This window comes from Canis lupus, chromosome 19 (assembly GCF_048164855.1).
Source record: "Canis lupus baileyi chromosome 19, mCanLup2.hap1, whole genome shotgun sequence".
NCBI classification, from domain to species: domain Eukaryota; kingdom Metazoa; phylum Chordata; class Mammalia; order Carnivora; family Canidae; genus Canis; species Canis lupus.
In genome coordinates, this window is record NC_132856.1 from 49,892,738 (window position 1) to 50,136,530 (window position 243,793).

Genomic DNA, 243,793 nt, shown 5'->3' on the forward strand with positions numbered 1-243,793 from the left:
TCTAAACCCCTCACCACATGGGCCTCTCCATGGGGAGGCTTACAACATGACAGCTAGCTTCATCGGAGCAAGCAAGAGAGTGAGAGAGACACATGGACATGCAGACAGTGGGAGCAAGAGGGAAGTCTCAAGCTTCAGTTACCTAATCTTGGAAGTGACATCTCATCACCTTTGTCCTATTCTGTTGTTAGAAGTGAGTTTTGAGGTCCTGCTCACACTCATGGGGAAGGGACTACACAGGGTGCAGATACCAAGAGGCAGGGATCATGGGGATCACCTTGGAGGCTGTCCCATGGCTCTACCATGTATGTGTATGGCTCTACCACCATGAGTTGTTCAGGCCCCAATTGGGGGTGTCCTCCTAACCTCCTCTCTTTCTGTCATCCTGTCCAGAAGACTCTCTACCCTGGCTCCAGATGGCCTCTCGATCTTACCTCCTTCTCTCATCCTGGGCTGGCCACGTTGGTCTTCTTCCTCTTCTTGAAAGCTCAGTCCTGGGCAGCCCAGATGGCTCAGTGGTTTAGGGCCGCCTTCAGCCCAGGGCATGATCCTGGAAACTGGGGGAGCTTGCTTCTCCCTCTGCCTGTGTCTCTGCCTCTCTCTGTCTCTGTGTCTCTCATGGATAAATAAATAAGATCTTTAAAAAAAAAAAAAAAGCTCAGTCCTGCCACAGGGACTTTGCATCTCTTATTCCCTCTGCCTGGAATCCTCTGCCCTCAGACATTGGCATAGCTTCTCCTTCAGATTCTCACCAGACTGCCATCCAGGTATCAGCTGGGGCTGTGGTCTCATCTGAAGGCTTAATCAGGTAAGGACCCATCTACCGCTGGCTTTCAACATGAAATCCTTAGAGATGCACTCCTGTCCACTGAAACATTTAGCACTTCTCAGTAAAGTGCTAACTCTGCAGGTTTGGGGTGCCTGAATCTGGCACATTCTGTCTGCAGGACTGGCCCTTCCCCTGCTCCTGGGAGGTCATCTTGAAGCTCCTGGAGTGTCCTGCTTGATAGGAGTGTCTGTGTACCTAGGACCTTGGCCATGCCAGATAGTCTGTGTTCACAGTATGATTTACCATGAGGGCCTTGGGTCACCACGCAGTATCAGCTTGGGCTCTAGAGGGAGAGGGCCTGAGGTCAGCCACACAAGTGGTCAGCCTGTAACCAACTCCCAGAAAAATCCCTGGACACCAAGGTGAGTTTCCCTGGTTGGCAATACTCTGTGTGTGCTGTCACACACTGCTGCTGGGAGAATCAAAGCCTGTGTGCATGACCCCATGGGGAGGGGACACTTGGAAGCTCGTGCCTGGTCTTTCCTGGATCCTGCCCCATGCACCTTGGTCCTTTGCTGATTTTATTTAATTTTTTTTAATTTCATTTTTTAAAGATTTTATTCCTTCCTTCATTCATTCATTGAGAGCAGGGGATGGGCAGAGGGAGAGCAAGAGAAAGAATCTTAAGCAGATTCCATGCCCAGCATGGAATGTGACATGAGGCTCACTCCTATGGCCCTGAGATTATGACCTGAGCCGAAATCAAGAGTCGAATGCTTAACCCACTGAGCCACCCAGGTGCCAACCCCCTCCCCTTGGCTGATTTTAACTGTATCCTTTCCCTGTAATAAACTGTGATTGTCAGTATCACAGCTTTTCTGATTTCTCTGAGTCCTAGGGAATCATTCGCTCCAAGAGTGGTCCTTGGGATGCCTGGCTCAAGTCCCCAGACTCCCAGCCATCCTCTTTGGATCTTCATTGCCCCTGTCACTGAATGATATGTTTTTGCTCATTTACAATTTCCTGTCTCTCTCCTCTGGATCGAGGGCTCCAGAAGGCCAGGACCTTGCCTGTGACTCTCATGAGAAGTGGAAGTGTAGAGTGGCCAGGGCTCTGGTCCTGGCTATGCCACTTTCTGGCAGTGTGGTCCTGGGCAGCTAATATCCCCTCTCCGTGCTCCAGTGTCCCGGTCTGTAAAATGGGGAGCAGAAGCAGTCATTCCTCCTTGGGAGGTGGGTGGGCAGGATTTACCAATGCCTACGAAGATCTTGATAAATATTAGCTTTTAAACATTGGTCACTCTGTCTCCCAGTGGCTAGAACAATGTCTGGCAGATCAGTGGTCCTAAAGAACAAGTGAATTAAGGAGACCTTTCTGAAGCCTTTGACATAGGGAGGCATGAGGGGACCAGAGACAGCCCAGATGGCGGGGAGGAGGAGCAGCGCAGAAGCCAGAGGATGGGAGAGGTGCCAGGGAGAGTCAGATATGCCCACCCTATGGCCCTGGCCACACACAGGCCCTGCCAGGGAGGTGCCTGGAGAGCCCGGCCTGCTGTGGCCACCAGGGAGGAGGCCCATGGGAGTGGCAGGCTGGGCAGACAGGGAGAGGGTGGGAAAAACCAAATCCCACAGTCGTGGCTCTTAAGAGGAAATGTGTGGGAGGTCTGGGGGGGTCAAAGCAGCTGGAGCCGGGGCTGTGGGCGGGCGCCGGCCAAGCCCCAAAGAAAGTCTGTGCTGGGCGGCTGTCAGTCTGGCCTGGCCTGGGAGGAGGACTCCCTGCTGCCGGACACCCTGGAGATGTTGCCAGATGCAGCCCCGGCCCCCCAGGAGGAATGTGCCCCCCTCCCCACCCCCTGCCTCTAGACTCTTCCACATAAGGCTTTCAGGGGTGCTCATGCCATATGAGTTCAGGACAAAGGAATCAAAAGCACATGGACTGGATTCCCCAGGGAGGAGAAGTTCTGGAAACGAAGACTAAAAGGAAGAGAACAGCCGGAGGGGTACTGGGACCAGATCTGGGAGGCAGCGGGAGGAGGTGCCTGACTCGCAGAGCAGCGTCCACCCCTCACGGTACCCACTGCCCTGAGCTCTCAGGTTAGGGCCATGCCTCGGGGGGCCATGAGGGCCTCTGGTGTGGCCTGGGCACCTCCCTCTGCCTCCTGAGCTTCTGTTTCTTTCCTTAATGGCCCAGATGCTCAGCTCAATATATATACTTGGAGTAATCCACGTCTCTGTCTCTGTCTCTGTCTCTGTCTCTCCTGCACCAGCAAACCTGAAGGCTCTAATTTCAAAATCCAGCCAGAATCCACCTGCTTTTCACTGCCCCTAGGGCCCCAGCCTGGATCAGCCCCATCATATCCCACTTGGAGCGGAGCAGTCACTGTGTCCTGTTCTTCCCCCTCCCCCCATCATCCCCACAATGTTCCACCCACAGTGGCCAGAGGGCACCCTTGAACACCCGAGTCAGATCCCATGTCCCTTCTCTGCTCAGGAGCCCTCCCGGTTCCCATCTCACTCAGAGCAAAAGTCAAAGTCCTCCCCACGACCCACGAGGCTCTGCACGCTGTGTCCCATCCCCTCCCTGCCCTCCCCTCCTCTTGCTCTTCTCCTCACTATTCCCTCCAGGCCACTGCCTTCCTCACTGTTCCTGGCACACTCCCACCTCAGGGCCTTTGCACTTACAGTTCCCCTGGCTTGCTGCCCTCTTCCCCTAGACTTCCACAGGACTCTCTCCTCACTTCCTTCAGGTCTTTACTCAGACGTCACCTCCTTGGGGAGCCTGCCCTGTCCCCAACTTAAAACTGCACTCTCATCGTGCCTACTTTATTTTTCGTAACACACCACCACCCAACACGGTAGATTTTCCTTCTTGATCTTCCTTCCTGTCTGTCTCCCCAGGAGAATGGCAGTTCCATGAGGGTGGGGCTCCTTGTCTGTTTTGCTCCCTACCTCCGTCCCCACAGTGCAGAATAGGGCCTAGCACCGAAGGCACCTGTTGATTTAATCAACCAAATGGTGACAATCCCATCTGCAGATTGTTGGAACAACTTCTTAATAGCTTTATCAAGGTGTAATTTACTTGGCATATAATTTGCCCACTGTATGCATACCGTTAGGTGATTTCTAGTAAATTTTCTGAGTTGTGCAACCATTACCACAATCCAGCGTCTGAGAACACTTCTGTAACCCTCCCCCCACTTCCCTCGTCCCCACTGCACTCCTTCACCATCCCCTCCCCTGCCCCAGGTAATCACTCATCTACTTTGTCTCCCTATAGCTTTGCCTTTTCTAGAAATTTCACATAAATGGAATCATGCAATTTGTGTCTGATTTTTTTTTTATGCAGTATGTTTTTTTTTTTTTAAGATTCTATTTATTTATTTGAAAGAAAGAGAGCATGAGCTGGGGGGTGGGAGGGACAGAGGGAGAGGGAGAAGCAGACCCCCTGCTGAGCAGGGTGCCTGACTACATGGATGGACCCAATTTTGTTTATCCCTTCATCTGTTAATGGACATTCGAGTTGTCACCACCTTTTAGCTATTGTGAATAATTCTGCTGTGAACACTTGTGTACACATATGCTTTCATTTCTGGATTATATGGCCAATGATGCATGGTTAACTTTTTTTTTTAAGATTTTATTTAATTATTTATTTATTCACGAGAGACACACAGAGAGAAGAAGAGCGATAGGCAGAGGGAGAAGCAGGGTCCCTGTGGGGAAACTGATGTGGGACTTGATCCCGGGACCCCAGGATCACGACCTGGGCCATCCAAGCATCCGGTATGGTTCACTTTTTAAGAAACTGTCAGATTGTTTCCCCACAGTGATCCCCACAAGGAGTGTTTGGTTGTTTCATTACCTCCCCAACACCAGGTATGATCAGCCTTTCTTATTTCAAAAGGTGTGTGCAATCTATCTCATTGTGCTTTTTACTCTGTGTTTCTTTAACACCTAGTGATGTCAAGGATCCTTTCCTATCCTTATTTGCTATCCAGATATCTTCTTTGCCAAAGTATCTGTTCAAATCCGTTGCCCATTTTCCAGCTGGGCTTCTGGTTTTCTTGTTGAGTTTTTACAAAAATTCTTTTTCAACTGCTTGTAGCTAGTACAGAGAAATAGAATTCCTTTTTTTTTTTTTTTAAGATTTTATTTATTTATTCATTTGACAGAGAGAGAGAGAGCACAAGCAGGGGGAGCAGCAGAGGCAGAGGGAGAAGCAGGCTCTCCACTGAGCAGGGAGCCCATTGCCAGGCTAGATCACAGGACCCTGGGATCACGACCTGAGCCGAAGGCAGACACCTAACAGACTGAGCCACCCAGGTGCCCCTACAACTCATTTTTGTATAGTGACAGGAACCTTGCTAAACTCACCTAATCCCATTAGTTCATCAGTAGATTTTATTATATCTGCCAGTTACCTAATTTCGTCATTCACAAGTGGTGAAGGTTTTATTTATTACATTTCAACCCTTACAAGTTCTCTTGTCTTTCCTCTCTTTGTTGCCCTATTTGGGAACCTCTAGCGCAATGTTGAAAAGAAACAGGGACAACAGCTATCCTTTTCTTGTCCTGATCTCTGGGGGGAAGTCTTTCACAATTCACAACTCAGTTTCATATTTGCTGTGGGTCTTTTGTTTTTTTCTTTTCCTTTTCTTTTCTTTCTTCCTCCTTCTTTCTCTCTCCTTCCTTCTTTCTTTCTTTTTTTTTTTTTTTTGGTAGACAACTTATATCACAGTTTAGAAGTTCCCTTCTAATCAAGTTCTACTTGATTAGACTTTTAAACATGAATGAATGCTTAATGCTGGGTTTGAGAACTCTTTATATACTCTGGATACAAGCCCCTCATCAGATGTACAATCTGCACACATTTCCCCTCTAAGGCTGTGGTGTGTACTTTTTTTTTTTATTATTCATGAGAGATACACACACACACACACACACACACAGACAGAGAGAGACAGAGGCGGAGGGAGAGGTAGGCTCTGTGCAAGGAGCCCGATGTGGGACTCGATCCCGGGACTCCAGGATCATGCCCTGGGCTGAAGGCAGGCGCCAAACCGCTGAGCCACCCAGGGATCCCCTGAGGCTTGTCTTTTCATTCACCTCATGTCTTCCAAAGGGCACAAATTTTCATTTTGCTGAAGTCCAGTTTATGAACATTCTGTTTCATGGACCATGCTTTTGGTGGCATACCGAAGGAATCTTGGCCTAAGTCAAGGTCACAAAGATTTCTTTGTACGTTTTAATCATTTTTGATTTTATATTGAGGTCTACAATCTATTTAGAGTTCCTTTTTGTGTCAGACAGGAAATAGGGCCTAGCTGCTGGGCTGCTCCTTCTTGCAAAGTGTCTCTCCTGTTCTCGATGGGGGGCTATTGCTGTTTCTCATGGAGTTAACAGCTGGCTCCTGTTCACCTGCCTGTGCTTCTCCCACCAGGGCCAGGGCAGGGCTGCAGGAGAGAAAACCAGAGGAGCCTGCCCAAACAGGATGTTGCCCAACCCTGTCAGGGCCAAAATCCAACCTCTAAGGCCCTTATCGGCACTTCCATCGGCAGTTCTGGGCAGTTCTGACAGAGCCCGGCCACAGGGCCTGCCACTCCACCCTGCCCCCTCCGGTAGCTCGGGGCTTGTACTGGGTCCTTGATACCCAAACAGAGCAAGGTGTCAATGGGGCCAACAGACCGCTGTACCTTCCTGGGGAGGCAGCTCCTGTCTCCTGGGCTTTCCCCTCCCGGGGCTGGCCTCTCGGTGACCCAGCTTCACTCCTCCCCAAAAACTCAGGCTAGGTTGTGTCTCCCCGTGCCCCCAGCCACGCCTGTTCCCGCCAACCTGGAGAGGACAAAGGAGCAGACATTCCTAGCAGCCCTGCCCAAGCCTGTCCTGGGCCACGGTGGGGCTGGGGACTCCCTGGCTCGTGGGGAGGGGACCAAGGAGCGGTCTGGCCTCCCGGCCCCTTGCCTCACCTGTGCCTCTCCCCATGGGTCCTGCTTAAGGGCAACAAACCGAACCTAGTGAGATGTGGGGAGGGGGTGGCAGCAGGCAGGCGGCGGCCCTGGCGGTAGAGCCACAGGCTTCGGTGAAAGACAAGCACACAGTGAGGCAGAATCTGGCAGATCACACATGAAATCTCTCTCTGTATGAGGGCTACTTCGTTGGTTTGACCATCCATTCTTCCTGTGAGCACCCTCCTCTGCTCAGAACCCTCCACGGCTCCCACCTTACTCAGGGTAAAATCCAAAGTCCACCCCAGGCCCACAGGGCCCTGCATGATGTGCTCTGTCGCCCCCCTGTCGCACCATGTCACCTCCCATCAACCGCCTCCACTCCCTCCCTCCAGCCACACAGGCCTCCTTGCTCTCCCCCAAACCCGCCAGGCATGCTCTTGCCTCCGGGTCTTTGCACGGGCTGTTCCCTCTGCCTGGAACACGCTTTCCCAGATATTTTCACTCTGTCTGCCTGTCTTTGCTAAGATACCACCTCCTATTTAAAGTCTCAGCTCCCGGGGCACCTGGGTGGCTCAGGGGTTGAGCATCTGCCGTCGGCCCAGGGCGTGATCCCGGGTCCTGGGATCGAGTCCCACATGCTGCTCCCTGCAGGAAGCCTGCTTCTCCCTCTGCCTGTGTCTCTGCCTCTCTCTGTGTCTCTCATGAATAAATAAAATCTTTAAAATAAATAATGTGTCTCGGCCTTTCTCTGTATCTCTAATGAATGAATAAATACAATCTTAAAAACAAAAAAAGACTTTCCCTGCAGCACACACCGCCATCCCTGTATTTGCCTGGGATGTGAGCCCCGCCAGAGCAGGGGTGTTTCTGCCTCGCCCACTGCTGCATCCCCAGCACCCAGGCCGGGGCCCAGAGCACAGGACATGATCAGTACTCCCGGGAGGAAGGAATCATCACCTCCCCCCTTCCCTGCTTTTCGCACTAAAGTCGGTGGGGGCTGCTTACACCCCCACCCCCAGGAGCTTTCGCAGGACCCCAGCCTGACCAATGAGCACACCTCATCCTTTTTAGCCACCCTGACTGGCTTCTGAGTGACCCGTGACCCCAGTCTGTCCAATGAGAGGCAGCTTGCGGATTTTTTTTTTTTTTTTTTTTGATAGCACTGTTGGCAAAGTGGCTTTCTAATTTTTTTTCCTGGAGTTCCTGGGCTGATAAAAGATAAGCCAGGGGTTGTCCAGGCCGTGTTATCTCCATGGGACATTGCTAGCTGAACGTAAAGCTCCCCAGAGGAAAGCTTAGTTGAGAGGGGAAGATTACTTTGTTTGAGAGCCTGGATTCAGCCATTCCTGAAGCCGGAATTCCTTAGACTTTTCTTAAGCTAGTTTGGGTTTGGATTTTTACTGGTGACTTTTTTTTTTTTTAAGATTGTATTTATTCATGAGAGACACAGAGAGAGGCAGAGACGCAGGTAGAGGGAGAAGCAGGCTCCCTGCAGAGAGCCTCATGGGGGACTCGATCCCAGGATCCATGGATCACTACCTGAGCCAAAGGCAGATGATCAACCACTGAGCCACCCAGGCACCCCTCTCTAACCTCTTCTTACTGTCTGGTCACAGGGGCCTCACCTGCCCACCCTGCTCCAGCTCACCGATCCTTGAGCTTTGTTCAGAATCCCCTGAGTCTATCCCCTGACCTGCTGTGAGGCCGGATGCATCCTGGCCTCTGGGGTCACTTATCCAAGGCCAGGACTCTGAGGTGACTGTAGATATCATGCCCATTTTACGGATGACGAAACTGAGCCCCAGGGCACTCAGCCAGGATATAATTAACGCAGCTTCTCAAAGGGATAAAAACATGATAGGCTAGAGAATTTTCAGGAAGGGAGTGGTTCCTGGGGAAGCAGAATAGTCAGGGAGGGCTCCCTGGAGATGTCAGTTTAGGACCAGAGCTTCGCAGACCTAGTCCCATCCAGAGGAGAGTAAGCCAGGCAAGGGGACCTGCAAGGGCAGAGGCCTGAAGTGGGGACCAGTGCGGTATGTTTAGGCCCCAGCTTAGGAGTAGAGGAAAGCAGGGAGGTGGCCAGGGTCCAATATTCACATGGCTACAAGGCCTGGCAGAGGGCACTGGTGGCGGCTGGGGCTGGGTGAGCTCCCTCCAGGGGCTGTCACCTCAGCACCCGCCAGGGTTTACCCCAGGAGGGCACTCATTTCTGATTGGCTTCATTCTGCTCACCCTCGGGGCCTCGTTCACTATGGCTTTGCCTCCATTTAATAGATGAGAAACCCGAGGCTCCCCCTCCTCAGGCCTGGAGTCATCAACTCCAGCCTCTCCAAGTATTGCAGCTCCCCAGGTAGTACAGAATCTTAGGACCCCGGGGCTCACAGAGGTCACTAGGGGCCCTTAAGACCAGCCCTCGGCCTCCTCCTCTAGGAAGTCTTCCCAGCTTTTTTCGGCCAAGGCCCTCCCTTCTCGAATTCAGCTCTTGCCTGTGTCAGACCCAGCACGTGGGTTCTCTGAGAGCAGACTGGCAGTTTTGGGTTTTCCCAACCCTGCCCACCTCCCCGCACTCCTCCGTACAGGGAAACTGAGAAGATCCAAAGTGGGGGCTGGAGGGACAGGAGTGGTGGAGGGGGTGGGGGGCTGGCAGCTTCTGGGAGGGGAAATATTTTGGTTCTCAGAAGGCTTGAGAATTGCCTGATTCCCAACCGATTAGGGGTAATTAACCCTTGGAAAGGCAGTAATTAAGTCTGTGCCTCTGAAACCATAATTAGAAGCTCCAGGAGGCTCCGCCCCCTCCCCCCAAGAGCCAGGCAGTCCCCAAAGCTGAAGGCAGCCGGGACTGGGGACTGGGGCTGCCTGAGACCCACAGCTTCCCTCATGGCACCCATGACAGGGACCTGAGAATAGCATTCATGGGACACGAACTCTTCCCCGTGCTGTCCTTTTGGGGGACGGTGCTCTTGGAGGCATGAAGGTAGGAGGACTGGACTCCCCTGAGATCTGGGGTGTGGGGCTGGGGACAACCCTTCAGAACATGACTTTCTGGCTGAGGGAAGCTGAGACAGAGATCCCAGCCCTAAAAGGAGTTGAGGATGCCTGGGACACAGGCTGGCCACAGGGAGGATGGGGGAGTCTTGGGGGGTCAGAGAGGATAGAGGATGCCCTCTGGTGGGGGTGCTCACCTCAGCCCAGAGGCATAGGCCCCAGGAGCCCGGCTGGCTCTGTGGTTATTGGGTCTCGCATGGGGGCAGCCAGGGGACGAGGTGGCGGCTTTGCCAGAAGAGCCGACCCCCTGTCCCAGCGCCCATGAAGTCCCTGGCATGGGCCAGCTGGCACCCTGAGAGCCCTGAGACATGCAGGTCCATGATTTGTCTCTCTGCCAACGATCTAGCCCCTGGCATCCCCCAAGGGCATATTTGAGGCCAACTCTGGGTGTCCCCAAGCCCTAGGCCACTCCTTGCACCTCATTTCCTCTGCAGTGCCCCTTGGTGGTACATTTGGAATGAATATATCAGAGGCAAGGGCTCAGAAAGTGAGGTGTGACATGTGGACTGACACTTTTCTCTGTGGGGGGGACACATGGTCCTGGGCTGGCATCGTGATTGGGTAGGGGTGGCAGGAGGGTATCTGTGGAGCTGGGTGATGATGGAGCACTTTCAACTCAGATTGGTGTTTATTCTCCACTCTGTAGTGTGGGGTCAGATTTGTCTCCAAAGGGGCCTTGACATCCTATCCCGGCTCTCCCTCAACTCTCAGCTCGGGCCACCCTGTCATCCTGTGCTGTCCAACACCCCAAACTCCTTTCTGCCCCCAGGTCTCTGCACTTACCGTGCCCTCCACTGGACGGCCTTGGCCCTGTCTCGGCATGGCTGGGGCCCGTCCCCTCAGGCCTCAGTGCGGACAGTGTGCCCCAGAGAATCTCCCCGCTGACCTTATCCAGAGGAGGGTCCCCCTTCACAACCACTAGTTCATGCCTCTCTTTATTTCCTCCTTTAAACCACTGGGCCAGCCATGGTCTTATGGGTCGCGGCCCCTTCCTCTTCTGTCTTGGCCTCTGCTGGTAAGCTCCAGAAGGGCGGGGAGGTTTCCTGTCCTGTTCCTTCTGTGTCCCTGAAGCCGGGTATACAGTAGTAGGTGCTCAGTAAATGTGTATTGCCGGTGGTGGTTGGAGGTTAAATGGAAGACACGGTTAAGTGTGGGAACAGCGCCTGGGAAAAGGGGGACGTAGAGCAGAATTTCACGGGCGGGAGCTGTTTCCATTTCGGCTCGGGGCCCCGGGTACCCTCCGTGGGGAGAAATCCGAGGCGACCCACTTTCGCGGAGTCGCACGCACCTCGGCCCGGTGGCCCACAGGTGGCGCTCGCTCCCCGCGCTGCAGCGGCGGGAAGCGCGGTGGGGAAATCCAGCGCCCGGCGGCGGGGGAGGCGCCTCCAGGCCGAGCCCGCGCCGCAGCCGCCTGCCGGCCTCAAGCCCTGGGACCCGGGACCAGCACCTGGGGCCCGAGAGGCGCGGGGACGGTGTGCCGGCGGGCTGGGGGGAGCTGAAGGCTCCGGGCCCCCGCCTGCTCCTGCCCCCCCAAAACTAGCGAAGCGGCCCCAAGCTTGGGGGAAGGTGGGGGACAGGTGCAGCGCTCACCGTGCACCCCTCCCGCCTTAACCCTGCCCAGGCCGGAGCTGAGCAGAGGGCTCGGTCCCCAGTGGGCCCTGGAGCACACTCCTGGAATAGTGAGTGGGTGGACCCCCATCTTGCAGATGGGGAAACTGAGGCTTGGGGAGGCGACATGGCTCGTCCAGGTTCACGGAGCCAGAAAACGGGCAGAAAGCAGCTGGAGTGCTAGGTATGTCCGACTCCTGGTTCAGCTGGTTTATAAAACGTGCAAAAGTGATTTCTTAGTTACGCAAAGTGATATAGGAATCTCTTTTGGAAAGCAAAAGTCTTCCCTGACCTTCCCCCCCTCAGGTGGAGGGGGGTGGGGGGGTCCCCTTCCACCCTGCTTTCTCTGTTTACGCATACCGCGGGGGGTGGGGGGGTGGGGGGGCATCTGGATTTTATTTATTTATTTCTCTTTCTTTCTTTCTTTCTTTCTTTCTTTCTTTCTTTCTTTCTTTCTTCTTTTCTTTCTTCTTTCTTTCTTTTGATTTTATTTACTTATTCATGAGAGACAGAGACACAAGCAGAGGGAGAAGGAGGCTCCCCACTGGCAACCCAACAAGGGCCTCCATCTCAGGACCCGGGATCACTCCCTGAAGGCAGACGCTCAATCACTGAGTCACTCAGGTGCCCCGGGCATCTGGATTTCTAGCTCGGTCCCTGGCCACACACTTCCCCTCTCTGGGCCTCAGTTTCCTCATCTGTAAGACGTGCACAATTGTCATTGAACCATCTTCCAGGATGGCTGTGAGGATTGAACGAGTTATTCTCATGAAAAGCCCTTGGATGAACCTGGTGGAAAGGAGGCCTCCAGGCAGTGCAGGTCCTCTCTGGTGGTCTACACATCCCGGCGGGAAATACACCAGGCTGGAATGTACCCGCTGCTTCTCTACTATGAGGGTCCAGCACACGGTGCCTCTCTGTGGTCTGAGGTGGCCTGTGAATCCCACTGCATGCTCTTCATTTGGCTGACGTGTGTGCACTCGGCTTTTTCCACATGGGGGTCAGTGGGTGTGCCAAGGTGTACAATCCACTGGGTTCCTGTAGACCAGGGTTTCTCAGCCTCAGCACTTGACATCGCAGGCCAGATCTGTCTTTGCTAGGGGGTGGGGAGGGGGCTGTTCTGTGCACTGTAGGGTTTTTAGCAGCCTCACTGGCCTTGACTCATGAGATGCCAGGAGCATCTCCCCCTCCTCAACCGGGACAACTAGAAATGTCTGCAGAACTTGCCACACCACCGCCGCCGACAGGCAGGATCACCCCCTTTGAGCACTGCTGCAGCGGACCTTGCTGGCGCGTACACACGCTGGCCAGTGCACACTTGTGCATTCGTGCTTCTCTGTGGGCGTCTTGGTTTGGCCCCCCACAAGCTTTCTCTGACACGAGGGTCAGAGGGCATATGGTTTATTTGGGAAATAAAATAGATATTTGTGGGCAGTCCCGGTGGCCCAGCAGTTTAGCGCCACCTTCAGCCCGGAGTGTGATCCTGGAGACCCGGGATCGAGTCCCGCGACCGGCTCCCTGCACGGAGCCTGCTTCTCCCTCTGCCTGTCTCTCTCTCTGTAATAAATAAATAAAATCTTTTAAAAAATAAATAAAATAAAAGAGATATTTGTGCATTTGGCCCCAGATTCCTGTGGTGAAATCCTTCCCCCCTCCAGGTGATGGTATTAGGAGGCGGGACCTTGGGCAGGTGACTAGGTCATGGGCGTGGAGTGTAGAATTAGTGCCCTTGTAAAAGAGACCCCACGGAGCTCCTCTGCCCTCTTTCTGTCGCCTGAGGTCACGGGGGAAGGCGGCTGTCCCAGTGTCGCTGTCTGCTGTCCATGTATGCGTGAATGCGGAAGAGGGCCCTCTCCCCTGAACCCCATTGTGATCTTGAACTTCCCAGCCTACATGCAGGGAGAAGAGCAGGAGCATTTTCCCCACCGGGTCCCTTCTGTCCCTTCGTGGGCCGAGGGGCTGCTCCTGGGGGGCACCCGTTCCCACACTCCTGGCTTGTGGCCATGTGCTCTCTGCGGTCGGTGGGGGCCCAGATGTGGTCGGGGCCTGGCAGCATCTGCACGGGAGGTGGGGGGTGCTTCCTCCACCTTTTGTGTGGCTGACTGTTGGGGGGGGTGGGGGTGTCCCTGGGCCGCCCGAGCCCGGCCGTGCCAGCCCACCCGGATTTCCGCAGCCGGCTGTGTGTATATTTGGTGTGCCAGTGTGTGTTTATCTGCCGTGCATGTGTTTGCGTCTGTATTTATCTGGCGCGAGTGTGCACGTCTTTGTTTTCCCTTCTGCTCCGTCTCCGCAAACGTGGGGGAAACTTCTGTTTTTAATCAGGGGCCAGAATGGTCTCGTCGCCATGCGAGCAGTGGCGTTATTAATTAGGCCGTTTGGAAATGATCTTTCCCGGTGTTCCCAGAGATCGGGCCTGGTGGGGAGGGCGTGCCTTGCCCCGGGGACCCACCCAGAGGTAGCAGCAGCAGGGAGGTGCCCTGCCCCTGCCTCGTGTGCCCCCAAAGGGAAACTGAGTCACCTGGCTGCACGAGGCCTCTCCGTGAGCAGCCAGGGAAAGGAGGCGTTACGTGCAAGGCATTTTTACATGCTTAAAAGCTTGATGAGCTCCGCACACACACCCACACCGACGTTTAAGGGAAAAGATTCTCATCCTGTTTACAGATGAGGAAACTGAGGCTCAGGCGTGGGACTCATAGCACATGGGTCTCCAAAGCTCGTCTCCTCGTTCTTTCAAATGGCAAACACTATTCATTTTTAAAAATATTTTATTTATTTACTTATTTTAAAGAGAGAGCGAGTGTGGGAGCAGGGGGTGGGTGGGAGGGGAGAGGCAGAGGGAGAAGGGGAGGGAATCTGAAGCAGATCCTGTGCTGAGTGCAGAGCCTGATGCAGGGGCTTGATCTGTGATCAGGCCTGAGCTGAAACCCGGAGTCTGATGTTCAGCCGACTGAGCCACCCAGGCGCCCCTCACCTGGCAACCATTTTTGAAACTGCCTGGGGCGGCTTGGTCCTCACCTGTGTCTCAGTGTCCCCTTCTCATTACTAGGAACCCATCTCTACTAACCAGCCCAAGCCAGTCAGAATGATCCATGTTTCTTGGCAGGGTGCCAGCTTTCTCATATTTTCCGTTCTCAGATTCTCCAGGCCCAGGGGCCTGGCTGGCTCTGCGAACACAGATATTAATTAGCATTAATTAATAACCCCTGAGGGGTGAGGGAGCTGCCTGGAGATCCCTAAGCTCTGAAGGACCTGGAGGCTGACTTGGGTCCCTGGTGTGTGGCAGTTGGAGGCTGAGGTGGGCCCTAAGGTGGGCGAGGGCTCCAGCCCCTGGCTGCTGGGTCCCAGCATGCTCCAAGAATGGGGCCCATGGGTGGCACCAGTTGGGCAGCCTTGACCGTCCGAGCTCGGACCCCAGAAGTAGAGACTTGGGCCCTGTGTGGTCCTGTGGCTACAGAACAGCAACTGGGCTGGAGGGGACCCTATCCTATTTGCCAGGAAATGGAGCCCAGGCTTCCCCAAAAGGCCACATGTTTAGCTCAAATCCCTGCCTGGACACCTACTGGGTGCCATTAGTCAAGTTACATACCCTCTCCTTGCCTTGGCCTCCTCGTTTATGACATGAGTGTAATTTCTGCCTTGCAACATTGTTGGAAAATATAAATGACTGTGTGTGTATTTCATGGCAGGTCCACACTGTCACCGGGGAAGTCATAACCAGTAGCCACAACTGTGACAAAAGGCCACCAGGACCGACTCTGCTGCTTATCAACCGAGTGACCTGGAAATAGGGACTCAGTGTACCCAGGTATGAGTCTCCTTATCTGTAAGATAGGGCTTACACAGTATGGACTTCATACTATATACATATAATTTTTGGACTGCAAAAATTGAATAAAATGATACCCCTAAAATAATTAGGGCAGTGCTAATAAATACATTATAAGCACATAACGATGAGTGGCTGAGCAGAGAGAGAAGCCATGATGGTGCTAAAGCATGGAGGTGTGGGGTTAGGGCAGGAGGGGTGCCTCCCGATTAAGGCCAACTTTGATCACGAAAGGGAATCAGACCACCCTTATGATTAATCCCAGGGCAGTGTTGCAGGCTGAGCTGTGTCTCCTCAAAATATATTCAGGTCCTCACCCCCAGTGCCTCGGAATGTGACCTTATTTGGAGATAGGGTCTTTGTAGGTATAATTAGTTAAATTAAAGTTAGGTCATCCTGGACTTGGGTGGGCCTTAAATCCAATACGACTGGTGTCCTCATTAGAAGAGGAGACAGGACCCAGAGAAGGCCATGCAAAGACAGAGGCAGAGGTCGGAAAGCTGGCACATCCCGGGGCTGACGGCCACCAGAGGCCGGGAAGGTGGCCTGGGACCTGGGGCAGATTGTCCCTCTGCGCCTCTGGGAGGAGCTAGCCCTGCCCATGCACCTGCCTTGGGATTTCTGGCCTCCACCCCTGTGGGAGAATCAATCTCTTGTTTTCAGCCACCCAGTGTCTGGTACTTTGTTTTGTCAGCCCTAAAAATCTGAGATAGGCATCTATCTCGTGTTTTCTGAAGTCACATGGTGTCCCACAGCCCCGTGGCTGATTTCCTCATCCTCTGTGGATGGACACATGGGTGGTTTCTCGCTTTGCCTGGTCGCAAACAAGCCTGCCAGAAACATCCTGGCTCCCACCTCCATGCTCCAGAGCACTTATTCCCAGGAAGGGAACTGATGGTGGAGGCTTGGCACAAGGCCCATTTGAATGCATGCTGCCAAGCGCCCCTCTCAGAAGTGCCAGGAAGTTCACCCCCCGCCCCTGCTCTGAAAGGGGGCACCCCAGAAGTTTGTTTCAGACGTGGGTCAGAGCTGCCCAGGGGGTGGTGCAGCATGGTTGAAATGGTGCTTCTGTTTTAAGGAGAGCCCAGAATTCTCTTGTGACCCATCCTTTGGGTGCTGAGTAGTGAAGAAACTCTCTTCGACTTCCCTGCATCTCACTCGAGGTGGTGGTGGGGGGAGGCAAGAGATCCTGAGTGCAATGGATTCTGATGGAAGGTGAACCCAGAAAGCACGGGCAGGGGAGAGAAGAAGTGGGGAAGGGAATGGAGGGCAGTCCGTGAAGGTTTGCTCACGAGTGAGTCTCCACCGCTGGCAAGTGAGGCTCAGTCCTGCTGGGGCTGCTGAGACACCAGGTGGATCACATACCTCCTAGAACTTTCCCACGGCAGGGGGTGGGCGAGGGGGCTGGGGTATTTATCCACCGCTCCCCATCAGTCATTAGGCAAGGGCTGCTCCAGCAAGTGTGCTCGCTCTCCAGAACTTTCTGGTGGCCTTGGGAATGGCCTGGCTGCCAGGGGCTGGCTGTTGGAAGAAGGAGGTCAGCGTGCCCAGGAGTGCCACGGGGATGCAGGTGGGTGCTGGCATTCTGGGAAAGCAGAGAGAGATGATGAACAGAAAAAAATAAATCACAGGGCACGTTTAGAGGGGGATGTGTTGAAGAAAAAGAATCAATTAGAGCAGGGCAAAGGTAGGGTGACGATGCTGCGGGTGAAGCTCCCTAACACCAAGCTCCGCTCCCAATAGGAGACTAATAAATAAATGTTCCGCGCTTCTCTCTGGTCCGTGAAGAGTTGGCAAGGGGGGGAGGGGGGGAGAAGAGAGAGAGAGAGGCTGGCCGGTGTGGAACAGGCACCTGGGCAGCGTGGGGAGGGAGGGAGGGAGGGAGGGAGGGAGGGAGGGAGAGCCTGGTAATGATGCTGAAAAGTAATCGGCCCTTCTCTCTGGGAGGCAGTGAAACTCTAATTAGAATGAAAATGTGGTTTAATGAGGATGAAAACGGTAATTGTGCTGGGCAGCACGGTCCCCACGGGTGCCACTTTCCCAGGGGGCTTCTCTGGGCCTTGAAGGGGCCAGGGTAGAGACTTGGAGATGAAGAAGGGTGCTGATGGGGCCTCAGTTCCTCCCCTGAGGGCCCACCCAGATGGCACCAGGTAAACACTGCCGTGCAGGACCCCACCTGCCCCTGGGGCTGGTTCCAGGTGCCCTGGGGCCCTGCTTTTCTGTCCCACACCTATCCTCAACAACAATACAGCAGTGATGCTGAAATGCTGATGTGGTTTATTGAGCACCTACTATGTGCCGGACACTATTCTGACCCTTTTACAGAGGCTCATGCATATTGTCGTAAAATTATCCCCATAGATGATATATACTATATATTATCTATCTATCTATCTATATCATCTATAAAAAGTGGGTGAGAAAAGTAGCCCCAGGTAGCCAGGGGCTTTCTTTCCTGAGCCAGGTAGGTGCTGGGGGCCCCTCAGGGTTGCCAGCCATTGAGGCCAGGGACCCCTCATATAGTTTCCCTGACCATGCTTGAGATGCCGCCCCTTCCCCTCTGTCCCCTGCTTCCATTCTACTAGAGGAAGTGGACGTGGCTGGGTGGGCCATAGGGGTGACTGATCTCCAACTCCTCTTACCCTGGAGGAAGGATTGCACTGGGCTGCAGAACCGGCATCAAACCTGAGACTCCTGACTCCTAGGCCTGAACTTCCCTGCCCTGGAAAGCTGAGGTGTTCAAATGTCAGTTTGGTTAAGACTGAGATTTATAAGATCTCAGGGTCTCCACTTTTGCTTCTAAAGGTACCAATAAAATGCAGTTGGCCACAAGGACACCTCAGAACAAAAACATTCATTGAGGCCAGGTGGACAATGAAGCAGACTTGTCTGGCCCTTCAAAGTGATCCTAGGTCAAAGAAGATTAGATTCTTGGCCACATGTATGGCAGATAAAGTGTTAAGAACCTTAATATACAAAGATCACTTACGAATCAATAAGAAAAAGACAAATATCCCACATGTGAACTTGGCACAGGGCATAAGTAGAAAGTCCACAAAGGAATGATAAAAAGACACAAAACCTCTTGCAAGGATGCACAGTATGACCATTGAGCAGCTAAAGACTCATTGTTACCTGTCAAGCTTATCAGCATGTGTGAAATTTTGGGTATACATACCTGTGGCACTCTCATGGGAGTGTAAATTGATACAACCTTCCTGGAGGGCAGTTCCAGATCTCTGTATTAAATGTTTAATCGTGTGAACTCTCTGTTCACACAGAGTCCATCTCTGGGGATATGCAAAGATCTATAAAACATAATGCAGGGTAGTGAAGAGCCCCATAATCAGACAGCTGGGGTTCCAGTCCTTGCTGTGACATCTGTGAGCTGTGTGCCCTCAGGTACATGAATTAATGTCACAGAGTCTCCATTATCTCACCTGTACATTGGGCATATCATGAGGACTCCATAAGATAATGTGTATGAAAGGCTCATTTTTTTTAAAGATTTTATTTATTTATTCATGAGAGACACAGAGAGAGAGAGGCAGAGACACAGGCAGAGGGAGAAGCAGGCTCCGTACAGGGAGCCCGACATGGCTCTCGATCCCGGGGCTCCAGGATCAGGCCCCAGGCTGAAGGCGGTGCTAAACCACTGGACCACAGGGGCTGCCCCCTTTTTTTTTTTTAAATGCTCATTTAAGGCCTCACCAACCATGCTTACTATGCTTACTATGATCACCAGGACAAAAACCCATACAGAAAGCTGGAAAACAGTGAAAGTGTCCCTGCCCGGGGGGTCAGCTAAATACGCAGCAGAAAGCGAAAATGAGCAAACCTAGATTCATTGACACCATGTGACCTCTGCAACATATTAACAGAAAAACAAAAAGAATCTCAAAACAAAATAATGGCCATATACTTAACACACAATAAATCTTTAACATATGGTAAATATGATATATGATACTCAAGGTTTATATAAGACATTTTTAATTAAATTTAGGTGCTATAACAGTTACACACGAAAATATCAGTTGTTCAAACATTATACGAATTTATATTTACTTCATATAAAACCTACACAGGCTTTCAAATAGCAAGTGACTCTGTTGAGTTTCTTCCAAACAGATATTCAGGGACCCAGCTAAGTTCAATTTTTGGATATGCCGTAATTAACATGGGACTTCAAAAAAGGAAGAAAGAAAAACAAAAAAGAACACAGGTTTCAAACATCGTATATAGCCACAGATTTCAAGCATTTTTTTTTTTTTTTTTTTAGATTTCAAGCATTTTGACCATGAATCAGAGCATTAATTTTTCACATTGCAATGTAGTCTCACCCAGGTTCAGAACTGAAGCGAAAGTTTGATGGGGAGTAATATTTATCCTATCTCTGTGCACTGAGCTCTGACATTTTCTATTCTCTTCTGTTCCATTTTAAAAGGCGGGTCAAAAAAAATAAAAAAAAATAAAAGGCGGGTCGTTCTCACAAGTATAATGTTTTTCTCTTCAAGGCTCTGGCTGATGTCACCAGACTGCAGGGTAGTAACTAGGAAAAAGGGTTGGAGGGGACAGGGGAAAGAGAGTGTGACTTGACTTCACACCCATTCATGGGTTGTGGTGTGTATGTGTGAACTCATGTGCATGTGTGTGCATGCATAAGTGTGTGCATACATGTGTGCATACAGGTATGTACGAGTGTGCATGTGTGTTGGGATGAGGGAGAGGCAAGTGAGGCAGTCACCTCAGAGCAAAATCTAAGGGGGTGTCAAAAAACTCAGCCATCAAGATAAATATTTTAATGCAAGATATTTTTTAAAGACTATTTATTTTAGAGAGAGAGCACGAACAGATGGGGGGCACAGAGGGAGAGGGAGAAGTAAATTCCCCACTGAGTAGGGAGCCTGACGTGGGGCTCGATCCCAGGACCCTGAGATCATGATATGAGCCAAAGGCAGATGCTTAACCGACTGAGCCACCCAGGCGCCCCTTTAATGTAATATTTTAAAAAATCAAAATAATGGAAAAATCCATAGGAGCAAAGTGCCAAATTTTTAAATGCAGCCAGGATCTGGCCCTGGCTTAAAAAATCAGCCTCACTCACTTCACCCTAATCCTGGTCCTCAGACATGCATGAGTTTGTATGTGTGTTTGCATGCATGTGTGCACATGTACATGAGTATCCACGGGCATGAATACACACGTGTTTGCATGCTTCTAGGCACTTATGTGTGTGATGTGTGCATTGCATATGCATGACTGCAAGCACGTGTGCATATATAGGTGTTTGCAGTCATGGGTGCATGTGTGTGTGTGCACATGTGTGCACATACCTGCATGCTCAGAGAAACATCTAGAAAGATGTCCTTCAAGCTAACTATACTTTCTTCGAGGAGGTGAGATTTCAGGTATTTCTCTCTCTTTGTACTTGCTTCGCTTTATCCCTCTGGTATGTGTCATCTTGCAACCAGAATAAAATCAAGAAAGCCAATTTCATTATGGCAGGAAGGTCTTAGGCAGAGGTATTTCCCTCGGGGAAGCCCGCTGAGAAGGGAGGAATCAGAGAGATCCCCAAATTTACTGACCATCAATAATTGCTGATGTTCACTGAGCATTTCCCCGTGCACCAGGAACTATGCTGGGTGTTTTCATGTGTCCTCTCTGTTCTTCACTCGCGGCTGTCTGTGGAAGGTGCACACTGCCGAGCACATGTTTGTTGAATGAAAAAGTGAATGAGTCCATTATCCTGCCCCTGGAGCCCTGACTGCTCTCCTTGGCCTTAGCCTTTCCCTCTGCCTGGAATGCCCTTCCAGATGGTTCTCATAGGGCCAGCTCCTTTTAGACTCCAGTTAATGTCACCTCCTCCAAGAAGCCCTCCCTACTGAACTGTTTACACCAACCCATCAGCTTATTTAAATTCTCTAAATGGGCAGCCCGGGTGGCTCAGCGATTCAGCTCCGCCTTCAGCCCATTGTGTGATCCTGGAGACCCGGGATCCAGTGCCACGGGTCCCACGAGTCCCACGTCGGGCTCCCTGCGTGGAGCCTGCTTCTCCCTCTGCCTGTGTCTCTGCTTCTCTCTCTCTCTCTCTCTCTGTGTGTGTGTCTCTCATAAGTAAATAAATAAAATCTTTAAAAAGAAATTCTCTAAATGGCACATTTCTTGTTTTTATCACTCATCTCTCTGCTGAGGACAGACCTCACCTCTCTAGTTCACCACTGTATCCCCATTCTTCATTCTCAGTGCCTGGCATATAGTAGGTACTCAGTAAACATTTGCTGAATACAGGAATGACATCCATCTTATTACAATTGAGGGAATTGAAGCTCAGAGGTTCAAAGTCCCCTGCCCGAGGGCACTGTGTTTTTCAGATGATGAGACCAGAATTTAAACCCTTGTCCTTCTGATGCCAGAGCCTAGGCCGTCAACTAGGACACTGCTCTCTCCTCCAGATGGCACCAGACTGTGTGCCTGATGCTCCTACGTGTCCTCTGGGTCCCCAGGGGTTGCTTACAAGTGGACCTCCTGCCAGGAGAGTTCCTGGGAATGAGGGGAACAAAGCTTCTGTTTATTGAGCACCTACTACGTGCCACTGAGAGGGGCTCAGAGAGACTGTGCCACGTGCGAGAGTCCCACAGCTGATCAACAAAACATGGCCTGTGTTGTGGGTTGAATTATGCCTCCAAAAAGATATGTCCAGGTCTTAACCCTTGAAACATGTGAATGTAGTCTTTTTTTTTTTTTTTTTTTAAGATTTTACTTATTTATTTGAGCCAGAGAGAGAGTGAGAGAGAGAGCACGAGTGGGGAGAGGGGCAGAGGGAGAGAGACAAGCAGACTTCCTGCTGAACAGGGAGCCTGACGACACGGGGCCTGATCCAGGGACCCAGGGATCATGACCTGAGCCAAAAGCGAACACTTAACCAACTGAGCCACCCAGGCGCCCCGTAAATGCGGTCTTATTTGGAAATGGGGTCTTTGCAGAAGTAATTAAGATAGGAGCAATATAAGAGCGTCCTGGATTATACAGGTGAGCCTAAATCCACTGACAGGTGTTCTTATAAGAGACAGAAGAGAAGAGAGATGGGAAGAAGGCCATATGAAGACGACGCTGAGATGGGGTGGTGGAACAGCAAGCCAGGGAACACCAGAGCCTCCAGGGGCTGGAAGAGGCCTGGAAGGATCCTCTGCTACCACCTTCAAGGGAACACGGCCCTGAGGACACCTTGATTTCAGACCATGTTCTCCAGAACTGCGGGATAATGAAATTCCTGTTGTGTTAAGCCCCCTAGTCTGTGGTCATTTGTCACAGCAGCCCCAGGACACGAATACAGTTGGTTCTCGCACGACTTAGCATAACCGTTGTCAAATGTACAAAAAAAAAAATGGAAAACACTGCCCATTTGTACACCCACCACCTAGAGTCCATAGTTGACGTTTGGCTTGATTTGTCATCATCTGTGCTTTCATCCATCCACCCACCCTCCTCATTAAAATTTTTGTGTATTAAGAATTAATTTTTTAGAGCAGTTTTAGATTCACAGCAAACTGGTGGGGAAGGTACAGAGATTTCCCATATACCCTCTGCCCCACCAACACACAGCCTCCCCCAGTATTACCAGCCCTTCCCCCAGGGGATGCATGGGTTACCACTGATGAACCCACAAGGACCCGTCATGGCCACTCAAAGTCCCCAGTGAACATTACAGTTCCCTCTGCGGGTTGTACATTTTATGGGTCTGGACCAATGCAGAATGACACAGACCCACCATTATAATCCCATACAGAGTATTTTCCACTGCCCTAAAAACCCTCTTTGTTCCACCTGCTTATCCTTTCCAGTCCGCACCAACCACTGATCTTCGTTTGGTCTCCATAGTTTTGCCTTTTCCAGAATGTCATATAGTGGGAATCCTACAGTACCGAGAGCCTTTTCAGAGTGGCTTCTTTCACTTAGCAATACACATTTAAGTTTCTTCGTTTTCATGGCTTGATGGCTAGCCATCAAATATTAAATAATACTTCATTATCTGTATGGACCACGGCTGGTTTATCTGTTCACCTCATTTTTTAGGGCATTTTAAGGTAAAAAGTCCCCACCTCCTCCCCCATTTATTTTAACACAGTGGCCAAAGGGATTTTTTTTTTTTTTAACAGTCAGATCATACTCCTGACCTGCTCAAAACTTTCTGGAGGACCCCATATCATTTTTTAAAAAGATTTCATTTATTTATTCATCAGAGACACACAGAGAGAGGCAGAGACACAGACAGAGGGAGAGGCAGGCTCCCGGCCGGGAGCCTGACGTGGGACTCGATTCCAGGACCGGGATCACACCCTGAGCCAAAGGCAGACGCCCAATGGCTGAGCCACTCAGGCATCCCTGGAGGACCCCATCTCATTAGAGTGAAACCCAAAGGCCTTGCTGTAACCCTGGCCTGGCCATCACCAACTACAGTGTACCTACTGAGAGCTTAAAGATGACTATTCGGAATTCAGATATGTGCTCCAAGTGAAAACATACCAGATTTCAAAGACTTAGTACAGAGAAAAGGATGTTAAATATCTCCTTTTTTTATTTTTTATTTTTTATTTTTTTTATTGGAGTTCAATTTGCCAACATATAGCATAACACCCAGGGCTCATCCCATCAAGTGCCCCCCTCAGTGCCCATCACCCAGTCACCCCCACCCCCCACCCACCTCCCTTAAATATCTCCTTAATCATTTTTTATATTGATGTGCATGTCAAATGGATAATACTTGGCCTTATTGGGTTAAATAAAATATAGGATTGCAATTAATTGCATCTACTTATTTTCTACTTTTTAAAGTGTGGATACCGGGAAGTTTTAAATTGCCTCTGTGTTCTTGTTTGTGGCTTGGACGGATTTCTGCTTCCCGCGCTGGTTTAGGGTGTCCCCTCCAGGAGCGCGGGTTGGAGGGGGGGATGAGATGCTCCATTGATGCTTGGTGGGTGAATGAATGAATGAACCCACGTCCGAATGGCACCAAAGAGGTGGCTCTAAGTCAAAGGTTTATTCGCCAAGGAAGACCTCCGCTGCCTTTTGCGGAGCCATCTGGGCTCCCGGTGGCTCTTCAGTGCGGGGAAAGTGGGGCGCGCATGGGCAGGCTCGTCCCCAGGCAGCCCCTGCAGGCTGGCTGGCCCGCGGCCCCCCTCCAGCCTCCCGCGCGAGGGCACGTGTCAGTGGCGGAGAAGGAGGGGTCTCGGGGAGGGGGACCAGCTCCGGGCGCGCAGCTGCGGAACAGGCTCCGCCCGGCGGGGTCCCCTCCCGGGGGCTGCGCTGGCGGGAAGGGGCCGGGCTGCCGGGCAGGCGGGTCGGAGCCGGGGTGTCTGCTATCGACCGCCCAGGCCGCTGCAGGGAAGCTTTTAGATGGGCCAGCGCGTCCCGCCGGGGGGCTGGGGGCGCAGTGGGGGGGGGGGGGCTGGGCTTTCCCCCTCTCCTACCTGGGGGCGGCCGGGGGCTTCCACTGCTGCCGCACATCCCGCCAACCAGGCCTGCAGGCTCTGCCTCCGGGCTCAGGGGGGAATCCCACTGCCTGCACACCGGGGGTGGCACCACCTGTCCCCGAACTTCCCCGAGAGGCCTTTTACATCCAGCAGGTCCCGCTGCCTGCGTGCCCGACACGTGCGTGGGCCCTGGGCCCGCCGCCCACCAGAGTCTGGGACCTTTCCACCCAGAAGGTCCCAGAGGGATCCCAGCCCTCTCACTCCCCACCCTCCCCCACCAAGCACGCTTCTGATTTCTATCTCTCCGGGTTAGTCTAGCCTTCTGGAGAATTTCGTGCAAATAGAACCCCACAGCGCGGCCTCCTTTGTCTGGGTGCTGCTTCTCAGCAGTGGGCATCCCGAGATTTACTAGTTCCCAGTATCTGCTGTGGACTGCTCCGTGGAGGGAATGGACCTCAGCTTGTTCATCCGTGCTCCTGTCGGTAGACATTCGGGGCGTTTCCAGCCTTTTGGCAGGAATGAACAAAGCTGCTGTGAACATTTGCCAACAGATCTTTGCGCAGACATATGTTTTCATTCCTCTTGGGTAAATACCCAGGAATGGAATTGCCGGGCTGTCGTGTGTGACTTTAAACAACAGAAAACACCTGGCAAACTGTTTTACACACACCAGTGGCGGTTGAGAGTTCCTCTGCATCCTGCCAACACTTGGTATTGTCGGCCTCTGATTTTGGCCACGTTGATGGCTTGCAGACTGGACCAGTGGTGTCACCTCTGCCTTGAATCCCTGCTTCTGCCTTGGGTCTCCCACGGTTATTTCTCTCCTTCTCTCCCTGACCCTAGAAATCAGGTGCATGGTTTATCTTTATTATTTCCCTTTATATCATAGAAAATTTTCACACACATTCAAAAAGAGTGTGAAGAGCCCATATGGCCCGGTCACCTGACTTCTCTGATCATCCACATTTTGTCCATCTTTTTTCATCTCTCACCTCCCAACTTTTTTTTTTTAATGGTCTATTTTTTTCTTAATTTTTTATTCATTTATTTATGATAGTCACACACACACACAGAGAGAGGCAGAGACACAAGCAGAGGGAGAAGCAGGCTCCATGCACCGGGAGCCCGACGTGGGATTCGATCCCGGATCTCCAGGATCGCGCCCTGGGCCAAAGGCAGGCGCCAAACCGCTGCGCCACCCAGGGATCCCTTTAATGGTCTATTTTAAAGCAAATCCCACGTCCCATATTATTACTTATTTCTATAAGTATCACATGGAACTTCTCAAAATTAAATCAAATGACATCGTGGCCTGCCTTGAAATAGTCCAGTGGCTTCTTACTGCTCTTAGAAAAAAATTACAGCCTCCATGTTCTACTCATTCCCTGTCTTCAGTCAAGAAGATTGTCCACTCGCATTGTCCTTGTCCTAACCACATTCCAGGTTTCCTCTTGCCTCAGGACCCCTGCACGCACATGCTATTCCTCTGCCCGAAATGCTCTTCCCCCAGATAGCTGTGTGGCTCCTGCATCTAAGATGGTCTCCCATCGTCTCTGCCTTTCAAATGGGGGCTGGACTACTGACTTCTAACCAATAGGATGTGGCAAGAGCGAGGGTACGTCATTTCCAAGATTAGGTTGTAAGACTGTGACTTTGGTCCTGCTGGGCTGTCCCTCTTGCTAGCATTCTCTCTTGTCCTCTTTCTTACTTGCTCTGGTGAAGCCAGCGGCCGTGACGTGAGCCATCCTACAGAGAGGTCTATGTGGCAAAGAAGGGAGAGTGGTCTTCAGCTAAGGGCCAGAGAGGAACCGGATTCTGCCAACAGCCCCGTGTGTGCACTTGCGAGTGGATCTTCCCCAGGGGAGCCTTGAGATGACCATACCCCCGGTGGACGTCTAGACTGCACGCTCAGTGAGAGGCCCAGTCCAGCTAAGCTGCACTCAGATTCTTGACCCACAGAAGCCAGAAGATCACCCATGTGGTTTCAAGCCGCTAGATTTGGGGACGATTGGTTAGGCAGCAGTGGGTAACTAACACAGCTCTCTCACTTCAAGCCTTTGCTCGAAAGTCACTTTCTTCACACTTAAGGCCTTCCCTGGCCACCCCATCAAAACTGCTACCCCACACCAGCACTGTCCATTCCTCTTCCCTGCTCGATTTTCCTTATGGCACTTATCACCTTCTATTTTATTTACCTAATTCATTGGCTGCCTTTCCTGCCCCCCGCCCCCCGGCACCCCGCTAAAACATTAACTCCTTGAGGATCGGGTCCTGGCTTCTGTTCTGTTCATTGCTGTATCCTGGGTCTTAAAACACTGCTTGGAACACAGTAAACCATACTGGATTTCAAGATACACCTACCACTGACCCAACAATCACACTTCTAGGTATATACTTCTCAAAAATTAAAAGCTGGGTCTTTTTTTGTGTGTGAGAGAGAGAGAGAGAGAGCAAGAGCACATGCGCAAGCAAGGGGTGGAGGGAGGGGAGAGGGAGAGAGAGAATCCTAAGCAGGCTCCATGCCCAGTGCGGAGCAATGCAGGGCTTGAGCCCATGACCCTGAGATCAGGACAAGAGCTGAAATCAAGAGTTAAACATTAAACCCACTGAGCCACCGAGGCACCCCTGAAATCTAGGTCTTAAACAGATATCTGTATGCCCATGTTCACAGCAGCATTTTTTAAAAAGTTTATATGGTTTTTTTTAGTAATCTCTACACCCAGTGTGGAGCTTGAACTCTCAACCCCAAAATCAACAGTCACATGCATCTCCGTCTGAGCCAGACAGGCGCCCCCACAGCAGCATTAATTCACAAAAGCAAAAATGTGGAAGCAACCCAAGTGCCCATCAACAGATGAATGGATAAACAAAATGTGGTGCGTTCATACAACGGAATATGGTTCAGCCTTAAAAAGGAAGAGAATTCTGACCTAAACTGCAATACGGATGAACCCTGAGGATATTATGCTGAGTGAAATAAGCCAGACACCAAAGGACAAATACTGGTGATTCCAGTTAGAGGAGGGACTTAGAGTAGGAAAAATTATGGAGACAGGGAGTAGAATGGTGGGTGCCAGAGGCTGGGGGAGGGGGAATGGAGAGTTAGTGTTTCACAGGACGATCACACAGTCCTGTGACTGCCCCTGGACGCTTAGAGATGGTGAAGATGGGGTGCCTGGGTGGCTCAGCCATTGAGCATCTGCCTTTGGCTCAGGGCATGATCCTGGAGTTCCAGGATGGAGTCCCGCATTGGGCTCCCTGTGGGGAGCCTGCTTCTCCCTCTGCCTGAGTCTCTGTCTCTCTCTGTGCGTGTCTCTCATGAATAAATGAATAAATAAATAAATAAATAAATAAATAAATAAATAAATAAAATCTTAGAGAGAGAGATTGAGAGAAGATGGTGAGGCCCTGGTGGCTCCATCGGGTAAGCTTCTGACTCTTGATCTCAGCTCAGGTCTTGATCTCGGGGTCATGGGACCCCTCATCAGATCTGTGTGCCTTTCACATATCCCCAGCTTCTCAAGAACTTTCTAGGGATGGGAAATCCCCTTCCTGCCCAGATACGGAACCACAAAGCATTCCTCTTTGCCAACTGAGGGTGAACTTGGAGAACTCAAGAACCTGGCTTGAGCCTCATCCACTGGGGTTCCCGTGTTGCTGCTGCTTCTTCTTCTTCTTCTTCTTCTTCTTCTTCTTCTTCAATTTTATTTATTCATGACAGAGGCAGAGACACAGACAGAGGGAGAAGCAGGCTCCCTATGGGGAGTCCAGTGTGGGACTTGATCCCAGGACCCTGGGATCACAACGTGAGCCAAAGGCAGACGCTCAACCACTGAGCCACCCAGGCGTCCCTCCGTTGTTGCTCTGCAGCTGCCTGGACACCCATGCAGGGGCCTGGGCATTCATGTCAGGAGGGACTATCAGCCCTGGGGACCCTGTCCTGTATGAATCACACTTTGGACGTGTCTCTGACAGCCGTCCTCCCATCCTTTGTTCTTTACCCATGGATTTATGAGCCACTACAGCGCCCAGCAGGCCCCCACTCTGCCCTCCTGCCCTTTATGACACTGAGAAGCTCCCAGCCCAGTTGTGGGCTCGATGTTCTTCCATTCGCCCAGGTACAGATTGCTTGTGTTCCTCCAAAATTCCTATGTGGCAGACCCTAGTCCCCAGTGTGACTGTGTGTGAAGATGGGGCCTTTTAAGGAAATGATTAAGGTTACATGTGGTCACAAGGCTGGAGCCCTGAGCCCATAGGACTGGTGTCCTTATAAGAAGAGCAGAGACCAGAGATCCCGTGCCCTCTCTGCACACATCCAGAGCAACAGCCACATGAGGACACAGCCAGGAGATAACTATCTGCCTGACAGGAAGAAACTCCTCACCAGGAACTGAATCTGCCAGGCCCCTGACCTTGGACTTCCCGCCTCCAAAACCATGAGTTGTAAATCTGTTATTTGTTTATGTATCTGTTGTTTGTAAGCCAGTCAGGCTATGACACTCTGTTGTGACAGCCTGAGCTGAAGTAGGATAGTGACAGCTCCTGGCTGCTGGCAGCCGTGGGGTTACCTCACCTCACCCTGTACTAGTTTCCCTGGATGCGGCCCACACCTTCACTTAGGCCTTGCTCCACTGTCCCCTTTTGCATGCACCACCACCTGTCGCCTATCATCGGTCTCAACCTTGGTTGAAAATTGGGATCATCGGGGATCCCTGGGTGGCTCAATGGTTTAGCACCTGCCTTTGGCACAGAGCGTGATCCTGGAGACCCGGGATCAAGTCCCACGTTGGGCTCCCTGCATGGAGCCTGCTTCTCCCTCTGCCTGTGTCTCTGCCTCTCAATCTCTCTCTCTGTCTCTCATGAATAAATAAATAAAATCTTAAAAAAAAGAAAAGAAAAGAAAATTGGGATCATCAGGGGAGCTTTATAACCATGATGACCTCTGGCCCCAGGCCTAGAGGGAGTGGGAAGTAATTGGGTGGGTTTGGCTTTAGGGAGTGTTCAAACTTCCTTGGGTGACTCCACCATGTACACAGAGTGAAAAATCACTAACCATGGCAATGTTTCCTAATAGGAGGCAATTGTGACCTCCCGGGGGACATTAAGCAATGTCTGGAGACATTTTTGGTGGTCGCAATATGGGGCATAGGTTTTATTTATTTTTTATTTTAGTTTTTAGTTTTTAAAGATTTAGTTATTTATTCATGAGAGACACAGAGAGAGGCAGAGACACAGGCAGAGGGAGAAGCAGGCCCCCCACAGGGAGCCCAATGTGGGACTCCATCCCCAATCCCAGATCCCAGGATCACACCCTGAGCTGAAGGCAGAGACTCAACAGCTGAGCCACCCAGGCGTCCCTAGGGCATGGGTTTTATCAACATCTAGTGGGTGGAGGCCAGAGATGCCCCTAAACATCCTACGAAGAACAGGATGGAATGTGCAACGAAAACTGACCCAGCTCCCAGTTGTTAGTCCTGCCAAAATCAAGAAACCCTGCCCTAGAGGTACACAAAGCAAGGGTTCCCTCTGCCAAGGCGCACAATAGCCTGTCAGGGGCAGGTGCTATTCTACTCCCATTTTGCAGAACACTGAGGCCCAGAAAGGGGAAGTGACTTGGCCTGGCTCAGACAGCAGAGCTGGGTGCTCACACTGCTCTTTAGCACAAAAAGCAGAGAAGACGCCCCTGACATCGTACGGAGGAGGAGAATCACAGGATCGAGGAGAGCGTTGGTGAAGCCCAGTGGTTGAGCATGCAGATCCAGTGGCCAGCCTGTCACCCTCTGGCTCTGTCACTTTAGCATGGGTGAGCTGGGAGGGTGCTGGCTACTTAGGGGGCAGGGCCAGCAAGAGGGTGAGATGAGGTCCACTCGGAGCAAGTCGGGGAGACTCATGTATCATCTGGGAAAAGAGTGTGCCAGGCTGGCGGAGGGAAGAGCGAGTGTGGTGGCCCTGGAAATAGAAGGAGGGAGGGAAGGCCTGCCTCCTCTTCTCCCCCTCTCTCCTTCCTGAGCTAGATTTGGAAAAGCACCAATTCCAGGCCTGCTGATGACACACAGTGGCTCCCAGGAGCTGATTCTGCACACCTCTTCCTGGCTTAGGGCTTAGGGACACCACATTCAGGGCTCAAAATCCACCAGGGTGGGAAAAACTTACACCATGGAAATTGGCAAACCTTGCGAATCAGGTCCCCTGGCACCCACTGGTATCCCAGCACCCTGCAGTTTACAGCCCTCTGCACAACCCCCCCCCCCCCCCCGGTCTCTGTTCTGGCTGCTATAACAAAATGCCATGGGCTGGGTGGCTTATTAGCAATAAGTGTGTATTATAATAAGCTGGGGGGAGGGGCTGGAGCTACAGGATCAAAGCGCTGGCAGATACAGTGTCTGGTAAGAGCACTCTCTTAATAAATGGTGGCCTTCTTACAGCGCCCCCACGTGGCACAAGGGGGCAAGGGAGCTCTCTGGAGTCCGTTTTATTTATTTATTTTTAAGATTTTATTTTAGAGAGAGAGAGAGAGAGAGAGCAGGGGGAAGGGCAGAGGGAGAGGGAGAAGCAGACTCCCCACTGAGCAGGGAGCCCCACCACCCTGAGATCGTGACCTGAGCAGAAGGCAGATGCTTAACCGCCTGAGCCCCCCAGGCTCCCTGGGATCCCTTTTATGAGGGCCCCACCCTCACGATCTGATCGCCCCCCAAGGCCCCACCTCCTCATACCATCCCTTTGGGGGTTCAGAGTTCAACATCTGAATTTTGAGAGGATGCAAACATTCAGCCTGTAGCACTGGCCTCACCCCTAGGAGGTGATACCACCTTCCCAGCTCGAAACTGACCTCTGTGGGAGAATTTACACTATGGAAATCGCAAACATTGCAAATTCCAGCTGGTTTACCTGCCCAGGAGGCGGGGACCCTGAGGAGGACCCCTCCCGGCTGACCTCTTCTCCGCCCCCCCACAACCCTTCAAGACTGAACAAAGCCCCTCGCCCCCAGGGAAGGCAGGTGGCCAGTCTGGTGGAGGAGACAGAAGACCAACATAGCATGGAAGAGTGACAGAAGTCTTGAAGAAGACTGCAGTGGGGTAGGGAGGAAGTGAGGGAAGGGGGCTCCTCTTTAGATTGAGGGGGTGGGAAAGGCCCTCTCCGTGGCTCCCTGTGCAGCCCCTGCATCCTCCTGCCTCCCGCCTCCCCCATCAGTCCCTTGAATGCCCTGAATCTTTTTTCTTACAGCTCCCCTCCCTTCTCCCCACGACCCTGCCTGATGCCCAGGGTCTGCCCTGCTCCTAGAATTTTCATCATGCAGAAATTTCTCAGCTTCAAGCTCATTTCTGCTCATTGAACTCATCTTTCACCCGAAACTGGCTTTGCCTCCGGCTCTGGGCAGCTTCTTTGCTCCTGTTAGAGAGGTGACAGGGGCAGTGACTTGGAGGTCACCCTGCCCTTCTGCGAGCTCCATGGTCACCACTCACTCTGGCCACATCCATCCCAATGTAGGTGCCATTGAGGGTGGCAGCTCCACCCACCCCGCCCCCAGCCCAAGGCTGACCCAAGGCTTGTCTGCCCCAGCATGAAGGTGGGTGAGGGAGGGTGCCAAATACGCATCCAGTGGTCCGGCCTTCCTCTCTCTGCCCTCTCTTAGTTTTTCCATCTCCTCACTTCAGACTCTCCTGGAGGAAGCTCTAGAAAGAATTTCCAGACACACAGGATGAGGCAAAGCAGCCTCTCTCTTGCTCCTGCTCATGCCAGCTTGGGCCCAGCCCCACTGAGCTTGGATGAAGACCACTCCCATCCTCCCAGCAGTTGGGGGCCCCCCCAAAATCTTAGACACCAGCTGCGTCCCCACCCCGCTGTGCCCCCCCACCCGCCCGCCCCCCAATTCTGGGGGCTGGAGCCAGAAGCCATGTCTTCTGTTTATAGACTGAGGAGGGGGAGAGGGGTTGGCAAGTTTTAAAAGCTCATTAAGGCCTGAATTCTTTTTATAGATGAGGTTTCCTGCGACGTTTCTTCCCCCCACCCCCTCCGCCCCTCCCTGCTTTCTGAATGCCGTATTTATTTGAGTTAGAAAAATAATGAGGTCCCTGAGGTCGTACACAACACCTCGGCTCTCTAATCAAAGTATTGCTGTGGAATTAGAAATATATAGAAATCTCTGCGTGTTGGCCCGCGGGCCACAGGCTGCGGTCGCGGGGCGCGCTCACCCAACGCCACCCAAGCCCCACCAGACTGTCTTTGGGGGAGGGATATAATTAGCTGTTTTCCAGCAAAGTCTCTGCGGCGGAGAGTAGGATTGAAATGCCCACGGTGCTCCCCGGTGGGGGCCGCGGCCGGGGTGCAGCCACTGGAAGAGGTTCCTGGCTGAAGGGAAGAAGGGTGGAGGGCTGGGGGCCGCCAGGCCGACTGCAGGGGGGGACACACCGGAGGCCGAGGAGCTCAATCAAATATGCAAAATGAATCAATGACTGAGCAGTGACAAGGACTGGTCCGCCTGGCCTCGGAGGCCCATGCGGTGCTGGGGTTGGAGGCAGGGGGCTTCGGGTTTCCGAGGGGCGGCTCTCTCTTTAAATCTGCCCTGCTCAAAAGTAGACAGATTTGGGCGCTTGTGGGGAGCTGAGTGGGGGGAAAGGGGGGGATGTCCGGCCCACTGCTCGCCTCCGCCCCGGCCTCCCCGGCCTGCCTAGACCAGAGCGGGCAGCCGGTGACATTTACAGAGTCTTAGGGTGGCTTTGGCAGAGGGGTGGGGGGCGCCGGCGGGGGAGCCAGCCGTGTTTGCAGAGCCTCGGTGTGCGCGTCTGTGCGTGTGAGTGTGGGGGACAGTCGTGACCATGTGCGGCCACGTGTGAGAGTGAGAATGTGTGACTGGGAGAGTTTGTGTGGACGGGGGTGGGGGTGGGGGGTATGGGGGTGTGTGTGGGTGGATGTTGGAGGGTTTGAGAATGTGTGTATGGGCGTGTGTGTGGCTGTGTGGGAATCAAAGCGGATGTGAGGGTGTGTCATGGGGTGAGGGTGTGAACGTGTGTGCAGGAGCACATGGAGGTGTGAGAACATGAGGGTGTGTGTCTGGATGTGACTGCGGGTGTGTGAGTGTGTGTTTGGGGGCCGGGTAGCATGCTCCCTCAGGCCGGACATGCACCCCAGCATCTCAGGTGAGGGCCCCTCCGTCTGTGCCACCCCACTGCCCCTGCTCCTTCCCCCCAGTCACCCTGGGCTCCCGACAACGTGCTAGCTCTTCCTTGGTGCAGCCTCTGCAACCTTCTTCTGTGTGTTTGGACTTGCACTTCACACGAGAGGTCCTGGGGCCTGTCCACCTCATCCTGGGGCAGGAGGGTTGGGAGGCTGGATCACCTCAGAGTCCTCTGCTCCCTGGAGGTCCTGGGTGGGTGGGTGGGGGGGTTGGCTGGGGGAGGAGGAGGCCCAGAGAGGCCGCAGAGGGTGCAGGGAGGTGGAAAGGGGATCCTTCCACCCCTTAGTTGACAGACTCCTCCACTGCCCAGAGAGGACCAGAGTCATGCAGGGAAGCTCTCAAGTGGCTCTGCTGTCCTGGCTTCTCCTGCCCATCTCTCCCCCGCCCCTCCCCCGTGGCGGCACCCCTAGCTGGAAGTAGCTGGAAGTACAGGGCTCCCAGTCAGGACTCTGTTGGCATTGGGACCAGATCCTTCTTTGCGGAAGGGGGGCCATCCTGTGCCCTGAAGGGTGTTGAGTGGCCTCCCAGCCTCCGCTCACCAGATACCAGTGGCACCGCTCCCCCCAAGTTGTGACAACCCAATATATCTCCAGGCATTGCCCCTGGGGGGCAGAGTTGCCCCCGTGAGAACCCTGGGCTCAGGGGACAAGCGGGCCTTGGATGGGCACCATGATGCCAACCCTTCACTGTCTCCCACTGCCCTCAGAGATCTCTGGTGCTTTCTTTTTGCCACATTCTCCCCCTCAGCCCCTGGGGCAGGAGGGCCAGTGGGGAAGCAGAGAGAAAGGGGGACACGGATTGTGGGGGGGGGACTGCGGGCTCAGGACTATCAGAAACGGGGTGGGGGCAGGGATCGGGGCTCCTTTCAGATGCCCGGGGCTCTGGCTGGTGCTGAAGGAAATGATTTCCACCTGCCTTCTCAGCAGCGCTGCCCCAAGGCTGCAGATTAAGAATCAATTAAGAGCGGGAAGAAGGATTTGCCAAGCGGAGGCGGTGAGAGCCGGGGGCTCTGGGCCGCAAGATGGATGGGGGTGACTGGCAGGGGCGGGCTCGGTGGGCCCAGGGGCTCAGAGGGAGGCTCCCTGAGAAGGCAATCCAGAGTAGGTGGTAAAAACAGGGCCCGCCCCCTAGGTTGCTGTGCAAATTTAAACAGGTACAGCTCTAAGAATAGTGTCTGGCTAGGTGTTTGCTAAATAAAAATAAGATGAAGATGGGGCCAGGCCTCCCCTAGCTGCATGTGGCTGGTGGCCCCTGCAGGGAACACTGCTGGTGCCCCCACCCAAACCACATCCCCCTTTCTGGGCCAGCACACTCGTCTTCTGCCCGCTTTGGGTGTTGGGTGCTGATGACTCACAGCTGCCTCTTCTCTGGAAGTGTCTTGTCCTGAGACCCCCACCCCCACCCCGAGATGCCAGGGAGCTATTCCCTCCCACTAGGTGCAGCCCACAGCCAGTCGCTGTCTGATAGGGGGCGGCTAAAGGCCAGCCCCCCTGCCTCAAGTTGGAGCAAAAATATTATGCAGTTCACACCCCACCCCAGTGCTCCATGTAGGATCAGGCTGGGGCTAGATCCAGCTGAACCCACGTCCTGGCTGAGCCCCTTCCTTTGCCCATCCTGCTTCCCTCACTCTTTCTCCTGAGAGTTCTCCCCCCAAAATCACGGACATCAAGTCCCTGTCTCAGGTTCTGCTTCCACGCAGCTGCTGTGGACTGAATATTTGTGGTCTCTCCAAGCTCATAAGTTGAAACCATACCACCACCACCCCCAGCTGCCAACACGATGCTGGGATTAGGAGCTGGCACCTTTGGGAGGTGATTAGGTTTAGATGAGATCATGGCGGGGGGGGGGGGGGGGGGGTCTCCATGATGGGATTAGTGTTCTTAACAGAAAAGGTAGAGACCCCAGCTCCTGTGTGCGCTGGCTCCCTCCCTCCCTCCCTCCCTCTGCCATGTGAAAACACAGAAGGTGGCTGTTTATAAGCCAGAAAAGAGCTGCCACCAGGAACTGAATCTGCTGGCACCTTGACCTTGGACCTCCCAGCCTCCGGGAGGGGGAGAAATAAATGTCTGGTGTTGAAGCCGCCCCCCACTGTGTCCCTATCCATGGTGTTTTGTTACAGCAGCCCAAGTTGAGATGGTCACCTTCATAGTAGGCAAACGCTGAAATTCAGCCTTAAAAACTGAACCCCATTCCCTATGAGCTCCAAGCCAACCTCCCCCTGCCCCCACAATTTGAACTCCTGTTTCAAATCATATTATACTCCTGTCCCCCTAGCCTCGCTTCTCTAAATTCCCCCGTGTCCTCAATGGCCTAGATGATCCTTTTTTGATTTCTAATTATTTGATCAGTAGTGTATTCATATGTTCAAAAAATTTAAATACACAAAGAGGTGTTCTTTGAAAGGTCTCCCTTCTTACCCCCAGGCCTCCACTGGCCCAGTTTGCAAACCCTCAACAGATGCCCATTATTACCAGAATCAGATGTATCTTTCTATAGTGTCTTTATGAAGTACAGTCTCATATGAATATATCTTTCTGTCCCCTTTGTACAGGAGAGGTAGCAGACTCTACGTTCCATTCTACATGGAGAAATCTTTTAAAAGAACAAATGAATCATGGATCATGGTTTATGGTTCTCCTCTGTTCCAACTTCTATGTCTCGATCTGGGCATTTGGGGCAGGGCAGTTCTTCATGATGTGTGACTGGTTGTCACAGTGCAGGATGTTATATGTCCCTGCTTCCATATCCAAATGCCATAAGCAATCCCAGGCAGTGGGATTACACTTATTGGGACAACACTAAACTCATGCATGTTTCTACCCCCAACCTGAGGGGGGGAGGGGTGTCCCTCACTGAGAACTACTGTAGCCCTACCTGACCTCTCTCTGGCCTTATTAGCCTCATCACTGTTCTTTGAATACCCTAGGTGTGCTCCTACCTCAGGGCCTTTGCACAGATCTTTCCTTTTCCTGGGAACCTTCTTCCTTAGTTACCCCCATGGCTAATTTCCTTCTGATCTCTGTTTAAATGTCACCATTTGAGAGAAGGCTTTATTGACCACACATTTAAATAAACTCCCTCACCCATCATTATTTATTGCTGTCATGACAAATTACCCTAAAACATAGTGGCTTCAAACGACAAATATTTGGGGTGCTGGGGTACCTCAGTTAGTTAAACATCAGACTCTTGGTTTTGGTTCAGGCCCTGATCTTAGGATCGTGAGATCAAGTCCTGACTCAGGCTCCATGCTCAGCGCAGAGTCTGCCTGAGATTCTCTCCATCTCCCTCTGCCCCACCCCTGCTCTCATGCTCTCTTTCTCTCTCTAAAATAAATAAATCTTAAAAAAAGATATTTATTATCTCACAGTTTCTGAGGACCAGGAATCTTTTTTTTTTCTTTTAAAGATTTTATTTATTTATTCATGAAAGACACAGAGACATAGGCAGAGAGAGAAGCAGGCTCCATGCAGGGAGCCTGACATGGGACTTGACCCCGGGACTCCAGGACCACACCCTGGGCTGAAGGCAGGCACCAAACCACTGAGCCATCCGGGGATCCCGAGGACCAGGAATCTGAGAGTGGCTTAGCTGAGTGGTTCTGGGTCAGGGTCTTTCATGAGTTTGTCAACAGGATGTTGTTGGGGCTACAGTCATCTGAAGGGTGGGCTTGGGCGCCTCTTCCAAGATGGCACACCTACATGGTTGTTGGTGGTGGAATCCTTGGCTTCTCCCTATGCAGGCCTCTCCAAAGGGTTACTTGCATGCCCTCACAACTCGATGGCTGGTTTTCCCTAGAGCAAGTGATCTGAGATACAAGCTGAAGCTCTGCCATATTCTATCACTTGTGTCACACTATTCACTAGACGATGGTCACTCAATTCAGCCACACGCAAGATGGGGGGTAGATGGGGCTCTATTTTTTTTTTAATTTTTATTTATTTATGATAGTCACACAGAGAGAGAGAGAGAGAGAGAGGCAGAGACTCAGGCAGAGGGAGAAGCAGGCTCCATGCACCAGGAGCCCGACGTGGGACTCGATCTGGGGTCTCCAGGGTCACGCCCTGGGCCAAAGGCAGGCGCCAAACCGCTGTGCCACCCAGGGATCCCGGGCTCTATTTCTTGAAAGAAAGACTATCAAAGAATTTGTGGATGTATTTATTTTAAAATTCTTTTTTTTGTGATATAATTGACATAGAACATTTCATTTTTTAAAAAGATTTATGTATGTATGTATGTATGTATGTATGTATGTATGTATTTATTTTAGAGAGTAAGAAAGAGCACAAACGGTGGGGGCGGGCAATACAGAGGGAGAGGGAAGGAGAATCTTAAGCAGACTCCATGCTGGCCGTGAAGCCCAATGGAGAGCTTGATCTCCAATCCTGAGATCACGACCTGAGCTGAAACCAGGAGTTGGTCACTCAACTGATTGCCCCACCCAGGTGCCCCATAAGATTTCATTTTAAGTGTATCACATAATGATTTTATATATATAGATATGTCATGATCACCACAGTAAGTCTAGTTAATACCCATCAGTACACATAGTACCAATTTTTTTCTTACGATGAAAACTTTTAAGATCTGCTCTCTTGGCAATTTTCAAATGTGCAGTACAGTATTGCTAACTATAGTCACCATGCTACACACTCCAACCATAGGGCTTATTTATAGTATATCTGGAACTTTGTACCTTTTTGGCACCTTTACCCGTGGGCGAAATGGGCGTGGGTGGACATAACCACCACACTCTGCCGTATTATTTCTTCTCTTCCCATGTTGAAATGATATATATCTCTCGTCTCCTTATCTGTGGGCTCTCTCACCTACAACTACCATGTAAGGTCCCCAAGAGCAGAAACTCTCCTCTCTGTTCCCCAGGACAGAGCACCTGCCGAAGAACGAGGTTTTAGCTTGGCCTTCTCCGAAGCAGAGCCTGAGGTGAGGATTCAAAGGCAAGTCATTTATCTAGGAGGTGACCCCAGGAAACGCTAGTGGGGGGAGCAGGGAAGGGAAACAGCTGGTGATTGACAGGTGTGTCATGTGTCATCAATCCAGTTGCCACTGGGGGTGACAAATGCTTACTTGTGCTGGGGGCCCCTGGGAGGCAGTGTTGACGTTGCCAAGAGATGGAGATGGCCCATTTGCCCACGGAGTCCTGGCAGGAGAGGGAATCTGGGGTAGGGGGATCATTTCAACCTACCATGCTCAGGCCTGAGGGGCCTTCAAAAGCTTTGGAGAGAACCCTCTGGCCACGAGCTGCTGCAAATGGCAGCAGCTGGACCACAGCAGGAGCCCCCTGAGATGGTGAGGCTGGAGGGGTATGAATGGGGCATCTTCTGCTACAACTATTAGTTGAATAATTGAGTACAAATTTTTCAGTAGTTCCCCATAGCCTAAAGGACACTTTGGAGCTGGCACATAAACCCGCTGTGACCCAGCTTCATGTCCCAGCTACATCAGGGATGGCAAGCTCCAGCGTCTACAGAAGCCACCGGGGGGGAAAGACAAAGGGCAAAGCCAGCTGGGGGCGAGAAACATGTAGTCCTCCTGCATTTCTTTCATTTTTCCTTTGTGATACAGAGATGGGAGTATGGCTAGAGCTTGCTCTATAAGCTTGCTTTATCAGGGAGAAGCTGCAAACTGTGAGCAAAATGGTACAATGGTTGGGAACCCTTGGCACGGCATTGGGGGGCAGTAGGGAGTGGTGCAGACTGTGGCCAGTAGGAGAGCACATTCCCATTAAGCTCTTGTCAGTTCCTGCCTTGTGGGAATGCAGGCCCTGGGTTACCAGATTTTTTGGGTCTTCTTGGAAGGGCAGATATCTGGATTTTTGTGTAAAATCATTAATTATTTAAGCTTTGGGGATTAATCCAAATCTTTCTTAAAACAGAGCACACCAGTGGGCTGGTTTTTGACCAGTTGTCACCCTCTGCACTGCCCTTATGGAGCAAGTTACAGCTCCAAGAACCTGGCATATCCTTTAAAAACCCCAAGCCAGGGTGCCTGGGTGGCTCACTGATTGAGTTCTGACTTTGGCTCAAGGCGTGATCCTGGGGTCCTGGGATCGAGTTCTGCATCGGGCTTCCCACAGGGAGCCTGCTTCTCCCTCTGCCTATGTCTCTGCCTCTCTCTGTGTGTCTCTCATGAGTAAATAAATAAAATCTTACCAAAAAAAATTACAACAGGCCCTGATGTGTGTAGCATCTGCTAGTTTCCATGGTGTAAATACTCCCACCATGGCTGACTTCAGGCCATGAATGTGACGTCACTTAACATAGAGTAGGAGAGACACGTGGGCAACATGAGCCAGCTCCAGCTCAGCAGCACCTATGTTTCTATCTTCCGCCTAGTGATGACAGCCTCTCTTGCTTCAGTGACAAAACAGAAACCCCCTACCCCCCACATCCTTTCTCCTCAAAGTGGCCAGAACCATCTTTGTTGTTGTTGTTTTTTAAGTTCTAAAAATCTTTTTTACTGGAACGTGGCAAACATACCACATAGTGTGCATAGCATAAGCATACAATACAATGACATTTTTTTTTTAGCAGGCTCCATAGCCAGCACGGAACCCAATGCTGGGCTCAGCTCAGGGCTCAAACTCACGACCCTGAGATCAAGACCTGAGCTGAAGTCAAGAGTTGGATGCTTAACCGACTGAGCAACCTAGGAGCCCCCAGTGCAATGAATTTTCGTAAAATGAATGTTCCTGTGTTACCAGCACCAGATCAAGAATTCCCAGCCCCCAGAGACCCCCTCTATCATATTTACTTCCAGCCACTACCCCCTTGCCTAAGGATAACCGTTATCCCAATTTCTATTGTCATAGAATATTTTTTACTGTCCTAGAATCTCATATAAATGGAATCAGAAAATATTTCTTCTTCTGTATTTGTTTCTTTTCTCCAATATTGTTTGTGAGATTCATCTGTGTCATTGCAGATAGCAATGGCTTGCTTTTTTGCTGCCGCTTAGTATTCCCATGTCGGACTATCCCATGATTAGTGTGTCCATTCTACTCTTATGGGAAGTTGGGTCATTTCCAGGTTGGGACTATTTACCCAGGAGCAGAATTGCTCAGTTGTGGAGGGGGGGAGTGTCAGCTTTCGTAGATGTAATGAAACAGTTTTCCAAAATCTTTTTTTTTTTTTTAATATTTTACTTATTTATTCATGAGAGACACAGAGAGAGTGGCAGAGACATAGGCAGAGGGAGAAGCAGGGTCCCTGTGGGGAGCCCGATGCGGGGCTCGATCCCAGGACCCCAGCATCATGACCTGAGCCAAAGGCAGATGCTCAAGTCCTGAGCCACCCAGGTGCCCCAGTTTTCCAAAATCTTGTCATTTATGGTTATATTCTTAAAACGTATATCAGACCAAAAGCCTTTAATGATTCCCTGTGGCTTTTCAAATAAGGTCCAAACTAACTACCATGACCTTTGGCCTCTGCTGGCCTCTTCCACTCCGACTCCAGGTCACATTCCCTGACTGTGCCACATTCTGGCCTATCTTGGGGCCTTGCACTCACTGTATGCTCTCCCCAGAAGGCCACATGTCTTTAGTGCTCACCAGCTAACTTCTATGTCCCCATAACTCAAATCAAGTACAGTGTCTTGAAGACCTTTCCCGACTTCCCTCCCAATCTAAATGAGCTCCCTGGGTTATTCCAGTCGCTTCCTGTTCTCTTCTTTCAAGGCATCTATCATAGTTTAAGAATGACAAATTGGTGTGATTTGGCTATTTATTTCATCTATGCCAAGGTATCAGTCATGTTCTATTCCCTAACCGGGGTTGCAGGGTATATGGGTGCTTGTTTATGAAATTATACATTTCAAAATATACATATATATTTTTTTTAATTTTTTATTTATTTATGATAGTCACACACAGAGAGAGAGAGAGAATGGCAGAGACACAGGCAGAGGGAGAAGCAGGCTCCATGCACCGGGAGCCCGACGTGGGACTCAATCCCGGGTCTCCAGGATCGCGCCCTGGGCCAAAGGCAGGCGCTAAACCGCTGCGCCACCCAGGGATCCCTTTTTTTTTTTTTTTTTTTTTTTTTAATTTATTTATGATAGTCACAGAGAGAGAGAGAGAGAGGCAGCATTTCAAAATATATTGAACACACAAAGAGCCCTTAGGCTCCTGTTAGGCACTGTTGGAGGTATTTTTAAAATATTAATTTATTGAAACGAATTAATTTCATTTTTCAAATATTAGTGAAAATTAATTTCAACTTTCAAAAGTTAATTTATTTCATTGGATCCTCAATATAGCGAGGTGGTTATTATCCTATTGATAGATAAGAATACAGAGATACAGAAACACCATTCCCCTCAACCTCTTCAGAGGCTCAGAATCCACTCCTTCATCCTCCACCTCTGATTGTCTGATGCAGGACAAGAAAAGATAGCGGAGGATTTGGCAGGATAATTTAGGGTCTGGTGCTGGAAGTAGAAGAGTCACTTTCTCTGTATCCCATTGGCCGGAACTGAGGCATGTGAGCCTGCCCAGCTACAAAGGAGGCTGGAAATGCAATCTCCCTGTGTGTACAGGAAGAGGAAATGGGTTTGGTAAGCCATGGGGCTTCGTAGCCACCATATTTCATGAGTGCCTACTAAGTGGTAGATACATTGTGTGTGTGGGTTTTTTTTAATTTGTGAAAGATACAGAGAGAGGCAGAGACACAGGCAGAGGAAGAGGCAGGCTCCCTGCAGGGAACCCGATGTGGGGCTTGATCCCAGGACCCCAGGATCACAACCTGAGCCAAAGGCAGATGCTCAACCACTGAGCCACCCAGGCGCCCCTAAGTGGCAGATATTTTATCTATGTCCTGCTGTTCAGTGCTGGAAAGAAAGAAAGAGAGAAAGAGGGAGTGGGAAGGAAGAAAGGAAAGAACAAATACAACTTTAAAAATAAAATTTTAGGCCAGCTGGGTGGCTTAGCCAGTTAAGCATCTGCCTTCAGCTCAAGTCATGATCCCAGGGTCCTGGAATCGAGTTCCTTGCTCAGTGGGAAAGCTGCTTCTCCCTCTCCCTCTTCCTGTTCCCCCTGCTTATGCTCTCTCTCTCTGTCAAATAAATAAAATATTTTTAAAAAATAATAAAATAGCCGTGGGCTCAGGTTGTGATCAGGCCCCCCCACCATGTTGGGCTCCCTGCTCAGAGGGGAGTCTATTTCTCCCTTTTTCTCTTCCCCTCCCTATCACTCATGCTCTCTCATAAATATATAAAATCTTAAAAAAAAAAAAAGAATTTTAAATTAGTAAAAAAATTTTAGGAGTGCCTGAATGGTTCAGTAGGTTGAGTGTCTGACTCTTGATTTTGGCTCAGGTCATGATCTCAGGGTTGTGAAATGGAGCCTGGCACCAGGTTCCACACTCAGCAGGGGTCTGCTTGAGACTCTCTCTCTCCCCTTCCCTCTGCCCCTCCCCCTGCTCTGTCTCTCTAAAATAAATAATTTTAAAAAATATTTTAAAAAACAAATTGGTAAAAATTGTTTAAAATTCTAAATAGGGGATCCCTGGGTGGCCCAGCAGTTTAATGCCTGCCTTTGGCCTGGATTGTGATCCTGGAGTCCCGGGATGGAGTCCCATATCGGGCTCCCTGCATGGAGCCTGCTTCTCCCTCTGCCTGTGTCTCTGCCTCTCTCTCTCTGTGTCTCTCATGAATAAATAAATAGAATCTTTAAAAAAATAAAAAATAAAATTCTAAATAGATAATATTTTAAGATAAAGCATAATAAATAAAGTGATCAAACAATGTGTATGCAAGGAGAGAGTGTGTGGGGTATGGAGTGGGGATGACCCTGTCCCTCTATATGGGGCCAATAGTCCTGGATGGCAGATCCCATTCCCTGATGAAGCAGATTCAGTCAGCGAGGTGAAATACCTACTGTTCCCTGGCATCCATTCTCCTCTTTCCTTTTGGGTATTAGGATCTTCTCCATTTAGCTGGGCACATGGCTCCTCTCTTAGAGACTACATATCCCATATCCCAGTCTCCCTGGCAGCTAAGTGTAGCCATGTGACTAAGTTCTGGCCAATGGGGTGTGAGCATCGGTGATGTGTGCAATTTATGGGTATGTCCTTCAAGGAAAGTTTTTGCATTCCATTTCCTTCTCTCTGATGGTCCTCAAAACTCCATAAGTGATGTGGATGGCCAAGCTGTCCCACCAGCCCTGGACCTAGGCTAACCTCTGGACACTTACATGAGCAAAAAATAAACCTTCATCTTGTTAGAGCCACTGAAGTTTCAGGCCTCTTCGTCACAGCATCATGGCTTGTGCAGGACTAACGCAATACCAGCTCCCTCCAGGCTGCTTGGTTGCCGACCTAGCTCCTCCATTCCCGTCACCGCAGTACCTCTCTCCCCCTTGTGACTCTGATGTCCTGAACAAGAATGCACAAATCTCCCTAGATTGTGTCCTGAGTAAACATCAGTACATGAGAGATGAGAACCAGATAGACAGGTTACGTTCAGACTTCATTTGTTCAAGATCCTATTGCTCTGGGCTTAGGGTGCCTTCTGTTTCAGCCTGTAGGGTCTAGGCTCGTAGAAGTCTGATGTTTTGGTTTCCCTGGCATCCCTTTCCTTTTCTAGGGTTTTCCTTGGAGGAACCATCTCAAATCCACTTTTGGTTGGAACACGGAACCCCCTGGCAGGGTCAAAACCCCTCACCTCCAGTGATGAGCATGTGGCTTAAGATGGGCCAGTCGGAACATTTCCCCCCTCCTGGTTGGTCCAGGGATGGATGTGACCCAAGAGGAGCAGTTGAGAGACAGTCCTTAGACTTTTGCTGCAATTGTTGGGAAAGAGGTACTTTCTGTCAGGGTTGCTAAGGTGTTGGGACGTAGGCCAGGAATGCAAGGGGCCATCTCGCCACTACTTGTTGAGAACTGGCCCGTGAGAGAGGCTAACACAGAGGAAATATGAGTTACGAAATGGACAGAACCAGACTGCTGGTGACATCATCGAGTGCCTGGATCCAGCCATGCCTGAAGTTATACTGCTGTTGTACTTTTCCAATCGTATGAGCCGATGTTTTCTCTTTTTAAGTAAGCTATGGCAAGTAAGGGTTTTCTTTTTCTTTTCTATTTTTTTTTTAAACTAAGGGTTTTCTTATGTGCAAACAAAAAATGTTTTGGCAGCTGCAAAGACTTCACCTCTGACCTCACCCAAGGGTGACAGCCCAGTGTTTACTCCATCAGACTGATCATCCTCCTCCCACTCCAGGTCTTACCTTCTATCAGAAGAGAAGAAGAAAAGCCCTACTCAAGCTAACTTAAACAATAATAATAGTCACCATTTTATAGAACAATAAGTTCAGAGTCAGGGCAGCTCCTGGGTTGATTAATTCAGTAGCCTGATGGCATCATCAATTCAGGTTCTTTCTGCCCTCCCTGCTTGTTAGCTTTGTCCTAAGGTAGGCTCTCCTCGTGGTCTGAAGACAGATTCTAAAACTCCAGGTGTCATGTGCAGAAATAACAGATTTCAGCAGCAGAAGAAACCATCTCTTAAATGTGTCTCTTGTCCACAGGAAGGAGCCCTTTCCTGGTTCTCCCTAACTTGAAATGCTGTCTTGGTTTGGGGTTCCTTCAGAAGCACACACTGCTTGCACAGTTTGAGTGCAAGCAGTTTATCTAGGGAGTAAATCCAGGCAACACTGGTGGGGAGAAGCAAAATGATATAGGAAAAGGAGGGCAATTGATGCAAGTTATAAATAAGCAGTTACTGCCAAGAGCACCTGGGGTCCAGTTCCACTGGGGAACGCTGCAGAGACTATGTGGACACATATATCTTAGGTGTCGCACCCAAGTGGAACAGGACCTACAAATGCATCCTCTAGTTGGCATCTTTTTTTCTTTTTTAGATTTTATTTATTTATTCATGAGAGACACAGAAAGAGAGGCAGAGACTTAGGCGGAGGGAAAAGCAGGCTCCCTGCAGGGAGCCTGACACAGAACTTGATCTCAGGACCCCAGGATCATGCCCTGAGCTGAAGGCAGACGCTCAACCACTGAGCTACCCAGGCATCCCAATCTCCAGTTCCCATCTATCATGGACTGAGGGCTGTTCCCAGGGTCACCTCCGACCTGTCCCCCGTGTGGATCAGGAGAAAATCCCCAGGTGGAAGGCTTCAAGTGATTAAGAATGCTGTCAGCATACACTTGCCCGGTGGTCAGCAAACTCTGCTAATTTCCCAGATAGAAGAGCTTTTGGCTTTTCAGGTGGGCCAGTCTCTGTTGCCACGAAACCACTCTGCCCTTGTAGCGCAAAAAGCAGCCTGCAGAAGATATGTAAACAAGTAAGCATGGTTGTGCACTGATAAGGTTTATTTACAAAGACAAGAGGCAAGCCGAACTTTGCCCGCCCCTGCGCAGGAAGAGGGAAGAGGTGCATGGAGCTGATGTAGCAGGATGCCCACAGCTTCAGGACCGTGCCCCAGCCAATCATCAGTGAGGGGAAGGGCCCACCACTCACCCTGCAAGTGGATTGGCCGCTACATCTTCCGAGATTGTTGAGGGTCAGGGGTGTTCAAGGCCAGGAGGAGACGCCAAGGGCTCGCAGTGTGGAGGCCCACTGAGCAGGCACTGGACTCTGAGATTTGGTTTGGCTTTTTTCCCCGCACAGATGGTGGATGCCTGGAGCAGGAGCCTGAAACTGGTGCCCTGACCCAGGCACACGCCTGTCCATCCCGCTCAGGTGGGGCTGGCCAGACACTGGGTCCGCGTGGGTTTCCCAAGGCGCAGAGATGGGAGAGGAATTGGAGTGTGGTCTTCCATCTCATTAGCTCAGGTCCGGGACTTCCCGGCGGAGCGTTCCAGACAAATCCTTTCTTGCTCTGAAAGCACATCTTCCAATACTCTACAGTCATTAAACAGAATGAGGCGGGTCTGGATGTGCCGATTTGGGGAGGGTGTCCAAGCTATATAATTAACTGGAGAAAAAGCAAGTGTGGAACAATGCGTCTGCAATGATCCCCATTTGTGAAAGGCAGGGGATATCCATGCAGATGCTGGAGCGTGAATACAAAATTTCAGGGCGGATACACCAGGCAGGTCTTAGCAGGGCTATATAGAGGCCAAGCGAGGAGCAGCACAGCAAGGGGTACTCAAGTCAACCTGCTCCCCCTCATAGGCCTTGCGTTCTCCTCATTTAATCATGAGTGCCTCTTGCCTTTCTGAGAAAAGAAACTCTGCTCATTCTCCCACCCGTTCATGCTTTGTTGCTGTAGAGATTGGAAGGAGGTGAAAGAGGGAATTCCATAAACTGGGTTTCCCCAAAGCAGGCCCTGAGACAGGGCTTTCGATGCGAGCAGTTTAATCTGCAAGGTGATTCCAAGAAACACAGCTGGGGGTGAGGAGTGAGGCAGAAAAGGGAAGGCAACCAGTACAGGGTGTGTTCTTTTTTTATGATTTTATTTATTTATTCATGAGAGACACAGAGAGAGGCAGAAACACAGGTAGAGGGAGAAGCAGGCTCCATGTAGGGAGCCCATCGTGGGACTCGATCCCGGGACTCCAAGATCAGACCCTGGGCTGAAGGCGGCGCTAAACCACTGAGCCACAGGGGCTGCCCCAGGGTGTGTTCTTGAGCAGGTTCCCAATGTGGAAACTGGGATGCAGTTCCTCTGGGGACCTCCAGGAGGTGGCAGAAGGCATATAGTTCAGTTATTTACTGGGAGAGGGAGCTGGGGTATTTATCCCTCCAAATTCTGCCTCTTGGTGACTAACACTTTCTGCCTGCAGACCCCGCATGCTTGTATTAAAGCTTCAGGCAGGAACACCTGGGTGGCTCAGTGGTTGAGCATCTGCCTTTGGCTCAGGGTGTGACCCTGGTCCCAGGATCGAGTCCCACATAGGGCTCCCTGCAGGGAGCCTGCTTCTCCCTCTGCCTGTGTCTCTCATGAATAAAATATTTTTTAAGGGCAGCCCTGGTGGCTCAGCGGTTTAGCACCATCTGCAGCCCAGGGCATGATCCCGGAGACCCGGGATCAAGTCCCCACGTCAGGCTCCCTGCATGGAGCCTGCTTCTCCCTCTGCCTGTGTCTCTGCCTCTCTCTCTCCTCTCTGTGTATTCTCATGAATAAATAAATAAAATATTTTTAAAAATATTTTTTAAAAAGCCTCAGGCAGAGAGACGCAGGGCTGTATGGACCAAGGGGATGTAGAAATAGCACCAACCATACTTGCTTTCCTGTAATACAAAACAAGAGTTTGGAGTTGAGCAGATGAGATGGTTGGATTTTATGTCAACGTGGCTGGGCTGTGGTGCCCAGATATTTGGTCAAACGTTATTTGAGAAGTTTCTGAGAAGGGGACTTTTCAGCGGGCTTTGAGGAAAGCGGATTGCTCTCCATCACGCGGGTGGGCCTTATCCAATCAGTTGAAGGCCTCAAGAGAACAAAGACTCATGTCCCTGAGCAACACAGAGTTCTGCCAACAGACCGCCTTTGGACTCAAACTAAAACTCTTCCCTGGTTCTCCCACCTTCTGGCCAACTCTGCAGATTTTGGATTTGCCAGCCTCCAAAATGGCAAAAGCCAATTTCTTGAAATAAACCTCTCTCTCTCCACATACATATGAGAGAAGTCACTCTGTAAGTGACTTGGTTTGAGTTTAAAATAAAGGAAAGTCGGGATCCCTGGGTGGCGCAGCGGTTTGGCGCCTGCCTTTGGCCCGGGGCGTGATCCTGGAGACCCGGGACCGAATCCCACATCGGGCTCCCGGTGCATGGAGCCTGCTTCTCCCTCTGCCTGTGTCTCTGCCTCTCTGTCTCTCTCTGTGTGACTATCATGAATAAATAAATAAAATCTTTAAAAAAAATAAAATAAAATAAAAAAGTCAATTTTGTAAATAAAGTACAAAGGCATGAAGGGGAGCTCCTGGCAACTTGGTGTGTGTCTCCCTAAGCCACAGTGGCAAAGGCTTGAGCTGCAGGGAATCAAGTGCCTTTTGGTTTTATGGTTGTCTTTTTTTTTTTATTTTTTGTTTTTGGAGTGTGGGATACAGGCCTTAAGTGGCTCCTTCTTTTGCTTGCCATGAAATATCTGTTGAGATTTTTTTTTTCATTTATTTATGATAGTCACACACAGAGAGAGAGAGAGAGGCAGAGACATAGGCAGAGGGAGAAGCAGGCTCCATGCACCGGGAGCCCGACGTGGGATTCGATCCCGGGTCTCCAGGATCGCGCCCTGGGCCAAAGGCAGGCGCTAAACCACTGCGCCACCCAGGGATCCCATCTGTTGAGATTTAAAAGTGGTCCGTTGTGTTTCTACCAGGTAAATCTGTCAGGCTGTACCTGGGGTGTGCCTGATGAGGTGGTGTGCAGGACCCGGAAACAAGTGACCCAACTTTAGGGGATGTCAGGGTGCCAACCTGGGCTGCTTTGCCCTCACACCCACTCCCCATTGTTCCTGATCTGCTTCTGTTGGGTGTGGATCTAAATATTCTAGATCCAGTGCCCCCCAAGCACCCCACCCCTTCCTCTCTCTGTGCCCTCTCTCTTGCCCTCTTGCTCTGTCATCTGCCGGCTGGACAGAGAGAGGGTCCCGCGGAGGGCTCTGGAGCCCTGGAGGGAGGTGGGGCCACCGCACAGAGGCAGGCTGGGTTTCCAGGCGGAGCAGAGCTAGGTGCCATGTGAGAGAGAAAAAAGTCTGAAGTGTGTTAAGTCACAAGGTTTGGGGATTGCTTGTCACAGCCACTGGGGTGTACTTATTCTATCATTTGAATTTGCTTAATCCTCCAAAACAGCCCTCTGAGATAGGTTCCATTGTTATCCTTGATCCATAGATGAGGATCTGGGCACAGAGAGGGCCAGCCACATATCCAAAGTCACACAGGAAGTGAGAAAGCTCAAATTCTAACCCACACCAGTGGCCTTCACAGCTCCCTCTGACCCTTCACGGTAGCGCTCCAGAAGGTACGACTGGGGGCAAAGACATTTCCCCTCCCTCGGCCCTGACGTCTCTCCCCCTACAGTGGATTTCCTATTCCTGTGTGTGTGTTGGGGGGGGGGGGGGTTGTGTACAGTCGCAGATCCCAGCCTTGAGCCTGAGCATGTCCTCTGTCTTCTAGCTCAGATGTGGCCTGACCTGCTCCTCTTCTATTTTTTTAATAAAATTATTTTTTATTGGTGTTCAATTTGTCAACATACAGAATAACACCCAGTGCTCATCCCATCAAGTGCCACCCTCAGTGCCCGCCACCCAGTCACCCCCACCCCCCACCCTCCTCCCCTTCCACCACCCCTAGTTCGTTTCCCAGAGTTAGGAGTCTTTCAGGTTCTGTCTCCCTTTCTGATATTTCCCACTTATTTTTTCTCCTTTCCCCTTTATTCCCTTTCACTATTTTTTATATTCCCCAAATGAATGCGACCATATAATGTTTGTCCTTCTCTGATTGACTTATTTCACTCAGCATAATACCCTCCAGTTCCATCCACCTTGAAGCAAATGGTTCTGCCCCTCTTCTAAAAGGAGCCCACCCTGGGATGCCTGGGTGGCTCAGCCGTTGAGAGTCTGCCTTCGGCCCAGGGCGTGATCCTGGGGTCCTGGGATCGAGTCCCACATCGGGCTTCCTGCATGGAGCCTGTTTCTCCCTCTGCCTGTGTCTCTGTCTCTCTCTGTCTCACGTGAATAAATAAAATCTTTAAAATAAACAAACAAATAAAAGGAGCCCACCCTGAGATGACACGTGAGGGACTTGGTACAGTGCCAGCACCTAATAAACTCTCAATAAACGCTTGAGATCATTATCGTAGATGGCGGTGGGCCCTGGCCAAAAAGCAGCTCAACTCAATGGCTAAACTGGACAGGCTGGGTTCAAATCCCACTGCCACCTTTTACTAGCTGTGTGACCCTGGGTAAGTCACTCTACCTCTCTGTGCTTCAGCTTCTCCATCCATAACATGGGACTAATAATGCTATCAATTTCATAGGGTTATTGCAAGGACTAGGATATAAATAAGAGGCTCCAGCAGTGTCTGCCACTGATGTCAGGTGTTCCTGTTGTTCTTTCACTTCCCCCTATCGGGTCTCATCTCCAGGTCCCTAGGCATGGCAACAGCTGGTTCTCTGACCAGAGCCTCCCCAGGCTGCCCACTACCTGCGAGACTCCCCTGCCTTCCCCCTTTCCCTGGGTCCTGGCTGCACCTGTCCCAGCCTGGGTTCCAGCGCCATCTCGTCCCCTCTCATCTGCCCCTCAGCCCCAGGGTGACCAGAACCCCTGCCTCGTGGGACAGCTTTCTAGCACTTTCCCCTTTTTAAGAGATTGACTGCAATTTCTATAATAACATCACATTAGCTAGAAATTAATGTCCTCATTAAGACAGCAATTAGGCACATTAGCGCGGCAATAAAAGAGAAGCTTATGAAATAATTGCTGGTTCCGAAATGCCTTTAATTTAGTGTTTTATATTGCGCCATGTTATTAATTTTTTCCCTCGGCAGAAGATAATAAGAGAAACATTTGAATTGTGGGAAGGTTTAAAATAAAAAAAAAAATTTTTTTTAAAGGCAAGCGATGTTGATGCCTTTAGACAGATAATGTTTCTTCTCCCCAAAGCCCCCAGGGATCCCCGAAGCCATTGGATGGTGGTGGTGATGGAGGTGGGCGGAGGCCGAGCCTGGAGTCCAGAGGAGGCCAGAGCTGGGCAGTCTGATCCCAGAAGCACGAGGAGTGGTGCCAGGTTTCTTTGCCCTGGAAAACAAATACCTGTTTGTTTGATTTTTTTCCCCCCAACAGTTTTCATCTCCAGAATTCAAGTACTTTTAGCAAATGTTTCCTTGGTACTGAAGTAGCTCTATCGCTAGCATCCGGAGGTTGCCAGCCCGGTGGAGAAGATGGATATATAAATGAGATAATGCCCAGGTAGACTGGGAATAGCAAGATGCTGCAACCGGTAATGAAATCATGCACCTGGGACATGCTCATCCATGGATGAGGAAATCACTGGGGAAAAGGCAGATGAGGCGTGTATCTGTGGAAGGTTCTTCTGCACCCATCTGAGCCCCAGGTCAACCTTAGCATCCCTAAATGTGGCACAGCTGGACACAGTGGCTCCTGGCGGGAGCAGCACAAGTACCCAGCACCACTGAGTGTCCTTGCCACAAGTCTAGAATCTTCTGTAGCTATCCTGGGGCGAGTTCCCTCCAGAGGCTGACCTGGAGACAAGGGTTGGAGAGCAGATGTAGTTTATCTGGGGAGTGGCCCTCAGGGAAGCATGGGGGGGGGGACCAGGGTAAGTGAGACAGGGAAGGGAAGGAGACATGGTTTCAGGCAGTGGTAAGTGCTGTGAGGAACAACCACAAAAATTAGAGGAAGGAGCTGATGAGGCACCAGACAGCAGTGGCATGCTGGTCTGAGGTAGGGATGGTCTCTCTCTCTCTCTCTCTCTTTTTTTTTTAATTTAAATTTCAGTTTGCAGGGGATCCTGGGTGGCTCAGTGGTTTAGCATCTGCCTTCGGCCCAGGGCGTGATCCTGGAGACCCAGGATCGAGTCCCGCATTGGGCTCCCTGCCTGCTTCTCCCTCTGCCTGTGTCTCTGCCTCTCTCTCTTTCTCAGTGTCACTCATGAATAAATAAATAAAATATTAAATAAATAAATAGATAAATAGATAAATAAATAAATAAATAAATAAATACAGTTTGCCAATATATAGTATAACACCCAGTGCTCATCCCATCAAGTGCCCTCCTCAGTGCCCATCACCCAGCTACCCCATCCCCCTACCTGCCTCCCTTCCCCAACCCTTTGTCTCCCAGAGTTAGGAGTCTCTCATGGTTTGTCTCCCTCTCTAATTTTTCCTGCTCAGTTCCCTTCCTTTCCCTTATAATCCCTTTCACTATTTCTTATATTCTATGTATGAGTGAAACCATATGATGATTGTCCTTCTCCGATTGGCTTACTCCACTCAGCATAATACCCTCCAGTTCCACCCACGTCGAAGCAAATGGTGGGTATTTATCCTTTCTTTCTTTTTTTTTTTTAAAGGTTTATTTATGGGCAGCCCTGGTGGCTCAGCGGTTTAGCACTGCCTTCCGTCCAGGGCGTGATCCTGGAGACTCGGGATCGAGTCCCATGTCGGGCTCCCTGCGTGGAGCCTGCTTCTCGCTCTGCCTGTGTCTCTGCTTCTCTCTGTGTCTCTCATGAATAAATAAAATATTTAACAAAAAATAAATAAAGGTTTATTTAATTGAGAGAGAGAGCATGGGGAGAGAGACAGAGGGAGAGAATGTCGAGCAGACTCTGTGCTGACCGCAGAGCCTGACATGGGGCTCGATCCTAGGACCCTGAGATCACGACCTGAGCTGAAACCAAGAGTCAGACGCTTAACTGACTGCGCCACCCAGGAGCCCAGTATTCATCCTTTCTGATGGCTGAGTGATATTCCATTGTATATATAGACCACATCTTCTTTAGGGAGGGATGATCTCTTAAAGGGGGGGGACACTGAGCAGGGACACATGAGGCTGGGGGGAGGACCCCTGTGAAGATCTAAGGGAGGAAGTTCCAGGCCAGGAGGAGCACTGGAAGAGGGTACAAGCTTGTGAGGATCAGCTGATGTGACTGAAGGAAGCGAGAGGGGAAGAGCGGAGGCGATGTGGCTGGAGGTCAGGAAAGGAAGGAATAGGGAAGAATTTATAAGAAAGAGAAGGAGATGGTAACCACATGTGGGCCTGTAAGATTTTTTTTAAAGATTTTATTATTTGTTTATTTGAGAAAGGGAAAGCGAGAGCAAGCACAAGTGGAGGCCTTGAGTGGGGAGAGGCTCTGCAGGGAGCCAGACACGGGGCTTGATCCCAGGACACTGGGATCATGACCCCAGGGGAAGGCAGATTCTTAACTAACCGAGCCATCTAGGTGCCCCTCTGGGCCTGTAAGATTTGAGTCCAGTTCTGTGAGCAAGGGCAAGTCACACCTAAGGCACCCATGTGCTGGTTGGGCCCTGTGTCAGTTACCTATTGCCCACTATGCTGCATAACAAACAAGTCCTGTGGCTCAACCAGTCAGCCTTAATTATGGCTCCAGCTGGACAGTTCGGTCTTGGCTAGGCTCGTTCATGAGTCTTTGGTCCGCTGTGGGTCTGGGAGGGACTCTATTCACCCAGGTTGGACTCTGTCACCTGCTTGGGACTTGGCTGGCCATATGTTGGTCTAGGATGGCTTCAGCTGGGATGACAGGGCCCCCCTTGATGCCTCTCCTCCTTCAGCAGGCTAGCCTGGGCTTTAGTCGGATTTCCAGTGAGCAGAAACATGCAGCATCTCCTGAGCCCCAGATTCAGAACTGCCCAGGCACTTCTATAGCATTGGATTGGCCAAAGCAGGTCACAAGACGAGCCCAGATTCAAGAGGTGCAGAAATAGGTCCCGTCTCCTGTGGAAGGAGCTACTCAGGGCTGAGGTATAGAGTGTAGATGGTGAGGGCATTGAGCTGGGTCCATCTGGCAGTCATTCTATACCAGCTCCATCACTTTTTTTTTTTAAGATTTTATTTATTTATTTAATAACAGAGAGAGAGAGAGCATGACATGGGACTCGATCCTGGGTCTCCAGGATCATGCAGTGGGCTGAAGGCAGGCGCTAAACCGCTAAGCCACCGGGGCCACCCAGCTCCATCACTTCTTCGGAATTTTTGATAATCACTCTCTGACCCTCTCTGGCCCCCAAGTCAGTCTATGGTCCTTGACTCTATCTCTAGCCACTCTAGAATTCTTCCTACCCATGTTTGCTCTCTTAAGGTCCCAAAGGACCTGTAGTTTGTATTGTCTAAAACCTCAAATTTCTTACAAGACTTGCCTTCCTTCTCTGCTTTGGGGTGTAACTGGAACTGAAATTTGCTATTGAAATAATTGGCTCTCTTTAGAATGAACCAAGAGTCAGTGTCAGCTACAGCAGGGCAGAGGTTAGTCCATAGGGTGCCCCTGAGCAAAAGAGAAGTAGGCATTCACAGCATGGTTTGACTTCACACTGTGTCCCCTTGTGCAGTGTCCAACCTGCCCAACCATACCAGCCTACCCTGATTATGGGATTGGAGAGGAAAAGGGAAGAGAAAAAGAAAGGGAAAGAAATTCCACTGGGACCCAGGGCACTATTTAACCTTAGCACTCTGGCCAGATGAAGAACCTTCCTTAAATGGATGAGGGACCCAGTGGGGAGCTGCAGCCCAGCAAGCCATAATGGGTATTCAGATAGGCAGTCTCATCTCTTGTGGACCAAGGCTGGACCAAGCTCTATGAAGGAGAAGGATCAGAAGAAGTGGAAGAGGATAGGAAGGTCCCAGTTGAACCCACCCATCTACTTCCCCATCTCCTGCCCACCCCCCCATCCTCTATCCTGAGGAAATAATGTGCAGCTGGGTTCTTGGTTGCCATAGTGACTGCCACAAAGAATTTTGGGGGGAAAAACACCCCGGGGGCATGAAGAAGCAATTCGCTCTCAGCTCTGGGAGGCAGAGGGTGGGGGGAGGAGACCAGGATCAGAAGCTCCTGGGGAGAAAAAGCTGAGAAAGCCTTGCCAGGGTAGGTGGTGTCAGGGAGCCTGGAACCTTCCGTGTCTGCCACCCACCCCCCACCCTCCCTGCCAGCTATCCAAAAGGAGAATGGGTGGAGGCAACCCTGGCTCTGGTGCAGGGGCTTCTAAATCTAAGCCCCCACTTCTGAGGCCTACCTGGGCAGCTGCCAGCCCCCTACTCTGGGTCCATGGGGACGGGGCCTCCATATGGATTTTTTTTTTTTTAATTTCCAATTCCACCTTGGGATAAGGTGCTCACTGGGGAATCTCACAGGCCTGGCACCCCTCAAATCCCTCAAACTCAAGAAAGCGCCCAGCCTCACTGCCCAGCCCCTCCCCCCTCAGCCTTCAGGCTGTGATAGAAAGGTCTACACGACCTGGGGTGCAAGGAGGAGGGTGGATTTAAACCCCCAGAGGGACCCTGCAGCCCGTTTTTCCTCCCTCTAGCTTCTCTAAACCTCCAAGAAAGCAGAGAAGGCACAGTGTGGTGGCAGCTGCGTGCTTTTTTTTTTTTAATCTGTTAATAAAACGCAAGTGAATCAAATCCGCTCCAAGGGAAAGGGTGGGGGGCGGCCAGGCAGGGGCCGTGGTGTTTGCAGAAGTTGGAAATTTAATAAGAAGGGAAAATAAAAATAGCCACTGTGCTGAAGACACAGAGAGAGGGTTGGGAGAAGTCTGAGGGTGTGGGACTCCAGGCTGGGTGGAGACCCTGCAGAGGAGGGACGGTGGGGCGGGGGCTGCGGAACATGAGGGTCCCCAGAGTCTGAGAGGCAAGGGAGGCCCAGCCAGGGGCAACAGGACGGAGGGGCTTGGAGCACCACCCACAGTGGCCCAGTTTCCTGGCAGATCTTCTGCAGGGGTAAGCAGGCCATAGAGGTCAGGGACTGGCAGCCTGAAAGCCCAGGTGAGGAGGTGCAACTCCCAGTTACGTGGTCTTTGAGCTGGTCAGGTACGTATGGTACCGTCAGGGCTGCCATGAACAGCTGTGCAGGTTGCTCATTGCACAAGAGTGCCAGACAGAAGCCAGAGCAAGAGCCGATCTCCTCTGTTCCCCTCACCACGCCCTTCATTGGCCCAGAGGAAAGGGTGCCTTTTAAAGATCCACAATAGAGGTGGAAACAACCCAGATGTCATCAACAGATGAATGGATGAGCAAATCCATACGCTGGAATATTATTCAGCCCTGACAAGGAGAACTACTGGCACGGGCATGTGCTCCAAGGAGCATGAAACTTGAAAACATATGTTCAGTCAAAGAAGCCAGACAGGGCAACCCGGGTGGCTTAGCGGTTTAGCGCCGCCTTCAGCCTGGGGCCAGATCCTGGAGATCAGGGACCCAGTCCCAGTCAGGCTCCCTGCATGGAGCCTGATTCTCCCTCTCCTGTGTCTCTGCCTCTCTCCCTCCCTCTCTCTGTCTCATGAATAAATAAATAAATAAAATCTTTAAAGAAAACAAAAAACAAAGAAGCCAGACACACGGGCAGCCCGGGTGGCTCAGCGGTTTAGTGTAGCCTTCAGCCCAGGGCCTGATCCTAGAGACCCTGGATCGATCCCACGTCGGGCTCCCTGCAAGGAACCTGCTTCTCCCTCTGCCTATGTCTCTGCCTCTCTCTCTCTCTCTGTGTCTCTCATAAGTAAATAAATAAATAAATCATTTTTAAAAAAGAGAAGCCAGACACAAAAGATCACACATGATTCCTTTTACTTGAAATATCCAGAATAAGTCAGTCCATAGAAAAGAAAAGAAAGCAGATTAGTGGTTGCCAGGGGCTGGGTGGGGGCAAGGAAGACTGAAGAGTGATTTAATGGGTATAGGTTTCCTTTTGGGGTGATGGGAATATTCTGGAACTCGGTAGAGGTGGTGGCCGCACAACGCTGTGAAGGTACTAAATGTCGTTGCAGTGTATACTTTAAAGTGGTTGATTTTAAGTTAGGGGAATTTGAAAGAAAGAAAAGATGAGAGAAAGAAAGAAGAAAGAAGAAAGGAAAGAAAGAAAGAAAGAAAGAAAGAAAGAAAGAAAGAAAGAAAGAAAGAAAGAAAGAAAGAAAGAAAGAAAGAAAGAAAAAGAAAGAAGGAAGGAAGGAAGGAAGGAAGAAGAAAGAAAGAAAGAAAGAAAGAAAGAAAGAAAGAAAGAAAGAAAGAAAGAAAGAAAGAAAGAAAGACGCCTGGATGGTTCAGCAGTTAAGCATCTGCCTTCGACCCAGGGCGTGATCCTGGGGTCCGTGGATCGAGTCCCACGTCGGGCTCCCTGCATGGAGCCTGCTTCTCCCTCTGCCTGTGTCTCTGCCTCTCTCTATCTCTCTGTGTCTCTCATGAATGAATAAAATCTTGAAAGAAAGTCAGTCGGTCCACATAAAGATGATGGAAGAAGCTGGTCCCCGCACAAGACTGATCATACCCCCTGTACCCCCAGAAAGCCCAGCATTGCTGACAGGCCCAGGCCACAGCAACCTTGGAATGCATTCATTCATTCAACAAATATTTTGAGTGTTTACTTCGTGCCAGCTGCTGTGCGGGGCGGTGAAGGAACACACCTCTGCCCTAGGCTGACGCTCCAGCGGGGCGGACGGACCGATGGACCCAGCATGCACAGACCACAGCTGCGCTGGCCACGGTGGGTGCGCACTACGGAAGCAATAAAACAGACGGCTGGGGCAGGCAGGGGTGCTGCAGGCGCGGTTAACTGGGTGACGTCACTGAGGAGGGGTCTTGTGGACCAAGCTCTAAAGCAGGCAAAGAGGAGTCCTGTGGTATGTGGCAGAGGAGCGTTCCAGGCGAGGGAACAGCCAGTGCAAAGCATTGAGCCTTGTTATCTGAAATGAGTACCACTAAATGTGGGTTGCTCAGCGGTAGTTAAGGTTCTGCTAGAGGACTTTTTAAAAAGATTGTATTTACTTATTCATGAGACACAGAGAGAAAGGCAGAGATAGAGGCAGAGAGAGAAGCAGGCTCCCTACAGGGAGCCCCATGAGGGACTCGATCCCAGGACCCAGGGATCACATTCTGAGCCAAAGACAGAGACTCAACCACTGAGCCACCCAGGCATCCCAAGGCTTTTTTTTTTTTTTTTTTTTTTTCCAATTCTGTCTTGGGTGAGGCACCAGCTGGGAGATGGCACAGGGACACAGGGACAATCCCCATAAATGCCCCCCCCACCTCTGTGTCTGTGCAGAAACCAAAAGTCTTGGGCTTCTATGATCCCCAGTGAGTGCTAGGAGCAGGACCGCAATCACAGCAGCACATCCTAGAAAGGACTTAGGAGCCAGATACTACCATCCTATTCACTCAGGTAATCCTCACAGTAAACCGCAATGGCATAAAAAATATTACCTCCAGGGCCCAACGGACGGACTCTTGATCTCAGGGTTGTGAGTTCCAGCCCTGCTAGGTGGAGAGATTACTTAAAAAAAAAATCTTTTAAGGGCAGCCCAGGTGGCTCAGCGGCTTAGCGCCGCCTTTGGCCCAGGGCGTGATCCTGGAGTCCTGAGATCGAGTCCCACATCGGGCTCCCTGCATGGAGCCTGCTTCTCCCTCTGTCTGTGTCTCTGCCTCTCTCTCATGAATAAATAAATAAAATCTTAAAAAAAAATTTTTTTTAATGTTATTACCACTATTGTCCAGGTAGGGAAACTGAGGTACAGAGCGATGAAGTGGCTTGCCCAGGCTGGCAAGGGGCAGCTGGTGGATTTGAACCCAGGACGGCTTTCCGTGGATCCAGGGAAGCAAGGCCTGTGAGTTTCCCCCGAGGCCCCACCGGCAGGGTCTGGAGGCCGTTTCAAAGCTGCCTCTGCTCCCGGGGCTCACCGCCCGGCCCCACAGAGGGTCCCAGGTGCTAGGGTGTCGGCCCTGGCAGGTGATTGATGGTTTAATAGCTCGGGCTGGGTCCCGGGCCCCGGTCGCCCACGCCGCGACGGGCAGCTCCCAGCAAGAGGTAGATATGGGATTATTTGATTATGGTAAAGACAACAAAAATTTCAGAGAGAGAGATGCGCAGAGCAGGTGGGGAAAAGGGAGCCGGTCTGGCTGGGCCCGGATGGGAGGGAGGAGGCAGCTTCCCAGTCCTGCTGGGGGTCAGGGCCCTGGCAGCCTCAGCCCCTCGCCAGCCTCAGCTGACTTCTTGTCTTGAGAATGGAGAGGCCGAACGCCAGGAGCAGGAGTGAGAGCATCTGAGAGCCTGACGCATGGGGGGGGGGGGGGCGCGGGAGGGAGGCAGGGGCTGGTGGGGCAGGGGCCCGAGAGGACTGGGGGCCCTACGCACCCAGGTCAGAAGCCTCAAGCCGTGACTGCTTCCTGTCCCTCTGTCTCTGTCTCTCTCTCCACTCACATCCAAACCTTGGACTTCGCTTCTCCCCCTCCACGGCCCACCTGGCCCAGCCCAGCATCCTCCACCTGCACCTGCAGCCGCCTCCACCCTGCCACCTCGCCTCCCCCCCCCCCCCCCGCGGCCTCACCTGGAGGTCTATTCCCTTTTGGTCCCCAGGGGGCGCTAGTGAACACCTGAGCCGGGTTCTCTTCTGCTCAGAACCCAGGCGGCTCCCACCTTGGCCTGGTTTCCTGCTGCTGGGGTCGGGAATTCCCACAAATGTAGCCACTTGAACACACGTGGATCGTCTCAGGTTCTGGAGGTCAGTCTGCTTTAGGTCTCCCTGGCCTAAGATGTCAGCTGACCGGGCACCTGGGGGGCTCAGCGGTTGAGGCCATGATCACAGGTCCTGGGATCGAATCCCACTTTTGTCTCCTCGCAGGGAGCCTGCTTCTCCCTCTGCTTGTGTCTCTGTCTCTCTCTGTGTCTCTCATGAATAAATAAATAAATAAATAAATAAAGTCTTAAAAAAAAAGGTGTCACCTGACTGCGAGGCTCTAGGGAAGGAGTCCTTACCTCATTCGGGTGTGGGGAGAGTTTAGTTCCTAGGGATTGATTGTAGGACCTAGGTCCCCATTTTCTTGTTGGACATCAGCTGAAACAGTGGCCTGCACTCATTGGCTTCTGGCCTTTCCCACCAGCTTCAAAGCCCACCAGCGGAGTCCTCGTCCCAAGGCATCTCTCTGACCCCCCTTCTGCCCACCCCTTCTGCATTTAAGGACTTATGTTATTAGATGGGGCTTGCCCCATAATCAGGACAATCTCTTTGTCTTTAGATACTTAAAACCTTTTTTTTAAAGTTTATACAACTTTTTTTTTTTTTTTTTTAATGATAGTCACAGAGAGAGAGAGAGAGAGAGAGAGGCAGAGACACAGGCAGAGGGAGAAGCAGGCTCCATGCACCAGGAGCCCAACGCGGAACTCGATTCCAGGTCTCCAGGATTGCGCCCTGGGCCAAAGGCAGGCGCTAAACCGCTGCGCCACCCAGGGATCCCTAGATACTTAAAACCTAATGACATCTGCAAAATCCCTTTTGCCATGTGAGGTTACATATTCACAAGTTCTAGGTATTAGGATGTAGACATCTTTGGGGGGCCATTCTGTCTACCAACCCCACTCACAGCAAAACCCCGAGTTCTTCTGGAGGCCACAGGACCTTGCACACCCCCATCCCCTCCTTGCCCTTGTCTTCCCACTTCCTTCCTCTCCTTCCCTCTTGCCACATGGGCCTCCTCACTGGGCACATCCCTGCCTCAGGGCCTTTGCACAGGCTATTTCCTGGGCCTGGATTATCTCCGCCCGGGTATCTGCAAGCCTCCTCCCTTACCTCCTCTAAGTCTCCCCTCCCATGTCCCTTCCCCAGGAAGCCCTTCCCTGGCCCCCTCCTCCCTCCCCCATTTATAACCACTGCAACCCCCATCACTGCTTCATCTTTCCCCATTGTGCTGGCCTCTCTGGGATAGACCAAGGATATTTACTCCCTTATCTTGTCTCTTGTCTGGCTCTCCCATCCTAATGTCAGCTCCACCAGGGGGGGGTCCCTTGTCCCTGCTGTTCTCTCCTGACTCTACTGTGCCTCCCCACCCTCTGCCCCTGGCCCCCAGCCTTTGCTCCATAAGTGTTTGTCAAATGAATGGAGGGTGGGCAGGCGGGACCCCAGTGGGAAGAAGGGGCAGGTGGAGAGAGGTCAGTGTGAGAGGGAAGAGCAAAAGACCTTCTAGAAGAATCTTAGAGTCAACAGGACCCAGTAAGGAATATGAACCAGCACAGAGCCCGACTTCTCATGGGGTGGGATCAAATGCAGTTCTAGTTTGGCTTCCTGCTGCTCCTCTAACGTGCTTTCACAGGGGGGAGGTGGTGGCAGGGGTGTTAACTGGATAAACTCTTAGCTTCCTGACTGTTTCACGCATCTCAGATCACAGATGCTCTTGTGGTCGCCTTAAGTCACAGGCAGCTTAGGCACGATGCAAAGCAAGAATTGTCCAGCTCTGAGCTCGGATGGTGGTTTAGACCAAAATATTCTCCCCATTCCCCGGGGCCCGGTTCTGGGGCCCATCCTTCCCTCCTTCCTTCCTCGCCTTTCTTGTCACACTTAAAGAAAACCAGAGCTGGACAAATGTTAAAGCGATGAAGATAAATTTTGTTTTTTAAAAGCCTTTGCAGTAGGGGGGAAAGAGAGCTCAGTGAAGAACCGGCTCGGTTCTGATTTACAGCCAAGGAGCAGGGTCGGGGGCAGGGATGGAAAGTTACTAGGAGCAAACGTCAGGAGGAGGGGAAGGTTCTAGCTCCACTGACTTAGCAGGATTCTTACTAAAACTGGATTCTATAAGGAAGGACACAGAGAAGCCCAAGGTTGAGGACAGAGGAACATTTAGGATCTGAGCTCAGGGAGGGAAGGGAAGTGCGTGTGTGCGTGTGTGCCCCCCCCCAAGGTCAAGTGGTGGTCCCCCAAAGGATGTGCCCCACATCCTCATCCCTGGAACTTCTGACTGTGACCTTATTTGGAAAAAGGGTCTTTGCAGATGGGATTAAGAATCCCGGGATGAGATCATCCTGGATGTCTGGGGGAGCACAAATCCAGTGACGAGTGTCTGCTATAAGGGACAGAAAACGAGAGGGCAGAGACAGCCCTGGGAAAGACCCTGAGAACACAGCAGAAATTATGGCAGTGCAGCCACGAGCCAGGGCGTGCCTGGGGTCCCTGGAACCGAAGGAAGCCAGGGAAGAGTCTGTCCTGGAGCTCTTGGGGGGGGGGGGGGCTGGCCTAGCCCCCACCTGCATTTCACATCCCCAGCACCCAGGGAGAGTAAATTCCTGCTGTTGTCCTTGAAGTCTGTGGTCCTTTGTTGTGGCAGCCCCAGGACACCAGGGGGCAGCTGGTCCTGGTGGAACTGGTTCCGCTGTCGGGATGCGGAAATGGGCCATTCCCCGCTTCGCAGGTGTTGGGGCCCAACCTTCCTTTTGTATAAGCTTTTAAGGAACCCTCTCACCCAACCCTGCCTCTCCCTTAGGACCAGCTCCCTGCTCCGCCTGACTCCCTCCCCTTTGAAACCAATCGTCGGCTTGCAGTTGGAGTCTGAGCACCTCCTCCAGAAAGCCCTCCTGGAAGTACCCTGTCTTTTGATCAACCAGAGCAGCCATCAGCCCCTTTCTTCTGCCCCCCACAGGCCACGAGGTCTCCAAAGTCCAGGGGACCCACGGTAGATTCTCCAGGACATCCCACTGGATATCCTCCTTCCTTGGCTTGAGGGGAGAGGGACCCCTGCTCTGTCCCTTTTCTCTTAATGAGGGACAGCATGAAGCTCACGGCACAGGGGCCTCTGAAGAAATCCTCCTCATAACATTCTTTCTAAACCTGTCTTCCCCCAAGCCCTTCAGACCCTAGTGGGGGTGAGAGCCGTGAAATCCATCGTGAGCCATCGACGTTAGAAATCTTCACTGTGGGGACGCCTGGGTGGCTCAGTGGTTGAGCGTCTGCCTTTGGCTCAGGGCTCAGGGCGTGATCCCGGGGTCCGGGATCGAGTCCCACATTGGGTTCCCCCCAGGGAGCCTGCTTCTCCCTCTGCCTGTGTCTCTCATCAATCTATCATCTATCTATCATCTATCTATCTATTTATCTATCTATCTATCTTTTTTTTTTTTTAATCTTGGAAAAAAAAGAAGTCTTCATTGTGGTCTGATGCCTCTCACTAGCCACTGTGCCTACTTTTGGGGGGCCTGAATGAAAACGTCCATCTTCGCACCCAACCCTGGGGCCACTGATGTTGCTCCTTATATATTCCCAGCTCTCCACCTTCCAGCACCTGATGGGCGGCACTTCCTGGTTCCCCTGTGATTGGCTGGAGCCATGAATCCTGGCCAATCAGCTGCAAGCAGAAGCGATGATGTCACTGCGAGGTTGGCACTTTCCATTACTGAGGCAGAACCCTCTGTTCTCTCTCTCTGCTGCAGTGACTAAGAACATTCCAGATAGTTGCTGCCTCATCAGCCTGTGTCCTGCCATGAAGACGACCCCGACAGAGGCCCCAGGTGGTCCCAAATGGTCATGAAGCATGAGCAAGAAATAAGCTGTTAAGTCGCTGAGATGTTGGGGGTACCCCCGCATGACCCGGTATCTCAGCAGGTGTATTAGTGTTCTATGGCCCCTGTAACAAATTACCGCAAATTTGATGGCTTAACACATTTATTTCTTTACGGTTCTGGAGGTCAGAAGTCTGAAATTTGTTTCACTGCACTGAAACTGGGGTGTCACCAGGACCCTGTTCCTTTGGGACGCTTTAGGGGAGAGTCTGTTTCCTTCTCTTCTCTGCTAGAGCTGCATCGCTGGGTACCTTGGCTCACGGCCCCTTCCTCCACTGCAAAGGCTGCGGTGTAGCATCTTCTAACCTCTCTCTGCCTTCTCTCTTTTAAGGACCCTTGTAATTGCATTTAAGGCCCTATCAGATAATCCAGGATAATCTCCCATTTCAAGAGCCTTAACCTAACCCCTTGTGCAAAATCTCTTTTGCCACAGAAGGTCACATTCACAGGCTCCAGAGCTCAGGGGTTAATATCTTTGGGGAGGCCATTGTTCAGCCCACAACAGTCTCACCAAGAAGCAAGGATTCAAGTGTAAATCATTTTTTTGGGAAGTGACCCCTAGAAGGAGAGTGAGGAAATGAGGAACCCAAGAATGGGCGCATTGTTGAGATCACTGCTGTGAGCAACTGAGGCCTAATCCTACAGGAGAATTCTGGAGGACATTGTAGACATGTGCAGTAAAGGATTGACCTCATCCAAAATGAGAGGTGTGATCTCTGCCTTTTGCTCCTGGGAGGTGACCTCTAAACCTTGGAATACTTGGTAAGAGTATCTTTGTTTACCTGGGGCCTTGGGCCAGACAGACTATTCTAACAATGCAATTTATCGTGGGGGCCTTGAGCCACCCACTGTCAGCTCAACCTCTGGAGGGACTGTTCAACCACGTCTATATGACATAGACCCCATAAAAACTCTGGACACGAAGGCGGGGGCGAGCATCGCAGGTTGGCAGTACACCATGAGTGTTGTCGTGCATTGTTGCTGGAATAAGTTAGCGCTGTTCACACAACTCCACAGGGAGGGGACCGCTAGAAGATCACGCCTGGTGTTTCCTGGATTCTGGCCCATGTGTCTCTTCCCTTGGTTGATTTTAATTTGTATCCTTTCCCTGTAACAAACCATGATGTTGAGAATGAGAGCTATCAGTGAGTCCTAGAGAATTGTTGAACCTGAGATAGTCTTGGGAATCCCAAATTCGCTGTTGACGGTAGAAGTAAGGGTGGTCTTGGGACTTTTACACCCTATAAGAACACACAGCAGACTTGTTCCACTCAAGGCAGGGGGCATCTGTTGTGTTTATCCTGCAATTCTTATCTTTCATTTGCCAAAGCTGCTCCTGGGGGCATTAGCTCCCTGGTGCTTTCTCCTGAGAAAAAGTCCTCAAGCAGAGATGCAGGTTCCAGCAGTACTGTCACAGCAAATGTCATGGGACAGGTGCAGGGAACCTACCATGTTTGCTTCATCAAGCCTGTCCTGATTGATACTCTGACATTTGCTGAGAGCTGGGCATTGTCCAAGCTCTTTATTTGCCTCTGGAGCCTCAAGATATCTTTCTTTTGGGACCCTGGGTGGCTCAGCAGTTGAGCGTCTGCCTTCAGCCCAGGGCATGATCCTGGCGACCCAGGATCGAGTCCCACATCGGGCTCCCTACATGGAGTCTGCTTCTCCCTTTGCCTGTGTCTCTGCCTCTCTCTCTGTGTCTCTCATGAATAAATAAATAAAATCTTTTTTTTAAAAAAAAAGATATCTTTCTTTTCTTTTACGTTTTCCTTTTTTTTTTCTTTTTTTAAGATTTTACTTATTTGACAGAGAATGAGAGAGAGAGAGAACAAGTTTGGGGAGCTGCCGAAAGAGGGAGAGGGTGAAGCAGACTCCCTGCTGAACAGGGAGCCTAAAGTGAGGCTCCATCCCAGGACTCTGGCATCATGACCTGAGCCAAAGGCACAGGCTTAACCAACTGAGCCACCCAGGCACCCACCCCTCTCTTCTTTAAAGGATACTAATCATATTGGATCAGGTTCCCTCCCTTATGACCTCATTTAACTATAAATATTTCCATAAAGGCCCAATCTCCAAATCCTTTCACACTGGGGGTTGTGGATTCAACATAGGAACTTGGGGAGGACACATCCAGTCCATAGGATCACAGAGCTATTTAGTGCTGGAGCTGAGATTCCAACCCTGACTACACGATCCAAGCTCTCCCCACTGCTCCTTACAGCCAACAGAGAAGGGAAAAGCCTGCAGAGGGGAAGAGAGATTGGATGAGGGAGATCAGATGGGAGCCATGGGAGGCCTGGGCTATCCTCAGGAAGCCTGGGGCTGGGGACACCCGAATTTCAGTCCTCTCAGGGTGCTAAGAGCACCCTAAGGTTTAGCAGCTTGAGTGACTGCTTTAAAACCTAAATTGGACCTGGTTGCTTCCATGGTCAGAATCCTCTATTGGTTTCTTAGAAAAAAAATCTGGGCTCCTCCCCACATCCTATAAGCCTCTGTCACCTCCCTGCCCTCATCCCTTACCACTATCACCCTCTCTCACCTCACTCCACCCTCCTCAATGTTTCTCAAACACACCAAGCAAGTTCCAGCCACAAGACCTTTGCATATGCCTTTCCTCCCTCCAGGAAAAATCTGCCCTCTGACATTTGCATGGTTTGCTCTCTCTCCTCACTCAGGTTTCTACTTGGGGCATAGACTATTTCCCAGTGTCCCTTTTCTTGTCTTTTTTTTGGAGATAAATTATTTTTTATTGTGATAAAATACACACACTCTAAAGTTTATCATTATAACCATTTCAAAGTACACAACTCTGTGGCACTAAGTATAGTCGCAACATTGTACAACCACCACCACTGTCTAGTTCTGGAACTTTTTCATCACTCTCAATGGAAACCCCAACCCCATTAAGTGGTCACTCTTTGCTCTCCTCTCAATTTTCCTTGTCTCTTGTGTTCATAGAACAAGAGATTTTTAACTTGGGCACATGGTGACCCAGGAAAGAGACTTCATTTCCTGGCCTTCCTTGAAGTTATGCCATGTGACCTTGTTCTGGCCAGTGGCAGGTGAACAGTAGTGACCTGTGCACATTCTGGGCGATGCCCCAGAAGGGGAGGAGTGGAGGGATGGAGCCTCTCTCTGACCTTTCTCCTCCCACTGGCTAGAAAATGCTCATGCTGGAGAGTCACCCTGGTCCACCCTAGAAGTAGCAGAACAGAAGACAGAAAGAGCCTACATCCTCACCACAATTCAGCCAACCACCCCAGCCCTGGACCATAACCCTTAGACTATTAAGTAAGTACTAAATAGGGATCCCTGGGTGGCGCAGCGGTTTGGCGCCTGCCTTTGGCCCAGGGCGTGATCCTGGAGACCCGGGATCAAATCCCACATCAGGCTCCCGGTGCATGGAGCCTGCTTCTCCCTCTGCCTGTGTCTCTGCCTCTCTCTCTCTCTCTCTGTGACTATCATAATAAATAAAAAAAATAAAAAAAAAAAAAGTAAGTACTAAATAAAGTTATCTCTTGGGACACCTGGCTGGCTCAGTTGGAAGAGTATGCAACTCTTCATCTCGGGGTTGTGCGTTCGAGTTAAGAGATTACTTAAGGGATGCCTGGGTGGCTCAGCGGTTGAGCTTCTGCCTTCAGCTCAGGGCGTGATCCCAGAGTTCTGGGATCCAGTCCCACATCGGGCTCCTGCATGGAGCCTGCTTCTCCTCCCTCTGCCTGTGTCTCTGCCTCTCTCTGTGTCTCTCATGAATAAATAAATAAAATCTTTAAAAAAGAGAGAGATTACTTAAATAAGTAAAGAAACTTTTTAAAAAGTTATCTCTTGTTTGAGCCACTGTAATGTTGGATTTCTGTTCCAGCAGCCGACATGATTATGCAACTACCAATTTGGTAATAGAATCTAGGATACCTGGCATTATCTTAGCAGGTGGGGAGCTGGTGAGGACTCACACATGACAGGCTGGGAAGCTGGTGGCCCTTGTTGTGCAGGGACAACACAGGTAGCCGGCTGCTATAGATGGAATGTGTGTCTTCTCTCAAATTCAGATGTTGACACCGAATCCCCAGTAGGATGGTTATTGCAGGTGGGGCATTTGCAGGTGATAAAATCAAAAGGATAGAGTCCTCACAAATGAGATCACTGCACCTATAAAAAAGACCCCAGAAAAAAAAAAAGACCCTAGGAAGCTGGCTTATCCCTTCCGCCATGTGAGGACCCATTGAGAAGACAGGATCCCTGAACCAGGAAGCAGGTCCTCACCCAGCACCAAATCTGCCCGCTTCTTGCTCTTGGGCTTCCAGATCCTAGACCAAGAAACGAATGCCTTTGGCTTATAAGCGATCCAGTCTATTGTGATCTGTCCGAACAGCCCAAATGCACGGAGACGCCTGGCGTCTGTGAGATCCTTGAAGACAGCCTGTAGCTCTCGGGAGACCAGTTGTATTTGCAGAACACAAGCCATGCAGCTGCTACGTGCATCAGAAATGACCTGTGTTCTTTAAGCCACAATAATACTTCCCTCCGATCGGCATCCTTTCAGTTCCTCAGTTCAGATGGCAAGAGTCTGGATGTCAAACTCAGGTAGTGATGGAGGCCGCACGGCAAACATTTGGACAGTGAGGGGGACCTACCCTCAGGGGCCCTGGCGCTACAGCAGCCTAACATTTGCCTTAACTAACACCCACAGAAGAAAAATGCTTCCTTCATCAACTGCTCCGGGGATTGCAAGAGACGTACACATAAGGAGACAAGCATGTGCCTAGCACACGGAAGGCGCTCAATAAACGTTCACTGTTACCCCGCCGCCACCTCGGGTTTGGGGAAAGAGACGCCCCTCCCCAAACTGCTGGGGAAGCTCCCATGGTACGTTTTTTTGCTGCCAGACAAGAAGCCTTGTCCCCAGACTGGTTTCCTCTGCAACCACAGCTCCTGTCTGGCAGCCCCTGGTCCTGGTACCTCTGTTCCCTCCCGGTTGGCTAGTTCCTTTGCACCTGCCCACCTGGCTTCCTTCAGTGCTCCTCCACCAACCCCCACAGCACACCGCCAGCCACCAGCTGCAAGGGGTCGGGCCGTTTCCTTGCAAAACTTTTTATGATCCTCCCCTGACTACTAAGTGGTTAAAAATATCCACTCCGCCCAGGCAATTTTGCTAAGCTGGTGTCAGGGGGAGAAAGGGAGACGAGGGAGAGCTCACAAATGAAGCAAATTGCTGAAAATCGGATTTTTACTGTCTTATCTAGGAGCCACATGAGAGGAGAGGAGATTGCAATTTCTGCCGGAACTTTCTCACATCCCTGCGTCTGGGGCAAGCGAGTGGCGGAGAGCAGGGGAGGAGCGGGCTGGAGGAGCCTGGGAGGAAGAAGAGAAGGAAGACAGGGGCTGAAGAAGGAGGGAGTGGGGAAGGAGGGAGGGAAGAAGGAGGGTGAACAGGAGGAAAGGACAAGTGTGAGAAATTAAGGGCAGCCCTGAGAAAGGCTGGGAGTCCCCAGGGGGCTCAGAAGCCCAATCCCAGCCAGGGGCTCCTGCAGGGGCTCTAACTCCTTCAGATGCCCCCCCCCCCACACACACACACACAGAGTCTGACTTTAATTGCCCAGCAAGGACAAGTGTCCTTCTAAGGAGGAGAAAGAAAAACAGACACGGGGTAAAGTCCACATGCAGACGTGCAGATGGAGCCAGACACTAGAGTGATGTGGCCACAAGCCAAGGAATGCCGGGCACCCCCAGAAGCTGGAGGAGTCAAGGGGAAGGTGGCTTTGGAGGGACACCTTGTTTGTGGCCCAGCAACAGTGACTTCAGACTTCTCACCTCCAGAACTGGGAGAGAACATGGACATTGTTTTGAGCCCCTCGGGTTATGATGGTGGGTCTGTCACAGCAGCCCTAGGACACTCCTCTGTGCCTACAACACTGAGCAATTGGTCAAGTGGAAATGCACCAGGGGCTTAGGAATGTGCCCGGCACTGAGTCAGGAGGCCCTGGAGATTTGTTGAATGGGTGAGGAAATGTTCAGTAAGCACCTATCATGTGCCAGGTGCTGTGCTATGCACTGGGATAAAATGGTAAGCAAAGCCCAACCTGGCCTTTAGGCTCCTGGCAAATAAAACCTAGTTAAGGGACAGATGTGGATCAAATCAACACCCTGATAAAATGTAGTTACATACCGAGAGACAGGCTCCAGAGAAAAGAATCAATTCTCAAAGATACTTCTTCTTTTTTTTTTTTAAGATTTTATTCATTCATTTGAGAAAAAGAGAGAGACAGAGAGAGAGCATGAACAAGGGGGAGAGACACAGTGAGATAGAGAAGCAGACTCCCCGTGAAGCTGGGAGCCTGACATGGGGCTCAATCACGGGACCCTGGGATCATGACCTGAGCCAAAGGCAGATGCTTAATCAACTGAGTGAGCCATCCAGGTACCCCTTGAAGATACTTTTCAAAAAGATTTTATTTTATTTATTAATGAGAGACACAGAGAGACAGAGACAGAGACATAAGCAGAGGGAGAAGCAGGCTCCCTGCACGGAGCCCCATGAGGAACTCGATCCCAGGATCCCGGGATCACAACCACTGAACCAAAGGCAGACGCTCAACCACTGAGCCACCTAGGTGCCCCGAAGATACTGTAAAAGCAGAGTGGAGGGCACCGGGCTGGTTCAGTCCATGGAGCGTGCAATTCTTGATCTCAGGGGTGTGAGTTTGAGCCCCATGTTGGGTGTCGAGATTACTTAAAAATAAAATCTTCAAAAAAGAGAAAAATGGAGTAGTATCCAGTGAGCAAAAGAAAAGAGCTATCAAACTATGAGAAGACATGAAGGAAGCCTAAATGCATATTGCTGAGTGAAAGAAGCCAGTCTGAAAAAGCTACACACTGTGATTCCAACTATATGATATTCTGGAAAAAGCAAAATACAGAGACAGTCAAAAGAACCATTGTGGCCAGGGTGGAGGGGGGGGAGGAGGGAAGAAGGGAGGATTAATGGACCATGGGGGATCTGCAAGGTGGGGAGACTATTCTGTATGATACTGTGATGGTGGATCCATGAAATCTTGCTGTTGTCTAAACCCATAGAACATGCAACCCTTAGAGTGGACCCTAATGTAGACAGTGGACTGAATTGATTTTGGTTCATTTATCATAGTAAATTTGCCACAAAAATGGAAGATGTTAATGATAGGAGAAATTAGGGACACCTGGGTGGCTCAGCGGTTGAGCATCTGTCTTCAGCTCGGGTCGTGATCCTAGGGTCCTGGGATTGAGTCCCACATCAGGCTCCCCACAGGAAGCCTGCTTTTCCCTCTGCCTGTCTCTCTCTCTCTCTCTCTGTCTCTAATGAATAAATAAATAAAATCTTTTAAAAAATTATAGGAGAAATTGGTGGCAAGGAGGGAGGGCTATCAGGAAACTGTACTACCTGTACCATTTTCCTGCAAACCTAAAACTGCTTTTAAAAATATAATCTAGGGCAGCCCTGGTGGCCCAGCGGTTTAGTGCTACCTTCAGCCTGGGGTGTGATCCTGGAGACCTGGGATCGAGTCCCACATCAGGCTCCCTTTATAGAGCCTGCTTCTCCCTCTGCCTGTGTCTCTGTCTCTCTCTCTCTGTGTCTTTCATGAATAAATAAAATATTTAAAATATATATACATAATCTAGGGGCACCTGGGTGGCTCATTTGGTTGAGGAGCCAATTCTTGATTTCGGCTCTGGTCATGATTTCAGGGTCATGAGATTGAGCCCCGCGTTGGGCTTTGCACTGGGGGTGGAGCCTACTTAAGATTCTCTCTCTCTCTGGGACATCTGGGTGGCTCAGTGGTTGAGCATATGCCTCAGTGGTTGAGCATATGCCTTTGGCTCAGGTCGTGATCCTGGGGTCCTGGGATTGAGTCCTGCATCGGGCTCCCTACAGGGGGTCTGCTTCTCCCTCTGCCTATGTCTCTCTGTGTCTCTCATGAATAAACAAATAAAAATCTTTTAAAAAAAAAGTTTCTCTCTCTCCTTCTCCCTCTGCTTCTCTATCCTCTCTCTCTCCCTCTCTCCCTCTCTCTCCATATATATATATATATTATATATATAATATATATATAATATATGTAATGTAAATATATATATAATGTAATGTAAATCCATTGATTAAAAGAAATAAAACAGTGACTTCTTGGGGCTGGATCATGTTCCAGTCTACGAGTAGCCTCTGATGAACGGAGAAAACTGATTTCTAGAGCTGCCACGAGTGCATTAAGCATTGAGCTTCCAGCCCCTGTGGCTGGCAGCTGTGAACCTCACACTTCTGGTAGGCTAGGGAACTAGCCTGGCCTGCTTCCTTGGTCAACCTTGAGAGTCTATTTCTAGGATCTGAGACTCTCTTGGCAAGAATCATCTTGATCTCTCCTGGATTAGTAAGCCAACGGGGCCTCAATTTCACCATCTGTAAGTGGGGATATAATATGTAATAGTTATCACAGCCTCGATTATGCTACATAACAAACAAGCCCAGATTGCTGAACTGGAAAAGGCCTTGTTTCTGGAAATGGGACTCTTAAAAGATACGCAGTTATGATACAGCAGGCCCAGGTTTGCAGCAGGTCAGCATGGCAGGGACAGATATTTCTGAGTCTTGGCCACAGACTGCCAACACGCAGATGCCGACACTTTTGCGAACGCGGCTGCTGGCTGCCCGCTCTGTGCCCAGAGCCAAACACTGTTCTGTCCTTCTCTCTGCCCCACATTCCTTCAGAGCTGGAGGTTAATAAACTCATCACTGATGAGCAGGGAACATGTCTGCAGAGGTTTTAATTACAGCAGAAAATTGGCCCAATTGGTATTTAATGTAGAATAAGTGTCGAGTTAACTGGTCAGGGCAGGAGGAGCTGAGGTTTGCATGGAGGTGTCCTCAGCCCTGCCTGCCTGGTTTTCCCTGAGAGTCTCCAAGGGCAGGGGGTGCTGTAGTGCTGGCTCTCTGGGGGGCTGCATTGGGACCTCAGACACCCCAGGAGGGAAAAGGAAGAAGCCTGAGGTGAAGAGGTAAGAAGACACTTCTGAAAGCTCAGCTCAGGGCTCCGCTCTCTGGCCTCGGGGCTTTTCCTCTTTGCAATGTTTAACTTCCCTCTCTTCCGGGCAGCCTTGGAGGGAGTTGCTGGGGCTCCAGTGGACAGGGTATAGGAGGGGCTGGGGTACAGGGTGGAGTGAAATTGATCCCCAGGAGTGGGGTGTGGGTGGGAGGGGCAAGGCTGAGCTGCAGGAGCTAAACTTTCTAAGTGAGGAGTGGAAGAGGAGAAAGTTTTCCGCTTCTCCACCCAGCCTCCCAGGTCTGCTGCAGGGGAGCTAGTGCAGGCAGCTAGTGCAAGGAAGCTAGTGCAGGGAGCTAGTGCAGGGAGCTAGTGCAGGCAGCTAGTGCAAGGAAGCTAGTGCAGGGAGCTAGTGCAAGGGAGCTAGTGCAGGGAGCTAGTGCAAGGGAGCTAGTGCAGGGAGCTAGTGCAGGGGAGCTAGAAGAGCCAGGGCTCAAGAGAGAGAGAGAGAGAGGAAAAAAAAAAACCTTTATAGCCCCAAATAGAGGCAACAGGCTAGCAGAAGCCAAGCCCACTCAGAATCCACTAGAGTTTATGAATTTCCCGAGACAACTGTGTCCAGAGAGACCCTTTAGAGATAAAAGCACAGGAAGCACAATTCTCGGCCAGCAGCACTGACAGGCTCCACCTTAACAGGCTGTCGTAAAAATGAAGCAAGGTAGTGAATGTGAAGTGCTTAGGGCAGTGCCTGGCATCCATCGAGCACAGAGCCCGCTTTTGTTCCTGATTTTGTGTTTTACTAGGAAAGGTGACCCTACTCAGATCTCTGATGCTGATCGAGCAGGACCAAGATGGACCAGTGGCTGGAAGCCTGGAAGACGTGCTCTGGGTACGCTCCAGGTGTGCTCTAGGCATGTTCCGGGTGTGTACCTGGTAGGACATCCAACCACTGACACACAGGCCGGGGCGCATCCGTGCCTGACCCTGAACTCAGACGATACCACAGAGCTCCATCATGCCTTCCAGGGAGGGAGATGTGAGCTGGAGCCTGTCCAGACCCTCCAACAGGCACCCTCTGTCCCCAAAGTGACCTACCTTATGCCCATGCCATCCATGTCACCCTGGGTGAGCGCAAGTGCTCATGTCAGCTCCAGCATGCAGCCCGGGACCTCCAGAAGGTAGGATGTCCTCCAGCCGGCCACCACCCCTCGTCTGTTGGCTGATAACCCTTCCTCTTGGCATGGAGGAGCACTGCACTAACTCAGAACCACTTCACTAACCCAGTTCTTGACCCAAACAGAGGAGGTGGCGAATAACAGGCGAGGAAACAGACGCCCAGAGGCAAAGTCCCTTGCTCAGGGTCTCCCAGCAAAAAAAGTGGTGGAGGCAGGATTCAAACCCAGGCTGCTCTGTCTTCTCAGCTTTAGAATGTCACCAGGCCTCCTCTCTGAGTCTGTCTGCGCCCCCCCCCAAATCCCACCAGCCTCCTACAACCTTTCCCTCCTGGCCCCCGCCCCTGGGAACCACGTAGCTGTGCACAACCCCTGTTTTCCCCACCATCCAAACAGAGCCCACTTCAAAGGTGAGAACTGAAGGCTCGCAGGAGCCCAGGGAGCCCCCTGAACAATCGACATGGCCCAGGGGCCGGAAAAGCACTGGCTACTCCGGATAAAGCCGGGAGCCCTGCGCCGACCCGGGTCACCCCAGCAGAGCCCAGCCAGGCCCGCGGCGCCAGGCGGCCTCTCCCAGCAGCTTTGGCTTCTGCAAGGAGAGGGGAGCAGCAAAGTAGGGCCCTTCGCCAGCTCCCAACACCTCCTCCAGCCCTCGATGGGGACGGTGGGGGTACCGGTGCCCAGGAGGGGCTGTTTCCTAGGTTTCGCAGGCACAGCGGTAGATTCCCAGACCCGAGAATTGGAGGGTGGGGAGCAGTGGGCGGTGGGGAAGAAGCGCGGGCCTGCCCACCCCCACCCCCACCCGGGGGACGTCCCCGGGGTAAGCATCGCGCTGTCCATACTCCTATGATGGGCAGAGATGTCCCCCAAAGCGCTCCGGCTTCCCAGCCCTCATTCGCTGCGAGCTAAGCCCTGCCTGGGGCCTCCCTGCCCAGCGAGGGCAGGAAAGGCGAGTTGAGGAGGATTTAGAGACCCGCCCGCCTGCTGAGAGATTAGATGAGATCAATATACAGAGGGCCGGGTGCGATCCCACTGAGGGCTCCTTAAGACCCGTGACCCTGAGAGGTAATTAACAGGCTTGCTGGGGTCGGCCAGACCCCTCACCTCCACCTCGACCTTATTTGGCAGCCCCTACCACGCCGGGGGCTGGGGTCCTCGCTCCCTCTTACCCCTCCACACTAGCCCTGCAGGTTCAGAATCGGGGTCCTGTCTAGCTACCTCTCCAGGGAGCCTGGAGGGATCATTGTCGGAGTCTCTATCACTTACGGAGTGCTTGCTATGTGCCGGAAGCTGTCTAAAGCTTTATAGAGCTTTGATTTTTTTCACCGCAGTTCTAGAAGGCAGATTGCTTTCATGAGCTCTACTTGGCAGATGGAGAAACAGAGGCATTGGGAAGTGAGGAGGCTTGTCTAAGTAACTATGAGTCTGGGGTTCAAATCCAGACATTTGGGGGCCAGACCTTAGGCCGCTAACCTTCTGGACTATAGTTTCCTTTGCTCTTCCCCTGACATCCCCCCACACTCCCCCAGCTGGTTTTAACTCCTAGACAAGGCCAACACCAATAACCCCAATGTATTGTTCCCCCGGTCATTTTTTTCCAACACCTTGAACCACCTGAACCTCATCGGAGCATCCAAATGCAAAGGGAAAACTCTATGAATGGAAGCACGGGGCAGACAAAGTCCATGCATCAATGAAAGCATGTGACCCAGACAGTCTGAAGGCTCCAGAAAGAGGGGGGATCCCATTAATCTTGTCTTGAGAAGCATAATGTCTGGCATATAGTGGGCGGCCAATATATTTTTGTTGAGTTGAATCAGATCGCTGGTCATGGCTTTTACTTACAGCTCCTTCACTCCTAGTTTAGACACAGTAACAGGATCAGCTACGTTAAATGCGCACAGGGAGCTCCTTGAGGTGGACGGTCCAATAGTGCCGAAGGCAAGGAATGGGAAGAAATCCTGCCTCCGCCGCTTACTAGCTGTGCCTTCATTCTTCCTTCTGTAAAATGGGTTATTGTGAGGGCACCCAGTAAGTCCTAGATAAACATTAACTTGAATTTTTTAGGGGGCTAGCAGAAAAACGATATAAACAGACATAAGACCTCACAAAAGCATGGCAGCCTAGGAGCAACCTTGCCAGGTTCTGGGACTGTAGAAATGAGAGCAGAACTTGTTTTGGCCACAAAAAGGATGGCTGAGATTCTGTTATCTCGAGAAAGCCTGAATGGGGATTTAAAGATCTACCTGTAACACCGATTTATGTAATAAGAGCTGATGTTTATCAATCCTGGGCATTGATTCAGCAAGCCCATGAAGCGGGTACTATGATTATTGCATTTATAGACAAGGAAACAGAAGCTCAGCGGGGTTAAGAAACTTTTTTTTTTTTTAGATTTTTATTTATTTATTCATGAGAAACACAGAGAGGGAGGCAGAAGACACAGAGGGAGAAGCAGGCTCTCTATGGGGAGCCCTATGTGGGACTCGATTCCAGGACCCTGGGATCACAACTGAGCCAAAAGCAGATGCTCATGGGGATCCCTGGGTGGCTCAGTGGTTTAGCACAGCCTTCAGCCCAGGGTGTGATCCTGGAGACCCCGGATCCAGTCCCACTCGGGCTCCCTGCATGGGGCCTGCTTCTCCCTCTGCCTGTGTCTCTGCCTCTCTCCCTCTCTCTGTGTCTCTCATGAATAAATAAATAAAATCTTAAAAAAAGAGAAAGAGACATGAGTTGGGCTCTATGTTCAGTGGGGAGTCTGCTTGGGATTCTTTCTCCCTCTCCCACCCCTTCTGCACCCCACCCCATGCTTCCTCTTTCTCTCTCTCTCTCTCTCTCTCTGTGTCCTTGTGAATAAATGAATAAAATCTCAAAAAAAAAAAAAAAAAAAAAAAAAAAAGCAGATGCTCAACCACTGAGCCACCCAGGTGCCCCAGGGAGGTTAAGAAACTTGACCAAGATTACACAGCAGGTAGCAGCCCAGCTGGGACTCAGCCTCAGCTCCCACAAAGTCCCGCCCCAAGAAAGACTAGAAGAATCAAGAGTGATTTCCCCAAGGCTGGAAATTTGGGAGAATGTTGTCTTTTGGTGCGCTGAGTGTGTTTCCTGCTTGTGCTAGGAACAATAATAATAAAGCTAAATATTTTTAAATTCTTTCTAAATATAATCCTTTAGGTAAGAGGAAAAGCTCAAAAGGAAAAACCCTTTGTGGTTAGGGTCCCCACGGGAAGTACTTTGTTAAGTAGGTTACTTGAGGTCTGTTATAGAAAGAGAGAAGCTGTAGCATACAACCCTGGGGCCCTGTGAGGTTGGGAAGCCATTACCACCCACCCCTAGGAGCTGTGGTCCTGCTCGGGTGAGTGACTACCTTTCAGGACAGACTCCCCTTCTGCCCTCTATCTTCTACCAGCACCTCCGGTTGGCTAAAGCCAAGGAAGCCAGAGGACCAGGGAGCCCCCATTCCTCCTAGCACCCTGAGAGGGGTGGAGGAAGGTTAAGGACAGAAAGCTCCTTTTTTTCTTTCTTTTTTTTAGAGAGACAGAGAGGGGTGGGGAGGGGGAGGGGCAGAGGGAGAGGGAGAGAGAGAATCTCCATGCTGGGCATGGAGCCCAACACAGGGCTTGATCCTACAACCCTGAGACCTTGACCTGATCTGAAATCAAGAGTCCAGTACTTAATTGACTGAACCATCCAGGTGCCCCAATGAAGAGGTCAGTCTTGAAGGCCACATGAAAACTATCTTATCCTACCCTCCTTCACTTAGAATTCAGAACCAGCCGGCTTTTCCACTGGAACACCTTTGGGAGAAATATATATTCTCTTGGACAAGATGGTACAAAGACTTTGGCAAGAACAAAAATTTGGTAACAATCTAAGGTATAGCCATGGAGAATGATGAATTATTAAGTGAATTATGGCCCCTACTATGGGAAACGAGTCCAAAAAAAAAAAAAAAGTGGTGCAAAAAAGCACCCAAATCTATTGGGATGGTAGTACATCAAATTGTGCACCTCCCCCCCCCAAAAAAAAGCATGCCCAAGTCCTCTCCCCCACTACCTGTGAATGGGACCTTATTGGGAAATAGAGTCTTTGCAGGTGTAATGAGGTAAGGATCTCAATCATTCTGGATTTTAGAGTGGGCTCTACATCCAGTGATGGGGGTCCTTACACAAGAAAGGAAAGGGGTTAAGGGAAAAACACAGGGAAAAAGGTCAAGGAACATCAAGAGCCCTGGGAGCTGAAAGAGGCCAGGAAAGATCCTCCCCCAGAGCTTTCTGGGGGACTGTGGCCCTGCTCACCCCTTGATTTCAGACTTCTGGTCTCCAGAACTGGCAGAGAGCACATTCCTATTGCCTGATGCCTCCCAGTTTGTGGTGCTGCTTTGCAGCAGCCAAAAGAAGCCAATACAGTGATGCAAGTTTCAGAACAATGTGTGCAGTGTGATATAATTTATGTTAAAACTGTAAGAAAGCATGTAATGTGGTGGTCAATGCCCCGCCGATTGCCCTGGGGCCAGCTGGGGTCATCTGATGCTTTCGTGGACAGTTTCCATATAGGCTTGTAGCACCCCAGCCCAAGCAGCCGCATCCCCTGGGGGGGCTCTTCTCAGGGGTGGGAAGGCTGTTACTGGCCCCAGGAGCAGCCTTCAATCAGGGAGGGATGGGAGCTGGTGGATGTGCCCCAACTCCCTCACCTGGGGGGGCGGGCAATTTTGACATCTTCAATCCACACGCAGAGTCTTCCAGATGTCCCCAGTAGGACGGAGCCCCCAGTGCCCACAGGGTCACCTGCTCATTAATGCCCTACTCCGGTTGGCTTCCTACATTCCCTGTTGTATTAATTATCTAATCCTGCTTAACAAATTATCCAAATTCAGTGGCTTAAGATGATGATCATTTATTATCTCTCATGTTTCTGTGAATCAGGAATTCTGACAGCGTGTCTCTGCTCCTCAACGTCGAAGACTGGGGCTGGAGTCATCTGAAAGGGACCACTCCTTGCATGACTGGTGGCTGACTCTGGCTGTTGCCTGAGGACCTAACTGGAGCTGTTGTCTATACCACCCACATGTGGCCTCTCATGCGATCTGGGCTTCCCTACAACATGGCTGGGTTCCAGGGGCAAGCACTGAGAGAAAGAGAAGAGGAGGAGGAGGATGGATGGGAAGATGAGGATGGGGGGAGGAGGATAATGGGGGAGGAGGAAGATGGAAGGAGGAGAAGGAGAGGAAGAGGAGGAGGGGAAGGAGGATGGGGAGGAGGAAGATAGGAGGAGAAGGAGGAGGGAAATGGGGAAGGAGGAGGATGGGAAGAAGAGGAAGATAGGGAGGAGGGGGGAGGAGGAAGAGGATGGGAAGAGGAAGAGGATGGGGAGGAGGATGGTGGGGAGGAAGACAATGGGGGGAGAAGGAGAGCTGGGGAAGAGGATAGGGGGAGCAGGAGGATGGTGGGGAGGTGGAGAATGGAGGGAGGAGGAGGGAGAATAAGAAGGAGGAAGAGGAGGGGAGGAGGGGAAGAAATGAAAAGCAAAGCAAGAGAGGAGAGCCAGGTGGAAGCCATCCTACCTTCTGTGACCCAGCCCCCGAAGCCTGTCAAATGGCCCCCTTTGTACTCCCCTTTGTACTCTTTGGTCGGAGCAGTCCCAAGCCCCGCCTAGATTCCCGGCGAGGTGCGCAGACCCCGCCTCTTGTAGGAGGAGCCTCAGCTTATTGTAAAAAAGAGCCTGTAGGATGGGATAAATAGGAGTGGCGGTCTTTGGAAATCACAATCTGCTCTTTTGACTTCCCGAATCCCCTACAGGTGTTTCCTCTACAGGTGTTTCCTCGGATCACCTGGGACCAACGACTTGCCCCCAAATCCTTGCTTGGCTCAGGCGTCCTTGCTTTGAGGAAACTCAGATTAAGACATCACACAAATACTGCATTCATATAGGTGGGTATAGGTGTGTGTAAATACTCAGGAAAAATTTGGATCCCTGGGTGGCGCAGCGGTTTGGCGCCTGCCTTTGGCCCAGGGCGCGATCCTGGAAGCCTGGGATTGAATCCAACGTCGGGCTCCCGGTGCATGGAGCCTGCTTCTCCCTCTCCCTCTCTCTCTCTGTGTCACTATCATAAATAAATAAAAATTAAAAAAATATATTCAGGAAAAATTCTATAAGGATGTAGCCCAAACAACAACAGTAAGACCTCTAATGAGGGAACAGGGATGGTGGACAGGAGGGTTTGGTTTGTTTTTAATATCTAGATTTGATTTATTCTTATTTTTATTTTTTGCCCCAAGGAGGGATTTCCTGCATCCCCTGTGCAACATAACAGAGGGGCAGGACCAGGAAGCACTCGCGACTTACTGCTTATCATAACATTAGCCCTGAAGCAGCTATGACTCTCTTGGAAACATACACAGGCAGCAGAAAGACGGGAGATAGAGGATTCCCTCTCTGCACCCTCAGCAGGGAACCACTGACCCATCTTACAGCTGAGCCAAGGGCTTGGGGTGGCTCAAGGGTCCAGGATTTCTGAGAGACTGGAGAATGCCCTCTCTATAAGAATACTTGAGCCTCAGTTACCTAATCTATGAAATGGGTATGATATTGGCTATCCCACAAAACTGTGGGTTTGTGAGGGTTACATACATGATCACACATGAAAGTGACTGACACAGGACCTGGCACCTAAACACAGTAACAGATGTCTTGAGTAACGATAACTCTACCCCAGAAGTGTTTTGAAGCACTTTTTCATGTGTGAATCACATAAGTCCTGACAATAAGCTATGAAGTGCTATGAAGTAGGAGCTATCATTGTCTTGATTTTGTAAAAGAGGAACCTTTCTGGTAAGGCCACATAACAAGGCTGCCAGACCCTTGTCCTTCCTTTCCCTCGGACTCCAAACGAGGTATCCTTTCTACCCATCACCTCACATTTCCTGTGCAAAGAATGAATGAGCCAACAGGAAAAGAAGCTAGAGAAAGACTGCTTTCTTGGGCTTTTAAAGGGCTGGGAAGGCTGGTATAACCCAGGGAGCAGATATCCCTCCCCCTTCCATCCTTAACCACAGTCTGGGCTCCACCCAGACCCTCCTCTCCAAACCAGGGGTTTGGGAGGAGGCTGCTGGGGCAAGCATCTCCTTTAGGATCAAAGGAAAGGGGTTCCCCCTCCCACGACTCCCATGTCACTTTAAAGGGGGAAAAGCTCCCCATGCAATGAGGCAGAGCAGCGGGTTCCTGGGGGCCTTGCAGCCCTGTTGCCATAGCAACCAGACTCACTCGCAGTTTCTGGTACAGGAGGTGGCTGGGCCCACAGCTTGGGCTGGAGGGGATGAAGGGGTAGGAAGGAGACCTCAAGGGCATCCCCTTGCCCTCAGACTGGACCGCCCACACCCCAGTGCCAGAGGAGGCTAGGAGCCCTCATCATCCCAGAGACACAGGGAGGGGCACTCCCATCCTTGAACTTCCATCCTGAATCTGGGGCAGCTGTTTAAATTTTCCAACTTTTGTCACTCTGGAAGACTATTGTGAAGCCTCAGAGGAGGAACATGTCAGGATTCACGTAGTTTATGGTCCATACACAGCTTTAGGGGGACATTTTCTTTTTCTTTTTTTAAAAGATTTATCTATTTGAGAGAGACAGAGACAGAGATACCAAGAGAGAATATGAGCAGTGGAGAGGAGAAGGAGAAGCAGCTTCCCCCGCTGGACAGGGAGTCCAATGTGGGGCTCGATCCCAGGACCATGGGATCATGACCTGAGCAGAAGGCAGAGACTGAACCAAGTGAGCCACCCAGGCTCCCCTAGGCGACATTTTTTTGGTCCCCCCTCCCCCTTTAATTGAGGGATTGGATAAGGTGAAGTGCACAGATCTTAAGTTTCAGCTCAATGAATTTTTATGCATGTATATACACCACTCAAACCAAGAGAGAATAGGTCTGTCCCTTGAGAAAGTGCCCTTATGCCCATTCCTGGAAGTCCATATCTCCCAATCTGACTTTGTCATCATGATGAATTTTGCTTGTCCTTGAATTTCACATAAATGCAACCATACTGCACACCCTCCTCTGTCTGGTGTCTTTCACATAACACTGAACCTGTGGGAATCATCCTTCCCATCACAAGTATTATTACTCTGCCCTTTTCCTTTGGTTTTTTTTTTTTAAGATTTATTTATTTATTCATTCAGAGAGAGAGAGGCAGAGACACAGGCAGAGGGAGAGGCAGGCCCCATGCAGGGAGCCTGACGTGGGACTCGATCCCGGGTCTCCAGGATCACACCCCGGGCTGCAGGCGGTGCTAAACTGCTGCGCCACCGGGGCTGCCCTCTGTCCTTTTTCTTTGTTGTGTAATATTCCATTGTAAGAATGTGCCACAATTTGCTTATTCATTCTACCATTGATGAATATTTGAGTTGTTTGGAGATTGGCTCTTGTGGTAAAGCTGCCGTGGACACATACATGAGCACAGTGTACATTTCTATTGGGTAAATACCCAGGAGTGTGCCTGCTGGGTCACTGTGCGGGTGTGTGCATTTTTAGGAAACACCGCCAAACAGTTTTCCTAAACAGAGTAGCTTTGCCATTTTATATTCCCAACAGAAGCTTATGGAAGTTCCAGGGGGGCCTGGCTGACTCAGTCGGAAGGGTCTGGATCCTAGGTCCAAGCCCCAAGTTGGGTGTAGAGACCACTAAACAAAAATTGAAAAAATAAGAAAGTTCCGGGATGCCTGGCTGGCTCAGGTCATAAAGCATGACTCTTAACCTCAGGTTCGTGAGCTCAAGCCCCATGTTAGGCATGGAGACTACTTAAAAAAAAAAAAAGTTCCAGTTGTCCAAATCCTTGCCAACATTTGGTACCATCAGGCTTTTTCATTTTAGCCATCCCAATTGGTTGTGTTGTGGTATTTAGTTGTGATTTTATATGCATTTCTCCAATGACTGATGGCATTGAGCATCTTTTCATATGCTTATTGACTACTTTGATACTGTTTTGCTAATTGTTCAAGTCTTCTATCATTTTATAAATTTTGTTGTCTCTTCCTTACTCATTTGTAGGAGCTCTTTATATATTATGGATATGCATCCTTTGTCAGATATACCTATTACAAACATCTTCCTTCTGGGAGAATATTTCAAATTATCTCCCCACATTCTGGACTGGGAAAGGACACAAGAGCAAATAACCACGAATTATTCTTTTTCTGTTCCTTCTTCATGAAGAAGGCAGGTGCCCTGTTTTATTGAATGCTTGTGACATGCCAAGGACTTTCCATCAGTTATATCAGTAAATAGTTATAACATTCTTATTTAATTCATTTATCCAACCTATATTTGAAAGTCAAATAGATGCCAGATATTGTGGGATGCACTGAGAACAAGAGTCAAGGTCTAAAAACAGACTGTGTTCCAGTAGGGGGTGGTGAGGCTGACTGTAAACAGGGAGACAGACAATCAAGGCCCTATCAGAGGGGGAAGTGCCAGAGAGTTGGTGGATGGAGTGACTGGGGGTGATTACGGACTAAGTGATAAGGAGCTGGGATGCGAAGAAGGAGGCAGAGCTAGCCATGTGACATTTAGGGGGAAGGGTGTTCTGAGAAGGGGAACAGCTAGTGCAAAGGCTCGGTGAAGCCGAAGTGCAGGAAGCAATGGGGAGAAGGATCCCGAAGAGGCTGAGTGAGGGGGTTTGAATTGAATCCAAGAGCCATGGGGATGGATTACAGTGTTCTGAACAGACTGGCATCGTGAACTTCTTGTCTTTTCAAAGATCCCCCTGGGCACCTCCAAACACTGATAGGAATAAAAGCAGAAGCTGGAGTCCAGGGCAGAAACAACAATAATACAGGTGAGCCATGATGGGAGCAGGACTAGGGTGGGGATCATAGAAGTGTGAAGCAGTGGGTGATGTCTAAGGAACATTTTCTTTTCTCTGTTTCCTTTTTTCTTTTCTTTGAATGAAGTATTACAAGGATAAGGTAAAGTACACAGATCTGAAGTTTCAGTTCAATGAATTTTTATGTGTATATATCTATGTATCCACCACCCAAACCAAGAGAGAATATGTCCGTCCCTCCAGAAAATGCCCTCGTGCCCATTCCTGGAAGTCCATATCCTCCAATCTGACTTTGTCATCGTAGATGAGTTTTGCTTGTCCTTGAATTTCATGCAAACGCAACCATACTGCGCGCCCTCTTCTGTCTGGTGTCTGTCACCTAACACAGAACCCAGGAGAACCATGCTTCAGGTTGGTTCTAATTGAAGATGGTTATTATCATCCTCAACTTAGAGGCAACTGAACCTCAGAGAGGTCAAGTGACTTGCCCAAGGTCACACATCTAAGACATGGGGAAAGGGCCTGAAAATCCGAGTCTGACTTTTCAATTCTATGAAAGATGCCATGTTGTGGGTGACATGGCCTTAGACAACCTAGAGATATGGGGATTCCAGAAGGTGGGAGGCAATGGTGGAGGGAGGACCTACAGGCCCGGAAAATCTACTTGTCTTTATGGTGGTCCCTACTTGCTCTGGGCTGCAGGAGAGGCAAGCAGCAGGCTGCAAATTGAACTGTGACCCAATGGGGCCTGAGGTGCCCCCCAAACCAGCCTGGGCCCTGTATGCCCAGCAGGACCCATTCAGAGAGACGACAAGGATCCATGGGCCCTGGGGAGAGCCAGGAAGCCCTGGGTGGTTGTTGAGTGTGTGTGTGTGTGTGTGTGTGTGTGTGTGTGTGGTGGGGGGAGCTGCGGCTGCCAGCCCCATTAGCACCACAGTCATTATCCCAGATTTATGTGTGTATGATTCTTCTCCCCCCACCCCGATCGCTCCAGCTTCTCCCCTGGCTGCAAACCCGACTCCCCCGGAAACAGCCGTGGAGCCGCCTGCCACCGGGCCATTAGCACGCAGGGAAGGGGGTGTGGGGGGAGCGAGCAGTCAGCGGGGAAGGGAGAAGGGGGGGCCCGGGAGAGGACGAGGGAGGAGGAGGAGGAGGAGGGAGGCGGGAACTGGAAAGGATGGGAGTTCGGTGGCAAGATGGGGGAGCTGAGAGGAAGAAAAGCTCGCGGGGAGGGAGAGCGGCCCAGGCGGGTGTGCGCGGGGGGAGCGGGCGGCCGCGGGGAGCGCGCCCCGCGCGGGGGCTCCCTCCAGGGCCTGGCTCGCCGTCGGGGGGCGGCCCCGGGCCGGGGGCGGCGCCGCAGACCCCCCGGGCCCCTCCTCCCCTCCTCCCGCCGCGCCCTCCAGCCCCTCGGGGGGCGCACGAGAGGCCCCTCGATTCCGCGGGAAATCAATGTCGCGTTAACGCGAGGCTTCCGGGCGGGCGGGGGGCGCGCTTCATAAAGGATGCATTGTTCCCCCCGCCGCCCGCGGCGCCCGCCCGGCGGCCTGCAAGATGGCGGCCCCGGCGGAGGGCGCGGAGGAGCCCGGCCCGCCGGCCCGAGGGGGCGGGGGAGAGCGCGGCCCCTCTCCGCTGCCGGGGAAGGTGGGGACAGAGGCCGGGATGAAGGAGAGAAGGCGGGGAGGGAGAGAAGAGGGGGCTGGGAGGACGGGAAGGGGGAGGCGGGAGCCAGTCGGAGGGGGGAGGGCGGGCTGGCGGGGGGAGGGGGAGGGAAGGGGGAGGGGAGGGCTGGGAGCCGGGAGGAGGGCGGGGAAAGGCAGCCCGAGGAGGTGGCACCGCGGGAGGCTGGAGAGCCGGCCCGGGAGCTGGGAGGGGGCGGAGGTAGGGGGGAGGCTGGGAAGAGGTGAGGGGGAGAGGAAAAGGCAGTGAGGGGAGCCTTCAGGAAGGGAACGGACCTCCCCCCACCCCGAGCTGTCCAGGGCTACACCCCCCTCCGGCCGGGTCCCTGGCCCGCTGTCTCCTGCTTCCTGCGCACCCCCCTGGAGATGAACCGAGGAGCCCCATCCCCCCAACACGGAGGTGGCTGCACCCCCTTGGCCTGGCTCCCCACCCTCTTTCCTGCCCTGGTACCAGAAGTGCCAAACTGAGAGGGAACACACCTCCCCCATTTGTCTTCTTCTGGGCAGATGGGCAGCCTCCTCCCTCTGCTTTGCTTCCCAGGCTTCTGACAACCTCCCTCCCCTATGGCCCGGCTGCCCTGCCCACGGGTTGGCATGGGGCAGGACCCCCACCGTGTCCCAACTCGGGGCCTCCAGTGTGGACCCCGAAGAGCCCCCCCCCCCCCCCGCCCTCCATTAGCAGGATGTTTAGGTACATCCGCATGGGTCCTGTTTTCTGGAGAGGCCTCGTGATGCACCAGAGAGGGGAAACTGAGGCAGAAGAGAGCTTAGAACCCAGTGACCTCCTTACTCCCCAAAGGTCCTATCCTTGGCCCCCCAACCACCCCGAGTCCCTCCTCTTTCTTGCCTACTCCCCCATCCTCCAGCGGCAACCACGATGAGAGTTTCAAGCCCCCCCCATTCCAACCTTCCTGCTTCACCATAGGGGAGCTCCCAAACGCCTGAAAATATCTTTAAATTAGGAAAAAGAGCTAAGCCGCCAGGGTCCTTTGGTCTATTAAAGGAGGAGCAGAGGCCACCGGCGCCCCCACCCCCTTTACTCTGGTTTTGCATTTGAAGCCCTGACGGCGGCTCCAGCTGGAACAATGATGGGGCCTGCCCAGCCGGCCCCAGCTGCTTCCTTTTCAGTGGCCCTGTGCCCCCTGCCAGGTGTGCCAAAATTAGGACGGCTCCCTTCTTGGGTCCTTTTCATCCCCCCAGGGCTGCTGGGGCCTCTGAGGCGCTAATGAAGCCCCTGTAGCTGCCTGCCTTTTGCTTCGCAGAGCTGGCCTGGGGGAAGCCAAGGCAGGGCTGTGCCTGGAAATCTGTCCTCGAAGAACTGTCCCCAGGAACTGTTCATGTCCCATGCTCAGTCAGAGTGTTCTTGCACTACCCTCCTCTCCCCCTCCCTGCTCCTCCAATCCCTTCAAGTCCTGGTGATGGTCACCTCCTCCAGGCAGCCCTCAAGCCTGCTGGCCTTTGCTCCTCACTGTTTCTCTGGTGGGGCAATGGGGTCAAGGCTACCTGGGCCTCACCTCTTTCTGGCTGTGTGGTCCCGGGGTGGCTCAGTTAACTGCTCAGAGCCTCAATTTCTCCATCTGTCAAATGAGGATAATAACAAAAGCCTGTGTCATGAGTCTTTTATGATGCTGAAAGGGGGTGATATGTGTAAAGTGGGTATGACAGCCCCTAGTCCAGTTGCTCTGGCCACGCTGGCCCCCACTGAGCCCCCAAACACACCCGTGTCCCACCTGTGACTTCCCACTAGTTCTTCTTTCTAGATATCCGTACAGCTCCTCCTCCCTTTATTCCCATCTCTGCTCATTTGTCCGCACCTCAGAAAGAACTTCCCTGGCCACTCAGTCCTCCTCACCTGTATTATCACCCGACATTCTATTACTTACTGGATCTCAGGCTCTGGAACCTGGATTCAAATCCTAGTCTCACAGTTACTGGCTGTGTGACATTAGGCATGTTACTTCACTTCTCTGAGCCTCAGTTCTGTCATTGGGATGGATAAGTGACTCAGTGAATGGGAAGCCCTCAGAGCAGTGCCTGGCCTACACTAGGGGTTGTTCCCAGAACTAATATTCCTTTTTTTTTTTTGTTTTTAAGATTTTATATATTTATTCATGAGAGACATAGGGAGAGATGCAGAGACATAGGCAGAGAGTGAAGCAGGCTCCATGTGGGAAGCCTGATGTGGGACTCGATCCTGGGACTCCAGGATCACACCCTGGGCTGAAGGCAGGCACTCAACCACTGGGCCACCCAGGCGTCCCATAATATTCCTTGTATTATTTCTGGGTACCCCCTTTCCCTCCTTCCCTCCTGAGGGCTAAGACTTCGGGGGCGATGTTCAGTTCATTCACCATTGTATCTTCAATGCCCAAAAGGCCTGGCACACAGTAGATGCTCAATAAATATTTGATAAATGAGTAATTCAATGAGGTTCTACTGGTTCTGTCCAAGCCTCAGGTTTCTCATCTGTAAAATGGGTTGCGAATAGCATGTGCCTCATAGATGTTCAGGATTCTGGGAGATAAATACTGCAGTTTCTAATTTTTATTTCTTTTCATTTTTTATTTTTAAGGATTTTATTTATTTATTCATGAGAGACACAGAGAGAGACAAAGAGAGGCAGAGACACAGGCAGAGGGAGGAGCAGGCTCCATGCAGGGAGCCCGATGTGGGACTTGATGCAAGGACCAGGATCATACCCTGGGCTGAAGGCAGCACTAAACCGCTGAGCCACCCAGGCTGCCCTATCTTTATTTTTTAAAGATTTTATTTATTTGTGTGACAGAGACAGCAAGAGAGCACAAGCAGGGGGAACGGCAGACAAAGGGAGAGGGAAAAACAGGCTGATGTGATGCGGGGCTTGATCCCTGGACCCTGGGATCATGGCCTGAGCTGAAGGGAGATGCTTAACAGACTGAGCCACCCAGGCATCCCTGGTTTCTAATTTTTAGAAATTCAAACTGCGCCCACAGCATAACGTGTAGTCTGTTGAAAGCCTCCATATACCTGGCCTAGGCAGGGAGGATTGTGGGAGACACGTTTTATTGCCACCAACACTCTCTCTTGCTTTCTTCCTTTGCAAACAGCGCTCGCTTGTTGAGTGGCAGTGTGCCCTGCTCCGTACAGTGTCTCCCAGCCCGCCTTGCTTCTAGAAGTAGCCGAGTGGCACACTCTTCTGGTTCCGATGAGGCCCAAGCAGAGGTCTGTCAGCAGGGGGTTTCGGGGACAGGTAGGCATGTTATTATCTGAGCTTCAGTTGCTTTGGCTGCAAAATGGAGATAAAATAACGACTCAGTGTGGTCAGGGTCTCATAAGTGACCCAGAGAGATAGCTAGGTGACCTGAGGAACTGGATGGTACTGGCCCCCGTGCCGCGTAGCTGCTGGCCTCTGGCAGCACCGGGTGCCAACTCCAGACTGTTCACGGAGGGAAAAGCAACTTTTTTTGTTGAAGCCACTACAGCTAGATATTTTGAGACTTGCAGCCCAGTGCACCCTAGAATGATGATATTGAATTTCTCTGGATCTCTAAAAGTGCTCCAGGCAGTGTAGCAGTTCGTTGATTTTTTTTTTTTTTTAAGTTAGAATATAGAATGAGGCTTGGGCACTGCCACATAAAAAAGTGCAGGAGTGGATGCCTTTAGCTCGGTGCGGCCCAGAATGAAACTATAAGGAAAGGAGAATGTTATGGGGTGCATTGTGTCTCCCCCAGAAGATAGAGGTCTCGACCCCCAATACCTCAGAATGTGACCTTATTTGGAAATAGGATTGTTGCAGATATATTTAGTTAAGAAGGGGTCATACCAGAGTAGGGTGAGGCCTTAATCCAGTATGACTGGCTTATAAATCTATTCTGGAAAACAACACACAGACACAGATATGTGAGGGGAGAATGCCACATAAAGACGGAAGCAGAGGCTGGAGTGATGTGTCTACAAGCCAAGGAATACCAAGGATGGCTGGCAGCCCCCAGAAGCTAGAAGCAGCAAGGAAGGATCCTCTTGTAGAGCCTTCGGGGGAATGGGGCCCCTCTGATGGATTTCAGACCTCTGGCCTCCAGAACTGTGAGACGAGACCTGTCCTTATAAGGCTCCGGTTTCTGGACCTTGGTTGTGTCAGCCACAGGAAATTTATACAGGAGAGATGACAGGCAGCAAGACACAATGCCCAAGGCTCCCTGGAGCTTCCGGTTACCTGACCTGGAGCAAATCATTTGCCCACTTCTGGCCTTTGCATGCTTTAGCACCCTCTGCAGGCCCAGGGCACAAACATGAACAAGGAGTGTCCTCCATCAATGGGCATCATCTGGAAGCGTTTCCAGTTGTCCAGAATCTCCCCCCAGAATTAACACCTCTTGGCTGCTCTGTGCACATTGAGGTGGCTGCTGTCATTACCATGGATTTCAGGTTATCGGTGCCCTTGGCCTAGAGGGCAGGGAATGGCCCGTTCACCGTGCAAGATAGATCTATGTTCTGGACAAAGCCTATGAGTGTAAGTTGGTTTAGGGTTCCAGGCACTCAACAATGCCCTTCTGGTTAAAGCTGGAGAATTGGGGCACCTGGGTTGCCCAATCAGTTGAGCGTCTGCCTTGGGCTCACATCATGATCTCAGGGTCCTGGGATCGAGCACTGTGTCAGGCTCCCTGCTCAATAGAAAGTCTGCTTCTACCTCTCTCTCTCTGCCCCCTCGCCCCCGCTCGTGTTCTCTCTCTCTCCCTCAAATAAATAAAATGTTTAAAAAGAGAGAGAGAGAGAGAGAGAAAGGAAGAATGAATTAACACATGAGATACAGGAGCTGAATCTCAATGAACACCCCAGTGCTAGCATTGAAACTGCCTGGGTCCAAATCCCAGCCCTGCCCGGGACTGGCTGAGTCACCCTTAAGCAAATGGCTTTGTTGCTCCATGCCTCAGTTTTCCTGACTGTAAAATGGGGTAATGAAAACCCTACCTTGTAGGGCCACTTGGAGTAATAAGTCTTTAATCAATTTCAAGCCCATTTTTATGTGGGTGGTGTAAGAGAGAGGAGTCTAATTTCATTCTTTTGCATGTAAACATCAAATTTTCCCCAGCACCATTTATTGAAGAGATTATCTTTTCCGTATTGAATCTTCTTGGCTCCCTCGTCAAATATTAGTTGACCAGATATGCATGGGTTTGTTTCTAGTCTCCTAATTCTTTTTTTTTTTTTAATGCCAGTACTGTACTGTTTTGATTAGTACAGCTTTGTTATAATGTGGTTTGAAATCAGGAAGTGTGATGCGTCCAGTTCTGCCCTTCTTTCTCAGGATTGCTCTGGTTTATTTCAAGGATTAAATGAGATGATGTCTGTCAGATACTTAGAAGTCAGGGGCATACAGTAAGTGCTTAATGAGTGTAGGCCCCATGCATGTGCAGGCAGTGTTGGCTGAGTATGTCCATGGAAGAAGAAGTAAGGCCAAGGAGCTGCCTCCCAGGGCCTGAGGGTCAGTGCTGGTGGCCTAACACCTTCCACTTGCATGAATCCCTTCCTTATGCAGGTGACAGAAGAGCAAAGGGCTGACTTCAGGGTTGGAAGAGAGACCCAGACTAGCCTGACTCGATACCTGAATTTACTCCATCATTATTGAGCACCTACTGCATGCCACCATCTGATTTATGATTTGAAAGCCTTCTCTGACTGTGGAGAACCGGCTGGATGGAGATTGGTGGGGAGGGGTGTCCCTCGCTCCAGTGAAAGTGAGAAGTGAGGATAGGTTGACATGAACTAGTAGCCGTGCAGATGGGGAAGGGTATATGGATTCGGGATAGGTTGGGAGTTGAAGTTGACAGGGATTGTTAATGGACTGGATGTGAGGGGTAAGAGAGAGAGGAGAATGTAAAGCAACTGAGTAGATGGTTTACCAATCCCGGCCCTCCCTACATCCCCATGGCACTCAACATTTCCAGGTATTTATCACCATATAACAAGTTACCCCAAAAACCTAGTGGCTTAAAATGATATACATGTATTCCTTCACAGTTTCTGTGGGTCAGGAATCCAGGTATGGCTTTAGTGGGGTGTCTCTGGCTCAGGGTCTCTGAGAGAACTGCAACCAAGATGGTGGCTGGGGCCATGGTCTCATCTGAAGGCTCAACTGGGGGAAAATCTGCTGCCAGGCTCACTAGTTACTGGCAGGATCCAGTTCCTGACTGACTGTAGGTCAGAGGGCCTCCTTCAGTTCCTCGCTCTGTGGGCCTCTCCACAGGGCAGTTCACAACATGGCACTGGCTTCCCTAGAAACAAGTGAAGAAGAGAGTGAGAGAGAGCACCCAAGATGGAACCCACAGAGTTTTTGGAACTTAATCTCAGAAATGACATGCCATTACCTTTGCCACATTCTCTTGGTTAGAAGAAAGTCCTGGAGTCCTATCCACACCCAAAGAGAAGGGATCACACAGAGTCGGGATCATTGGAGGCTATTTCGAGGCTGCCGCCTCACCATGCACATCAATCCAATGGCTTCATACCACCAGCACCTATAACTCTTCGCCTGGGGGCTCTCTCTGGCTGCAGAGGCAGCTCAGGCTTGTCTGGGGCAGCCAAAAGTCCTGGAGGATCCATTCCCCCCGCTAGCATACCTCATCCAATGAAGGCTGGATGTGGGTGGATAAACAACCCAGCTCCCTCACCGCTCACACGAGGTAATTCTGGGGTGCGTGTGCCATAAGCCTCCATAGAGATTAAACCCAAGATATCCCAGGTTGACCTGCTTGTGGATACAGTCTTTGCTGGGTGTCCTCCCTTCCCTACTTCGCCTCCCCTCTCCGCTACCAATGCTTCCTGCCATTGCCCGCCAGGTAAAGCACTTGCACTCAGATTGGGGTGTCTCTTCTGGAGATCCCAACTGTGTTCCTTTCTCAGGCCTGCTGTAATAAGTTACCACAAGCTTGGTGGCTTCAAAGAACAGAGGTGTATTGTCTCACGGTTCTGGAGGCCAAAAGTCTAAAATCAAGATGTTCGCAGGGCTACGCTCCCTCTGAAGGCTCCAGAGCAGGATCCTTGCTTGCTTCTCTCCTGGCATCTGGGAGCCACAGACATTCCTTGGCATTCTTGGGCACATGGCCACATCCCTTCAGTCTTCAGCTCTGTCTTTCCCGTGTGTCCTCTCCTCTTAGAAAGACACTTGTCATTGGATTCAGGGCCCACCCTAGCTCTAGTATGATATGGCATGGCTGTTAGATAGTGACAGCTGTGAAGACCCTATTTCCAAATAAGGTCTCAGATCAGAAAGCTCCCTCGCCCTGAATGGCATTCTCTCCTGCAATTCCATCCATCTATCCTTCCAGTCTCAGTTTGAGGGTCCCTCTTGCAGTTCGGGGTAGGAGGCATGGAAGCCTCAGTTATACCAAGATCCTGTTACCTATTCCCGTCTCACCCGATACTCCCTTGTGAATGGTTTCCATTATTGTATTACATAGTTTTGCATTTTTTTTAATGTTGCTCTCCCCGCTTCTAGAATGTGAGCCTGGGAAGGGCAGGCCCCGGGAGACCACTGTGTCCCTTTGTACCTGGTTCAGGCATGGTATATAGTAGGCGCTCAATAAATGTGCCTCTGCGGTTTCCCAACAAATTCTTCTGTCTGGGTGAGGGGGATGCACTGGGCCTCAGACCAGCATCACCCAACCAGACAGGTCACTTGGTGTCTCAGCAGGATGTTCCAGAATCTTCTTGCATGTACACGCGTGCGCTCACACGCACGCGCACACACACACACACACACACACACACTCACATATACACAGAACGAGCCCTCCCCTCCTTCCCCGTCCCCAATTTCTCGACGGAATATTTTTTCCTGGAGCAGAAAATGAACCATTATTAAAACAACACGGCTACCGGCGGGAAAACCCATTTGCAGCGATTTATACCGCGTCACCGCGGCTGCTGAGAGGAAATGGGAGGAGAAGCGCCGGGTTTAAGCACTGGGTGAAGAATCGTGTTCCATCAGAGAGAGAACAGATGGGTGTTTTTTCTCCTCTCTCTCCCCCTGCTTAGACTTGGTGCTAGGAATCCATGTCAGCCGTGGGTTTTTTCCTGGTGGTGTGATGGGGGTGACAGGGGAGTGGGAGGCCGGGCCAGGCTGCTGGGAACCAGGGGGAGGAGGGGCCCACTGTGTCTCCTGGGCCTGCAGGGCCGCCTGACCTGAGCCCCTTTTGCTATCATCACCTGGGATTTCCCTCCCCCTTTATTTCCTCCCCCATCCAAAGGCTGGTCCCTCCAAGGCAGGGCCCTACCCTGTCCCTTCGTCCCTGGCGTGTGACACACGTAGTTGCTGACATGTCTGCGGAAACGGGCTAACCCACCAGTACCAGTGCATCATACCCTGACATTATTTATGCATCCACCCTCCCCACCAAACTGTGAGCACACTGAAAGAACGGGGGCTCTTTCATTTGTTTCGTTCGTTTACCCACCCTCCCCAAAGAAAGCCTGATCCACGGCCAGCTTTGGGGTGATGGGGAGAAGAGAGGAACATGACTGAGTCATGTATCTGTTTAAAAGCCATCGGTGGCTTCTCTCCTTCCAAACTGAAACCTGTTAGCTTGGCTCCAATGGCTCTTCCCAGTTTAGACCCAAAACACCTGTTCACTTCCATCCCCAAAAATGCCCGGCCCCTGCCCTGACCCCAGGCACCCATCAGCTCTCTCTCTCTTTTTCTAAAAAAAATATTTATTCATGAGAGACACACAGAGAGAGGCAGAGGGAGAACCAGGCTCCATGCAGGGAGCCCGACGTGGGACTCGATCCGGGGACTCCAGGATCACACCCTGGGCCAAAGGCAGGCACCAAACTGCTGAGCCACCCAGGGACCCCCAAACCCAGTTCTCATGTGGTTCTCATCTCACCCAGAATGCTTTGTGTCGCCACCTCTCTGAACCTCTGGATTTGGGCACCTGGATGCCTTGCCCACTCCATGTCCACCTTCTGAGCCCCGGGGTTGGACACCCAGAGCCCAGACCAGCCCACCTATGTGCTGGGTCCATGCAGGATTTTAACAAATTATAGTGAGTTGCCAGTTTTTAAATAACAGGTAACTGTTGCATAAAAATCTGGATTCCTGGCTTTCCATCAAAAGATACTGCCGCTGAGGAGCTGAGGTCACATTCCCAGCAGGGGGTGTTCAGCAAGCAAGGGTGGCGCCCTGAGGAGAGGGCACTGGTTTGCTGGTTCTGGTTCTCACGTGGTGAGTAGTTAAGGGGACTCTGGACCCAGACTGCCCAGGTTGGAATCACTCAGCCTTCCTGTTCTGGAACCTTCCACTTGCTCACCTGGATCAATTCTCCTCACTTCTCCATCCAGCCTGGTGTCCCAGGAGACTGGGCTTTGTGGACTTCACTGACGGCTCCCAGGTCCTCTGGCTTGTGCTGGCTTCAGCCATTGAGGACTCCAGAGGTAGGGGAAGCCGGAAGCGAGGGTATTTATACCCACTATGAATGTATCATGTGTTTCCTGCCAGGGGTTACATGAGTCAATATGGTATAAGAAAAGGCTTAGTAAGTGTTGATAAATATTAACAATTATCATCATTCTTCACCACAGTCCCTACCACTCCTTACTGGCTCCCCGGCCCCGATGTTGAGTGTCAGCTGTGCCATGGCTGACACGGTTGGTCTCAATTTGGCTGTTTGGTGTGTCTGGATTACCTGCTGTCGCCTATGGGTTGTGGCTCAGCTCTGTGTCATTGCCTCTGCTGTGAGGGGTTCCCAGGAGGCCCTCCACCCCCCCGCATACCCATCTCTGTCACTCCTCTCCAGTGACGGAGGTGTCAGCATATGGGAGCGATCGATTCCTGGGCTCGCCCACTGCACCGCAAGCCCCTGTTGGGGCTTCATACATGTTTGTGGCCTGTATTCCTTGCCTAAGGCTGCAGTATCAAAGTACCACAGACAGGGCCACTTAAAACAAGGAATTGATTCTCTCAGTTCTGGAGATAAGAAGTTTTTTGTTTGTTTTTTGTCTTTTAGAGATTTTATTTAAGGGCACCTGGGTGACTCAGTGGTTGAGTGTTTGCCTTTGGCTCGTGTTGTGATCCCGGGGTCCTGGGACCCAGGCCCGTATCGGGTTCCACATGAGGAGCATAGGCCTCTCTCTCTGCCTGTCTCTGTGTGTCTCTCATGAATAAATAAATAAAAGCTTTAAAAAAAAAAGATTTTTTTATTTTAGAGAATGATTGCGAGTGAGCATGGGCAGGAAGGAAGGGCAGAGGGAGAGGGAGAAGCAGACTCCCCACTGAGCAGGGAGCCTGAAGCAGGACTCGATCTCAGGACCCCGGGATCATGACTGGAGCCGAAGGAGCCCAGAAGTTGATAACCAGGTGACCACAGGGTTAGTGCTCCCTCCACGGGCTCTAGGGGAAGGTCTTCCCTACCCTTTCCAGCTTCTGGTGGTTCTTGGCTTGTGACCACAGCATTCTAAGCTCTGCCTCTGCCTCCATGTGGCCTTCTCTGTGTCCTCTCCCCTTCTCTTCTCTCAGGACACTTGTCATTGGATTCAGGGCCCACCCTGATCCACGATGATCTCATCAAAAGATCCTTAATTTAATTACATCTACAAAGACCCTTTTCCCCAATCGGGTCACAGTCACAGGTTCTGGGTGGACATATCTTGTGAGGGCCACCACTCAGTGCAGTATAGACTCCACGGCCTTCTGGAGTCTTGCCTTGCTTTCTTCTCTCTTCGCTCACTCAATCTTTGTTTTTTTGTTGTTTTTTTTTTTAATTTTTTTAAATTTATTTATGATAGTCACAGAGAGAGAGAGAGAGAGAGAGAGAGGCAGAGACACAGACAGAGGGAGAAGCAGGCTCCATGCACTGGGAGCCCAATGTGGGATTCGAACCCGGGTCTCCAGGATCGTGCCCTGGGCCAAAGGCAGGCGCCAAACCGCTGCGCCACCCAGGGATCCCATCACTCAATCTTTGGAAGCAAGTGGATGACCAGACCTTGGACACCCACCTTTTGCCCCTTGGCCTACAGTTGGGGATGAAGGGGGGTGGTTTCCTCACCAGGAGGGGAACAGAGGCCCCAGTGCCATCTGATGGCCCTGTTTCCAATGCAGGCCGGACCCTGAGGAAGGCTGCTTCTCTGTGGGCTGCCAAAAGGCTGGAGTGAGCCCCCGACCTTCCCCTGAGCTTGCAGAGAACACCCGACGAGCACCACCGATCATCCCTTTGGCACAAGGCTGGGCTGAGTGGTTGTCATTTCTCCTTCAGATGCCAGAACTCGACACTCCAGTCAACAGTCTGCAGGGCCGGCCTCTGACCTGCAGCCCATTTCTTTCCAGGCCTGACAGGTTGGGTTGAGAGGGAGCGCTCCCCTGAGCTGAGGCAGGCTTCTTTGACTCCAAGCTACTTTAGCCCTCGCTCCCCAAGAATGCCCACAGCCCCTGCTCCACCTTTCTCCAGACAGTGATGCCTCCCTTTCCTCTGACACAAAATGGCCAGCTGGCCTAGGGCCCTGTTTTTACAGCTCATGTGAATTAACTTTTTTTTTTAATTTTTATTATTTTATTTTATTTTTGTTTTATTACTATTTATTTATTTATTTATTCATGAGAGAAAGAGAGAGAGAGAGAGAGGAACAGACACAGGCAGAGGGAGAAGCAGGCTCCATGCAGGGAGCCTGACATGGGACTCGATCCCAGGCCTCCAGGATCAGGCCCTGAGCTGAAGATGGCACTAAACCACTGAGCCACCCAGGCTGCCCAATTAACATTTTTAAAAAATAATTTATTTTTTAAGGTATAATTCACCCCACATTAGAATAACCATTTTAAAGTGTACAACTCAATGCGTTTTTGCATATTCAGGTGTTGCGTAGCTATCACCAGTATCTAGATCCATAACATTCTCATCGCCCCAAAGAAAACCCTATACCCACGAGCAGGCACTCCCCATCCCCCTCCTCCAGCCCTGATCAACCACTGATCTAATTTCTGTCTCTCTGAATTTGCCTATTCCGGACATTTCTTATGAATGGAGTCATACAATCTGTGGCCTTTTGTGTCTGGCTTCTTTCACTTGGCATAATGTTTTCAAGGGTCATTCATGTTGTAGGGTTAACTCTTTTACTGTGGAGCACGTACTTCTTAAGAATATAGCTTAAGAATACCGAATTAAAAAAAAAATATGTTCCATCCTTGTCACCACCGCCTAGCGCAAGATATAGAATATTCCAGCCTCTTGTAGGCTCCCTGAGGCCACTTTCCAGTGAATGGCCCCATCCCCAAAGCATCACTTTCCCAGTGGCCCTCACCTTAAGTGATTGTACCCCACCACTCAAGGGAGACATGCCACAACTGGGGATCTGCTCTTGGCATCTAGTCGGGGGAGACCAGGGATGCTTCTCTGCATCCTCCAATGCAGGGCGTAGGTCTCCCACAGCAGAGAATCATCCAGGCCCAAATGTCAGTGGTCTACACTTAGGAAAACTTGGGGTTCCTGGACCCCATAGATTACTTCTGCCTGTCCCTGAATGTCATGGAACAGGACCATGAAGTGCACCCTAATTGTGTCTTATTCTTTTCCTCAGTGTCATGTCCTGAGATTCATTGTGCGTAAGGCTCTCCACGCGTTCCTGGTTCGGTCTTTTTCATCACTGCATTGTATTCCATTGTGTAAATAGACAGTTATTTCCCTTTTGCCAGTCGATGGCACATGCTGGTGCCCAGGGTCTGACGATGATGAATGTGTCTCTTGGTCGCAATAAGTGCCTGTCCCCAATGGGAATAAACCCAGGAATGGAATTGCTGGGTTGGAGCAATTTAACCTTAGTAGACCAGTCGGTAATAGTTAAAGCTCGGGGGATGTTGCACAAAAATCCTGACTTCTGGCTTCTCTTGAAGAATCTATTCTGGCAACTCCGAGCCTGACTTTGCACGTGGTAGCACTCAGCTGGAGTTAAGTAGTAGCAAGTGGCTGCTGGCTTAAAAGGGGGGTGCGTCTCCAGCTCTCCACAGCTGCCACCCTCCCTCCTCGCTGCCTCACACCTGCCTCATTTCTGTGTTTTTGTTCCCGGGTCTGCATTTGGCTTTGTGGCACCTCTCCTGGATCCGTGCAAGGTCAGGAATCCCTTTCTACCCTCCTGTGGCCATGGCCTTGACCCTCATCTCCCTTCTCAATTCCACTCCATCTCACAAAGCCTGCGGTCCCTTTAGACCTCTATTTTTCAGCTTCTGGGTTCTTGCTGTCTGATTAGGGGTCACTTCCCCAGAGCAGCCTTCTCTGAGCCCTCTGGCTGGGGAGGGCCTCTTGGGGGTACTCTCCCATAGTCCCCACTGGTCTTCCATGGCTCACATTTGTACTGACAATCTTTTGTCAGCTCCCAGCCAACTGCAACTGCATCTGTCTTATTCACTGCCATTTGCCCACCACTGGCTCAATGCACAGGGAATGCTGGCCATGGGGCATGGGGCATGAAGGGGAGAGAGGGAGAGCCCTCCTGCCAGATGGAATAAACCACTTACCTGGCCATACCCTCTGCAGAAGCAAGCTGGGCTCCCAGGATGATCTGAGCGGACACACCTCATCCTCAGAAGCTCTTTCCCCATGGCTGGCCCAAGGGGTCAGGGCCTGAGAAGTCTCTCCCCCAACCCAGTCCATACCAGTCCAGGCTGGCCAAGCGCAGGGCCCCCTCCCTGGGGTCCTTAACTTCCCACAGGTCGTCCCACCCCCAACCATTCCAGCTGTCCCTAAACACTGTCCAAATGTCCCCCAGTCAAGTCCCCAAGGCAATAATTCCTTCGCTTCTCGGACTCAGACTCCTCACCTGCTCACCTGTCTCCTCACCCCCCCACCCCCCCCCGCTTTGCCCTGCGCGCTCGGGGTGGTCCCCTCTCAACTCCGCTCTCCCATCGGAGCCCTCAGATCTCCCCTGCTCACACCTCCTCTCCCCAAGAATCCTGACTCCTCCTCCCTCCTCTTCTCACACCTCCAACCTCCCCTTGGCTCGCTTTCTCCTTCCTCTCAGCAGCCCCCACCTCAGACACGCTCCCTTGGTTCCTACTCGGTGCCCCCAGCCTCCAGCTCCTCCGCCGCCTCGGCGCTCTTCCCCCTCCTCCCCCCGCCCCGCGGCCGCGCCTCCCGCGCACCTAGGGGGGAAGGGGCGGGGCCTCCTCACCTGGCGGCCGCAGAGCAGCGGGGCAGCGGCCCCTAGCGGCCGGGGAGGGGAGCGCAGCTGGGCGCCCCTCCCAGTTGGTACCCAACTGGGAACCCACCACCGTTCCCGCCGGCCCGCTGCTCAGGCTGCACCCCCCTTGCTTCCTTTTCGGGACTGAGAGGGGTGGGGCGCCTACAGTTTTCAGTGGTGGGTCAAGAGGTGACATTTTATCAGTCCTGATTGGGGGGGGGGGCAGTGCAACAGTTAAGGGGTTCTATTGGCTCCACCTCTAAGCTATGCCTCAGATCTGACCACTTTGCCCTAGCATCCTGTCCCAGGCCTCTGTCGCCTCTCACCTGGACTGATGATGGCAGCCACCTCCCCGCATCTCCTGGCTCCTTCTCAAATCTCACCTGTAACTTTGTTTTAACAGATGTAAAATCCGTATAACAGAATGAACCACTAACCATTTTCAAGTGAACAATTCACTGGCATTTAGTACATCTTAGACCACCACCTCTATCTAATTCCAGATCTTTCCATTCCCCCAAAGGAAACTTGTACGCATTAGGAGTTTGTGGCCAACCCTCCCCCACCTAGACCCCGGCAACCATTAATCTGCTTCTGTCTTTATGGATTTAGCTCTTCTGGATATTTAATATAAATGAAATCTTACAACAGCTGGCCTTTGGTGTGTCTGGCTTCTTTAACTCAGCATAGTGTTTTCAAGAGTCATCCACTTTGTGGCATGTGTCAAGACCTCATTCCTTTTTATGGCTGAATAGTATTCCCCTGCATGGAGATCCAACATTTTGTTTATCTGCTCACTCTTTGATGGACATTTGGCTGTTCCCACCTTCTAGCTTTTGTGGATAATGCTGCTGTGAACATTGGTGTACTAATATCTATTTGATACCTGCTTTCAATTCTTTCAGTATACACTCAGGGGGTGGAATTGCTGGGTCAGATGGTAATTCTATGTTGTTTTTATTGGGGAACCACCCCTATTATCTGCTAAACATTGAATAGCAACACGCCATTCCCTTGCTCGTAGCCACCCCTCTGTTGGCTCCCCCTGTCACTGAGAATCCAATACAGATCCTCCTCATGGCCCTTGAGGCTCTGCCTCCTGGTCCCACCATGCTGGCCCTTGTGCTCTTCAGATAGTCCTGCCTGTTGCAACTGCAGGGCCTTTGCACTTGCTGTTCACTCTTCTTGGATCACACGTGATGGGCACCTCAGCTTTCAGGTTTCAGCTCAAATGTCTCATCCGAAGAGAGCCTCATCCAATCTGTCCCATTATCTCCCCACCTCACCTCCTCTTTCCCCCTCATTCCCTCCCTCCAGTCACACAGGCCATATCATAGATCCTTTGCCCACCCAGCATATTTCTGCCTCAGGACCTTTGCTCAGGCTCTTCTTCCTGCCTGGAACACCCTTCCCCCATGACTCCTCCCTTGCCTCTTTAGGTCTTTATCCAAATCTGTTTCTTAGAGGAGGCTTCCCTGACTTCTCCTGTCTAAAATTGCAGCTACCACCATGCCCCCTGCCTTTTTTCCTTAATCTTTTCCATAGCACTATCATCTGACATCCTATATCTTTTGCCTGTCTGATTTCTCATCTATCTTTTTTATTAGAATGTCAGCCCAAGAACAGAGAATCTCTTCTGCCTTGTTCACCACTGTGTCCCCAGCAACTAGTACAGTGCCTGGCATATAGTAGGTGCTCAGTAGACATTTGTCAACTAGCTAAATCCTCCCACCCCCAAAGACAGCAGTTGATGTTAACTCTGCCCACACTCTATCCTCCTGACCCAATTCTGAGACCTTTTTTTACCTTGCTTTTCACTTGAGTGAGGGTATAGGATGGGATGGGGTTTGAACAATGCCCAAGGTGTGGTACAATGAGCCCCCAGGAGGGCCAAGGGCACACGGAGCCCCGCCTGCTTACCCCTCAAGGCTTGGACACCTGCCATCCACTTCTCCAGCACCCTGCTCACTTTCCAGGGCTAATTCCAGCATGCCTCCTGTGTCTGCCTTACCTACTGGAACCAGAATGCCCCTGAGAGAGCTTTCAGTCTTGTTCTGGGGGCACTAGGGCTTCCTGAACGCCTAGCCCCATGCCCACACTAAGGGCAAGAAAGTTCCTCTGCACTCTGTGTTTGAGGAATAAATGGAAGGAGGGAATATATGAACCGAATGGTACAATGACCTGCAGGATTGGGCATCCTGTGTTGAGTGGGCTCTAGGAAAAGGCCCAGCTGGGTGCATCTGGCAAGTACTGGAGGCCTGGGCATTGGTCACTTCCTCCTGAGTCCAGGAGCGCCCTTTCATCCCCATCCACTGTCTCCCCCGACGTCTCTCACGTGTGTTATAAGGTCTGGCCTGGCACTCAGGACCTCAGCAGGCACTGAGGACCTAGGGAGCCTGAGGCAGGACACAGGGACCGAGGGCTCCAGGCCTGAGGCCAAGGTTGCAGGCATTGGAAACGGGAGGGTGGAGGAGCGGGGAACCGGACATGGGGGTCCGAGGCAGGGCACAGGGTGGGGACGTTTGGCACGGGTGAGGTGAGCCATGTCTGAAGCCGAGGTGCCCTAGGTGCTAAGGTGCGCAACATGCAGGGTCCCCCAGATGGGAGGATCAGAACGTGAGTTGCTCTCGGGGCGGGACACCCTGGGTGCGGGGGTTTTCTGTACATTAAGGGTGCACGGAACGTGGGGTACCGAAGGCGCGGGGCACGCTGGGCAGGGGTAGGACGCCCGAAGCGAGGGTCACCCCCACCCTAGGGAGTGGGGGTCCGGGGCGCCGGTACCGACCCCGCACGGTGCAGGGCACGCGGCGCCGGGGCAAGACTGCGCGCTAGCGCGGACGCTTGGGTTCCCGGAGCCGGGCAGTTCTCGCCGCCTCCATTGCGGCTGCGCAGCCGGGGCTTGGCAAGGGGGGGGGGGGTCGTGAGGGATCCTTTGCGCCCCCACTCTCTCTCCCCATCCTTTGCCTCCTGAGCCCCTTGCCCGCGAGGCCAGAAGACCGGGATGGAATGGCGCTGGCTAACGTATCCGGGCTGAGAGCAAGAGCAGGAGAACGAGGAGGGGCTGGGAGGGGGTCCTGGCTGGGATTTTTTCAAACTGAGCCGGGAGTCCCTTAAAGCATGCCACCCCTTCGTTTTTTTACAAGTAAAAGCCGCCCCTTCTCACAGTACCCGGAGAACTCAAGTTAGAACTACCTCACCTCCTAGGCAAGCTCAGAGAGTCCTAGGGTTATTCTGCTGGTGTGGGGGATGGGGGTGGGGGATGGGGAGTGGGCTGCTCAGGGCCCAGGTGTGGGGGTGGGGTGGGGGGAGGAGGCTCGGAGCCAGAGGGCCCTGGAGATGTCCAGCTGTCTCTCTAAGCTGCACATTCTTTCCCCTTCCCATCCTGCTGGGTTTATAGAACGCTGGCATTGCTCCCCCCACTCCCCAGCATCCCAAAACCTTTCCTGGGTCCCATCAGGTGCTGCTGATATATCTCAAAGTGGGAAACTGAGGCATCGGGCGGGTGAGACACACCCCCTTCCTCATCCGCACCCCCCACAGTCCTGAAGTCAAGGAACCACAGATAGGTGGAATCCTTTCTCCACCACTCTCTGCTTTCATCACAATTTTCTCTCAGATCCAGTCGTTGGGCCTCACCACCCAGATTCAAGGCCAGAGCGCTACAGCCATGGAGTCCTGGGCATGAAGGGGGAACAGGCCCACCTACCCTCTCTCCCTTGTTTTAGGAATTTTATAGGGCCTGATGTGTCCCGGAGGTTCTGACCTATGAAAATCCCTGCCTGGTCCTGGAATAAAGGCTCTCCATAAAGGGGGGCAGGGAGGGAAGCAATAGGTTGCTGTGGAGGTTGCCCCCTGTCACTCAGCAGGCCTGGAAGTCCACTGTCTCTGTGTTTCCCCATGATATGCTTCTTGGAGGGTTCTTAGAGGCTGGGTCAATTTGCTTACAGATGTTCCATGTAGGCTTTCTTAGATACTCAGAGTTCCCATCCAAGTCTGCCCCAAGTTTTGTGTATTTACCACCTCAAACCCTCCCACTGCTCCTTCCACCATTCATCACCTGTTCTGCAGAGCCAAGTTTGGGTGGCAATGCATTCTCTTTCCTGAAGACAGACACGGGGAGTTTGCCCTCCTCTCCTTCCTCAACCTATTCCCTTCCTCTCTAATCCAGATCCGGATTTGTCTGCCCTACTTCTCCACAACACAGCCCACCGTACAAATGCCCACTCTGGACCCACCAAGATTCAGCCAGGACTTTGGATTTTGCTTGCGCTGGCTGCTTTACTATTTAGGCCTCCATTGGCTGGACTCCCTTCCCCGAGGTTCCAAACCAGGGATTTGCTCCTCCCCATCCAACACTCCGGAGTTGCACCCATCTTTCATAAAACCGAGCCAGCGGCCAGGCTTCCAGGTCCTGTCTCCTGAGATCCTAACCGGATCTTACCTCTCAGGACCTTCCAGTAGCCCTCACCCCTCCAGTACCCCCCACCTCCAGCCCCCACCTGGCACTGAGTTATCTATTCTGCTGAAGTGCTTATTTTTGGCCTGGGGCCCGGTTTTATAGCCCCCACTGTGGGTCTTGGCAGTGACACTCTGGTTCTGGGGATCCGAGCCAGGTTGGGCAGCCTTCCCCACCCTGGAGAGGGGGTGCGGGGCTCCCTCTGCAGCTTCAGCCTGAAACCTGCCCCTCACCTCACTCGGCCAGATGCCTAGGAACCCTCTGGTTCCTTGCCCTACTTCTGCAAGTCCGCCAGCTGCAGTATAGTGGCAGGGCTGTGGAATTCCGTACCGGGTTTTAGCTCCGGCCGAGAACCTAAAATGCAATTTTTTTTCTCTCCGCCCTCCCCCTCTTCCCCCCCCCCCCCCCCACTCCGCCTCCTTCCAAGTCCGCGTCCCCTCCCAAAGCGAGACTTTTCAGGCGTTTATAGATACAACCTCCACCTCACACTCCCCTCCCCGCTCCTGCTGCCCCGTCAGCTCCAAGCCCTTGTCTGGTCGCCCAGGATCTGCTCCTGGGGTCTTGTCCTGTCCCGCATATTCCAGTCCAGGCTTTGCATCCCTCCCTCGTCTTTTATTGTAGGTCTGGTCTCCCAGGGTAGCGGCCTCCTCAACGCGTTCCCCTCGCAGCGCCCCTGGATCCTGAAGCCGCTTTTACCAGCCGGCTTCGCTGCAGCCAGCGCTCCGGATCCCTCCGTGCGAGAGTCCAGCCCTCCTTTTGCCCCTCCCTCTTGCACGTCTCTGCCAGAAAGGCTGGGGCAGCCCGTGCCGCCCCGGCCACTCAGCAGCCCCCTCCTGAAGCCCCCTGCGAGCCCAGGTCTAGGAATTCTAGGCCGGGTCTTGCTTGCTCCCACTGCATTAGGCATGACGCATTACTCCGTCTCCCGAGGATGAATCCGGCCCCAAATTTGCGTGCCCCGGGTGCATTTGGCCCTGTCGCAGCTACACCGCCGCCGCCCCCCTTCCTCCCATCTCTGTCTAATCCAATCCGGGTTTTGCATACCCCTTGCAGAGCTCCTCCATTTCTCCCTCCGCCGGGCTCGGCGCCTCTCCTTTACTTAACTGGCGGCGAAATCCTCTCCGGTTCTTCCTTGCGCCCGTCTCCCTTCCCCCACTCCCCGTTCCGACGCAGCGATCCAGCACGTCGCCTTCCCTCTCTCCGCTTTTCCAGAGGGGCCCGGAGGAGGCCAAGGGGAGGGAGTCCAGGCCGGGTTTTCGGTTCGGCCCCCGGTGCGCTCGCGCTGGTGGCGGCGGCCGATCCCCGGCGGCGGCTCCGGGCCGGGTTTTGCGCGCGCCCGCCGCCCCCCTCCCGGAGCGGGTGCGTCGGGGAGAGGGGCGAGCAGGCGGCTTGTCATTGCTGGTGCCCAGCGCCGGCTCGGTCCGCGCGTCCTGCGGTGCCCACGGGCCCGGCCCGGCGCCCCCCCTCCGGCCGCCCCGGGGGCGCGACGCCGCCGCGCCCGCCTCCAGCCGCGCCCCCCCAGCTCCGCGCCGCCCGCCCCCAACCCGAGCCCCCCGCGGCCACTGCGGGGAGCCCGAGCCGTCGGCGCGGGAGCTGTTGGCGCTGCGGCGCCTCCGCCCCGCCGTCTGCCGAGGAGGCCCCGGCGGATGGGGCCGCGCGGGCCCCGGAGCGGCGCCGCCGGGCGGCGGGGGGCTGCAGGGGCGCCCCGGCTGGCCCGTTAACCCCTCGGCCGCCGCCGCCGCCGCCGCCGCCGCCGCCGTCGGAGGGGGCTGGGAAGTCGCCTGGGCGCACACGTGCCGCCTCCGTCGGGGCCGCGGAGCTGCGGGGGAGATGCGGGCCGCTGTCGGCGCCGCCTCGGGGGGCTCCGCCTCGCCCCAGCCCCCGGAGCTCTGACGCCGCCCCCGCCCCGCCGCCTCCGCCGCCTCCCTCCCCGGGAGGGGCGCGGACCCGCTCGCCCCCAGCCCCGAGCCTCCGCCGCCGCGAGGGGGCCGCCTTTGGAGCTGTGTAATCCGCTCTTTTTTTAATTTTTTTTTTTTTTTTTTTAATTTTTGGTGAGTGGCGGCGGTGCTGGGCCGGGGGAAGGAGGGGACACGGAGGCCGCCCTCGCCCCGCCACCCCTCACCCTTCTCCCCCCCGCCCCGGTGCCGGGAGATGTGCCGGGCGGGGGGCCGGGGTTCGCGGAGCCGCAGGAGAGACGCGCAGGGCCGACCCCAGAGCGGCGCCGGACAGGTGAGTGTCTGCGGGCCCAGGGCGAGGGGGACGCCGCACCTGGGCCAGGTGTGCGGGCTGGGGCGGGGGGCGGCGGGGGACGGCAGCGAGGCCTGTCCGGGCCGCGGAGGGGGAGGGGACGCTGGAGCCGCGACTCCCCGCACCTGAGCTGGAGGGGAGTCGGGGGCGGCCTGCGCTTCGTACCCAGCGGCTCCCAGCGGCTCGGGGGTCAGGAGGGGCGGCCCCCAGCGGGGCACCGGGGACGCGGGGGTGCGGATGGGCGGCCGCGGGGTGCCGGCGGGGGGAGGGGACCGCGAGTGTGCCCGCGCGTGGCTGCGTGTGCCCGCGCGCGCGCCAGCCTTTGTGGGGAAGCGGCGCGGCGGTGCCTGCGTGTCCCCGGTGCGTGTGCGCGCGGGTGCTTGGCGCCCTGTTTGTGTAGGTGTCTGGGTGTGAGCGGAGAGGGTGCGTGTGCGCGCCGCGCGGGCCCCGGCCCCCGAGGAGCCGCGTGGGGGGCTGGCAGCGCAGGATGCTGGGCCGCGGCTTGTTTTTCCCCCGGAGTCCGAGACGCGGTCCGTGGGGAGGGGTCTGTCCGGGTGTCCGGCCGGCTGCGGCCGGGGGCACGGCTGTCGGGAGGTGCGCCCGCGGCAGCGTCCCCGGCCTCCCGCTCCCGCCCGCTCGCTCGCTCGCTCCCGGTACCCGGAGCATGGGTTAAGCATGGGATGGGAAAGCTGTGGGGCGTCCTCCACCCCGATTCGGGCTGTGCGGGGGAGAGCCCTCCTCGCCCCGCGGTGTTCACGGGGGGGAGCTGTGGGGGTTCCGCCGGCACCCTCGCGTCTGAGGGTCCTGGGACAGAAGTCCGGACCACAAGAGGGCGGAGAGTGCTGTGGGTGCCCGCCTCGGCCGGGAAGCGTCCCTGCAGGCACCGGCCCAGCGCGCCCCTGGCTCCCATCCGAAGACAGCACCCCGCCTGCACCCGCGTGGCCCCGACCCTACCCGGCCGGTCTAGGTCAGCACCCAGCCCCATCCTCGCCCAGCACCTCAGTGCACCTTCAGGCCCACCAGCGCCGCCCCCGGGACCCTCCCCGCCGGCCGCCGCGCAGGCGTCCCGCGTCCCAGCCTCGGGGCCGGCCCCCTCCCTCCTGGCGCCTGCGGGACCCGGCCCGGGGTCTGTGTGCCCACATCCAAACATGTGTGCGCCTGGGGGAGCAGGGGGAGGGGTTCAAGATGGCTGCCAAGATGGCTGGTCGCCTCGCCGCCTCTCTCTGCCTGTTCCTCCTTCTCTCTCTCCCTTTTCTGCTTGCTCTGTCCCCTTAGCTGCTACAGGAGTCACCGCAGAGAAGGCTTTGGACGTGCGGGGACAGGTGTGGGGGGACTCCCCAGGGTGATGTCTGCTCCAGGCCTGTTGACCTCGATGCTGCTGCCTCTTGGAGAGAGGCTGTTGGTCTCTGCCCTTCCTTCCCGCACCCCAGGGGCCCGCCTGAGCTTGTAACCCGACCCTAGACCCAGCTCCTCCAGCCCAGCTAACAGCTTGGGGGCTCCCTGCCCCCCCACCTGCTCTTCTCAGTCTGGCCCCCTGAATTGATCGCTGGGGTCTTGGGGTGCCCCACGGAGCGACCCCATCTCTCACCCTGTCCATCTGCCCCGCGGCCAGGGCCTCAGGACTCCTGGTGGGCCTGGGTCAGGCCCCGGGCCTGTGGGGGCAGGTGACTTCTCCTTCCTCCCCTCTCCCCACCCACTAATGCCAAATTTATTACTTAAAAGTAGGATGAAAACAGGGAGAATAAGAGAAGGAATACAACCTTCATTATCATATCGAGAAAATTATCCGTGATTTTCCTAACTAGCAATTTGCCTGCCATGCCGTTCAGAACTGACTTGCCCATTAATTACAGAGATGAAAAATCATCTGGAAAGCGGAAAAGAGAACTAATTCGCTCCCTGGCTGGCGGCAGTGGCACCCATGCACCGAGCCACATACGTGTATGCTCACATGCGAGCGCCAGCCCTCCTGCTGGTGTGGCCGCCTCCCTCCTCTCCCCCAGTGACCTCCCGCAGGGTCTTAGCCCGCCCCACCCTTGTCACCCCTGCTCTCCAGTGCCCCCCTCGGCCATCCCTCCACGGGGCGCCCATCCCAACCCCTGCTCTTGGGGAGCTGGCTTAAGGCATGATCACCCCTGCTCATGCCTGCTCTTAGGCTTGGAGGCTACCCAGGGCTAGGGAGGGTGGGGAGCTGGGGACCAGCGTACCTGGGCCCTGGTGCCTGTAGGGAGGAGGTGGAAGGGAGACTCACGGAGCCCTGTTTCTATTCCCAGCGTGCCCCCGGGGAGCTCCTTCTCCTGGGGGGCCTAGGAGAACCCTCCAGACACGTGGGGGAGGGGCCGGCAGGTTCCCTGGCTGCTCTGGAGTCTGCATCAAGTGGTCTGGATTCCTGATCCAGGTACCTCCACCTGTGAGAGCCACCTGCGTCTGGAGTTTGCAGCTTCCCTGCACCCCCAGGCTGGTGGGAGAGCAGGAGGTGCTTCAGGCCCAGTGTAGGCATCTGGTGTGGGGGGGTGCTGATCTCAGGAGGTTATGCTGCTTGGCTAGAGTGGGTGCCGCCACTGATGGGGAAGAGCAGGAGTGAGACCCCTGCCATCCCCACCTGCTGGCCGAGGGAGCTGGTGCTCCAAGGCTCTGCTCCCTCCTACCTCTCCCGTAAGCTATGTGGCCAAGGACAAGGCTCTGGTTTCTATGTGGGCTCCTCTCAAGGATCCGATTTCCAGATGCCAGACGCTTCCCCTCTCCCAGACCCCTCTTTGAGGGGTGGGGGTGGGAGTTCCCTGGGTCTGGAACCTGACCTGGCTGCAGTGACCCTGGAGATGCCTGAGTAAGCCAGCCTTTCTCTTAGGCTGGGTCTTGGCCACCGCCCCCCCATGAAAGAAGAGAGCAGGGTCCCAGGATGGGAGGCTGTTAGAACAGCCACAGGGGGTGGGGGGGTCTCACTGCCCCCCAGAATCCAGTCCTCTGTCAGATATCTCAGTGCGTTCTGGATGGTGACCTGGCTGAGCCTGTGTGTGACCACATGTCCAACAGGCTAGTCCTAGGTTGGTAGGGGTCTCCCGTGTGCTGGTGCTGTGAATTTTGCAGAGTGGGTGGCCCTGCGTGTGTCTGTGGCTCCACACAGGAGTGGGGTCTGCATCTGTGCACTTACCCAGGGATGTGTACATGGGGCTCCTTGGAACGAGGCTGGGTGTGCTTCTTCATGCGATCTGTGAACACAGCCATGTGCCTTCTCTACCAGGCACTGTGAAGACCACGCTGTAGGGACAGTGCCCTAGTCTTGTCCTCATGGAGCTCAGAGTCTGGTGATACATAGCAATTTCAGTCAAGGGGCTCGTATCATAGGATTTGGGGAGAAAGCTTACATGTCCTCTCAGGAGGGGCAGCCCCAGAGGTGGCAGGTAGTAGTCCCTGCGTCCAGCGACTACAGCAGGTTCAGGTATTGGGGTGTCTTAGGGTTTGGCCCTGCATGATCGTCCCCACCACCTTATCCCCTCCATTCTCTTGCTGCTCCACCATCATGCTAAGCACAGTTCTACCCCAGGGCCTTTGCACTGGCTGTTCTTCCACCTGAGACTCTCACCCAGACATCTTTGAGGCCTTTGCTCAAATGTCACCCCCCCCCCATAACCTTTACCCCATGCAGCCTGTTTAAAATTGCAACCTCCCACCTACCTCCTGACTTTTCCTAACACGGATGGCTTTTTGCATCCTGTAATTTCTTAATTTATTATGCCTGTGTTTATTTATCATCTGTTTTCCCAACCAGGATCCGGGTGCTTAGGGAGTTTGTTACTCAGTTTGCTTTTGGATCCAAGATGCCTAGACCTGGCCCACAGTAGGTGTTCAAGAAATCTTATCTGAGTGAATGGGAGGGGGTCTGTCAAAGGACTAAAGGCTCCCAGGTGAATCCTCCGGCCGTGCATAGTGAGGGCTCCCCATGCACCTCGCCCCTCTGAGGGGATTGAGGGCTGCCCCTGGGGGCCTGACCAAGCCAGCTCTGCACCTGTCTGCCCTGCCCACCTGTGAGTGCTCTCTCTGAGGTAGCCTTGTGGGTGCCTCAGTGGGTGACGGTACCTATATGGAGCCACCTGCCCATAGAACTGTGTGCACTCTGGGGTTTAGAGCCTGGCATGGGAAACATAGGAGCCTATGTGGGGGACAGGAAACCCAGGGTCAAGGCCTGAGCAGCCCCTCCTCCTGCGGCACTGACCCAGCCTCTCCCTCTCATGGGGCGAGACCTTCACGCTTGCTCCAGTCTCCTTGGGCCCTGGCGAAATAGTTGAGCAGGAGCCCCCTGCTTCCCCACCCCCAAATCCAAAACTGGGGGAAGATAAAAATTTCAATAAATAGATGTCAAGGCTAAAAATAGCCTTGCCCCCCAAAGTTAAAAATAGCCAGTGTCCTTCCCTCAGAGGAAGTCAGGAAGGGGCAAGCCAGGAAGCTGAGCGGGTGCCGGTGTCCAGCCACCAGAGAGGTGGTGCAGGCAGGGCAGGGCCCAGGACTGGCTCCCTTGGCCAGGCTCTCCCAGCCACAGCAGTCTGGATACTGGGGCCAGTCACTCTTTGTGGGGGCTGCTCCGTGTACCATAGGACCTGGGGCAGCGTCTGTGGTCTGCACCCTCTAAATACCAGTAGCATCCCTCCCACTCCCGGATGAGACACCTAAAAAGGTCCCCAGACATTGCCAAACAGCCTGGGGCAGAGAACAAAACCGTCCAGTTAAGGACCACCGCTCAGGACCAGGGATCGGGGCCTTTCTCTGCGAAGAGCCAGGTGGTAAATCCCGGAGCCTGGCAGGTGGCCCACCGGCACTCATGCGTATTTTCCCTCTGCCTCTCCTTCACAGCCCTTTAAAAGTGGCGAGAGCACTCTTAGTCCACTGGCTGCATAGACAGTCCAGGACGGGGCCACAGGTGGACAGCTCCTGCCCCAGAGCGCCCCCCAGTTGCACTTGGTTGTGGAGGTTGAGGCACCTGTGGGTGCACTGTCTTGAGCAGAGGAGCAGCCCCATATGGGGCAGACTTAAGGACATGGCAAATCTGGTACAGTCTGTCCCTGTCACCTCCCTGCTCTCACATCTTCCCACTCCCCCAGGCTCATTCCACCTTCCTCGCTTGTCCTCAGACACGTGCTGGCCAGCCCCAGGACCTTTGCACAGGCTGTGCCTCCTGACAGGAACTTGTTTCTCTTCCTTGGACACCTGTATGGCTCCTCCCTTACCTTTGTGGGCCTTTGTTGAAGTGTCTGGTCTTTCCAGTGCAGCCTTTTTTTTTTTTTTTTTTAAGATTTTATTTATTCATGAGACACACACACACACGCATGCACGCACACAGAGCGGCAGAGACACAGGCAGAGGGAGAAGCTGGCTTCATGCAGGGATCCTGATGTGGAACTCAATCCTGGGACTCCAGGATCACACCCTGGGCCAAAGGCAGGTGCTAAACCGCTGAGCCACCCAGGGATCCCCAGAGCGGCCTATTTTAAATTCCATACACGCACCTACACTGCCCACCCCCACACACACCCCAGAGACCCCATTCCTTCACAACACTAGGACTTTATAAGATTGGCTCTTTAGTGTTTCTTGTGTCTGGCTCATCCACAGGTGTCTGTCCAGCTCCTAGGTCAGTGCCTGGTACCAAGGAGCCCTAAAAAGGACTTGGGGGGCTGCCATATGTTATGTCTAGCCCCTTGGCCACCACAGGAGGTTTCCATCCCATTTCCCTGGGGAGAGACAGAATTCAGGGGGAGAACATGGGGGCCTCACCACACGGCCCTAAGCGGGCAGAGCTGGAATTTGGACATAGGACCCTGGGACTCTTCCCTCTTGCCCTGCTGGGCGTCCTCGCCCCCTCCATCAGGTCTCTGTATCCCCCACCCTGCCCCTTCGCTGCCAGCACCCGGAGGCCCTGGGACTCCCGCCACCTCCCACTCTCTGCCTTGGGCCCTGGCTCCTACCGCTCTTTTCAGCTGTGCTCCCATCATGCCCGATGTGCAGGGCTCTGGGATGGGCAGTGAACGGTGTCAAGTGGAAACGAACCATGGGCCTCCCGGTGCACCAACCTCCTGTGGTGAGCAGCTTAGAGGAGGCACCTGGCCAGTCTATAAGTCAGGGTGGGCTTCCTGGGGGAGGTGGCCTCCCAGCTGCAGCCTGTACGGGGAGGGAGGGATAAAGTGGAGGGGAGAGAGAGTTTGTGAAGAGAGGCCTGCCCTGAGGCCAGAAAGAAGGTGGTGGCTCAAAGGGGAAAAGGTAAGACGTGTTAGGGCCAGGCTAGTAGAGAGGAGGCTGGAGGCTGATGGGGCGGGGGAGGGGGGGTGGGGGTGGGGCAGAAGAATTGGGTTTGTGCCATGAGGCGCATCCGTGGGGCCAGGAAGGCCTATGGAGGGGTCACGGCCCAGCAGACCGGATGGGAATATTCCGCATGAGTCCTCTCTGGCTGCTGGGTGGGAGAGAACCACACAGGGAAGGAAGGGGGGCCAGGAAGCCAGCGGGAAGGGGAGGCCCAGCGGGCTGTCAGAGTGAAGGCTCCGGAAGGGGCCCCGAGACGTTAGAGCTGGGCTGGTGTGGGGGGTTTTCAAGACAGGAGTTGACATGGTTTGCTGGGTGATTGGTAGGAGAGTGAAGGAAGGAAGCAAGGACCAGACGGCAGCTGTGCCGGCTGAGTGGACAGGGAGAAGAAAGGGCTGGGGGTGGGCGCGCCCTCTGCTCTCAGCAGCCCCCACCCCATCCCCCCAGCCTAATCTCCGTTGGCAGCAGCAGGAGTCTCTGAACTTCCGAGTCAGGCCACGTCCCCCCCCCCCCCCCCTGCTCAGAGCCCTCCTTGGCTCCCACCTCACTTGGAGAAAAAGCCTGTGTCCCCCCCTCCACTCACAAGGCCCTGCTAGCTCTGTCCTTTCACCTCCCCTTGCCCTCACCTCCTCGCACTCTTCCTCCGTGCTCGCTGGGCCGCAGCCACGCTCCAGCAGATTCTACCTCAGGGCCTTTGCACGTGCCGTTCCTGCTGCCTGGGATAGTCTTCCCCCAGGTACCTAGAGGGCTCACCTCCGTGCCACTTCTCCGTGACACGTGACACGTCTGCCCCTGGGAGAGGTGTTCCCTAACCGGCCCACTTACATCTGTACCTACAGATACACCTCCCCACACACCCCTCCTTCAGGCCTATTTTCCTCCCAAGCACTCGTGACCCAGTGGGAACTAGGTAACTATCCACTGAATGGATGACCTGTTCCCTGGGTCTGCTTTGTCTTTGTTCATTAAACAAATTAACAAGTACTTGTTCTTGCCCAGGGCTGGGCACGCAGCAGAGAGCCAGACCGACCATGATGGAGCTTTCCCTGGGAGTCCCCAGCTGGTGGGAACTTCCAACAGACGTTCAGCAGCAGAGCCCAGGTCCAATCAGGGAAGCAAAACGTGGCAGTCCCTTGTGCCGTGAGTGGTTGTGGGAGAGACCGACGCCGGCAGTCCCGGGGGCAGAACCCCTTGAGGGGAGAGTGGGGCAGGGGCAGGAGCCCTGGCACTGTGTGTGTGAGAGAGGGAGAGGTACGTGAGCCCAGAGCCTGAGGGGCCAGCTAGGGCCTCCGAGACAGTAGGGAGCCATGGAGGGTTGTAGGCCGGGAGGGACAGGACTGGGTTTTCATCTTACAAAGCTCAGCTTGGGCTGAGTGGAGAGCCGGTGGGGTGGGAGTGGCAGGTAGATGGGGAGATAGATGGGCAGACGGGGAGGAGGCCCCGGGGACGGGGGTGGGGGGGGTGGGGGGGTGGAAGCTGCTGCTTCGAATGGCCCCCACCCCTCTGTGGCCCAGGGCCACTGGGCAACCAGAGTGACTCTTGAGAACTGACAAATCAGACAAACCCCACCCAGTGGCACTGACATCTAGTGGGAGAAAGATAACAAACAGATAAGTAAAACGCACGGCTGGCATGCCAGTGGTGGGTGCCACGGAGAAAAAAGCCAGGATGGGATGTAGGAGTGCTGGGACCAGCAGGGCCTCTCCCAGCGGGTGACGTTGGGGCAGAGACCCTGAGGAGGCGAGGGAGAAGCTGTGCAGGTACCTGGGGAGGTGGGAACAACAGTGCAGAGGCCCTGAGACGGCACTGTGCCTGATGGTTTCCTCCAGGAAATAGGGGGCTGAGTGCAAGGACAGCGGGAGGAGCTGATGGCAGGGATGGGGCAGAGAGTGTGCAAGGCCCGTGGGCCCCGGGGGAGGACTTGGGCCTTTGCTCTAAATGAGATGGGAGTCCTAGAAGGTTCTGAGCAGAGGAGGAATGCACCCAGACCCAGGTGCTCAAGGGCACCCTCTGGCTGCTGTGGGAGGACCAAGCTTTGGGCAGCTATGGGGTGGGGAGACCTGAGAGGTGGGGAGGAGAGGAGGGAGGGACCAGGTGGCAGGTGATGGGGCCTGGCCAGGGACGAGACCTGGGAGGGAGAGGTGAGCAGATTCTGTAGGAGGGGCTGCTGGGGTTAGATGTGGGGGTAAAAGGAAAAGAGGGGTCTGGGAGGAGCACCTGGGAGGACTGGCTGCCCTTCGGGGGGATGGGGCTGGAGTGGAAGGTTTGGGGGAGGACCCTGCCCTCTGAGCTCACAGTGCCCTTCCCAGGGGAGGGCTGTGTGCTGGGCACGGTCTGGGCACCTGCTCTGCCTCTGCAAGGTTTATCTCTTAGCCCCCAGAGGGGAGATGGGGAGATGGAGAATTAGGCCCAGGGAGGCAAAGAACGAAGCCTGAGGCCACACAGCCCATTCCCACATGGAACCTAGTCCTTGTACCTTCCCCTGGGGCTTGCTGCTTCCTTTTTCTCCCTTGCCCAAGGGCTTCCTGGAGGAGGCGGGCTTGAGGAGCTGGGCTCTCAGGCTGCTGGCCTCAGGGACAGAGGCAGGAGATTCTTGTGCAGAGGGGCAGGGCCAGGAGGGGCCCAGGGCACACCTGTTGGTGCCCCCCCACCCCACCCCACCCCCGCCCCAGGCATTCAGGCTTCCACCCACGGGAAGCAGAGGGTTACCATGGCAACTGTACTCTAGGGCAGACTAGAGGCGCCCCCTCTCCTGCAGCAGGTTCTCCTCCTGTCACCCTCCCCTGTCCCATTTCAGGGCACCTGAGGACAGAGCTTCGGCCGTGTCACTCACCCCCAGGACCCCTGCTACACGCCCCCCCCCCCCCCCACTTGACACTGCCATGGGCCCAGGAGCAAACTGAGGCAGGTGTGAGTGGGCTGGTGGATTGCCCCCGCACCCTGGGGTTGGACCCGCCTCCCTGGGAGGGCAGCAAGCCCTCGTTCCCCTAGTTCAGTTAGGGTCACCCAAGTGTGCTGGGGCTTGAGGTGGGAACAGACACAGGGGCAGGCTCACCTGACCCTGGGGGTGCAGCATCCTGGGTGTGTCCACATGCAGGAGGGGACTCTCCCTGCCACCAGGGGCTCCCCAGCCCAACCTACGGGGCCAGCCTGCCTGGGTTCAGAGTCCCCTTATCGGTGGGCGCCCCTGGGACCTCTCGTCCCTCCTCTATAAGATGCAGGTCTGTGCCTCCCCTCTGTTCCCGCTGCTGCTGCCCCATGTACTGAATTCCTATGGATTAAATGAGCCGTGTATATACAGACAGTGCTTGGAATGGGGAATGGGGCACAGAAGTGTCAGCCGCTGTTGCTGGCATCCTGGGAGATTCTGGGACCAGAGGTGCAGCAGGCCTTCCCTTCCTATGGTTTGTGAAAGACTCCCCAAGGTTTTGCGGCTCAGGCCTGTCCCCATCTCTGCCTCTCAGCCCATGCGAGCTGACCCCCTGTGTGAGTTTGCTGGGGCTGCTGTGACTAAGTACCCCAGACTGGACAGCTTTGACAACAAAAGCTTCTTATCTTATTTCCGGAGGCCAGAAGTCCAAGATCAAAGTGTGGGCAGGGTTGCTTCCTTCTGGAGGCTCTGAGCCGGTCTGTCCTGTGCCTCTCCTGCGGCTTCTGGGGGTTCGCTGGCCATCCTTGGCTCTCCTTGGTTTAGATGCATCGCCCCGATCTCTGCCTCCATCCTCCCATGGCCTACTCCCTTGTGTGCGTGTCTCTGTCTAAATATCCCCTTTTCATAAAGACACCAGTCATACTGGACTAAGGTTCACCCCTAATGACTTCATTTTAACTTGATTACCTTTTTTAAGACCAAAGAAGGTCCTGTTCTGAGGTGCTGGAGAATAGGACTCCAGTGTATCTTTCTTTTTTGGGGTATTCAATCCATAAGAATCCCTCCTAAGGCCGCAGGGATGGTCAGGCTCAGGCTTCCAAGATATGGCTCCTCCCTACCCACATCTGGCCTTGTCTCCCCACTTAGGTGGGCATCAAGCGACAGAACTGCCCAGGGTCAGGTGGGCACAGAGTCTGGCCAGGAAGAGGCCACAGAAGTCACAGTGGCTGGTTCCTCATACTCAGCCCTGAGCTGGGGCCAGGCCTGGGGGTGCCTGGGGCTTCCCGGGGGAGCTGCTCCGGGGAGAGGTCCTGGAGGGAGTGGTGGGCAGCCGTGGGGAACACTCCCTGCACCCCTGAGGCAGTGGTGCCTGGGCTGTGTGGGTCAGGCCTGGCCCCGGGTCGCAAACACCTATCTCCGGCCACCCTCAGCACGGTCACCTTGTGTTCATTAAGTAAATATTTGTGTGAGGACCTACTAGGTATCTAGGTGCCGGGACATGGCCTTGGCAGCTTCCATTTTTCTGGGGATTACAAAGGAAATCCCCAAGTCACAAAGCAGTGACGTGATGGATGGTGATGGCGGTGACAGCTGCAGCAGAGGACATTTTGCAGTCACTACATGCTGGCCACGGCCCTGAAGGTCTCATGGTGTCCCCATTTTACCAAGAGGAGGTGACGGGGGGGTAGACAGGTGGACACTGACCGCAGCAAAGTCTGAAACAGGCTGGTCAAGGCCCACGGGCATCTCTGAGGAGGGCACATCAGAACCGAGATCTAAGGGACATGTGGTGGGAGCCCATGTGGCCTCACAGGTTGGGGAGCAGGAGCCACGGCAGGGGAGGACGAGTTGAGATGGCTTTAAAAGCACCCCCCCCAGGGGTCCCTGAACAGTGAATGGCTAAACCAGATGTGCTCTTGTCCACGGGGGAATATTACTCAGCTGCGAAGAGGAACGGCGTGCAGACCCAGGCTGCGGTGTGGACGGGCCTCGAGGACCTCACGTCGAGTGAAAGGTCACAAACAAACAGATAAATACTGTCTAATTCCACTTAGATGAGGTCCCCAGAGGAGTCCCAGTCGCATAGGCGGAGGGTAGATTGGTTGTTGTGGGGGGAACGGAAGGGACCGCTCCTGAGGGCAGAGTCTCTGGAGTGATAAAGTTCTGGAAAATTGGTGGTGGTGGTGGCGGCGGCGGCGGCGATGGTGGTGGTGGTGGTGATGGCACAGCATTGAGAATGTAATTAATGCCTCTGAATTATAAATGTAAAAACAGTTAAAATACCACATTTTATGTTACATTATCTATTATACTATAATTTTTTGACAGCATCTCTGGCTGCCGGCGGGGAGCCCAGAGTGTGGGAGCAAGAGGGCTGGGGGCGCTGCTGGGAGGAGGTCGGGGCTGTCTGGAGGGCAGTTGCTGGGGATGGACAGATGCTGAGATGTTCTGGAAGGTACAGACCTGGGACTTACTCCTGAACTGGGCGTTGGAGCGAGGGAAAGAGGAGCCAGGGATTTTTACTCCTGGGGTTGCAGCCCAAGAGGATCTGGGAGAACGGAGGGACCGTGGACCCATACAGGAGGGGCTGTCAGTCTGGACAGGCTGACGGTGCCATGGAGACCTGACAGAGGCGTAGACGGCGAGGAGAGAAGCGGGGTGGCCCCCAGTGTGGCAGTTGTCACACTGTATAGACAGTGTCTGAAGCCAGGAGGTCAGTTAGAGCCCCCGGGGGGAATGCGGGTGGGGAAGAGGCCAGGGGGCTCCACCTGAGGTCCCAGCGTCAGGTCCTGGGTGCAGACCCGAAGAGGGAGGGGAGCCCCTCCACTTAGATGTGCGCGCCCTGTGCCCTGACTCATCCGGTGCCGTGGACAGCTCCCTTGGGTGGCTCTCAGGCTGGCCTGTCACGTGTGCACACTGTTGTCCTTACCAGAACTCTGCAGGTTTGAGGCGCAGAGGGAACTGGGGTAGAGGTGGGGGGCGGGACCTGGCTCAAGTTCTCAGCAGTCATGAGTGGCCGAGTCGGATCCACACCCTGTGAGCTGGCGCCCCCAGAGCCTGGCATCCGGCAGCCTTTCCAGCATTAACCAGCGCTAACTAGTAAGCCCCCCAGGGACAGCCGGGGAGGGGAACGGCCATCAGCATGGGGTCAGTGCTTCTCCTGAGGCTGACGGTGGCTGGGAGCTGATGGGGTGGTGGGGGGTGGGGTGTTAACAAGGAAGCCCCGGCCCCCCACAGTAGAACATGATAAAATGCTTCGAGGGAAACCCAAAGTGCCACAGGCCACGTCTGGTCGGGGTGAGGCAGTTAGAGGGGCGCTTCATGAAGGTGGTGGGGGCCGTTCGAGACCACACTGTCCTGTCACTTTGCATGTGGTGAGAGGAGTCTGAGGCCTGGGGGGGGGGGGAGGTCCTGCCCACGAGTGTGGTGCTTCCACCTTTATTTCTGGAGAACCTGTCAAGTCCCTGCCCTCAAGAAGCTCATGGGCTAGCAGGGAAGGTTGACAACAGACCTGCTAGCGTAATACAGGTAACTCCAGATGTGCTTGAAAGCTGTATGTCAAAAACGGCAACAGGATGGCTAGTGGGAGCAGCAGGAATGTTTGGGGAGGTCAGGATAGGTTGCTCGGCCGCCCGGTGTGGCCTTGGAATTGAGCCCTGAACGGGAGAGGCCAGAGCAGGTGTACGGGGATCCTGGGAGAGCATTCCAGGCAGCGCGCAGCCTTGGCCTAGTGGGGCAGGGGCGGGGCAGGAAGCCAGAGCATCCTAGGGACTGCAGGAGGCTGGTTACAGAGCAGGGTGGCATCGATCACCTTGGCCTCTAGGCCCTGGTGAGGAGCACAGACCCCAGCGGAGAGCTGAGGGGGAGGTTACCACTCAGATCTACGTCATTCAGTGATCCCTTAGCACTGAGCTGAGGACAGGCCAGGAGGTAGGGAGGCCAAGACGAGCGTCCGGGTGCGGCAGGGTGGTGGCTTGGTCCTGGCCGCTGGCACCGGGGGCCGCAAGCGGGCAGGTTGGCGAGGTACTCTGGAGGCCGAGCTCTCGGGACTGGCTGATGGAGCTGGTGAAGGGCGGAGGTGTGGAAGGGTGAGCAGTCGAAGAGCATTCCTAGGTTTAGGGTCTGAGATTCAACACTCCTTGCTGTGCCAGGCCTGTTCTAGAAGCTGGGGCTGGGGCTGTGAGCAAAGCAGTCCAGTGATTCCTGTCTGTGCAGGGGCTGTTCTGTGCAAGAAATAATAGTTACTTTGTTAAAAAGTATCTTATTTATTTGAGAGAGAAAGAGAAAGTGCTGGAGGGCTCTATCCCAAGACTCTGGGATCATGACCAGAGCCAAAGGCAAACGCTTAACCCACTGAGCCACCAGGCGCCCCTAATTAGTTACATTTGCACAAAGGCCTAAAGGAGATGAGGGGAGCAGCCTTGAGGATAACTGGTGGGCAGAAGTGCAGAAGAACTGACCAGTGCAAAGGCCCTGGGGCCGGGCTTGATGTGGTCAGGGAATGTCAGGGAGCCAACTGGGCTGGTGGACTAGCTTTCACTCGGTAGGGGGAAGAACAGTAATCGTGGGGGGAAGAACAGTAATCGGGCCCCTGTTGAGAGATTCCAAACAGAAAATAAGAGATGGGGAAGGTATCCGCTGGTCAACGGCATTGAAACTCTGGGACAGACTGGGGTGAGGCGGGAGAAGACAGAGTGAGTGGGTGTGTTCACACACTGGAGGGCCTGTAGAAACCCGGGTGCCGGCCCTCCCCGGAGAATGTGTGTTCGGAGAATGTGTGTTCGTAGAAGTTCTTGGCCAGGCTGGTGCCGCTGGGCCGGGGCCACCGCTGAGAACCGCAGTGCAGATAACGCAAAGGGCCGCCGACAGGAGAGATCTGGGTTTGCAACTCGGAGAGCATCCAGGGGAGCCGGGATGGGGGGAAGGGAGGAGCGGCCGGGAAGGCAGGAAGTGGGTCAGAACCCAGTGCAAGGTGCTGCACTCAGGGACGGGGACCAGGACAGGGACTGGGACAGGACGGGCAGGTGGCTGGGAACATTGCAGGGGAGGGCACACAACACCAGCTGCCCCCCCTCCACCCCTTGGGACCGCACCCCCTCCCTTCCCCCGCCTGCCTGTCTCCAGCTTACCTCGAGGGTCCCCCGGAGGGGAAGGAGGGGACTCAGTTGTCCCTCGTCCCTGATCTGTGGCGCCAGCCAGCTGGATCCTAATTAGCTACCAGAGCGGGGGAGACAGGAAGCAACGGCTGGGGCGGGGCCTGGACCTGCCCTACCGGGAGGCTGCCACTCAAAGCTGCCAGTCAAGGCCAGGATGCCTCGGTACCCCCACCCCTGCGCCAGGTCCCGGAGACCAGTGGGCAGGGGTAGGATTTGGGGATGGAGAAGAGGCTTCCAGAAGGCCTTTATCTCCCATGATAGGGGGTCGATGCCCGCTGGGTGCAGGTGGGCCCTTCACAGCCCTGACATCCCTGAGAGCTGCCTCTGCTACCTGAGAGGGGCTGTGGGACCATGGGAGGTGCTTCCAGGAGGTTCCCTGTGGCCCACAGTGCCCGGATCGCTGGGGCTGTCCACCAGCTGCGGGTGGGAGTTAGCAGCGTTGGCTGGAGGGCCTGGAGGGGCGTCAGCCGCTGCCCCAGGGGTGCAGCCTGTCACATGCAGCTGGCTCCAGGGAGGTCTGCTGACCAGCCCCTCTCGGGACCATGGGGACCGTGGGGTGGAAGCGCTCAGCCACCGGCCCAAATGCCCCCCCGTCCTGGGCCTGCTGGGGGCTGCCCCCGCCTCACTTTCCCTGTTCTCCCCAGGCTGGTGGGCCGGGCCGTGGCGCCCACCTGCTGATGCGGGGCAAGGCCCCCGACACAGGACACTGAGCGCCCCGAACACGCCCCCGGCCGCCGCCATGGCCCGCCTGGCCGCAGTGCTCTGGAGTCTCTGTATCACTGCTGTCCTGGTCACCTCGGCCACCCAAGGTAGGTGCTGCCGGGGCCGGGGAGGAGCCAGGGCTCCAAAAGGCTACTGGGAGGGCGGATAAGATGCTGAGATACCTCCCATCTGCTCGGTGAGGAACCACGGTCCCTACCTCGCCCCAGACGGCGGCGGAACCAAACCAGAAGAGGACTTGGTAATCGCACCCCCCAGCACCCTCCAGGGGTCTCCAGACCAGCCCCTCACCCCCAACACCCGGGGTGGCAGGGCTCAGCCCTCCAGGGAGGCTGTGGCCTCCCGGGACCAGGACGGGCCTTCCCGGTGAGCCGATCCTCCTCTGTCTTATGTGTGTGTCTTTCTCTGTGATTACATCTCTGAGGCTCTCGCTGGGAAGAAGGCTTAATTAAAGCATGCCCGCTGACGTTTATTTAAAAACAACTAATTACCGGGCTCGGCCCTATGCCGGCCCCAGGATCCTGCACATGCAACAATTAGTGCCCCGAGCCTGCCCGCCCACCTTCACCAATTACTCAATTATGGTCCCCATGGCGGGCCCAGGCGGGGGCAAGGGCAGGGCGAGAGGAGAGGCAGGAAGAAGGGGCCTGCTGGCCTTGCCCCTCGCCCTGGGACATGCCCCCAGCTGGCGCTGTCTGGAGAGCAGTTCAAGTGGACTCTGCTCCCCAGTGTCCTTCACGTAGCCCAGTACTCCGAAAGCCACAAAGGTGTAGGGGGCATTGTTCAGCCTGACCCCAGGGCCTTGGCACTACTCTGGCCAGCTGGCACCCTCTGCTTCCCCAGTGCCCATGTTCTCTGCCCATCCAGGTCCTGCCCCACCGCCCCAGCTGGGCCAGGAGGGGCCGCTTCCACCCCCAGACCCATCTGAGCCAGCCCTCCACCCCCGGCCTCCCTCCCAGGCCCAGGAAGGGCTAAAATTAGCTGTGGAAGCAGATGGTGCTAGAGGAACACATGTAATACTTTCCCCCAAGTGAGACTCAACTCACCCCAGAAAACCCCAGGGGCCTAGCTGCCATCCCCTTGGGGCCCCCTACCCGATATTGGAGAGAACAGATCTCTGAAAGGGGCCTGGTACTTCTCTCCACCCACGAGCCGCAGTGCGCACACTAGAGCCTGTGCGGTCACTTTGTGCATCCCCACTTTGCGCCAGCACCCTGCAAGGCCTAGCTGGGGCAGTATCCGGGTAGGTGGCTGACCTGGCAGGTGTGGACCACGTGGAGGCCCCTCTGTCCTTCAGAGACCGGCTGCCTCAGTGATCTTTTTTTTTTTTTTTTAAAGATTTTGTTTATTTATTTGAGAGGGAGAGCGAGAGCATGAGTGGGAGGGGCTGAGGGAGAGAATCTCAGGCAGACTCCCCGCTGAGCATGGAGCCTGATGCGGGGCTTGATCCCAGGACCCTGAGATCATACCCGAGCCGAAGGCAGACACATAACCAGATGAGCCCCCCCAGATGCCCTTCAGTAATCTTAGGGATAGTAGTACTTAGCACCCATCATCCCTGTGGACGGCCTGCACCTGCTGCAGCTCTCACAGTGCTGGGAGGTGGGAGTGGCAGCTCCTTGGAGGAGGAACTGGGGCCACAGAGGTGGTCAGTTACTGGACGAGTGTCTGGCTCCTGAGTTGGAGCGTCTAGCCCCTGAGTTGGAGCTCTCAGTCCTCACATGGCCCAGGATGGGGACTGGCCTGTGCCAGTGCAGCTCCATGGGGAATGTTCTTTCATTGTTGCCCTGACCCTCACCACGCATGGCACCATGCTGAGTGCTTCCTTTGGGAACATTCTATAGTGTGTGGAATCCTCGAAGCCTAGCCCTGGGCTATCAGTGCTGATCTTACAGATTGGAAACTGAGGCCCAAGGAGGCTAACACATTGGCTGTCCAAACAGCATGCATCAGAATCGTTGGTGGACACACAGGTTCGAGGTTCCTGCTTTCACCCTTGAGGTTCTGATGCAGCAGGCCTGCGGGTAAGGAGCCGGAATCTGCCTTCCTAACCAGCCACCACGTGATGCTGGCGCTGCTGATCCACAGGCCCCACTGAGAGCTCTGGCCCAGCCGACATGCCTGGCCTCTCAGCTGCGGAGTGGTCAGGCCAGGCGTGGTTTCTTTCAGAACATGAGAGCATTTCCTCCCATGCCCTCTCCCCTCCTTAGGTGGGGTGGCATACCCAAGACTACCCTCATTTCTGACACCAGTTGTGAGTTTCTAGACCATTCTCAGATTTCATGATTCACTAGAAGCATTCGTAGAATTCTGAGGCACTGTTCTACTCTTGGTTACAGCTTATTACAGTGAACAGTTATAGGTCAAATCAGCCAAAAGAGGTGTGTGGGGAAGCTTCCAGGAAGGTTCCATGCACAGGCCTCCCAGTTGTCCCATCACAGTGGAGCTGTGGGCAGCGTCACCTCTCCCAGCAGTGCTGTGTGACAACGTGCATGGTGTACTGCCAACCTGGGATGCTCCCCTGAGCCTTGAGGTGCAGAGTCTTTACTGGGGTTTGGTCACGTAGACACGGGTGACCACTCACGTGACTGACCCCTGTCTCCAGCCCTTCCAGAAGTCGCGGATACCCAGAAGCACTTGATCACATTGTTAATGTGCTCATTTGCTAGGGCCTCTGGGACAAAGTATCACAGACTGGGTGGCTTCAACCACAGAATCGTACTGCCTTACAGTTAGTTCTAGAGGCTGGGAGTTAAAGATTAAGGTGGCGGCAGGATTAGCTCCTTCTGAGGGCTGGGAGGGAAGAGGCTATTCCAGGCCTCCTCCTGGGCTTGCAGCTGGCCATCTTCTCCTTGTGTTTCCACACAGACTTCCGTTTGTGTGTGACTCTGCATCCAAACTTCCCCTTTTCATAAGGACACTGGTCATATTGGATCAGGGCCTACCTTAATGGCCTGATTTTAACTTGATCACCTCTGCTTCAAATTTGGTCCCACTCCAAGGTCCTAGGGATTGGAACTTCAGCATTTGTGGTGGGGAGGATGCAATTCAACCCATCACAGTTAGTGTAGACCCCCTGGCCTGGCCCAGGGCCCCCAGGTAAACAAAGATGCCCATCAGGCAGGATACTCCCGGTGCTTTGAAGCACCTCCCAGGAGCCAAGGGCAAGGACTTGACTGCACAGGCAGGCACGTTGAAAAGCCCATTTCACAGATGAAAGAACTGCGGTCCATACAACCCACATCCTGGATACAGCCAGGCTGGAGGGGGCACCTCCTCAGCAGGATCTTCCCTTCCCATAGGCCTGAGCCGGGCTGGGCTCCCATTCGGGTTGATGCGCCGGGAGCTGGCATGCGAAGGCTACCCCATAGAGCTGCGGTGTCCAGGCAGTGACGTCATCATGGTGGAGAATGCCAACTACGGGCGCACAGATGACAAGATCTGTGACGCTGACCCTTTCCAGATGGAGAATGTGCAGTGCTACCTGCCCGACGCCTTCAAGATCATGTCGCAGAGGTGAGTCCTTCCCACCCTTCCCGGCTCCTGGGAGGAGGGCTGGAGGCAGCTCCCGGGGTCCCTGGATAAGTGTCCTCCACGTGCCCCCTGGCCAGGGCACCTTGTTCACCCTCAGTCTTCCTTCTGTGCATCCTGCATGTTTCCTGAGCACTTGCTAGGGGCCAGGCCCCACATAGCCAGCCAGGAAGACCCAGCCCCTCTTCCCCAGCAGCCCGTACCCACTAGGCACCTCCAGAAGCCCATTCCAGGATTCCTAGGGGTGGCAGTTGAGGTCTTGCAGTATAAAAGCAATAGCAGGACAGGGCAAGTGTCATGGGAGCTGAGGGAGAGCCCAGAGGTCACACAGGCTTCCGTGAGGAGCTGCTGTCAGAACACAGATGGCGGAAGTGCACCTGAGTGTGAGTGTGAGAGAAAGGGAGCGCCCGAGTGTGCAAGGCTGTGTGTGAGTGCAGGGAGATGCTAGGCAGAGGCACTCTGGGTGCGAAGCTGCAAAAGCCTTCCTCGCACCCACTGCCTGTCCCCTCAGAGCCAGTCAGCTCTTCCTTCCAATTACACCAAGACTCAACCACTGCTTCCGCAGCCAGCTCCCCCTTGGGGTTGCCGGCCACAGGCTGTTCCCGGCACAGCAGCCAGGGGGCGCCCACCTCACGCAGGGCAAAGCCTGTGAGACCCCTGAGGCCCACAAGGCCCCGCGACTTTCTCAGGGCCCTCACCATCCCTCACCACCTCCCACTCCCCCTCCCACACTCGGCCACCCTGCCTGCTCCTTACTCACATCAAGGCATCGTCTGCCACGGGCCTCCACTGGGTCTTCGCGCTGGCTGTTCCCCCTGCCTGGAAGGTTGTTCCCGACACCCGCCTGGCTCCTCCTTTTTCTTCCCCATGGATTTTCTTCTTTTCTTTTTCTTTTAAAGATTTTATTTACTTATTCATGAGAGACACAGAGAGAGAGAGAGAGAGAGAGAGAGAGAGGCAGAGGGAGAAGCAGGCTCCATGCAGGGAGCCCAATGTGGGACTCGATCCCCAGATCACACCCTGAGCCAAAGGCAGATGCTCAACCGCTGAGCCACCCAGGCGTCCCCCCCCACCCCTTGGTGGATTTTCTTACCTAACCTCGCAGCGAGGCCTGTCTGACCACGCTCTGTAAAATTACAGCCCCCCTCCCCTGACTTCTTAGGCCCTTTCCTGCTTTATCTTCTAGCCCTGACTGCCATCCATAGATGGTAGTATATTTTGCTTATTTGTCATTTGTCTTCCCTTGCTTGGCTGTCAGCCCCATGGGGACTGGGCATTGTGTCTGTCACTGCTGTGTCCCCAGCCAGATACACAAGCAGGCACTCACTGAGTTTCTGCTGAGAGGGCAAAGGTCACTCTGGGACCCAGAGCATGGAACTTCAAAAGGAAACAGGACCGGAGCCAGTCCTTGAATGTCGGCAGAGGATTCTAGAATAAGTCACTGGGCAGGGTCACAGAGAGCCTCCAGAGAGTTTTGGGAAGGGTGAGGTGTGGTCAGATGGCTCAGACGAGTGGGTCAGGCTGGAGCCACCTCATGCCCTGCCCCCACCTTTTCTCCCTCAAATATGCACCCCTCCCCAGTCCGCCCCTCCTCCCCCTCCCCTATCTGACACCCCTGCATGAGCAAGCGGCCCTGGTTCAGCTTCCCAGCCTTTGCTTTGGCTGTGCCCCGTCCTCCTCAGGCATCCATTTCCTCCTACCTCCTGCCTCCACTTTCTCCCTGCCCACCCCATGCATTCAGCGCCCAGCACCGCAACTGGCCTGGTTTTGGTGTTCACAGGTTCTCGGTTCCAAGAGGGGGAACGCTGACCAGTGTGGTTACGGGGGCCCAGAGTGAGAGGCCACTGCTCTGCTACCTTAAAGCCTGGAGGGCGAGGCTCTTCGTATTAGTTGGGGTACAGCTCTGCTGCCCCGATGGGGACACCCCAGAATAGGTAGAGTGACCTAAACCAGATTGGAGGGGAGAAGATGACCCTCAGCCCTTGCTTCCCTGTGTCTCTGCCTCCCCGTACGCAGCCCTTTTAAAGGCTCCCTAGGGCCCAGTCTCACCTCCCCGGCCGGATCTCGCTCATGTGTACTGCTGGCTGCAGAGGAGGCTGGGACGTGCGGCGTCCAGCAGTTGGCTCTTCCAGATATTCAAGTGAAATCCACATACTGTTATGTGAATAGCACCTGCTTCTGGGTCCGTGGGGAACGTAGCTAGGGATGCAGTTTCTGGGTTCCAGGCAACTCTCTACTTAGCCTTCTGAGGCCAGGGCTCAAGTATTTAAAGAAAGGGGTCGAGGTGGGTGGGAGGGAGCAGCTCCTCACTAGTTAACGTCTTGCCCTGCCCTGCCGAGACCTGCCCAGAGACCTGGGTCGTAGACACAGACAGCAGAGGAGAAACATCCTTTTGTTCGTAGGTAGTCTTCCCTTTATATGTCAGCGAGGCCCCTAGAAGCTGGTGGGGACTCAGTCCCCAGGGGGGGCCGAGAATGGCTTCGGCGTCAGATGAAGACACTGCCCTGGTCCTAACAGCAGATCCTCGCAGCAGCAGTGCTACCCAGAGGGTGAGACGTGTCTAAGACACGGCCTGAGGTGGACAGAGGGCCTGTGAGCAGATCCCTCATTAGCAGCATGTTTGCAGAGACACCTGTGTGTGGCTTCACATCTTACTCTTCAGTGAACTGGGCGGGCCTTCCTGCCCATTTAGGAAAAATGCCAAGGACGAAATTGCATCAGTGACACCCAGACGGGATGTGAGAACGGGCCGCTGGGGAAGTGGTTTGTGGGGTAGAGGCCTGGCCCAGCCCTGAGCCTGATGCCCTGTGGGGGTCAGTCTGGTAGGAAAGAGCTGGCAGGAAGCAGAATAGGATGCCCACACAAGGCCCCTGGCCCCAGCACGGTTTGGGGGTACTCATTCCTCTCCTGACCCTGGATGCCCCCACCCCCCGTTCTAGGCCAATCTTTTCTCAGCTCGTTGTCTCTTCTCTGCAGGTGTAACAACCGCACCCAGTGCGTGGTGGTTGCTGGCTCTGATGCCTTCCCTGACCCCTGTCCTGGGACCTACAAGTACCTGGAGGTGCAGTACGACTGTGTCCCCTACAGTGAGTCATCTTGTTCCTCGTGCGCACTCGGGCCCTTCCCCTTCCTGGAGGCAAGCGAGGAGGAGACACCTTGACCTCACACACGGCCAAGTCAGGACCAGGCACACAGGGGCAAGCAGGCCTGCTCCCTCCCTCACACATTCTCTCCTCCCCGCTCCCGACCCCCTCCCCGCCCTCTGCACAGACTCTGCACCCCAGAACACTGCTTGCTGCACTTACGGGTCCTCTGGCCCCCTGGCCCTGGCTGCCCTACCACCTCTCTGCCTCCTCTTCTCACATCCCTTCCCTTCCTGACTACTCCCTTACACACCTGCTCTTCCCTCTCACTTCCCTTCTTCTCTCAACTCCCTCTCCTTTCTCTTGTCCCCCTCACCAATCACATACTCCCAGCCCTGGAGCCTGACTCCAAACCCATAGGCAGATGGCCCTCTGAGGCCTGGCGGCGGATCTGGGGTGAAGGGCTAGGGGCATCTTGCACAGATACCTATCTCCTGGTTAATGTGCCCATTGCCATGATAGCACTTCCTGTCTGCAAGGGAAGTGCTGCCATGTTGGACGAGGGCAGCCCCCCCAGGAAGCCTGAGAAGGGTGATCTGGGGAGCCAGGGGCCTGGCTTTCTTGCATCTGGCCAAGGGCAGCAAACAAAGACAGGGTCTCTCCTCCTCAGCACTCTGCTCTTAACATGGCCCTTCTTTCCTGCCCTCACTGCCCCTCCCCTTCTTCCCATCATCCATTCCCCTCCTTTCCCTGCCAGCTTCATGTAGCCAACCTGGAGGTAGGGCCTCCGGGCAGATGGGGGAGGAGGCAGGGCCACCAGAGTGTCTGAGTGCGGGGGGGCAGGGGCAGGGGAGCAGGAGGCCCTGTGACTCTCCCTCCTCTGCCCTCCCACCCAGCCTTCCCCCTCAACCTTCGATTTCTCCTTGCAGGTGATGGCCTACGTGCTGGGGGAAACAGGATCACTTATGTGCTTCCATAACCTTCTTTTACTCCTCACCCTTTCCTTTCAGCAGCTGAGGCCTCCAGCCGCCACCTGAGGGGGATTGCCCATCTGATCCTCGAAGCCTCCCCACAGCACTGGGGACACTGCCCACCCACCCCCGTGGCCGGGGCAGCAGGAAAGGGAGGCGGGAGGCAGGGAGCACTGCACAGCAGGGAGATCAGGCTGGGTTTGAGGCTCGGCCTGGCTCTTGGATTTTCTGACTCTGAAACTTGAGCCAATGACTTAAACTTCTCTGAGCTGCTGCATAAGGAGGCGAGAGGCCAGGAGAGCATGCGTGTGAAGCGCCTGGCCCGGGGCTGGCTACAGAGCCCCCTCCTTGTGGCAGAATGCTGGGTGTAAACTCCCCCCCAGGGCAGAGGCTGCATCCTCACCCCCTCAGTGCCCAGACCGGAGCCTGGTTCAGGACGTGCTCAGTAATGGGGTAGGGGTGTCCTTCCAAGGGGCTTAGCCTGTGTCTTCATCTGTGATGGTGGAAGGGGGTCCCTCCCAGGGGATGGTGCCAGAAGTAGAGAGGATGTGAGAAGAGCTCCTCGTGCTCCCCACGCCATAGGTCTATACGAAAGAAAGTGCTGGCTTCTGCCAGCTGCACAGCCTCTGTTGTGGTGCTTCACTGCGCTGAACCTGTCTCCCCGTCTATAGAGGGTTCTGGAAAGACTGCCTGGGAAGTACCTAGCTTGGTTCCTGGCACTTAGTCATTTAGGAAGTGCAAGGCACTTGGTGGTCATTGCTTTTGTTGTGACTACTTGTAGTGATTTTTACCAGTTATCACTGTTGGTAATGAAAGATAAAACTAATGATAGACGCGATCACGACTCCTGAGGTAGAAGTTGAGGGCAGGAAAAACAGCTCCTGGTCCAAGTGGAGTCCAGAGCAGTTAGACACCGTGCGAGTGAAAAAGTGGGGAAAAAAGTGAGAGGGCATAGGGAGGAAAGAGGCGTAGGGACCCCCTGAAGCTGACCCCCCCGGCCCCCCCCCGAGAGTGGGCTATGGGGTGCCACCCACGGAGACCAGGATGGCCAGGGGACGGGCAGCCCCAGTCAGCCCCGAGAGAGCTCCAGAGAGCTAGCTTGAGCCCCCGGGGGGGCAGGACACAGTTATCGTGTCTGGGACACAGTTGGGGCCATGGGTGCCCTCAACAGGCAGAACCCAGGGGTGCCGCTCCTGGTTCCTAGGGTGATGGGAGCCAGAGTACAGGGAGGCGGGGCACTCACTTGTCCCCTACTAGTCATGTTTGCTGAGCACTTCCTGGGTGCCAGGCCCTGGATGAGGCACTGGGAAGGAAGCCAACTCTCCCCTGTGGAACTCCCTGCTTGTGCCTCCAGAGAGGTGGCAGGAGAGCAAGGGCCTGGTCAGAGGGTCCCGAGGGGCCAGGGACACAAAGCCTGACGGGGGAGCAGCCTGGGCTGCCGTCCTGCCCTGGGCTTCAGAGGCTGGGGTGACCCCAGTGCTGGTGTGGGCGAGTCAGGGGCGGGTGCAGGGGCTCACCATGGGGCGGGGGCAGTGGGTGTGTGGGACTCCCACCCGCACACACCCACAGACACACACACACCCAGACAGGCCCGACTAACGCTGGATTTGCCTTGCAGCTGAGCACATTCTAACCGAGCCCCCTTCCTCCCCTAGGTGCGCCCAACCATCGGGCAGCAGGCAGGGAGCTCCTGGCTCCTGGGCCCCCCCGGGGAGGGGGGTGCTGGGCAGACAGACCGAGCCATGGGCTTGCCCCGGGGGAGCGTGGGAGTGTGGGAGCGTGTCTGTGCCCCCACCTGCTGTCTGTGACGTTCCCCCCCCCCAGCCTCTTCCTTCTCTGCCTCTGTCTCCCCCCGGCTCTCCGAGGCCCAGGGGCTCTGCCTGTCTGCCTCTCCGTCATTCTGTGTTCCACTCTGCACCCTCTCTCTCTGTGTTGGCTTTTTCTGGGACATGAGGGCTTGGGGGAACCCAGCTGGACTCTAGCAAGGCCAGCACAGAAAGGGAAGGAGTTCAGCATGTTCTCTCAGCGGGGGCACCCAGGCCCCTGGAGCCACTGAACCCCCTCCCCCTGGGCCCCTGGTTCTCACAGGAGGGCAGCAGGTGGGTTGTGCGGTGGGGGGGACCCACGTGGCTCTTCCACCCTCATCACTCCCTCCCTGGTGCTCCCCTAGGCAGAGCCCACCTTCCAGCTGGAGCCCCCCGCCCCCCCCAACACCCACTGCACTGAGGGCGCCCCCCTCAGGGCGCTGTCCCCTGCCTGTCTGTACACCCCACCCCCGTGTCTCTCTTGGTCTCTGTCCTCCGTGTGTCCCCCTCCCTGTGACTGTCTCCCCGATACCCTCCCCAGAGGAAGGGACCTGGGGGCGGGGGCTGAGCTGATGCTACGTTTGGGGTTGGGGAGCCAGGATGAGGAAAGAAAGGAAAAGGGGGCATGTTGCCAGATAAGAAACGAAAGCAATTTAATCTTTTTTTTTCTCTTTTTTTTCTTGCACATTTTTTTTCAATTTGTTTTCTCTCTCTCTTCCGATGCTTAAAGTAGAAGTGGAGCAGAAAGGTAAACGCACTGTTACCAATGCTAACCCCTAACTCACACTTTGTTCTTACCTGTACCATACTTATGTGACCCGCCCTCCCCTCTCGGCCCCTGTTTCTCCCCACCCCCACCCCGGGTGTCCTCCCGGTGGGGCCAGCCCTGGTGCCGCCCCGGGCAACTCCACCCTCCAGACACCTGAGGAGGCTCCTCTCTGAGCACGGGCAGGACCTTCTGTCTCTCTCTCTCTCTCTCTCTCTCTGCCTCTTTATCTCTCTCTGTCTCTCCTTGTCCCTCCTTCCTAGTCCCAGCCCTTGCGGGGGGACCTTCTCTCATACTTGTTTTGCCTCCTTCAGGAGAAGTGTGTAAGCATCCAGGGCGGGAGGGGAGGGAGGGCCCCCTCTCTGGCTCCTGCCTTGGGGCGGAGTGCACCGGTGAGCCGTCTTTCTCCTCTTCTTCCCCACTTTTATACCACATGTCTGGCTCAGGGGAGGTGGGGTGGAGGGGACACCTTTGTTTTCCTTTTGGGGAGCAGATTCCTTCTATCTCTCGGGCTCCTGGTGGCATAAGTTCCTTCTGGTTTGGCGTTTCCAAGGCCCAGAGCTGTTGGAGCACGGAGCACCAGTTTTCCCCACCCTCCACCCCCCTCCTTGACCAGCCGGGGGCCCAGCCCTGGGGAGGGATGCAAAGCTGTCTCCGGCCCTCCTGCCAGACTGGGGGCGAAGGGGCGGGGGGTGGGCCTCACGGCGGGGGGAGCGCGGGGTGGGGGAATGTTTTCTCTGGTTCTGTAACACTTGCGAAGCTGCAGTCAGGGTTTCTTCTGGGCTGTTTTGGTTAGAGGACCAGGGAGAGGGGGGTTGGGGGAGGTATAGGCCGGGTCTGGGGACTTCCAGGAGCACCGTAATTTCTTGCAGGGTTAACTTTCTTGCAGGGTTAACCTTGGGCGGGGATGGGGAATGAGAAAACTCCATGGTGGGTGGAGCCCCCCCCCCCATTTGGAGATAGGTGGGACAGTGGGTGGATGATCCAGCCTACCCCTGAAATTTTGGGGAAATTGACAGCTCTGAGGCTGGCCAAGGGGCAGGGCCCCTGATGAGCCTTCCTTGCAGGATCGCTCTTGCCTTGAAATTACGGTGGTCTTTGGAGCATCCCCTTCGAGGAAGGTGGGGCGGGGTCCCTCCAAGCTGCTCCCCTCCCCCTGCCCTCCCTCATCTCAGAGAGGCCTGGGCAGCCAGCCCAGGCCCCTGACCCTCACTGCCCCGCCACTCTCTCCCTCTCTCTCTCCCTGAGTCTCTCGCACCCAGCACCAGACACTCTTCTTACAGGCCCGGTGGTGGTTTGGATACTGCAGCCCTGGATCTTTTCTCTTCAAGGGGGGGAAGAGGGGAGGGAAGAGGAGGTGTTGGGAGCTTGGTGCTGGGGAGGGGTCCTTACTGTCAAAGGCCCCAGGCAGACCCTTCCTCATCTTCTCCCCCTTCCCCAGGGTAACCTCTAACCACGTTTTCCTCCTCCATACCCTTCTGACCAGGTCAGGCTCTGAGACCTCCCACCGCCCCCTCACACACACATATCTGCTCAGGGGCCACAGAACTGGCAGGGGTCCTGGCTTGGGGACAGGGGAGACCGGGGCATAGAAGATAAAGGCAGAGGCCAGGTGTGCTGGGCACAGGGTGCAGGCCAACCCCTCAGGGCACTGGGGACAGGGAGATAGCGGAGCCCCAGGATGCAAGCCAGGATCCCTCTGGTTCCTGCTCACTTCTGGGCCCCAGGCTCCCCACCCCGTCCTAAAACACTGCGCTCCTGGCCGCTTTGCACACTGGGGCCCTTGGGCCTAGCTGTCCCTGATGCTGTGAGGGGAGGGCTGGATATCCCCCACCTAAGCCTGTCAAAGAGTGAGGCTGGAAGTGCGGGAATGAGGAGTGGTGCCTGTCCATGACCCTCTTGCCACTGGGGCTGACCTCCGCCAAGCCCACACCAGGTCCCAGCCCTCCCTGATCCCCTTGGGGCCAGCTGCTTTGGTGACCGGCCAAGCAGGAGCAGAGAATTCACTGCAAACCCTCACCCTGGCCTGTCTGTGGGTTCAGCTAGCGGGGAGGTGAGAGGGAAGCCCAGCCATCTTGGATGGAGGGGTATCTGGACATCCCCACTCCCAAGTCCAGGCCCCTACTGGGTCCATAAGGGGAGGCTAGGCACAGGTGGCATTGGGATGTGACGGGGCAAGGGTGGGCAGGCCAGCGGCGGCCAACGAGATGCAGTTGAGGTTTTCCTCCTTTTCAGGGAATGGGGGGGTGGGGCGGGGCCCCCCACCTTTCTGACATCAGCGCTGCCTTGGTCCCTCCTCCCGAGCCGGGGATGGTTGCAGGTAAATCGGGGTCCGGGGCAGGGGAGGTGGGGGGGCCTGGCTGGGGCGGGCTGGGTCTTTATCCTAGCTCCTGGTTCCCTCCCTTGCCCCCTCTGAGCTGGACCTGGGACTGCCCCCCCGAGGGACCCTCAGTCGGGCCTGGGCCTTGGAGTGAATTCTCTGCTCACCCCTCTCTCCTCGCCAGCACTAACCCTTTCTTCCCAGGTGGTCTCCAGCGTGCCTCCCTTGGAGCCAGGACCTCGCCGAGGCCCCCCACCTTGTCTCTCTTCCCTCCACGCAGCTCTCCTCCCCCAATCCCCAACTCTCCCGGGGAGCCCTCTCCTTTCCCATGTCCCCCAATTTCCCCCCACCCCTGTGTACCAGTGTCAGTGTCTGCTGCTGAACAGACCCCATGAGAGACCTTGCCGGCTGGGGGCAGGGCTGGGCACCCTCAGAGGGGCTGGACTTTTCCAGAGACCCTCCCTCACCTGCTGATTGCATGGGTACTGGGTATAGGAGGGCCACAGGCTGCATCAGGGACCTTGAGTGCCTCCTCCACCCTGGAATAGGGGGGCACTCCTGACAACCCATAGTGGGTACGGAAACATCACTCTACCTTGCAATTTTTGCAGGGGGAGGGGGGAGGAAACAAATGTGCCACAAACCTGTGTCCTGGTGTTGTTGGTGAAATATGGGACCCTCAACTGTAGGTCTTCCATAGAGGGCTGTGACAGATGGCAAAGGAGCAGGGCACTGAGTCCCTGGAGCCTCAAAGCCATGAGTGGCAGCAGTGAGGAGATCTTTCCGCCCCCACTTAAGGCACATGAGGAAGTCTGGGAGGGCTATTGCCAAACCCTTTATCCCCAGCCTGTGGGGTCTCTAGCAGCCAGGGAAGGAAAGAGGGGCACCACCTCCCCACCCCCACTAACCCTGCTCTTAATGGCCTCCAGGGTTGACATCTCCAGGGAGAGGGGCAGCTGGGCAGGGCAGGGGTCCCAGCCCGGAAACCCCCTTCCCATCACCAGCCCTACCAAGCAACCGTGACTGCAGCAGCAGGAGGGGACAGCCTGGCTACCCCAGGCCGCGTGACCAACTTGCCTCTCTCTCTCCCCCTCCCCTGCCTCTGCTCCTCCTCTCCCCATGTCCTCCCCGCCCACCCACCCGCCCGGCCCAGTCTTCGTGTGCCCAGGGACCCTGCAGAAGGTGCTGGAGCCCACTTCCACACACGAGTCGGAACACCAGTCTGGCGCATGGTGCAAGGACCCGCTGCAGGCAGGCGACCGTATCTACGTCATGCCCTGGATCCCATACCGCACGGACACGCTGACTGAGTACGCCTCGTGGGAGGACTACGTGGCCGCACGCCACACCACCACCTACCGCCTGCCCAACCGCGTGGATGGCACGGGCTTTGTGGTCTACGACGGTGCGGTCTTCTACAACAAGGAGCGCACACGCAACATCGTCAAGTACGATCTGCGCACACGCATCAAGAGCGGGGAGACGGTCATCAACACGGCCAACTACCACGACACTTCGCCCTACCGCTGGGGCGGCAAGACGGACATCGACCTGGCTGTGGATGAGAACGGGCTGTGGGTCATCTACGCCACCGAGGGCAACAACGGGCGCCTGGTGGTGAGCCAGCTCAACCCCTACACGCTGCGCTTCGAGGGCACGTGGGAGACGGGCTACGACAAGCGCTCAGCGTCCAACGCCTTCATGGTGTGCGGAGTCCTGTATGTGCTGCGCTCAGTGTATGTGGACGACGACAGCGAGGCGGCTGGCAACCGCGTGGACTACGCCTTCAACACCAATGCCAACCGTGAGGAGCCCGTCAGCCTGGCCTTCCCCAACCCCTACCAGTTTGTCTCCTCCGTGGACTACAACCCTCGCGACAACCAGCTCTACGTCTGGAACAACTATTTTGTGGTGCGCTACAGCCTGGAGTTCGGGCCGCCCGACCCCAGTGCCGGTAGGGATGGCTCCCCACAACTCCACCTCCTGGGCCCCCGGGGTGCCAGTGGGGAGGCATGCTGTGCACCCAGAGCTGGGATCTGGAGGACAGAGGCTTGCAGCGTGGGACAGAGGCTGGGCTAAGCATTTCACAGTTAACCTGTTTGGCTGTCACAGTTTATGAGGCAGGGAGCACTACTGCTGTTTTACAGGTGAAGAAACTGCAACCCTGGGAGGGCCAGGGAGGGGAGAGGTTAGGTTAGTTCTTAGACAACCTGGACCCAGGACTCTGCACTCCTGACTGCTAGGTTCCACCGCCCCTCTCCGGGGCCTGTGCACTTCTAGCCCTGGAGCCCTCAGCCAGAACCCAGGTGGAAGCCCCGTGTCAGTGAAACAACAAAGCCTAGCCGCCAGTATTGAGCGTGAGGGTCCCTCTGCAGTCTCTGTTCGCCCTCTCAGCTACCCTCGGCCAGCTCTGAGCAGCCCCAGGGCGCTAAGGAGCCTGACCCCATCCAACCTCATTTACATAATGGGGAACTAAGGCCTGCACAGGGAAGGGACTTGGCCAGGTTATAGGGACCAAAGTGAGAGTAGAATGAGGACAGGAGGTGGCTGTCCACTCCCCTTCCTGGCCTGTTCTCTTTGGTTACTCTCAGACCTCAGGCTACACTCAAGTGAATTTTATTGCTTTTTGATGCTTTAGATGGTCTTGGGGGCAGAGAGAAGCCAGGGGAGATCTCTCAGACCCAGTGGGGACCAGCAAATCCTCCCACATTGGGAAAGATGCTAGAATGCCAGGGACCCCATGCCTGGGCACACCATGGCAAGGCCCTGAGCATGGTGACCCTGTCTTGTATACCCTCTTCCCTTCCAGGCCCAGCCACTTCCCCGCCTCTCAGCACGACCACCACAGCCCGACCCACACCCCTTACCAGCACGGCCTCGCCCGCAGCCACCACTCCGCTCCGCCGAGTGCCCCTCACCACACACCCTGTGGGTGCCATCAACCAGCTGGGACCTGACCTGCCTCCAGCCACAGCCCCAGCTCCCAGCACCCGGCGGCCCCCAGCCCCCAATCTGCACGTGTCCCCAGAACTCTTCTGTGAACCTCGAGAGGTGCGGCGGGTCCAATGGCCAGCCACTCAGCAGGGCATGCTGGTTGAGAGGCCCTGCCCCAAGGGGACCCGAGGTGAGTACAGAGGCTGCTGTCACCTCACTGTGGCTGGCTTGGGGAGTGGCTAAACCTGGTCTGGCCAGGGAACATCCCACCACTCAGTTTAGCCCATCTCCTCTGCCAGTGTGGGGGCTTTCTGAGGGCAGGGGTTGTGCCTGACATCTGCAGCTGTGTTCTCAGAGCCCAGCAGAGCTCTCAGGGCACAGGAGCAGCTCAATGAGTCCCCCTGCCCTGTCCTCTCTTGCAGTGCCAGGCAGACTATGAAGGGAGCCCACAGGAAGTGACCTGGGCTCCCAGCCTCAGGCTGAGATGGAATAGGCCCCCGGTCAGCCAGTGGCCCTACAGAGAGCAGCTGAAGTGCCAGAGGGGGTGGGGCCAGGCCTTGTGCTCCAGGTGGAATGATCCAAGGGGAGGGTTTGAAGAGGCTTAAGGGAGAAGGGGCTTCCAAGATGGACTTTGCTAGAAAGTTCCATTTCTGGTAGGCAAAGAAGGAAGAGGAGCCAAGAGGGGGAGCTTAGAAGTGAGGGGTAGCTCATGTCACCTCAGAGTGACACCTCTCTTGACTGTCCGGCCCTCTTCATGTCTGGTCTTCCGTGTTTCCTTCATCTCTCTCTTCACCTGCCTGTTCCCCTCTCTGTCATCTTTCCCTGCTGTGGCCCCTTTTTCTCTCCTTCCCTGTGGCTCCCTTCTCTGTTCCTGTCTGTCCCTGCAGGAATTGCCTCCTTCCAGTGTCTACCAGCCCTGGGGCTCTGGAACCCCCGGGGCCCTGACCTCAGCAACTGCACCTCCCCCTGGGTCAACCAGGTGGCCCAGAAGGTACCAGCAGCAGCTGTCCCTCCCAGATTGGCACAATTGCTTGCACACTGGGCCCTGGGTGGCCGGGCACAAGGCACTCTCGGGGCAGTAGAGCAATTGGGGAGACAGACGGGCAGGTCTGGGAGCCAGGACTGTGCGGGTCCCCTCCCTAGCCTTCAAGAGAAACAGAGATGGATGGGGAGGGAGAAGGGGTCAGAGAGATGGATGGGAAGGGGCCAAACAGCCTGGGAATGTGAAAAGAGAGCATGTGGGAAGGAAGATGGTCTCTGAGATAGCAGGGGGTCCTTCCTCCCACCTCATGCAGATCAAGAGTGGGGAGAATGCAGCCAACATTGCCAGTGAGCTGGCCCGTCACACCCGAGGCTCCATCTATGCGGGTGATGTGTCCTCTTCTGTGAAGCTGATGGAGCAGCTGCTGGATATTCTGGATGCCCAGCTACAGGCCTTGCGGCCCATTGAGCGCGAGTCAGCTGGCAAGAACTACAACAAGGTGGGGCACGGCAGTAGGACCAGCAGGGTTGGGGGGCACTGCCCTTGGGGCTCAGGAAGAGTCCGGCCTGGTACCTCCAGGCTAGGCTGCAAAGCCAGGCAGTCAGAGAGAAGACTGATCCTAGGCACACTGGATCTTCCAGAGCTGCCCTGGACGGTCTTTGGGGTTGGCGTCCCTTAGGAACAGGTCTTGTTCAGGGCCCAGCCCTGGTGTGGTGGCAGCTGCAGAAGAGCACGCTCGGGGCCCTGACAGCACCTCCATTTCTTTTCCCAGATGCACAAGCGGGAGAGAACTTGCAAAGACTACATCAAGGTGAGGCCCAGAGGGTTCCTGCTGGCCAACGAGGGGGTGAGGCAGCCCTCATCACTTGGGCACGCCCCAGGCGGCACTGGGGATGGAGACTGAGAGGAGAGTATGCAGAATCAGTCCAGCCCAGGGAACTGGAGGATGTGGGGGGAATCACAGTGTCACCCCTCGCCTGTGCAGGCTGTGGTAGAGACAGTGGACAACCTCCTGCGGCCAGAAGCTCTGGAGTCCTGGAAGGACATGAATGCCACAGAGCAGGTGCACACAGCCACCATGCTCTTGGATGTCCTGGAGGAGGGTGCCTTCCTGCTGGCCGACAATGTCAGGGAGCCTGCCCGCTTCCTGGCTGCCAAACAGAATGTGGGTGAGTGCTGCGGTCATGCCCACGGCAAGTTCAGGTGTTGATCTTTTTTATTGCCCCCTTAGCTGTTTGAGAGAGAAATCTCAACTGAGCACTTGCATGAGTGGGAGGAGAGGGAGAGTATCTCAAGCAGATTCCATGCTGATCACAGAGCCTGATGCAGGGCTCAGTCTCAAAACCCTGAGATCATGATGAGGTGCAAATCTTGAACTGTGGGGCCTGCCAGCCAGAGATGCCCTAGCCTCGGGCCTCTTGCCATGGCTGGGCCCCTGGACTGGGGACAGGCCCCAACCACATCTGTCCTGCCATCCCCTGTCCCCACAGTCCTGGAAGTGACAGTCCTCAACACAGAGGGCCAAGTGCAGGAGCTGGTATTCCCCCAGGAATACCCGAGCGAGAACTCCATCCAGCTGTCCGCCAATACCATCAAGCAGAACAGCCGCAACGGTCAGTGTCCAAGCCCCGGGCTGGCATCCCTGCTTCACATATGAAGAACATTCATTCTTAAATTGTATTGGGTTGAAGAATCCAAGAAAAGGGTGGGACCCAACAAGAGTTGTTCTCCACTCAAGCTACTGTAACATTTCAGGGGATTTGTGGGGCATCCCCAAAACCCCAGAACGTAGGACACTTTGTAGTTTGCAGGGTTTACTCCTGTGCAATGGCAGTCGATTCCCATAGCTCAGGGAGATCTGTCCCATTTGAGACTAAGGCTCAGAGATGTAGGGGATCTGCTCAAGGTCACACAGCAAGTGAGGTGGGGGCTGGAGATGCAGTCCCTATGTCCCTGGCATACTGCCTGGCCATTTGGAACTGCCTACAACTAAGCTATGGTACGTAGAGGGGCTCCACAAGCCCCCCTCACCTGGGCCCATAGCCTGGCTTCAGAGGTACCGGTGGCCAGTGTGGCCGGAGGCGTGCTGGCTCAGGACTGACCACATACCCCACTGTGCCTATCCTCCCCAGGTGTGGTCAAAGTTGTCTTCATCCTGTACAACAATCTAGGCCTCTTCTTGTCCACCGAGAATGCCACAGTAAAGCTGGCAGGTGAAGCAGGTACAGGTGGCCCAGGTGGCGCCTCCCTGGTGGTGAACTCACAGGTCATCGCAGCGTCCATCAACAAGGAGTCCAGTCGCGTCTTTCTCATGGACCCTGTCATCTTCACCGTGGCCCACCTGGAGGTGAGCTGAGGTGTTCCCTCCTTCCCCCCTCGGGAGTCCCACCATCTTCCGTGTTCCCAGGCTGTATATTCTCCCTGCTGTGTGTTCATCCACCCCAAGAGCAAGTTATGACCCCTCCCTGGGGCACCAGTCCCCCAGCCCCCACCTCAACAGCTTGGGCCATTTGTTCCCAGAGATCCTAGACTGTCATCTGGAGCCCCAGGCACTTTTCTCATGCTTGTCACCATCCCCATAGCTGGGTGTGGGGGCTGGAACGGGACTCCCTGGATCTGACTGCCCGGCCACCACCACACAACAGGCCAAGAACCACTTCAATGCTAACTGCTCCTTCTGGAACTACTCGGAGCGTTCCATGCTGGGCTACTGGTCAACCCAGGGCTGCCGCCTGGTGGAGTCCAACAAGACCCATACCACGTGTGCCTGCAGCCACCTCACCAACTTTGCCGTGCTAATGGCTCACCGTGAGATCGTAAGCTGGCCAGCGCTCCGCTCCTCTGGGCAGGCCCACTTGCTGGCCTGGCTTTGCATGGCATCATAGAGAGCGCTGCATGGGCAGTGCCAGGGAAGACCAGCTTCATGGGAATTGGGGGGTGGCACCAGTCTTGCCCGGGGCATGAGGCCACATGTCTGGTTCTTTTTTGGTCATGGTCCCAAGGCACTCTGGAGAAGCAAGTTGGTGTCACCTTTGTCATCTCTCCACAAGCCTTCCAGAGCATGAGGAAGTGAGCGTGCCACCTGCAGAAGGGTGGGGGCCAGCAAACTGGGGGGCAGAAGGCCAGATGGGCAACACTGGTGGTGCTCGTGGCCTGTGGCCCTGCCCGTCCCTAGCACCTGGCTGAGCCTGGCCATGTGCAAGGCCAGAGGTGCTGAGCGAGCTCCCCGCTCCTGTCCCCCAGTACCAAGGTCGCATCAATGAGCTGCTGCTGTCAGTCATCACCTGGGTGGGCATCGTGATCTCCCTCGTCTGCCTGGCCATCTGCATCTCTACTTTCTGCTTCTTGCGGGGGTTACAGACCGACCGCAATACCATCCACAAGAACCTGTGCATCAACCTATTTCTGGCTGAGCTGCTCTTCCTGGTCGGGATAGACAAGACACAGTATGAGGTGGGCCGGGACTCGGGCAGAGGCAGGTAGGAGAGGTGGCACTAGCCCAGGCAGCCCCTCACCTGTGGTGCCCCTCCCTGCCGCCCCCAGATTGCCTGCCCTATCTTCGCTGGCTTGCTGCACTACTTCTTCCTGGCTGCCTTCTCCTGGCTGTGCCTGGAGGGTGTGCACCTCTACCTGCTGCTGGTCGAAGTGTTTGAGAGCGAGTACTCCCGCACTAAGTACTACTACCTGGGTGGCTATTGCTTCCCAGCCCTGGTGGTAGGCATCGCGGCAGCCATCGACTACCGCAGCTATGGCACCGAGAAGGCGTGAGTGCACCCCCCTCCCCCACTCTCCAGGTCTCTCCTCCTGCCTGGCTCCCTGCTCAGCAGAATCCCTTGGGCCAGGACCCTAGGCACTGGCCTTCCTCCTCCTGAGATCGAAGGCTACAGCCTGCAGAGTCCCTGGGGGCTAGGATGGGAGGGAAGGGCTTTCCCGCCTCTGTCTCCCCAAGCCCTGCTTTCTTTATAGCTGCTGGCTCCGAGTCGACAATTACTTCATCTGGAGCTTCATTGGACCAGTCTCCTTTGTTATCGTGGTAAGTGGGAAGGTGGTACCTCTAGTTCTATATCTCCTTCCTTCACACAAGCTAGCCTTGACCCCGGAGCCCTGCCCTACTCTCCCCAAGCCCTGAGAGGGCTGGTGTGAAAACCATCGAAACGGAGCAACTAACTAAGAAGACAAGAACGCAGCGGGTCTGTAAAGCTCCAGCACCAAGGCCTGTCCATCTAGGAACTGATTTGAGCCCCTGCCTTGTGTCAGGCTACAGGCCCTGTCCTCTCGCCACTAGGAGCCACATTAACAGACAGTTGTTACCAGTCAGCAGGCACCTGAGGGCAGGTACAACAGCAGAGGAAGCCCTGAAGAAGGGGGCATTGAGGCTGAGACTTGGCCAGGAGCTCACTCTGGGAGGTGGAGGGACCCCAAGGGACCTCCCGCAGCCTAGCCTCTCTCTGTCCCTCCCCCCCAGGTGAACCTGGTGTTCCTTATGGTGACCCTGCACAAGATGATCCGGAGCTCATCTGTGCTCAAGCCTGACTCCAGTCGCCTGGACAACATTAAGTGAGCACCCCTTCCCCACACCCCCGCCCGATAGCTCCATCCATACCAGGCCTGGTCTCTCCCAGGGCTTCCTAAAATGTGATGCACTCACCTCCAGTACCACAAGATGATTTTTAAGGACAAATGTGTTTTTATTGTGCTTGTTCATGTACTTAACAAGTATTAGAAAACATATTAACATATCCAATCTGTGCTTTGGGGGACATAACTGCTTAGGGTGAGGCCAAGTTAAAAAGGTAAGTCCAATTCAGTGCAATTTAAAGAGAAATGAGCAGCAAAAGGTAGTTTAAGGATCTGGAAATTCGGCCCAAGGCTGAAGGCAAATGACTGACCTTTGCAAAACCCCAAACCCCAACCTCAGGCCCAGGCTGGGTCAAAGTACCACTGTAGGTGATCTGCCCAAGGCCTGTTTCTTTGCCAACAGCATCCAGACCCCTCTGAAGAGGGACACAGCAGGGCAGAGAGGTTTGTCCACTGGCAGGGACTTTGACATCCCTGTCCTCTCTCCCCTCCCCAGATCCTGGGCCTTGGGGGCCATTGCGCTGCTTTTCCTCCTGGGCCTCACCTGGGCTTTTGGCCTGCTCTTCATCAATAAGGAGTCCGTGGTCATGGCCTATCTCTTCACTACTTTCAACGCCTTCCAGGGGGTCTTCATCTTTGTCTTTCACTGCGCCTTACAAAAGAAGGTGAGGTCAGGAAAGGGGTCCAAGTGCCTGCCTTCTGCAGTGGAGTCTGTCTGCTGTGAGGGGAGCACGAGCTTGGAGTCAGGGAGGACTTAAGCAGGGGTAAAGAGGGTTCTGGAAAAGAGCAAGATATGACAACCTGGGGAAGCCAGAAAGCAGGGAGGATTTGGGGAGCTGGGAGAGCAGGGTTGTGGTAGCAGAGGACCAACCCCCCACCCACCCACCTATGATATGGGGGCACCAGTCAGGTGTGTGGGAAGGAGAGAACTGAGTATCACCCAGACAGAAGGCTTCCACTTCAATAGTTAACGAGATAAACTGTAAGTTTTATGGTGATAAAGTTTCCTTTTTAGCCTCCTTACTGGAGCCCACAAGCTCACACAACCCTACCCAGGCCCCACTTCCCTTTCTCCCCTTCAGCCAAAGCAGAGGAGAGCTCTGCTTTCTCTCGAACAACTAGATAAGACCATCCTCAGGGCATATTCCTGCTCCTCTCTCTACAAGGTCTCCTATCCTATTTACTTCAGATCTTTGCCGAGATGTTTCCTCAATGAGGCTTCCCGGTCTATTTAAGATCACAACCCCACCCCCAGACACACACACATCCCCACCCACCAACACTGCCTAACCCCATTCCTGGCCACATTGGTCTGCACAGCACCTGACAGCATCAGACCTACACAATGGGATCTTGTTTGTATCTACACATCTTTACCAAAATTAGTTCTCAGAGGTAGGGCTGTGTGAATGACTTGTTCTGTATCGTCCCTGGGGCCTTAACTATGCCTGGCACATAGCAGATGCTCATTAAAGACCTGTTGAGTGAATGGACAAGAAAGTGACATGGATGTAGAGAAAGGGGGATGGGCCTGAGCAAGCAGAGTGCCTGCCTGACCGGCTGGCTGTTGTGAAACAGGAAACGTTTCTGAGGCTTGCAGGGGCACCCACTGCCAGCTGCCTGTCCTCCTCCTCCCCCAGGTGCACAAGGAGTACAGCAAGTGCCTGCGTCACTCCTACTGCTGCATCCGCTCCCCACCCGGGGGCGCTCACGGCTCACTCAAGACCTCAGCCATGCGGAGCAACACCCGCTACTACACGGGGACCCAGGTACCTAGGCAGGGGCCAGGGCACGGAGCAGGGCTCCCTGGGGCTGAGTACTGGATCCCAGGGCCTAGGAGACAGGGCAGCGCTCAGCCAGGCCCAGCCCAGGTCTCAGAAAGATCCTGGAGGGTGGGCAGCCCAGGGGTGGGGGGCTCACATCCAGGCTGTGTCTCCAGAGCCGAATCCGGAGGATGTGGAACGACACCGTGAGGAAACAGACGGAGTCCTCCTTCATGGCAGGTGACATCAACAGCACCCCCACTCTGAACCGAGGTGAGATCACGTCCCTTTGCTCTTGGCTCTATCCCTCAGGATTCCTGGGCCAGTGTCTCTGGGCCACTTTGTGACCCCTGATGTTCTGGACAGGTACCATGGGGAACCACCTGCTGACCAACCCCGTGCTGCAGCCCCGTGGGGGTACCAGCCCCTACAACACCCTCATCGCCGAGTCAGTGGGCTTCAATCCCTCTTCGCCCCCTGTCTTCAACTCCCCAGGTAAGCGCACTCTGGTACAGGAAGATGACAACAGCCCGGGTCAGGGAGTGTGGTGGGGTCTGCATCCTGACAGTCTCTGCTTGGGGCATCCTATTACTTCCTGAATTGGAAACTGGGCTTGACTTTCCAAGCACACTCTCACTTTCTCTCTCTTCCCTCCTGGCCTGCACCAACAGGGAGCTACCGGGAACCCAGTAAGTGTGACTTGCGGGTAATATTTCCGAGGCAGAATTCAGGTGCCCCCTCCTCCCAACCCCCCGCCCCCCATACAGCTAGAGGGGGTTATGTTTGGCCCTCAGGTAGGCAATGAAGGTGAGGGTCAGAGCACAGGAAATGGAACCTGGTCACTAGGCCTCCTCACTGCTGAGATTCTGAGCCTCCCAGCTGAGAGGAGACCTAGGGGGAACTGGTGTGTGTCCCCACTTCCCACCCCCATTCCACCAACTTGATATTGGGCTGGTATCCCCAATGCCAGTGAGGAAGAATGGGAATAGGAGATCCCAGCCCTGGGGGAAGCAGGCACCCCCTCTCCCATGTGCCCGTGCCCATGCCCTTGTGGCTTCCCAGCCTCCTCCTGAGCCAGCCCTCTTTTGTCGGCAGAGCACCCTCTAGGAGGCCGGGAAGCCTGCGGCATGGACACATTGCCCCTCAACGGCAACTTCAACAACAGTTACTCCTTGCGAAGTGGAGATTTCCCTCCAGGGGACGGAGCCTCTGAGCCACCCCGAGGCCGGAACCTGGCCGATGCTGCTGCTTTCGAGAAGATGATCATCTCAGAGCTGGTACACAACAACCTGCGGGGCAGCAGCAGTGGGGCCAAGGGCCCCCCACCACCCGAACCCCCTGTGCCACCTGTGCCAGGGGGCGGTGGGGAGGAAGAAGCAGGCGGGCCCGGGGGTGCTGACCGGGCAGAGATCGAACTTCTCTACAAGGCCCTGGAGGAGCCGCTGCTGCTGCCCCGGGCCCAGTCGGTGCTGTACCAGAGTGATCTGGATGAGTCGGAGAGCTGCACTGCGGAGGATGGGGCCACTAGCCGGCCCCTCTCCTCCCCTCCAGGCCGGGACTCCCTCTACGCCAGCGGGGCCAACCTGCGGGACTCGCCCTCCTACCCGGACAGCAGCCCCGAGGGGCCCAGTGAGGCCCTGCCCCCACCCCCACCTGCACCCCCAGGCCCCCCTGAAATCTACTACACCTCGCGCCCACCAGCCCTAGTGGCCCGGAACCCCCTGCAGGGCTACTATCAGGTGCGGCGGCCCAGCCACGAGGGCTACCTGGCGGCCCCGGGCCTTGAGGGGCCAGGGCCCGATGGGGATGGGCAGATGCAGCTGGTCACCAGTCTCTGAGGGACCTCATGGACCAGGGGCTGGTGGCCCAGGCCGGGGAGGGAACCCTGGGTGGGGCTCTGGTGGGAGAGGGAGACTCATGGAAGCAGTGGCTGGTGGGCCACTCTCTCCAGGTGCCCGTCAGCCGTGGGCCCTCTAGGCCCCTCAGGAGCTCTGCCGTGGGGGCCTGTGGTGCAGGGTTCACAGACAGGGTTTCCTACCAGCCACATGCACCAGCTCGATTTGGGGGGAAGTGCAGTAAGGAGAAGCCAAGAGGTCCCCCAAGGGAGTAAGGAAGGAGAAATTGGATGGGTGCAGCCCACTCTTTACTTACCCCCCTCTCCCCCACTTTCCTGACCCCTGGAGGGAAATGAGGGCTTTGGTTTCCCTGGGCCAAGGGCCCTACTGAGTGGAACCTGTCAGCTGCTCCTCTCTCTGCAGCTGGAAGTGCTGCCAGCTACAACAGGAAGGAGCAGTGGGAGCAGACAGACAGGTCCTCCTGGAAGACAGTTCCCTGCTCCTGGAGACTGGGGCCTCTGGCCCAAGAGAAAGCCCCAGGGCAAGAGGAATGGGCGGTTGTGGCTGCTGGTTTAAAGGTGGAACTTTCTTTGAAGCTCCTTCCCTCTGCTCTTCCTCCTTGCCTCCCTAGCAAGCCTGCCCATCAGCCTCCTCAAGTGCACCCAGTGACCCCCTCCCTTGGGGTGACTCCTGATGAAGCACAACTCCCCACAGGGCCCCCAGCCCACAGGGGTGGCCATATCTGGGCAGTTCCCAGTCCTGTGGGCTCGGCTATCTGGGGAGCAGATTTTGGGTCTGGATATCCCTGGGGAGTGGGTCCTGGGCTTGGATCTTTCCCTAGGGGGCCATCTTACCCCTTCCTCTCTTCTCCTCCTCCTCCCCCATTGCTGTAAATATTTCAACGAAATGGAAAAGAAAAAAAAAAGACAAAAAAAAAAAAAAAAGAAAGAAAGAAAATCTCATCACTTGAAGCCACCGGGAGCCTGTGGCCAGCCAGCTCGGGGCTTTCTCCGGAGCAGAGTGGCGCCGCTGGGCCCTGGCAGCCAGGACTTCTCTGTGTTTGTGTGCATCCCCAGCCGGGGTGGGCGGGCCGCCAGAGCAGCTTTTTACAGTCCAGAGACAGAAAACAAAATCTAGAAGCAACAGCGAAACAAAGAACCTGTTTCCTTCCCGGCACCGTTTCTGTCGCCTCTTTCCCTGCTCCGCCTGTTCCCTGGCATCAGTCAGCCCTCCTGGGGCGCGTACCTCACTGCCTGCCCCAGGACTGGGGCCTGTCTCCCCCCTCCCCTCCCCACTGGCCCAGGGGAGGCACCCTCACACCCAAAGATGCTTTTGCCAAGATGGCTGCGCTGTTCCTTTGAGTTCCTGCTTCTTGTATATTGCTTCTGGGACTCTGGGCTGAGGAAGAAGGGACTCCCCACCTAGAGCAGGTGATGGGGAAAGGGAAGTGAAGGCAGCATGTGGTGGTTGTGACGGGGAGGCGGGAGGTGGTGAAGTTGTCTCTCTTTGGGCAGGGGGCCCCCAAAGGTGAGTGATCACCTTCCCTACCCTACACCCTCCTGTGGGGGAGGCAAAGCCAGGTACCAGGGCCTGCAGTCAGGATACCCTTGTACCGGGGGCTCTACCCCAAACCTTAGACTCCGGAAGCTCTGGGCTGGGGATGTCTCCTGAGTACCTCTTCCAGCACCCACCTCTCCAGCCTCTCACCCTGGCTTCCCACCCCACCCTCCAGCTCTTTGAGAGTAGGGTAGTCCCATTGCCACAGTAGCCCAGCCCTGCCATTGCCATTCTCCCAGGGGTGGCTGTCCACCTCTACTCTGACCCCTTCTTGTCTCTTTTGCCCCTCCCTCTTTTCTCACAAGTGCCATGAGTTTTCAAACATCTTCGGGTCTCAGCCTGCTGCTGCCATAAACTTCTTTGGGTTAAGGGGGGCGGGCTCTAGGGAGGAACTGGGGGGAAGGGACAGGTAGGTGGCTGGAGGAACCCTTTTTGCTGCTAGAAAGCCCCTCCCTTCTAGGGAGCTGGGGCTGGCTTGTCCCCATCAGTTAGGGGAGAAGGGGTCAGACCAAAGATGGTGGTTTGTCCCATGTAGGGAGACAGGTGTGGGGAGAAGGCAGGGTGGGGTCCCATCTCTGGCTTTTTCAAGTAGGAAGGCTTAACCTCTTTCAGCTGAAGACCATGGGTTAGTCTGGATGGGGAAGAGAAACAAGGACAGGGAGTCTTGCTCAGAATTCTGTGGCCTTCCTTGGCGTCACTAGACCAGGAACTCCACTGTAGGAAGAGGCAGCCAGGGGTCTGTGAAGAGCTGGCGAGAGGAGGGACGATGGAGTTGGCCCGGCATAGTCCAGGTAGAGCCAGAGGCTGCCTCTGACACCAGCAAAAGGGCAAGGAGAGCAGGCTTGGTGGGAGAGTTCTCTGGGGGGACTGGAGGCATCCGAGGAATCTGCTTCCTTGTCCCTGACCAGCCCTCCTATCTCTCCAGACACTGACAATCAAAGGGAGAGAGGGTGGGGCAGGTCCCTAGGTTCCCATTCTGGCCAAAATCACCAAGGTGGATTCCCAGGCCTCAAAGCTGCATGGCAGGGCCCCCTGGTGGGGTTGGACACCACTGCAGCCTAGTGCAAAGCCACCCCAAGAGCCCAGGTGTCCCCTCACCCCGACCAGACCTGGTGCCTTGACACCCCACCCCAGCTGGGACGGTATAGAGAAGGAAGGGTCTTGGTTTCCTCTCCTACTCCCTTCCTTGGGCTCCTGAATTCATTTGCTTTTAAATCTAATATTTTTCTCAGTCTTTTTTTTTTGGGGGGGGGGGTGTTTTTGTTTGGTTTCCCTTGCCTTCCCTTTCTGTCTCCACCTCTTTCCCTGTGTTTTTCTCACTGTGTTCCTCTTCTTTCACCCGCGATTTCTCTGTGTCCATTTGGGCCTCCTCCCCTCTCTCCCATGCCCCCCAGTCCCTCCTTGGTCTCCTTTTCGATATGCCAAACCAATTTTGGGTCGAGTGCATTTAACGAGAACAAAACAAAAGGCTCATAACAAGAACGTTTCAGAAAAAAACAAAGTTTTAAAAAAATTGTTGAGTCAAAAAAAAAATCAAACAATAAAGAAATTAAGATTTCTTGGAATAACAAGAGTGGTGTGACTCACTGGGGGGTAAGAAATGGGTGAGTGGACCTGCTCGAAGTATCCCCATGAAGCTGACATAGCAAGGAACCTGCACTGCAGCATTTTGAACCATGGCAGAGGCCTGATGAATCACAGAATCGTTAATGTTTGCAGAGAGCTTTATAAGTTTCTAGGCCTGGCTGAGCACTTCAGGTGCAGTTTCTCTTTGAATTCTCATAAATGTTCTAGGATGGAGGTTATGAGATATCCATTTTCTAGATGAGGAAACTGGCTTACCGTGCCTACATGCATGCCCAAGTCTCCCTGGGCCAGGCCACTGTCATGTCGAGTCTCAGAGAAGCCCTTCAAGCTGTATTTAGAGCAGAGCACAGCACAGTAACTGTATGCTGTGCCTGTCTCATTCCAACTCCCTGACTCCCACACGCGGCTAGAATGGTACATTTTCAAACATGACAAGGTGGAACTGCATCATGTGTATTTCACATTCTCAAATATAGCTGCCAGTGCTGAGAGAGAGGAATGACTACTCAAACAGTGTAAGCATCTCTCTCCATGCTTCTCTGCCTTCAACATCTGCATCCTGAATGCCATATTCTCCTAATTATCTTTCCACTTCTCCAGCCACTCCTTCCCAGTCTCTGCAGCTGGCTTCCTTCTCATCTCTCCACTTCTCAACACTGGTGAGCCCAGCTACCTAGACTCACTCCCTGGGAGATCTCAGCCTTGCAGCATGGTTTTATTTCTTTTATTTATTTTTTGCAGCATGGTTTTAAATAACTATAAACTGATGACTCCCAAATAGCTCCAGCCTGAACGTTCTACCCTCAAGTTCCAAATTCATACATATCAACTACCCACTCCACATCTCCCCCTGGGTGTCTGGTAGGACTTCAAACTTAACCTGTCCAAACCTGTCCCCCCAGCTCCTCCCATAAGCTCCCTAACCTCAATTAATGGCAAGTCTATCTGATGATTCCAGAATAAAACCCTGAGGTTCCCTTGTACTTATATCATTGTTCAACCCCCATCTAATCCGACAGTGAATGCAACAGTAGTTCTAACTCAAAAAATATCCATAGTAAACTAGTTCTTACCACCTTGGTTCAAGCCACTGTTGTCTCACCAAGACCGCTGCAACAGTCCCCAACTAGTTAGTTCCCTTTGTCTTTCAGGCTTTTCTCAAAACAGATTCGGAATGATCTTGATAAATATCTTGTCCTTCCTCTACTCAAAACTCTCCAATATACTCCCCTCTTGCCCAAAGGCCAAGGTCAGCCCAACAGCCTACAATGACCTATAACACTCTACATCAATCTCATCCCCATGGCTCTCCTCCTTCCCTCTACTCTAGCCACAGTGGGTTCCTCACTATACACAAACATGCAACAGCACCTGCCTCAGAGCCTTTGCACTGACCATTCCATAGCGTTCATTTATTCTTCTGCAGGGCTTATGAAAATCAGAGCTTCCCAGGCCCCTCCATTTAAATTGCAATTGGCCCCTCCAGAATTCTCTACCCCACACATCTTGCTTTGTCTCCCATAGCACTCCTATCTAGCAAACTAAGGAATTTTTGGCTTTTTTATTATCTGCCTTCCCGACTAGACTGTAATATAGAATGTTTTTTTTCACTACTGTTCCCCAGTGTCCAGCACAGCATCAGACACATAGTAAGTGATCAATAAGTATTTGTTAAAGGATGAAAATATGAAATGAGCAGAAGACCCAGAATGAGTCTGAAACAGGAGTTACAAATGATGGGAACTATGAATCTGCCACTTCCTCCACTGCTCTCAGTTCCAATGTGCCCCTCACAGTGCAGTGCTAAGGTTTAATTTAGCATAGTCCTGAAACCTAAGTTCAATATTTTAGCTGGTACCCAACCCAAGAAAAGGCAACCTGTTCCTATGCTGGAAGAGAAGCTGATTCTCTGGACTTACTGAGAGATACTCTGTGGGCAAGTTTTGGGGACTTCAAAGGATAATAAATTTAACTATATATGATTTTTAACTTCATGCTCTAATTTTTCTTAAAGATTTTATTTATTTTTTTATGAGAGACACACAGAGAGACAGAGGCAGAGACATGGGCAGAGGGGAGAAGCAGGCTCCAAGCAGGGAGCCCAATGTGGGACTCGATCCTGGGTCTCCAGGATCATACCCTAGGTGGAAGGCAGGTGCTAAACTGTTGAGTCACCCAGGTGTCTTTCATGCTCTGATTTTGAAATCAAATCTCTGTATGAGATTCTACAACATGACCTCTATATCCTTTACTCTCGCCAGCACTGCACACGTCCTTCTCTGCTAGCACAATCTAAATCTGTTGTGTCGGATGCCTAGGACCCTTGGGTGGTTGCTAGTGGCACACGTACATACCTGGGGCAATCACTTGCATGTGCCCAGGAACAGTAACATGAGATTAATCACTTAAAGTTCTTTCCTACATTTCATCTCATTTAATTATCACAAGGTATGTATTATTATCCCTATTTATCAAATGAGGAAACTGAAGTTAGAGCAACTAACTGACTTCCTCAACAAAATTACTAAGCAGTTCAAAGGATCTGCATCTTGTAGATGCTTTCCATGCCCCAATTTAATCCTTTCAATGATGCGACGAGGCAGTGTTAGCCCCATTTTATGGCTGTAAAAGCTGAAACTCAGAAAGGTTAGAGAATGTCCACACATTCACTCAGCTAATGAGAGTGCTGAGCCAGGCCTCCATCCTGGTCTTCTGATCCCAGGGGTTGCTTCTAGGGATGTCTGTATTCAGCTGCAATTGCCCATTCCCCATCACTGTTCACCCATCCCACGCGGCACACAATAAAGGAGGCTGACAATCTGGCTCCCCACACCAAAGGAGATGCCCACTAACCATGCCACACCCCAACAGTCCCCATGCAGCTAGTAGTAGGACTGTTCAGAGTGGGAAGGCCTTAATGCATAACAGAAGATTCGTTTTATTTTTTTTAAAAAAGCTTTTATTTATTTATTCATTCATTCATTCATTCATTCATGAGACACAGAGAGGCAGAGACATAGGCAGAGGGAGAAGCAGGCAATCTGTGGGGAGCCTGATGCAGGACTTGATCCCAGGACCCCAGATCATGACCTGAGCCAAAGGCAGATGCTCAACCACTAAGCCACCCAGGTGCCCCAGAAGATTTTCTTTAGACTCTCAAAAGACTAAAGGCACTGGGGACCTCTGTCCTTTAGAAAACCTCCTCCCTGCCACAAACTCCTGGGAAGGTCTGGGGGAGCCAGGCTGAGGTTAGTCCTCCATCCCCACAATATCCACCAGCTTATTTTGCTCTTCTCTTACCCCTTCAAACCAGTCATGGAAACCAGCAGTGATGATAGGCCCCTGCTGGGTTCTTCCTCCCCCATTTATATCATGTTCACTTCATTAGGATTCTCCTACCAAAACCCTTGCAACTGCTACTCTTTTCTATCTGTCCTGCCCCTTGTCTCCCACAGCCCTCCACCTCCATCTAAGTGATCCCACCCTCTCACACCTGAAGCCCTCATTGTATTCCAACCAGTCCTCTCCTGGGAATCATTCCTAAGGAATCACACATGCACATGATGACTTATAAGCAAGAAGGTTCACTGTGATCAGGCTTCTGCAAGTGAAACACAATGAATAAAATTTCAGCATAGAAAATCATTACACAAATCATGCACACATCAACAGAATGCATGTAGCCATTAAAAACAATGACGCAGCGCAGTCTGGGTGGCTCAGTGGTTTAGCGCCGCCTTCAGTCCAGGGGTGATCCTGGAGACCCGGGATCAAGTCCCACATCGGGCTCCCTGCACGGAGCCTGCTTCTCCCTCTGCCTGTGTCTCTGCCTCTCTCTGTCTCTGTGTCTCTCATGAATAAATAAATAAAACCTTTTTTTGGGGGGATCCCTGGGTGGCGCAGCGGTTTGGCGCCTGCCTTTGGCCCAGGGTGCGATCCAGGAGACCCTGGATCGAATCCCACGTCGGGCTCCCGGTGCATGGAGCCTGTTTCTCCCTCTGCCTGTGTCTCTGCCTCTCTCTCTCTCTCTGTGTGACTATCATAAATAAATAAATTAATTAATTAAAAAAAAAACAAACTTTTTTTTTTTAAAGATTTTATTTATTCATGAGATACAGAGAGAGAGAGATAGAGAGATTTTATTTATTCATGAGATACAGAGAGAGAGAGATAGAGAGAGGCAGAGACACAGGCAGGCTCCATGCAGGGAACCTGATGCAGGACTTGATCCTAGGTCTCCAGGATCATGCTCTGGCCTGAAGGCGGCGCTAAACCGCTGAGCCACCCAGGCTGCCCAATAAATAAAATCTTAAAAATATATAAAAAATAAAAACAATGATGCAGAAGAACATTAAATGACATGGAAACATATTCATAAAAAGACTGTGCAAAATGTTAGACCATAAAGACAAGGTAAAGTATGACCCCACCTTTTTAAAATGACATATATGCAAAAAAGTGTATATACTGTCATAGAACACTGTTTGCATATGTGTGCATGTTGCCTATGTATGTGTGCATATTGTGGAAGTAATAAAGTGAAACCTCACTTAAAATGGAGTCAAGAGGCCAGAAGGGGGAGCTCGCATACCCCAACACTAGTAGTCCTTTGCAGACCCAAGAGGAAGAGAGACACCTTGCAAGTGAATGCTACTTTACTCCCCCAGCAGGAGGAAGATTTTTCTCCCCCTTTCCCCAACAACTCTCGCCACTGCACAGCAGCCCAAGAGAGACAGACAACTCAGCCAATAAAAAGCCACCGTACCTGAAGTTCCCAGTTCACTCCAACGGACTTTGGTTTAACAGCCTTTCCAATTTCCTTTTCTCTATAAAAGAGTATACCTCTCCTTTGTTCTCTAGAATTGCCTCTGGTTACGGTTTTGTCACAGCTTGCAAGTTCCAAAATGCAATTCTCTTAAACCCACTTTTGCTGCTAAAACTGGTAGTTTTATTTTTAAGGTGAACATTACATATGTGCATATACACACACACACATAGAATATGCAGAATATAAAGCTACACATCAGAATATTAACAGTGGATAACTTTTACTCTCTTGCAATTCTCTATTTTAAAAAGATTTCTTTAAGCCTATCACTTTATTTTTACTTATTTATTTTTAAAGAGAGAATGGGAGGGGGGCAGAGGGAGAATCTTAGACTGTGCTGAGCACGGAGTCTAACACAGGTCTCAATTTCCCAACCTGAGATCATGACCTGAAATCAAGAGTCAGAAGCTTAACTGACTGAGCCACCCAGGCGTCCCCCATATAGTATTGTTGTAATAGATAGAAGTATTTGTGTGTCCTACTTTCTGTGGAATAACAAAAACCAAGAATAACTGATACCTCTGAAAAAAAGCACCAGGTGTTAGAACTAGCCTTACAAAGATTGGTTCTAATGTGGTAATATTTAAGAAAATGTGGTGTTATTAGGCAGCCCTGGTGGCTCAGTGGTTTAGCGCGGCCGTCAGCCCAGGGCATGATCCTGGAGACCAGGGATCGAGTCCCACATCGGGCTCCCTGCATGGAGCCTGCTTCTCCCTCTGCCTGTGTCTCTGCAAATAAATAAATAAAATCCTTTAAAAAAAAAAAAAGAAAAAGAAAATGTGGTGTTGGTATAGGAAGAGACAAGCCCACAGAAGAGACCTGTGACTGGATGGAAACTTGCTCTAGACAGAGGTTACAAATCACTAGGCTAAGGATGGATTCATCCAAAGGCTCTCAAGAGTTTTGGTCTTGGTATTCCTTTACCCTCTTAAATTTAATGGGCAGTGTTTGGGGTGACTAGGTAGTGCACAGAGGATTTGGGGGGACAGGAAAAACACTCAAGACTATAATGAGGGCAGCCCAGGTGGCTCAGCGGTTTAGCGCCACGTTCAGCCCAGGGCCTGATCCTGGAGTCCCGGGATCGAGTCCCACGTTGGGCTCCCTGCATGGAGCCTGCTTCTCCCTCTGCCTGTGTCTCTGCCCCTCTCTCTCTCTCTGTCTCATGAATAAATAAAATCTTAAAAAAAAAAAAAAAAGACTATAATGATGGTCGTCTGTCATCCATTTATCCAAATCCATAGAGTGTACAACACTAAGAGTGAACCCTAATGTAAACTACAGGGACTTTGGGTGATAATGATGTAGGTTCATCAACTATAACAAATAGACCACTCCAGTGGGGGATGTCAACTGGTAGGGGAGACTACACATGAGGGAAGGCAGGGCAGGGGGCATATGGAAAAGCTCTGTACCTTACTCTCAGTTTTCCTGTGAACTTGAAATTGCTCTTTAAAAAAAAACAACAACAACAAAAAACAAACAAGCAAAAAGGGGCACCTGGATGGCTCAGTGGTTGAGCACAGGCTGTGATCCTGGCATTCTGGGATCAAGTCCCACATCAGGCTTCCCACAGGGTGCCTGCCTCTCCCTCTGACTATGTCTCTGCCTCTGTCTCTCATGAATAAATAAATAAAATCTTAAAAAAAAAAAAAAAAAGAAAAAAATTAACTCTTAAAAAAATTAATGAGGACTCTAAAGAGCTGTTCAAAGGGACAGGGATTTTATCTATGTATATTTACTAAATTAGAAATTAAAACTGGTGGAACGCCTGGGTGGCTCAGTGGTTAAGTGTCTGCCTTGGGCTCAGGGCATGATCCTGGAGTCCCGAGATCAAGTCCTGAATAGGGCTCCCTGCACGGAGACTGCTTCTCCCTCTGTCTGTGTCTCTACCTCTCTCTCTGCCTCTCTGTGCCTCTCATGAATAAATAAATGAAATCTGGGCAACCCCGGTGGCCCAGCGGTTTAGCGCCACCTTCCAACCACAGCGTGACCCTGGAGACCCGGATCGAATCCCACATCGGGTTCCCTGCATAGAGCCTGCTTCTCCCTCTGTGTCTCTGCCTCTCTCTCTCTGAACCTCTCATGAATAAATAAATAAAATCCTTAAAAAAAAATAAAAATAAATTAAATCTTTGGCAGCCCAGGTGGCTAAATGGTTTAGCGCGGCCTTTGGCCCAGGGCGTGATCCTGGAGACCCAGGATTGAGTCTTATGTAGGGCTCCCTGCATGGAGCCTGCTTTTCCCTCTGCCTGTCTCTCTCTCTCTCTCTCTCTCTCCATGTGTATCTTATGAATAAATAACATATTTTAAAAATAAATAAATAAAATCTTTAAAAAAAGAAATTAAAACTGGCAATTTTAAATATTTAAATTAGCTAATACATCAGATGTTAACATAAATAACCTATCTTGTGAGAATAACTATACATTTTTAAGAACAAAGTAGTGAGGTACACCTGGGTGGCTCAGTTGGTTAAAGCATCTGACTCTTGATTTCAGCTCAGGTTGTGGTCTCAGGGTCATGGGACTGAGTCTTGCGCGGGGTCAGCCGTGCTCGGTGCAGAATCTGCTCGGGATTCTCTCCCTTTCCCTACGTCCCTCCCCAAAGCCTGCTCACACGCAAACATGCTCTCTTAAAATTTTTTTATGAAAAAATTAAAAAAAAAACAACAAAAAACAAAGTAGGGGGGCAGCCCTGGTGGTCCAGAGGTTTAGCACTGCCTTCAGCCCGGTGTGTGATCCTGGAGACCCAGGATCAAGTCCCACATCGGACTCCCTGCATGGAGCCTGCTTTTCTCTCTGCCTGTCTCTCTGTGTCATGAATAAATAAAGTCTTTAAAAAAAAAAAAAAAGAAAAAAGAAACCAAAGTAGTGAAAAGAATGGCTTGTACATTTTGTAAAGCTCCTATTATCTGGCTTAATCAAAGAGACCTGGATTCTCACACAGGCTTCTGCAATCAATCTGTTGCAATATGCTGTCTTGATTGAAGTACATGAAGAAAATCCAGCCTCAACAGATACATAACTGGAGGAGGGAGAAGTGCTATAGCCTTTCAGCTATCTGGAGATATTCTACTTTGTTACTTATAGCAAAACTCAAAAAGTAGTAGTATGTTCAAGTTAGTTATAATATGGAATATGAAACTGTATCAGTGAACTTCTCACACTGGTTTATACTGAACCCCACCGTCTATTGGAAAATACTGACCTACTGAATTACTACATTTCACTATACAATATTTTTTAAATCTTCTTTGTTAATATCACCACTGATCTCATCAGAAAAATCTTTCACTATTGAGTTGTCAGGCTAATGGTGAAGAAAAGTTTTCCCAAAGACTATTTGGCTTTAAAGCTCGAATTTTATCAATTGGCAAGAAACCATCAGTTGTCCTCGAAGTGATCAGCTCACTTCTTTCATTTCTGAGAAAACATCTGCCAAATACCCTGATTAACTGCAGTCTATCATTCTTTCAAGTAAAACGGTGTTCCATGAAAAAAAGTTACTAATTTCACTTCAACTTAAACAACTGTACAAGTGCATTACCTCAACTACCATCACTCTTCAGCAAGCAGAAGTGCTGTATGCAAACTTCCCATTTCACCACAATGAATATTAGACTTCCTCACAGGGCTGTTTTAACACAGGTTATTACTTTTCACTGCTTCTTCAAGGACACTCAAGTGAAATTATTTGAACACTGAATGTGTAGCAACAGTGAGGAATACAATGACAACTACTACTACTGTTTGGGGACACTGCATTGCTTCCTGCTAAGGCACCAGCAGTTTTACCCAACCACTGCTTTTGTACCAGTAGGACACAGGACAACACAGCGCACATGAGAAATTCAAGTAACACTTTAGAATTATTATGAAAATAGTTTATCTCCTGAATCCGCAGGGGATCACATTTTGAAAACCACTGAACTACTCAATAAAAAAACCAGGGACAACTGGTTTCTGTCTGGAAAAAAACTAAATCACAGTCCTACTTCACATCAGAAACAAAAATAAATTCCAGGTAGATTTTTTAAAAAGCTAACTATTGGGACGCCTGGGTGGCTCAGTGGTTGAGTGTCTGCCTTCAGCTCAGGGCATGACCCCGGGATCTGGGATCGAGTCCCATATCGGGCTCCTTGCACACAGCCTGCTTCTCCCTCTGCCTGTGTCTCTGCCTCTCTCTCTCTCTCATGAATAAATAAAATATTTTAAAAATAAATAAATAAATAAAAGCTAAATATGAAACATAAAACTTCCAGAAGAAAACACAGTAGGAAATCGTATTGACCTCAGGGTTAAGGTTTCTTTTTTGTTGTTTTAAGATCTTATTTATTTATTCATGAGAGACACACAGAGAGAGGCAGACACACAAGGAGAGGGAGAAGCAGGGCTCCCTGCAGATAGCCCAATGCAGAGCTTGATCCCAGGACTTGGGGAATCACACCCTGAGTCAAAGGCAGACACTCAACCACTGAGCCACCCAGACAGGCATCCCAGGGTTAAGATTTCTTTAGCAAAGCACAAAAACTACAAACTATAAGTAGACTGCTCACTCTGATGACAATAACGTAATAATAAATTCTGATCAAAAGATATCGTGCAAATGAAAAGGCAAAGTGTAAAAAGAACTGCACGAGTTAAGATGAAGACAATGCAGCAGGAAAATGGGCGAAGATATGAAGAGGTAATTCACAGAAGACAAATGGTCAATAAACAGATATAAATAGTTCAACCTCACCAGTAATCAGGAAAATACTAACTGAAACCTACTCATGTACACCCTTCAGAAAAACAAAAATGTAAAAATCTGACAGGACCAAGTGTTGATAAGGACACAGCAATAGCAACACTGCTGGTGGGAGTAAGAACTTCAACAATCACTTTCAAGAGCAGACACAGTGTCTAGTAAGATGGATATCCCCATAACCAAGCAACTCAATTCCTAGATATGTACCCTAGGGAAATTCCTGCATGTGTGCACAAGGAGACATATATAACAGTGACCACTGAAGCACTGTTTGTTGAGAGTAGAAAACTAGACACAACCTAAATATCAAGCAAGAGGTAAATAAATAAGTAAAACACTGTCCGACAAAACTTTCTGCGACCATGAAGCGTTCTCTGCCCATGCTGTCTAATATGGTAGCCACCAGTCACAGGTGCCTAATACACAAAATGTGGCAGAGTGACTAAAGAATTGAAATTTTTACTTAATTTTGATTAACTGAAATCTAAACAGCCACATGTGGCTAACGGCTACCACATCAGACAGCATGGCTATAGCAGTGAAATTAAGTGAATTCGAGTTACATATGTGTAAATGTAGATACACTGCAAAAGCATTACATTGGACAAGAAAAACAAGTTTCAGAAGGTAATGGCTGGGACTAGAGTGAAGCAAGCAGTGTAGAGTTTAAACTTTAGGAGGCACTCACCCTCAGGGTTGTACACCAGGTACAGGATGGACACTTGTGTGACCCCGAGAGTGAACGCCTCCATAAATTTTGGGCCCCAAGTGCCTTGCTCGTCTCACCTTGTAAGTAGATATTCGGTATGCTGTGTCAGGTGTCCCCAAGATCATCCTGGGTTCAATGATTCACAAGGACTCACAGGATTTAGCAAATAGCTGACACACAGCTATATGGTTTCTTACAGTGAAAGGGTACAGAGCAAAGTCAGCCAAGGAAAAAGGTACAGGGTGCAAAGTCTAGAGGAAATCAGGCACAAGATTCCAAGAATCCTCTCCTAGTGAAGTCATGTGGGATGCACTTAGTTCCTACGGGAAAGTTGTGATAACACGTGTGAACTGTTGCCCACTAGTGGAAGCTCATTAGAGACTCAATGCCCAGAGTATTTTGGGGGGGCTGGTCCAGTACCAAAATTCCAGACTCCAAAAGGAAAGGAGGTATTCAACCACACTGTACAGTTTAGGCACCATGAGGTGCTCTTATCATTTACAAGATGACAGAAACCTGGGATCCCTGGGTGGCTCAGCGGTTTAGTGCCTGCCTTCAGCCCAGGGCATGATCCTGGAGTCTCGGGATCAGAGTCCCACATCAGGCTCACTGCATGGAGCCTGCTTCTCCCTCTGCCTGTGTCTCTGCCTCTCTCTCTCTCTCTCTGTCTCCCATGAATAAATAAATAAAATCTTAAAAAAAAAAAAAAAAAAAAGATGACAGGAACCCTCCTGAAATCCAAGTTCCTCGAGACCAGTGAAAGGCCAACCTCACAAACAGGCCTTTCTAAGACAGCAGTCCCATGCCTAAAATGTTAACTCTTTTTTGCACAAATTTATATAAGATTGTAGAACACGATATATAACCAAAAAAAAAAGAACACGATATATAATTCTACATGTTGTTTAAGGACACATGTATATAAAGACGTACAAATATACACAGAAAAACAAACAACAAATCTAGAGTTGTAATTACATTTGAGGAAAAGGAGAAAAGACCGAGGCAGGGTTACACAAGACCTTTCAACTGCATCTCTAAATGTTTGACTCCTTAAGCTGGTTAATGGGCAAAAATGTATTTTGTTGTGCAAAAGTTTGTTTCCACATTCAAGGTACTATATTAAGCCCTTTATACAAATTAATTTGTTTAAATACACTTAGAGGTCAATGTGAGGCAGCAGAGATCTGTGCCCTCAACCAGTTGTCAGTCTACTGAGGGATGATGAGAGAGAAGCATAGTCTAAAACCAATTTAAGTACTGGATCTGAATGCTACTAAGATAATAAAGCAGGGTGATGTCATTAAGGAAGGGCTGCTTTAACTAGAGTGATCTGGGAAGGCTTGAGGGGGACTTTTGAGTAGAACCGTAAGTAGGGACAATGAGACAGCCATGCAATTGTCTAAAGACAGCACATTCCAGGCAGAGGGAACAGCAAATGCAAAACCCTGGGCAGGAATCAGCTTGGTGTGTTAAAGACAGTAAATAAGGCCAGGAAGGCTGGAGAGTGGTGACAAGGGGAAGACTGGTAGATGAGGCCTGAGAGGTCAGCTGAGGTCACCATGCAGGGCCTCCTAAGCCACAGTAAAGATCTTAGGTTTCATTCTAAGTATGATAAGCCTTTGAAGGTTTTAAGCAGGGTAATGACATGATCTGGTTTACAATAGAAGATTATTCAGCCAGCTGTATGGAGAACTCATTACAGGCAGAGAGCCATTTTCTTCATCAGCACCCAAAGTGCTTGTGGCTGATGAGCTTCTCAGGGGGTACAAAAAGGTTGGGGAGGGGTGCATGGGGGGGGATTCCACAACGCAGAAAGAAAACCACAAAGTTGGAACGAATAAGTATTTAATTAAATACTTAGAAAATTACATCATGGCAACTTCATTAAATTTAGTATTCACATAAACAGTTGAATTACATTTGGAAATAACTTGAAAATTAGATTTTTTCAGTCACAAAAACTCACAAGTATGCCCAACGGCTGCCAAGAAATCATAGCTAATCATAAACGGGGATCTTCCTAAAGCCAAATCACCTCAAAGGAAAAACTGTCAATATTTTTAACCACAAAACATTTTTTTTAAACTTAATGTGAAATGTAGATATCCTCCCTCCACCCAAAAAAGTGCCTAGCATCATGAGGCTTTATGACTATACCACCACCACAGAGGTGGCCAGGTAAGAAATGCAAGTGGCTTGAATTGGTGCTGTTCAGGCCTACACTCTAAGACAGAACTGGGGCCAGGGGACCCTTGCAAAGGCTTCTCTGAGAAAAGCACATGTGAACAGGTAGACCTGAATGACAAGAAGGCACCAGCCATGCCAAGAGCAGGGAGAAGAGGTTCTGGTAGGGGTTCCGCACTGGAAATGCCAGGTCAGATTTGTAAGGAACCAAAAGACAGTTTGGCTGAACTGAAGCGGGAGGCAGGGGGAGGAGTGGGCAGTAAGAAACATACCACGTAGAGTCTGCAAGACAATACTGACAGTATTCCCATCCAAAGAATAGAAAACTCATAAACTCACATTTAAGAGTGATCCAATTTGTTTCAGTCCTACACTCTCCAGGAATACGGCAGCCACTTGCCACAGGGGCTTATGAACACCTGCATGCAGATGGTGCCACTGCAGCACAGAACTTGCTGAATTTTTTTTTTTTTAAGACTTATTTGAGAGACACAGAGAGTAAGAAAGAGAAAGAGCGAGCACGAATGGGATGAGAGTAGAGGGAGAAGCAAACTCCCGCTGAGCAGGGAACCTGATGCAGGACTCGATCCTGGAACTCCAGGATCATGACCTGAGTTGAAGGCAGATGCTTAACCGACTGAGCCACCCAGGCACCACCCCCCTCCCCCCACCACTGAATTCTAACTGATTAACGTTTACACTGAAAACCCTGACATGTAGTCCAGCTCCTGGAAAACTTGTAAGCATGTTGGAAACAGACAGCGTGGGCCTGTGGATCTACATTTTCAACTGCCAATTTTATGAAAACTAAAGCCAGACTTATTATTTCAGACGAAAATGCAGCTGCACAGAGCACCTGGGTGGCTCAGTGGCTGATCATCTGCCTTTGGCTCAGGTCATGATCCCAGGTCCAGGCATAGCATCCCCCTATTGGGCTCCCCACAGGGAGCCTGCTTCTCCCTCTGCCTGTGTCTCTGCCTCTCACGAATAAATAAATACAAATCTTAAAAAAAAAAAAAAAAAAAAAAGTTTTTTAAACAAGAAAGAAAATGTGGCTGCAACGGAAAACCCACGGGATTTCGAAGACTTGGTACTTAGTAAAAGAATGGAAGAAAGCTCATTTGTATTTTTTATACCTGTATGTGGGCATAAGATCTTGACTATCCTGGGTTAAAGATAAAACATTAATTTCACCGTTGTGGTGTTTTTTTTTTGTTTGTTTGTTTTTTGTTTTTACTTTTTCTTAAACGTGCTCGCTAGAAAAATGTGAAGCGAGAAGTGTGGCTCGGGTCAACTTTCCACGGGTCGCGGGTGGAGGCAGAGGCTCCGGGGTCTCCCAGGCCGGGCGCGACGGCAGTCAGACCCTGACGAGGGGTGCAGACAAGTTTCTGGTTGTATTATGCAGTCACGAGCCAAGTCAGGGAGTTTTCAACGGCCCCGTTCACCGGGGCGGGGCGCCTGTGGCCCCGGGAGTTGAGTGGCAGAGGCCGGACTCCCAAGTCCTCCTCCTTACTGCGCCGTCCACCTGAAACCTCCCAGTGGCCCTCGAGGAGGCGAGAGCGGGATTCGAACCGGGCCCGACTCCCGGGGCCACGGTCCCAGAGTGCCGCGTGACCGCCGCTCCGTCTCCCCTCAGGGGTGCGACCAACGTTCACAACGGATTCCCCCGCCGCTGGGCCTGAGGGGCCGGGAGTCCCTCAGGGAAGGTCCCGGCAACGCTCACCTGCGAACGGACGCCAGGGCGACAAACGCTCCTCCTTCCCTCTCTCTCTCTCTCTCCACACGCGGCTCAAGCACGCCGGCAGCCGACTTCCGCTTCTGGGCGGCGAATCCCCAGCTAAGTATTCCTCTCTTCCCGCCCCACGACCAACCCAGCCAATCACGTCGCAGAGAATCTGCATCCGCCCTGCCAGACGCCGGCCTGCCAATCACCACGAGAGCCAGCGCCGCCCTTCCCGCCCTCTTAAGCGGGCGCCGCGCGCCACCGCTAGGCGGTTGGCGGAGCTGCCCTCCGCCGGGCTGCGTCCCCCGGAAGGGCGGGGCGAAGCGCGCACCACGCCGGTGCGGGAACCTTTGGGATTGGCCGAGAGGAGACTCGCGCTCTGCCTCCGTCTACCCCCGCCCCCAGACATCCGAGTCGGAGACGCTGGGGATTGGTTCCCGCTGGACACCCAAAAAAGCCAAGAAATGATTCCGCCTCCCTTGAGCACCCCGGCGAGGGAGCCCCACGGATTGGCCCGAGGAGTCTCGGCGCGCGCCGACCCGCGCTCCACGATTGGCTGAGGGTGTGCTCGCGCCGTCGGCGAGCGCTGACGGTGATTGGCCGGAGGGTGGGGCCGGCTATTTGAAGGAGGCGCGCGGAGCGAAGGCGCACTTCAGTCGGCGGACAGAAGAGGCGGGAGCGGTAGGGAGTAACGCTACCCCGCTGACCGCAGAGGACTCAGGCGCGGGCTCGGCCCCAGCTGTGGCCTCTGCCGCGGCCCGGCGAGGCGATGGCCAAGGTTTCTGTGCTGAACGTGGCGGTGCTGGAGAATCCGAGCCCTTTCCACAGCCCCTTCCGGTTCGAGATCAGCTTCGAGTGCAATGAGGCCCTGGCGGACGGTGAGGCTGGGCCGGTGTGGAGATCCCCCTCCCCCACCCCTCCCCACCTTCCCAGACTTCCCACGAGAAACGAGCCCCCCCCATTCCCCTCCTCCCCTCCCCTTCAGCCCCAGCCTCCTTGAGAGACTGCCCCTGACACCCCTGGCCAAGCCGCCCCCGCCCCACGGTTACTCCCATTTCTCCCGCGGAGACCTCCTCATCCCCCCTCCCCCTTCCTGTGGAGCTTCTTTGACCTGCGGAGACCTCCAGTCACCCAGACTGACCCTCACAGTTATCCTTATGAGATCCCTTTCCCTCGTGGCAAGACCTTACTCGTCCCCATCTCCCCATTTGTCTCTCCGTACAGCCGGTCTCCCCTCCCTAAGCCGCATGATATTTAAAACAACCCCATCCCCACCCACTTCGGATTGTTTTCTACCCCCAAAGCACATACCCTGGACCCTGGCTTCCCACCTCCTTATCCTGGCCCCAGTTTTACCAGCTTGCGCCCACGGGGGGAAGCACGGCAGGTTTCCAGCTCCAGTCTTTCAGGATAACTTGGTCTCCCCAGTTCCCGTGCCTCCCTCCTGTCTGTGTGCTTCGATAAACACGCTCATATCTGAAGGGTGGCAACACCAGGCAAGCATCAGCCGGTTCCCACTGTCTGCCCACCAGGTTCCAGCAGATCTATTGCAGCAGTTCTTCCCACACTTTTGATGGGCTGACCCAGTCTGGGAGTTGGGGCCAGGCTGAGCCATGACGGTATCTGGCTTCAAACAATCGGCTGGGAGGTCAGAACTTTTTGTGAATCTTTTCCAAGGTGCTTTCACAGATGGACTTATTCATCTGTGCGTTATAAAGGTGGACATGGTTCTCATCTCACAGATGAGAAGACAGGAACCACAAAGAATGAAAGACCTTTCAAGTAAAGGTCTATAAAAATCGAAAATCTAAGGTTGCCCAGGGACTCTTGGCACCACTTTCAGGAGGAAGTACTCCATTAGACAGATTCTTCACTTGGTGGTTAAAGAAGAGGCAGCAGGCAGCTGGGGAGATGGGGATCTATGAGGCCATGGTGTGCTAACTAGCGCCCCTCAGTGGTAGGTGGGTGGTTTGTGGGAAAAGCCAGCCTTTTGTGTTAGTTTGGGGTTGATAAAATTTGAGATGTGTGTGCTTTTGGCCTGGGCCAATAGATCAGTCTCTCAGCTTCTCTCCTTTTTAAATTAAGGAATCTACTTGTGACTAACTATAGAATAAGCCCAGTTAAATCCTTTCTGGAACAAGCCAGGGTGTAAATAAATAATTAAAGTGTAGAATGACACTGTGGAATAAGAATTTAATTTTAAAGACAGGAGATGTAAGGAGCTAATAGGTTAAGGGATTCACAGTTCCCAGAAGGCAGGATATCAGGTTTCAAACAGCCTGTTTGTGCTCCTTGCATTTAAAAAGGGTTGCATAGTCATTATCTAGTACTTCTATTCCTAGGAAAACCCCTGCCCTATTACTTTACTAATCTGTTTATAGACTCAGAGCAGGAAAGTCAAAAGTCAACCTGCTGGTCATTATTTTTTAATAGAGAGAAATGGGCTGACTTCTCTGAGGTCACACAGCCTATCTGTAGAAGTAATGACACTAGAGTTTGTCTCTGAGTTGAGTCCAGAATTCTCTACCTTTGCTATTATAACCTGGGAAAAAAAAGAATTCATCCCTTATTTTATTTTATTTTACTTTAAGATTTTTTGTTTATTCGTGAGAGACACAGAGAGAGACAGAGGGAAAAGCAGGCTTCCTGTGGGGAGCCTGATGTGGAACTTGATCCCAGGACCCCAGGATCACAACCTGAGCCAAAGGCAGATGCTCAACCACTGAGCCATTCAGGTGTCCCTTCATCCCTTATTTTAGAAGTGGAGCATAAATAAAACTGACCAAATAATTGATTTCCACGTTGGGACGCTCTCAAAAGAAAATGAAGGGAGTGCTACTATTAATTACACCCAGACAATAAAGCTTTTGCTCAGAGAAATGGAAGTTGGAAAGCAAACTCTGGCCTGGAAATCCAGACTCTGGTTCTACCCCTAGGGCTGTCCATGACTTTGACCTGCCAACTTGCTTTCTGCCTATTCCTGGCCTTCTTCCCATGGAACAGAGAGAATCCGTTTCCTGCCTCCCAAAGAGATGGAGGGGGCCTGGCTTTAGAAGTCTCTCAGATTCTGGAGAAATCTCAGTCTCGTTACCTTGACGCTAGCAACTGAAGCTCTGACAAAAGACCCAACCCCCAATCAGTGACTGATTCTATTTCCCAAGGGGTTCTTTTTTCTCCTCAGCATCTAGAAATAGATGCTTCCTAGGCATGGGTCCACATTTAATACATTAGATGTGTTTTTCCTCTCTTCCATTGAGAAATTCAACAGCCACTGTTTGAATAAGTCATGAAACCAGATGTTCTGACCCACAGCTAACACCGTGGGCAGGCCAAGATTCATCTATATCATCTGAACACTGGCAAAGTGATAAATAGAAAAAAGCCTACTAGATAGTTTTTGTGTTGGTTTGTTTGTTTTAAGGCAGGAAACATTCTCCAGCTACTTCAATGAAAATGAACTTTTACATGCCTTCGATCAGGTTGTTAGTTTTGGTTTTGTTTTCGTACATAGTGGAAGAACATGTTGTTGACTGTTCCATTGCAAAGTTAGGGCCTAAAGACAAAATTGAATATTGTCAAGTTACCCTTGAAATTGCCTAAAAAGTTAGGCACACCGTGTTATGCATGTACAATCGCGTCCTGTATTCAGAAGGAATGAGTTTGTGCTGTACTCGTGATGGACATCCGTGGTTATATTTTAAAAATGGAGCCACTTAAGTATGCTTCTACTAAAAACGCTTCAGCAAGTTTAAGGCAATCCAGTTTTTAGGTCCTTATTTTCAAGCATCTGCTGTTTTCCATAGATGACTGTATCAGCTCCCCTATCCATTGAGTCAATATTTCTCTGTGGCCCTCGGTCAATTCTCTGGTTTCTTTTCGGCCTCTCTTGAGGGAGCCATTGCAGACCATTTGGCCGCCGGCGCAGTGCGCTTTCTCCTCCTGGTGGCACCCACACCACACCAGTCTTTGCCAGTGGTATCGAACATCCACTGCCCGTGGCCAACGCAGGGCCTGCTCTACTTTGGTGCCCTTTTTATCTACCTCCCCCCCCCCCCTTGCTGCCCCAGCACATTAGCTAAATGCACACATATAGGACTCCACTGGTGGCAGAGGGAAGGCCAGGAGGAAAGCTACCAAAATAGAGAACTGTGTTAGAAAGGCAAGGACAGAGCCAGCTTGATTTTTGTTCGCCCAGAAACATGTTTTATCTAGTCATGTCACTCCTTGTAACAAAGATAAATCAGTAAACTTAACTGGTTCCTGCAAATAATAAGAGACTAGAATTGAACCCCGGTGAGCCCATGGGTCATTGTATGGCCCAGACCTGCTAACTAGGGTCCCTGCATAGAAGACCTGGGTGACACTGCAAAGGAACAGGAAATCAGTGTATCGAGGAAGAGCTTGGGGCTCGGGTGACAAACCTCCGGAGCTGTGGCCCAGCATAGCGGTGTTTACCAAGTTGGATGCTCTTGTGGGACACCAGACCAGGGCAACTTCAACAACACTTTGCTTCCTGTGAAACTCATAGCTTGTGAAATTTCCTCCAGCCGCTGGAGCCACAGGTTGTGTAATTTCAAAGAACCTAAAATAAGTTTCAGGTCTCCTGCCAAGCTTCCCTGTACTAGCGTGACCTTGCCCCTGATACACTTGGACCTCCTGCAAGAGGCAGCGGTCACCGGGAATTTCCTGTACTTGATGGGCAGGGTCTCCTTCAGCACTGTTCCTCTCACCTTGCTGGAACATACTCAGGGATGAGATTCCCCACCACCACCACTTTGTTGGGATGCAAGAGAGGCGGGGTTCAGAGGATCACCCTAGGATGCCACATTTGTTGACTGAGTCGCTGTCACCCAAATGTCTGAAAGTAGGCATGAGTTGGTGCTGGAACTGGAAGACCTGGAGACTGGCTGGCTCCCCCTGTGGCCTCGTCTTCCCCCTCCTGCCGGCTGGCTCTCCTGCTAGATTGGAATCTGCTGCCCTGCCCCAGTTGTCGAGGGATCTATTCAGTTTGGTGGCACCGGTCCCTGTGTGTGAAAGAGGATGCTGCTTCCTATCCCAGCACCCAGTGGGCAGGGCCCTGAAATGGCCCAATTCCCTGCTGTCCCTCCTCTGCACGCCTCTGTCACGTGGCTCCTAATTCAACCTCTGCCATACGGTTCACCCTCAGGCTCTGAGATCCCCAAGTTATCCCAAAGATGCAGGGTCAGGGTCACCCAGCAAAGCTAGGCTCACGAGAGAAATTTCCCCACTAGAAGTAGAGTTTCATGCCCCCTTCAGTGTTTAGGATGGTGGTGCCTGGCACTTACTCCCCAGCAGATGTCAGGCATTCTTGAGAATAAAAATCTTTCAATATATTAAGTATCTGTCCAAAACTCAACACAAGACCTTCCCCTGCCTTCATGCTGCCCAGCTATTTCAAGTCCTTAATACCCCATATCCTTACAGATCTAGAATGGAAGATCATTTATGTTGGCTCAGCTGAGAGTGAGGAGTTTGACCAAATCCTGGACTCTGTGCTAGTTGGCCCTGTCCCAGCAGGGAGGCACATGTTCATCTTTCAGGTAAGAAAGACAGGGCCTGAGGCCTTGGCACTTCTTCTACCTGAAAGCACACAGTGTGGTTCAGTGGTTAAAAGCTCAGGTTAAAATTCTGGCTCTGTGTTCAGGAACTGTCTGACCTCTTAGAAGTACTTCATACATTTCCGTTTCCTCCACTTCTGTTGTCATAGTTGTCGCCATGAGTCACTGATTCATATAGTTGATTCTTATTATTCACCAGAGTTATGTTCTATAAGGTGGCTGCAAATGCTGCATTAGCAAATTAATGAATACAGAACCAGTGCCCCTGGAAGAATGCAGGGTTGGGTTCCTACAAGTTCTATTGTCAACCAGTCAATACATAATCTTGTTTCATGTGTGTTTCTGTTGAAAGACACCTTATTTAGTATTTATTATTGTTGATCATTCACATGAACTCCCTGCCAACAGCACTATAACTCATGCCTGAACAAAGCTTCTCTAACACACGTATTTTCTCCATAAGGTGCATCATCATCACCTTGCACTAAGCACTGTACTTGGTAGCCATCCTGAACAACAAAATCACCAGGGCGCCTGGGTGGCGCAGTCAGTTGAGCATCTGAGTCTTGGTTTTGGCTCAGGCCGTGGTCTTGAGGTCATGGGATTGAGCCCTGCATCCAGCTCCATTGCGAGTCTGTTTGGGATCCTCTTCTCCCTCTGTCCCCCACCTTCCCCACCCCACCAATTCTTAGTTGCTCTTGCATGTGCTCTCTCTTGCTCTCTCTCAAGTAAATAAAATTTAAGAATAAATAAATATTTATTTATTTTTAAATATATAAAAATCAAATCCTTGCCTACCTCCCAGTCTACCGCTCCCACCCCAGTCCAGGCAACCTCATCCCATCCCCAAACGCCTCACCCACCTGTAGCCAGGCCACCAGCAAGCCCACCTGCTCCACTCCACGAGCAAGGCTGGCTTCCTGAGCATTCAGCTCATGCAGCCACACAGGGCCCGGCACCTGGTATAACGTTCTGCTGTCGCTGGCTAAAACTTGCTAATTTGTGAATAAGGGACCCCATGTCTCGTTTTGGTTTTATTTTGTACCAGTTATATAGCGGGTCCTATCCATAACAACACACCCCAAATGTGTCTGCCTCTGTCCTCTCCTTCCTGGTGTAAATCGCTGTCTGCACTCTGGGTTGACTGTAACCTGCCCAGTCTCTGCTCCCACAACTGCCCTCCTCCCATCACAGCATGCCATTCTTTACAGACCACAGGAGTGATGCAGCACTTACCTCCTGTTAGACATTCTTGCTCCTTCCCAAGCCCTTAACTGGCCCAAAAGACCCTGGGCGCCCTGGTCCCTACCTGCCCACTTGTACAGCCTTATCTTATGCCACCCCTCCACCCCCCCTCACTACACTTCTCAGCACTACATTTACTTCTTTGTGGCACTTGTCACACTGAGCATTTTACAGGCATTTGCAAGATTGATTGTGTCTTCCCCACTCGATTAGAAACTCCTGTTGTCAGAGACCATACCTTTTGGCTCAGTAAATATGTGTTGCTTGAAAATCATTGTGTTAAGTGGTAGAGGTGTGGCTGTACGATCAATGCTAAGGCACGGGGTGTGTTTCCTCTAGGCTGATGCCCCCAACCCATCCCTCATCCCAGAGACTGATGCTGTGGGTGTGACCGTGGTCCTCATCACCTGCACCTACCATGGACAGGAGTTCATCCGTGTGGGCTACTACGTCAACAATGAATACCCCAATCCTGAGCTGCGGGAGAACCCACCCCTGAAGCCAGACTTCTCTCAGGTGGGGCCTGTCTCTGCACTTCCTGCCTCGGACAGGCTGGCTCTTTGGCACCTGGGGGAGTTGAGTCATTGGAATTGGGAGCCAAGGTCACTTCTTAAGGTTTTCAAGCCCTGCTCAGATCTTGGAGCTCCAGACCAGAACCAGAGAGAGAAAGGTCTTTGTTTCTCAGAAGCACGCCTGGCAGAATTGAGATTAGATAGGTCTCAGCCCTAAATCACAGTACATAGGCACTCCCGGGAGTTCTACACATAGTTGTTGATGGTGATGGAATAAGTAAGCTCTGTTCTTCCTGGCCTTGGGGCAGGGTCTTGGGGTGCCCTGGCTCTGTGGGAGTAATGACGGGGCATGCTGACAAGGGTTGACATTCCTCTTTCTGCCCCAGCTCCAGAGGAACATCTTGGCCTCAAACCCCCGAGTGACCCGCTTCCACATCAACTGGGACAACATGGACAGACTAGAGGCCATAGAGAACCAGGACCCCACCCTGGGCTGTGGCCTCCCCTTCAGCTGTGCTCCCATCAAAGGCTTGGGTCTCCCAGGTTGCATTCCTGGGCTCCTACCCGAGAATTCCATGGACTGCATCTAACTCGAGGAATCCAGGCCCTACCTGGGCCCAGCCGGGACTGTGGCCAGTCTCCTAGCACATCTGGAGAGGGCAGCTGGGCCTCCTGGACAATCCCACGGAGGCCATCTAGAGGACTTTGGGGCCATCAGCTATACCCAAGCCAGACGTGGTTCTGAGGAAGGAGCAGGCCTCAGGTCTCTCCCAACACTGACCCAGAAGGATCAGCTTTTACCTCTACTGCCCAGGCCTGTAAGAAGCAGGTACTTCACTTTTTAATTCTTTGTGACATGTGTCTTTTCTGTCTTACACACACACTATAAATTCCACCTGCAGGCCTTTCTGCCACCATGCTCCTGTGAGTACCATTGACCCAGAGCTCTTCCCACAGACCTCCCTGGCTTGCCTTGAGGATTTCTTGGTCAACGCCTGGCAAGGCTCCAGGCCTGTTGAGCCGAAGGCTCTGTCATTCCTGTCCCTCCCCAAACATCTGAGCAAATCCACCCAGCTTTTTGGAGTCACAGGCAAGGAACCAAGCTTGGTTAGAAGGTGGACTTGGACACAATTTCTGTCCTCCTAGGATAGTTTTTAGGTCTTTTAATCCAACAGCCTCTGGAAAAGTCTGTTCCCAAAGGTATGCTCAGCAGGATGCTAAGGAATGATGGTTGACTCCGTACAACCACCTTCCTGTCCTCTCTTAATTGGATCTGGCTTTCCCTGGAGGCTGCCATGGTGGGAAGGTGGCAGGTTGGTGGAGTCTGTCTCAATGCTGGCATCAGGGCCCCTCTGCCTGCCTTAATCTGCCCTCTGCGAAGACCTCATGCTCTTGCAGGCACAGGAAACCATAGGGACCCTGAAAACCTCTCCCCTTGCCATGCTCCCTGCAACACCCCATTCCCTCGCTGCTACGTGGATGCAATTGTGATTACAGTTTGTATATTAAAAGGTTTTTATATTAAATATGTTTGGTTGATCTAAAAATAAAAAGCACTTCCTCTAGACTGATTCTGCTTTTATCTTAGGTGGGCTGAAGCAGATTTGTCCATCTCTCTTCATGATGTCGTGAAGGGGCTCTGGCCCCAGCCAGTGGGCTGACCGTCCTTTGTTCCCTTGCTCAGCTTCTTACCCTAGTCTTAATTGGTTACATAATTGTACTCCAGCCTGAGGTTCAGGGAGGGGTTTTTCTTTGTCAAAAGTTAAGCAACCCAGCTGTTCTGGATTGAGCATAACCAGTGATTTTTTAGACTTTGACCTTGACCCACAGGAAGAAATTAACATCATGCTCCAAGGACACACGCAGCAACACTTTTATTAAATTTTACTTAACCTTACTTTGTAACCATACAGCCCAGTAGACTGGTTTGGCTGGTGAGCCATTTCCCTGTAATTCACAGAAGTGCCCTGACTCTTCCTTCCTGGAAACTGGTGGACCTAGGAACATGGGTGCAGATAGCTGCCTGATAGGGTGCACATTGTGTAAGTTTAGGCAGAGCAGCAAACTGGCTTATAGACCTGAGACCAGCCTAGCCCCCTCTAAGTCAAGACAGCTGGCCCAGCTGGCCCCCTGCCCCTCTTTGGCACCTTGTTTGGGTCTTCTACTAAAGTGGTTCTCAACTAGGGGCAATTTGCCCCCTGGGGCACATTTAACAGTGCCTGAGATACTTTGGGTGGAGGAGAGGAAGGTCCTACCAGCATCCAGTGGGTAGGAATGGGATGCTGCTAAAACTAGTGTGTGCACAAGACTGTCGTTCTCCCGCCCCCCCCCCCCCCCCCCCCAAAGAATGACCCTGCACCAAATGTCAGTAGTGTGGCAGTGAGAAACTGACCTCAGGCTGTGTTTAAAAAGGGCACCCGGGGCGTCTGGCTGGCTCAGTGGGTGGAGCATGCAATTCTTGATCTCGGGATTGTAAATTGGAGCGGCACATTGGATGTAGAGATTACTTTAAAATCTTTAAAAATAAAAATAAAAGGGCACCCAGAAAAAAGGGTCATCATATTGCTCCGGGGGGAGCGGGCAGCTTCCCATTGTGTTGCCCAAAGGGGATCCCCAGCCTGGCTGTACCCCAGATTCCTCATCTGTAAAATGGGAGTGACAGTAATAGTACCTCCGTGATAGAAGCATGCTGGTGCAAAGAAGGGATTTAACAAGCGCCAGCTCTTACTACTGACGCGCGCAAGCCCAGGGTAGACGCCCAGCAAGGGGATGGACACAGAGCCCCCTCCCAGCCACCCCGCGCTTCCCGGGCCCAGCATCCTCCTGAAGCCCTGGCTGTGGCTGGAGGAGACCTAGAAGGCTCCTCGGCCTGGACCCTGACATCCAGCGCCAGGCCTTATGAATGACGACTGCCGGAGGCCCGGCGACCTCTGACCCGGGGCGCCCGCCGCGCCCCTCCCCCGCTGGCAGGTGGACGGCGGCTGCGCCGGGAGGCTGGGGGGAGGCCCTGGCGCCAACCGTGGCTGGCCGGCGGCCGCTGCCGCACTGAGCGGAGGCGGGGGACTGCGGCGCGGACAGGGCCGGGCGGGCGCCCGCCTGGACCGCCTCCTGGGCCTCGGAGCGCGGCGCGGCCCCCCGCCAGGCTCCGCCGCCCCGCCCGGCCGGCCCGGGCCGTAGGCTGCATCTGCGCCCCGCCCTCTCACCCCGGGATTGACACTGAAGGTTCTGCGGGGGGCTGGCCGGGCGGCGCGCCTCCGCCAATTGGCGGCCTCGCCGGGCGGGCCCCGGGCCCTGTCGGGAGCCGTGGCCAATCAGGAGCGCCGGCCCGCCCCGCTGAGGCCTCGCGAGCTCGCGAGTGGCCGGGCGTCCGCGGCGCGCGTCACGGAGCCGAGGGCCTATGGCGGCTCGGGGGGGCCGCGGAGGACCAATGGGCGGCGGCGCGGCGCCGTCACTCAGGGCGGCCTCGGCCAATGAGCGGCGGGCTGCGGGGGCGTCACGGACAGCAGCAGCGGACTTGGGCTGAGGTTCCCGGGCGGGCGGGCGCGGAGAGACGCGGGAAGCAGGGGCTGGGCGGGGGTCGCGGCGCCGCAGCCAGCGCAGCCAACCCGAGGGGCCGCCGCCGCCGCCCAGCGCGCTCCGGGGCCGCCGGCCGCCGCCAGCACCCGCCGCGCCGCAGCTCCGGGACCGGCCCCGGCCGCCGTCGCCGCGATGGGCAACGCCGCAGCCGCCAAGAAGGGCAGCGAGCAGGAGAGCGGTGAGTGCCCGGGCCGTGACCCTGATCCCGGCCCCTCGCTGCCGGCCCCCGCCCTGTCCATCACCGCCTGGCCCCTCCCCCTTTGCGCCCCCCCCCCATTTCTCTGCTCATCCCCCTCCCGGCGCCCCTTCCCCCTGCCTGTCCAAGGTTGGCGCCCAGGGTCCGCAAAAGACCCTCGTAGGGGCCCCCTTGCCAAAGGCCACCCCCCACTGCAAAGACTGTGCCCCCCCCACCCAGCTGTCACTGCCAACCAAGGCACGTATGACCGCTGGGGCCCCACATGGGGCCTTGTCACCACCCCAACCCCTCCTTTCCTGGTCCCTCTCCCCCCACTTCCTCCCTCACCTCTGCCTCTAATGGGACCCACTGCCAGACCCCGACCCAGGCTTCTGCCGTAGTGGGAGCGCTGTGGGGTCTGCCTCCACCCCGCAGGGACCTTGGCCACTTGGTGACCACACCCCTCCCCCCTCCAGCCCCCGCCATCTTTCTCCTGCCCTTCCCCTTTTCACCTTATCACACCCCCCTCCAAACCCATGGCTGCCCCCCTTAAGCATTTCCCAGAGCCACCTCCAGCGTTGTTTTTCCCTTCTGTGTCACTTGGCATGGGGGACAGGATCTTTCTGGGTCCCTCTGCCCCTCTCCCATCCTGTCACTCTGTCACTCTGCCTCTCTGCCTGTGTACCCTCCTCCAAGCAAACGTCTGTCCTTAGCCGAGGTAGCAGACTGTTTATGAACCTAAAGAACTGCCTCAGTGCTTCTGAAGCCAAGTTTGAGCCCGTCTTGCTGGGATTCATTGCATCTTCTTTCCTGGGTTCGGGGCGAGGAAGGGGGGTGGCATCAGCAGTGCTCCTTCTCATCTCCTGCTATGCAGTGAGCTCTAGGCGTCTTGGAGTGCCCCTCAATAAATGGTTGTTTCACAACTGAGGCTCCGTCACTCGCCCAGTGCCCAGGGCTTCTTCACCCGCTCCTGGCCCAGGATGAAAAGTGGGGTATGAAGTGTCTGGGTTTAGCAGGGCTCATTCAGCTTGAGCTGGGTTGGTAAGAAAGGGGACTTGAGGCATGACAGTTGGGGAGAGTAGTGAGTGACATCTAAGGACTTGCTTTGCCAAGAGACAAATAGATTCTGATCATTCCCAAGGCTCAGCCAGAGAGAGGCCTGTTTTCCCCGCTCAGTCCCCAAATTATGTTGGCCTTTTCCGGCCAGGGAGATTCTGTGTCTGGAAATGCCTTCAGAAATGGCCTCAAGCCCCTTACTCAGTTCCCCTAGATCTTAATTTGTCATCTCTCCAGACCTGTAGCTGGACCTTAGCTAGGATCCCCTTCCAGTTACCCAGAAATAGTCAGAACTGAAAAGGGAGGCCGTGTCCAAATACGCCCTTCCCAATTTCTGGTCTCAGACCCCAACGTCTGAGTTCTTTGAATACACCTCTCCCCCTCCCCCAGAAAGGCCCAGGCATGAAACCGAAGGAACTTTATTCCCACACGGATTCAAGTGGCAGAACTCAGAATCACCAAGCAGCCATGGGAAGGCGTGACATGTCACCGATGGGCGGGGGACAGGGAGGCAAGTGCCTGTAGCTGAGCACTTGATGACAGAGGAGCAGGTGGGTAGTGACCAAAAAAGGTCTAGGCATGAGCTTGGAGGGGACTGGGCAGAGGGGGAGGGGCTGGGCCCCCAGCAGGTGAGGCTATCTGGGAGGTAGAAGGTGGAAGCAAGTGGCTATATATTGCAGTAGCTCAGTTGAAAGTTGGGGAAATGACATCGTCCTGGAAAACTTTCAAGGCATATCAAACACACGCGGCGTGGGGCAAAAAGCTGCACAGGGAAAAGGATCCCCGAGAAAAAGATCAAAGAGGCTCTGGAAGGAAACACTAATTCTCTCAGAGCGCAGGCCAGACACCCAGAAGTAGACTATCACGATGAAACAGAACTCCTGTTTATTGGGCATCTAGGATGTGCCAGGCTAAATGGTCTCCATAGATCTCTCTGCTTGAGTGATTTTTAAAAGAGTTTTCTCCGAATTTTCCAAACATGCCATCTGAGTTTGACACAGACGATGTCAAAGAGGCAGGATTCACATCCAGATCCGCTTACAGCCGACTTCCTAGACTCCAGAATTTCCCAGCCCAGATACGCTCAAGCTGCCTCCCTAATTTTTACTCTATTTGCGTACATTTTCTTAATTTAAAATAATAAAGTTTTGACCCACCTTTGTTCAGATGCAAAGTTTGATCTTTCCTACCTAAGCAGTAATATAAATGAAATTGTGAGATTGCTGTGCCAGTCATATTCTCTCTGATACACATTAAAATACAATGTAACTGTACAAGTGAAACATCCCTAAAATCATTTTATGCCCCACCAGTGGGACCCATGTCAAACTTCGGGAAATGTCCCAAGCTCTACTTCCTTCCAGAGGCTTGCAGGGGCCCTCAGAGAAGGATATAGGATGAGAGAGGAAGCCCTTTTTGCTTCCAAGCTCAGATTCCAAAAGGATGGAATTAGACAAACTTTGCCCTCTTGTAACTAGGGTGGGATGTGGGTAGGGGTGGGGGCAGTAGCCAGGCCAGCCTGCAGGGGGCACCTGAATTTCATCTGCCAGCTGCCAGCCTGACCTGGGTAAGGAACATGCCCAAGCCATAGTAGGCAACAGTGAGGCATTCTGCAGCCCCCATGCTACTGTCTCCATGGCAGGAGACAGTGTCAGCTTCCTCCTAGGAGGACAGGGATCTAGAACAAGCTCTGGGGTGAGACGGTGTGAGGGGTGGGGGTGGGGTGCCGGTGAGGAGGGATCTGTACCCAAAGATGCCAAAGCCATTGGCAGAGGCCAGAGTAAGATGCTAAGAGGACATATAAAAAGACCAAGCTCTGGGCTCTGAGCAAGCTGGAGAACTGAGAGAAGCAGTGGCCCCAAGAGGCCCGGGGACAAGCGGCCAAGTGGAGCTCAGGCCTTGGCTGGCACTGGCCAAAGGCACCCCTGGGAGCTGGCGCACAGACGGAGTGGGGCTGGTGAGAGGGAGCCCCCAGAGACCCCTCCAGGTCTAGGGACAAGCAGATCCAGGCTGTGCGAGATGTGCCCCCCCCAGAGACCCCTGAACAGAAAGAATAGTGGCCCTCTACCATCCTCCAGAAGCCTGAGAGTAGCAAACACCCTGTGTGCATTGGCAGTTGTATGGGTGCCCAAGAGGGTCCTGCCAAGGCAGCTTTTCCTTCAGCCCAGTCAGGCCTACATAAGCTTGAGGGTCCTGTCTGTCCCTCCCCTGCACCTGTTGGTCCCTAAATTAGGTTTCTCTTCCTGCCACCACCCCACAGTTCCCTGCCTCCCCCTACAGATAGAGCATTGGGCATGGGCAGCCCAGCTGGTGCAGCAGGTCTCATGAGCCTTCCCAGCCACCGTAGTCTTGGTGCCCTGAGAGGAAGACTGAGTGATGGCTTCCAACACCAACGATGGTGAGGATGAGCCCTGTTGCTATAGCAACTTCCCAGGCACTCTGCCCCTCAAGCCAGGGAAGGGCTGCAGTGGGGTCTAGAGAACAGGTGGAGAGGAAGAGTCTGTGGACCCCTGGCTGGCCCTGCAAACCCTCCCTTACTAACAACCCCGAGCTTGCGGGCCTGGGGAAAAGCGGAGGTATGGGTGGCCCCATCCAGAGACAAGGTCCACCCAGAGGTGGGGGTCCAGCTCGGACCAAGGCGGTGGGATGGTCCAGACCAGGGTTGGGCTGAGCTCAGAATGGGACTTGGTTCAGCTCAGTGGTGGAGTCCAGGACATAGTGGATGGTTCGGTAGAGGATGGGGGCTCATCCGACTGGGGAGTGATCTGGTCCAGAACAGGGGTCTAGTTCAGAATAGCAATTGGTCCAGTCCAGTGTTGGGGTCCAAGCTGGATTGGAGAAATCAGCCAGCCCAAAGTAGGGGTCCCAGCCCAGGCAGGGCATCCATCCCTGCCCCAGAATTCCCAGGACAAACAGGTTTGGGAGGGCAGAGTGTGCTGTGATGGTTGTCTGGGGAGTCTGAGGCTGGGCTCCTGCCTCCTGCTGTGGCCCTGGCTTGTTGAGGGGTGTCTGGGGTTCTGTTAGCCCAAATCAAACCCAGCCCAAGTGGAGGGTGGCAACCACCCCCCCTCAATTCCCCATAGGAGACATGGCAGGGGGGCAGGTTTCATAAGCCAGCAGCTGGCTGGATTTCCCTTCTCTGCCACTTCCTGTTGTTAGCAGGGGCCACGGGTGCTGGGCACTTTCGGAGAAGCTACCATTGACCCTCCACTTTATTTGGGATGTGGAAAGAAGGAGGAAGATGGTCAAGGCTGCCTTCCCTTCCCCCACCCCTAGGTTTAGCCTTTCGTTTCCGGTTGGACTTTCATGGCTGAAAGCAGAGCCAAGCACAGGGCAACGTTTGGCAGAGGCCAAGGACATCCTGCGCTTGTCGGTCCCTTTTTTGCCTCTACACAGGAATAAGACAAATCCAGACGCACCCACTTTTCTCTCAGGGTAGCGGGATTTGGGGGCTCCAAGTTCAAAGAGGACTTTGGGGAATGGATAGGGTGGCTCTTGCATCTGCCACTCCCCCCAACCACCACGCCTTTCTCTCCATCCGCTCTTTCAGCTAATTAACGGGGCTCTGGGGCCTCTTTGGCCCCCAGGGAGCCCCTTGCTGCTGCCTGGGCCTGAACCTTAACTCCTTCTCCTCTGCCCAGTGGGCACTGCCCTGGGCACATCCGGTGCCATCCTCTGGGTAGTTCACCCACTGAGGAAAACAGGACCTGGCATCTTGGGAGTAGTGAAGTCCCTGGAACAGGAAGTTAGCTTTAGCACTCCACCCCTGGGGCAGCCAGGCCAGCCAGAAGGGACACCCTCAGGAGAATCTTCCCACTGCCTTCTGCCAAGGAGGGCCTTTGCAAACCTTGGCCAGCTGGGAGCAGGTACCTTTAAATGCTTCCCTGGCAACCAGCTCCTCCTCCCTGGTCCCCTGAGGCCCTCCGGAGGAAGCCAGCTCAGAGGCTTTGCGTATTCCTGGTTTCCCTGCAAAGGGAAGATTGCAGGGAGAGTCCAGGGCTGCCTGGAATGGATGTGGGGTCAGGCAGCAGCCGGGGTAGTGACTCGGAGACCACCTTCCAGCTGTGGCTGCAGCTGCTCCTTTGGGCCCACCTGACTATCCGCTTCCTGGCCTACCTGCACCACGCTTTCTGGGCCCCTAAGCCACAGCCAGCACCCTGAGCCTCCCTGGCCAGGGGCAGATGGGTGCCAGATCACCCTATCCTTCTCCACCCCCCCATTGCATTGCACCCTCTGCTGGAAGAGGTAGGAAGCAGAGGTGAGTATGGGGGCTCCTGGCTGGGGTTCCCCCCATCATTATCCCCCTTTATCTGCCCATTTCTTCTGGCACTGTCTCCCCTCCCAACTGTGCCCAAATCTGGCAAGCCAACGGCACCAAAGGGGACACAGTCTGGCCTTTAGTACTTTGAGAGTCCAGACAAGGGCTGTATTAGGGCTGGAGCCTCTCAGTGGGGTACTAGCAGACAGCCAAAGGCACAGGCCCACTGAGTCAAGAAAAAGCAGAGTATGGCAGTTCTCAGGGGAACAGGACTGGGCATTCTGGTTTCTTACCACACCCCTTCCGTTGCCTTCTTGGGTGGGCAAAGATGAAGCCCCAAGAGGGTACCCTCTCCACGGCTACCTTCATCCAGAATCTAGTGTGTATGTTTGTAGGTTTCCAAGGAAGGTGTTATATGTCTAAAAAGATTCTGCTAGCCAAAGCCTTGGATTTGGTGCAGCCCTCAGGCTCAGAGAGGTCTCAAGCAGTGGATGGCCCAGCCAGGTACCAGCCTAGGACTCCTGGCCATTTCTTGACTGCCCCCTGTCTGCTCCGTCACTCATTTTAGGGCTTTCCTGGCCAACAGTGTCTTCATCTGCCACACTTGTAGCCCCATGGAAGGATCTTCTCCCCAGACGCTTAGGGGAGTCTTGGGGCCCATGGGAGTGGTGCCTACCCATGAGGCTGTGTGGGATTCCTAGCACTGTGTTTGGGTAGTCCAGGCAGATGACAGACAAAAGCCAAAGTGCAAGTGTGCAGAACCCCTGAGGGTGGCAGATGTTGCAGGAACATCAAGGAATAGAATAGAAGACAGCTCTGTCTGTGGGCCATTCCGGTGCACTGCCTCCAGCCAAGGGTGAAGCAGTTAATCTTGTGGGCAATGAGGTCCGGCCGGCAACCTCAGGCCTGGTCAGTCTTCCCATCTGTACAATGAGAGTAATAGCAGTTCTGACCCATCAGGATAGGAAGTAAGCATAGAAAGCATTCAGCACAGGACTGACACACGAGAAGGGTCCCTGAACAACAATGTGCCTGGCCCCGCATGGTGGTTACAAGGACAGGTCAGTAGCGCAAGAATCCACCAGGCTGTACATTTAAAGTTTGAAAGGTCAATGCACACACCCCTCCCTCAGCCCCCATATTTTGTATCACAGTTTTTAGAAATACTTAAAGACAGAATCCGTAGTTGCCATTTATAATGCACTAACCCATGAGGTGCCTAGGTGGCTCAGTTGGTTAAGTGTCTGCCTTCAGCTCAGCTCGGGTCATGATCCCCGGGATCAAGCCCCTCATCAGGCTCCCTGCTCACTGGGGAGCCTGCTTCTGCCTGCAGCTCCCCACTGTTTGTGTTCTCTTTCTCTGTGTCAGATAAATAAAATCTTTAAAAACGTGTATATAATGCACTAACCCTGTACCAGCCACTGTCCAACCGCCTTTGCCAAGATTAACTTGTTCAGTCCTCACAACCACCCTACCAGGTCATTACTAGTGTTAATCCCATTTTACAGATGAGGAAAACTGAGGTCAGGTCAGTTGCGCAGCTCATCAGAGACCAGGCTAAGATTTGAACTTGATCTTGTCCCAGAGTCCTGGCCCCTTACTGCTTTGCTGGGCTCCTTCTCAGCCTTGGTGAGAATGCCTGTTTTCAAGCCTCAGCTTCCTAGGATAGTAAATGGGAAGAATGGGTCAAAGGAAAGTTGGTAGGCCCAGGGTCCACCAGAAGGTCTTCACCATTAGCCAGATGGTGATGTTGCCTTGGGGTGCTGAAGGGCCCATAGAGCATGGGCATTGGGTAAGGCCCCCCTTGAACCAGCTCTGGAAGAAGGACCCCAGGACTGGCAAAGGCAGGAGTGGGGCCAGCTGGGGGCCAAGGCAACAGCTGAGCCCCCCCAAGGGCGCCTGCTACCCGAGCCCCAGAGGCCTCCACCCAGGGCCTGGCCTCCCCAGAGAAGGGGCTGGAGGAGCAGCCAAATCCCCAGGCTATAAATATCTTGGCTGGCGTCGGCCCTGGCCATGGAATGTCGGTCAGAACTGGGGCGAGTGGGGGTGGGCTGGCCTGAGCGCCACTCTCTGTACCCCTAAGAGTAACCCCCCGAGTCAACTTGCACCCCGTTTGGTTTAGAGTTGAGGCTGTATCCCACTTCTCTGAATAAAGGGGGCCTAGGCCCCAGCCCAGATTGGGACCCCCCAAAGCTGCCCTCCAGCTCAGCCAGGGTACCTGAAGTTACCAAAGGTCAGTCTCTGGGCTGAGACAGCTATGTCCCACTTTGCACAAATGAGCATCTCCCCAGGAATAGCCTAGGCCCACCCTGATAAGATGGGGTCTCTACCTAACACACTCTCTTTTCTTTTCAGTGAAAGAGTTCTTAGCCAAAGCCAAAGAAGACTTTCTTAAAAAATGGGAAAATCCTGCTCAGGTAAGCCCCCCTTGGAGGAAGAGCCTCGAGGGGTGAGCACACGGCCCCCCATCCTACAGCTGTGTCCCTGTAACATGGCGAGGACTATTAGGGCCTTGTGGAGGTCTCTGGACCTGCCCCCATTTGCTCCCTAGATGCCCATGGGGACTCCTGGGCAGAGGCACCCAATCGCCCACTGCCACACTCCCCCACCCCACCACCCCCTTCCACCTGGTGGCCCCTGCCCCCCACGCAGCTGCCAGCAGTGCCTGGGCCCCAGGCCAGGGCCGGATCTGGCCCTTGCCATCCGCCTTAAGGAATGTGTCCTTCGCCATCTTGTTTTTCCGCCCCCTGTCCTCACCCCCAGCACTCCACCCACTCCTCTGGGCCCCCTCTGCTGGTGGCAGAGGGGATGCCCCGGACCTTGGCCTTGCTCCCACCTGGAGGGGATCCCTGACCCTCCCAAATCCTCCATCCACAGAATACAGCCCATTTGGATCAGTTTGAACGAATCAAGACCCTCGGCACGGGCTCCTTTGGGCGGGTGATGCTGGTGAAGCACAAGGAGACCGGGAACCACTTTGCCATGAAGATCCTCGACAAACAGAAGGTAAGCATGGCTGGGCCAGGAGACCACCATCCTCCCCACACTGGGCCTTCGCTCAGACTGTTCCCACTGCCTGAGTGGTCTCCCTGTCTGTCATTCATCAACTGTTTTCTGAGCCTCCATAATGTGCCAGACCCGAGGGCCAGAAGTGCCCATGCTGCCTTCATGAACCTTCCCCTCCAGACCAGCCACTGATGGAAATCCAGGTAGTGGACATGGGTTCAGACACCTAGTCTATATCAAGGAAGTCAGAAGTCGTCCTGGGGAAAGTGTTGTATTTACACAGACCTTTTTTCTTTTCTTTTTTTTTTAAATATATTTATTAGAGAGAGATAGCAAGAGAACACAAGCAGGAGTGAGGAGTTGGGGGTGGCAGAGGGAGAGGGAGAAGCAGACTCTTCGCTAAGCCAGGAGCTCGATGCAAAGCTCGATTCCAGGACCCTAGGATCCTGACCCCAGCCAAAGGCAGACACTTAACTGACTGAGCCACCCAGGCGCCCCACATAGACCTTGTTTCTGTAAATATTTTTGAGACCCTACTTTATGCCAGACACTGCTGTAGGATAGCATTGTTCAGTAGAAACGTATTACAAGCTATATATGGTTTTAAATTTAAAAAAAAAAGATTTTATTCATTTATTCACAAGAGACAGAGAGAGGCAGAAGGAGAAGCAGGCTCCCTGCAGCAAGTCCGATGTGGGACTCGATCCTGGGACTCGGGGATCACGCCCTGAGCCAAAGGCAAACGCTTAACCACTGAGCCACCCAGGCATCCTGGTTTTAAATTTTCTAGAAACTCCTTTTAAAAAGTAAAAAGAAAGAAAAAAAAAAAAAAAGTAAAAAGAATAAAAAAAAAAAAAGTAAAAAGAAATAGGTAGAATTAATTTCAGCAATGTACTCTAATTAAGCCAGTATATCTACAATATTGTAATTTGAACATATGTAACCAGTGTAAAAATATCATTAACGAGATATCTCAATTTTTTTCTGTATTAAGTCTTCAAAGTCCCGTTTGTATTTTATACTTACATCTCTTCAGATGTTAAGTCTTTACTTTTCTAGTCTTCACTTTCTAACAAGAAAAAGCAGAGAGGTTGGAAAAGCAGATTCACATAGCCCGCATTATTCTAATCAAGCTTAAGTTACCCAGGAACTACCTTGAGTGTCCTTTTTTTTTTAATAGATTTTTTTCTTTTTAAGATTTTATTTATTTATTTGAGAGAGAGAGAGCACATGCACACAAGCAGGGGGAGCAGCAGAGGAGAGGGAGAAGCAGCTTCCCTGCTGAGCCGGGAGCCCAATATGGGGCTTGATCCCAGGACTCTGAGATCATGACCTGAGCCCAGTGCAGACGCTTAACCCACTGAGGGACCCAGGCACCCCAAGCCTCCGTTTGTAAATTTTTTTTCAAGACTTGATTTATTCACGAGAGACACACACAGAGAGAGAGAGAGGGAGAGAGAGGCAGAGAGACAGGCAGAGGGAGGGTCCATGCAGGGAGCCCGACATGAGACTCAATCCTGGGTCTCCAGGATCAGGCCCTGGGCTGAAGGCAGCGCTAAACTGCTAAGCCACCTGGGCTGCCCTGTAAATTTTTTTTAATTTAATTTATTTATTCATGAGAGACACAGAGAGAGAGGCAGAGACACAGGCAGAAGGAGAAGCAGGCTCCCCACAGGGAGCCCAATGTGGGACTCATTCCCAGGACCCCAGGATCACAACCTGACCCAAAGGCAGATGCTCAACCACTGAGCCACCCAGGTGCCCCCCAATATCCATTTTTAAATGTTCATTTTAGAAACTTAAAATTTTATTTTACTATTTTTTTAAAAGATTTTATTTATTTATTCATGAGACATAAGCAGAGGGAGAACCCAGCTCCTGGGGCAGCCTGTGGCTCAGCGGTTTAGGGCGTGATCCTGGAGACCTGGGATCGAGTCCCATGTCAGGTTCCCTGCATGGAGTCTGCTTCTCCCTCTGCCTCTCTCTCTCTCTCTCTCTCTCTCTCTCTTTCTCTCTCTGTGTGTCTCTCATGAATGAATGGATAGATAGATAGATAGATAGATAGATAGATAGATAGATAGATAGAAGAAGCCAGCTCCCTGTGGGGAGCCCAATGCGGGGCTCGATCCCAGGACCTTTGCTATCAAGACCTGAGCCAAAAAAAAAAAAAAAAAGACCTGAGCCAAAGGCAGATGCTCAACCACTGAGCCACCTAGGTGCCTCTGAAACTTAAAATTTTAAACTGTGTTCCCTAGTCATCTAGCCACATCTCAGGAGCTCAGCAGCCATACATGGCTAGTGTGGACTCAATGGACAGTGCAGGTGTAGACCTATGGCACCAGCTGTGAGCAGAGCAGGAAATGCCCGAGCACAGCAGATCAGAGCTGACCAAAGGGCCAACCTGCCTGCATGAGTCATGTGGGCCTAACACTGACTAGCTGCGAGTGACCTTGGGCAAGTCACTTCCCTTCTCTGCATCTGAGTCTTCCAAACTGCCACATGCACAGTGCATGCCCCTCAGGGCTCTTGTCACTATGTGTGAGGTACCTGCTGGGGACAGCTGAGGAACAATTAGCCTCGGGTTTGAGTGGCTGTGGTGAGGTTGCTCTGAATGCAGGGAAGGTATTTCTAAAGCCCCCATCTCTTAGGCACTACTCTTGCTTGTCTTTTCAGTTTCAGCTTAGCTGTCCCTTCCTCCAGGAAGCCTTCTCTGACTCTCCCAACCCCCTGACTTTACCAGGCCCTACTTCTGGGTATCAGGGAAAAGAAGGAACCTCTCACACACCCTCCTCTCTGCCCTCCCTTCCTGCCCCTACAGGTCGTGAAGCTGAAACAGATTGAGCATACCCTGAACGAAAAGCGCATCCTGCAAGCGGTCAACTTCCCGTTCCTCGTCAAACTCGAGTTCTCCTTCAAGGTGGGGTCCCCAGGCCAGGGTCACTGCTCAGCAGTACAGCCTCAGGTTCCCCAAAGCTGGGTGGGGGCTGAGGGCAAGCAGTGGCTGCCTGAGGAAGCAGGCCTACTAACAGGAAAGGAGAGCCCCAGAGGAGGGATGCTAGGGGGCATGAGTCAGCCTGAGACTCTGGTAGACCTGTGTTCAACTCCTGGACCCGCCAGCTTCCAGCTTGAATACCTTGGGCAGATCACCCAACCTGGCTGACATCCCTCCAAACCACCTCTCCGTTTTACAGCAAGCACCTGACACACAACCACTGGCCCGAACTGTGCCATGCAGCCTGGATTCCAATGCTAGCTCTGTGTACCTCCAGGCCGTGTGACGCTGGCAAGTGACTTCACCGTCCCTGAGACTCAGTTTCCTTGTCTATAAGATGGGCTTATAACAGTCCCCACCTAATGGGGTAGCCATGACCATTCCAAGCACAGTATGAGTGCCCCACATGAGCTATTTTAGGTATTGTCCTAAGCTGTGATCACAAGATCTGGGGACAGCCATTCAATGCCTGAGACCCAGACAGTCACACAGGCCCCGTGTGTGATTTAAAGCTCTGCTGCTGTCATCTTAAAAGTTGCAGTAATTTTAACAAGGGGCTTCAGATTTTCGTTTTGGGGCCCCACCAGTTCTCTAGTCCATCCAGGACCCATTTTACTGGTGACAAAACTGTAATCTCAAGTTTTGGTCAAGACAGTCTCAGACATGAGCCACCATGGAGTCCTCTCTCCAGCCCAGGCATGTTGGCTGGTCCCCTAACACCCCACCTGCCAGCCCTCACTTTGACCCCCTAGAAGCAGGATACCAGCTACCCTTCCTACTTTGTGGGCAGAAGGAAATGTGACGGGTGGCTCAGGGAGTACAGTGCCTGGCACTCCAAACAGGCTTCATATGGGAGCCAGGATTGTTGTTGTCACTTCATTTTCATACATCTGCTATGGAAGGACACCAGGCCTTCAAATGGGGCCCAGGGCTTGGGGAGCAGGGGCCTGATCAGCCGCTGCTTCCCACAGGACAACTCGAATTTATACATGGTCATGGAGTATGTGCCTGGCGGGGAGATGTTCTCGCACCTGCGGCGGATCGGAAGGTTCAGGTGAGCCGGCCAGCCCCTGCCACACAGCAAGCCTGGGGTGTCCACAGGTGTCACCATATGACCAAGCCATCTGGGGACGGGCAGTGGGCTCTCCCTGTCTGTCTAGGTTCTTGTTGCCCCTGAGCCGAGGAATCTGTGATTTCCCAACCACCACAAAACAGAAACGGTGACTTAGAGCTCACTGTTTAAGTTGGCAGTTTAAAAATTTGTGCTATCATTTTTCTTAGTTATATAGGTATGTGCTTTACATACAACAGAATACACAGATATTCAACGTTCTGCCCTCTGTGTTCTCACAGTTGCATACACTTGTGAAACCACCACCCAAAATACCATGGAGAACATTTCCATCCCCCCCCAGAAAATTCCCTCAAACCCCGTTCTTGGCAAATTGCCGCCCTGAAGAAGGCAGTTGTCCTTTCTGGTTTCAAACACCATATATATGTTTGGTCTGGGTTTGGACATGATATAAATGGAATCACAGAGTTTATAGTTTTCCGTTCCTTCTCTTGCTTCACATAATCGTCTTAACATCTAGACATGTTGCTGAGCATATTCATCGTTTGTCGTGGTAGTGGTGTTGGGGACAATTCCCATTGTATGAATCTACTACATTCTGATCATGTTCCTCTGTTAATGGACATGCGGGCTCTTTCCCATTTGGGGCCATATATGAAGAAGTCTGCTCTGCTTATGTATTTGGAATAGCTGGGCTGGGGCGGCTCTGTCGGGCAGCTGCTAGACCATTTGTAGGGGTGGGCAGGTCATGCTGGGCATAACCACATGCACTCACCTGTCACCTCCCCAATCATCCCCACTAGTGAACCGCATGCCCGCTTCTATGCGGCCCAGATCGTCCTGACCTTCGAGTACCTGCACTCACTTGACCTCATCTACCGGGACCTGAAGCCGGAGAACCTCCTCATTGACCAGCAGGGCTACATTCAGGTGCCTACCAGGGCAGGCGAGGGGTAGGCCCAGGCGGCTGTGGGCTGGATCCATGCCCCTCCCGCCCTCCTTCCTGGCCAACAGCCTTTTCTTGTGCCCACAGGTGACAGACTTCGGTTTTGCCAAGCGTGTAAAAGGCCGCACCTGGACCTTATGCGGGACCCCCGAGTACCTGGCCCCGGAAATCATCCTGAGCAAAGTAGGCACTCTCCGCCCATCCTACTGCCCTGAGGCCCATTCCACCTGCACCCCCTCCCCATCCTCCTCTCCTCACATCATACTCCCCTCTCACTGCAGGGCTACAACAAGGCTGTGGACTGGTGGGCCCTAGGGGTTCTCATCTACGAGATGGCCGCTGGCTACCCACCCTTCTTTGCTGACCAGCCCATCCAGATCTATGAGAAGATTGTCTCTGGGAAGGTGAGACCTGGATTTGGGGGCTAAGCCCCCAGACAGATCCTTCCCCACCAGTCCTGATCACCGTGGAGCCCTGCATGTTGTCAGAACAATCTAGAAGTTCATTAAGTTAGGCCAAGCAGTGAAGCTGGATGCACCAGTCACATTAAGAGGCCAGCACCTCACACCACCTCCCCATCTAATCCTGGACCCACACTGCTGATAACCTCAAGGGCTTCCAGAACCCCAAGGCTCACCTGAACACCTTCCCTGCCCGACAGGAGGCTCTGTTTGCCTCCAGTCGTCCCACTGAGCATGAGTCTTCACAAGTTACACAGCAGAAAAACAACTGTGTGCAGTTCCTGGGTACTGCTCCAGACCCTGCGGGGTCACTTAGGGTATGCAGCCCATATGTCCTCTCCCAAATGCAGACTTGCTAACTCTTGGGGTACGGGGGTGGGGGGCAGAGCTGTCACAGAGTACAGTATGTGCTCACCATCCCATGATGCACCCCCTTGGCTGTACCCCAGCACTTGAAAGGAGTGACGAAGCTCAGGCTTGGAGAACATGATCATAGACCCCACGGGCTCAAGACAAGGTGGGAGCCCCACCTCTGCCCTCAGCTCACTGCCTTGCTGAGAGGACCCAGCCATCCATCCACTTAGCCCGGGAATTAGTGGAAGCAGCTCCCAGCTCAGCCTGGGACGCTGGCCTAGCTCCAAGTCTAGCTCAGCCACCCATTGGCTTTGAAACCTTGAGCAAGTGCCTTTGCCCCTCTGAGCTTCATCCTACCCATATGAGAACTGGGGAACCAGATGCTTGCCTCTCCAAGAAAGAAATCAGCTGCGACATGGGGTCACTAAAAAAGAAAAGACAAAGTGTCTGTCACCAGGCAGAAAATAAATTGTAGGGAAAATGGCCCAAAGTAGAAAAAGAAAAAAACATAGATTGTTCTGAGGGGGCAAGAGAAGAAGATGACCATAACTGCCTTCTTTGTAGCGTTTTACAGTTCTCACACGCTCAGCAGTATTATCTCCCTCCTGTAACTCTGGGATATCTGCCCCAAGCCCGAGAGACAGGCGCAGGCCCAGAGAGGTTAAAGGCCATGGCCAAGGTCATACAGCATGTAAGCTGGAGAGCCGTGCTGGAAGTTAGTTGTGGCAGCTGTAAACCCAGTGACTACTTGCAAACAAGGCTTTGGGGAAATTTCTGGAAGAGTTGAACTGAGCCTTAAAGAGTGGAAGAGCCTTAGCTATGGAGAGAAAGAGGGGGAAACAGAAGAACAGTCATCTCTCTCAGAACCATGAATATTTCAGAAGTCCCCAGGCCCCAGCAGAGCTGCCTTAGGAAACAGTGGCTAAGAATGCAAGTTCTGGAGTCCAACAGACCCAAGATGAAACCCTCCTGTCCCGCTTCTCTGTGTGACCTCTGGCAAGCTGTTTAACCCTCCTGAGCCTCTTTCCTCATCTCTAAAATGGGAACCATCCTAGTCTTTACCCGAGAGCAGCAGTTCTCAGAGTGGCCCCCTGTCCAGAAGCATCAGCATGGCTGAGGAACACGCTAGACCTACAGGTTCTCAAAACTCCTGATTCAGATACTCCAGGGGGCCCCACACGCTGTTTTAATGGGATTCTAAAACACACTCAAGTTGGGGGTTCTCCACCCAGTAGGGCTGTTAGGAGGCAAAGGTAGCATTCTGGGATCCCCAGACTCCAGACAAATGCCCCACCCTGTCTGTTGACCCCCTCCCCAGGTGCGGTTCCCGTCCCACTTCAGCTCTGACCTGAAGGATCTGCTACGGAACCTGTTGCAGGTGGACCTCACCAAACGCTTCGGGAACCTCAAGAATGGGGTGAACGATATCAAGAACCACAAGTGGTTTGCCACAACTGACTGGATCGCCATCTATCAGAGGAAGGTGGGCCGCTTCCTTTCCCCTGTCCCACCACTGAATATGTGCACCAAAGGCTTCGGGAGCCGGCCATGAGCTCCCAGGGAGGGCTGTCAGTGGAGAGATGGAAAAGGCAATGGCATCTGAAAATGGGCCACAGGTTTGGAGTCAATCTAGCTGAGGCACCTTAGAGCGGTGGGGGGTCTAGAAGTGGGACCGTGGGGTCATTTGGTCACTCTGTGACCTTGGGTAGGAGACATCCCTCTGGTGAATTGGCTATAATGAGATTCTTAGGTTGTAAAAGTGAGACCACACTCTCATGGTAAGTTCAAGCCTGGGTCAGAGTAAATTATCTCATGAATGTTAGGCCATTCATATTTATTGTTGTAAGGGTGATTATGTTGACTACTGAGGTCTGAGTGGTTCTTGACCCCTCTCCAGGTGGAAGCTCCCTTCATACCAAAGTTTAAAGGCCCTGGGGACACGAGTAATTTTGACGACTATGAGGAGGAAGAGATCCGAGTCTCCATCAATGAAAAGTGTGGCAAGGAGTTTACTGAGTTTTAGGGGTGTGCCTGTGCCCCCATGGGTTTTCTTTCTTTCTTTCTTTTTTTTTTTTTTTTTTTTGGTGGGGGGGGTGGGAGGGTTGGATTGAACAGCCAGAGGGCCCCAGAGTTCCTTGCATCTAACTTCACCCCCACCCCACCCTCCAGGGTAGGGGGAGCAGGAAGTCAGATATTCAGAGGAATGGAAACACCAGCTGCTCCCCCTTATCCCCTCACCCTCCTGCCCCTACCCCTACTGCTTTTGCCTTCCTCCTCCCCAGAAGCCCACCACCCAGCCCACTTCTGCCTGTTTTAAATGAGTTTCTGAGTTCCAGTCAGACCATGTCTTGCTGGCATATTCAGGGACAGGGTGTGGAAAGAGGGGCCCAAACTTAACTCCATCCCCACCTCCCCTGAACACAGGCATCACCCACTAAGGGCAAATGAAGGAAAGACCAGCCTTCTCTTCAGAGCAGTGGTGCCTGGAAAGGAGAGATTTTAGTGACCTCTTCAGTGGGCTGCTTGCTAGAATTTAAAAAAGAAAAAAAAAAAAAAAGATAATCTTATTTAAGTTCCACCAGTGCCTCCCCCCCTTCCTCTACCCCTACCCCTCCCAGCCCCCCCCTTTCCCAAATCCATTTTAACAAGGCTAGGAAGCAGACTGAATTTGTAAAGGAAGGAGCTGGGGTTCAAACCTCCGCCCCAAGCTGCTAATCTACTCTGCTCCTCTGCCCACCTCCCCCCAACCCAGGGGGTCCCCTGGCAAGCCTCGAAGGGTCTCAGCCCCTTTAGGAAGCCCCTGTCCCCTTCCGCCCCAACAGACCTTTCTTCACCCTTGGGCTTCTGGCCGAGACAAAGAAAGCAGCTGCCCCTGTCCCTGCCAAAGAGGAGTTGTCCCCCGAAAAGATAGAAGGGGAGCTCCAAGCCCAGGGTCTTTCCTCCCACCAGCACTCCCCCTAAACTCTAATTTTATTCTGAGCTAGATTTTAATGCCCAGCCTCCTCAGCTCAGTTGGGAAGGCAACCCCCCCCCCCAAAAAAAGAAGGCAAAGCCCTCCTCCCCCTCATGTCCCGGGTTCAAGGCCAGGGTTGCTAGGGAGGGGCTGCCCATTTTATTCACCCAGCAGCCTCCGTCCCCTTCCCCCCCATCCTGGGCGCTCCTCCTCTGCTTAGCTGTCAGCTGTCCATCACCCCTTCTCCTCCCCCCATTTGTGCTTTTTTCTCTCTGAACAGAAAAGTGGGGAGCCACCCCCATTCATCCCCATATTTGTCCCTCTCATAACTTCTCCCCATCCAGGAGGAGCTCTCAGGCCTGGGGTGGGGCCCCGGGTGGGCACGGGGGCGATTCAACCTGTGTGCTGCGAAGGACGCGACTTCCTCTTGAACAGTGTGCTGTTGTAAACATATTTGAAAACTATTACCAATAAAGTTTTGTTTAAAAAAAAAAGTGTCGCTGGTGTTCCCGACTTTGGTCACCCACCCACATACCCCCGGGGGTTTGGACAGAGAATTTCGGACCCCAACGTCCTGGCTAATCAGGATCTGGCCTGGAGTCCCTGTAAAGCCGGGTTTGGCCAGAATTCCGCCACTACCCACCCCCCCGCAGGAGAAGGGGGCGCCAAACTGCCCTTTGACCCTGGATTCGGGGTCCCCGAATCTGCGGCGCGCCCCCTCGGCGTCCAGCCCTCGGCCGAGAGGGCGCTCTAGGGAGGCGCTGGGGCCGGCGCGCCGGGAGGCCGAGCGGCGGCGGGGGCGGCCCTGGCAGGGGGGGTAGAGGGTGGGGGGGACCGTGCGCGCCCCCCTCCCCGCAACCTCGGCGCGGAGCGCGGGGCCAAGCGCGCCTTTGGGGCGCGGGGGCGGCGACAGTCCGAGGGTCCCCGCGGCGCTCGGCAAGCGCAGCGGCCCGGCCCGCGGGCGGCGAGTTCCCGGTAAGTGCGGTCCCGAGAGCGGAGCGCGCCGGGGAGGCGTGGAGAGGGGGGCTGGGCGCCGGGGACGTCTGGGTCCCGCGCCCAATGGCTGGAGGGCGGCCGAGCGCCGCCCGCCCGCCCCGCCCGCCCCCTCTCCCCTCCCCCCGGCGCTCCCCTCCCCCTCCCCCGCCCGCCGCTTTCCCCCGCCCCCGCCCCGGCGCCAACTCCACGGCGCCTCCTTAAAAAGCGCGCGGGAGTTGTAAGGGGGGGCCGGAGCGAGCCAGAGTGAGCGAGAGCGCAGGGTAAAGGGGGCGGGCGGGGGGCCCGGGCTCCACCTTAAAAGCGGGCGCGTGGGGGTGGGAGGGAGGAAGGCGGGCGGCGGGGAGGAGGGAGGGAGGGAAGGAAGGGGGGCCGGAGTGTCCCGGGCGCAGGGCGCGCGTGCGGCGGCGGCGGCGGCGGGGAGGGGCCGGCCGCGCCGCGCTCCCCTCCTCCCTCCTCGCATCCCCGGCCCCGCGCGCGCCCAGCAGAAGCGGGTCTGTGTGTGCGTGCGTGCGAGTGAGTGAGTGTGTGCATATTTTTTTCTCTCTTTTCTTTCTCTCTCACTGTTTTTTCTCTCTCTCGCTCCCTCTCTCTCGCTTTTTTTTTTTTTTTTTTTTTTTTTTTGCAAAGAAACAGCAGCGCCGCCGCCGCTCCGCCGAGGCGCTGCGCCCCCCGGGGGGGGGAGGCGGAGGAGGCGGGCAGCGGCGGAGGGAGGGGAGCCGGGGAGGGGGGCGCCGCGCTGGGAGGGAGGCAGCGCGCACGGTGCAGCCGGGCCGGGCGGGAGGCATGGCGGGGCCCCCGGCCCTACCCCCGCCGGAGACGGCGGCGGCCGCCACCACGGCGGCCGCTGCCTCGTCGTCCGCCGCTTCCCCGCACTACCAAGAGTGGATCCTGGACACCATCGACTCGCTGCGCTCGCGCAAGGCGCGGCCGGACCTGGAGCGCATCTGCCGGATGGTGCGGCGGCGGCACGGCCCGGAGCCGGAGCGCACGCGCGCCGAGCTCGAGAAACTGATCCAGCAGCGCGCCGTGCTCCGGGTCAGCTACAAGGGGAGCATCTCGTACCGCAACGCGGCGCGCGTCCAGCCGCCCCGGCGCGGAGCCACCCCGCCGGCCCCGCCGCGCGCCCCCCGCGGGGGCCCCGCCGCCGCCGCCGCCGCCGCCGCCGCCGCTGCCGCCGCCGCCGCGCCGCCGCCCACGCCCGCCCCGCCGCCACCGCCCGCGCCCGTCGCCGCCACCGCCCCGGCCCGGGCGCCCCGCGCGGCCGCCGCCGCCGCCGCCACAGCGCCCCCCTCGCCCGGCCCCGCGCAGCCGGGCCCCCGCGCGCAGCGGGCCGCGCCCCTGGCCGCGCCGCCGCCCGCGCCCGCCGCTCCTCCGGCAGTGGCGCCCCCGGCCGGCCCGCGCCGCGCCCCCCCGCCCGCCGTCGCCGCCCGGGAGCCGCCGCTGCCGCCGCCGCCGCCACAGCCGCCGGCGCCGCCACAGCAGCAGCAGCCGCCGCCGCCGCAGCCACAGCAGCCGCCGGAGGGGGGCGCGGCGCGGGCCGGCGGCCCGGCGCGGCCCGTGAGCCTGCGGGAAGTCGTGCGCTACCTCGGGGGCAGCGGCGGCGCCGGCGGCCGCCTGACCCGCGGCCGCGTGCAGGGGCTGCTGGAGGAAGAGGCGGCAGCGCGGGGCCGCCTGGAGCGCACCCGCCTCGGAGCGCTCGCGCTGCCCCGCGGGGACAGGCCCGGACGGGCGCCGCCGGCCGCCAGCGCCCGCGCGTCGCGGAGCAAGGTGAGCGCGCTGGGGAAGGGGGGTGCCGCGCGGTAGGCAGGTGCGGGCGAAGTTGGTGGCGGGGCGCGAGTCCCGGGAGGAACCGGGTGGCGGGCGGCCCTGGCTCTTCGCGTCTTTCCTGCGGGTTCGGCGCCTGGTGACCTTGGCAAGTGACTTAATCTTGCCGAGCCTCAGTTTCCTCCGCTTGTAGAAAGCGACTTAATAGCAGTAGCGACCCCTTGAGGTTGTTGAGCGAGTTTAGTGAGATTTGGCTACTGAGGGCTTTATTAACACAGAGCCTGGCACGGACTGAATGCGTAAAAGTTAGTCCGTGTTGATATTAAAGGTGGGTGTTAAGCACACCACTCGCTCCTGGATCGCAGGGTCTGGGCCCGGGGCCAGAACAGCCACTAACCTTTCCCGCCTCTCTCCCGGGCACCAGAGAGGTGGAGAAGAGCGAGTGCTTGAGAAGGAAGAGGAGGAAGAAGACGACGAAGATGAGGATGAGGAAGATGATGTGTCCGAGGGCTCGGAGGTGCCTGAGGGTGACCGTCCAGCAGGTGCCCAGCACCACCAGCTTAATGGCGAGCGAGGCCCTCAGAGTGCCAAGGAGAGGGTCAAGGAGTGGACGCCCTGTGGACCCCACCAGGGCCAGGATGAAGGCCGGGGGCCGGCACCGGGCAGTGGTACCCGCCAAGTGTTCTCCATGGCAGCCATGAATAAGGAGGGGGGGTCAGGTAGGGATCTCTGAGTTGAAGGGTGTTGCCTGGTGGGGAGGAACTGAACCCCAAGACAAAGCCATAGGCGTACGTGTTTTCTCTCCTAGCCTCTGCTGCCACTGGGCCCGACTCCCCATCCCCTGTGCCTTTGCCCCCAGGAAAACCAGCCCTGCCCGGGGCTGATGGAACCCCCTTTGGCTGTCCGTAAGTTGGGGTATTTGAGCCATGGGGGTGTTGCCTACATGTGTGTAACAGAACCGGGAGGATTGCAGCTCACTGCTTGCGTCTGTTCTGACACAGTTCTGGGCGCAAAGAGAAGCCGGCTGACCCTGTCGAGTGGACGGTGATGGATGTGGTCGAGTACTTCACCGAGGCCGGCTTCCCGGAGCAGGCAACAGCTTTCCAAGAGCAGGCGAGTTCCCATCTCTCAGTGTACCCCTCTATTCCAGGGCTTCAGTGGGAGGGCATCTGCTCTGACCCTGCTGTGACCCTGCTCGCTCGTTCTCTCTGTCCCACCCAGGAAATTGATGGCAAGTCTTTGCTGCTCATGCAGCGCACAGATGTGCTGACTGGCCTGTCCATCCGCCTGGGCCCAGCCCTGAAAATCTACGAGCACCACATCAAGGTGCTACAGCAAGGCCACTTTGAGGATGACGACCCCGATGGCTTTCTAGGCTGAGCGCCCAGCCTCCCCTCTGCCCCAGCCCATTCCAGCCCCCATCTCACCCAAGACCCCCAGAGTCCAGGAGCTGGATGGGGACACTCAGCCCTCAACAGATTCCAGTGAGGGGGCGTTCCTCCCTTCTCATCTCTTCCCTGTGTTTTCCTAGCATACACACATTTGGCCCCCAGCACATCCTGTACTCCATAATAGAGGAGTGTGGGGTGGGACAGGGCCTGCTCATTTCATCCCAGGAGGCCAGCCCTCCCCCCAAGTCTAGGACATTTTTGGAAAAAAAAAAAAAAAAGTGGGGGCTTCCTATCTACCCTAGATCCTCTTCAGTTCACCCAGATGTTTCCTATATAAATGTTCTGTTTTACCTGTTCATTTTGATGGGTGGCCTTTCTTCTCTCCCCCACCACCCATGCCCTATCCCAGTCTGCCTCTGGCCTCCAGCCCCTGGGAACAGCTGGGGTGGGGTCCCTGGGTCTTCCCTAACCCTCTCCTTTCTTTCTGTTGGTTGTCGCTCCAGCTGGCTGTATTGCTTTTTAATATTGCACCGAAGGTTTTTTAAATAAAGTTTTAAAAAAAAATGCCAGGAGTTGAGTTTTATGAATGGAGTGGGGGAGGGGCAGGAAGAGCTATAGCAGCCTCCTGGGAGGGGCTAGAGTTAAGACCATTGAGGAGAAAGACAGGTAGTGCATGAGGCTGCCCCACAGCCTGCTAGGACAAGAAGTGCTCAGGGAGAGCAGGGATCTTTGCTCAGTTGGGTCATCTCCCCACGCTCAGAGCAGTACCCAGGCACACAGTAGGCACTCAAATATTTGAATGACCAGCAGTTTAACTCGGCTTTACGAGCATTTTCTCAGTCGTTCTGTCTGCAGCCCTATGAGGCAGAGAGCTCATAAAAAAACCCACTTTCTGGAAGAGGCAACTGGCTCAGCACAGCAAGGATGCTTGCTCAGGGTCACACAGGGTGGGGTCGGACACCTGTCTGAGCTCTTTACCCAGAGTCTTTTTAAGTGTAAATGCACTTGGCTTCGTGGCTGTATGTCTGTCAGCCTTGGCATGCCACCAAGAATCTAGTCTATAATACAGGGGTCTGTTCTGGGCCCGTGTAGGGTCTCCAGGCTTCGCGGTCCTCGCCAACAGAAGAACTAGAAGGGATGAGATCCTGGGACAGGCACGTTTTTCCAAGTGGAGATTTTAAGTATTGTTAGTTGAAACAGCTACTGACCTCACAAGTCCCTACTAAGTTCTAATGCAGTTTCTCAACTCCATTAGAGTTTGGGTTTGTTTTTTTTGTTTTTTGTTTTTTTTATATATATATATATACAGATTCTGGGGCCAGAGTCAGGTTCTGAGGCCGGGGTGTCCCCCCTTTATGTACCTGCGCCCCGGGTTTGGAGGTTCGGTAAAGACCCCTCTTCCCTAGGAAGCAGCCTAGGAGAGAGAAAGGTGTTGGCCCCCGGGCCGCACCCCAGGACAGGGCCGCGCCAGCACCCGCCCAGGTCGCCTCTCTCGGACGCGCGCCCCCCCCCGCCCCCAGACAGCCAGGTTCCGGGAGCGCGCATGTGCGCGGGGGCCCCCCGGGCGCGCAGCGCGAACCGGAGCGGCGCGCCCCTCCCGCCTGCTGAAATTCAAACGAGGCGAACTCCCTCCGCGCGGCGCCGCGCCGGCAGAGAGGTCGAGGCAGGGGCGCGTCGGAGGGGCCGCGTTCCCTGCGCCGGCAAGTCCGAGCTTCCCGGGGCGGGGTCGAACCCGCGGCCAACGTGAGCGCCGGAGGCTTAAAGCGCGGCGGTCCTCGCCGGCGACCCCACGATGGCTACCGAGCAGTGGTTCGTGGAGCCGCTCCCCCCGGGCCCTGGGGAAACACCGCCCCCGGACGACTTGGAAGCTGGGGCGCAGCTCTGCGGAGACGCCTCCTGGTTGGCGTCCCCTGGCGGACCTGGGGATCCACCGGAGGCGGAACCGGAGGACGTCCAGGGGCAGCTGCAGGAGGCCTCTACCGCTACTCCTTCCCCCGAGCCTCTGGCCCCGGGGCCCGCCCCGCCTCGCCTCCCCTTGGACACCATGTTCAGCCCCATCACGGAACAGCTCCGCTACCTGCTCAAGAAGGCAGATGATTTCCAGAGCTACTTACTTTACAGGTGATGCTGGACGGGGTCCTAGCTCCCGAGAGGGTAACTGAGTTACCTGAGGAGACTGAGGAGAGGGTAACAGTACAAGCAACACACGCTAGGTTCCCAAACTCAAAAGCATCAGAAACCAGAGACAGTAAACGAAGCTCGTTGATTGGGGATCCCATTTCGAAGAGTGATGAGGACTATGTAGAAATTCGGGGTTAGGGAGCACCTATTATGTGGCCCCCAGGGGCTGCCAATTCACGAGGACTTTTCTCCCAGTTTTTTAACTGTTGGCTTATATTTTGAACCCTGGGCAAGCTAAACAAAACCAATCTGTGCCAGATTTGGCCCATGGGCTACCAGTGTGAGACACACACACACACACACACACACTGAAACCCCCAAGGGATAGCATGATTCCCAGCCCAGGGGGAAAGGGGCTGTAATTCTCACATTTCCAGTATCCATTGGAATCCTCTGGGAGGCTGTTTAAACCCTAGATTTCTGGGCTCCACCCTACAGGAAATTTTGAGTGAAAGTCAGTTGCAGAATTCAGGTGTCAGCATCTTAACAAGTGTTCCCAATGGTTTTGATGCAAATGATCCTGGAAGATATTCTGAGAAAGGCCTGGCACAGGGGGAATTTTTAATAGGGGGTCCAGGCTAGGGGTACAAGTCGGCAGTGAATAGAATGGAATGGACTCCAGGCAAAGGCCTCCTTTTCTATTTAGCAGGGACCGCGTGCAGAAGGAACAGCTGGCCAAGGCCATGCCCACCTTCTTACAGATGTGTGAGCCCTACTTTCTCTACCTGGAGGCAGCTGCACGGAGTGTGCCCCCCATCTACGGAGCCCTGCAGGAGCTGGTCCGAAAGGGGGTGTGTAAAAGGGGGTCTAGGGTTTCCTAGACCCCATGCCCTTTTCATCAGAACCTCAGGAGTGGGAGATGGTGGGGGGAGGGCGATCCTGGCAGGCCAGCTAATCTCATTATGCCCCTTCTTCCATGCAGCTGTTGGAGATATCCCAACAGCTGACCCTGCGCCTGGAACAGCTGGTCCTCATGTATGCCTCCTTTGGGTTCGTGGACCTGGAGGAGACTGACCCCCTAAGGTAAAAGGGTAGGAGACTGGAATGGGGGTGGAGAGAGGGTGGAGTCCAGAGCCCTGCCTCATTCCCCCACTCTCCTGTCTACTGTCAGCATCTCCTGTTTCTTCTGTGGGAGGTTCTCCATCAGCCCTTCCCATGAAGTGTCCATCTTCAGATACTGTGCCCCAGCCGCCTACACCGCCAGCCGCTTCCCCCGATACCTCTATAAGAAGATGCGATGGAACCTGGAAACCACCCCAGAGCCCAGTGGCAGGGGGCAAGATTCCCATGTGGATTAGTGAGTGCCCTTATAAAACCAAAATTCTCCCCTCTCTTTGCAGAATGCCAGTGTGGGCCTCTGAACCACCACCACCACCACCACCACCACCACCACCACCACCACCACGGAAAGCCAAGCAGGAAACCAAAGCTCTTTGAAAGGCCATCCCACCTTAAAAAATCACCCTTCCATTAAAATAAAAATCCTCATCTTAAAAGTAGGCTAGCAGGGAGAAAAGGCCTCAATATTGAGCTACATCCCTACCTGAGAATTTGAGGGCAAATTCTGATGAGTTTCCACTTGCTCCCAAATTCAAAGCCCTCAACAGAAGCTAGTTAACTGCTCATTCTTAACTGATGCCCCCTCCCCTCCCAGCTACTTCCTGTGCTATCGAGATACATGGGAAGACACAGGCAAGAGCCCGGCCAATTCGTGCCCCCAGATCCAGAAGCTGTGGTCCATTGGCCGCTGGGTGCCGCTGGGACCTGCGGAGGATGACCTTTATTCATGGTAGGAGCTAGGGTGATGGCAAAGTAGGTTTGCGGCCTGGAGGGAGGGGCGGAACCCCACCAAAGACCATCCACTTCTCCCAACATTGTTTCCCTTGGTAATAAGGATAGCATTTTATTGTGCCCTGAAAAGTGCTTTATGCAGACTTGTGTCACAACCCATTTAAGTCTGTGCTACAAGCCCCATCTTACAAAGAAGTAAACAGGTGCTCAGAGAGGTTAAGTTACCTGCCTAAGGACACACAGCAGCTGGGTGATAGATAGGCCAGGCCAGGGATAGAGTCGTGCAGCCTCCCAGAGCCATTACCCTCTAGGTTTCTCCTCAACAGGGAAACCACTTTCCCCCCAGGGTTCTTCCCACCCCCAGCTGAAACAAAGCCTCTTTCAGCCACAGCCTCTCACTCGAGGGGAGGGGCTCCCGAGGAGCAGGGGGCGCTCACGTCCAGGCCTGTCTGTCCTGGCCCCCAGGATTTTGTGCCCGCAGCCGCCGGGAGACTACCAGCAGCTGCTGACCATCGGCTTCGAGGAGCCCTCGCACATGCTGGCCACCGACCTGCTGGTGCAGATTCTCACCGGCCAGGCAGGCCCGGCCCGGCCCCCGAGCGCGGCCGGGCCCGCGGCGTGGGCCGCGCAGGGGTCTTGAGCCTGGAGAGAGGATGGGAGCTGGAGCTTGACAGTTCCAAACTCCAGGAGAGGGAGCAGGGGAGGGGCTCACTCGTTCTCCCAGGGCACCTCGGCCTCGCCTTCCAAAGGGCCGGGCCGAGCTGGCCAGTCCGCGCCGGGTCCGGCCCGGCCGCGGAGCACTGCGCGTGGACACACCAGTTTTGCGTTAAATAAAAGAAAGAAAGAGGTCACAGGCTCAGCGTCCGCTCCGAGTGCCGCGCCCCACCCCTTGGGGCGAGGAGCCCCGCCCACTCGCGCGGCCTTCTGGGAAATGTAGTCTTTGAAACAAAAACGAAGTCCCCCTCGACTGGCGGACAAGCACACGGGGCATGCGCAGAGGTGCACATGAAGCTAAAAGGGAAGTAGCAGTGCCTGTCAACAACCGGAACCCAAAAAACCGCAAGTTTTGGGTAGCCGGGAAATTCAACGCCCAATGGGGGAAGGGACCCCGGAGCCACGCCCACTCTCGTATTTTGACCCGGAAGTGACTTTTTTACCGAAAAGACTATATTTCCCGACGTGCCCCCGGAAAGGGCCCGGGATCAGTTTCCTAAAGGCCGGAGTCGAACCTTCCTCTTGCAGCTTTTGGATCGTGGAGCGGGCAGGTCGTCCTACTCCGCGGGGTGTCCGGGGCGCTGGCGGGTGGGAAAGCCGTAAGGATCTCCAAGTTGGGATCTCTAAGCGTAGCTCCGACCTTGGACTGGAAAGGAGACCCAGGTTGGGAGAGGTGAACTCACCTGCTCAAAGCTCCGGCGAGCAAGTGGCGGAGCTCGAACCTCAACTGGGTCTTTGCGATTGCAGCTGGTCCCTTGCGAGAGGAAGGGTGGCCTTCCTGACCCGCTGTCACTCATCTGCGAGGTACCCCTCCTTTAAGTCGTGCCTTTTCGTTCCTTGCAGCTTTTGTTGAGTGGGAGCAGAGACCTAACCTTGACCCTTTTGAGCAAAGCACTCGCTTACCTAAAACTCGCTTACCTGGCACACAGTATTGTAAGCCCCTGTTTAAGATGACAAAAAGAGACGTGTGAAGTAAAATGAATCAGGATCGGAAAGCAAAACCCTTGGTCTTTTTTAGGGGGCCGTGTGTGTGTGTACAGTTTCTGACTTCAAGGATTGTTTAATCTGAATGAGTTAAAGGGGTTTCTGAAACTCCCTCATACTGTGTTAGCCCCTGTGAATTACACACATACATTGTAAGACTCTTCAGCTTGGTTCAATAGAAATTTAAATTGAGCCACAAATGCAAGTCACATACGTTATTTCAAACTTCCTAGTAACCACATTTTTTAAAATGAGGTAAAAAAAAATGACATTAATTTTAGTGATTTTTATTTAACCTAACATATCCAAAATACTGTTTCAGCATATAATCAGTGCAATAAATTATTGAGCTATTTCTGTTTTGGGGGCACTAGGTCTTTGAAATCTGGTGTGTGTATATATATATATTTTTTTTAAGATTTTATTTATTTGAGAGAGAATGCAAGCGGGGAGGGGCAGAGGGAGAGCAAGAAGCAGACTCCCTACTGAGCAGGGAGCCCAGTAGGGGCTCCATTCCAGGACCCTGAGATCATGACCTGAGTTCAAGGCAGACCCTTAACTGACTGAGCCACCTAGGCACCCTGGTGTGTATTTCACACTTACAGCACATCTCAGTTCAGACCAGCTTTAGACGGTCTCCCCTTTTTTCCCCTAATATTTCATTTTTTTATTTGAGAGCGAGCGAGCACAAGCAGGGGGAGCAGCAGAGGGAGAGGGAGAAGCAGGTTCCCCACTAAGCAGGGAGCCTGACATGGGGCTTGATCCCAGGGCTCCAAGATCATGACCTGAGTAAAAGGCAGACACTTAACCCACTGAGCCACCCAGGAGCCCCTAGACTGTCACCCTTAAGGCAAATCCACAGGCCACTTAAACCAAAGGTTTCTGATGCATGGTGGCAGTACTGGCAGAGGAAGGAAACAGGCTTGATTTCCTGGATCCTGTTGCTCGTGAACTGTCTATATTCATGAGTCTCCAACTTTATCATGGAATCGTGTGGACGTTCTGATTTTTAAGTCTGGGGTGGGGGCCCAAGAATGTGTTTGTGACAAGTTCTCAAGCCATCCTGATGCTGCTGGTCCGAGGACTACACTTTGAGAACTGCGAACCTACCCCTACGTGATGATGTTCTCAAACTTGGCTCCATGTAGGAAACACCTATAGAGCTTTAAAAAATACTGAGGCCAAGCTCCCTGTCAGATTTTGGTTTACTTGGCATAAGGGTGCCTCATGTAATTTTAATTTGCAGGAAAGGTTGAAACTCAGGTCCACACTTACATAATCCACTCTACAGGCTTCGTTCTTAGCTCCCCTGCTGGGAATTAAGAAGCAGCTCTGGGTGTTTCCATTTCCCACCTTGGCAGCACTGGATCTTTGCTTTCTCTGCAGAGTCACAATCAAGTATGTGCTCAGTGTCCTGATGATGGGATCAAGTAGTTTCTTTTTGGACTGAGCTTCTCTTGGGGTGCATGTTGTGTGAGCATTCTTTCATTCTTCATCAGCTACTTGTCCTCCTTATGTAGAATCAAGACTGTTGCTGGACCTGGGGCATACAGAGTTGGACAAATCCAAGAGCTGAAACAATGAGTCTAAAACATTCCTGGGGAATGCCCGGGTGGCTCAGTGGTTGAGCTTCTGTCTGCCTTTGGCTCAGGTCATGATCCCAGGGGCCTGGGATTGAGTCAGTCCTGTGGGAAGCCTGCTTCTCCCTCTGCCTATGTCTCTGCCTCTCTCTCTCTGTATGTCTCATGAATAAATAAATAATCTTAAAAAATAAATACATTAAAAAATTAAATTAAAAAACATTCCTGGGTCTTTTCTGAGTCTCATGCACCCCTAAAAAGCTGGTACCCTGAAATCATGGAATATAACTGTTCAGATACATTTATTCAACTTATGGTGTTCACAGACTCTTGAACCCCTTGGGTTGGGAGAGAAATTAAGGAGGGCTTAACAAATGACAGCTACAAGCTGTATTGCAAGCAAGTGTTGCTTGTTGCAATTTCTGTGTCCCACCCACCCACCCACCCCCAATTTTAAAAGTTTTCTAAATAGTCACATTTAAAGTTCAGTAGATTTCTCTCTTTTTTCAAAAAGATTTTATTGGGGCACCTGCGTGGCTCAGGTCTTGATCTCTGGGTCCTGGGATCAATTCTCCTGTTGTCACAGTCAGGCTCCCTGTTCAGTGGGAAGTCTGCTTCTCCCTCTGCCTCTCTTCCCTGCCCAGGCTTGCTTGCTCACTATCTGTGTTTCAAGTGAATAAAATCTTAAAAAAAAAAAAAAAAAAAAAAAAAAAGCTGCCTCAGTGGCACAGCAGTTTAGCACCGCCTTCAGCCCAGGTTGTGATCCTGGAGACCCAGGATCGGGATCGAGTCCCACATCAGGCTCCCTCTACCTCAATCTCTCTGTGTGTCTCATGAATGAATAAAATCTTTAAAAAAATAAAAATTAAAAAAAGATTTGAGAGAGAGCATGCACTAGCAGGGAGAGCAGCAGAGGGAGAAGCAGACTCCCCTGCTGAGTGGAGAGTGGGACATGGGGCTCCATCCCAGGACCCAGAGATCATAACCTGAGCTGAAGTGAGATTCTTAACTGAGTCACCCAGGCTCCCCTTTTAAAGGCTGGTTTTCCTCCGTGCTTTTGGAAGTCAGAAGCTCTGATGCCACTGAGCTCACTCATTGGTAGTACTACTGATATGGAGGAACATTTACCTGCCCGCTGAAACAAGGCATTTTCTAGCACGATCCGCTAATGTCTGTCGGGTCTACAGGCATGTGAGGTTTGCCATAGCTGGACAAATTATAAATGGCCTTGTGCGCCTTGCTAAGAAGCTTGTACCCTTCACCACCACCCCCTTTGTTGGGTACCTGTTGTTTCTGTCCCCAGAGCAGGAGCAACCTCTTATCACCTGTGTCTAGCCCGCGCCCAGCCCGAGGCATGCATGCCGTAGGCACCAATCGTTGTTGGCGAAGTCTGGGAAAAGGCCGGGCTTGAGCTCATTTGTCCGAACGCCGCAGTTCGCGCCCGCGCCGCCAGGGGGCACCAGGATCCGCGTCGGGCCGGGGGAGAGCCGCAGCCCCAGAACTGGGAGATAAAGGGCACGTTCTGGGTTCCGGTCGGCGCCTCCTGGGCTTTCTCAGGCCTTCCTCCGCCAGACGCCCTCCTGCCCCAGCCCAGACGAAGAAGACCCAGAGGAAAACAGCCTGTACTGCCCAGAGAGAGGGGGCTTTATTGGGGGAGTGAGGATAGCGCAGGCGGTGACCCTGGCCCTCTAATAGTAAAGGCCAGAGGGCGACGCCAGTTGGGTTTGCGGTTAGACTGCGAGGAGCTGGACAGTTTCGCCGGCCGATTGAGAGTGTTTCCCAGTGGAGACTAACAGTTTTATAGACGACACCGGTCAATTTCACAAAGTCATGTCCAAGGGGGTCTGGTCGATTTGATCCTCCCCTGCGTGCAGACCGCGGGCCCTCCAGGCCTTCAGTGGATTCCGAGAGCACTCCTGGGCGCCCCCACCAGTTCCCTCTGGCAGAGGGTCCCAGCCTGCTGGCATCTCAAGGCTTCCGCTCCTCCTGGGGAGAGGAGGCCAGACGGAAGGCCAACGTCAGGCACCCGCGCCCCGCAGGAGCGACACCCGGACCCAGGGTGGGGCGCTTTGGGCCCCGGGACAGCCGCAGCCTCCTCACCCCGGGGCCGTGCCCAGAACTTTGCGTCCTAGCCCAGAGTGACTTCCCAAGGACGTGGGGGTGCATTTTCCTTGAGCCAGCACCCTGGCGCCCGCGGAGGAGGGGGGAGGGAAGAGCCACTAGCGCTAGAGGCCAGAGGGGAAAGGGAGCTCCCACCTGCTCCAGGCCGCTCTCTGATGACTTCCTGCGGGGAGGCCAGATCACCGCCAGCTTTCCGTCGCCCCTGCTCGCTGCGGGGGAAGGGAGCTCAGCTGGGGTTGCCCCTCCTGTCACCAGCTGGAGGCGGCCAGGACCAAGGAGGCCGGCCGCGCCCCTTAAACACACAGGCGTCTACCCTCCTTCCCACGGAAGCCTCCATCCTGAAGGAGGGAGCAACCTGAAGGAGGCAGGCGAACCCAGGGTGGGGAGGTGGAAACCCCTAAATTCAGAGGAGGATCTGGGAGTGCCAGAACTCAGGCGGGGTTCCCTGGAACCCGATAAAGACTCCTAGAATCCTCCTCCTTTCCCCACCAGGAGCCTAGGTGAGGTGGATTCGGGAGGCGACCATTCCGAGTTGGGGGTGGACCCAGGGAAGCGGGCAGCCCAGAAGCGATGGGCAGGGCACGGACAGTTGAGGGGTGGGGGGGGGGGGGTCCCAGGACCCTGGGAGCCCTGCGTGGGTACCTTGAGGGCCAGAAGAGAGGCCACTGGAGTTGGACTGTCGGTGAGAGCGGCTGGAGCCCACAGTCCCCAGCGTCAGGGCGCGCGTGGCTTACCCGTGAGGCTGGGCGCGGGCTCCTTGAAGTCGGCGGTGCCGTAGACGCTGAGCCGCTGGCGCTGCAGCTCCCGCTCGCGCTCAAGCACCTCGCGCACCTCCTGCTCCAGCAGCGACGGCGCGACCCGCGGCGGGGCGCGGGCCAGCACCGGGCACCGGCTGGGCACGGCCAAGCGCGGCCGGCCTCCGGGATCCGGAAGCCCCCGCGGGCCCGCGCCGCCTTCAGCCGCCGGCGAGGAGCCGCTGCCCCCGGCGGCCTCAAAGAATCGCTTGAGCTCGCCCAGCGGCTGCGGCGGCGGCCGGGCGCACGGCTCCGGGGCTGCGGGGCGCGCCAGCGCCGCCTGACGGTGGGCCTCACGCTCGATGTCTCGCTGCATCTGCGCGCCCGCCCGCGCGCGCTCCAAAGCGCGCGGGAGCGCGGGGCCGGGACCCGGCAGGCTGAGCACCGGCCGCACACGCAGCTCGACGAGTTCTCGGCCTGCGCGGCCTGGGCTCAGGCCCCGGCTTCGGCGCAGGCTCTCCTCGCGCTCGCAGCTGCGGCGGATCTCTCGCTCGATGGGCGTCTCCATGAGCGGCTCCCCGGGCGCCCGCTGGGGGGTCTCGGGGCTCTGTAGGAAACGCTGCAGGAGGGCTTCCGAGCCTGACCCTGAGGAGGAGGTCTCGGGATCCCGAAGAGGACACTGCTGGAGCACCCTCGCGCTTCCAGACGCCTCGGGGTCGTCGTTGCCAGGCCCGAGGCTCTCAAAACCCCCAGCTGCGCACGGCCCGGGGCGTTCCGCGTCCAGCCCCGCTGGTGCCCCAAGGACTTGGCTCTCTTGCTCAGGGGTCTCCACACCCTGCTCTGCGGAGGGCAGGGAGACCTTGCCTCCCGGCCCGGGGACCCCGCCGTCCTGCTCTGCCGCAGGCCCCGGGACCTCGCTGTCTGACCTGGGGGGCTCGGGGCCCCGCGCTTCGGGCGACCCCAGGGCTCCGCTCTCCGGCCCGGGGGCCTCGGTGTCCAGGGTTGGGAGCAGCTCGAAACCCTGAGTTTCCAGCGCCGGAGTTCTGATGCCCAGAGCGGGGACGCGGTGCCCTGCGCGGCACCTGTGGCACAGTCACCGCCCGCAGGTCCCAAGGCGTCGCCTACCTCGGCCGCTTCTCGGACCCGCCCCTGCCCTCCGAGAACGGCCCCCGGGGGCAGGGTTGGGCGCCGCCCCCTACACCTGCAGGGACGACTACGGCCCGCCCCGGCCCCGCCCTCGGGGCGGGGGCGCCCCCGCCGGGCTGCGCATTTCGCACTCTGACGCGCCTCGGGTCAGCTCAGGGCACCAGGCTTCTGGTAAGAGGGCTCCCTGCGCTCGGCCCGCCAGCTGGGGGACAAGTCCGGGTGCCGTCCGACTCACGGGGCGCCACCCTGGCACCTTTCCGCCCCCCCCCCGTCCCCGCCATTCCCAGGAGGCTTGACCCCCAACTGTGCCCTCCCTGGGCTGGGCCTTTAAGCCACTGGCCCTCCGGCGCTGGTGTCCTCCAAAGCCATCTTTCCGGCGCCTCGCTAGCCCCGCCCAGGCCGCCGGGCAGCGACGCCCTTGGCCTCGGGGCCGTCGATCCACATTCCACGCCTGCAGCGGACGGCTCAGACTCGAGGGGGCGCCAGGAGCCCTCTCAGGGCGCGCCCCGGGCTCCCTCCGGGTTTCTGGGCGCCCCGAGGCCTCTCCGAGAGGTGTGCCCCGCCGCTTCCAGCCCAGAGGCTGCTCTCCCCTCACCCCTCCCGGAAAAGGCCGCCTGGCGTCCGCGGCCAAGTGCGCGTCCAGATTGAGGGAAGAGGGAGGGACGGACACAGCGCGGCCCGGGCTTAGCGGAGCGGCTGCGACTGAAAGGCGGTCACCCTGGGACCCAGGCGGCTGGAAAGGCCCGCAGAGGTACCCAGGCTCGCGGGACGGAGAAGCTCTGCAGCTGGCGGCAGATCGTGGCCGGAGGCTGCCCTCTGGCCTCACTCCACCATTCTGGGGTGACCAGGAAGAAAGATATAGTTACCTAGAGAAGGGGGGGTACACAGCCTCACTTCCTGTTCCTGCTGGGTGGTGCCAACAAGGCTCCTGGTCCCACCGCGCCACTGAGCCCTTTCCGTCCAAGGACACTGAGGGACTTCATCTGTCAGACCCAGTCACTGATTCCTCCCTGACTGCCTCTCCGTTAGCTTCTTGGTCTCCCGGGGGCACCATCTTCGCCTGGTTCCCTTCCGACCCTCCCAGGTATTTCTTCTCAGACGTCTGTTTCACCTGCAGCAACAGGCTTCCTTTTTCTCCTGCTTCCCGTGGGGTTGGCTGATGAGAGAGAAGGGAGTGAGGTCAGCAGGTTTATGCTAAGCCCCCTCTAACCCACACTGCCGGCCTGTGTCCCCACTGCTGGTGCCACTCTGCACACCTGTCTCAAGGTCAAGGCATGGAAACAGCACCACCACCCCCCATCCCCCTGTACTGCTGCTAACCCAGAGTGTCTTTTTTTTTTTTTTTAAGTTTATTTATTTATTTTAGTAATCTCCACACCCAGTGTGGGGCTCAGACTCACAACTCTGAGATCAGGAGTTGCACACTTCTCTGACTGAGCCAGCCAGGAACACCTCCTGACACCTTTATAAATCAACTTAAAAAAAAAAAAAAGATTTTATTTATTTATTCATGAGAGACACACAGAGAGAGGCAGAGATGTAGGCAGAGGGAGAAGCAGGCTCCCTGTGAGGAGTCTGATGCAGTACTCGATCCCAGGACCTCGGGGATCACACCCTGAGCCAAAGGCAGATGTTCAACCACTGAGCCAGCCAGGCATCCCTGTATTAAGTTCTCATCAGTTACTCGGTTTGGGAACACAATCTCTCCTGCCAGCACTGAGCCCCTGACCAATTCCAACCTTACTTTAAACACCATCTCTGTGCTGGTGTCTCAGATTTATCATCTTGCACTTCTCTGGGTTGTAGACTCATCTCCAACACTCCTGAGTGTAGCAAATAGGTCAAACTGGGCACTTTATTTTTTTTAGATTTATTTATTTTTATTTATTTATGATAGACATATATATAGAGAGAGAGAGAGAAAGAGAGGCAGAGACACAGGAGGAGGGAGAAGCAGGCTCCATGCCGCGAGCCAGATGTGGGACTCAATCCCGGGACTCCAGGATCGCGCCTTGGGCCAAAGGCAGGCGCTAAACCCCTGAGCCACCCAGGGATCCCCCAAACTGGACACTTTAAAAGCAGCTCTCTCTCAAGTCCCTCATTGGGCTCCCTGTGGGGAGCCTGCTTCTCCCTCTGCCTGTGTCTCTGCCTCTCATGAATAAATAAATAAAATCTTTAAAAAAGTGAAAACTGAGCTCTCGGATCCCCCCAGCTCTACTCCTCCTCACTATGTGTGGAAACTTATCTATTCTGTTTTTCATGCCCCATACCTGGGAATCTACCTCAACTTTTCTCTCAGCCATGCTCCAATCCAGCCATATATTGGATTGCTGTTGGATCTGTAGGCTCTGCCTCCAAAACATATTCTGAACATGTCCACTTCTCTCAACCCTCATCCCAGCCACTTCACTGTCCTCCAGTGGTTCCCACCACACTCAGAAAAAAAAAAAAAAAAAAAATCCAAATTCCCTACTCTGACCCAGAAGGCCCTACCCATTTCTAAGATCTCATCTTGACACTCTCTTGTCACTCCTCCATTCTCTCCCCTCAGACCTGCCAAGTTCACTCCTGCCTCAGGCCCTTTGCACTTACTTGCCTTTTCCTCTGCTTGGAATGACTCATCACAAAGCTGGCTTTTGCTATGCAGGTTTTGACTTAAATATCACTTTTTTAGACAAATAGTCCCTGGTCACCCAGCCTGCATCACACACAGTCCTTCCTCATAACCCTAACCCTACTATTGGCTGTAACCCACCCTATACAGGAGTCATCACTAATTGCCTTTATTTGTATATTATCTCTCTCCTCACCACCACCAAAAGTGAGCTGCCTTATACCATTTTCTGTCTGGTCACCCCTAGACTCAACTACCCCATGCCTAGAACAGTGCCTGGCACATAACAGTTGCTTAAGAATTATTTAATGATACTTACTAGGTGCCTACCCCAGTGCTGAGAAGAAAGAAACAAATCAGACTTGGAAGGTGCAGTTGAGTTTGGGAGACAGAGACAATTATAAATAGAACAGTCTTGGGATCCCTGGGTGGCTCAGCAGTTTGGCGTCTGCCTTCCACCTAGGGTGTGATCCTGGTGTCCTGGATCAAGTCCCATGTTGGGCTCCCTGCATGGAGCCTGCTTCTCCCTCTGCCTGTGTCTCTGCCTCTCTCTGTGAGTCTCATGAAAAAATAAATAAAATCTTAAAAAGAAAATAGAACAGTCTTGCCTCAATGTGGCACACAGGACAAGAATACAAAGGGAAGCCCACATACCATACATCTAAATATTTAACAGTTATAAAATCAAACTATAAACAATTAAATAAAATATATTCTCAGACTGCCTGGGTGCCACAGTTGGTTGAGCTTCCGACTCTTGATCTTGGCTCAAGTCCTGATCTCAGAGTTGTGAGATCAAGCCCCACATTAGCCTCTATGCTCAGTGTGGAGCCTGCTTGGGATTCTCTTTCCCTCTCCCTCTGCCCCTCTTGGTTGGGCTCTCACAGCACTCTCTAAAATAAATAAATAAATCTTTTTAAAAAATACATCTCTCCTCCAAAAGGTATAAACAACCCAAATGTCCATCAACACATGAATAGATAAACAAAATGTGGTAGATCCATACAATGGAATATCATTCAGGGGTGCCTGGTTGGTCCAGTGGGTAGAGAATGCGACTCTTGATCTCAGGATTGTGAGTTCGAGCCCCACATTGAGTATAGAGATTACTTAAAAAAAATAAAATCTTAGGAAAAAAAAAAGGAACATTATTCAGCCATAAAAAGAGTAAAATACTGACACACACTACATTGTGGATGGATCTTAAAAACATGCTGAGTTGGGGCGCCTGGGTAGCTCAGTCTGTTGAGCATCGGTCTTCAGTTCAGGTCGTGATCCCAGGGTCCTGGGAATGAGCCCCATCATCCTGGGGCCCTGGGAATGAGCCCACCACCTCCCTGCTCAGCAGGGAGTCTGCTTCTCCCTCTCCTGCCCCTCCCCCTGCTTGTACTCTCACTCACGTGGCTCAGTCTCAAATAAATCTTAAAAGAACGTTACGCTGAATGAAAGAAGTCAGATATACAAAAGGCCACATAGTATATGATTCCATTTTTTATTTATTTTTTTATTTTTTATTTTTTATTTTTTTTAATTTTTATTTATTTATGATAGTCACACACAGAGAGAGAGAGAGAGGCAGAGACATAGGCAGAGGGAGAAGCAGGCTCCATGCACCGGGAGCCTGACGTGGGATTCGATCCCGGGTCCCCAGGATCGCGCCCTGGGCCAAAGGCAGGCGCTAAACCGCTGCGCCACCCAGGGATCCCTGATTCCATTTTTTAATTTAAGATTTTATATTTATTTATTTGAGAAAGAGAAAGAGCACGAGCAGGGGATAGGGCGAGAGGGAGAAGCAGGCTGGCTTCCCATTGTGCAGGGAGCCCCACATGCGGCTAGATCCTAGGACCCTGAGATTATGACCTGAGCCAAAGGCAGACACTCCACCAACTGAACCACCCAGGCATTCCTATGATTCCATTTATATGAAATGTGTGGAATAGGTAAATCTACAGGGACAGATTGGTGGTTGCCAGGAGCTGGAGGAGAGGGAATTAGAAGTGATTGTGATGGGCACAGGGTCTCCTTTCGGGGTGATGGAGATATTCTGGCTCCAGACAGAGGTGATGGTTGCACAATACTGTGAATGTGTTAAATGCCACTAATGGTAAATTTTATGTGTATTTTACCACAATTAAAAACTAATAATAAAAAAATATGTTCTCTCCTCCTGTCATGGCAAATGTACTTTCAGGATGACTTAGAAGGCCAGGTTCAAATGAAAACATTTTGAATCCCTAGGAGTTTTGTATGAGAATGTGGGACCCAGGGAAACTCCAGCTCTCAGCCTGGCCCCCTTTACTTCCCAACTTCATCTCTCTCCTGCATAGCAGAGAGCCTTGTGCCTGTACCTGGGGACCCTGTGCCATGTGTCCAAGCGTTATTCTCACCCCTCTGCCCATAGCTGCCCTTGACCGCTTCTCAGGCTGGAGATCGTGGGGTGAGGCACACCCTGGTTGCAAGGTCTGCATTCAGGAGGTACATAGGCCTTATCTTAAGCTCAGGACCATGTGGGCAGGGAATTCTGAGGTCTGAGTACACTGAGTAGGTAGGACCTAATAGAGAAGGGAGGAGTTAGGGAGGCACTTTCCCTGTCACATGGGGAGGGTCCTAGCTGGAGTGTGTCCTTTAGGGCAGGGGGCTGAGGGCAACATCCCTTCTCACTGAGGCTCATGTCAAATTGTGCAGCATGACCAGGACTGCACTGGGGGAAGGCGGGGGCTGTGGGAGATGAGCCTGGAAGATAGGAGGTGATTTCCCCAAATGGCAAAAGGTAAATGAGGCATGCTGGTACCTGAGAAATGGGGTGCTGGCCCTTTAAGAACAGGACTGGGGGGCTTTAACAGGGACCCTCAAGATTTGGGTAGGAAGTTCTCTGGACCTTCCTCAACACTGCGCCACCCTTGTTATAGCATCTAAGGGGTGCCAGGGTCCTGGAGGCCACTTGATCTGATTCTCCCATTTCACAAAAGGGCAAACCAAGGCCTAGAAACCTTGGGGCAAGTCATCCACAGTTACCCAGGGGCCAGGCCTCCTGGTTCACGTGGTACTCAGCCTCTGGTCTCCAGGATCCCTTAACTGGATCAGTCCCTCCCTCCCTGCCCCAGAGCCAGGGTCCAAGGAGGGAGGGCAGTAGTATGTAAGAATATCCCAAGCGTGTGATGTGCCACGATGGTCACACGTTGGTGACCTTGGTGGGCAGCTGGACTTGAGGCATCTGCAGTGCCAAGTGCTGGTGCGTTCCCTGGAGGGGGGTCAGCGACTCACCATTCCCGCCCACACACTGCACCATGCATGTGAGAGTGTGTTTGCTGCGAGTCAGCCAAGTGCAGCAACGAGGCCAGTGGCTGGTAAATAATTTATCAGGACAGCTGATAGTACCTCCCCAGAAGTGCCCGCCAGCCCCCAGCCCCCCTTGCTGCTGCTCCTCGTGCTCTGCCTCCTGCCTCCTGGCCCAAACCAGCTGGACCAGCTCTCCCGGTGCCCTCCTGCAGCACCCCCCTTCCCACCAGCCAAGTCACAGCCTCCTGGGCACCTTCAAGACCTGAAGGTGGGCTTCTGGACAGAGATGGCCCTGCAGAGCCAGATGTGGTCTCTGGCCGCACCCATGTAAGTATCCGGGGGGGTGGGGGGGCTGGTGGGCAGGGCCTGGGAGGGGCTCTGAGGTCACTGGCCTTTCTGCGGGGGGGGGGGGGGGGGGGGTGAGAGCCCCAGCTGGCCTCTCCTAAGGGGACTGGGGGAATGGAAAGAGGTCGGCAGCCAATCCTGCAGGCTCTTCATGTCCCTTTCCCCAGAGAGTCAGGGGGTAGATGCAGACCCTCACCTCATTTTTTCGGGGATATTCTGTAGGGCAGTGGGGCAGGCTTCAAGCTCAAAGTCCAGCCTGGGGGTGGGATTGTGACTGGGTGGGGAGCCGGAAAGGCCAGGGTCCCTTGCTCCCTGCGCTTTGCCTCTAGAAACACCCCCCAGTGTCCAGGGTGAGAAGAAGTGCTTGAGATACAACAGAAAAAGTTAAGAGCTCCCAAACTGGGCAAGATGATGGCAAAATCGGAACCATCACCCACTTTAATGAAATAGCCACATAGCCTGTTCCTGGTGACAACAGGCCATGGCCACTAACACTGTTCTTGCAGAGTTGGAGATAAACAGTATCAAACAGGGTGTACAGGGGATTTTAATATTCAAAGTTTGAGGGCATTTCAAAGGAAGAGGATGGAGGGGCTCCAGAGGTTTGTAAAGAGTTCTGGAGAAAGAAGAGTCCCCCCCACCCAGGGACCCCAATTTGGTTCCTCACTCTTTTGGGTGCCTGTTGCATTATTCACCAACTACAAACCTGGTTGCCTAGCAATGGGAACCCGATCCCCTCCCCCCCCAGCAAGGAAGAGGCAGGGAGATTACATCTTGGGAATGGGACAGCAGAGGAGGGACTTTAGCCCTCCCCCAAGGGCAAACTTATTAGCAGGTGTCTTAGCTTCCTTTGGGACACCTTGCAGAGCATGACTTCAGCACCCTGGCCTAGCTGAAATCGGTCTCCCAGGCTGATCTCTGGCCTCCCGGCTGCCAAGAAAAGGGTGCCTGGACTCCCTTCTTCCCCGTGGTGTTCCCAGTATATTGGGCCTGAGAGTCCTGAGTTCTGATCTCCTGACTCAGTGACCTTAGATGAGTCTTTTCACCACTTCTAGGAGCCTCATTTTCTCCATCCATAAAGTAGGGACAGTACTACTTGCCTCCCAGGGTCATTGGGAAGATTAAATGAGTTACCATAGGCAAAGCATTTAACAGGGCCTGGCACATGGTATGCAATGGCTGATAATGGTTGGCTGACTTTATTCCATCAACTCAGCAAAGAGTGGACTACAGTGTCTCAAGTTCAGGGCTGGGAGGGAGAGGCAGAGGTGGCTGTGAGAGCGTAGCGGAAGCCGTGTAGAGCACTCAGAGCACTATAGATAGTAAGCACTGCATTATTATGTCTTTATGGAGTGGCTAGGGAAGATCTGTGAGGCCCCAGCAGAGTCAGGGCAATGAGGCTAATGCTCACCCAATAGAGTTAGTGCTCAAATTAATAAATGTTTGAGGGCTTGCCCTGTGCCCTCCCTGGGCTAAGTGTCAGGGACAGCAAGCAAATAGATACATCCTTCTAGATACTGGCCCATGAAGCACCTGCACATAGTGGGCACTCAGTGCACATCTGTGATGATAGGTTCATGTGACAACGACTGTCCCCTAAGGAAGCCCAGAAGGGGTGGCGCTGTAGGCTGGGAAGCAGGGATCCTGGGGTGCTGCGAGGATATCCAAGATGGGGGGAATCTCGAGTTAAACCTTAAACAGCAAGACCCCTCTGCCTCCTCCCAGCTCAGAGTCCAATGCTAGGCTACATGACCTAGTACCTTTGCTCCCGGGGAGAGAAGTTGACAGGTAGCTCCAGAGTTTCCATGGCAATGGCATGTGTCCATTGTGGGATGGACACTTCTGTCCCCACACTCTCCCATCCCCCAGTGCCTTAGGTCCAGAGAGCATGTGGAATTGGAAAGAGACACAGCATGTTAGGGGCCTGGCAGGATTGGAGAGTGTCTGTAGGACAGCTTGGGAATGGTTCTTATAATTTTTTTAAAGATTTATTTTTATTTATTTATTTATTTATTTATTTATTTATTTATTTATGATAGACATAGAGAGAGAGAGAGAGGCAGAGACACAGGAGGAGGGAGAAGCAGGCTCCATGCTGGGAGCCTGACATGGGACTCGATCCTGGGACTCCAGGATCGTGCCCTGGGCCAAAGGTAGGTGCCAAACCGCTGAGCCACCCAGGGATCCCCTGGTTCTTATAATTAACCATAAACATTATTAACTATAGGAATTACTAAAGTTATTAATAATCAATGACACTGAAATGCTTGGGTGACTCAGCGGTTGAGCATCTGCCTTCGGCACAGGGTTTGATCCCTGGGTCCTGGGATCAAGGCCCACATCAGGCTCCCTGCATGGAACCTGCTTCTCCCTCTGCCTAGATCTCTCTCTCTCTCTCTATCTCTGTGTGTGTGTGTCTCTCATGAATAAATAAATAAAATCTTTGAAAATAATAATAATAAATGACACTACTGTTTTTGGATCACTATGTCCTATTTTTTTCCTGCATGGATATTTTCCTTGCAAGGGCACCTCTCTGCAAGGTGAGGATCAAGCTCTCCCAGCCCACTTTACAGATGAGGAAACTGAGGCTCACAGAGGTGATGTCAGGCCTAGGAAGGGCTTTAGAGCAATTTGTCATGGTCTCTTCTCTCCCTGCCCCGCACCCCGCCTCCCCAGGTCCTGGGCCCTCTACCCCAACTTCTTTCAGCTGCAAAGGAGAAATGGAGGAAAATGCTGGGCTTTGGTTGGTTTCCAAGCAGCTCAGGGATCTTGGCTCAGAGAGGGGCATTCAGGAGGTGGCCTCAGGCGGGGTCGGGCGCTGGGAGACCCCCTCCGCAGTCTCTGCCCTCTCCCCTACAGGCCCATGGCCGAGAGCTCCCTCTACCGGCAGCGGCTAGAGGTCATCGCTGTAAGTGAAGTCCTCCCAGCGCGCTCCGCCCGGCGTCCTGGGCGCTCCTAGTCTCGCCTTTGGGCTCTTCCTCGCCTCTTTTTCAATCTGGGGAGCAGGCCTAAAGCTATGAAATGGGGGGAGGGGAGTGGGGGGGCAGCAGCCTCAGCTGCAGCTTTGCCCGGGGCGCCCCACCTAAATCCTCAGGGCCCTCTGCTCCCCAGTTCCTCTGTCTGGTCACCACTACCCCCGGAAAGGCGCGGCTGTGTACTCCGCACTCCCAGAATCCACATCCGATGCTCTGTTCTTGAACCCGGTCTCCCAAACATCCTATGTGTGAACCCCATCTCTCAGACCCCCATCTCCGGATCCTCATCTCACTCCGTGAACACCCCTATGTCTCTCATCTCCCGCTTCTTTCACTCCCATCTTTCTGGACCCCATCTCTGCACCCTGGTCTCTCTGAACCCCCATCCTCCTGACCCCCACATCTGTACCCCATCCCTCTGCACCCCCATCTCACTAACTCCCATCGCTCGTCCCTCGGCTTCTGCACCTCCGTCTCTCCGGACCCTCATCTCCACGCCCCAGTCTCTCCCAGATGCCCACGACGGCACCTCTCCGGACCCCCCCCCCCATCTGATATCCATATCTGGACCCCTTGTCTCTGAATCCCCTCTCTGTAACCCCATATCTCAGACGCCCCCAGCTCTGTCCCCCTTGGGGATCCCCCCTCCAAGGCCCCGCCCCCCACCCTTCCCCGGACCCCCACGCGGCTGGGGCGAGGCCTCCGCAGCCTCCCGGGCGCGGCCGGCCCCGCCCCCGCCGCCCCCGCCGCCCCGCCCCCGCCCGCTGCTGAGTCAGCGCCTCCGCCGCCCCGTCCCCGCCCGGGGCCCCGACGTGCGCTCCGCCGCCCCGCCCGGCTCGCAGCCCCGGGAGCCCCGGGAGCCCCCGCGGAGGAGGCGAGGCGGAGGCCCCGCCCGGCCCGCGGGCAGCTCCGGGTCCTCTGTGCGCAGGAGAAGCGGCGGCTGCAGGAGGAGATCCGCGCCGCGCGCCGGGAGCTGGAGGAGGAGAAACTGCGCGTGGAGCGGCTCAAGGTGGGGCGCGGCCAGGGGCGTCTGCCCGGCCTGGGCAATCAAGTGGGGGTGTCAACGAGAGCCGGTTTGGGGGGAACCACAGGACCGTTGGACCATTGTCCAATTTGGAGGGAGGCTGGGGGCATGGGTTCCCGCTGGGGGGGCGATTTTCCTCTCCTTGGGAGAGTGGGTGGTGGTGGAGGTGGTGATGATGGTGGTGATGGGGACATTTGTACCACCTTTGGAAAGAGTATGGGGACAGTGAAGATGTTTGCCCAGTTTTCCGGCGGGGAGAGGCCAATAGAGACATCGATTTCACATTCGAGGGTGCCTATCCCGTTCTGGAAGGGGTGGGGAGATGATGGGTGTTTTGTTCCAGGTTGTTAGAGCTATGGGCTGGTAATGGGATGTCTGGACCCCCTGGCAGTATTGGGGGAACACAGTGAGGGCATGTATCATATCCCAACCTGCAGGAGAAAGGTCTGTCCCCTTCGGGTGGCTTTGGGCAATAAGAAATCTTCCCAGCCTAGGGGATTAGGAGGGGACCCTCCATGGGGTGGGGTGGTCAGTATGCACAGCCAGAGCTACCTTCCCGTGCCCAGAGGAAGTCTCTCCGAGAGCGCTGGCTAATGGACGGGGCCGCTGAGGGGCCGGAGCAGCAGGAGGACCCCCAGTCACCTGAGGGCCAGGCTCAGGCTCGAATCCGGAACTTGGAAGACAGCTTGTTCACGTGAGTTGGGTCCCTGCCTGCTGGCTTTGCCAGCCTGGCTAGGCCAGGTCCCCAGGTCCACTCCAGGGAAGTGGAAAATTGAAGGGGGCCTGGGGGAGTGGGGGAGGGCATTGAGCCTGGGGGCCTGGCTCCCAGCAGCCTCCTCTCTTCCTCAGACTCCAATCCCAGCTGCAGCTGTTGCAAAGTGCATCCACAGGTGCCCAGCACAAGTCCTCAGGCAGGCCCACCTGGCGCAGACAGGTGAGGAGCTCAGAGAGTCAGTGGGGGGTGGGAGGGAGGCGGCCTGAAGGGACAAAGACAGGATTTCTCCAAGTGCAGTTTAACCACTGAGTCCTCTGCTATTTCTTTGCTCTGTGGTCTTGGACAAGTCCCTTTCCTTGTTCCAGCTAGAAACAAGCATGGGGAAGAGTTTTGATACATGATTGCTAATATGGCCAGAGAGAGGAATGTGCTGGGGAAGTGTGAGGGAGTGCTCTTGGAATTGGGCCTCCAAACAGGGAACCGAGCACTGCGAGATGTTTTTGTGATCTGGGGTTTCCACATGGGTTTTTGTCTCAGTGGCACCTTTATTATGATATAATGTACATGCTACGCCAACACACAGGCTTCTTGACAACCAGGACAACTTCACATTAAAATCTGGCTCTCTGGGTTGCCCCTGAAGTCTGAAGATCTGGCAACATCTGTGCCTGGCCACAGTGAGGTGCAGGTTTTCCGCGGTCCCCTGTTCTCCCCGATGTGTTATCTTAGCTCCCAGGTGCCCATTGCAGAGCACAGAGGGAGAGGAGACCTGTTAATGGATGTGGATTTTTAGTATAGGCCAGGAGTTCTTTGCTAGAGAGGCACAGAGCATGCAAGGCATGATTCCTGGCTCAGGGGAGCTCACTCTCCAAGAACAAGTCTGTGATCGGGGAGCCCTGGGCAGAGAAGGAGCATAGAGAGATCACCTGAGTGAGGTTGGGGGCGAAAGCTTCTTGGAGACGGTGCCATCTATATGGGATCTGGGCAGGAACCAGGAAAGAGTGGAACAGGCAGAGGAAAAAAGGCCCGGAGGCTGGAAAGAGGATAAGATCAGAGAACCGTGAGGAGGAGATCCCTGGGGCTTGGCTGTCCCCTGCTCCCCTCCCTGAACCTACTTTCATACTCTTCCCTCCCTCCATTCCAGCTACACTGATCCTCTTTTCCAGTCCGTGAACTTGTGTAGCTCATCGTGGCCCCAGGGCTCTTACACTTTCCCCTCTGCCTGGAATGCCCATACCTACCTCTTGACTCAAGGCCAGCTCTTCCAACCCTTCAGGTCTCCTTTCAGTGTCACTTCCTTGAGAGGCCCTCCTGCCCCCCACCACCTCCCAGGCACTCTCTAGCCCCTCCTCCTGCTTTTTTTTTTTTTTTTTTTTTTGGCCATAGTCTTTCTCCTTTACTGTTACGTATTTCTTTGTGTTTCTGTTTATACGTCACCCTCCTGGAATGTTAGGTTCCCACAGCCAAAGTAAGTGTCCCTTGGCCACAGCAACCTCAGTAGCTGACAGAGTAGGTCCCCGATACAGAGCTATTGGCTCGTGGACATGGTATTGATTAAGCAGCTACTATGGGCAGAGCAGAGGGCAGTAGGTGAAGAAGGCTGAGGGTTTGGTCCTGAACATGAAGGGGGGGGGCACTGAGGGTGTTTGAGCAGGGAGGGTACCCACGTGCAGGGAGGCTGGAGGTGGAGACGCTGGCTGGCCTGACCTTGTTTCTGCTATCCCTGCAGGGTCACCGGCCATTCTCCCAGCCGACCGTGGAGACAGATCCCACAGGTGGGTGTTTGTGCTCCGGGTCTGGAGGGTCCCAAGAAGAGGGCCCTGAATGTGGGGGGGGGGGGCCAGAATCTCACTCTGTCGCCCCCTGTTTCCTCTCCTTTCCTCCTCTGACTCCCCAAGACTACGCTGATCTGAACAAGAGAGCCTCCCTACCAGCCGGACTGGTGGACGCATCCCCAGAGGCCCCCTCTGAGCCCAGAGATGAGACCGGCAGGGCTCCTCCAGCCCTGAGGCTGTCCCCTGGGGCAGCAGGGGTCTCCTCAGAAGCCAATGGCCCCTGCGCTGGACCCAGCCTCCCTCCAGAGCAGGAGCCTCGCCAGGGGCTGGCAGCCTCCGAGGGGGGCGTGGGTGAGGCCAAAGGGGGTGTGGTGAAGGTGGTATGGGAGAGGCTGAGGGCCACAGAGGACTGTGCCACGGAGGCCACGGGCCCGGAGCTGGAGGCTAAGGTAGAGGAGATGGTGATGGAAGCCATTGGGGACAGGCAGGAAGCTGGCTGCCCAGAGCGCCCATCCTGGGTGAGGGAGGACAGGGGTGTCGTGGAGGTGGTCTGGGAGGGGGTGGGGGGGCCAGAGAGCAGCCACTCAGAGGCCACAGGAGAGGCGGGCAGGGGCCTAAAGGCTGCACAGATCAGCTCACCTAGCCTTCAGGTGAGACCAGAGGGGGCAGCTCCTGGGGAGGGTGTTCCCAGGGGCAGCCCTGATGGTGATGGGCCAGGGGGCTCTGGAGGAGAGGAGGGCTCTTTCATTTGGGTAGAGAAGGTGACCCTCAGCGAGGAGTGGGAGGAGCTGGTGGTGGAGGGATCAGAAGGGCCAAGGGTGTGGGGAAGGAGGGGAGGCCCCGAGAGTCCCCTGGGGGTGGAGAGGGGGGTAGGGGAGGAGGCCTGGGAGGCAGGGAGCAGCAGAGTAGAAGGACCTGTGGGTGCAGGGAGGAGCGAGGGAAAGGTGGGGGCAGAGCAGGAGGGAGCAGGGAGGGAAGGAAGTGAGGACTCCCCAGAGCCAGAGAGGAGAGGGGATGAGGAGAAGCTGGGGCTGGAGAGGGAGGCAGTTGAGGAACGATTGGCAGCACCAGGAAAGGCAGTTGAGGGACCTTGGAGGGCAGAGAGGGAAAGAGGCGAGGAGCCACCACCAGCAGAGCAGAAAGGTGAGAGAGGGCTAGATGCCGAGGAGGAACATGAGGAACCATTGGGAGGGGAGCAGGAAGGAGATGAAGAGAAACTAGAGGCAACTGAAGAACCGTTGGTGATGGAGAGAAAGGAAGGTGAGGAATCACTGGAGGCAGAGAAAACAGGAGGTGAGAAGCCACTGGAGGCCGAGAGAGGAGGAGGTGAGTCACTGAAGGCAGAGAAAGGAGGTGAGGCATCACTGGAGGCTGAGAGAGGAGGTGAGGCACCACTGGAGGCTGAGGGAACAGGAGGTGAGGAGCCATTGGGGGCTGAGAAAGGAGGAGGTGAGACTCCATTGGAGGCTAAGAAAGGAGGAGGTGAGGAGTCCCTGGAGGCAGAGAAGACTGAAGCGGTTAAGGAAGATCTGAGTCCAGAAGAGCAGGGAGAGTCTGGGGGAGGACAGGAATGTCAGGCAGAGGAGGTGAGTGAGGCAGGGGCTTCCCTGGGGGCGAAGGAAGACTCAAGGCCAGAAAAGGAAGAACCACAGCCCCAGGAGAAGCAGGAAGGCTCCTTGGAGGAGGAATCTGCAAGGCCCCGAACCCCTGTGGAGAGCCAGGGCCCCTCGGGGGACCCCACCCCGCTCCTGGCAGAGACCCCAGCTCCAGAGCAGCCTGCCGAGTGCCAGCCACTGCTTCAGGCAGAAGGGCCCAGGGCCAACCCTAGGGCCCGGCCCGTGCCCACCTATGCACCTGCCCGGCAGCCCGAGCCATCTGCCCCTCCAGAGGGTGAAGAGGCAAGCGGCCCCAAGCAAAAGACGTGCCAGTGTTGTGCGGTCATGTGAGCCCACACCCTCCACCCCACATCCAGCTCCTCTCACAGCTACCTCGGCCTCTTGGCATCCAGCAGCGGGTCCTGGGCACAGACAGGGCACCCCCGGACTGGCTGTGGCACCTGGGAGCCAGCTGGCCCGCACATCCACCTGGGCTTTCCGGACGCTTCCCACTGCCTGTGACCCTGGCCCCCTTTGACAACAAAGCCTTTATACTTGAAAATAAAACGTTCAAGCAACCGGATAGTTTGAGTGTGTGTGGTGTTCGCACAGAACCACCTGACCATCTCCCGGTGGGACAGCAGAGGCTCGACTCTGCCACAATCAAAGATGGACTTGGTGTGAGTCCAGACACGGCTGCTGTAAGAGGTACCCAAGCCACAGTAGCTATAAAAACATAAAAGTTTATTTCTCAGGGTGGCTCTGAGTCATGCAGTCACTTGGGGATGGAGGTTCCTTTTCCACTTCTTGCTCCACATTCCCCTTCGTTAGGATTCGAGCTGGCTCACAGGCACGGTGATGTTCCAGCTCGGTGATGTTCCAGCTCGCAGGGAGCGAGGGGAGAGGACGTGGAGGAGCTCCGACGTGCATCAGCACGTGGCACGTCTACACATGTTCCGTTGGCGAGAACTTGGTCCATGGCCGCACCTGGCTGCAGGTGCAGCAGCGGATACAACCCGCTATGGTTCTGTTATAGCAGCAGGACAGATCTGGGGAGGCAGCTGCCACTCTGGATTTCATACATTTGCCTTTGCTCCCTCATCCGTCCATGTTCATTTATTTTATTCCCGGTAGGGCCAAGCCCTTCTCTATAGGGGTCCTTCAGCCGGTTCTTCCTGGCCAGGTGTCCTCAGGCAAGTGACTCAGCCTCTCTGAGCCTCAGTGTCTTCATCTGTCAAATGGGCACCCCTCTCCTGGCTTGGGGTGGGTTCAGGCCAGAACTTGGGACCTGGGGGTGGGCCCAGAAGGCCTAGCTCCTCGGGGGTGGGCAGGAAGTGTTTCTCATACCCAGAGTCAAGCTGGGTGGAGGCCTGGGGGGGCTCTATAACCTGTAGTGGCTCCATGTCTTCCACTTTCAGGATGGGGAAGTCCCCGGGGGTCTGAGCCGGAGGCACCACCTCCTGGGGGAGAGAAGAGACAGGGATTCTGACCCCCATTCTCCCAGACCTGCTCCCACCCACTCCCTGCTGTCCCCGCATTCGCCAACCTCCCAGAGGGCCCAGGCAGGTCAGCCTTTCTGCTCACCTCCATGTGGGGCTGGCCAAAATTGCTATTGGCAGGATCAGGAATCTTCTCCCAGACCCAGCGGGGCAGTACCTTGTGCCGGAGGTGGACGCACCTGGCAAGTGGGTAACAGGGTTGGGAATCCGGGTGACCTGATACCCATGCCCAGGAGTGTCACACAGCCCTGAGGTGTCCCCTCACTTCTCCCCACCTCCCCCAACCAAAGCTTAGCTAGTGTCCAGCTGCCCTCCTGGGCAGACACCCACACGTCTGACAGCCTCACCTTCCAGAAGTGGCTAGGCTCATAACACAGACCATCAGGAACAAACCCCACAGGAGAAGGACACCTGGCAGGACTTTCCACTTCAGGGTGTTATCTGAGGCAGAGGGGCAGAAGAACATTTGGACACCAGGGATGGGGAGGGATCAGGTAAGGGTCAAAGATGGGGCAGGAAAAAAAAAAAAAGGATGGGGCAGGGCTTGGATGAGGGAGGCAGGTAAATAGGCGGGGTTTATGGGTGGGTAGGGGCCAAGGGCTGGGAGATCTTGGGGTGAGAGTGCAGCTGGTGAATAAAACAAAACAGTCGCTGGTGATAAGTCAAGGTCAGAGGCAGGTGAAAGGGTCAGAGACACAGACAGCCCAATGATCCATTTAGCAGGGTCAGAGTGCCCTGGAGGCGTCACCAATAACCACCCCCACATCAAAAGGTTGCTCACTCACTGAAACCCCTATTTCCAAAGGGAGCAGACCCCCTCCCATGGCAGACCCACCCCAAACCCCCTACCTGGTAGGTGAAGCCGGAGGCTGGGACCAGGTGGCCCCTGTCCTGCGATGGTGGATGCGGTCACCCACAGCTCACAAGGACCCCATTGAAGGTCGGGCAAGGTGATGTTCTGGGTGCTGCCACTCACTGAAGGACACACCCAGAGAGGTTGCAGAGGCAGTCAAGTCCTACCTCAGGGCCTTTGCATGTGCTTCCTTTATCTGTCTGCAACATTCTCCCTGGATATCCACTTGGCTCCCACCTTCAGGTCTTTGCCAAATTTCACTTCCTCAGTGAGATGTTCCCTGACTGTTACAAAGTTAGCTCCACAAAGGCCGTGTTCCCAGCACCGGGATCAGTGCCTGGCACACAGAAAGCAGTCAAAAATGATATATATTCAGGGGCACCTGAGTGGTTCAGTGGTTGAGCATCTGCCTTTGGCTCAGGTTGTGATCCCGGGGTCCTGGGATTGAGTCCCACATCGGGCTTCCAGTGGGGAGCCTGCGTCTCCTTCTGCCTATGTCTCTGCCTCTCTCTCTCTCTGTCTCTCATGAATAAATAAATATTTTTTAAAAATGATATATATTCGAATAAATAAAAGAATAAATGAGCATATCCCCCACCTGCACATTAACCCAGTGAATGGAGATTCTCTTTAGATGATGGGAAGACATACACCTCTCAGAACTATATTTACTTTTTTTTTACTAAACTGCTCTTTTTTGTTTTCTTTTATCCTAAAGATTTTATTTATTTATTCATGAGAGACAGAGAAAGAGAGAGAGAGAGAGGCAGAGGGAGAGGGAGAAGCAGGCTCCATGCGGGGAGCCCGACGCGGGACGTGATCCCAGGACTCCAGAATCACGCCCTGGGCCAAAGGTAGGCGCCCAACCACTGAGCCACCCAGGGATCCCCCTCTTTTTCGTTTTTAAGCTGAAAGAGGAAGAAGCTTTTGGTTTGTTGTAGGATTGGGGGAGATAGGAACACTGATCGAGCTATATTGCCATAGAAAGATGTCCAAGCTAAATCAGCAGGTGAAATAAAGGAAGTTGCAAAACATCACAGGGATAAGAGATTGAGGGGCCAAACTATAGTCTATAACATGGTCCTTTTTTAAAAATAATAATACCGGGGTGCCTGGGTGGCTCAGTTGGTTAAGCATCTGACTCTTGATTTCAGCTCAGGTTATGATCTCAGTATCATGAGACTGAGCCCCATGCTGGGCTCTGCTCCAGGCATGGAGTCTACTTAAGATTCTCTCTTCTTCTCCTTCTCTAAAATAATAATAATAATAAATAATAATAATAATAAATGTATATATAATATAGATATGCATGAAAACTTTAATCTAAAAAAATGGGGCACCTGGTGGCTCAGTCGGTTAAGCCTGAGACTTTGACTCAGGTCATGATCCTGGGGTCCTGGGATCGAGCCCCTCCTCTGGCTCTGCACTCAGTGAGGGGTCTGCTTCTTCCTCTCCTTCTGTCCCCTCGCCCCCACCCTGGCTCATGCTTGCTCTCTCTCTCTCTCTCTCTCTCAAATAAATGAAATTAAATCCTTAAAAATAAATACAAGTAAAAAATTTAATCCAATGATCAACATATACTTTTTGTAAGGAGCAATCATGGCAAAGTAATTATGTTAAAAAATAGGCTTTATCAGTTAGAGATAAATGCTTAAGCACTGATGTAGTTGGGTAAAGTGACACCAAAGATTAGAAAAAAGCGCAAGGGATATAATGAAAGACTGGCAGAAAGCAGGTAACTGTTGACACCTTGTGGTGGGCACACCAGGGTTTGTTATACTAGCCTCTCTACTTTTGTATGTGCTTGAATTTTCTATAATACAAAGTTAAAAATCTTTAAAGAACACAACTCCTATATCTCAATGGATTGAAGAGGTGCCTGGGTGGCTCAGCGGTTGAGCGTCTGCCTTCGGCTCAGGTCATGATCCCAGGGTCCTGGGACTGAGTCCCACATTGGGCTTCCCATGGGGAGCCTGCCTCTCCTTCTGCCTATGTCTCTGCCTCTTTCTCTGTGTCTCTCATGAATAAATAAATAAAATCTTTAAAAAAATAGATGGAGGGCAGCCCCGGTGGTGCAGCGGTTTGGCGCCGCCTGCAGCCTGGGGTGTGATCCTGGGGACCAGGGATCAAGTCCCACATCAGGCTCCCTGCGTGGAGCCTGCTTCTCCCTCTGTCTGTGTCTCTGCCTCTCTCTCTCTGTGTCTATTAATAAATAAATAAAATCTTAAAAAAAAAAATAAATGGATGGAAAAATGTGGAATCTGCATTATCAGTGTCAGTAAAATTATGAGAATGCTGATAATCTGGTTTTTTTTAAAGATTTTATTTATTTATTTAAGACGGAGAGAGAGAGCAAAAGAGTGAGCGAGAATGCAAGAGCAAGGTAGGAGGAGAAACAGAGTCCCCTCTGAGCAGGGACACCCTGCCCCTTGCCACAGCACGGCTGGATCCTAGGACCCTGAGATGATGACCTGAGCCGAAGGCAGATGCTTAACTGAGCCACCCAGGTGCCTCTCTCTCTCTTTTTTTTAAGATTTATTTACTTATTTGAGAAAAAGAGAGAGAAGCAAGGCAGGGGTAGAATAGCAAGCAGAGAGCCTGATATGGGGCTCAATTCCACAACCCTGATACCGTAACCTGAGCCAAAATCAAGAATTGGGGCAGCCCGGGTGGCTCAGTGGTTTAGTGCTGCCTTCAGCCCAGGGCCTGATCCTGGGGACCTGGGATCAAGTCCCAAGTCAGGCTCCCTGCATGGAGCCTGCTTCTTCCTCTGACTGTGACTCTGCCTCTCTCTCTCTCTCATAAATAAATAAATAAAATCTTAAAAAAAAACAAACAAACAAAATCAAGAGTTGGGTGCCCAGCCAACTGAGCCCCCAAGGCACCTCAAGAATGCTGATATGATATTCTAGATGACCTATTCCTTTAATGGGTCAGCTATGGCAATAATCACAGTTAACTTTTGTAATTAGGGAGAAAAAGGGTAATAAAGGCATTTTTAAAAAGGAATTTATGCCCAGAGTAAAAATGTAGCCTATACCCAAAGGTATGAAAAAGAAATATAAATCATACACAATCCTGCAATCCTGTTGACACTGTGGACAATTCCTTTTCACATTTGTGTCTCTGCTTTGCTTGACACCAGGTTTATTTTATACAAATGGAACCATCTCGAGGAGTTTTGCCCTCTTTTTATCTTTTTCATTTAATAAAACATGACAGGCATCTTTCAATGTCAATAAATATAGATCCAAGTCTTCACTTTTAATAGTCAAATGACAGTCCATTATAATGATAGCCACCAGGGTTATTGTTCACTAGGGAACAGATGCCATCCCAGACTTTCCCAGGGACTGAGAAGGAACCAAAAGAGGCCAACCTGGGGACAAGGGTGAGGTAGACTGATGGGTGGGTCTTGTGGGAGCTCGGAGCAGGGGGCAAGAGGCCGTGAAACTCACCGTTCACGCAGACAGAAGGCCTGGTCCCGCTCTGTGCACACAAGGTGTAGTGGGTGAGATGGCCCCTGAGCTGGTGCCTTGGGACCTCTCCCCATGCTATGGCAGGGGTCCCTGGGGGGGCATCCTGGAGTCGCCAAAGCACTGGCCCTGCTAGGGGTGCTGGGGAGAAAGCCAATAGGTCAAGGCCTGCCAGGGTTCCAGGGGGCTCCCCCATTCCCCAGCTCTACCACTTACTCAGTTCCTCTCTGAACCTCCAGACTGAGGGGGCAGGGGCCAAGCCCCAAGGAGAGACTGCTGTCACTGTGATTCGGTAGGGGACCCCTTCTTCAAAATTCCCTGGTCGGTGGAGGAGCAAAGACAGTTAGAGTTGGCTTTCCCTCCCCTGCTCATTTCCTACTTGATAGGCATCTTCATTTGTGTCTCCTGAAGGACATGCTGAGATAAATATCTGGGGAATGGCAATTTTTCTGGGTGGTAACCCCACACAATGCCAACAGGGCAGCTGGGAAGTGAGCTAACCAGGGGCGGAAAGGCAGCAGGTAAATGAGAACACGTTCCCAATGGAGGCAATGGAAACGCGATCCCACTGCTGACCTCAGGGGGGCAGCAGAGAGCATCAGCCTAGCGAGCCATCCCATCCAAGGAGGGAGGAATCTGGGGTATTTATCCACCAATTCTTACTAGTAATTCGTGAGCTGTATCTGAGGCAACTCCATTCACCAGCACGTCCAGGCTGCTGCTCAGACAGGCAAAATGCTTCAGTGACCAGAGAGCACCTTCAGGCCAGGAAATGCAGGTGCCAGAGGCTGAGAGATGCTCAAACCAGGCTACAGGTGGGGCCCTGACACCACCCATCATGGTGGGTGAGACTCCTGAAGTCCCTTCTCAAGACCTACTGCTGCTGCCAGGCCTTCCCCAAATGGGAATTGTCTAGAATCAGGGTTCCTCCTTCCTAAATGTTCCACTCAATACCTTCTCATGCTCTCCCAAGTCCTTTACAGCAAGAATGGGCTCCCCGATGCCACACCCCAGCCAGAACTCACTGAAACCCTCCAGACCTGAATATCCAACAGCCTCATGGACAGCTCCATTTGGATGAACATCTCCAACACAACATATCCAAATGGATCCCCAAAATTCTGCCCCAGGACCTCCAATCAGAACCTGCTTGTCTCCCCTTCTCAGTTCCCATCTGGTATGGTCCTCACCCCTTTTCCAGTCTATTCCTCCCAAGAGCAGCCAGAGAGCACCTGTAGACAACTGAGCCAGGGCATATCCCTCCTCTGCTCAGAACTCTCCATGGCTCCTACCTCACTCAGACCAAAAGCCCAAGTCTCTCTTGAGGTTCACCAGGTCCTGCACAATCTCCTTGTCCTCAACCTCCCTGCCCTCACCTCCTCCCACTCTCCGCCTCACTCACTCCACTCCAGCCATGTGGGCCTCCTTGCTGTTCTGCTAACACATCTGGCACATTCCTGTCCCCTGGGCCTTTGCACTGTCTGTTCCCTCTTGCTTTTCCCTCGGACATCCTCATAGCACCCTCTCTCACCTCCTTCAGGTCTTGGTTCAAATGCGGCTTTTCCAGGAACCTTTTCTAATCTTCCTTTCTTTTTTTTTTTTTTTTTTTTTTAAATTTTTATTTATTTATGATAGTCACAGAGAGAGAGAGAGGCAGAGACACAGGCAGAGGGAGAAGCAGGCTCCATGCACCGGGAGCCCGACGTGGGATTCGATCCTGGGTCTCCAGGATCGCGCCCTGGGCCAAAGGCAGGCGCCAAACCGCTGCGCCACCCAGGGATCCCTAATCTTCCTTTCTAAAATAGCAATCCTCCCTCCTCTCCTTTGCCGTTTTATTTTTTTCTCCAATTACATTACTTGTAATGTACTTGTTTTGTTGCTGTTTGTTTCACTGGGCTGCTCATCCCACAAGGAGGTCAACTCCATGAGAGAGAGAGAGAGAGAGAGAAAGAGAGAGAGAGGTGTGATGGCTCAGGGTCTGGCTTCAGAGGCCTGATTATGTGGTTCAAATTCTGGTTCTATGGGGATCCCTGGGTGGCTCAGCGGTTTAGCGCTTGCCTTTGGCCCAGGGTGTGATCCTGGGGTCCCAGGATCGAGTCCCACATCGGGCTTCCTGCGTGGAGCCTGCTTCTCCCTCTGCCTGTGTCTCTGCCTCTCTCTCTCTCTCTCTTTGTATGTCTCATGAATAAATAAATAAAATCTTAAAAACAAAAAAAAAAAACAAATCCTGGTTCTACCACCTACTTGCTGTGTGGCCTCAGGCAAGTTGCTTAACCTTCCTGGGCCTTTATCTTCATCTATACCTCAAGTATGATAATAACAGAAACCTACTTTATAAGGAAGTTTGAATAATTTAATGCTGATGGCAAATGCCAGTAGACATCAGCTGCTGTCGCCGCATACCAGTGTCTAGAACATGGCCTAGCACATAGTGAGTGGTCAATGAACACTGCTTGCATGAATTAGTGACACTTCAGCCATAACATTCTTTCCTGCAGGTGGACTCACAGTCTGCTCTGCAATAGCTGGGATGGGAACCCAGGTGTCCCAGAGCCTCACCTGGCAACAGAACACTGAGGTTCTCAGGGGGAAGCCGGACCCAGCTGAGGTTCTCCAAGGGATCACCGTCTCGAGCCCAGTCCACCACGTGCTCCTGTAACTCCCCAGGCCCCCGCTGCCAAGTCACCAGCAGCTCTGTCCTCCCAGGAATGCTGCTGACCACCACGTCATGAGGGGCAAAATCTGGACCTAGATGGGGGAGGAGAAGTCTGAGCTGTCCACTTGGGGAGTCCTCGCCTCCGTCCCAGGGAGTCCGATCACTGCTCAGAGGAAATCACAGCCTCTTACCCAAGCAGGCCAAAGAAAGGTTGGTGAGAGGCTCCCAGCTTGTGGCATTGACAGCAGACACCCCGACCCACTCTGCCTGGGTGGGGATGAAAAGGTTGCAGCAGGGAGCCGTCTTCTGGATCAGCTCCTGATCTTTGACCTGGAACCAGACTTTATAGTTCATCTGCATGCAGTGCCCCCGGTCCTGAGGGATGAGAGGAAGAAAGGGTTAGTATCTTCCATTTATCAGGCACACACTGCATATCTCAGTGGGGTCCACCTGGAAAAACAGTCAGTGAAATATTTCTGTTGGCTCCACTTTGCAGGTGAAGAAAATAAGTCTGAGGGGGTGCTCAGTGGCAGAGGTGACATGATAATACAGTTCCAGGACCAAAACGAAAGGGAAATGAGTGAGGTACTCCCCTTAGATGCAAAAGTTAAAAGGGAGGATATAAAAAACCCAGTAAATTAAGAGAAATTATATTTTAATCAATCAAAATTAAAGCCAAACAACCCATGACAAACCAAATTTCAAGATTTTAAGTACAGATGCAATCTGACCCTGCACTTGCATGAGCCTGCCTTATTCGCCTCATCCTAATCTGTGTCCTGTGCAATTCTTTGGGATTTCAAAATTCTTGCTGTTGTATAGAGGAAAAACTTTTGTAGATGAATATTCTAATAATGTTAACTGATCCTGGAAACAAACTCCTAAGACAAAATCTTTGTTGGGGAGGACTGGTTTTAATACTCACTGAATTTTTTTTTTTAAGATTTTATTTATTTATTCATGAGAGACACACAGAGAGGCAGAGACACAGGCAGAGGGAGAAGCACGCTTCCTGTGGGGAGCTTGATGCGGGACTCAATCCTAGAACCCCGGGATCATGACCTGAGCCAAGGCAGATGCTCAACCACTGAGTCACCCAGGAGCCCCAATACTCACTGAATATTTAAATATTCAGAATATATAGGGACTTTCTAGGCAGTTTTTATGATCAATTCCTAGCACAATCTGTGTTCTATTTAGAGAATTCTTTAATTGCCCTGCATCACCTCACCCCTTTGAAGTCCCTGGAAACTGGCTCTATGGCCTGGCATGCAGCTGACTTTGATAAATGCCCTAATTGTACACGGAAGAAAGGGTTCTGACATTTCCTATGTGAGTCCATTAGGCTGTTTGTTAACCACATGTTCAAATAGTCTAGATCTTGACTTGGTTTCTATCTATTATGAAATTATTGATGGGGGTGCATTAAAATCTCCTACATTGGTTGCAGATTCATATATTTCTCCTTGTAGTTCTGTCAATTTTTGCTCTCTATATTTTAAAGCCATATTATTAGGTACATACAGATTTAGTGCTCATCTCATATTGGTGACATAATTGCCATATGCAGTTACCTTATTTTCCCTTTATCTTCTACAGAATATTACAATTAGAACACTCTGTCATATATTTTTAAAAACATGAGTATACAAGGGTTATCTATGTATTTCATTTCAGTATAGTACAAGGATGTGTTATGAAAAAAAAAAAACAAGGATGTGTTATGATATAGAGACACTGAGGCTGTGAATTGCTGTTTGAAAGCAAGGAATATCAGCTCTGCCCCTTACCAGTTGTGTGGTCTGAAGCAACCTCTGTGTCTCATTTTCCTTATCTGTAAAGTCAGTTAATATAAATGAGCATGTAGGCTAGCACCTGGTATGTAGGAAGAGCTCTGTGTTATGTGTGGTTAAAATTACTATCAGCTTGTGTGGGCAAAGAGATGGGCCCTTTTGTTTTGTCCCTTTTTTTTTTTTTTTTCATTTATTTATGATAGTCACAGAGAGAAAGAGAGCGAGAGAGGCAGAGACATAGGCAGAGGGAGAAGCAGGCTCCACGCACCGGGAGCCTGACATGGGATTCGATCCTGGGTCTCCAGGATCGCGCCCTGGGCCAAAGGCAGGTGCTAAACCGCTGCGCCACCCAGGGATCCCTGTTTTGTCCCTTGCCATATTTACTGTGAGCCAGGGACCTGGAACACCTGAAACATAGCAGATGCTCAACAGAGTTGGATCAATGAGGATGGTTGCATCATTGCCTATCATCTCCTAATGCCATTTTTTAAAATATTCTATTTATTTATTTGAGAGAGAGCAAGATCATAGAGGGAGAGGCAGAGGGAGAAGCAGACTCGCCTCTGAGCAGAGAGCCTGATGCGGGGTTTGATCCTAGGACCCCAAAGATTACAACCTGAGCTGAAGGCAGACTCTCAACCGACTGAGCCAGCCAAGGCGCCCCAGCTTAATGCCATTTTGATACAAGCATCCAAGTCCTGGCACGCTGTGCTGTATTTTATGGAGCTGAGCTTAGTCTTGCTTTCAAACCTTTGCACCTGCTGTTCCCCTCTGTCTGGAACACCTGCACCCACCTTCATGTCTCAGCTCAGGTCTCCTAGAAGTAGCTGACATTGGTGGAGGCTTGCTCTGTGATTTGCACTATGCTAGGACCTCTCTGAGTGACCCCTCCTGAAGCCTTGAAACCACCTCAAGAAGGCAGCATTGAAACCATTGCCTTGTTTATATGGTTATCTGGGGCTTCTGACATGTGCAGAAAAATGAAACTGATCACTATAGCTCACCTTCCACAGAAGCAGCCATTCTTGTCTGCCTGGTGCACAGGGGTTCCCTGATATCCATACATCTTTTGGAGCTGTCAAGGATGAGGGAAGGGGTACAAATGAGAGGGGTACAGACTGCCAGGAGAGGAGAGGGTGGAGGGGCAAAGCCTGGAGATCCTCACCAGAGGGTAGTGTCTGTAAGGACAAAATGGGGCTCCAATCGCTCCACAGATCCTCTTCTTTCTCCATTCGGCAACGACCAAACACCTCATAGCCTGTGGCCAGCTCCAGGTCCTGGATCTCAATAGGAGTCAGGGGTATGGACTTTACTTCTGGTTCCAACTGGGGGATAGAGAGGAAAGAGCAATGAAGCTAAGAACTGAGTTGAGAGTATTTGACCTGATATGTCAGCAGGGTCCAACTGCTTTGTCCAAGACCATGGGGGTTCCAAGAACATAGGAAAAAAGATTTTATTTATTTATTCATGAGAGTCACAGTGAGAAAGAGAGGCAGAGACACAGGCAGAGGGAGAAGCAGGCTCCATACAGGGAGCCCAACGTGGGACTTGATCCCGGGTCTCCAGGATCACGCCCTGGGCTGAAGGCAGCGCTAAACCCCTGAGCCATTGGGTGTTTATTTAAACCAAGCCTTGCTCCTCATCCATAAAATGGGTAGGTATAAAATGCACCTACTTCAAAGAGTTCTTGTAAGGGTTCAATAAAGAGCCTAGAACAGTGTCTGGCACACAGCAGATGCTCTCTAAATGTCTTCGATCATTATTTTAAGGTTAAGGTAAGCTATTTGAGGACTTCTATTCATGCACAAAAATGTTAGAGGAAGTTTACTGAGTTTCTCATAAATTCCAAGTGGAATGTGGATTGGGACCTGCATGAAATTTTAGATTATTGGGGTGGGTTTTTTTTTTTTTTTTTTTTTTTTAGTTGAACGAGATGCATGTACAGGCCTTTTGTGTGAGATATGGACAGACTCATAGGGCAAATAAGAAAGGGGCTCTCAGTGGCTCTCTGGGCTGGGTCTTTGATTTGGGGATGATACCCTGGGCCCTCCCTGGAATACAGTGGGGGAAAGGGGGCCCCTGACACTCACCAGGGTCCAGGTTGTCCCCTGGCATCTTCGATAGTAGAACTGACAGACCAGGACCTTATGGGGTGGCCACACAGGCGGGGCCCACTGGACAGTGGCCTCCAGGGGGTCATCCTCCGAAAAGTCCACATCAGGGTGCAGCCGGGGGGCATCTGGCTTCACTGAGGAAGGGGAGGCCAGATGCATTGAGCCGGGGCCTCCAGGACCACCCACCCCACATACAGCACACCCCCCATCCCGCCTGTTACTTCGGGTTTCCAGGTTCACGAAGACAGGGGGCCAGAGAGGCTGGCCTGCCTTGGTACCCCAGACAAGCAGTTCATCAGACATGGTAAGCTGTTCCCGTGGAATGGTCACCCAGCTCTGCCCGGCAGGCACTGCCACAGTCCACGTTCTGTTGGAATGGCTGTGAGGAGAAATGTGGGCATGGGAGGGGGGGTGTATCCGGTTGGACCTGGAGCCATAATGAGAACTCATCTGCCTGCGTTCAAATCCCAGCTCTGCTGCTTCAAAGCTGTGTGGCCTTGAACAAGTGACTTAGCTTCTCTCTGTCTGTTTCCTCGTCTATAAAATGAGGGTGACAGAAATACTAGCTGAAGGACAAAAGAATGAGGGTAATCAATGAGATAATGACTGAAAAGTGCTTAGAACAGCACTGGGCGCCCAATACACGTTACGTGAGCATCGCATGTTGTGTTTATCCACACCTACTTATATGTATGCACATTTACACTTATGCAACTATTCTGTCAGCAAATATATACTGTGTCAGGCCGTCTGGTCGAAGCTGGGGATAGCACTAAGATCGAAGCAAGCGAGGACCTTGCTCTCGGGAGCTGCTCTTCCAGCGCAGGAGGCAGACGAGGAACACGTGAGTATATAATTGCTGGCGGTGTGAGTGACAGAAAGGGCAGTCATGGGGTGAAGAGGATGCAGTGTGATGATGTGGTGAGGCACGACAGTGCTATTTTGGGGAGGGTGCTCAGCAGAGATCTCTCAGATGCGGAGACCATTGCACAAAAGCCCGAAGGACATGAGGACAGAGCCCTGCAGGATGCGGGGGGGGGGGGGGGTGCATTTCAGGAGGAAGCAAAGGCCTTTAAGTGGGCTGACTGGTGTGTTTGAGGAATAGCAAGGAGGAGGCCCGCATGGCAGGAGAGGAATGAGTGAGGGGGAAGTGTGAGGAGGTGAGGCAGGGAGGTGACAAGCAGATTGTGCGGGGCCTGGGGGGGGCCACAAGAATGACTTGGGCTTTTACCCTGAGTGAGGTGGGAGCCCAGGGGAAGGCAGAGAGCTAAGGAGAGATGGTCCCGGCCGCAAATGCTCACAGGCGCCCCCTGGCTGCTGTGATGCAGAACAGACTGTGGGCCTGAGGGTGCCAGCCAGGGTCCCAGAAGGAAGTGACCACTGCACCACCTTGGCCAGCTAGCCACCATGGTGGGGGCTGGACCAGAGTGCCTGCCCAGGATGTAGAGAGTGCCTGAATCTGGATAATGTAGAAGGTGGAGCCGGCCAGGCTTGCTGACAGACCAGATGTGGGTGACAGAGAGCACCGTGAAGGATATCCTAAAGGATTAGATTTCAAAGGTTCCAAACAAGGCCTTCATAAAACAGCAGTAACAACAAAAATGCAGGTGTTGGTGAAGATGTGGAGAAACTGTAGCCCTGGTACCCGGCGGGTGGGAAGGTAAAAAATGGTACCACTGCAGCAGAAAACAGTTTGGCAGTTCCCCAAAAAGTTAAACACAGAATGGCTATAGGACCCAGCAATTCCCCTCCCAAGCATAGACCCCCAAAGAACTGAAAACAGCGACTCAAGACTTGTATATGTATGTTCCTAACAGTGCTAGTCACGACCGCCAAAAGATGAAGAAAGCAACCCAAATGTTCACCAATAGATGAATGGGTACACAAACACAAAATGCAGTAGATCCATATAGTGGAGTTATTACTCAGCCATAAAGGGAATTGTGTTCAGATTCCTGCTACAACGTGGATGAAACTTAAAAATATGCTAGATGAGAGAAGCCACATGCAAAAGGCTGCATTTCCTAGGATTCCATTTATAGGCAAATCCATAGAAGAGGAAAATCCATAGAGAGCAGTATGGTGGTTCCCAGGGCTGGTGGGGGGATGATGATACAGTGTCTGTTAATAGGGATGGAACTTCCTTTTGGGGTGATGAGAATGTTCTAGAACTAGATAGAGGAGGTGGCTGCACAATACTGTGAATGTACCAAATACTACTGAATTGTTCTTTTTTTTTTTTTTTTTTTTTTTAATTTATGATAGTCACAGAGAAAGAGAGAGGCAGAGACACAGGCAGAGGGAGAAGCAGGCTCCATGCACCGGGAGCCCGATGTGGGATTCGATCCCGGGTCTCCAGGATCGCGCCCTGGGCCAAAGGCAGGTGCTAAACTGCTGCGCCACCCAGGGATCCCAAGAATTGTTCATTTTAAAATAGGTTAGCTTTATGTGATGTGAATTTCATCTCATTAAAAAAAGGGGGGGACGTTCTCTGACTCCCCTTTGTCTTATGCCAATTAAAACTAGGCCCCTCTGGAAAGGAACGGTGGTGACAGTTGCACAACAACGTGAATGTATTTAATGCCACTGAACTGTGCACTTAAAATGGTTGAGAAAAAAAGATGGTAAATTTCAGGGGCGCCTGGGTGACTCAGCGGTTGACCCCAGAGTCCCGGAATCGAGTCCCACATCGGGCTCCCCACGGGGAACCTGCCTCTCTCTCTGTGTCTCTCATGAATAAATAAATAAAATCTTTTTTTAAAAAAAGATGGCAACTTTTACGTTTTGCCATTGTTAAAATAAAAAAAACAAAAACCCAGCTTCCCCCCACTCCCACTGTGGTTCCCACCTTTCAATGCCCCTTTTACTCCTCCTTCAGCCAAATTTGAAATGAATTTGAGTTTGCAGCTGCGATTCATCATGAAGGAACCCAGGTCTCCCCCTTGACTATGGGCTCCTCGAGGGCCAGGCTTCCGTCTGCCTTTCATTGCTGCCTCCCTGGCACCATACCAATTTTTTTTTTTTACCAAATTATCTTTTTATACGCTGAGAAGTTAGGCTACTTGCCTAAGGTCACACAGCCATAAAAGACAGCTTCAGATTATTAAGCAATTTCTCTTCACCACTGCCTAATTCCTCATATCCTCAGAACCCTCAGAACCAAGGTTGGGGGCAGGTTTCTTCACTACCGCCTTCTGATAGAGGAGGACAGCGAGGCTCAGGGAGGGAAGGCGACTGGTCTAGGGTCACACGGCAAGGAAACGTGGAAACCTGGAATCGAAGGGCTTGAGAGTGGTGGGGGGGGTCGCTAAGGAGCAGAACTCTTGGGGTCCTCTCAACCTGAGTATGCTGGGACCTGAGCGGCCACCCCTCTAAAGCTTCAGTTTCCCCAAGTCGGCCGGTTGTACTCACTACTTCTGGCTCTGGAGGTGCAGCGTGGAGGGGGCTCCCAGGTCCCCGAGAGCTTCCCACGAGCAGTTCAGGTCGCCCAAGGGTCCAACTCCATAGCACTGCAGTGGCCCAGGGCTGTCTGGAGAGGGAGGCAGGGTGGGGGGTGGAGGGGTGTTCCCAGGGCAGAAGGCTCAACTCCCCCATCCCGCGCATCCCAGAAGCTGAACTTCTGCCCACGGTGGGGGGCCATCCGGGGGTCCCATCCGGGCGTGAGCAGCAGGAAGGGGGCGCTGGGCACCCCTCCCCGGGCTTGGGGCAGAACTCCTCCCCTCCCTTTCTTCCAGCCACATCCTGTTACCACCCGGAGCCTCCACCCCAGCCCCGGGCGTCGGCTGCCCCCGCGCCGCCGACCCCCGTCCCCCGGTGCCCCCGCTCTCGGCCCGCCCGGGGCCTGGCGGCGTCTCGCGCGTGCGGGCCGCCGGTGCACGCGGGGAGGCTCGGCGCTGCGGCGGGGGCGGCCCGCACTCACCCTGGGGCCGGGTCCGGTGGCACAGCAGCAGCAGCGGCAGCACAGGCAGCACAGGCAGCAGCCGCAGCGGCGTCGGCCGCGGCCGGGGGGCAGCCGCCCGGGCCGCCCGCATGGCGCCCCCGCCGCGCCGCCAGTCCCGCCCGGCCCTGCCCGGCCCCGCGCCGCCGCGCCGCCCGCCTCGCTCCGGCCCCGAGCGGCGACGGGAAGCGCCCCTCCCCTGCCCGCCGCCTCCGCACCTTGCGCTCCGGGACCCGCCCCCTCCCCGCGCCGGAAAGTCCCAGGCGGCCGCGCAGGCGGGGGCCGCGGGCGCGGGGGGGCGCGGCCTGGGGCGCCGCCGAGCTCCGCGGGGACTGGTGCGCCCCCCTCCGCTTCCTCCCCCAGCGACGGCGCACAGACGCTGCAAAGTCTTCTGGAACTTTTATTATTGGGGTTGAAGAAGGTCCTGATCCGTACCCCTGCCGGGCCTCCCACCGCAGGCTGTGCGGGGAACCCAGCCAGGGCTCCCGCCACGGCTTCTAGGGTCCGCAGCGGGTGGGGGTGCAGGGGCTGGAAGGCTGGGAGAGAGGCGTGGGCAAAGGCCGGAGTGGAGCCGGGACACGATTTGGGCTGGTCAGAGACGCCGTGGTCTTGGCCACGGTGGGGGCAACAGAGAATCAGTTTGGGCAAAGGTCTGGCGATGCAGCCAGTTTGGGTAAAGTAGGGGCACGGTTGCAGCCGCGTGCGGTATAGACCAGGCAAAGGCATGATATGGCCTGGGGAGAGGGAAGGGGTCAGGATCAGAGGTTCCCATCTGGCCAGGTAGGGGCAGTTTCTCAGGGTCGGGATAGGCTGGTCAAAGGTCAGGGTCATTGAGGGGGACTGTCCAAGGGCACAGTGCCTGACCTCTGACTTGCTGATGAATGAATGCAGGAGAGTCCAGACACTGGTCTAGCAGAGACTGCTGATTTCACTCTTGCTGCAGCCCCACTTGCAGCAGTTGCTGGAGAGGCCGGCCAGGACGTCGCGGCCACCACGCACAGCCCCCGGAATTCCCTGCCAGCCAGGTTGGCCCTCATAGAAAGCCCGGGGGTACTTGGTCAGGGCCACCCACTCGCTGGAGGCTACAGCCTCATCCAGCTCACTGTCTGTGTCAGAGTCTGCATCTGGGAAGGGGAAACATGAAAAGAGTTAGTGCTTGGGGCTCAGTTTCTGTCACACCTAGAGTCTGGCTGGCCCAGCTACTTGTATTCTTGTGATGCTGCATCATGGTCAAAAGTTTTATTCCATTCCGGCCCGGGCTCCAGTTCTTTTTTTTTTTTTTTTTTTAATTTATTTATTTATGATAGTCACAGAGACAGAGAGAGAGAGAGAGAGAGAGAGGCAGAGACATAGGCAGAAGCAGCCTCCATACACTGGGAGCCCCATACGGGATTCGATCCCAGGTCTCCAGGATCGCGCCGGGGCCAAAGGCAGGCACCACCCAGGGATCCCCTGGGCTCCAGTTCTGATGGGCAGATTATTCAACCTCATTGAGCTTGCCTTTTCTCTCGTCATTTCTTTTCTCCTCCTCTTTATTTATTGAGAGCCTGATAGTTAAGAACATGCGTTTGGGAGCTGAACTAAGCACCAGTCCAGCCTCTCTGAATTATAATCCTGAGCAAATGAATTTACTTCTCTGACTCTCAGTTTCCTTCTCTGAAAAGTGAGGATATGGGGGATCCCGGGGTGGCTCAGCGGTTTAGCACCTGCCTTTGGCCCAGGGAGTGATTCTGAAGACCGGGATTGAGTCCCACATCGGGCTCCTGGCATGCAGCCCGCTTCTTCCTCTGCCCGTGTCCCTGCCTGCCTCTCTCTTTCTTTCTCTCTCTCTCTCTGTGTCTTTCATGAATGAATAAAAGTGGGGATAGTAATAACTTCTATTTTATATGGAGTAGATGAGATAATCAATACCCATAGAAAAGCTGAGAACAGTGTCTGGCACATAAGCACTCAAAATAGCACTGATCCTTTACTGAGCACTTACTATGTGCCAGATACTAAAGGATCTGGTGCATTTAAAGGATCTAGTGCATTAACTCCTTTATTCCTCACAATGACAACCCCATGAGGTGGGTGCAGCTATTATCATTCCCATCTTCCAGAGGAGAACACCGAGGCAGTGGTTGGTAGATTAACTTGCACAAGAAAACGCAGCTATGAAGTTGTAGGGCTGCCACTAGAACCCAGGCAGTGTGTCTTCCAGGTCCGTATATGTATCATCATCATCATGAAAGCCTTTTTCTATTCTTTTTTTTGTTGTCGTTTTTGGCCAGGCCGTTGCATCTCATGAAACTAGACCCCATTCCCCCTGCTGAGCCCATGCTGAGCCCCCTGCCCAGCTTAGATGGTGTCCTAATCTGTTTTTGACTGTGTTGCCACTTAACCATCCTGAGAGATTCAGGGTCACCTGCTAGGTGGTGGCAAAATCTGGCCTAATATACCACCTTGTACATAGTGGTTGAAAAGCACTTCAGCGTCAGTGTCTAAATGGCATCCTACCTCCCACCTACTCCCCCAACCTAGGAGTTGTGCCAGGAGCAGCCTTGCTTAAGGCAGGCTCACACACGGCAGGTGCTCCAGAAATAGTAGCCAGTTCTCCGACGACTAGAGGCTGTGGATGGCTTGCCACCCCCATCCCAGCTTTGCTAACTGGCTCCTCTCACCTTGGCACCGCTTTGAGACTTGAGCATGTTTCTCCAGTTGCATGTAGTAGGACAGGGACTCTTCTGTCCCCACCCTTCATCTCATCTCCATCCCCTGCTCTTTGGACCATCCCATGTCCCATCCACTGCCCACCCCCTGCCCCTACACACTACCTCCCCCAGCCTCACCTGGAGCTTCATGAGTCAGGATGTCAGACCGTCTCCAGCGGGAGCCTCCGCAGGTGAAGATGACTGCTCGGATGAATTCCCGGCCGCAGAGCTTCACTCCGTAGGGTGATGGCCGGGCCTCAGCCCTCAGCCACAGCTCCCCAGCCAGTACCCACACGGCTAGCAGCAGCAGCAGCGGGCGCTTGGCCATGCTGGACAGAACACCTGGCAAGTGGGGCGAGACAAGGCAACTCCCCTGGGTGTCTGTGTCGCTGCTGCCTCCTGGCCCCCCATTTATACATCCTGGCTCCCCCGCACCTGTCATGGAGAAGGCGAGTGACCTCCCTTATCTCCTTCGGCAGAGGGGAGGCGGCATGGCCCTCCTCACCCCGACCTTTCCTGTTTCCAGGACCAAGTGATAACCTTTAACCAGGGATGGGGTGACGTGGTCCAGCTCACTGTCATCTTCAACAGAGAGGGGCGAGAAGGTCTCAGTTCAGCAGAGACCAGGAACCCAGACCCCACCAGATAGGAAGAGAGGGCACAGCCAGATACCACCCCCCTCATAGGGCTGGACCTCCTCTGTGAATATTAGCAATGATAATGAGTGTTTCCCTGGTTTGCGCTGCGAGGTCAAGCACTGCTCTAAGTTTGTTGTATCTACTTAAACCTATGAAAATGATTCTCAAATTTGAGCACGCCTCCGAATCTCCTGGAGGGCTTGTTAAAACACAGATTGCTGGGCCCTATTTACAGAGCCTCTGAGAATCTGCATTTACAATAAATTTCCAGGCCGTGCTGATGCTGCGGTGGTCCAGAAATCACACTTTGAAAGCCTCTGGACTAGGAGATTAGGACTAAGATTATCCCCATATTACCTATAAGGAAACTGAGGCACAGAGTGGTGACACATGGTCCCCAGGCTCAGCTAGTAAGGCAGGGGCGGGGGGCAGAGGATGAGGATTCAAAAGGGGCATCTGGTTCCAGAATCCATGCCCGACAAGGGAAAATTTTGAGGATTAAAAAGAACCTATTATGGGGACAGAGTTTGTTTTACAAGATGAGAAGAGTTCTGGAGATGGATGGTGCTGGATGCCACCGGGCACTTAAAAATGGTTAAGATGGTAAATTTTATGTGTATTTTACTGCAATTAAATAATAATAATTTTTAAATGTTTAATTTAGGGGCACCTGGGGGTCTCAGTGGTTGAGCATCTGCCTTTGGCTCAGGTTGTGATCCTGGGGTCCTGGGATCGAGTCCCACATCAGCCTCTCCACAGGGGACCTGCTTCTCCCTCTTCCTATGTCTCTGTCTTTCTTTCTGTGTCTCTCATGAATAAAAAAAATAAAATCTTAAAAAATTAAAATATTGGGGATCCCTGGGTGGCTCAGTGGTTTGGTGCTTGCCGTCGGCTCAGGGTGTGATTCTGGAGTGCCGAGGTCGAGTCCCACATCAGGCTCCCTGCATGGAGCCTGCTTCTCCCTCTGCCTGTGTCTCTGCCTCTCTCTCTGTGTGTGTCTCCCGTGAATAAATAGGTAAAACCTTTAAAAATAAATAAAAAAATAAAATTAAAATGTTTAATATACATAGAGAAACTGGGAAATATTGACGAATGGGTTCTCCAGAAAAGAAAAAAAGGCCCTAATTTGTAGCAGTTGTTGGTTTCTGGCCAATTTCAAGCACCAAAGTGATGTCAGCGTGGTCACGGAAGTCCTAACAAGTTAACCATCAGTTCTCACAAGTCAGTGTCAGCTGGCTCCAGGACACTGTTAGAATGTGCAATTTAAAGAATCATGGGATCCCTGGGTGGCTCAGTGGTTCGGTGCCTGCCTTCAGCCCAGGGCCTGATCCTGGAGATCCGGGATCGAGTCCAACCTCAGGCTCCCTGCATGGAGCCTGCTTCTCCCTCTGCCTGTGTCTCTGCCTCTCTCTCTCTCTCTCTCTGTCTCTCATGAATAAATAAAATCATTTTAAAAAAAAAAAGAGAGAAAGAGAGAGAGAGACAGAGAAAAGAATCATAAACAGGACATCCACGATACCATCACTCAGGTCAGGAAGTAGGACGTTGCCAGCAGCACAGACATCCCCTACTGTGCATCCTCTCTGGTCACAACCGCGCCCTCCCCTCAGAGGTGGCTGCCATCCTGCCTTGAGTTCTTCCTGCTTTGCTTCTAGTGACAACTCTAACACTAACACGTGCATCTCTGAAACAGATAGTTCTTTGTCTCATCTTCTTTCCTTTTTTTGTTTTCCTTTTGTATTCTAACAATTTCAACTTTTGATCAAAGTATGACACACACAAGGAAAAGTGCACAGATCATAAGAGAACACAAACTGAACATACTTTGTAACCACGGCTGGGTCCAGAAAACAACATTTCCAGCCTCCCCCCAAGACAGAGGAGTTAATCTCCACCTTTTGGGAGGGGAGAATTTGGAAGAATCTGTGGACATATGTTCAAAATACAGTAATTGAGAAATGCTTCAGATGAAACATTTTGAGGCTCTGGGAAGATCCTGTTTCCTTTTATTTATTTTATTTTATTATTTTTTAAAGATTTTATTTATTCATTCATGAGAGACAGACAGAGAGAGAGAGAGAGAGAGAGAGAGAGAGGCAGAGACACAGGCAGAGGCAGAAGCAGGCTCCATGCAGGGAGCCTGATGTGGGACTCGATCCAGGGACTCCAGGATCACCCCCTGGGCCGAAGGCAGGCGCCAAACCGCTGAGCCACCCAGGGATCCCCCTTATTTTATTTTTTAAAAATATTTTATTTATTCACGAGAGACACAGAGAGAGAGAGAGAGAGAGGCAGAGACACAGGCAGAGGGAGAAACAGGCTCCATGCAGGGAGCCTGACGTGGGACTTGATCCCGGGTCTTCAGGATCAGGCCCTGGGCTGAAGGTGGCACTAAACCGCTGAGCCACCCAGGCTGCCCTATTTTATTTTTTTTAAGAGGGTTTTTGTTTTGTTTTGTTTTGTGTTTTGTTTTGTAGAGAGACAGAGTGCGTGCATGGTGAAGGGCTGCAGATGGAGAGGGAGAGAGAGAATCTCAAGCAGACTCCTTGGTGAGCATGGAGCCTGACTTGGGGCTCATCCAGGGACTCCAGGATCATGACCTGTGCTGAAGGCAGATGCTTAACCCACTGCCACTGAGGCACCTCAATAGCATTCTATAAAAAAAAAATACTGGGATAAGGGCACCTGGGTGGATCAATCAGTTAAGCATCTGACTCTTGGTTTAGGCTCAAGTCGTGATCTCCAGGGGGTGAGGTGGAGCCCCAGGTTGGGCTCGGCACTCAGCAAAGCATCTGCTTGTCCCTCTCCCTCTGCTTCTCCCCCTGCTTGCTCTCTCCACCCCCATCAAATAAATAAAATCTAAGTAAAACAAAACAAAATATTTTAATAAATATTTTAATTATTTAAAAAATAAAATTTTAAATAATTAAAATATTATTTTATTAGATTTAAATTTTTAA

At 53.4% G+C, this 243,793-nt stretch overlaps 10 protein-coding genes and 5 long non-coding RNA genes across 28 annotated transcripts; 8 read left to right on the top strand and 7 right to left on the bottom strand.

Moving 5' to 3' along the window:
• Positions 1-11,161: 11,161 nt before the first annotated feature.
• Positions 11,162-23,011, top strand: LOC140611357 (uncharacterized). Its single transcript, XR_012012610.1, has 3 exons — positions 11,162-11,553; positions 15,056-15,174; positions 22,250-23,011. It is a non-coding gene; the product is annotated as an uncharacterized lncRNA (long non-coding RNA).
• A 60,191-nt stretch (positions 23,012-83,202) lies between these two features.
• LOC140610685 (uncharacterized) lies at positions 83,203-105,389 on the bottom strand. The gene is made up of 4 exons (XR_012012244.1): positions 105,113-105,389; positions 88,480-88,738; positions 86,988-87,050; positions 83,203-84,176 (listed from the first exon to the last, which is right to left on the bottom strand). It is a non-coding gene; the product is annotated as an uncharacterized lncRNA (long non-coding RNA).
• ADGRL1 (adhesion G protein-coupled receptor L1) lies at positions 83,547-149,044 on the top strand. Of its 7 annotated transcripts, none has more exons than XM_072787004.1 (24): positions 83,547-83,809; positions 121,279-121,443; positions 124,657-124,870; positions 127,862-127,971; positions 131,475-131,492; positions 134,984-135,784; positions 136,640-136,954; positions 137,652-137,755; positions 138,060-138,245; positions 138,519-138,557; positions 138,732-138,915; positions 139,237-139,359; positions 139,879-140,093; positions 140,392-140,562; positions 140,990-141,199; positions 141,290-141,510; positions 141,713-141,779; positions 142,212-142,303; positions 142,821-142,989; positions 143,965-144,093; positions 144,264-144,360; positions 144,454-144,582; positions 144,759-144,776; positions 145,183-149,044. In XM_072787004.1, the coding sequence occupies exons 2-24, from the start codon at positions 121,374-121,376 to the stop codon at positions 145,923-145,925; spliced, it is 4,425 nt and encodes a 1,474-aa protein (XP_072643105.1). In that variant the 5' UTR covers positions 83,547-83,809; positions 121,279-121,373; the 3' UTR covers positions 145,926-149,044. The 7 variants fall into 7 exon arrangements, with proteins under 7 accessions (XP_072643105.1, XP_072643108.1, XP_072643110.1 ...); XM_072787003.1 differs by lacking the exon at positions 83,547-83,809 and adding an exon at positions 106,008-106,297; XM_072787005.1 differs by lacking the exon at positions 83,547-83,809 and adding an exon at positions 106,008-106,297 and having other exon boundaries at positions 131,478-131,492.
• LOC140610686 (uncharacterized) lies at positions 108,076-115,263 on the bottom strand. Its single transcript, XR_012012245.1, has 7 exons — positions 115,083-115,263; positions 114,232-114,370; positions 113,233-113,834; positions 112,276-112,468; positions 109,467-109,617; positions 108,523-108,723; positions 108,076-108,182 (listed from the first exon to the last, which is right to left on the bottom strand). It is a non-coding gene; the product is annotated as an uncharacterized lncRNA (long non-coding RNA).
• LOC140610688 (uncharacterized) lies at positions 122,673-126,444 on the bottom strand. The gene is made up of 2 exons (XR_012012246.1): positions 125,646-126,444; positions 122,673-125,233 (listed from the first exon to the last, which is right to left on the bottom strand). It is a non-coding gene; the product is annotated as an uncharacterized lncRNA (long non-coding RNA).
• LOC140610684 (uncharacterized) lies at positions 142,414-163,554 on the bottom strand. The gene is made up of 2 exons (XR_012012243.1): positions 163,263-163,554; positions 142,414-142,976 (listed from the first exon to the last, which is right to left on the bottom strand). It is a non-coding gene; the product is annotated as an uncharacterized lncRNA (long non-coding RNA).
• Positions 163,555-163,570: 16 nt separating this feature from the next.
• On the top strand, positions 163,571-172,165 carry ASF1B (anti-silencing function 1B histone chaperone). Its single transcript, XM_072787010.1, has 4 exons — positions 163,571-164,140; positions 168,708-168,823; positions 170,426-170,602; positions 170,985-172,165. The coding sequence occupies exons 1-4, from the start codon at positions 164,032-164,034 to the stop codon at positions 171,186-171,188; spliced, it is 606 nt and encodes a 201-aa protein (XP_072643111.1). The 5' UTR covers positions 163,571-164,031; the 3' UTR covers positions 171,189-172,165.
• Positions 172,166-174,208: 2,043 nt separating this feature from the next.
• PRKACA (protein kinase cAMP-activated catalytic subunit alpha) lies at positions 174,209-191,941 on the top strand. Of its 3 annotated transcripts, none has more exons than XM_072786999.1 (10): positions 174,209-174,352; positions 182,019-182,080; positions 182,541-182,669; positions 185,488-185,586; positions 186,633-186,715; positions 187,537-187,663; positions 187,767-187,862; positions 187,961-188,083; positions 189,813-189,977; positions 190,392-191,941. In XM_072786999.1, exons 1-10 carry the CDS (start codon positions 174,307-174,309, stop codon positions 190,515-190,517), a joined length of 1,056 nt encoding a protein of 351 aa, XP_072643100.1. In that variant the 5' UTR covers positions 174,209-174,306; the 3' UTR covers positions 190,518-191,941. The 3 variants fall into 3 exon arrangements, with proteins under 3 accessions (XP_072643100.1, XP_072643101.1, XP_072643099.1); XM_072787000.1 differs by lacking the exon at positions 174,209-174,352 and adding an exon at positions 177,715-177,803; XM_072786998.1 differs by lacking the exon at positions 174,209-174,352 and adding an exon at positions 177,810-177,981.
• On the top strand, positions 179,282-179,566 carry SMIM46 (small integral membrane protein 46). The gene has a single exon (XM_072787001.1). The coding sequence runs from the start codon at positions 179,282-179,284 to the stop codon at positions 179,564-179,566; it is 285 nt and encodes a 94-aa protein (XP_072643102.1).
• Positions 191,942-193,181: 1,240 nt separating the features above from the next.
• On the top strand, positions 193,182-195,910 carry SAMD1 (sterile alpha motif domain containing 1). Its single transcript, XM_072787002.1, has 5 exons — positions 193,182-194,210; positions 194,632-194,926; positions 195,016-195,112; positions 195,209-195,320; positions 195,429-195,910. The coding sequence occupies exons 1-5, from the start codon at positions 193,227-193,229 to the stop codon at positions 195,585-195,587; spliced, it is 1,647 nt and encodes a 548-aa protein (XP_072643103.1). The 5' UTR covers positions 193,182-193,226; the 3' UTR covers positions 195,588-195,910.
• A 1,328-nt stretch (positions 195,911-197,238) lies between these two features.
• On the top strand, positions 197,239-201,279 carry C19H19orf67 (chromosome 19 C19orf67 homolog). 4 transcript variants are annotated; one of them, XM_072787014.1, is made up of 6 exons: positions 197,239-197,719; positions 198,426-198,570; positions 198,702-198,802; positions 198,954-199,076; positions 199,434-199,568; positions 200,036-201,279. In XM_072787014.1, the coding sequence occupies exons 1-6, from the start codon at positions 197,391-197,393 to the stop codon at positions 200,208-200,210; spliced, it is 1,008 nt and encodes a 335-aa protein (XP_072643115.1). In that variant the 5' UTR covers positions 197,239-197,390; the 3' UTR covers positions 200,211-201,279. The 4 variants fall into 4 exon arrangements, with proteins under 4 accessions (XP_072643115.1, XP_072643113.1, XP_072643114.1 ...); XM_072787012.1 differs by having other exon boundaries at positions 197,242-197,719; positions 198,429-198,570; positions 198,891-199,076; XM_072787013.1 differs by having other exon boundaries at positions 197,243-197,719; positions 198,891-199,076; positions 199,956-200,179.
• Positions 201,280-204,474: 3,195 nt separating this feature from the next.
• Positions 204,475-208,097, bottom strand: MISP3 (MISP family member 3). Of its 2 annotated transcripts, XM_072787015.1 has the most exons (4): positions 207,961-208,087; positions 205,704-207,684; positions 205,105-205,178; positions 204,475-204,834 (listed from the first exon to the last, which is right to left on the bottom strand). In XM_072787015.1, the coding sequence occupies exons 2-4, from the start codon at positions 206,269-206,271 to the stop codon at positions 204,817-204,819; spliced, it is 660 nt and encodes a 219-aa protein (XP_072643116.1). In that variant the 5' UTR covers positions 206,272-207,684; positions 207,961-208,087; the 3' UTR covers positions 204,475-204,816. The 2 variants fall into 2 exon arrangements, 1 of the variants encoding a protein (XP_072643116.1); XR_012012248.1 differs by having other exon boundaries at positions 205,612-208,097.
• Positions 208,098-212,874: 4,777 nt separating this feature from the next.
• PALM3 (paralemmin 3) lies at positions 212,875-221,757 on the top strand. Its single transcript, XM_072787016.1, has 7 exons — positions 212,875-213,069; positions 215,950-215,998; positions 216,994-217,074; positions 217,656-217,783; positions 217,939-218,023; positions 219,534-219,579; positions 219,703-221,757. The coding sequence occupies exons 1-7, from the start codon at positions 213,029-213,031 to the stop codon at positions 221,523-221,525; spliced, it is 2,253 nt and encodes a 750-aa protein (XP_072643117.1). The 5' UTR covers positions 212,875-213,028; the 3' UTR covers positions 221,526-221,757.
• A 144-nt stretch (positions 221,758-221,901) lies between these two features.
• On the bottom strand, positions 221,902-237,618 carry IL27RA (interleukin 27 receptor subunit alpha). Of its 2 annotated transcripts, XM_072787017.1 has the most exons (14): positions 237,485-237,618; positions 236,977-237,094; positions 233,787-233,944; positions 233,542-233,699; positions 232,617-232,776; positions 232,456-232,526; positions 229,850-230,033; positions 229,562-229,750; positions 227,219-227,320; positions 226,985-227,143; positions 223,523-223,648; positions 223,021-223,114; positions 222,759-222,852; positions 221,902-222,634 (listed from the first exon to the last, which is right to left on the bottom strand). In XM_072787017.1, the coding sequence occupies exons 1-14, from the start codon at positions 237,594-237,596 to the stop codon at positions 222,377-222,379; spliced, it is 1,983 nt and encodes a 660-aa protein (XP_072643118.1). In that variant the 5' UTR covers positions 237,597-237,618; the 3' UTR covers positions 221,902-222,376. The 2 variants fall into 2 exon arrangements, with proteins under 2 accessions (XP_072643118.1, XP_072643119.1); XM_072787018.1 differs by lacking the exons at positions 233,787-233,944; positions 237,485-237,618 and having other exon boundaries at positions 236,977-237,093.
• A 281-nt stretch (positions 237,619-237,899) lies between these two features.
• On the bottom strand, positions 237,900-240,705 carry RLN3 (relaxin 3). The gene is made up of 2 exons (XM_072787019.1): positions 240,334-240,705; positions 237,900-238,626 (listed from the first exon to the last, which is right to left on the bottom strand). Exons 1-2 carry the CDS (start codon positions 240,635-240,637, stop codon positions 238,412-238,414), a joined length of 519 nt encoding a protein of 172 aa, XP_072643120.1. The 5' UTR covers positions 240,638-240,705; the 3' UTR covers positions 237,900-238,411.
• Between the last annotated feature and the right edge of the window lie 3,088 nt (positions 240,706-243,793).

Coding starts and splice junctions, on each gene's coding strand:
- MISP3 (XM_072787015.1), bottom strand. CDS start 206,271: ATGGAGACGCCCATCGAGCGAGAGATCCGCCGCAGCTGCGAGCGCGAG. Junction 205,179..205,703: donor GCCCGCGCCCAGCCTCACGG/GTAAGCCACGCG, acceptor CTTCCCCCGCAG/CGAGCAGGGGCGACGGAAAG.
- RLN3 (XM_072787019.1), bottom strand. CDS start 240,637: ATGACAGGTGCGGGGGAGCCAGGATGTATAAATGGGGGGCCAGGAGGC. Junction 238,627..240,333: donor CCTGACTCATGAAGCTCCAG/GTGAGGCTGGGG, acceptor TCCCCTTCCCAG/ATGCAGACTCTGACACAGAC.
- ASF1B (XM_072787010.1), top strand. CDS start 164,032: ATGGCCAAGGTTTCTGTGCTGAACGTGGCGGTGCTGGAGAATCCGAGC. Junction 168,824..170,425: donor GGCACATGTTCATCTTTCAG/GTAAGAAAGACA, acceptor TGTTTCCTCTAG/GCTGATGCCCCCAACCCATC. Junction 170,603..170,984: donor TGAAGCCAGACTTCTCTCAG/GTGGGGCCTGTC, acceptor TTTCTGCCCCAG/CTCCAGAGGAACATCTTGGC.
- ADGRL1 (XM_072787004.1), top strand. CDS start 121,374: ATGGCCCGCCTGGCCGCAGTGCTCTGGAGTCTCTGTATCACTGCTGTC. Junction 140,094..140,391: donor TCACCGTGGCCCACCTGGAG/GTGAGCTGAGGT, acceptor ACCACACAACAG/GCCAAGAACCACTTCAATGC. Junction 142,990..143,964: donor ACTGCGCCTTACAAAAGAAG/GTGAGGTCAGGA, acceptor CTCCTCCCCCAG/GTGCACAAGGAGTACAGCAA.
- SAMD1 (XM_072787002.1), top strand. CDS start 193,227: ATGGCGGGGCCCCCGGCCCTACCCCCGCCGGAGACGGCGGCGGCCGCC. Junction 194,211..194,631: donor CCCGCGCGTCGCGGAGCAAG/GTGAGCGCGCTG, acceptor CCCGGGCACCAG/AGAGGTGGAGAAGAGCGAGT. Junction 195,113..195,208: donor GGAACCCCCTTTGGCTGTCC/GTAAGTTGGGGT, acceptor GTTCTGACACAG/TTCTGGGCGCAAAGAGAAGC.
- SMIM46 (XM_072787001.1), top strand. CDS start 179,282: ATGCTTCCCTGGCAACCAGCTCCTCCTCCCTGGTCCCCTGAGGCCCTC.
- IL27RA (XM_072787017.1), bottom strand. CDS start 237,596: ATGCGGGCGGCCCGGGCGGCTGCCCCCCGGCCGCGGCCGACGCCGCTG. Junction 232,777..233,541: donor AGGGGACAACCTGGACCCTG/GTGAGTGTCAGG, acceptor TCTATCCCCCAG/TTGGAACCAGAAGTAAAGTC. Junction 227,144..227,218: donor GAGGTTCAGAGAGGAACTGA/GTAAGTGGTAGA, acceptor CTTTCTCCCCAG/CACCCCTAGCAGGGCCAGTG.
- PALM3 (XM_072787016.1), top strand. CDS start 213,029: ATGGCCCTGCAGAGCCAGATGTGGTCTCTGGCCGCACCCAT. Junction 217,784..217,938: donor TTGGAAGACAGCTTGTTCAC/GTGAGTTGGGTC, acceptor TCTCTTCCTCAG/ACTCCAATCCCAGCTGCAGC. Junction 218,024..219,533: donor GGCCCACCTGGCGCAGACAG/GTGAGGAGCTCA, acceptor CTATCCCTGCAG/GGTCACCGGCCATTCTCCCA.
- PRKACA (XM_072786998.1), top strand. CDS start 177,810: ATGAGCCCTGTTGCTATAGCAACTTCCCAGGCACTCTGCCCCTCAAGC. Junction 187,664..187,766: donor ACCAGCAGGGCTACATTCAG/GTGCCTACCAGG, acceptor TTGTGCCCACAG/GTGACAGACTTCGGTTTTGC. Junction 187,863..187,960: donor CGGAAATCATCCTGAGCAAA/GTAGGCACTCTC, acceptor CTCTCACTGCAG/GGCTACAACAAGGCTGTGGA.
- C19H19orf67 (XM_072787011.1), top strand. CDS start 197,391: ATGGCTACCGAGCAGTGGTTCGTGGAGCCGCTCCCCCCGGGCCCTGGG. Junction 198,571..198,701: donor AGGAGCTGGTCCGAAAGGGG/GTGTGTAAAAGG, acceptor TCTTCCATGCAG/CTGTTGGAGATATCCCAACA. Junction 199,077..199,433: donor CAAGATTCCCATGTGGATTA/GTGAGTGCCCTT, acceptor CTCCCCTCCCAG/CTACTTCCTGTGCTATCGAG.